This window comes from Papio anubis, chromosome 8 (assembly GCF_008728515.1).
Source record: "Papio anubis isolate 15944 chromosome 8, Panubis1.0, whole genome shotgun sequence".
Taxonomy (NCBI): Eukaryota; Metazoa; Chordata; class Mammalia; order Primates; family Cercopithecidae; genus Papio; species Papio anubis.
In genome coordinates this window covers 127,116,750-127,360,542 of record NC_044983.1, presented here as the reverse complement: position 1 = coordinate 127,360,542, position 243,793 = coordinate 127,116,750, and the positions used below count along the sequence as shown (strand labels likewise).

At 39.0% G+C, this 243,793-nt stretch overlaps 2 protein-coding genes and 2 long non-coding RNA genes across 14 annotated transcripts; 3 read left to right on the top strand and 1 right to left on the bottom strand.

The window, feature by feature from the left end:
• Positions 1-7,343: 7,343 nt before the first annotated feature.
• On the top strand, positions 7,344-33,535 carry OC90 (otoconin 90). Its single transcript, XM_031669317.1, has 13 exons — positions 7,344-7,407; positions 11,637-11,753; positions 13,092-13,148; positions 15,850-16,024; positions 16,391-16,503; positions 18,754-18,882; positions 19,046-19,087; positions 20,382-20,432; positions 23,007-23,060; positions 24,671-24,796; positions 25,784-25,955; positions 28,630-28,736; positions 32,556-33,535. The coding sequence occupies exons 1-13, from the start codon at positions 7,344-7,346 to the stop codon at positions 32,849-32,851; spliced, it is 1,503 nt and encodes a 500-aa protein (XP_031525177.1). The 3' UTR covers positions 32,852-33,535.
• Positions 33,536-43,666: 10,131 nt separating this feature from the next.
• Positions 43,667-145,248, bottom strand: EFR3A (EFR3 homolog A). 11 transcript variants are annotated; one of them, XR_002524022.2, is made up of 25 exons: positions 127,199-127,350; positions 112,708-112,784; positions 108,112-108,239; positions 106,347-106,497; positions 102,864-102,985; positions 98,996-99,145; positions 97,084-97,221; positions 93,338-93,416; positions 89,934-90,069; positions 87,741-87,908; positions 82,503-82,617; positions 81,533-81,584; positions 78,743-78,915; positions 78,344-78,419; positions 73,147-73,308; positions 72,368-72,499; positions 71,173-71,240; positions 69,759-69,886; positions 68,730-68,780; positions 61,047-61,138; positions 56,826-57,064; positions 56,022-56,070; positions 55,108-55,211; positions 54,536-54,585; positions 43,667-46,448 (listed from the first exon to the last, which is right to left on the bottom strand). XR_002524022.2 is itself a non-coding variant. In XM_021942628.2 (24 exons), exons 1-24 carry the CDS (start codon positions 145,028-145,030, stop codon positions 46,343-46,345), a joined length of 2,517 nt encoding a protein of 838 aa, XP_021798320.1. In that variant the 5' UTR covers positions 145,031-145,248; the 3' UTR covers positions 43,667-46,342. The 11 variants fall into 11 exon arrangements, 9 of the variants coding, with proteins under 9 accessions (XP_021798320.1, XP_021798321.1, XP_021798322.1 ...); XR_001905917.3 differs by lacking the exon at positions 68,730-68,780 and having other exon boundaries at positions 127,199-127,348; XM_021942628.2 differs by lacking the exons at positions 56,826-57,064; positions 127,199-127,350 and adding an exon at positions 145,021-145,248.
• LOC103887144 lies at positions 85,518-138,602 on the top strand. The gene is made up of 3 exons (XR_001905918.3): positions 85,518-85,657; positions 119,814-120,039; positions 138,483-138,602. It is a non-coding gene; the product is annotated as an uncharacterized LOC103887144 (long non-coding RNA).
• LOC116276414 lies at positions 144,631-202,518 on the top strand. The gene is made up of 2 exons (XR_004185942.1): positions 144,631-145,022; positions 202,283-202,518. It is a non-coding gene; the product is annotated as an uncharacterized LOC116276414 (long non-coding RNA).
• Positions 202,519-243,793: the final 41,275 nt, after the last annotated feature.

Sequence of the window (243,793 nt, the reverse complement as noted above, 5' to 3'; positions counted from 1 at the left end):
GGTCTCACCTGTAAAATAAGAGCTTGGACTAGAAGATCGCAGTGCCACTCCAAGTTCAGACATGCTGGCAACCTGTCACAGTGTGATGGTCACAGTAAAATGCCTGACATACTAAGTGGCAGAAAGTGACTACATTGTCCAAGTTCATGTTGGCCCCATTCACGTGGGTATCATTTCAATGAGGTCTCTGGGCTCCTCTGAAGTGCCTTCTGCTAACCACAGAGTTTCCAGGGCGTATCACTTTCCATTTGGAGACCTCTTTTGTCTCCCCCTTAATTTTCAGTCTTGTTTCATGGCCTGAGAAGGAATCATTCAGAACTGAATTTCCACCAAACAGAGAGAGAGACGGTCTAACCTTGAAAATTAACCGACTTTGGGAATTTGTGTGGCTAAAAAAGGCTCTAAGCAGAGCGTTGTACCAATAAGGCAGTAACCAGATTACTAGAGAATTCTTGACCTGAGTGAGACTCTCAAAGAACTTACCCTCTACCCTTTTCAAAAAAATTCATTCAACAAACATTTATTTTGCAGCCACCAGAGCTTGTGCTAGACCCTGGGATAGGTCCATAGAGTAGTGATTGTACAACTTACACTGTCTTCTCCTCTGGGACAGTTTCCCTAACACAAGCCTCGCTCACAGGCAGCGTGACCCGCCACAGCCCTGGGTACATATGCAGGACCACCAGAGTATGGGGCAGGCTTGGCCTCTGGGAGAACAAATTTTAGAAAGTGCTCCTTCCTTCGGGTTAATGCAACACTGCAGAGGACAAGCTTCAGAGTCAAGCACTGGCTTTTTCAGCATCTAGCTGACCCCCCGACCAAGCGCTTTTGTGCAGTGCACAACATGTACAACCCTATCCAGCAGCCCCGTGTGTGCCACCAGGGTGGTATGGATCAAGATGTGTTATCATTCACACGCTGTCCCAAAAACATGTTCTAAAAGCAGAATATGCACAAGTCAACCGACCGTATTTACATTATTTATGGAGTTATATTCTAAGGGGGCAAAAACTATTTTAAAATCCCTCTGGTCTTTTCCCTGCCCCCCCCCACCCCCCAATCACCACCTCACCCCCGTTAAATATATAATGGACTGGCTAGAGTCCGTTGAGGGCCTTTTGAAGTTAAATATTTGCTGATCTCAGCAGACGGCAGCTACAGTTGAAAAGCAGTAGGGTTGCTGGACTCTGCCCACTTCGCCCCGTTGTCCCCAAAGCATCCTCTGAGGCGTATCTATTCTCAGGACCGCAACAAAGTATTCAAAACTCTCAAAAGCCAAGGAAGGGAAGGAAGAGGGAGATGCTGCAGGAAAAGCTTTGTTTGCTAGCATGCAGCGCCACCATGTGGTTGTCGGATTTATTTATATGTCAAGTGATCATTGAAAGGTTCAAAGCGTATATGTCAAAGGTGTATTGGGAATACTGGAATATCATAATATATGGGCTGTTTAAAATTCAATTAACAAAAGTCAAACTACAGCACTTGTTACCTTGCCTCCCTTCCGCATTAGTCTATGAGCAACTCAGAGGTAAGGAGTGTGTTTTCCTCACTTTGCATTCCTGGATCTTCAATCCTTAGATGCCTGACACGAGGCAGGCCTCGAATAAATGACCATGGAATCAATCAGTAAGTACGGAAAACCACGGCTGTGTCTTCAGGGAGCTCATGGCTACATTTCCATTTTACAGATGGATAAACTGAGTCTCAAGGAGGGAACATAGTCTTCTTAGAGGCACACTGTCAGTTAGTGGTAAAACGGGAACCTGCAGCCTGTCAGGGCTTTCTCCTTTTACCACATGCTTTGTGGGACCAAGAAAGGACACGGGGGTCCTGTGGGTTCCTTCATGGGAATTCTGAAAATGCATCCATCCTATTCCACTGGCTTCTCTTCCAGGAGTCTGTCCCACTTGCTGCCTAAGCCCCATCCTTTGCTCTCGTGCTATGATTGCGTTTCTCCTCACGAGTGTGCTGATGATCCCCCGTGCCGGTGAGTAACGATATTTTACACCATAGTTCCAGCTTAGCATATAATTACTTGATATGAATACTGTCCCTTTAACATGCCCATCCCCACCATCTTTCCTACATATCTTTTAAATGTCCTTATTTTTCTATAAAATTGAGACAATTAAACATATTCCTTTCTGTCTTCTTGCTTTATTTCTTCCCTCTTTTATTAGTTTGCAACTATCTTGTGGTGACAAAAATGACAATTATATGCTCTACGATTATAAATGTTTACAAACATTTTTGGTACCTCCCAAGGGATTTTATTCTCAAATGTTAATACCTACCTTTCAAAAAGTTACAATCATAGAAAGCTTACGTGCAATCGTATCCACTTACGTATGAATTGAACATGCTCTACGTGCAGCCCCAATTTTTTCAGGGCTAAGTTTGTGACCACCACTGAGATAAGACTGCTTGCCCAACAAATTCGCCAACTCTGGGCCCAGACACTGTAGCAGGGAAGGTCTGTTGTGGAGGCTTCGGACTGAAAGATGTGAGAGTGGTGTCTGAATCTGGGTCTTCTGAGAAACAGAAGCCCAAACTAGATCAAGTGTGCAGATTTCAGTAGAGGAAACACCTGTGAGGAAAAACATGGAGTGGCAACCGTGAAAGGCAGAGACCTTCAGAAAGTTCTGCACGTGAAGGAGACGGGCAGAGGGGAGGTGAACGTGCCCTAGATGTGTACGCTGGCAAGGTCATCCAAGAGGAGCCGGAGGAGTCCCGTGTGTCCCAGGAGCCTTGCCCACTGTGGTATACCTACCTGCCCTGGGACATTGGCTGGTCGCAGGCATGAGGGGGACGAGGCCTCTCTATGAACCCTGCCTTGGACTTCCAAGCATAGCCGTAGGCCCTCGGTCAGTTATGCTTCCTGTAGTTGCAGCAAGGTCCCTTCTCATGGCTTCCCCAGTGGCAATCTGAGTCAGATACAAGACAATGCTTTGTGCGTGTTGACCATGGGGAGGGCCTCTGTGCATGGTGAGGTCTCTCCAGGGGTCTCTATCCTTGCAGCAGGACCGGGAGCAGCTTGCACGTTGGCTCCCTCAACACAGCCAGGGCAACAGCTGTGCTTCCTCTCCTCTCACTTGGAGTTGCCTTGTGACTTCCGAGGGCAGGCATCAGCCAGTGGGATGGTGGCCACATTTGCATTAGGAGAGGGAGATCCCTTGGCCTTCCCACCTAAGCACATGCTTCCTTTGTCTGGGAGTTCTGCACTGAAGCTCATGCTGCAGTCCCCACATCACACCACCATGTATTGGCTCCCACTTCCCTGTTGTCCTCTGCGTGTTTGTTTCCTTCCAGATCCTCCGAGAAGGGACCTGAGGAAAAAGGTGGGTTTTGTGCAATCCTGGTTGATCTTTTTGGTAGAATACATAATACCATGAAATCCCATTCTAAAGCACTAATAGACATTATCATTCCACTATCTAAAGATGTTATATTCTAAGTTTGCTTCAAGTTTGCGAGACTAAGATTCTCTGACTCTAGCAGGCCACCTCTCACTGGCCATTTGATGGTGTGGTTCAACTATTGCATGTTCAGTCCTTCATTAAACAGTTATCGATTGAACTTGTGGTTTCTGTTATATATGTGTAATGTAAGTATATACATATATCAATATATTACATACATCACAGTGCTTACCTTCAAGTCCCTAGTTTAGTGGGGAAACAGTTACATAAACAGATCATTGCAACATGAAGTGACAGGTGCAATGAGAAAAGGATGTCCGCAACATTATGCTAGCACAGGGGCAGAGTCCCAGACCCAGGCCAGGTCGAGGGTCAGGCAGGGCTCCTTGAACTTTGAATGGAACCATAAAATGTCAGTGAGAGTCAGTAATTCGAGAGGAACAGACAAGAGGAAGGCATCCCAGGCCCCAGGGTGCAGTACAAGCAAAGGCAGGATGGCAAGTAGTTTGCTGTCCAGAAAACCTAAGCTTTCCAGCATCTCTGGAGCATGAAGTTCAAGGTAGGAGATGATTCAGCAGAGGCAGCAGGGGCCAGATCAAGGAAGGCCATACGTACTGGGTGAGAAAAAGCTTTATAGCTTCATCCAGGAGTCTCGGTTTCATTGTCTATAAAATGGTAATGACAGAATGTGCCTCGCAGTACTGAGGAGAGGATCAGACAAGGTGATGCCTGCAAAACACAGTGTCCTGCTCCTGGAACAGGACAGATGCTCATCATCTTCTGCATGTATCAAACTTACCGAATCAGAATCAGTGTCGTTCTGGCGAGTTTTGTCCTTACATTGCCTCTGACCGTGCATCTCCCTAAACTGCACTGTTGGACTTTGTGAGTGAACTAATTTAGTCCTTGGGGATAAAGAGTTTCACATCCAGGGTGACTATTTTAATTGCTGACAATAACGTGTGGGCATCTATATCCTGAAAGTAAGTGTGAGTGTGGGGGAGAAAGCACACCTTATTAACACCTGTAGGTAATAAGATTACCTCCCACCCTCCCGAAGAGGAACTTAATTATCAGTTGCACAAAGGAATAAAGCGCAGTAATTGCCAAGGAGCAGGCAAGATTTTACTACTGCTGCTGAAGTGGGCCGCAGGTATTCTTAGCTGTTGGTTATTATGCTGATTAATTTCCAAGGCAATTATGCCCAGTGAAAAATGTGCCAGATCTATTACATGAACTTTGTGACAAGGGCTCAAAAGGAACTGAAGTCACGAGTCTCCCTCCCTGCCTGAAAGTTTGCATTTTACAGGCCACAGTCCCCTCAAAGCCTGTAGTTCTCAGGTGGGAGGGAATTCCCTGTTCATGGGAACCATTCCGAGAACCTGGCAAAGGGAATACATGGCTGGCACTGGAACCTGAGAAATGCGTGGTCAGCTCCCACCCCTGCCCCTAGATGGAGCACTGGCCCTCCCAAGCAACCTTACAAAGCACCTTCCTTTCACCTTCAAAGCAAAATCAGCCTGTTTTGTTTAGTCCACAAAATATTTTATTTTAAATTTGAGCCAAGAGTTTAAAATTGGAAGATTTTACCAAAATACTCAGATTTCAAAAAAAATTTTTTTTTTTTGAAAAATAAAAACGGTGAGACTCCTTTCTCAAGCCCCGGTGCTGAGTCACAACTGCCTGTCTTGCTGTAACTTGGGTCTGTCTGGTTCTCCACAGTCCCCACCATTCCCTATTGCTTCCCAGCATTGGACTGCTACTTGTTTACATTATCTGCCCATCCCTGCAAAGATTTGGATCTGCAGTCCTCGGTCTTAAGTTGGACCCCATTTCCCACGTTACCGCCAAGAGTCCACATGTTATTTCATGTCATCTCTCAGTAAGATTTCATGTAATCTCACAATGTCCTGTGATATAAACACACAAATAGTTATCCCCATTCTACAGATGAGAAGACTGGAGTCAGAGAGATATAGAACTTTGCTCCTGGTCACAAAACCAAGAAGTTACTGAGCTGGAATGTGGATTCGCATTTGTTGTGCTCCAAAGCCCATGCTTTTTCTTCTGTGCCATGATACACATTAATGCCAAAGCTTCACAAAAGGAAGGTCTCATTAGCCTAGGAATAATTGTAGAAGGTGTCCTTGAGCTTGGCTAAAGAGAAGGCAGGAATTGGATAGGAGTTAGATAGGTGAGTACATGGGGCTGGATCCCTCATGAATGGCTTAGCACCATCTCCATGGTAATGAGTGAGTTCTCACGGAGACCGGCTGTTTAAAAATGTGGGGAACTTCTTTCCTCTCTCTTGCTCCCTCTCTCACTATGTGACACACTGGCTTTTCTTTGCCTTCCACCATGACTGTAAGCTTCCTGAGGCCCTCACCATGAACAGATGCTGGCACTATGTTTTGTGTAGAGTCTGAGGAACCATGAGCCAAATAAACCTCTATTCACTATTTAAAAAAAAAAAAAAGGGAGAAGAGAGACAATAAAATTGGATGTAGGGACAAGTGTGAGGGCTGCAGGGAACAGCATAGCCAGAGGAGGGATAACAGTGCGAGCACTTGGCTGGGGGTCAGGAATCCCAGATAGCAGTTCCCAGCCTGCCTTCAAGTTCTATCCAACAGTTTTCTCATCTCTAGAGTGGAGGCTGAATAGGATCATCTTTAGATCTCTTTAAACCCTGTTGGTTTTCCCTTCTTCAATGTGAAAAACAAATGCAGACTGTTGAGATCGTCCATGAGCCTGGAATTATGCAGTTATATTATTAATATTATTATTATTATTTGAGACAGAGTTTCACTCTTGTTACCCAGGCTGGAGTGCAATGGCCTGATCTCAGCTCACAGCGACCTCCACCTCCCGGGCTCAAGAAATTCTCCTGCCTCAGCCTCCTGGGTAGCTGGGATTACAGTCATGTGCCACCAGGCCCAACTAATTTTGTACTTTTAGTAGAGATGGGGTTTTTCCATGTTGGTCAGGCTGGTCTTGAACTCCTGACCTCAGGTGATCTGCCTGCCTGGGCCTCCCAAAGTGCTGGGATTACAGGTGTGAGCACCGCGCCTGGCCTATGCAGTTATATTATATACATTGAGTCATTTTGTGTTTGAGAGCATCTTGCCAGGCAGATACAATTGTCTCATTTTACAGAGGATCAAAGTGAGGTTCAACGTGGAAAGACCATGTGCCCGAAGTCTCACAGCCCGCATGTAGGAAAGCGAAGCTTCTAACCTGGTCTCCTGATGTATTCAGTGTCTATTTCCATCCACTGCAGCCTCTCAGAATCCTTAAGCCAGAGGTGGCTTCAGTGAGTTTCGTGCACATCCCTGGGATCTTACTTAGAGGTAGGACATGTCCCATGTCCCAGGAAGAGGCTTATGTTACTGAGAACATGAGTGACAGATTCCAAAGTTACCCACCCCTAGTGAGCAAGTCTTCATGGATCATGGATCATTCTTATGACTCCGCCGTCACTGTGCCTACTGAGAACCTTCCACAGCTTCCCCCCGTGAGGTCTTCAAGGTCCACATCATTGACATCCTCCTCCCTTTGCAGCCTTCTTTCCTGCCAGCCTGCCTTACCCACAGCCAACTGCTTCCAGACCCTTCGGCTTTTGCTCCTGTTGACCCTTTACCTAGAAAGCCTCTGTAATGATCCAGTGAGGTAAGGCTTATTACTTCCATTCTGTCCAACAGAAAAATGAGGCTTTGAGAGTTAAGTGACTTATTAGGGTGACACAATGGTAGAGGTAAGGTTTTAAGTCAGGCCTGTTGGACGAAAAACCCTTATAATGCAGTCATATCTTACGTGAATTTGAATCATATAGAGGTGAGATGGTGCAATAGAAAACGCTAATGGCACATCAATTTATACAAATAGTTCAAAATAATGGATATTGGCACCCATCTTAGCAGTCCAAAGATGGCAGCTGAAGAAGTTATCATCTGTGATACGTTACAGCCATGTCACAGGGCCATGGCGACAGGTAATTGTTCATTAAATGGTTTGGCTTGAGCTCATGCTGAGAAATGCAACCTCAAACCAATAACTTGGGAATGGAAGTTGTGAAGAAGATTATACAGCTAAAAAATCTACGGAAAGGGCAGTCCATCCTCAGGTATGTCAGGCTATTAATTGAGAGCATTTTACAAAATACTATCAATGTTCTGAGAGAACAAAAAGCTGCTTTAAAGCAGGCACACTTTTACATCTTCAGAGAATGAAAGGGTGGGAGAACAGAAAAAAATGCTACTATCATGGCTATAAGATCAACACTCCTTCCTGCTCCCTAATATCCTTCTAAACAATCACCGTTATGCATTCATACATCCTGACCTGGAGCCCTTTACTCTGCACGTATCCACTGTGAAAACATAAAGGATGCAAGTTTTGAATTGCATGAGATCTTCAGGCACATAGCTGGTTGGACTGGGTCTTTTTCCAGGCTTGATCACTAGACTGGGCTGCTTCCCCAAGAGCCTTGATTACTCATTAAGAAGCTGGAGATCTTAGAGAATCACAGAAGGTTTGGAGCACTGGAGTGGTAGGAGACAAACTTAGGTCTGCAAGATTTGGTCACATTGACACAAAAAAGTGTTGCAAAGGTGGAGGGAAATGACATCAGAAGGCATGCTACAGGTGCTTAAAGGTTATGCCAGTTATTTGTTACTATTATCATTAACAACTTCTTACGTCCACTGTTCCCTTTCCCCTCTTCATTAACGCATGGGTTGCATTATTGGACATCACCTTCATCATCAACCTCATCATTTCACCATGGAATTATCTTGGGGGGCAAACTCATCATGGAATTATCTCTGGGGACACAGACACCTTTAGCAGGTTGAAGAGCAGCCTCCTAACCTACACACCCTGTGGGTGCCTTAGCCTCAGGCCCCCTGCAGGCAGGCCCTTTGGGGTGATGGGTCATGGGGAGTTGCAACTGCCCTCCTGTAGACTGTGCCTCAGCCCTGCCTTGTGATGAAGTTGGCCAAACAGTGATCCTTATTCACTTTCCTGCTGTGCTCTGTGGCTGCGGCAGGTGCCACCTCTCTAAACCTCCGATATTTTACCTGTAAAAGAGGGGGGAGTGGGGACAAAAGAGTCACCTTGACACTTTCCAGATCGAAGGATGAGGACCCTGGTCATTCTGTCCATTCCCTTGATGATACTTACTGATGCTGATAGAAGAACAGCTAAGGTGCAGAGTATGGCTAAGGGGGTAAGGGGTTTTGGGAGAAGCTGCATAGAGTCATTAGAGGACAAGGGTTTTTCAGTCAGGAAAGATGGGAAAGAGGCAAAAGCAAGGACTTAATGCTGTGAAAATGTGAGGCGTGTTTGGGGACCCACAGCGGGTTAGTGCAGCTGGGACCATGCCCGCCTTGGTCTCCATACTCCAACCATCGCGAATTGCTCTCAGTTCCTTCTGTGTGCCCTGGGTCCTGGGCCTTTACAATGGTTTTCCATTTATGAATAAAAGCTTGCTTTAAAAGAAAAATATATTTACCCTTTTTGAAGTGAGGTGGCTTATTTAAAACAATTTTTCCCACTGACATATTTGAAGGTTTTTCTTTTCAATTCTGTCAAATTTAGCTTAGTCTGTCCATGCTGTTATAACAAAATCCTACAGACTGGGTAATTTATAAAGAACAAAATTTTACTTCTAACAGTTTTGGAGGCAGGAAAGTCTCAGATCGAGGCACCAAATGATTCAGTGTCTGGTGAGGGCCTTCTCCTTTTATTCTCACATGGCAGAAGGGATGAGTGCTATGTCCTTACATGAAAGAAGTGCGGAAGGGCAAATGGACCTAGCTATTTTCCTCCAGTCTTTTTAGAAGGATGCTAATCTCATGTATGAACGCAAAGCACTCATGGCCTAATCACCTCTCAAAGGCCCCAATTTCTAACACCATCACCTTGAGGTTTAAGTACTAAGATATAAATTTTGGAGGAACACATACATTTGAACCATAGCAGGGTACATTGACGACAGTGAATAATGCATAGATGATCATTTCATAATTCTAATTTTTAAATGTTTACTGTTTCACAATTTTTATAACTTATTTTTGTTCATTCTAATCAGCACTTTACCATAGTTTCCCATTTACAAATAAAAGTTTCCTTTAAAAATAAAAATACTTACCTTTTTAAAAGCAACGTGGCTTTTTTGTTTTAAATCTCACACTGACAGATTTAAAATTGTCTCTTTTCAATTATGTCAAAATTAGCTTTATATATTTTGGATCATGTTATTATGCACATACAAACTTAGAGCCACTGGAACTCTCAGGTGAAACAAACTTTTTATAATTGGAAAGTAAATAAAATTACCCTCTAATAAAACAAAAAAAAAGTGAGTTGACTTAAAATGTTGCATTAAGAAATGCTATTATGTGCATACAAATTTAGAGTCACTGTAACTCCCAGATGAAATAAACCTTTTTATAATTGAAAAGTAAATCAAATTCTCCTTTAAAAAAAAGTGAGTTGACTTAAAAGTGTGCATTAAGAAATAATAGTAGAGGCAATATGCTAGTGACTGAAGTTTGAGGAACCTTGTGGGGATGGTATATTGGTAGTGCCAGTCCTGGTACTGGTAGCCAGGACAAGCACCCACTGTTGTTACTCCTCTCACCAGTGGTGGTTTTGTCTCCACTAGGAAGGACTTGGTGAGTCTCAGTGACTCTCTCAGTTATGTGTTGTGGAAACTCCAAAGGAATGAGTTTTATCAGAGGAAACTGTGTATGGAAGGATTTCCTACTGGTATCTGTGGCTAGAGGCCAGGGATCTTGCTAAATATACAGCATAGAACAATCTTGCTAAATATCAATGCACAGGACAATCCCTAGGAACAGAAAATTTCGCAACCCAAAATGTCAATAATGTGAAGCTGAGAAACTTGCTCTAAGCCAAGGAAGGCCAACTCAGACACCACCTGGGGGCATCTTCCTGAACAGATTTAATCTAACATGCTTCTGTGAAGGATGGCCCTTTGCAACTTTCAGATTGATAGGGCTTCCACACAGTGTCAGACGGACAGTGCTGACTCCATAACTCTCCACATGATGAAGAAAGACAAAACTCTTTTGGCCATTTCCAACTACTTACAAGCTTTATATTGCTGGGGAAAGAAAATACGAGCGGGAACAAGTCTATAAGTTCTCAGGGCTTTTAGGGAACAAATTTGTGTTCAACCTGGGATTCTAGCTCCCATATATTTGTCCCATTTGCCCAGGCTGCATCTTCACACCCCCAGCATGATGAAGTGCTGGCTGAAGGTGCTGGTTGTATTTGGGTACTGGTAGTACTAGGACAATATTGTTATTATAACGCTAAGCAACATTTCTCAAGGTGAGGTTTCAGGACAATCTACTTCAAAACTAGTTGGGGACTTGCTAAAATTGCTTCTTTCTGAGTCCCAGTCCAGAGTGGCTGAATCAAACTTGAGTGAGAGCATAGGAATCAGAATGTTTACGGAGTCTGCATCCCAGGTGATTCCGATGCTGATAGTCTGGGGAAAACCCTTATCCTCTATTATTAATAAACTCCTGGCCGGGCGCGGTGGCTCAAGCCTGTAATCCCAGCACTTTGGGAGGCCGAGGCGGGTGGATCACAAGGTCAGGAGATCGAGACTATCCTGGCTAACATGGTGAAACCCCGTCTCTACTAAAAATACAAAAAACTAGCCGGGCGCGGTAGCGGACGCCTGTAGTCCCAGCTACTTGGGAGGCTGAGGCGGGAGAATGGCGTGAACCCGGGGGGCGGAGCTTGCAGTGAGCCGAAGATTGCGCCACTGCACTCCAGCCTGGGAGACACAGTGAGACTCCGTCTCAAAAAAAAAAAAAAATAAAAATAAAAAATAAAAATAAACTCCTTGGAGGTTGGGGGTATTTTTCGTGTATTTACCTCTTTCCACCAGGGCTTTATGTCAAGAAAGTCCAAAACAAACCTGCAATCTAAATAAAACAGGATGTTTCATACACGAAGATGGCTTCAAGATAAGTCTCCAAACCTCTCCATCCCCAACCAGGATGCCACTGTTAAGGCTTGCCAATATAAGACACCAGGGCTACCCCAGCCATCTCCTTATTTCCTTCAGGAACTACGTTCTAATCTGGTGCATAGCAGGCTCTAGGAAATATGCGTGGAATTGAATTTATGTGAATTCCCACTGTTTTCCTGACTGTCACCTTCTGGCCTTAGTCCAGTAAGTGAATGGTATCAGTGTTTGTGCTTACCCTACTTTCTTTTCCTTATTTATAGGGGGCCATCCTCTGGACACCCCACACCTTCCACAGGAGCTGCCTCCAGGACTCCCAAACAATATCAGTAAGGATTCTTGGAACTTTTCTTAGGAGAGGGTATAAAGTTGTCTAGGATATTGGCAGAGAAAATGACCCCTTCTGAATACACCTTAGAGCTACTCACTGCTGTGGCATTTGTAAGTAAAGGGATTGAAGTGGGACTCAAAGCATCTCCCCAACAACCTCCCCTGGTGTCTGAACCCCCTTTGTCTCTCAGGTGAGACAAAGTCTAAACATTTCTGTCAAAGACAAAGGTCAGCTGTAAAGGGAAACCAGGAGAAGGCAGGAAATGGGCTGATGTGAGGGTTGTATATTAACGGTATCTTAACTGTATCTTAGCTTCGGATTGAGCTCTGAGCTTCCAAGAAGGCAAGACCAAGAGGGATAAATGATATATTGCTTGCTCTGGTTGTAAAAAAGGAGGATCCATATTTATTTCCCGGGGAAGTGAAAATTTTCTCAGCGATAGTTTATAAACACTTCTCAGGTGGGTCCCTGAAGGTGGGCATGGCTGAAGACCATAATGCATAGTGAATTCCTTGGTGATGTCAGCCCTGAATCAAGCGTTGATTTCCAACCTTTCAGAGCGGTGAGTTGGGTCAACCGAATTATTCATGCATGAGTCCATACATGCAAAGTAATCAGGCCCATTCAGATGCAAACGACAAGCGGCCTCTCTCCAAATGGCATAACTTCTAGAGGAAGTGCAGTGCCCACCAGGAGGCCTTCTTTAATTAGACATTAAGACTCACAGGCCACACTTTGCATTTAGAAGAATCAAAGCTAAGGAACACAGCATGCCCGCAGGCCACGGCAGCCACTCCTCTTGAGCAAGAGTAGCCTTCACAGCAATCTACACAGCAGTTATCTGGGTATCCCAGATAACAAACAGCTCAGGTGCAAGAGAATGGGACTTACATGGAGCAGCTGTATGACCAGCCCCAGCTTAGAAGCTTCATTCTCCATAGGAATCAGTATATCTAGTAATGACTTCATGGGTATAATTTCTAGGACACCCAGTAGGATGACCGTTTATAAGAGTCATCACACTGAATAAGACCCACTATGATGATTTCCTACCAGGTATTTATAGTTCACCCATAATTCCTGCCAGTCCAGATATACCTTACCACCCAGGGGTCATTTCTACCACTGTGCAATGCTGCCCAGTAATGGAATTCACATTTCATCTCTATCAGGTTTCCATGGTAACCTGTGTTAGTAGAAAGCTAGCTTAGCCCAAGGTCAAATTTGTCTTTAGAGAATGAAGAAAGGTTTCATGTACACTTTACCTAGAGGGTGGACAGGGAGGGGAAAAAACAGAAAAACCAAGACTCTCATTTGTTTTCTTTCTCACACTTAGATATCACATTCTTCAGTGGGATGTTTAAAAATGTGGAAAGTGTGACTGAAATTTTTGGTAAGTTAAGTCTAAAATTGCTTTTATCCACCAGAGGTCAGGGCATGTGTGGAAAATCTAAGGAAATTGCAAGGGCCTTGGTCTCAACCCTCGGAGCTCCCATGGCCTCCACAGCTACCACCCAACAAGGTGACCCAAGTTCTGACAAGAGTAGTGGTGTCTTTTATTGCAGGGTGAGCCACTGAGCTACCATGTGCCTTCCTATTCCTTACTTCATTACTCACAACTCTCCAGGAGGGGAATGGTATCCCCATTTTATAGAAAAGGAAACTCAACCTGAGGGAGTTGAGTGACTTGCCCAAGACCACCCAACTAGAAGGGAGGAGCTCTCCTTGGAGTCTAGAGCTTAGTCCTGTACATCAAAGTAGTTTTATTTTCCTTCCCTGACTAGTAAATATAAAGTTTAAGAATGTCAAAGTGTGTCAAGTATCCCATTTATCAACGGAAAATCTATTATGTGACTATCAGGACACTATGATGGTTCCTATCATCAATTATTAAAAGTACCCAAAAAATAAGACTATAATACAATTAACATGAACAAAGACACTCAGAATTACTTTGGGGTTGGGCCATGCTGGGCATAAGGCAGCGCTTAAACTGTGTGTATAACAAGTGCAGGTGCCTTGTAAGTTTCTGAATGAAAATGCATATTTACATAAATACACACATGCATAAAGCTTAGTGTTGCTTTTTCAATCAGCATAGATTCTGTCTTTATTTTTCTAATTAGGCCTTGTGGGTACAAAACATGGGAAAGGAAGTTTGAATGAGGTGGAACTGGTCCTCACAAACTACTCCTGATCCCCTTAGGCTCTGTCTTGTGACCCCCGTGCATGTTAAATCAGTAGTGAAGGGTAACCCATGCAGCCCTCAAGGATCCTCTAGTCAGAAAGGTAGAGAATAGGGAGGAGAATGCCAGCTTTAGAGTCAGAAAGAGTTGATATGGTTTTCTTGCCAATTTTGTTTGCTGTATACTTTAGGGCAAATCATTATCCCTGGTTGATGCCTTGGGCATGTCTTTGGCCTTCAGTTTGTGAAATGTAAAGCAAGTTTATTTATTATGAATTGGCAGTGACAGAAAACATCTGCCTTACAGGGTTAACAGGAGGCCTATGGGACAACAGACAAAGCAAATGCTTTCCAATGCATTACACACTCCGCCAGGCTGAACTATTGTGCTAGTGAAAGCACTTAGTGCAGCTTCTGACACCTAATGGGTGCTTAAAAGTTGTGAATGTCTGTACCACATTTCTTCCCATATTGGCTTATAGTTTTATAGTGTCATCACCGTATCATTTGAGATCCATTCCACAAACTAATAGTGACTCAAATAATAAAGACATGTGTGCAACATTTTCTTTATCCAATCCACTGTTGATGAGAACCTAGGTTGATTCCATGTCTTTGCTATTGTCAATGGTGCTGCAATGAACATACAGATGCATGTGTCTTTTTGACAGAATGAACTATTTTCCTTTGGGAATATACCCAGTAGCGGAATTCCTGGGTCAAATAGTAGTTCTATTTTAGGTTATTTGAGAAATCTCCAAATTGCTTTTCACAGTAGCTGAACTAGTTTGCATTCCCACCAGCCAGTGTATAAGCAATCCCTTTTCTTTGCAGCCTGGCCAACATCTGTTGTTTTCTGATTTTTTAATAATCACCATTTTGACTGGTGTGAGATGGTGTCTCATTGTAGTTTGGATTTGCATTTAGCATGGAGGGAGTTTGAGGCCATTATCCTAAGTGACTTAATATAAGAACAGAAATACAAATACCACATATTCTCACTTATAAATGGGAGCTAAGCATTAAACACACATGAACGTAAAGACGGGAACAATAGCCGCTGGGGACCACTAGTCAGGGAGGGAGGCGGTCATAGACTGAAAAATCCCCAGTTGGGTGCCATGCTACCTGGGTGAGGGAATTGTTGGGAACCTGAGCCTTGGTATCAATTTACCCATGTGGCAAACCTGCCTGTGTATCCTTTAATCTATAATAAAAGTTGATTTTTTTAAAAAAATAAATAACAACAAGAATAAAGACATTTCATTACCTCAAGTGGTGTGAAGTCACCAGGATGCATGCGGTAGCTCAACACCGGTATCAAAGACCCAGCAGGCTCCGTCTGTCTCGCTCCACTACTACCCTGAGCATATTGGCTTTTCAACTGTAGACTTGGCCCTCCTGATTGTAATGTGGTTGCTGCAGCTCCAGCTACCACATCCTCATCCACATTCAAGGTAGAAAAAAAGGTGTCGATCAAAGGGATCTTCCTACATGCCTTTATTCTTAGTTAGAAAAGAAATATTCCCCAGATGACACTTACAGACTTTCCCTTAAGGTTTTTTGGCCAAATCTGGGTCACATGCATAACCATAGACCAATCAGTTGGTGACATGGGATTACCATGACCAGCCGAGAATGATGATGAAATACCCTCAGGAACTTAGGGAGAAGGCTCACCTTCCTTAAGAACTTACTAGTTTTGTTAGTAAGGAAGAAGGGATAAAAGGCTGTGAGATAGAAAACCAGCAGGGATGATGGCTTAGTCTAAAACAGTCTTATTACATAGTAGGTGCTTACTAGGTTGATACGGCATCATCAGCCTGAGGTATAGGAAGTCCAGGGGTCAGGGACTCCCTCCTAGGTCTAGTTCCCAGTGCTCATCAGGCCCTGTCCCCCATCCCCACAGATTGCCTGGGCCCCCACTTCACCTGGCTGCAGGCTGTCTTCACCAATTTCCCCGTGCTGATCCAGTTCGTCAATGGTATGAAGTGTGTGGCTGGTCTCTGCCCCCGAGACTTTGAAGACTATGGCTGTGCCTGCAGGTTTGAGATGGAAGGGGTGCCTGTGGATGAATCTGACAGGTAAGTGAGTTTCACAGGTGAGCAAGACCAAAAGGTGAGCTCATGGGAGGTCTGGTTGATACCTTGGCAAGAGCACAAATACGGAAAAGCCCCTGGACTTGGGACTCAGGAAAGGGTTTAATTCCACTACCTACTAGTTGGGTGACACATCTTTACATGGCAATGTCATCTGTGATCAGCTCTCGCTCTAGAAAGTTATTAAGATCCTATGTTATGTCTGTTATACAAAACTTCATTTTAGTGCACTGAATATTCAAAACAAACCACTGCCAGGATCCATCCAGAGACACAGAGAGATCATGAGCTGCCTGCCCTCCCTCACTCTAACCCACACTCTCACCCTGCCTCTTCCCTGCCTTCCTGCAGCTGCTGCTTCCAACACCGCAGGTGCTATGAGGAGGCCGCTGAGATGGACTGTCTCCAAGACCCTGCCAAGCTAAGCACAGAGGTCGATTGTGTCGGCAAGAAGATCATATGTGGTAAGCATCTCCAGGTGTCCCGGGGCCTGGGCCCAGAAATGACAGTCCAGGGACCCCAAGCCTGGACCAGGCTGAGGGCATTGTGATCCTCCCACATCATCATCACCATTGGCAGCATCACTGGCAGCACTTAGAGCCCCACAAGGGCTGGATCACACGAGAGCTAGATCAGTGGCATCTGTATCTTTCATAGAGTAGATGCACAATAAATGTTTTTGAGTTGAAATATTAACTGATCAGCAAATTATTTGATGTATAATTTTATACTTCTACAACCCTGAGACCTTGGGAAGGGCAAATTGTTTGCTACTTACACATTGTGTAGCATTGCAGAATTATTTAACTCCTCTGACGCTCAAAAAGGGGAGGAGAAACCTACGTCAGAGATTACTTGTGAAAATCAAACTACACAATGCTTGTGAAATGGTTAGCACAGGGACTGGCATATGTTAAGAACTCAGAGACGGACGTGGAGGTGGAAGTAGTGATATGTGAATAAGGCTTGCGGTGGTGGTTACCAGTAAGAATCAGAAACACATAGGTTCAAATCTCAGCTCCCACCTTATTTACTGTGTGACTCCAGGAATTTTATTTCATGTCTCTAGGCAACCCTGGCAGAGGTAGAATATGCAAAGACACGGAGGGAAAACAGAACACAGCATGTAGGGGGTCCTGTATTAGAGCCATACTTTATGTGTGTTTATTATGTGCCGTAGGCTTATACACAGAAACTCTGATCTTCCTTACAACCCTATTTAGATACGGGCATTGTTTGCAGCTTAAATAGCTTGCCCAAAGCCACACAGCTGCAAAGAGGCAAAGTCAAGGTTTGAATCCCGATCTGACTAACACTCAAGTCTATATAACATGGACTGGCTGGAGTATGGAGCATCAAGGAGGAATTGAGGGGAGGAGGTGGGTATGAACCACCAGGTGGGAGGCACAGTGAACCCAGAAAACACGATTCATTCATCCACTCAACATATATGTATTGTGCACCTACACCAATGCAAGACAGTCTTCTGTGTTGGGGATAGCCTGACCTTCTGGAATGTCCTCACCATTGTCAGACACTGAAGCTATCCAAAACAAATTGTATAGTATGTTAGAGAGGGACAAGAGCTGTGGAGGAAAATGAATCAGGGGAAAGGCCTGTGGAGGGAAAGGGGGGGTTCTCTTTAAATGGGAAGGTCAAGAAAAGCCTCCCTGAGATGACGAGAGTAGAGGATGACCTAAAGAATGGGTGGGAAGGCATCCTTGCAGATATATGGGAGAGGAGCAAAGCAGACAGAGGAACAGCTCATGGACCAGCCCTGAGGCTTGAGATGCCTGGTGTGGTTGAGAAATAGGGGAGAAGTGAGACACAGATGGGTTGATGAGGAGGGAGTGGAAGAGGATGTAACCTGAGAAGGAATAGGGGCTGTGGGTGGGGGGAACAATCATGTGACATTTTCTAGGTGACAATGAGACTTGTAGGTTGAGGTGGGAAGACGCTGGAAGGTTCTGAACAGAATAAAGGCATGGTTAGACCTGAGTTTCTAAAGGATTTTTCTGACTCCTGGATGAGAGTAGATTGAGCAGCAGGGCAGAAACAGGGGGGTGTAGTTAGGACGCCACTACCATGACCAGGCACGAGGCAACAGGGCCTCTGCCCAGTGTGGTAGAGTGGAGGCGTGGAGATGTGGTCAGACTCCATGTTGAAAGTGGAGCCGGCCGGGCGCGGTGGCTCAAGCCTGTAATCCCAGCACTTTGGGAGGCCCAGACGGGTGGATCACGAGGTCAGGAGATCCAGACCATCAAACCCCGTCTCTACTAAAAAATACAAAAACAAAAACTAGCCAGGCGAGGTAGCCGGCGCCTGTAGTCCCAGCTACACGGGAGGCTGAGGCAGGAGAATGGCGTAAACCCGGGAGGCGGAGCTTGCAGTGAGCTGAGATCCGGCCACTGCACTCCCGCCTGGGCGACAGAGCCAGACTCCGTCTCAAAAAAAAACAAAAAAAAAGAAAGAAAGAAAGTGGAGCCAATGGAATTGCTTGCTGCCCTGGGTGCAAGTGTGAGAGAAGAGGAGTGGGTATGGGCCTGGTTTCGGTCTACACACCTAAAGAGATAGAGCTGACATGAATGAGATGGAGATTGCAAGGGGAGTGGGGTTTTGGCGGGGGAGATGGGGAACTCAGTCTTGGAGCTTGCATTACTTCTTGGGATTCCAGGTGAGATCTTTCCAACCAGCTGTGCTCTTGCTCTGTGCAGAGTCCAGGGACCACTGTGAGCACCTGCTGTGTACCTGTGATAAGGCTGCCATAGAGTGCTTGGCTCGGTCCAGCCTCAACTCTTCCCTGAACCTTCTGGACACCTCCTTCTGCCTGGCTCAGACTCCAGGTAGGAAGAACCTGGCTGCATCAGCCGTGGGGTTGAGGATGTGGACAGGAGCTGGTTTGGGACCAGTCATTGGTGCATGTCTCTAGGTGCCAAGTCCAGCATCTTCAAACCTTCTCTGAAACCCACTGCTCTCAACAGACTTTCCAATGTGTTTTCTTTTCAGAGACAACCATCAAGGAAGAGTTGACAACACTTCTGCCCAGAGGTAAGGCCTCCCAGGGTTGCTGGCTCTTGAACCACAAGGGCCCAGATGCTGACGGAAGCTGGTAGATACACCTCCTCCACCAGGCCTGCCTCACTGGAGCTGGAGTGACTGTGACACTGGAAGTGATCCTGTCTTCCCTGGCTAGGAGATGTGCTACTTCTGATATACCCAATTCAAATGCCCAACATCAAATGGCCCTAGTGCCAACTCAGCCCCATACTGTGTGAACAGGTGTGAATTTATTCCAGTGTGGATGTAGATCCCAAGTTCATTGTCTCCCCTTTCTCACTCTGTAGTCACAGCCCCGGTATGTAGTGTGACTGGGACAGGACATAGCGCTTAGGTGGAGTGAGGTCCCTCCTAGCTAAGGAAGCTCCTGGCTGCCACAGTTTCCCAGGAGCAGACCCACTACCTCCTCCTCTCCCTTCCTCCCCTTTCTCCACGCACTCTCCAGAACTTGCAGCAAAAGGGCCAGCCTGGGTCCAACAGAGGCTTTTGGAAGGGGAGGCTGCTTTTCACATGTTTCTTTTCAGAACAGGGTAGGTGCTTAGTAACTGTCCACTGAACTAAGCAAGTGATGATTCCTAATCTAAAATATGGATCTTGCCAAAAATGGGAGTCAGGTTTATGCCTGCCACTCCTTGTTCACCAGTTTCCATGATCTCTCAGTCCCAACACCTTTAGGCATCTGGCGATAAGAAGCCCAACAAGGTACACTTTGGCGGAGCATCCCTCCTCTCCTGGGGTCGGAGTCTCTCTCCCAGAACTAGTCATGCAGTGTTTGGTGTTTGTTAAAGAGAAAGCAGGTGTGTGTGTGCGTGCATGAGTGTGTGTGGATGTGTGCATGAGCATGTATGGGGTGTGCATGTGTATATGTGAGTGTGTGTGAGTGTGAGTGCATGTGTATGAGTGTGTGCATACGTACATGTCATATCTCGATGTATCTTCTGAGTCCAGCACTCTTTTTATCCTCAACACCTCTGCCTCCCTTTGGAACAGAGGTCTCCTGAAGCTGGGATATCTTTGAGGTTTTCAGTTCTTTTGTTGCCTTCAGCTGGGATCTGAACCTGAACCCAGCTGTGGCTGTGCTCCCTTCTGAGCTGGGTTCTTGCAGGGCACACCATGTTCTGGGAAAAGTAACAGGGGCAAGTGACTCCTAAGACAGGATGAACACCTCTTCTTAGCAACCCTTTTCTCAGCCCCTTTACTCCCTTGGGCCAGCAATCCCCAGCCTGTGCTAGGTTTTGACACTGTGTTGCATTAGTCACTGCTATTGGGAGCTCTCTCTTTCCAGTGGTTCCTGTGGAGCCCACAGACACCGGCCTGACAGCCCTTTCAGGAGAAGGTGAGACAAAAGGAACTGGTGTGACCCAAAGACACGCAGTGAGAGTGGGGAGGTGCTACACACTTTTAAACAACCAGATCTCACAAGAACTCACTGTCATGAGAACAGCATCAAAGGGATGGTGTTAAACTATTCATGAGAAATCCACCCCCGTGATCCAATCACCTCCCACCAGGCCCCACCTCCAACATTGGGGATTACATTTCAACATGAGATTTGGGTGGGGACACATATCCAAACTATCTCAGTTAATATTTTAGGCTTTGTGAGCCATAGGGTCTCTGTCACAGTTGCTCAGCTCTGCTACTGTAGCACAAAAGCAGGCACAGACAACCCCTAAATTAATGCAAGTGGCTGTGTTCCAATAAAACTTTATTTACAAACCAGACTGAGAGCTGGTCTATCATTCACTAATCCCTGAAAGGGGATGATTACACCTATCCTTTAGAGTGGCATAAGGATTAAGTGAGAGCGAGCATGGGGAGACTCTAGATCAGTATCTTCTCCCAGATGTGGCATAAAAAACAGCACACACTATCAAATCATAGGCTGGATACTGGACAGCTTGCTTAAAATACATAATCTCATTTAATGCTTACACATCCCTATGGAATGATAGCTCAACTTCCATTTTAAGGCAGGTGCTTGAGATTTAGAGATGAATTGTCTAAGACACAGAGCTGAGTGGCAAAGCTGTGATTAGAGACTTTTTCCTTCTAAACCCTCTCTTAAGCTGCCTTCCCACAAGGACCTGTTCCAAACCTCAGAGAAATAATGGCCCTTCACCCCTGAAGATAGCATTTGCCGGTCTTTGTGCCTAAACACAGGTCTGGCTCTGGTCTGTCCCCTTTCCTACCGAATTGAGACCTTGCTGAACACCATTGTGCAGCCATATGCCCTGATCAGATTACCCTAAGCCTCCTCGCTTCCATCCGTAGCCCCCAAATCTGTTTCCTCTCTTTGGCTTTGGTACCTAGCTGAACCGATCATTAAAGTTAGGTGATTTCTTTTCACAGTGGCTGCAGAGACTGAGGCAGACAGACTGACCACTCTCTCAAAGACAAGTAAGCACAGGGGAATTTGGAAAAGGACAGCCTGGAATCCAGTGGAGAAATATTTCAAATATCTAAATATCTGTGCTCAGTCCTGTGACGACTTCTCAATGGAACCTGAAAGAAATATTATTATACCCATTTTACAGAATACGTAGGAAACTGAGGCTCAGGAAGAATACACGTTGAGAGTCACTCAGCAAGTAACTTGCTGGGCTGTTCTCCAAGCCCAGACTTTAGGCTGTAAGACTGTTTCCTTTCCTTTATGCAATAGTGGCTCATAGAGAACACTGTCTTTCCTAAAAATATCTAGGCCAAAATTTCATCAGCAGAGTTAACCTAACTGTTGTGTAAAAAACCATGGATCCTTTATTAATAAGCACAAATAGCTGATAATTATTTACCAATTACTCAGAATGAATACGTAAGTAAATGAGTTCTTTGGTTAACGAGCAGTGACCTTGTTGAGGGTCTCTGATGTGCCAGCATATCATTCCCAAGCCCCTTACAAACATCCTGAGTTAGTCTTCCCTGGCCTATCCTCATTTTACAGACAAACAAGAAGCTCTGAGAAGTAGAGTCATTTGCCCAGGGTAGTTCAGCTTGGTAGTCCTTTCGTTCTGAGTCTATAGGTTTTGCTTTTGAATAGAACAATCTGTCCCAGTTTAGAATGGTACAGAATCTCCCTCTTTCATGGGGCAATTGTGTCTATATCAGTCAACTTCAAAGCCTGGTTTTCATAGAACACTAGCATAGCCTTGATCTTTGAACACATTAAACTTAAGGTAGTTTTTGTCTTTCCAAGAACTTTTTAGTCACCATCTCTAACATTTTTTTGTGTGACACAGCCAGAAATGAAATAGTCTGCCTAGTGGTTAAGCATACCAACTTCAACCAGGCTGCCTGGGTTTGTAGCCACCTCCGAGCTCTGTGATCTTGGAAAAGGAACCCAATTTTTCTGTGTGTCTCTTTTCTCATCTCTGAATGAGGGTGAGCATAGAACCAACTCAAGGGGTTGTAGTAAGTTACTACAAGAAGCCCTTGCTGCCATACCTAGCATGTAGTAGGAGCTTAATAACTCAAGTAACAATAGCAACAAATTCAGTTTACAGAGAAAATGAGGCTCAGTGCTTTTCCTGGAGTCACATAGCAAAGAACGTCAACCACGCAATTCTGCTGTCTCTGTACTACAATGCTCCTCTGTTCCAAAATGTACTTTTCAGTTTTTCTCCAAATTTTAAAGAAGCTGTCATTCCCAAAGTATTTGCACAAACTCACTTGCTTCCAGCCTGACAAGCTGCGCCTGCATTTGCCAGCAAGCCTGTGTCTGGGAGTTCCCTTTGGCTCAGCAGCAGCCCGGGTCGCACCAGCTCTCCTAGCAAATCTCATGGTGGGAGGTTGGCCAGGGGCAGAGTGAAGAGCACATGGCGGCCTGTGTGCAGTGGGTGGGAAGCGCCTCTGGAAACCCAGGTGGGACAGGCTGGGGTGGATATTCATGCCGTCTCTCTTCTTTGGGGAACAGAAGCAGGCCAAGATCAGGAAGGACTGGGAGCTGCTAGGGCTACGTCCCCTCCAGGTAAGCATCCAGGGCTCTGCCTGCCTATATTCATGCCACATTTATGTCCTTTGTCCTTGACACATTCATGACATCAACTGAGTTCCAAATGAGATGCACTGTGACCTTGTTGGCATGGGAGGTGACAGGGCAAGAATCAGAGGCATGTATTCCCCAAATGGGGCAGCTGGCCCAGGCAGGATGATTAACACCAAATGCCCTGATCTAAAGAGAGTGAGGGGATCTGAAATTAGATTAGCACCAATAATCCAGAAACTTCTTCCTCAGGAGGTGAGGGCTACTGGCTATTCAGACTCAGCACAGAGAAGACACTGGGCTCCGGCAGCTCGTTTGGCTTGTAGAACGTTCTAGCTGGAGAGTCTTAATCCTGGATTAGATGTATGGTTATTTTCTCATTCACTGAGCAGTTCTGATAGCTACTACTATTTCCTAATTGCTAGGCATTTAGTGACAAGGATTATTCAAACACCAAAAGAAGTATTATTAGTATAATTTTACGAATGGAGACATTAAGATTTAGAGAGGTGAAGTGATTTACCCAGGGTTGTACACCTAGTATGTAGCTAAGCTGAAACTCAAACTCAGATCTCTTTAACACTAACTCATGAACTCTTTCCACTGACTAGGTGAGTTTCCAACGTGGAGAACATGATAGAAAGAAACCAGATAACTTGCTTCTATTTGTGGGATTGCGGAACTGGGCAGGATGCTAAACCTAGGAGACTGAGGTTACAACAGGGCTTTAGTCTCACAGGAACTGGAGTTGAGTAGGAGGAAGCAGATGACCAGATGCATGAAGCAAACCAATATGGTGGATTTGGGGAAAGACTGCAATCCAGCGGGCACAAACATGCCAGACCTTACCCAGTACTCTGGAAACTGAACCTGGGTCAGCAGATTGGTGGGGCTGAGCCTGCTACTGTTCCCTTTCCCTGTACTGGGAAGGCTGGAGATTTGGTCTGTGGACGGGAGACTTTGCTGCCTCCAGCTAAGAGGGCAGGTGAGACTGACACATCAGAGCAAAGGGAGATCCAGAGAGAGTGCTAGGCAGGTGGTAAGAGATGTGTTGGTGAGGAAGGTAGGGCCAGGTCACAGGCAAGCCTTGCAGACCACAGGAAGGACCTTGCGCTAGAGTCTGCAAATGATGAGAAGCTGTTGCTGCACTTGAACAAGGAAATAAGGGCTTCTAGGAGTGGTTTTACTTGCCTACCTTGTTGTGTACCATGAGTTGCCTTAATTTCTCCACCAGTTTCTTTACCTCTTCACTTGCTGTGAGCGCCATACTGCCCCTTCACTGGGCAGGCATGTGATATTAAACGTGACATAAACACAAGCCTGGGAGCCTCCGCAGTCCTCCTCCCTGGGATGTCATCCAGGTGGTCTAGCACAGGCTCCCGACAGTGTTAAGGTTACTGTAGAAAATTTGGACATTCTCATGTAGAATTCATGGATCCCTAAGAATCTGCCTGGATATCTGCAAACCCGGTTTGAGGAACACTCTCCTAACACTATGCTGTTCTATCTGTTTGCATTTGGTTTTCATGTGTCCATCTGCAAATCTCTCCTTGAGCCACTTTTTAAATCCGAACCATGAAGTTTTTCATTTTCAGGATCTGCAGAGATAGTTGCAACAAGGGTTACAGCTAAAGTTGTAACCCTTGTCCCCACTGGCATTAAATCTCTGGGGCTGGCAGTGTCATCTGTTGAAAATGGCCCTGAGGAGACAACTGAAAAAGGTGAGCAGAAGCAGTGCCTGTCCTCTCCACTGCTGGGATCTTTTGGTTAGGCTATGAAGAATCACTGTAGGCCACCTTTTCACGCTGTGACCTTCTCATGGGGGTGTGACTAGGAGACATAACCCCCTTGACTGGATAAACACCTTGAGGTTCAGAGGAGATGTAAGCTACCTGTAGCCACTCAGTCACTGGGAAGCTGACCCTGGGGGAGGAGCCACAGTCTTCTGAGCCCCTGACCTCGAGCTGCCACCACTCTTACTGGCCCAGAGGGAAAGGGTTTCACATCGTCCACACCGTGCTTTATTGGAAAGAATTAAGCACTTGGGTTTTGATCATTTTCCTCCTTTGTCTCTCCTCCCTCTGATGCCTTGAAAAAGCCTCTGCACCTGCAAGGAGGCCACAGCCTGTTGGGCCCACAGAGGAGGGGCTTTGTTAGTATCTGAGTATGGTCTCCATGGTGTCCAATGCAGAGCTATGGAGAAAGCTGCATTTGAGATTCGTGGACAGAGGAGGAAGGATAGAAGGAGGAGAAATAGAGACAGAGAAAGAGAGAGGAATGGGGAGACGGAGAAGCAGAGGAGAGAAAGGCAAGCCCAACCAGGTGTGCTAACCTGATGCCACCAGAAAGCGTAAGAGTTCAGCTGGGATGCTCCCAGGATGCCAGGTCTACTCAGTAATAAGACGTGGCCCCAAAGAACATCTTGGGTCCTGAGAAGTCTCCATCCTTTAGGGGGATTTAATAAGGAGTCTCATAGAGCATTAGAAGCCTAGAGAGAAAAGACTTGGTCTCTGAAAGACAATGCATCCCAAGCAGGGGATGAGCCATAACAGCTTTCCCAGAAGAATGGCAAGCCAAGGAGTAGGGCATGGGGTTCCTTCACAAGAACCTAGAGTTGTCCACATACAAACCGGAAGCTCACATGGCCTTCCTCTTGTGACGGCTGCCCCGACAGTCTTTGCTCTCCGGACAATTCCTGTTCCTTTCAGGCTGTGACAGATTCACCTTCCTGCACCTGGGAAGTGGGGACAACATGCAAGTGATGCCACAGCTTGGAGAGATGCTCTTTTGTCTGACTTCCCGGTGCCCAGAGGAATTTGAGTCTTATGGCTGTTACTGTGGACAAGAAGGAAGAGGCGAGCCAAGGGATGACCTGGACAGGTATGGAGAGCCAGCAGTGACAGCTCTAGTGTAGTAGTGCTGATGCTGTCTGCACCAGGGAGCGGTGACAGCTCTCCTGGACACCAGGCTGCACCTGGGGCCTCACTAAAAGCTTGGTGCACACAGTAGCTCACTCAGGAGGCTCTTGAGCATTATAGGCCCATTTTCCTGGTGAGCAGCTGAGGCTCAGGGACTGACTTGTTTGAGGTCGCTCACCTTGGAAAAGGCAGAGCCAGAAAGATCCACATCTTTTGATCTGGGGGCCTAGAGCCCTTTCAGTACTTTGACAAATACTGCCCAGCTACCCCAAGAGGGCCAATCTACAAATCCCCTTCAAATGACCCCAAGTCTACCTATTTAGCAAAAACCAACATGTAGAATTAAGGTCTCCACTTGGTTTTTCCTGCAAAAGGCCACATTAAAATCAGCCTTTTAAGTATAACTTCTCTCAACACCTTTTAATTTTCACATCTACCACTTGAAAGAATTTTCATTGACCTCGTGCACTCATTAATGTATTCATTCATTTAAATGTGCATTCAAGCCATACCGCTTGAGCCTTTGCTCTGTGCCAGCCACTCTGCTAGGTGGCAGAGATACAACGATGATTCCGCTCTCACAAAACAAAATAAAACAAACTACTTTTGCCCAGTAGAAGCTTATTTGGTGAAAGAGATGGACAATTAAACAATAGTACTACCCAATATAATAAATACAGTAGGGTAAACAGAGGAAACCACGGAGGACTCAACCTGAGTTCGAGGAATTTTCTCAAAGTAGCGTTGATCAAGTTTAAAGATTGCACATGGGGATGGCCCCAGTCCACAGCCAATGGAGAGACCTGCATTCAAAAGACACATGTCCTCCTTGGGTGGTGTGGTTGCAAAGCAAAATCAGTAACTATCGATGAATTTTAGACACACAAAAAGACAAGGCTTGTCATAGCTAACACAAAGGACACAGTAATGGCAAGAATATGGAGCGTGTCCGCTGCAGGTTGGATGTGTGGGTGGCTGTATTTTTTACCCATTCATTTTCTTTCCCCTGCCTCTACCTCTCAGCTATCCTGGCTTCATTATCCTCCTCTGAGGTTTTCAGTGAAGGAAATCCAGGCTCTGCTGCACAGGCAACCTTCAAAACCTACCTCCCACCAGGGAACCCGAAAGAAGTTTTTACTCTAGCGGTTATGTCACACTGTGGAGTCACAAGCATGTTTACATTCTGAGGTTCAACCATATGCCCGCTGCTCTCTGTGACAGAGGGCAATTTAAATAGTGTCAACGTTTTTTAGTACATAGCCCTCAATGAGACGAGGCAACAGATAGAAACGTAGCCAGTAGCAGTCTCTGCATTCCGTTGAACCCCTTGGGAAAAAGTGGGGATGATTTTAAAGATGTTTCCTGATGAATGACCATATTTCACAAAAATATTAAATTTGATCAGTTGGGCAGGGAAGTTATGATATGGCTACTTCACATCTGTAGAAAGAAATTGAAAAACTCAAGGTCAACAGGAGAAAACCCTTGACTAAGGAAAAGTTAGTCAAACTAATATAATTTTTTAAAGAATGTATTTTCAAGACCACGTATACTGTACGTTATGGACAGTTTCAGTGATTTTATGAGTATTTTGATTTATATATGATTTCTGATTCACTCACTGACTTTAGAGTTTAACTATTATATCAAGTATCCACCCCCACCCATCCCTGCCAAATACACACACAAGATTGTGTGGCTCTTTTGTGCTAATAGCTGAAGGAGGCAGACGCTGACCTCCAGCCGGTGGTCTTGTGAGCATACGAGGGGGATTGTTCCTCTGATTGCTGGCAATGTGGAAAAGTTAATAAGCAGATAACTGGTTGAGAAGAGGTGCAATAAAAAAGCCACAAGAGTCTATGACTTATCCCTGCTGGAGCTGTGGCCTCCCAGACAGAGTGAGAGTTATTAAAAGAAACGGAAGAGTTGAAAAGGGAGTAATTGGGGAGCAACTGTATCTCCCTATTGGCTGAAGTCATCACAAGTTTCTTAAGGATATCCACCTGGCAAGGCAGGGACACTGGATATTGTGAGGCTGTATCAGCCAAGATGGGTGGATATAAAAAGCAAGACAGTGATTCCTTTTCATGTATTTACGAGGTCCTGATCTATGCTGGACACTTTACTAGATGCAGTTCTTTATTTATGCTCAGGATGGTTACTAGGTTCTTTTTTAAGGCTAGCGACAAATGACAGTGCCCTGTGGATGTGATTAACTCTTCCATGTCAAAGACTGGAGGGAGTAAGGTTACTGCTAGCCCATATGGTACCTTTGCATAAATTTAACCTTCCTTAAGACTCTATTTCCATCTGTTAGAAAATCGTTTAAATAAATATGTAAATAACCTATCTTTGCCATGAACAGTTACAATAAAAATCAAAAATAATGTTTTTTAATAATAAGATGCATACAGTATGATTGATGCTGCCTTAGATGTGGCCTTTGTGTAGTATATAACCCTAATAACCATACACGATGGCCCTTGGTGTATATATGAGTCAGCCCTGTGTGCACTGGAAAGGAGGCACTGGCTTCCCTCACTACTATAGGGCATGTGGGCGAAGCAGGCTGTGCTTGAGGGGGTTCCTAGGGAAGCTGGGAGTTCTGAGAAGTAAACGGTTTTCCTTGGTCTTAGGTGCTGCTTGTCCCATCACTGCTGCCTAGAGCAAGTGAGAAGGCTGGGCTGCCTGCTTGAGAGGCTTCCTCGGTCACCGGTGGTGTGTGTGGATCATACGCCCAAGTGTAAGTGCTGTTGGTTGCACAGTGAGTTATTATTTCATTCAGGTCAGCATCGTGACTGTAGGTCAGACTTGTGGATGCTTTCCCAAGCACTTCTTCATCTGTACTGTGACTTAATACTCTTCTCTTCTTCTCTTTTCTTTTTTTTTTTTTTTTGAGATGGAGCTTCACTCGGCCATCAGGCTGGAGTACAGTGGTACAATCTTGGCTCACTGTAACCTCTGGTTCCCTGATTCAAGCGATTCTCCTCCCTCAGCCTCCTGAGTAGCTGGAATTACAGGCACGTGCCACCATGCCCAGCTAATTTTTGTATTTTTAGTAGACACGGGGTTTCACTATGTTGGCCAGGATGGTCTCTGTCTCCTGACCTCGTGATCCGCCCGCCTTGGCCTCCCAAAATGCCATGATTACAGGTATGAGCCACCGCGCCTGGCCAATACTCTTCTTAATGTTGAGGCGTGTATTATCACACCTCTTTCACTGATGGGGAGATTCACTGTCAAGGGGGTGAGCTGCCTAAGTCACAGAGCCGGTGACGAGCAGACTGGGACTAACATAAAGAGCCCAAGCTTATTGATTCTCAGCTCCTGATGTGTGTTAACAGAATTAATCCTCAAAACAGTATCATGAGGAAGCACTATTATTCTTCCCATATAGCAGATAAGGCAACTGAGGCCCAAGATCACACAGATAGAAATAAGTGGGAGAATTGGGATTTGAATTGTAAAACCATATCACTTCAGAACTAAAGCTGATTCTTCACCATACTAGTGAGTTTCTAAGTATTTTTTCTTTTTCTAAGAAGCAGCATCCTTTTCCCAAGGGAGATCTGAGGAATACTATCTTAAAAAGGGGGACTGGCCCTGGCTGAAGAACGAGGCGTGCCTGCAGCTCCACTCCTCCCTATAGTGGAAGCCAGAGGCTCCTCTGTATCCCTTCAGGGCCTCAGGTGGGGAGCACTCTGAAAACTGCAATCTCCATGGGCAGGCCCCTGACAACGAATGGAGACTTGCTGTAGACTTGACTTTATCTGCATTCTCCAGCTCCATTTCCTCATTCATGTCAGTGGATGCATTTCCCTTACGCTTTGCAGTTTAAAAGGAAACACTTGCCCTAGAATTTCACAGGGGCCCTATAAGAGTTTGTTCTCATTTTCGTTTTCATCTGGGGAAGTCCCCTGGCTGGACCGTCCGTCCCTTCTTCTTCCTCTACACAACCTCAGCACAGTGCGTGGACTGCCATATTATCTTGCCTTGTACAGTCAGGTATGTCTGTCACATCCCAGGAGCTTTGTGTTTACATATCACTGTCTCATTCACTCATTCATTTGTTCATTCTATTATCCGCTTAACCAACAAACCTTCACCAGGAACCAGGCAACCAACGAACTTTCATGATCCTTGCCTCAAATTGCTCACAGCTTGGAGGGAAGAGATGTAGGGAAGCAACTATTCTAATCCCATGTAGTATATGTGCTAACAGGTAGCACAGGGACCCTGGGAATGAGGGTAAAGGCATTTGAGTCTACAGTATGGCAGTGAGAACAGGATAATTTGGGAAAATTCAGGAGAGGTGTGAGGTAAGATTTACTACATTCTCAGATGGCCATACTGGGCACGGATATTCCAAGCAAAGGGAAAAGGGGAAAATGGTGGTGTTTGGGGAATGCTGGGCAGCATAGGGACAACTGAGCTGTGATTCTGTATTACTAGAACAGAAAGTGGAAGTGGGAGGCCCGGTTGGAGAGACAGACAGGTGCCAGATCACGAGCCCAAGAAACCTATGTGCAAGATTGAAGCATTTCCATTTTTTCCTATAGGGGATGGGAGCCAGGGGAGGATTTAGAGCCCATGAGTTGTCACATGATGCAATCATGCCAGGAGGTCTCAGCTGCTGGGCTGAAGGCTTATTCTCCATTCCTCCATTATCACAGAATCCAGGAACACTGCATTTGGAGATTGAACTGATTCAGAGCTTCAGTAAACCAGTTCTGACTCTCTGTGAGATTTAAGCATAGCCTGCTGTACCAGGTGCCAGGTATTAGTTGGTGAGAAATGAGGGCATCTCAAATCCTGGCCTGTGCTGTCATAAGACAAACACAGGGAGGAAGGCAGAGTGGTTCTGGGGAACAGGAGCTCTGCATATCTCCACTGTGCTCTCACACTTGGTACATTTGCCTGCTCTTCTTGTCACTTCCTGCTGCTGAGATGCAACTGGCATGTCTGGGGCTGATGTGGAGACCAATTTAGGAGGCTTGGAAGGTCCGTGTGGTATGTGATAGGAAAAAATCTGGTTGATGAACATTTCAAAGTAGGATTAGACGCAAAAAAGAAAAATCCCTTAGCTTCATTGGAAGCCACAGATAACAAGGATAATATTTGTAGAAAGCTTATGTATGTCTAGCACCTTCAAAGATATTATTTCATTTGAGTCACACCACTCCCACTGCATGCAACTCATACATTGAAAAAAATAGGGTTGGTTTGCCAGATCTAGCAAATAAAAATACATGATGCCCAGTTAAATTTGAATTTCGGATAAGCAATGAACATTTTTTTTGTATAAGTATGTCCTAAATGTACATACATTCAAACATATTAACTTAAATTCAAATTTAACTGATCATCTGTATTTTATCTGGCAATATGAATGATGAATAGGGAAATTCTGGCCCAGAGAAGGAAGAAGTAACCATCAAATGTAACACATATTTCCTGAGCACTAACTTGGGAAATATTTGTCAAGGTTTGATGTAGGTGCTTGGACTCTCCTCTGTCAGCAAGGTTCTCTGTCCAGCATTGTTACCGGCAGCAAGTCCAGGCAGGCTCTGCAGTCCTTGATCCTTCTCTTCTTGGGAGAAAGAATTCAGCCAAGAGACAGAAGTACATCTAAGGCAGAAACAAGAGTTTACTGAAGCAAAGTAAAGTACACTTGGAAGGGGCCAAGCAGGCAACTCAAAAGATTTGAGTGTCCTGCCTGATAGTTGGCTCAGGGCTCTTATAGATTTGCTATTTCCTGTCTTTTTCCCTCATCCCTTCCTCTCGTCCCTCCCCCTGGGCAGGCTGTTGGCTAATCACTGCATGCACAATGACTTGCCAGTATCTAGGAAGGGCCACAGGCACCCTTTGCTGGCTGAAGTTATGTGCATACTCTCTTAGGGCAATTTCCCCTTACTGGTCTAGCACCCTCAGAAGAAGGCCACTGTGCATGTCTGGACATGTCCCCAGAAGAAGGTCGAACTCGCCATTTTCAGTTTTTATTGGGAAGTTGCCCACAAGCTCAAGATGTCTCCTTTTGTTAGGAAATTTTCTCCTCCCTGTTGTCAGCTGCCTTACCATTGCCTGACAGTCACCTGACAGTTGCCTGATCTTCTTTGGGGCCCTATCCTGCCCTGCTCATATCTACCTATCTACCTACTCTAACACCAGGGTAAAAAATGGAGACACAAACTGACAATGACTGTACAATGTGATTAACACATAACCTGCAGTGTTAGACAAAAACATGAAGTGGGATTCCATGGGAACCCGCAGGAAAGACACTTCCCTTAGCCTGGTGGCTCAGGGAGACTTTCTGGAGGAGGAGAAGCCAGCCTAGTCTTGACAGGCACCAGTTGAGAGCATTGAGAGCATTCCTGGCAGAGGGATCATTCCCAGCAGGAGGAGAAAGTTGGAAAACTGCCAGCCATATAAGGCGCACACCCTGAGGGCATGTGGAAGATGGGGAGGAACGAGAAGGGCTGAGGGGTGGCCAGGGCTGTGGGGGGCTCCCAGTACCATCCTCAGAGGTCTCACGTCTCCTACTCTGCTCTTTCCTTCTAAGGTGTGGGCCAAAGCCTGTGTGAGAAGTTGCTGTGTGCCTGTGACCAGATGGCAGCCGAGTGCATGGCCTCTGCCTCCTTTAACCAAAGCCTCAAGTCCCCAAGCAGACTCGGGTGCCCTGGGCAACCAGTGACCTGTCAAGACAGCCTGTACCATGTGCCTGCAGCCCCCACCCTGGACTCCAGCTCTGAGGAGGACAGCCAGGAGGACCCTCCCCAGGAGGACCTTGGCAGAGCCAAGAGGTTTCTGCAGAAGTCACTGGGTCCCTTGGGGACCAGGCCCCTCCATGGAAGATAGATGCTCAGAGAAAATGGTGAATACTCAGTAGCGCAGCTCCTGCTCCAACTTCAGCTCTTTAGCTCTCAGTCTCCTCTGTCCCTTGGAGCCTTCTTCCCTTCCTTTAACCTAGAGGCTGGGAGGGAACAGAGGCCGTGAGCTCTGCCCATGCACCATCAGCTGTGGTCATCTCACAAGCCAATGTGCATTTGGAGAAGGCAGACCACGGTACCTCCATACTCCTTTAGTGCACTATGGAAGCTCAATAAATACTCCAATCAACATGCTCTGATGGTTTTGCTTTTAAGACATGTTTAGATACTGTCTCATAAGTAGATTATAAAAGTGGAGATAGAGACAATGAAGGAAAAAATATCTCAACTCCCTAATCACAGAAAGCTACTTCTCCTTTTCTTAAAAAAACTACATATACATGAGCATATTGTATCAATCTTATGAGATTACCACCAATAACCCACCAATGCTGAGGACTGAGATGGCAACTTTTCTGGTGTGTGCCCTAAAAAAATACACTTGGCACCCTAAGAAGGTGGCCCTGTGTCACAGCCACCACCACGAGAAATTGCTGATCACCCTGTCCTGGGTCCTAGGCTTCTTTTTTCTTTTTTTTTGGGACAGTCTTGCTCTGTCGTCCAGGCTGAACTGCAGTGGCGTGATCTCAGCTCACTGCAAGCTCCACCTCCCGGGTTCATGCCATTCTCCTGCCTCAGCCTCCTGAGTAGCTGGGACTACAGGCGTCTGCCACCATGCCTGGCTAATTTTTTGTGTTTTTAGTAGAGACGGGGTTTCAATAGGGTTTATCTCAGTGGTTGGAAGTTCCACGGATGCAGGTGCCCACTCTGATACAGGCAGTTTAATATTATGGTGATTAAAAAAATACTTAAATGCCATTCATCCATCCATCCCATCCATCTATCCACTCACCCACCCAATAGTTATTGAGCTTTTATGGTGTACCTGGCAAAAGGCAATGTTCTACCAGAACTGCCCTTAATATTCTATGGGGACACAAACTCTTTGGTTCCTATCATATCTTTGGTTCTCAACCCCCATGCATCAGGTATCCTGTAGTGAGAGGATATTTCATTTTCTCCCTCTCCTCAGACAGGAAAGCAGAACTTCTAAAGAGCTCAGTGTTTGCTGACTTTCATGGCATGAAAATATCCCAAGGTTGGCAACACCTTAAGTAATCAAAAGGTCATGGTGCCAAACCAACAGTTGAAACCCTTCCCTACCTTCTAGGGAAACCATGTGATAATCATTTTTTTTTTTTTTTATGAATACAACACACTGGAATCTTTTCAACAACATGATCTTAACTAATAGCCTATGGTTGGGTTGTCCCAGAAGTAGACCCTCAGACAAGGACTTAAGGGCACGTAGTTTATTTGGAAACTGAAGAAAACACTGTGAGGAGAGTGAAGAAATAAGGAAAGAAAAGGCAGCCAATGAATGTGGTTTATCAAGCCAAATACCACTGTGGAGGCCTAGACCACTTCCCACTAGAAGTGCCATCCAAGACTTTGGGAGCAAGGGTAGGATGCACATTTCAAAGTCATCTCATCCAAGGGAAAAAAGTGGAATACACACACACATGCACAAACACACACACGCGCACACACACACAGAGAGAGAGAGAGAGAGAGAAAGAGAGAGACAGACAGACAAGCAGAGACAGTGAGAGAGAGGGATGGAGGGAGACAACCTTCCATCAGTCATTGCTCCTGAGGAGGGTGATATTTCCTTCTGGCCTGCTGCACAGCTGGGGACAAAATGGGCTCCGGTGGCCAGAGAAGTCTTTAGGCAAAGAAATGCAGATGTCAGCAGCTGACAATCAGCCAGCATGCACTAAAATGGCAAGGATGGAGGCATGCCCCCATGGCATTTGCTGCAAGTAAAAAATTGCTTGTTGGCTGGCTCCTTCTTCCCTCCCTTTAATCCAGGAGGAATTGACTAAAGGTCCACTCACCACGGCTGTCACTGTGTTAGGTCACCCACAGTATGATGACCATCTGCCTTCTCCACATCTTCACTAGAGGCAGCTGAATGTGACTGGAGGAAAAAAAACGAAACTGAGCTGACCCATTTCACTTCAAGTTTACAACCATGAAACCTCAAATGGATGCTCAGACTTTTCCTAATTCGTTGACTCTTCTGCTCTACAGGACAACTATTTGGTATCTTCTCTTCTGCCCTCAAATTCCCCTTGCCTCCCCCTCACTCTCAATTGAGGACTCAAGAACTTTGAAGAATTTGAAATTTTACCTTACTTACAACCTTACAAGGTTGTGTTTCATGGATGACCTGAGATGCTTGGGTCAGAGACAAAGGACTTTATTACTTACAGCAAAGACAGTAGCCTGAGTGCCAGCATTCATGTTGCTTTCCTGAAACCTGAAGCAGTGCAGAGAGGGCCAGGGGACACCTACACATGCAGTGGTTTTAATTACACAGGAGAATTCTGAATTTAGGGAACCTGGATGTTTTATAATGGGCTTTAAGACTGCCTGTCTTATATCCCAGAAGGAGACATTATCTTTAAAATACAGGAAAATAAGTATGTCTGCCTATGGAGTCAAAGGGAAACATTATCCCTGTCTTCCCAGTCTGTTTGCTATACTGCATCCTTGAAAAGTTAGTCCAGAATAAAGGTAGTTTATGTCTCAGCTCACAAGACATGCAGAAATGCAGGAGACACATGGAGAATTGTTTAGTACGATTCTCATCTAATACTCAGTACAGTATTAGATCTCATCTAATATTCATCTAATTAGATCTCATCTAATACTCTATTGAGATAATTGAAGCTTTCCAATGGGAATACTTTCATCTTCCTGCCATCGAAACTACAAAATTCCCCACATAGTCTTTCTCTTCCTTCTTGTTACAATGAAGTAAGTGTTCCTTGTCCTTATTGAAGGTCAAATTCTCCACCTATCATCTAGTACAATGCCCTCTTACCTTCTCTAGGGTTTGATTCCTGCAAATATCTCCTCTTTGTTCTATATCAATTTCTCTCCCTCTTCTGTATCACTCTAATCTGCGTTTAAACACAGCCTAAAGTCTCCCATCTATAAAAATCCCTCCCTTGACTCTACATTCTGCTCCAGATATCACTCCCCATTTATTTATTTGTTCTTATAAGACAGCTTCTCAAAAAATGGTTACATTCCCTGTCATCTTTTCAATCAGGCACATAACATCATTCAACAGAAGCTGTTCCAGTCAAAGTCACAGATGACCTCCATATTGCTGCTTGGACCACTGGACACCTTTTAATCTTCCAGTATAATTCCACACTGACCACTCCTTCTTTCTTCAACATTTTCCTCTTATCAGCAATGACTATACATTCTACTAGTTTTCATTCTACCTTTTTGGTTACTTTCCCTCAGTCTTCTTTGCTTATTCCTCCTTCTTTAGCAATGCTCTAAATGTTAGTGTACTTTAGTGCTCAGTCCTAGGCATTATAAAAGAAAAATTTTGCACTAGACACTTGTTAAAAATGGCAAGGCAGAATTTATTCAGTACTACCGCGGTAGAGGAGAGACCTCTGTGCAACTTGAGCTCAACTCTGCCAAAACAAAAGGTGAGAGGCCTTTTTCTCAGGTATACAATACAATATTGTAAATTGTTGTCCCCATTCTGTACATTAGATCTCTAGAACTTATGTTGCACAATTGAAACTTTATATCCTTTGACCAACATCACACCATTCTTTCCTCCCTTAAGTCCCTCTTCTCTGCTTCTACAGGTTTGAGAATTTTAGATTTTACATATAAGTGAGATTATGCAGAATTTTTCTGTGTCTGGCTTAATTTACTCAGCATAATGACTTCTAGCTCCATCCACACTGTCACAAATGGCAGGATTTTCTTTTTGTGGATGTAGCTGAATATTTCATTGTGCATATATACACCACATTTTCTTTAATCATTCATCTGTCAAAAAATATTTAGGTTGTTTCCATATGTTGACTATTGTGAATAATGCTGCAATGAATACAGGAGTGCAGATACCTCTTTGAAGCCTATTTTTAATGCTTTTGGATATCTATCTATCTATCTATCTATCTATCTATCTATCTATCTATCTATCATCTATCTTTCTATAGAGAGAGAGGAGTGGGATTGCTGGATCATATAGCAGTTCTATTTTTAATATTTTGAGGAATCCCTGTACTGTTTTCCATAATGGCTGTGCCAACTTAAATTCCCACCGAAAGTATAAAAGAATTCACTTTTTTACACATCATCACCAACACTTTTTTGTATATTTGATACTAACCACCATAACAGATTTGAGGTGATATTTCATTGTGGTTTTGATTTGCATTTCCCTGATGATTACAAATGTTGCACACTGTTTTATATGCTTTGTTAGCCATATGAATGTCTTCTTTTGAGAACTATTTAGGTCCTTAGCCCATTTTTAAACTAGATTATTTGTATTTTTGGTATTGAGTTATGTGAATTCCTTATATATTTTGGATACAAACCAAAATGCCTAAGAATGTATTTTTTCTCACATTTTGTAGGTTGTCTTTTTACTCTGTTGTTTACTTTGGTACGCAGAAGCTTTTTCATTTGACATAGTCCACTTGATTGTTTCTGCTTTTGCTGCCTTTGTTTTTTGGGTCATCTCCAAAAAAATTATTGCCAAAACCAATGTCAAGAAGGTTTTTCATGTTTTTTCTTCTAGGATAGTGTCAAGTTTTGTGTCTAAATCTTTAACTCATTTTGGGTTGATTTTTGTGTATGGTGTGAGATGTGGCTCTAATTTCTTTATTTTTTCAACGTGTATATCCAGTTTTCCAAACACCATTTGTTGAAGAGGCTGTCCTTTCCCCATTGCGTGTTCTTAGTACTCTTGTAAAAGATCAGCTAACCGTTAGTTTGTGCATTTATTTCTGGGCTTTCTATTCTGTCCCATTGGTTTGTGTCTGTTTTTATGCCAACACCATACTTGCTTATTATAGCTTTGTAATGTACTTTGTAACCAGGAAGTGTGATGCCTCCAACTTTGTTCTTCTCAGGATTGCTTTGGCTGTCCAGGATCTTTTGTGCTTCCGTATGAATTTTAGGATTGTTTTTTCTATTTCTGTAAAAAAAAAAAAATGCCATAAGGATTTGCATAGGGATTGCATTGAATCTGTAGATCACTTTGTGTATTATGGACATCTTAATAATATTAATTATTTCAATTCTTGAAGAATGTTTCTCCATTTATTTGATTCTTTTTTAGTTTCCTTCATCAGTGTCTCATAATTTTTATTAAATAGGTCTTTTACACCTCTGGTTAATTCCTAAGTATTTTATTTTCTGTTACAGATGTAAATCTGATTATTTTCTTAATTTCCCCTTAGCAGAGTTTGTTGGCTGCGGTGTGCTAAAGGAAACGTACTGAAGGATGTAAGGGGGACTGGTCTATGTGATTAGCCATCTGTGTTTGTTAATTGGTGGTTATCTGAAGGCAGAACAAATTTCTCATGTGTTAAGGACAGGAGGCAGTTTTGCAAATGAGAGCAAGGTGGGAGAGAGCTCTTTTGTAAACTGGAGCAATGTTGAGGGAGATAGCTCTGCTGTCTCAGTTCCTGAGGCTACCCACCCTCAGGAATTGGGACAGGAGAGCTATCTCCCTCAACATTGGCCTATCAAAGAGATGGTTCCTAGGTCTGTGAGGAGACATTTCTGAGTGGTAGAAGATTTAGATCTCAAAGGATCAGGGAAAATAATTCCATTTCACTGGAAGGAAGAGTAAATTATTTTGTCAGCATCGAACTTTCTCAGACAAGGACTTAAGTGGGGCTGAGGTCCTTATCCTAAGGGTGTGGCCTTGAGCTGTTAGGAGCTATACTGGTGTTTGCTCAAGACTCCTAGTGTGGGGAGTGGACAAAATTGTTTGTGGTGAGAGTGGAAGTTCTCAAAGGCCTAGTCTGAGGCCTACTTGAGAAGAGGGCTCAGAGGAGCCTGACTTGATCTCCTTGATCAAGGAGAGAGTCTTTGTCAGTATTCTCTTCTCTCTTCATGCAATCTACTGATGATTTCCATATTTATGGCTCAAATGCTGACCTTTTCCATGACTCCAAACTCGTATATTTGAATAGTCACTTGGATTTTTGCTTGATAGTCTTTAAGCATCTGAAGTTTAACTTCGCCAAAACAAACCCCTTGATTCCTAGCCTGATGCATCCTCTCCCACTATGAACTTGCTCTTGCCCCACTCTTCCTGCCTTAGTGAATGACACAGCCAATCATCAAACTTAATCTGTCCTAAAACCTCGGAAACTTTTCCTGTATCTTCCCAATTCAACCCATCAATACACTCTCCTGGCTCTACCTCCCTTGGTCTACATCTCACCAGCAACAACAAGCTGCTCAGGTACTGAGAATGAAGTAGGTCTAGATTCCTGAAAAGTCCTGCCAGGGAGAGCCGTATTTGGACTAGGAAGCCTTTATGGAGAGCTTTTTAAAGGGGTGTCTAGCAGTGTCTGTCAGGTACAGCTTAAACTGGTAGTTTGCTTTATATTTACAGTAGTCCCCCGCTTATCTGCAGTTTTGCTTTTTGTGGTTTTAGTTACCTGTGGACAATTCAGGTCTGAAAAGATTAAATGGAAAACTCTAGAAATAAACAATTCAGAGTTTTTAAGCTGTGTACTGTTCTAAGTAGTGTGATAAAATCTCTCACCACCCCAATTCATCCCACCTAGGATGTGAATCACCCCTTTGCCTAGCATATCTGTGCTGTAGACACTATATGCCCATTAGTCACTTAGAAACTATCTCAGTTATCAGATTGACTGTTGCAGTATTGCAGTGCTTGTGTTCAAGTCACCCTTATTTTATGTCTATAGAAGTATATTGTTATTAATTTTTCTATGGGCTTATTGCTGTTAGTCTCTTACTGTGCCTAATTTATAAATTAAACTTTATCATAGGTGTGTATGATAGGAAAAAACATAGTGGTATATAGAGTTTGGTAGTATCCACGGTCTCAGGCATCCACTGGGGATCTTGGAATATATCCCCTGCAGATAAGGGAATAAAGTACATTTGTTTTATGTTAATAGTTTATCAAGAATTTCACTCTGGTTGGCTGACTGGTAAAGGCAGGATTCAGGCATTCCAGATCCCTGGTAAAAATACCATCTTACAAAAAATTCTGGGTTTATGCTTAACAATCTGCAGGGTAGGTTTAGATTGTGAAGGGCCTTGAGTGTCTGGCTAAGAAGTGAGCATATTGGTTCTTTTAAAACACATCAAGTTCACTGCTTCTGCTTAACAATCTTTAATGGTTCTCCCTATAAATACTGTTAGGCAGAAGTAGTGAACTTATGTTTTAAGAGATGATTCTGACAGTGCTTAACTGAACTAGAATTGAAAAGTCCCCCCATGTCCCATTCTCCGCTGTGTGTCTTGGAGTAAGCACCAGCTTCTATCCTGTTTAGTTTCCTAAATCACTTTTCATTTCACGTCTTTTCCCTTGGGCCCATCTTGCTGGCTGCATAGCGGAGGGAGGGGACAGTCCCATTCTGCTCCAGAAGGCTAGAGTGAAGGCGTTAGATTTGATGACTCCTAAGCATTATTCCAGGTCTGACTCAGTGAAAACAGTCTTCATAGCACTACACTGTAGACTGAATTACAAAAAGCTGGACCTGAAAGGGAATTTAAAGGAGATACTTTCCCTGAGATTACAGGATTCTGATGGTAACTTCTCCCCCAACAGTATAAATCAATAATGGGTGGAGAAAAAGACTTTTTATCCCACTTTGAGTTTATATGGCTTCTAGGGCATTTTTAGATTTCAAATCCTAATAGTTTGAAAAAGGGAACGGGCAAACACATGAACAAGCAGCTCTTCTAACTTCTTGGTATCTTTCTCTTGGTCCCTTTCGCAGCCCCTCTTTCTAAAGCTATGTGTTCCCAGGTGTCTATGTGGGGCCAGCAGCTTTTCACAAGTCACAAACCCTCTCTTCCTTGGGACACGCTCATTCACTTTCAGTTTTAATTATTGTCAATGTGTTTTTGACTTCTGAATCACTACCAAATCTCTGAATTCCAGGCCTGAATATTCAACCTCATGCTAGTATATGTTACTTGGATGCTCCCCAGGCAACTTAAATTTAACACATCCAAAACAGGACTCATGTTAGAGTCACTTCCTCAGGAAGCAGAAAGGCTGGTGTTATAACGATGATGGAAGCCCTATAATGTTGGGCAAGGAAGTCTGGGTCCTATTGTGTATAGGAAAGTCTGAGAAGTATTTTAAGCAGTGCTTCCTACACTTCAGAAAGATGTATCTGGCAGCAAAATAAAAAATTGGAAAGAGTGCAGACTAGGGACAAGAAGCTACAACTAAAAAAGACAACTCCATAAAAAATAAAGATTCAGAATATATATTTCTCCAAAGAAGATATACAAATGGCCAAAGAGTACGTGGAAAGATGTTCAACATTATTAGTCCCTAGAGAAATGCAGTTGCCAGGGCCTGGTGGTGAAGGGGAATGAGTGACTGGTAAGGAGTATGCGGTTTCTTTTTGGGTGATTTAAGTGTTCTGGGATTAGATAGTGGTGATCAGTGCTTCACTTTGTGAATATATTAAAAGCCGCTGAACTGTACACTTTGAAATGTGAATTTTATGGTATGTGAATTATATCTTAGTAAAACGGTTTTTTTTTTCTTTTTAAAAGTAGACTACTATGGACTGAGTTGAATGCCCTGGATCCCTAATTTCAATTTCTTTATTCATTTAGATCACTTACAATTATATTTGAGATGATTACTTTTTATATTTTCTTGCTATATTAGGGCATGGAATGGTATTTCTAATTTTCAGATACACTAAAGTTGATGTCATAATGAGAAGTTTACTAGTTTAAAGTTAGTGGGTGAATGAATACTGTCAGCTTTAAGTCTGAATTTCAATGTACTCATCTGTAAAATGTAAGCTTTGAATGAACCTGACTCTAAGATTCTTTCAGCTGTTAAGTCTTTTAAATCAGGAATCGTACACGTGTACAGCTGTAACCTTTATGCAGGTGAAGTAGGATAAGAAAAGCAAAGGGTCAGCAAATAGAACAGTGCAAGAGGTATTATGGCCAAAACCAGTGAGCAAGATGGGGGACACATGAAATTATAAACCAAATGCTCCCAGATTTAGTCTTGTTCTTAAATACCAGATTAGATGGTGCTATCTTGGACATCTTTTGCTTGACTTCACATCCTCTAATCCTCACATATCCCTTCAGACCCTGCTGTGATAACAGTTTCCACACAGACTCTGACTGCCTCATAGAAGTGGAATGGCAATGCCTGCGTGCTTGCTGTACTGCTGTACTTCCTGCCTTTTGGCACAGGACTTCCCCGAGAAAGAGGTATGGGAAACCTGGGGTAACAGTTCAGCACTCAAGCACAAACAGTCCAAAAATGTGGGGGAGTTAATGACCACAGGGCCACCTTCAGCCATGAACAGAAGCCAAATAATAGATGCTTTCCCAATTCTTCATCCCCTGGGAAGTTTTGAGATTATTTTTATATTTTTATGAGACTCCTTAGAATGTCCAGTGGAATGGTTATGCAGGCACCTCAAGTGACAGGCAATCAAGAAATCCTCTTAACCGGCTTTTTCTGCTTCCATGTTAGATCAATTTCGAAAGTAATACCTGCACATACTCTTGTCTCAGGCTCTGCTTTAGAGAAACCTAGGCTAAGACAGTGCCTTCCTAAGAGTCTGCCTCTGATTCAACATACAGGTAAAAGGCTGAATACAGCAAAACTAAGAGGCAGAGTTTGATGTTCCACCTCGCCTCTGCTTAAAACTTCATTGAACTCTCAGATGAGAGAACAGGTAACAGGATCACAGCAAGAGTTGGAAGGAAAGTATATGGGATAGCACAGCAAACACCGTGCTCATTTTATACCCATGCAAACAGGTTCACAAACGTGGAATGGCTGGCCTAAGACTGCAGAGCTGAGGGCTGCCCAGTTGCTTATGTCCCAGTGTAGTGAACTTAAGGATGATTATTAATCACTTACTGAATGCTTATTCTGTGTCATGTAGGTGTGGCACAGGGAACCTCTTCTAAGTGGTTCACTTACTCCTCACCGCTAACCTTGGAGAGCAGAACTTACCATACTCATTTTACAGATGAGAACTTCATGGATCAAAGTTCAGTCATTGGCCTAAGGTCACTCAGCCAGGTAGTGGTGGTGCTGAATTTGTGAACAAGAGCCGGAGCTCCTCACCGCTATGCTACATTGCCTAACAAAGGAGGTTCAGGCTATGAAGCACATCTGTGTAAGTGGTAGAATAAGCTTTGTAAGTGGTAGAATAAGCAAACCGGGGGTTGGGAGAGATAGGGTACTGAGAGTGTGTGTGTGTGTGTATATATATATATCTCTTATTTTTTTTTTTAAGAGCTGCTTTGTGTAATTTATACGACAAAGAGGTAGGGTTGAAAAGACAATCATTAAGACTGACACAGAGATGGCAACTACATTTTCACAAGCACACACTGTGAACTTTACCTTACTATGTCTTGTCATGACTAGCAGTTATCATTCTGATATTCCAATGTACATGGGAATGAATCCACTTGGCAAATTGATTTCTACTAAAGCTCTTCATTTTTTGTTTTTGAGATGGGGTCATGCTTTGTCAACCAGACTGGAGTATAGTGGCATGATCCTAGCTCACTGCAGCCTTGAACTATTGGGCTCAAAAGAAGCTCTTCATTTTTAATTTAAGCAAATATTGAATAAATTTAATTAAATGTAACAATAGCTATTATAAAAAATGAACTTAAATACAAGTAATCTGATTTATGTTTTATTGCTTACATACGAATTGCACAGTGAATTTTTACATTTCAAAAACTAACTTTATTACATTTAATACAGATATAAGCATGAATAAGACAAATTAGTTCCATTTTCAGACAGGAAGAAAAACATTTTGGGTAGGGAGAAGTTAATTGCTGGTAAAGTGTAGTACTATTATTCTAAAAGATAATGAGTTCAGAAATATTAAGGAAGTATGTGGGTGTGTGCGCATAGGTATTCAGGTAAACTCCAATAACAATAAAACTCTGTAAGTGGTCACAGACAACACAAGTACAGGAGGAACATTTAAATGTTAACTGTTTAATGTCATGAAAGAAAGAGTGATATAAGCAACTCAATACAGCAAAAAGAGAATGATTAACAATTTATTGAGTTTTATATATCTACAAAAATATAGCAATACAGTGAACTTCACCAAATCCTAAATGTTCACTACCTGAACTGGCTACAACACCATGTGCACACCTCGTTCCTGCAGAATCTCCTGCAGATATGGGAGAGGCAGCCAGTGAACAGATCCATTTCTTGGGAATCCTTGTCAACAAGACCAGTTCAGAAATCCAGGATATAAAGAAGCCTACTGTAATTTAAAAACAGTAACAAAAACCCCGACAAAACCCAAATCAACAAAGACCAAGATAAAGGTGTGATAAACATTAATCGTAATGGTTTTCCTTTACATGCAATACATGCATTTTAAAATCACTAAGAAACATGAAATTTTGTAGAGCAAAGTTTGTGTTTCACAGAAGTGCAAATGAATATTTTACTTTTTATACTATTAAATTATATATATTTTTCCATACAAAAGCACACAGTGTTAATCTATAAAATGACATCCAAGTGGATGATGATTGTTTTTGCATGTCCCCCTGCTTAGATTTTTTTAAAATATATAGTCAAAAATTAACATCCTTCTTTAAAAATACAGAAGGAAAAAAGGGCAATAAAAAAAATACAACTTGGCTTTACTGACTGGTGTAGCATTTTACCTGATCAAGAGGCAAAGTTCCAGTGACAACTGCCACAGGGCCCTTCAGTCCTCCAGTGGTAACGACTCCACTGTCACTCTGAAACAAATCTTGTTGATCCACATTTAAGAAGCAGCCCAGGATCTTTCAGTGTCATTTCATACGTTTCAATGACTAGACTGGTTTTCAAGATGTTGCGCTTTTCTTTAAATATTCAGAAACTTTCAAGTATGCTTGTCCTATTATCATTTCCTTACTTTTTTCCATTTCTACTACAGGTGCCCAAATAGCCATAAACACAAACATCCCATTCTTCACTGCAATTTTTTAAACAAAAACAAAAGCCAAAAATTAAACTCTCTTCTAGGCTACAGTTTTTGATATGTATGCTGTTTTATGTAAAAAGAAATGGAATCTGAAAAGATAGAACTATAAACAGGTGACTTTATAAAAATGTCCTAAGAGAATTTTCTGAGTTACAAAGAAAGCTGTTCATTTTACCACGTGATAGAATTCACTAAGATGTAAGTACTGTTATGGGTCTGTCAGTGTATGTGTAGAGTGCACCTGTGATCTTGGTAGCTGAAATCAAAAGCAGCTTAAATTGACGAACTTTAGCACACTTGATTGTTAAAACACAGGCAGCTTTTCAAATATAATATAACTGATTCTAAACAGATGCGTACAAGTCACAGTTCAAATCTTGCAAATTAAAAGTCCATCTGGGGAATTTTTTGACTATGAGGATCTAAAACAATGCACAATATACAAATGTAAATAAATGTACTCTTAATGGAAATCAAAATGTACAGACTCTTCACAGGTGAACTAATAGCTGTTTTAAATGTCTTTTTTCTGCACTAAATATATATCTCATTTAACTAATGGAGCCACAGCAAAATACTACTATAATTTCAAAGCACAGCCTGTAAACTAATACATCTTATGATGTAAAAATATTGCACAGTTTGGTACTCCAAGAGTAAGCTCTACACTTGTCAAGCAGAATGGTCAAACTCTTGGCAGGAAACCCAGTATTACAAGAACCGGACAATTTAAAGTATGGCGTTTTTAGGGTCATTTTCGAGGAATGCTATTCAACAGATATCCTATTATTGTGAAGATGAGGAATGCCTATCACATATTATTACAGTAACTGAATAGCAGGGTGCCTATCCCAGCTTATCTAAAGCATGGTGACAAAAAGCCACTGAACAGTTTTACAGCCCCAGGACTAGGAATATATTTAAATGTATCTGCCTTTGCAGAAAACAATAACAAAAATTCTACATCTAAGCGGCCGTGTAGATGTTTAAGAGAGAAACAATTTATACAGTTTCAATCCTCTGAAGGCTTACTTTTGAAAAAACATTACATTTGTGAAAAGTTTAAAATATACTACTTAACAGTGGAATAAAGTGAAACCAAAACATGTTCAACTTAAAAGGCAACAGGAACCTCAAAGCAAATTAACATGGCATAAATCTATCTTTGAAAGTACTTGAAATTATATATAGCTCCAAAACTTCTAATATGGTATGCCAAGCATTTGGTTAAAGATATGTTCCATCATTATTTTCAAGAAGTATGTTAATACACATTAGGTAAACCCTGAAAGCTCAGCTTGGCTGTAATTTTTAGGCCTTACAAATCATATGCTGAGGTCTTCATGAGCCAATCAGTACACACAAAGATCTGGAAACTTCATCTCATAGACTGGGACAGATTGGTATTGGGCATGCCCAGAAGTAATGGTCAGTGTTCCTGATGGACTGGGAGGAGGACTGTAAAAGAACAAAAGAACATGGTCAGGAGGTGTACTCACAAGCTGTTCGTGTCACCGAGTATTCTGTCTACTATCTGCAAATATCAAAGTCAGACTCCTCAAATGCAGAGATCAATGACATTGTAGTTACTGGCCAACTACAAGGCTGCATGGGAAACAGACCACAGTAGTGTCAAACTGTTTTTAAGTCTAAAGCAGACATTTTCCTTGGAAAATATGTATATACAATTTTAAATGCGATTATACTCTACCCATTCTTGTAAGCTGCCTTGTTTCATTAGTAAAAAATCATTTCATGTATACAGATATTATGTTTTTGATGATAGCATGGTATTTCATTATACAGATATATCATACTTGATTTAATCCAGAGAACAAATGCAGGTTCATTTTCATTTTTTCATCATAATAATGTTAACAAGTCTGTTCTTACACATACATAATTTTATTCTGACTGATTGTCTCCTTGGTTTATAGTCTTATGAGCAGAATTTCTGCATCGAAGTGTATTCAAAATTTTGACTTTGGTACATACATATTGCCGGAATACCAGCAATTTACACTTTCAGCTTTTCAGTGTACCTTTTACACTGTTACAAATATTAGATATAGTCAGTCTTTTTAAAACAGCTTTGCCAATCTGAGAGGCAGGAGGTAATTCTTTCTTATTTTCATTTTTAATTTTTATGTTACTATTAATGGCAAGTATCTTTGTAGTATCCATTTTAGGTTTCTTTGAAAATGTAAACTGCCTCTAATCCTACTCAGATATTTTTCTCTTATCAATTTAGGAAACTAACCTTTTGTCATATGATACAAATGCTTTCCTCTAATTCATTATTTCTCAATTTTTTTTGTTGCCAAATGCTTGAAAACCTTACCAGAAAATCAATTATTTCCTTGTAATTTTTAGTTTTTGAGTTATGCTAAGAACAGCGTTCCCTCTATGTCAAGACTACAAGAAATACTGCTGTATTAATTCTACTGTTTTTATGTATTTTTCTAAACAATGAGTGAAGTTGTCTATTTTGGTAAAAGCAGTGAAGTGGAAATCTTCCCCCAACCCTGCCTCACTGGTCAGTAGTGTTTAGCAGTTGTCCAAACGAGATTAACTCAACAGTTGCTCTTTTCCTTGAAAATCTGAAATCTTATCTTTACCACAGATACCTTCTATACTTGAATTTTCCTCTCTTCCACTTACCCATTGCAGGTCCAATCTGATGTAAGTACCAAAGATCTGTCATATGTTTTTCTACCAAGCAAGGCAAATGCTCCCTTGTTTCTTTCTACAGCATTTTCCTGACTGCTCTTGCATGTGGATTATTTCACATTGCCCTTAGCATCATTTGTTCAAATACTTAAAAAAAATTATCTTACTAAAATGATAGCTCAATCTACAGAAAACTGATGTCTATATCAACTTCCTATTCAAGAATAAGATGTTTTCATTTGTACAAATATTCTTAAGCATATTTCAGAGATATATAGTTTCTTCATTTAAGTCTTATATAGTTCTTTGAATTTATTAGTTCATGGTTAAGAATGTTTTCATTTTAATAAATGCACAGATATTAATTTCATATAATTATTTTTAACTGTAAATTATCCTCAATTGTTAAGTTATTCAGTTGGTTTTCTTCTATTTTCCTGATATATCTATTTTTGGTAACTAATAATTTTGGAATTGCTCCAGATTTATAATACACTTAAATTTTTTATTAAGGGATAATTTTCACAGAGTGAAATACACTGATCTTAAGTGTACTGTTTGACAAAAATTGACAAATGTATACACTCATGTAAATCACACCCATGTAAATCATAGTCCAATAGAGATAATGAACACTTTCTTTTTTTTTGAGATGGAGTTTTACTCTTGCCACCCAGGCTGGATTGCAATGGTGTGATCTTGGCTCACTACAACCTCCTCCTCCCGGGTTCAAGAGATACTGAACACTTTCAATCACCCCGAAAATGTTTCACGTCCCTAACTAGTCAATTTCTCCCCACTCTGACATACCCATACACATACATCCTCATGCAACAACTATGTTCTGATCTCCATCACTGAAGATTAGTGGTGCTTGTTCTTAACCTTCATGTAAATGGTCTATACAGGCGCTATGAACAGTCCAACAAACTGTCTTTTTATGTCTGATTCCTGTTACTTAATATGTTTTTTGGATTTATCCCAAAAATTGTGTTCCTTTTTATTGCTGAATAGTATTTCATTATATTATCATCATTTGTCTGTTCTCGTGATAATGGACATTCGGCAACTATGAATAAAGCTGTCATAAACATTCACATGTCTTTTTGTGAATATACTCAGTTCTGTCATTTTAATGGGCACAAAATCGTATCTTGCTATTTAAATTTGCATTTCCTTGTTAACTAATGATTTTAAACACTTTTACACATGCTTATTGGCGATTCAAACATTCCTTTTGTAAAATGTCTACTGTCTTGGCCATTTTGAAAATTGTCTTTATTTTTCAGTTGTAGGGGTTCTTTATCAGATATCGGTACTGTGTATACTGTATTTTCTCAGTTTGTGGTCTGCCTTTTCATATTCTTACTGGAGTCTTTTAAGGGTAAGTTTTTAATTTACATGAAGACCAATTTACCAATTTTGTTTAGTACTCTGTGTGTCCTAAGAAATCTTTTTGCTCATTTTAAGACTGAAAGGACTCTTTCCTATGTTTTGTTTTAGAAGTTTTGGTGTTAGATTTTACATAGACATTGATTACCCAACTTAATAATTAATGTTTATGTTCAGTGGAAGGTAGGGATTGAGATTAGTATTTTTCTCTGAGGTTATCTAGTGGTTCCAGGACATTTGTTTAAAATATTTTCTTTTCCTCATTAAATTGTTTTGATTCCTTTATCAAAAATCACTTAAGTTTTTGATAGGACTCTCTATTCTGTTATCTTGATCTCTTTGTGTACTCTTGTATCAATAATGTCTTGACTTCTTTGGCTTTATAAATCAAGTATTGAAATTAGGCAACGTAAATTCTTCAACTTTATTTTTCCTTTTCAAAACAGTTAGCTACTCCAGGTCCTTTGTACTTTCATCTGAATCTTAAAATCAATTTACACGTTTTTACAAAAAAAAAAAAAGTCTGTTGGGGTTTTGATTGACATTTTATTGAAGCTACAGATCAACTTGAAAGAAACAGCATATAAACAATATTTAATCCTTCAGTCCATGAACATGGTATATCTCTCCTTCATTTAGGTATTCTTTAATTTCTCTCATTCATATTTTACATTCATAACAGAAATCTTACATACTGTTAAATTATGGCTAAATATTTTTTTAATGCTATGTTTAAAAATTTACTCTTGCAATTGTTTGTTGTTAACATATAGATATACAACTGAATTTTGAATACTGACCTTGAATACCTTGAATCCTGTGACCTTACTAAAATTCATTTAATTCATGTAATAACTCTAGTAGGTTTTTTTTTTTTTTGGTCTTGATTACTTAAGATTTTCCACATATACAACCATGTCATCTGTGAAAAGATAGTTTCATTTCTTCCTTTCTCATCTTTATATTTTTCATTTTTTTCACTTTACTTACCTAAGATTTCCAATACAATGTTGACATAGTGAGAGTAGACATCCTTGACCCAGTTTTAGGTGAAAGGCATCAGACTTTCATCATTATATATAACACCAGCAATAGATTTTTTGTAATTACTCTTTATCAGATTAAGTTCCCTTCTATTCCAAATTTTCTGATAATTTTTGTCTTAAATGAACATTGAGCTTTTTCAAATGCTTTTTTTTCTGCTACTGGTGTGATCATGCAACTTTACTCTCTTAATTAATGTGGTGAATTTTGCTGACTGATCAACTTTCTAATGTAAAACTGATCTTGCTTTCCTCATAGTAACCCCATTTATTTAGGCCATATCATCAGTTTTATACATTTGCTAACATTTTGATAAAGATTTCTATGACTATATTCAAGAGGGGTACTTGTCTATAATTTTTTTTTTAAAATTATTATACTTCATGTTCTAGGGTACATGTGCACAACGTGCAGGTTTGTTACATATGTATACATGTGCCATGTTGGTGTGCTGCACCCATTAACTCGTCATTTACATTAGGTATATCTCCTGATGCTATCCCTCCCCTCTCCCCCTTCCCCACAATAGGCCCCAGTGTGTGATGTTCCCCTTCCTGTGTCCAAGTGATCTCATTGTCCAATTCCCACCTATGAGTGAGAACATGCGGTGTTTGGTTTTCTGTTCTTGTGATAGTTTGCTGAGGATGATGGTTTCCTGCTGCATCCATGTCCCTACAAAGGACACGAACTCATCCTTTTTTATGGCTGCATAGTATTCCATGGTGTATATGTGCCACATTTTCTTAATCCAGTCTGTCACTGATGGACATTTGGGTTAATTCCAAGTCTTTGCTATTGTGAACAGTGCTGCAATAAACACACATGTGCATGTGTCTTTATAGCAGCATGATTTATAATCCTTTGGGTATATACTCAGTAATGGGATGGCTGCGTCAAATGGTATTTCTAGTTCTAGATCCTTGAGGAATCACCATACTGTTTTCCACAATGGTTGAACTAGTTTACAGTCCCACCAACAGTGTAAAAGTGTTCCTATTTCTCCACATCCTCTCCAGCACCTGTTGTTTCCTGACTTTTTAATGATTACCATTTTAACTTGTGTGAGATGGTATCTCATTGTGGTTTTTATCTTTGTCTCATTTTATGTTGAAGTTATGCTGGCCTCATGAGTTAGAAAATGTTTCTACCTCCTTTGTTTCCTGAATATATATGAAACTGGTATTATTTCTTACCTAAATGTATGATAAAAGTAAGCAGTGAAGTTAAATGCATTTTCTTGTAGGATGCTTTTAAATTTCAAATCTATTTCAACAGTTAGAGGGTTATTTGGATGTTTTACTACTTTTTGTGTCAATTTTAGTTAGTTTTGACTTTCAATGATTTTTGCCCATTTCATCTAAATTGTTGAATTTATTGTCATAAAATTGTTTTATCACATTCCTTTATTATAATTCTTTTTTATTTGTAATATTGATAATCTGTGTTTTCTCTCTTTTTCTTCCTTAACACTGACTAGAGGTTTACCAATTTTATCAACTGTTTCAAAGAACAAACTTTTACGTTTGTTAATATTTCTTGTTGTCTTATTGCCTATTTTCTGTTTCACTGACTTCTGATATACTTAGTTTAGCTTACATTGTTCTTCTTTCTCTAATGTCTTACCAAAAGTCATTCACTACTTTCAGATCTCTCTTCTTTGCAAGCAAAAGCATCTAAAGATATAAAATTGTTCCTGAGCAAGATTTTAGCTTCATCTTACAAAACTTTGATAGGTATTTTCAGTTTAAAATGTTTTCTAATTCCTCCTTTCATTTCTTCTTTAAGATATGGGTGTCTTTTAATTTCCAGACATTTGAAATTTTTCTAGATATGTGTTAATGAATTACATATTTTTTTTTGTGGCAAGAGAACATACTCAACATGATGTCTTAACATGTCAGTTTCCTGACATTTACTTACATTTGTTATAGTCCCACATTTTTCTATTTTGTGAATGTTGTATGTACACTTCAAAAGAAACTATATTCTGTATTTGCCTAGCATAGTGTTTTTTAAAGGCCACTTAAGTTGACTGAAATGGTTCAAATCTTATATCCTTTCTGCATTTTTGTCTTCTTGTTGGTTATGTTTTAGTACTCTTATAAGAGGAACATTAAAATTTGCAATTATAATGCAAAGAAACAGGAAAGTATCGTGAGAATAAGCAGTGTCACACACATTTCTTTCCAAACTATATGTATCTTGTCCTTTAAATTCTTTGACATGTGTGTGTGGGGTCTGGTGGGAGGTGTGGGTGTGTGGTGTTCTAAGGGCCTTTTCTACTAATTCTAATAACTGGGTTATCTGTGAGGCTGCTTATTCTCACTGTATTTTACAGCTTCTTTGCCTTTCTTGTTTTTTTTAACCATACTCAGGTATGGTTAAAATGTAAATGAAAGAACAGTGGGAGTGAAGTATAATATTGTGTGTTCTGTTTCTTTTATGGAGAATACAAACTCTTTCCACTGTCTGATGGTTAGGGTGAGGCAAATTAACCAGAGGAAATGTATCAGACAGGACCTGAAAACTCTGAAGACGCATTTCTATAAAGTCTGTTTAGTTTCTCCATAAAGCTGTTCCAGAGCTACTGCTTCCTAAATAGGTGACCCTGTATAAGTTACCTAACTTCCATGTATCTGTTTATAAACATGTAAAATGAGAATAATCACTATCTGTTTGTTAGGGTCTGTTGCAGATATTAAATAAAATAATACATTTAGCACAGTGCTTAGAACAACACAGGTGCTTAAAAATGTTAATTATTAGTAGTAACTTTTCAATGAATGTAAGTATTAGCAGTAGCTGTGGTACCAATGAAACAGAATTAGTTATAATACTCTAAAATATTAAATTCATATAATTATCTTAGTTTGACTACATGTAATATGGTGATCTCTAGCAACATGCCTTTTAAGAACATCAGTTATGGATTTGAATTTTGACTTTGTCACTCGCTAGCTGTATGACCTTCAGCAAGTTATTTTACTTTTCTCTAAGCCTTGGTGTCTTCACCTGAAAAATGAACAAAATAGTGTCTACCTACCTTTCAGGGCTATGGTGAGGATTAGCAGAAATAACAGATATAAACCATGTAGCATAAGATCAAGTACACAGCAGACATTTACTACTAAAAGTTTGAAATTTAGTCATCAAAGAAGTAAATGCCCATACCCAGCAATTTTAATTGAATCCTAAGTCTAGCACAATAGTCCCCGACCTTTTTGGCACCAGGGACCACTTTTGTGGAAGACAATTTCTCCACGGATGGGGACTGGGGGGATGATTTCAGGATGAAACTGTTCCACCTCAGATCATCAGGCATTAGATTCCCATAAGGAATCTAATGGGATCCCCTGCATGAGCAGTAGTTCACAATAGGGTTCCCACTCCTGTAAGAATCTAATGCCGCACTGATCTGACAGGAAGCGGAGCTCAGACAGTAATGTTCGCTTGCTCGCCGCTCACCTCCTGCTGTGGAGCTTGGTTCCTAACAGGCCATGGGCCAGTACAGGTCTCTGGACTAAGGGTTGGGGACCCCTTTTCTAGCACATGTTGAATATTTTATTGTAATTTTCTGTTCTTAAATTTTGTAAATGAGTGATTCTCAACTTAAAGAGTGTAGCAGGTATGGCAGGGAAATGTCTAGAGTAAGATATATAATGACAAAAATGTGCCTTGCTTATCAAAGCAGAAAAAAGGCTGAAATAAAAAAGCAAGTTGCCTAGAGCATTTACCTATCTAATATTAATATAATACAGGGTTGAAGCAAAACAGACTTACTTAATCAAGCTAAAAATATAAAAGATATGGCAGATACAGAAAAAATTTCCAGAAGCATAGACATATCTACTGGCCGCCTCTCACAAAAGCAGGTTTCCATACTGCCTCTCCTTCCTTCAGGTGCTACATTTCTTACTAATGTACAGACATAGGATAATCAAAGAGCACAATAATTCACAACAGAACTGAAATGAATATGATGTAAAAAAGCTAAAGGAAAGTTCAATAATTCAAACGAGCTATCTGCATAGGTAGACTTATTACCGCCCTGAAAAGAACCATGAGGCTGACATATTAAAATGCAGTTTCTGCAGGACAAAACGATTCAATATGAGCAATTTCCTAATTAAGCATAATATTAGAATATGGGTCTTTCAAATTACCCAGATGTCCTTATGAGATCATCAGGAAGGAATGAATAATCTAAAAAAGCAGCTAAAAAGCTAGAGGACAACTAGTCAAGAAAGGGTATCAGACTCTGCCTAAAAAACAGAATCACTATTAAGCAAAGGATCACCTATATGATCTTATGTTAATCCTAAATGCAAAGCATTACTTTAACATCATAACTTAAACATAATGAACCACAAATTCATAGGGGTCCGACAGTTTCTATTTGCATATGTGTGTTATTGCTACTGTGGTAACAAAACTCTTACCGTATGGTGAGTTCCAATATTTGAGCAAGTCTATCATGAAGCAAATTTGCCTGCAAAAAAGAAAAAAATGTTAAGAACGGATTATTTTCTAAGAATCTATATATAATAATAGCAATGTAATTTAAGAGACAAAGTGTAATTGTGACTATTAAGCTGATTAAGTACACAATGCTTTAACATTTTGGTTTGATCTGTTTTACCTATTAGAATTTAATGTAAGGGTTGTCTTTTTCTCCCTTTCCTAGTCTCGATGTTAAAAACAAATCAACAAACACATAAAACAAAATACCTGCAGCAAAATCATGAAAACCACTGAAAAAAACTATCAAAAGAATAACAATCACTAATATTTAATTTGGGAAACCAGTTCCACCATTTCCATCAGCTTACATCACACAAAGAAATTATTTAGGCCTCATAGATATGCCTTCAGAGTTTTCAGTCCTTATCAGATATATTTTCCTGTGTTCTATTGATCTGACTAAAGCTTGGAACTTATCAACCAATCACTAAGTAAGAGTTTCCACAAAACAACAGCCCACCCACAATCCCTTCACCATTTGTTCACTTACTTTGGATTCACACTGTGCTGCTATTTCTTCAAAAGGTGCTTTCTGAAATTTCTCTATCACAAGACGCCTCTTTTCCTTTTCCTGTTCTTCCATTCCACTGGTATCTATATAAATATTTATAAAGACTCATTAAAGGGAATACATAATTTCACAGAACCCAGTCAATGACCATTAAGAGCTAATGATACATCATCCAAAATTAAGGGCAATTTACAGGGCTACTTTTACAAGAAAAAAATAAAAAGGCCTAACATACATGAAATATCTTAAGGCTAGAAAACACATGCACAAAAACAAAACAAAACAAAACAAAACAACACAACTAAGGGTTAGTACTACACAGCACAAGATTCCCTTTCATAGAATGCCTTTTTCTCTCTTACCAAAAAACAGCAAGGGAATGGGAGCTTCCTACAAGTCCAACTACTTCACGGTCCTTCCCGAAGGATGATTCTTTTATATAACAATGTTCTTGCATATATGAGGTACTACATAAAATATTTGCTAAATTGAATCTTGGTACTGAGTGGAATAACTGAAATACGAACGGGGTCATTTGGAACCATGTTGTTATAGCCTTTTCCATTTATTTACCATAATTTGGGAAGGAATTTTCTTGGTCTTATGATGATGTATGGTCTGGCCAAAGTTTGTGGGAAAGTAAATTAATAAATGTCTTCTTTTATATCACTGCCATAATTGTGTCTACTTGTTCAGGAATATGACCCTGATGGGACAAGACAATTTTGAAGCCTAAAACATGTAGCTAAATAAATGATACATTTCTATAGAAGCCCCCAAGTGTTTTTGGTTTTGTTTTTGTAATGTCCCCTCTACTTATTCTGTCATTGAAAAAAGCAGCAGATAAAGATAAGTTAAATATCGGTAGTACTAACAAGTGCAAAATATCTCACCAATTGCTTTCTTCAATGCTTCAAAAGTGATTTCTTCAGTGTTACTAACCTAGAGAAAAGTGATTATAAGTGAAATCGAGAGTTAAAAAGGGTCAATATAAATAATACCTTTACCTAGTTACAAGTCATCTAAGAAGTTTTTCAGATTTGTTTTCTTCTTTGTGTTGGTCTGAGCTGTGATTATACTCTGCAGTACCAAATAATCTCCACTTTTTCACTAGTTCTAACAATGGCCTACTGCAGTGGTTCCCCAAAACAAGTCTATAGATTAGCATTAGACTGCAATAATTAACATACCCTAGGCAACAAAACCACCCTTGAATTACAGAACTCAGTCTCCACTTTGGTGATGCACAAGAAGATTTGAGTCTCACTGACTGAACACTGTGCTGTAAGTAAACGATGCTCTGAGACAAGTGAAGGCTGAGATTATATATAAATACATTTTTAGACATGTGATAAAAAACAACTAAGTACTCTACAGCCTCTATAATTTTGGTATCACACACAGTTTACAAATCAAAAGTGAAACTAAGATTTTAAACGATTGAAAAGTAAAAACCACTACTTCGGGAAGTATTTCTCTAAAGTCAATCACCAATTTATAATCTCTGAAACTATCCTTTTAACTTATGTCTTTCAAGTCTCTCTTGCTTTGAGATATGTAAAAAGGTATGAAAACAACTGCTTTAAAAAAAGGCAAAAATACATTTTATGGCATCAGCACATTTTTAGGAAAAATAATATATCTAGTTCCTATAGTATCTTTCAATAAAAATTAAGAAACGATACATGGGTACTTGCCTGGGAATCTGGTCATCCCTAATTTTAGCTCATGAGCTTCTTTTGCTAAGTCTAAGACAGCAAGACTAACGAAAGCAAAAGACTTCATTCTCTGCACCTTAGCTTCTCTGTAATACAAAGGCTTTAGCTGGAAATCAAGCAGCAAGAGTTCCACTCCCTCAGTTTTGCTACTGAGGGTTCATATTTCTAGTTGAAGTCAGATTAAACTTGGGAATCTTCAGTTGTTTTGTTCTAGATATCTGGAGCAGACATATAAGATTAGGCTCTGGCTGGTCAATTATTTGTACTTATAAGCATTCTAGTACTTCAGTGAAAAAAAGAAATTGCTTTTGTTCTTAGAACTGGCTAAGAGCTTCTGACTTTTGAGATACAACTCCAGTATAGGAAAAAGAACATGGGAGAAGTCAGAAGGCCAGCATTCTTGATATATATAATTTTTACTTATTACCTGTCAATCTCAGATAAGAGCTAAAATACCTTACCCTATTAACTCTTCTCTTTTTGTCCCTGTTTGCCTTAATTCAGATAATTATGATGCAGCTTCCTAGCATCAAGAGCCCCCAACTCACGCCATCAGTGTCCACCTTTTTTCTTTTTTTCTTTTTTTTTTTTTTTAACATCTCCTTTCTTTAATTCCCTTCAAGTCATTTGTTGCTCCTATTCATTCTACTTTAAAGTAGAGTATTCCTGCCCTCCTGTCCCTCTTTGTTACCTCCAGCCTGGCTACTCTAGATCCTCATTCCATCAACTGTGGACTATTACAAGGATCTCCTAACTGCCTCTACCTCCAGTCTCTTCTTTCTAATTTAGCCTTGTCACACTTGAGAGATTCTTTTTATGAAAACACATTTCTAATAATGACACTGACTAAATTTCGGTGTTTACCTACTTCCTATGAAGTTACATACAAAGCCCTCAGCCCGGTATACAACTTTCTATAATGTTCCTTCAGTCTTATCTCCCACTTGTCCCTTTCGTGAATCTTTTTTTTTTTTCTTTAAGACTAACTGCTTTATACTAGCATTTAATGATTCATGTTTTTATATACCATAGCTGGTAAATACAGGCTACATACTTTATTTGGTGATCTACCAAGCTACAATCTATTCCAACTCTAGAGGAAAAACTGGTTATGCTGGAGTTATAGAGAAGTGGTGCAAAGGCACCATCCTAAAGGAATTTCAACATTCCCTTTATAATCTAGGACTTTTGCTTTATCTATGATCTACAACACTAACCTAGACTATATAATGCCCTTGGGCCTACATAAAATCTACCATTCATCTTTTTCTAATTATAGTAGTTGTTATGTCACTTCCACAAATATCATAGTAATTTGATAGCATCTAGCACCACAGTGTGACTAACATTGACTAGATGTTAGCATACACACAGTATCTCCAGTTGTATTTGGGGAAAAAAGACAGGAGTACATGGATATAAAACAAAGATCTGTTATTTGTACCAGAATAAACAACAATCTTTTGCAGTCAACCAGTGACTTAATTTTGTACCAAAAAATTTAACATATACTCAAAATTTAATATATATAACATCCTACCCATGCCCTTAAATAATCAAGCACTTACTATAAGCTTTTAGAGAGAAGAGTAGTGTGATGATTTCAGGTTTTACTCATATCAATTATGCATATATAAGGAAGCAAAAAATCATGCCTATAGTGCTTTATTCTATTAGTCAAGCTGATAATTTTATCTCGGGAGACAGAGATGCCTCTGTTCTATTTTAGTCATATATCTTCTTGAATATGTTAATTTAAATTAGGTATCGTTATAAAAATGTGTGTATGCATATATATGTATATATATGCATATATATGCGTATATATACACATGTGTATATATGTGTATGCACATATGCATATATATATGCATGTATGCATATATATATATACAGATATATATATGCATTGGGAAGCATTCCTCTAAAGTCAATTACCAATTTATATTCTCTAAAAATAACTTTTACCTTGAGTCTCTCAAATCTCCCTCTTGCTTTGAGATATGTAAAAGGTATAAAATCAACTGCTTTATGATAAAAGTATCAGTAATACATTTTATGCCATGAGCACATTTTTAGAAGAAATAATAATATACATCTTTTTATCTATGGCAATTTTTAGAAAAAGTTCACCAAATGATTCTCAGTAGGCCAAGGTCGGAATTGCAAATGTCAGAACTGGCACATCTCAAGTGGACCAGGTATTTCAACAGACTAGAGTTTAGGGAAACAAAAGTTTGTGATGGTCTCCATCTAAACAACCTTCTGCCTCTCTCTCTTTTTTTAAATTGTAAGTTTAAAAAGCAAAAGCAAATACATCTGAGGATAAACTAGGATTATACATACAAACTATAAATAATTTTGATCAAATAAAAAAGTTATTTTTTATGAGCAATTTTCTTATCTGATTCATTGTAAGAAAATAGTTTGATATTTTGCTGCACCATTAACTGGTAAATATCTATTTGATGTGAATTTCTTCTGTCTGTTGTATGAAAGTAATTAATTAGTTTTAGCCTAGAAGATAGTATTATTCTGTCTTCTGGTATTTGAACAAACATCTCTAATATTCAAAAGCAGATTCCACAATGGTAAATGAGTCTGAAACTCAAATGTGCTCAAGTAAATGTGATACTAAACTGTACTTAACTTTTCAGATGCTTGGTGTGAGGCATATTTGACTTAGGACTTATAGTAAATGAAAAACAACAGGATCTTGTAAGAGTTAATAAAAATATTAACGGACTTTTAATGTAAGATTTGTGACAAGAATCTTTCCCCTACACTGGGTCTTTATGCAAATGTTTTTTCAGTTGATTTTATCAAAATAGACTGACTCTTTCCAACAGTTTCAAGTGTTCTCCATATATTTTTGAAAAAAATAAGAATAGTTAACAAAAGGAGAAAGGTGAAAATAGCAGTCAATAACATATAGTGTACTCTTAACAAAATTAAGTTTATAAACTAAGACTTTGGATGAACTTCTTCCCTAGAAAGGTAATAGTGGCAAATTCATAATCATTAAAAGGACAGAACTAGCAAGATACTGTTCTTACTAGTAAGGGGTGTATAAATTAAATAGCTCTGAAGAAAGAGGTGAATTTAGGCAAGGTGGTTATTAAGCCTTAAATTGGTAAGAAACTTTAGCTTTAAGGCGTCGAGTTTCAAAATGAACACTAAATGCTGCTTCAACTATTCTTGATGCCGTGCTGATAATTTCTTAATAAAACTGATAACTTCTATGTAATGGGGAGTTGAATGGCATAGAAAACATAAGTCAGTTGGCTGTACTCTGGCCACCAAAAAGGTTTAGTACCTGAAGACAAATAAATCAATAGGAATTGGAAGGGGGTAGGAGGGAGGCTTGAGAAAGCATAAATTCAGATAACTTCCTTTCCCTTTCCCTATAGGGATATTCTTTTAATTATGCATATTGTACCAATGAGAAATAAATACTTAAGAAGGCAGACAATGGATAAACCACAAGGTGGAGGTTGACTTGACATGCTGGCATTTTGGCATTTTTACTTGACTATGAAAAAATTCTCTGGTGGTTTGTGTCGAATAAGTCCTAGAGAATACTGGCTGCTTTTTCCCCTATAACTCAGGAGGGTACGCTCTTGTGCTCTTCTGAAACGGGAGGAGAGCATGAAATCTATGTTTTAAATAAGCCACAGTCCTTACAGAGTACATAGCTCACTAACGCAGCTTAAACTACATCCTTACTATCCAAAATAATTAAAACATTTTACCTTAGAGATGAACTTTTAAAACTTTTTAAAGGTAGTGAGCATTTGGCTTCACATGAGGATGTATAGTTATATTTATTTCTGTAATTTGCATTTCCTAAATTTTTAAAAATAAGTAGGATCTAGATAGCCCACTAATTTAATGACAGGCTTTGTATAAAGTTTCTTACAAAAAAAAAAATCTTTTACACCAAATTATAATGTGAAATCTGACAACATCGTAACATATAATGTTAGGTTTATATATCTTTACAGACAGCTGAAATGAGTTCAGTAAAATAAACTATAAATAAATTCAAAGCTAAATCAGATTAATTTCTACTAATAGTTTAGTTGATTTGAGGATAATTTAGAGTTGTATTTTCTCCTGTTTGAAAGTGTGGAAGGCAAAAAATTCTTTTAAATGATGTCTACCAAGACAGTACTCTACCATAAACTTTCAGTAACTTACCACATCATCAGAAGGAACATTGTTGGATAAAATATCCACCTGAATGGATACGGTGTCCACAATGCTTTTTCTTCTAGAAAGTCGATCTTCATCTGAAATAAAATTGTTTTCCTCCCATTATTTGTTAGAAATGTTATGTTGGTTTTCATTTATAAACTCTACTTATCTCAGATTTCAAAAACTGTCAAAAAATTAAGACAGTTTGTCTTTTTTGTTCCTTCTAAATACATAAAGCAGTGTGTTCTCGGACTTTTACATTTCGTGCAGCAGATTAAAAAGTAAAATTGATGGGGTGAACTGAAATAAGGTTATCAGATTTTTATTTTTCAAAAAGGGGCATTTAGGACAGCAACAACCACCACCACTACCGAATAGTTTAAGAAAGCAAGTCAGTGTAACAGCAAACAAAGGAAGTACATAATCTAAACTTAGTACATTTATCCTAACTCAAAACTGACAATATTAATATTGCCCTTATCTCTCTAATATTTTCACCAAACAGTGAAAGCTGTCAACTAACTCTGGTTCTAGGATGACAGTTTGGGAAGCAATGTTTAAAGGTGTTTACAGTGCATTACAATTTGTGGACTGAAAGCAATTGCTGTTTCAATTAGTATCTCCTCCAGCATTGTCCGTTCAGTCATCTCCATCAGCTGTTGTTATTTTGCTTTATAACTGATCACTTCTCCAGAAAGATGTTGCCTTTACCTCAGTGCTCTAGCTAATCTACTTTTCTGCCCCCAATTCATTTGTACAGTCTGAACAAATTGCTCTGATTTTTCACTACTGACTATGCCGAAGTCCTGTAATTATAATCCCAACCCCAACCACTCTTCTGACAGTGCTCTTAAATAAAATTCCACGGTCTCCCAAATCACTAAATTAAAAAGCTAGTCCTAGCCCATTTTCTGCTTAACCACTTTATGAACATTTGAATTTGTTGATCATAATGTCCTTACATACATTCTTTTCTACTTCTGTTTTTCTACTTTAGCATTCAATACTCATCAAATCTAGGAAATGATTAGAGACCCTGTTAGGTGTTACGGACAGTCTGCTGAATAGATATTACACACCCCGTGCAGCTTCCAGTTTAACAGGAAAAATATACAATAAAATCACACAAATGATTAAAGTATGATGGAGAGTACAGGATGCTAGGAAAATATCAAATAATCATGATTACAACCGAAAAAAGGAAGTCACTTTGTGTATTCCAATATATAGAATTAGAGAATTATTTAACCCTTGGAAAGCTGAGTGAGTAAAAGTTGGGCTAGCCATCGGATATTCTCAGTCTGCAGCATGGAGACGGTAATTCTCAAGAAGCTTCTGGAAGCTGCTAGTCCGATATCCACCCATTTGAATGCTACACTGTCTTTTAAAGATAACAGTTTCTCCTCTTCTACTTGCAGATTGTTCTGAGCGCTTTTCATTGTCAGTCTCTGATTCTGAAAAAACATAGTTCCCAATTTTTCCTTTACGACGCAGAAGAGAATTCAGGAAGGGTGACAAGGATGCCAAGTTGGCTACTGTTCTACTCCCAGTCCTAAAAGGAATGTACTCACCCAGGTCACATCCCAGGACCTCTAACTCTCTCAGAGAGTTCCCAGGTACTATTAGGGTTGCAGGTGGCACCCAGTAGGTGATCTATAAATACTTGTGTGACTGAGCAGGATTCTGGCGCCTCCTTTTCTGAGTTCAACATTTCCAATTTCTTATTAATCAATTCTATTTGACATGTTCTAAATCCAATTCCACATCTCTAAATAAACCATCTTTATCTCCACATTGTCCTATTTATTTTCAGGAGTGCCATCTTTCAAAATCTTCATCTTTTCTTACCTAAACTCTTAGGATAGCTTTCCAGTGGGTCTTCCTAGTATGTTTCTCCCTTCTGTACTACCAATAGAGTTGTTTCAAAAACAGATCATTTTCAGTCCTAATTAGAATTGTTAAACAAATGCAGCCCACTGCTTACTGCCGAGTTCCCAAGGTTTTCTACCTCACTGCACATATTAAATTATAATGCATGCATGGTACACAGAGATAAGTGGAAGGGCCTGCTCATATTGCAGGCTCAGACTGCCCCAGGCCCACTCCAGCTACCTGAAGAGCAAAGGAGAACAATACCCAGACACACCTATAAAGTTCCCCCAAAACAGTAGGGAAGTTCAGGTCTAGAATCAGCCTAACAGCACAGAGTTACTGTATCATCTGGCAACACTTCATTGTTCTTTTTCTTCCTGAGACAGTGTCTCTTCTCTGTCACCCTGGCTGGAGTACAGCGGTGTGATCAAAGCTCATTACAGCCTCAAACTCCTGGGCTCGGGTGATTCTCCCACTTTAGCCTCCCGAGTAGTCGGGACTACAGGCACGTGCCACCATGCCCGGTTAATTTTTTTAAACTTTTAAGTTCAGGGGTACATGCGCAGATTTGTTATACACATAAATTTGTGTCATGGGGGTTTGTTGTACAGATTATTTCATCACCCACATATTAAGTCTAGCATCCATTAGTTGTTTTCTGGAAGCTCTCCCTTCTCCCATCCTCCACCCTTCAACAGGTCCCAGTGTGTACTGTTCCCCTCTATGTGTCTGTGTGTTCTCATCATTTAGCTCCCACTTACAAGTGAGAACATGTGGTATTTAATTTTCTGTTCCTGTGTTGGTTTGCACACGTGTATGTTCATTGCAGCACTATTCACAACAGCAAAGACATGGAATCAACCGGCTAAATTTTTTGTTTTAACTTTTTGTAGAGACGGGGTATTTTTTTTTTTTCTCAAGCTGGTCTCGAACTCTTGGCTTCAAGCAATCCTCCTACCTTGGTCTCCCACAGTGCCAGGATTACAGGTGTGAGCCACTGTGCCCAGCCTATGCTCCATCTTTCTAATTCCATTCTGTATATACTGTGATTTTACTTTACTAAAGAAGCAAAGATTGACGAATTAAAAGCAATCAGCAAGAAACTGGTTTCTCTCTTACTGACTACTCCTCTACTTCCAGGTAGCCTTCCATGGTTGTAACTAATGCTGTTAGTCAATATTACAGTTTGCCCTTTCTGGGGATGTGACAGGATTGCAATTCCTGTCCTCTCTGTGGTTAGGAGGGGTTCTGTAATAAGTCCTGGCCAATACAGTATGAGTAACGTACCAGACAGTGGTAGCTCCATCAGCTTGAATTCCAGAATGTGGATGATGCATAGTTATGTACAGCAAGTCTGAGCAATAAATAAATCTTTACTGTTTCAAACCATTAAGAACTTGGGGTTGTTTGCTACTATAGCATAACCTAGCTAGGGTTTCTTAACCTTGACACTATGGACATTTTGGGCCAGATAACTCTTGTTGTGGGAAGCTATCCCTTGTATTATAAGATGTTCAGCAGCATCCCTAGCTTCTACGCACTAGATGCCAACAGGCCTATCCCATCTCTCTCTGTCCCAGTTGTGACAACTAAAAATTTCCCCAAGATTGCAAAATTCACCCTTAGCTGAGAACCAGTAACGCAGTGCATCCTAATGGCAGACTTTTCTACAATTTTACCTGTATGTCACCACCATGTTAACTAAGCTTCTTAAAACACTAACCACATAACTCCCCAAGCTATGCTCCCCAACTGCTTGTAATTAAAAGGACATCCAAGGCTCTCTCATCAGATCTTACCAACAGTAACTTCAGCCTTCCCTAATTAATCTAGTGTTCAACTCAAAGATGCCTGTTTTGTAACCTCTGTGCATGCTGTAGGATATCTGCTTTCTAGAAACATGTCGTTATCCTGTCTTTCTTTGCCATCCTCCTCACTATAGAGATTCTTATCTTTCAAGGCCTATTTGAACATCACATCGCTTCCTTAAGTGTTAAATATTACTCCAATTATTTCTACTTGTCCCTCTTTCTTCTGAGCTACAAAAACTTACTATCGGTTATTAATGAACTTCCCTTCCATCATCCTTCAGCCTTATACTACCGTCATGTACACTGATGTCTGACATATATATCCATGCATGAAATTCAGTGAGACTCTGGGTTTTGTATCTACCATACAAAAGTCACTCAGGTTCTACTGCATGAAGGCTGAAGGTACAGAATCAGTACATACTCAACTGCAACAAAACAGGACACATTGTTGTGCAAGAATTTTCAGGATGAGAATATTTTATATCCTGCATGTGGCTACTGCTGAGTTAACTTAGACCCTGTATTTTTTATTTTTCCTTCATAATGATATGCTTTGATATAAGTAACTGGACATAAACACATCAATGGAATTGCCCAAGGCAGTATGCAGTCATCCCTGCCGATCTGCTTATAGCATCCAGGCACACTAACTTTCAAGGTCTCTCCGGAAGTAAAAATAAGGACTTCTCTCAAAGGAGGCTATAAAAGAATTTCTGGGTTAATTTATGAAAGCTGAGGGGTTGCAGAAAGAGAGTCATGTTGAAGCCAATAATAAAAAAAGAAATGAGAAGTATGGGGGCCGGAAAGGGGTCCCTGAGCGGCAAAATCATTGAGAACACAAAGGAAATATAGTGTTGTCTCAAAGGTGATCAATAATCACCTTCCAGGAAAATCCAAAGAAAGGTCTTAATCAATTTTCTACTTCTCTGAAGCTTCAGCAATTTGTGCCAAGTTACCTTTCCCTTTTTGGAAGCTCCTCTACAGCTGCCTTCTCACTCCCCAACCTCCTAGCACCCACATTCTAACATTACCTTACTTTCCTTTCACATTCTTGAGACTTTCAGCTTTGGGGCTTTACGTTCCTTCCCAATACGGCCTCTCCTCAGGAAAAGAGAACTGTCTAAAGCCATTCCATCCTTTTTATCTCCATGCCTTCACTGTGAGAAGTCATCCTCCCTGAAGGCTTTAGCAAAATCCCCTATGTTGCTTTTTTCAAAATTTTCATTATAACCTCCTAACCCTCACACAAAACCCAGTCCTAACTCCTAACTGCCTCAAGCTACTTGCATGCTCCACTCTCAAAGATACTCAACAAGAGGATTATCTCCGAAACCAGCCACTTTTTCCTATTTATTTCTGTTAACAAAAACTCTATCCTTCTACCACCCCAGATTCAAAACTACTTATAGAGAGTTTCAGCTGAAATATGTACTTCTTTCCTTCTTCACTTGAGCCCAGCTGATATGGTTTGGCTGTGTCCCCACCCAAGTCTCAACTTGAATTGCATCTCAAGAATTCCCACCTGTTGTGGGAGGGACCCAGTGGGCGGTAACTGAATCACGAGGGTTGCTCTTTCCCACATTATTCTCGTGATAGTAAGTCTCACGAGATCTGATCGGTTTATCAGGGGTTTCTGCTTTTGCTTCTTCCTCATTCTCTCTTGCCACTGCCATGTAAGAAGTGTCTTTCACCCTCTGCTATGATTGTGAGACCTTCCCCAGCCATGTGGAACTGTAAGTCTAATTAAACCTCTTTCTTTTGTAAATTGCCCAGTCTCTGGTATGTCTCTATCAGCAGCGTGAAAACAGACTAATACACCAGCTTTATCTCTCATCCCTCCGAGAAAAACAAAACATACACAAAAAAACAAGCAAATGAAATGGTAAGTAAATCCTATGTGTCCCCTCGGTTTTACACCATCCACTCAAGCGCCCAAGCCAGAAACCTGGACAAAATCCCTGGCTTTCTCCTTGTGTCTCCATACCAATCAATATTCTCACTGATGCCTCTTTATTATGGGCCACTGTCATTTCTCCTAAGGATGACTAACATGCCATCAAAATAAATAGTCACCCCATCCCCAGTTTGCAAAATTATAACCAAAGTACTATTTCTAAAATGCAACTCTGATCATGTTATCCTCTGATTAAAATCACTCATGCTTTCCCACTGCCTTCAGAACAGAGTTTAAACTAGTTCAACTTGCTTTACCATTCCTACCTCCGCTCCCTGAAGTCTGTCGTCACTCTGTGTTAATTCACAGAACAAATCCTGTTCTTGCCTACCTCATTCCTTCACACATGTTGTTACTACCATATGAAGCACAGTTCACTTGCCTAACACCTGTTTCAAGCTCAGCTTAGAGGCTTTTTCCTCTGGAAGACATCCCTGGCCCGCCAAACCTGGATTAAATATTTTTACCTGCTATTGGAGGACCCAAAATGTCCCTAATCATAGCTGTATAGTCATATTACAATTGCCTGGTTATTTATCTTCTTAGAGAAAAATTATATAATGAAATTAACTTATTTCCTATGCACCTAGAATAATACCAATCATCTGCTGTGTTTTGTGGTTCAAGTAAACAATACATTTAAGAGAGACTGTGAGCTCTGTGAAAGTAGAGACCTACCTGTCTTGTTCATTCTGGCTTTTGCTTGCACAGCAGCTGGCACACTGGAGGTGCTCACTTAATATTTAAATAACTGTATGAGTTGACTGAAGCCACTGATACCTCTGAATGATTCAGATGGGGGACACTACTGTTTTCATAAAGCAGTACTTGGCACAGGCCTAAACATACACTATTCATTTGAATTCTAGGTTGATTAAAGTAAAATACAATAATCTGCTAACATTTATCAACCACATTATTAGGATGCCAGGCATCAATAGTTCAATAAACTTTAGGTAGATCATCATTCTTTCTCTAGATCCAGTTATCATTGTGTTTCAATCATTCATCTGCTTTTCCCACTAGATTGTATTCCTTGAGGATAAGAATTGCATCTTAACATCTTGCTACCCTATGAAAGTCATAACAGTGCCTGATATATATTAAATTGAAGGTACCCAGTAGAAGTTAGAGAAATAAATGATAAAAATCAATCTGGATCTTTCTGGATGCGTGAACAATACTTGAGCCCCTGAAAAATAGTGAAATCAAATAATTTATTAAGCAACTAACTGGAGAGGCTGGTAGTGGTGTCACCTAATCATTTAATTCAATTTTAGCCTCACTATCCTCATTTGTAAACAAAGATAATGCTACCTTCCTCACCAAACCATTATGAGAATTACATAAGAAAATGAATACAAAGCACTTATCACAGTGCCTAGCACACAGTGCATAATACATGGTAGCTACTATTGTGATGATGATGGGTATTGCATGATACACAACAAACTAAATATGTTCTGCCTTTTATTTTAATACATTGTTCTTAAATCCCTTCAAGTTTTTAAATGAATTATCTGATGGTTACATAGCAAAAGGTAATTTAATTACAGATTCAGTATCCCATAAAATATCACTGTTTATTCTGTTTCTGCATTAAGGTAGGATACTCACGCCACAGACAGGTTCTAAACTATCAGTCTTTACAAATCAGAAAAATCTAGGATTTCTATGCAGTTATACAATTAAGTAGACACTAAAACATTCAGAATTCTTTCAGTCATTGGCAGAGATGCATTATGAGAGAATACATCTTTTTTAGGGGTGGGAGGAATCAGGGAAGTGCAGACCATTTGTTAAAAATTTTAAAAGTACCAGAGCTTTCATTAAAAATTGTTAAGAGTTAAAGGAACAGGGTAAAGAGAAATAACAGGGGTAAAAATAAACTATGGCTATAAGGAAGATAAAGGAAAATAATAATTTAACTAATTACAGAAAATATGCAGGCCACTGGCCCCATTTTCTAAAAGGCACATTTTATTAAGCTATTTTCCTAGAGGACAGGTGAGGGAAAGGGCAGGCCAAACTGACAACTGGATTTACCTTTGTGCTTGTGCCTGGGTTTAAGAGGTTTTTTGCTTGAAGGAAAGAGAGCTAAATTCAAATTATAAGAGTTAAAATATTTTAAATTTTTTTAAAATCTTTTAAATTATAAAGCTCTAATAATGTTTTATTCTTAGCACTTTTATTTCCTCAAGGAGTTCCTGAGGAACACAATCTTTTATAGCATAAAATTAAAAAGAAAACGCAAAAGCACTCATTAACATCTCAGACTGTTACGAACAATTATTACTGTACTAAATGTATGTATTTTGGATCCATGTTGTTTAAAAAAAGCCATTTACAAAGACTGCGCTACTTGTAGTGACTAATCCAGAAATCTTTCTAAGTGAAATCAAATGGTTCTCTTGTAGAACAGAGGTATCCCCAAAGAAAGAACTAACTCACAAAATCTACTTATATAGTCACCAAATGAAAATGAAAGCATAAGACATAAATTCTTTGATTTTAATTTTTACAGTAAAGGTTGAATACAAGACACTATGCAATTTTACCTTCAAACAGAATTATTTCAGGCAATGGGAAGAATAGAAGGGACTATATAGGTCACAGAGAAAAAAAAATCCCTAACTCAAAAAGTTTGTAGTTTTATTTATATAACAACAGTCTGTACTCTTTCAAATAACAAAAGTTGTCTAATTCATTAACCTCAATAATCACTTATCATTAAACAATTTTCATCAATTTCCATAACTTAAATAGAATATCATTTAATGAGAAAAGATCTCACTTTAAAATATACTATTAAATAAAATATTAAGTATTGTAACAATAAATATTCAAGGACTTGATTTGCTCATGGTAAAATCATATCTATGTTGTTAGAGATTTGCTGAAGGTTTTCAATAGCAAAATTAGAAAACAGAAGTAAATACTCTTAAGCATTTGAAAATGGCTGGGCTATAGTAAGGACACACACCAGAATTAATTTTCATTGCTAACTGGGTAATGAAAAAATTACTATAACATAAGCAATCACCAGAGTGAGAGTTCTAATTATCCTCCTCTTACCTGTTACTTGCGGTACATACGGAACTGACAATCTCTCAACACTATATCCACTTCCACCTAGGGACTCTGCAATCTTGTTGGTCAGAAAGTACAAATCTTTCTCATGCTTCTCTAAAGATTTTGGAAGCCTGCCAAGTTCATCAAAGCAATAATCATTCAGTATTAAATTACTGAGCAAAAATTAGTTACTATGCAAAACATTCCAGAGCAAAAGCCTCAATATTCTAAATATAAACACAATGTAAACTGTAGTAACAGAAAAATCAGTATATTTTAGGCAATTAATTTGAGCTCTTTAAAAACACATAGTATGCGGTCCCATATATTAACCATTCTGCAGTGATTCTTCTCCCAGTAACATTCCAATAGTGAATTTAGCCTTATATTATTCTGTTGATCTTCACTTGTTAAGTAATAAAGAACACTAAATGTAGCTTTTATTGTCGTGTTAACAAAAAAGTGTACTGAGAGACAAAATAAAAATGCAGCCCACTGACTGTTAATGAAAACCGTATTAGCCAGCTAAGTGTTAGGAAGTACTTGCCCACCCACATAAGGTTTCACCTTCCTTTCAAACTGCTTGATATTATCTTACTGATGCTTTCAATATAAACTGTTTTTATAGCCCAAAAGTTCACACAAAAAATTATTCATATATATACTTTTCTTTAGAGAACAAGAAATAATGCAGGAAATAACACTGATTTTCCTTAATACATTCTTTCTTCTACAATATTTTGAGTATTGTTACCTATTACTGAACGTCTTCAACAGGATACCGTATTCTCTTAAAGGTTTGATCATTTACATATGAGAACATAAAATATGCTATATTTAAGAGAGACAGCCAACATTTTTTAAAAAGTGGGGTAGGTTTTTTTTTTTTTTTTTTGAGATGGAGTCTCCCTCTGTTGCCCAGGCTGGAGTGCAGTGGTGTGATCTTGGTTCACTGCAACCTCCGCCTCCTGGGATCAAATGATTCTCCAGCCCCAGCCTCCTGAGTAGCTGATACTACAGGCACATGACACCACGCCCAGCTAATTTTTGTATTTTTTAGTGGAGACAGGGTTTCACCATGTTGGCCAGGCTGGCCTAAAACTCCTGACCTCAGGTGATCCACCCACCTCGGCCTCCCAAAGTGCTGGGATTACAGGCGTGAGCCACTGCGCCCGGCCAAATCTTATTCTTAAAAAACTTTTTCAAGATTGACTCCATGTTGTGCATGAGTCAACATCCATAATGTGCAGGCCCTTTTATAACAAGGGAAATAATTAAATGAATTAAATGACAGACACAAAATGATGATTAGTATAAAGCACCAGGAATTACTATAACAATATTTACTCCTATATAATTATTACTGATTGGTTTATCAAGTCAGTACCCCATCCTGAAAATGTAAAGATTAACATACATGCACTTATCTCTGAAGATATGCTCTGGTAGAAAATAAGGGGCTTCCATAGTTCGAATTTCAATAACCTAAAAAATATTCAAAAACAGAACAAAAATAAAAAATCCCACCCCTCAGGACCTTGCTATAAAAATTTGGAAAACAGTTTAAAAACAAAACAACTTTAAACATTTATAAGAAATACCATCACTGTTTTTGAATTTAAGCTAAGTTTACAGCCCAAGTGTACAGTCTGTTTTGTTTTCACATTTATTATTTTTAAAATTTAACAGATAAAACTGTGACAATAAAATAATATATAAAGCAAAAAATGATGACACATTACATTTGATTAAGCCTAGTATGATAAAGCAAGAATATCTATTTTCTCAAATGCACTATTTTGTAAATCGCTTTACAAATCACCATCCTCCACCTGCCGCATTACCTTTTGCAGCCTGCGTACAAGGTCTCCAGGCACTTGTGTGGTCTAGCTCCTCCAATGAACTGTGAGCAAAGAGGTACTCTGCTTTTGTAATACTTAATTCTCTAGTGGTGGGCATCAATTATTCACTCAAATATCTGATTAATGAATGGATGAGTTTTGTTTCTTAGATTACATTAAAAGCCTACATTTTAGTAAGGACTAAACGATGTGCTTCCAATTTAAGAAAAATAAAGTTCTCTCTTACAGACGTCTTTAAAAATGGACTTTTTCTGCTAGGTAAGTTGGGGGCACTGTAATGTTTAATAAGTTATGCAAATAACGATGTAAGAGTTACTGCTAAAGAAAACTAAATATATTTGAAAGACATAGGACAATTCTCTGAGATGCACATTAATTATTCAACTTTTGAGATCTGCCTCAAGTAGTTTAGAATAAACAACAAAAGAGTGTAATTTAAGAAAATTTAGATACCAAGATTCATAAGGGTTCAAAGGAAAAAAGTCACAGAATAAATTACATAAGGTATTCTAGAAGAAAACCATGTATTGCATTCAACCACTACATTAAACTATTATAACAACATTCATCTAAGAAAATATAAAAACAGTAGTTACAGTTTTAGCTGTAGTTTCATTTTACTGGCTGTATATTTTTATAGAATTATCTTAATTTGATACATAATCACCAAAGTTAAAAATAATCATCATTGGAATAAAATTAGCAATTTTGTACAAAATTCAAGTTTAAGGATTTTCTAAATACATTTACCTTGCTAACATGCTGGCAAAATGCAGGGACAGCTATCATCTGACTTACAAAGTTGAGGTATGCTGCAACCAGTGCCATGATTCCACAACGATGGAACATTGGCAAATTATCCTCATTGATAATCGCACTGTCCTTTAATGAGAAACAAACACATCAGAGAGATCAAGTTCTTATGCTCCACCAGCATTTTCTCTGATTACACTGGAAAACTGCAGGTAGTTTGGAAAGCTAACAAAAATGCCACTTTATCAGAAGTTATTTTCTAAAACAATTCTGAGAGGAAAATAAATGTTCATTTACAAGAGAGTTAAATTTTTCAACTTAAACTCTCTTCCCTAGGAAAGCCTTTCCTGTTCACACACACACACACACACACACACACACACACGCGCGCGCGTGCACATATAGCCATTGCATACTGTCCTTCTATTACATAACACTTATGCAACTCTAATTAAACAACTGCATGTATGTCATTCTTATTTAATGACTATCCCCCCAGGGCAGGAAGTGTGGGTACAGGAGTACAGGGACTGTGTCTGTCTTCTTCATCACAGTATATCCCTATGGCCTTGAAGGATATTTAGCACACAAGTTGATGCTTATGCAACATATGTAAAAGGAATAAATGAAGAATGTGATCATAGTCTTGAGTATTTTAGATTTACAACTAGATAACTCCCTTTTAAAATTCATGTCCTTGGATAAAGGCAATACTTCAAAGATGGTGTCTGCTTTATAAAAAATGTATTCTGCAGTGAATGGTTATGAAAGCATACCTGTAAAGCAATGGCCAATCGAATGAGATCAATAACTACTTCTTCATTAGCCAGTTCAATAGTTATAAGAGCAAGAGAAGTATAAAGTAGTTCATAGTTTTTCTGAACGTTGTCTTCCTCTTTACAACCCAAATATATGTGCCGATATAGCTGTTGCCCATTCTGAGGATAAAAGACAGAGGAAAAACGTAATTTTGCTTAAAATGTAAAAAAGGCAGATTTCACATGCATACACTTTGACAGTGTAGCTATGTTATTATATAGCTTAACATGGAAATGAAATTTAAATTGATGATCAGATGGTCAAATTCCAATTATTAACATCAGTCAACATGCTAATATATAACTACAAGCTAATGTTAAAATTGAAGACAAACCTTAAATAAAAACAATCAGTAAAAAATAGTTCCTGTGCTAACGATGAAAATGTGTTTTAATAGTAATTTGAAAAAACAAAAGCAAATTATGGATTGACTTGAGAAAAAAAGTGAAATGGATGGCAGAATCCTGAGAGATACTTTGGCAATACAGCCTCAGCAATGATAAAGAAAATTGTGCTGAGAGGAAATGTACTCAGGCTCTCTTGACTGGAGAACAAGCCCTGTAGGTTAGCCGTACAGAGAAGAGCATCTGCAGGTTCTGTTACATTTTGGCATGGAGTCTCTGAAGGCAAGTCTATTAACAGGGAAGAGGTTACAGAAACTCCCCAGGTATTGCATAGAGGCTTCCCCTAAACTGGACTGATCTAAGTAAAGATCATTACAATAAAGATTTATTATTTATTAATATAATAAGAGATTATTAAAGCCTTTCCTTTCTAAAGCATTCCTGGATATAGGTGCAATGCCATTTCCAGTCACAGTGGCGACATTAACTCAATTAGCTCTCAACCCTAACTGTCCACTGGAATCACTGGATGACTGGAATGACCACCATGCTCTTGCCCTCCCCACTTCTCACTACTGTCCACCCTCCTTTAATATCATGTAACTGGTCAGTGGCACAGTATCAGTATTTTTCAAGTATAAAGCTACCCATGTGGTTATAATGTGCAGGCAGGGTTAAGAACACTCATTTTTTCCCATGTGGAGAGACTTCAGGCTTAATATTCCAAGCCTGTTTCTCAGAAGGTTCTTTGGATCATTTTAGGAAAAGAAACTGGGCAAGAGCAGCACAGACGCTTCTGAAGCCAGCCTGCCTGTAACAAGTATGCATTCTGCTCTGTTCTCTATTTAATATGCACTAAGGTCCCATCTCAGTAAGGTGGCCTGTAGTTCTCCAGCTGTGACAATGACTGACTGGTTAAGTCTGCATAAATCTGTGGTACAGTGTTAGCCTTTTTTGGCTACAGATATAAAGCTACCCTCCAGATTCCTTTATTTCTGAAGTTGTTATTTTGGTTTCCACCTTTCTGAATCCAGAGTTTGCCTCTCTCATTCTTTCTCTCTCTCAAACACATATGGTTTCTATACTTGGGTGGGGAAAAGAAAACTTTATGTATTGGGTCCTCTCAAAACCTAAGAATATTCTTGAATTCTATGGTTCTAAACATTACTAACAAATATTAAAGTGGTGCATACATATGTGAGAATTTAGACTTCAGGTTCCTTAAGTAATAAGTTTGTTTTTAAAAATTACCTACTACATACCATATTAGATGAAATAAAAAATTTGTAATATGTAATGTAAAAATACAAATAGGTATAATGACTTTACAAACTGGTATGGCATTATCCAGTGAATCTGAAAAATACATAACCTATTACTCAGCAATTCCTCTCCTACAGGCCTTGGAGAAATGGGAGTTATAATACACAGCATAACACATGTACGAGCATGTTCACAGGAGCACAGTTCATAACACTCACTAACTGGAAACAATTCAAATGTGTGCCAACAAAAGAAAACTTGTGGTATATTCATATCATGGAATACTATTAAAGCCACACACGGATGAATTTTACCAAAATAGAGCTGAATAAAAAAAACTAAACTTAAAAGAATACACAATGTATGGTTCCTTTCACCCAAATAACAAAAACTGGCAAAACTAAACAATATAGTTCAAGGATGTAATGTATATTAGGTTATCAAACTGTAAAAAAAACTCGAAGGAGTCAATTTCCATCAAAGTCAGAGCAATGATAGTGATTACTTGTAGGAGAGAGGATGGAGTTATGAAGAAGACAGAACATGTGGGATGCTTTTGTTTATACTGTTGTTCACCTTAAAACAATTAAAGTAATAATTTCCATATATTTTATATTTCATAATAAAAAGTACTCTTTTCTACATAATTCCTAGATTTGGTGAAACATTAACAAGAGCCCTTTCACATGGTGAGAAACTATATACTATATACTGAGTTGCAGACTCAGCGGTGGCCGCTGTTTTCTCTGGAAGAATACACTTCATTAGGAAATTACAGGTGAAGTGATACCTCCCAATGTATAAGGGATTCCAGCCCTGGAACCATTTTTCAAACAGACTCCGTATATAAGACGTCCCTAAAACATTCAGATGGAGTCGTTTTAGGCTGGGTAGTAATCTCAGACACAGTTGCCTGAACAAACAATGTTAACACAGAAAATATAGTGTCTATGCTAAACTAAGATTCTCTTAACTAAAGGCCAGTCCATTATCCTGTGGCTACAGAACCCTTTTTTTTTTCTTTAGTTCTTTGCAGAAACTTCTCTCAGTTGCTAGTTTTCATATGGAAATCAAACAACATTTTTACTGATAAAACAAATTGGAAGGTAAATGAAAAATGGTGTCAAATTATAAAAATAAAATTTTGACAAAGGAAAAAAAGTGTGAACGCATTGCTTCTAAAGAGAAAGACCCAAAAAGGAATGGTTTACATTAATGATAACAAACGCTTAGCAAGGAAAGTTATTCTGAATTATAAAACAGAGGAATAACTAATTCAGAGAACAGTTTAAAGATTCAAAATCTAACATGAATAACAGTCTAATCTTGCTGTTAAATTACAGCCTTCTAAATTGGTTGACTAGCAAAATAAACAGCAGAAGTATTATTTCTATAACTCATAGCGGATAAAATGAAATCCAGTCTCAATGTCCATGACTGTTTAATGTCATTGTATAAAGTCAATAACTCAAAAATCAGTTATCAATTGAGTTTTCAAAATTCATTATATCAGTAATGATTAAAAATTCCTCAGTATGGAATCAGCCTAAGTGTCCATCAACAGATGAATGGATAAAGAAAATGTAGTGTGTGTGTGTGTGTGTGTGTGTGTATATATATATATATATACACAAAATGAAATACTATTCAGCCTTACACTAGAAGAAAATTCTTTCATTTGTGACAATATGGATGAACCTGGAGGACGTTATGCTAAGTCAAACAAGTCAGTCCCAAGAAATACTGCATAATCTCACTTGTATGTGGAATCTAAAAAAGTTGAACCCACAGAAGTAGAGAATGGTGGTTAGCAAGAGCGGGGGCCTGAGAGCAAGGAGGAGGGTAATGGAGAGATTATTGATCAAAGGTTACAAGGTTTCAGACACATAGAAGGAGTTAAGTTTTGAGACCTATTGCACAGCAGGGTGACTATAGTCAATAACGGTGTATTGTATATTTGAAAATAACTAAGAGAGTAAATTTCAAATATGTCACCATAAAAAGATAGGTAAGCAAGAAAATGGATATGTTAATTAGCTGGATTTAAACTTTCCACATTGTATACATATAATCAAAACACCACATTGTATCCCATAAATGTATATTTATAATTTGTCAATAAAAAATATTTTAAAAATTTGAAGTTCCTCAGTTATGTAGAATAACTTCTTTCATTAGTTAGGTGATATAAAGAAATAAAAAATAAAAATCGAGAAGTATTAATGTATCTGTCCTACTTATTAACCAGTTTTTTGATATACAGTATAGCCTCACTTAAATTTTTTTTTTTTTTTTTTTTTTTTTGAGACAGAGTCTCGCTCTGTCACCCAGGCTGGAGTACAGTGGCGCAATCTCAGCTCACTGCAAGTTCCACCTCCAGGATTCACGCCATTCTCCTGCCTCAGCCTCCAGAGCAGCTGAGACTACAGGCGCCCGCCACCACGCCCGGCTAATTTTTTTTTTTTTGGTAGGCAGTTTCACTGTATTGTTAGCCAGGATGGTCCCAATCTCCCTGACCTTATAAGTCACTTACCTCGGCCTCCCAAAGTGCTGGGATTACAGGTGTGAGCCACCATGCCCGGCCAACCTCCTTAAGTATTTTATTCAGTGAATCACATTAATGTAGGAACGGTGATATTTTGTAAATTATTTTTTAAATGAAGTTTTCAAAAAGGAGTTAACTTGAAACACAGCAATCAATAGTATAGGTACAGATAGTATGAAAGATGGTGTCAGGGAGAAAGCATGGGCTAGTAAAGAGGCAAAAGAACATGGATTACAGGTCTCTGCACCTAGCTTCCTATGGGGCTGTCTCCTGTTCCTCGTACCTCTAAAAACAGGCTCCCTTAGCTGGCAATACTGTGTTCGTTATAAGGGCAGCTAGCAGTGTCATGGTTATCATATCTCTCAATGTTGACTAAGTGTCTGGCAAATATTAGTTGCCCAAGCTTTGGACGAATAATAACTGCAAAGAAAGTTTACTCAATATGCAAATAACCATAAATATCATAATTTTCTAAATTCAGCCATTTGCCAGTAGACCTACAGAATTTAAATTATCATCATGAAAATCCAGCAAAAACCACTATTAGGGGCAGAGATCCTGCCCAACTCATCTTTATATCCCAAATAGTGTAGAAAACAATGCCTAACAGACAATAAAAACTCACCACAGTTAATTTATTCGATGGTAACAGGTATTTTCAGAAACTTGAAACTGTCTACAAAAGAGCTGCTAAAAGAGGAATCAGTATCTATGTTTTTCAGTGGGAGAGGATTGCCAGGGCAAGAATTATAGGAAGACGTTTTACTCAGAGAAGAAATTAAGAACTACTACAGCAGCCCAACAATACAATGTTCAAATACAGGCTGGAGGAGACACCACCAGGAATGTTATACCTGAGGGAGGTTGAAGATGGCATCTTGAGGTCTTTCAATTTCAAAATTCTATGGCTTCATTTCAAGGTCACAGATCAATACAAAACCACCTAACAATTCAAATGGCTGTAATTTACACTACGCATTTTTTTTTTAGAAGATGTCTTACCTTTTTCATGAAACTTGTGTCTTGTCTACAAATTTTTTCTCTTTTTATCTTTAGGTCAGCTACATCCGGTATTATTCTAGAGACAATTAATATATCATTTTTAATGAATAGCACATTTATTTACAATATCACATTTTATATGGAAAATTGTATTTACACTTATGAGTTTGATAAGCCTGTATGTAATACTACTGAATTGCTTCTGAAGAGTACATACGTGCTCTCCAAAAAATTGCTATCTTAAAATATATTGATTATATTATCTCAATACCAATTAAATAAAATTCTGGATTAATAAAACCTGAACATGCTAGATTTTTAAAAATCACAATACTTAAATACACTAATTTAGCAATTTAAAAACATTATCATTTGATCCATTTCAAAATGGCATATTACCTGATCCCTCGAAGCTTTGCCCTATTGTCATGGCGATCCATGAGATTATGCATTACTTCCAAGACCAACTGTCTCAGTTCATAGTCTTCCATGAGAGATGGTGATAACAAAGGATCCAGGAAAGACCCTGGCAGTGCAGTAACAATCGTCTTTGCTTTATATCCAGAGGTCACCTGATTATCGGGAAGAAAACAAACAATTTTGTCACGAGTCCTTTTTTTTGTAAAATTCTCATATTGTTTTATAAGAACCATAAACTTAGGAAAGAAAATATGGACAGAAGCCTGCAGAGAAGACATAAAGGAAATGTGCAAAGTAATGAAGGATTCTGGCTGGGCGCGGTGGCTCACGCTTGTAATCCCAGCACTTTGGGAGGCCGAGGAGGGTGGATCACGAGATCAGGAGATCGAGACCATCCTGGCTAACACGGTGAAACTCTGTCTCTACTAAAAAATAAAAAAAAAAAGATTAGCCAGGCATGGTGGCGGGCGCCTGTAGTCCCAGCTACTTGGGAGGCTGAGGCAGGAGAACGGCGTGAACCCAGGAGGCGGAGCTTGCAGTGAGCCGAGATCGCGCCAATGTACTCCAGCCGGGGCGACAGAGTGAGACTCCGTCTCAAAAAAAAAAAAAAAAAACAAAAAAAAGTAATGTAGGATTTTGCTGAATTCACAAAAACATCATTCATAATGAGAATAAAGTTAATAACAGCATGCATTTACCATGTGTTAGGCATGATTCTAAGCACTGCATATGTATTAACTGTCCTCACCATATCCCTGTAAGGTAGACTCTAGCGAATCTCATTCATAAGGAGAAACTGAGGCCCAGAGAAGTTAAGGTTAGTACGAAAGAGATATAAGGAGCTTAGGTGACAAACAGTAAAAGTAAGACCTGCAAATTTTAAATTTAAGTTTGCAAATTATTCTCTCATTTTAAATTAGGCAGTTGGTTAATGGGAATACATTTTCATTTTGGGAAGTTGTACTTAGTTACTTGATTTTTTTTTTTTTTGAGACGGAGTCTCGCTCTGTCACCCAGGCTAGAGTGCAGTGGCGTGTGGTCTCTGCTCACTGCAAGCTCTGCCTTCCGGGTTCACGCCATTCTCCCGTCTCGGCCTCCCGAGTAGCTGGGACTACAGGCGCCTGCCACCACGCCAGGCTAATTTTTTTATTTTTAGTAGAGACGGGGTTTCACCGTGTTAGCCAGGATGGTCTCGATCTCCTGACCTTGTGATCCACCCGCCTCGGCCTCCCAAAGTGCTGGGATTACAGGCATGAGCCACTGTGCCCGGCTGCTATTAAACATTTTAAGCATACCACATAGATATTCATTCAGTCGACTATATGGTATAATCAGGATGGCAAGGCAAAATAATTTACTTAGCAAATTTGTCTAATATAAATAAAGGCTTAGGATCAAATTAAATTGCAGGTGGGAGATCTCAACATATTTACAGGATTATAAACATATATGGAATACTTAACATTTACATTTGGGCATTTATTATAGGATGGAGGTAGTTTTATAAGTCAGCTGGGAAACCGGTGGGACACCTGTCTACCCATCAGGGAAAATCATACCACATATAAACATAAACTTCAGATTAAAGTTCTAAATATAGAGAGCTAAAATTTTAAAACTGCTATAAGAAAATACAAACAAAAGCGTTTATATCATCAGAGGAGGAATGGAGTTCTTATATAAGATACAAGTGAAAAAGTACAAAACATATAGAACAAACTGATAAATCTGGCTATATTAGAATTCAAAACTTCTGTATGATAAGGGCCATAAACAGAATTAAAAAGAATTAAAAATAAAACCATACGAGGTATTTCTGCACTTAGGTATGAGACAGTCCGTTTAAAAAATGAGATCAGGTATAGTAAACATTTCTAGGATAAATCTAAAAGATACTGTTTTCGAAAGGATACATATGTGCTAGCAATGGTTGAATCAAATGTGAGTACAATTGCTAGAAAATAATCAGAGGACCTTTCATTCTGGGTATACTTTTCCTTTTCAGCTATTGATAGCCACTTCAAATTTTAAATGGCAAATATTCATTTTTTTTTTTTTTTTTTTTTGAGACGGAATCTCGCTCTGTCGCCCAAGCTGGAGTGCAGTGGCGCGATCCTGGCTCACTGAAAGCTCTGCCTCCTGGGTTCACGCCATTCTCCTGCCTCAGCCTCCCGAGTAGCTGGGACTACAGGCGCCCGCCACCGCGCCCGGCTCATTTTTTGTATTTTTAGTAGAGACGGGGTTTCACCGTGGTCTTGAACTCCTGACCTTGTGATCTGCCCGCCTCGGCCTCCCAAAGTGCTGGGATTACAGGCGTGAGCCACCGCGCCCGGCCGCAAATATTCATTTTAATGAATTATTTTCCCAATCAGAAGCAATTATTTGGTCAGTATGAGAAAGAATTAGCATAATATGTTGAAAGAACTTTGGATTTCAAATCTGAGTTCTGTTTTTCAGCCCAGCGACTTTGGTGGACCTCATCAACTCCTTCTACTCACAGTCTCTGAGCCCAGGTATCTCATCTATAAGACGGCAATAGTTTCTGTCCTCTGTATGTTTCATCATTATGAAGATCAAACACAGTGACAGAAGAAGTGAGAAATAAATATATTTTTTATAGGATAATCTTTAAAATGAAGAACATAATAAAATACTAACCATAAACAGTAACTTACTTAAGAAAAGAAAGGTTGTAACATGAAGCTATTCAATTAATGCTTACAGTAATTTAAGGTTAAGTGTGTCCTTTATTTATCTTAAATGCCTTACCATAAGCAAAGATCTCAGCAACATTATCTGAATCCTCCTGGTTCCTAAATCCCTAAAATATACAAAAAGCTGGAATTATTATACTAATTAGCATTTATATTACTTCATTTACTCTAATTACTGATTTTAAAATTCTATTCTTATTGGCTAAATAGATTTTATTTTTATAACAGTTTTAAGTCACGGCTCACTTTACATGCCAAAGTAAAATTCATGTGAATTAAAACTATTATCTTGAAAAATATCAAACTAAAAAATCTGTTATTGGCTCTCAAAACAGTCCTATGCATGTGATGATAAGAAAATTTAATCATATAAACAGACAACTAAACAACCCAAATTAAAAGACATTTTACATTGGAGAAAATAATTACTACAAACATAGCTGATGAGTATAATCTCTCTTTAACAAATATGAATAAACAGGTAAGAACAATTTTAAAAAATAACAAATTAATGGTCAAAGAAATGTAAGTCGAATAAGATACTATTACTTCCTTATTAAATTAAAAAAACAAAAACATTCACAAACAAAAACTTTAGCATGTTATAAAAACCAAATAAAATGTATAAAATAAGGGGGTCAGAGCACATAATCTTTAAAATCAGTTTCAGTTCTAAAATTCTAGGAATAAGCCACTATTTCTGATATACTGACATTAATTTTTAAAATTTATACAGGAAACTTGAAGCTTAACCCTGAATGTGTATGCACACACACACAATGTCCAGGCCAAACAATTTCTAAAGATGGAAAAATCTGAGAATTTATAAGCTGAAAATGATTCTAAAGGCCTAAAAATGTTAATTCAATTGCTTAGCAATCTACTGTCATACTACTACTAACTGTTTTCCATAGGAATTTTATTACTAATGATTTTTAAAAAAACAAAACTTAAACATTTTCTAGATTTCATTAGGATAAAACGTAATTCAAGATTAAGTTCAAATTTACAGTCTGAGAACATACCCTAGTTGACTGATATCCAAAGTATGGGTAGATGTTCCAAAAACAGGTACTTTCCCCATAATGAACATCATGATTTCTGACCTCTGATAATCTGGTAAGTTACTTCCAAAAAATCCTATGAAAGTATTAAGATAAATTTTAGAAATTGAAAAAGTCTACTTTTCCATATAATACAAAATTATTTTTAGCCAAAGTTTTCAACATGTGGTAAAATAATCACTGACAAGTCTGTATGCTACATGTAACATTAAAGAATATTACAATTTCATTTGCACAAAATCATTTAGTTAGGTACAATATAAACTGTGTATAATGGACTGATAGATAAAATGATAAATTTATCAAAGTCTTTTTTATATAATTATAACAGTGACAAACCAGCACTGACTTGAGTTGACTGGAGTTTTAGAAAAAGGAAAAATATTGCCCGGGTGTGATGGCTCACACTTGTAATCCCAATACTTTGGGAGGCTGAGGCGGGTGGATCACCTGAGGTCGAGAGTTCGAGACCAGCCTGACCAACATGGTGAAACCCCATCTCTACTAAAAACACAAAATTAGGCAGGCGTGGTGGCACATGCCTGTAATCCCAGCTATTCAGGAGGTTGAGGCAGGAGAATTGCTTGAAACTGGGATGTGGAGGTTGTGGTGAGCCAAGATCACACCACTGCACTCCAGCCTGGGCAACAAGAGCGAAACTCTGCCTCAAAAAAAAAAAAAAAAAAGAAAAGAAAAGGAAAAATATTTTGGTAGTATTTCTGATGAAACTCTAGTTCACACATGAAACTCTAGTTCACACACTGTGAGCCTAAATTTTTGTTCCAGTAATCAGGCCACACATTGGTAAAGAAGTCAATAATTAGTCACTACTCTGGTTTTCCAGGATTGCTCAAATATCTGAATGTCATTATAATAAGCCAAATTTATAGTTTACAAACCCTGTGAATTAATTCAACATACATAATTCAACTGATGTAAAAAATAAGTAAATAACTTACCTGTCATTTTTCTTATGCAGTCTAGTTTCTGAGAATATTTTAAATTTATCTGCTGTAGCTTTTGATACTTACTTCCTGGTCACAAAAGATTTATAACCTTTAATTATTTACTCACACTTTAAAAGTTTCTTATTTCTTTGAAAGACTGGAACAGACTATCAAATCATGGCTGTTATGTTCCTTTCTTAAAATTCAATGTCGTCATTACAGAAACTTTCTGCATTTTTAGTATTTTTTAAGAATAAGCTGACTTTTCAATATAACTGTTCAGCTTCTTTTACTGGAGTTAATGATCTGTTTATACAAATTCAGACTGTTCTATTCATCATTTTGATTGGACCTAGGGGTAAAAGTCATTTCCCACAACCACGTACATTAGCAGTCAAAAATCTCATAACCTTAACATGACTCCATCTCCTTAAAGTATATTACTGTAGTTAACACTTACAGAATACATATTTATGAAATAAGAAATTATTTTGTACTTGGATCCTCAAAATAACCTTATGAGTCTAGGTTCTCTTATTTGTCTCAGTTTCCTCTTGTGGAAATGAGGATTAGAGAAGTTAAGAACTCTTACCAAAAAATTACACAGCTAACATTAGGGCCTGAGATAAGGGTTATTTATTTCCAAAGCCTACGCTATTATTATTATTCTATAATTCTTCCATACAACTAGATACATTCCCAGTCTTGCAGAAAACTGGACACTGACCTTCTGTTTCAAACAAGTTAGTTATTACCACAAGGACGTGAAGTACCCTGCAGTTCTCTTTACCACAGCACCTAACTACAGTAAAAGTTTGGAGTTAACAAGCACTATCATACTTCCCTGTATTCAACAACATTTGTATCTCTGATTCAAGGTCATTCTTCATGCTTTTCAAATGTGTGGAATAGTATTCTCTAATTCAGTGGTTCCCAAGCTTTGCTGCACATTAGAATTACCTCGGGGAGCTTTTAACATGCTGATGCATAGGGGACATACCAAAATAATGAAGTCAGAATATCTGGGGGTTTCGGAAGTCCAAGCATCAGTGCTTTTCTAAGATCCTGAGGTAATTTCAATGTGCAACAAAGTTAAGAACCATTGTCCTAAGGAAAAACTCTTATTTTTGTCTCCCAAGCATACGGTCAACTGAGTCCACTATATCTGATGTTAATTAGACACAAGACTATTAAAGACCTAAAAATAGTAACAGTAGGAAAGAAATGCAACTAATGTATGCTTTAGAATTGCTTTATTTTTTTAACTTAAAATTGGGTAGGAGTCTTCAATATGACTAGCTCTAAGGACAGAGAGTCACCAAAAGCATCTCATTCTCTACACCTACTGTTTGTATTTGAACTACTGAACAGAAATGAGTCCAGAAGAAAAGAACAAAGCAGGTAGCTATGTTCTTCACTATTTTAAAAGAAAGAGGCGTTGGCCAACAGGCTGATAACTTGGAAGTGCAAAAGCTACAGCAGCCCTGTTCCATGGCCCACCGACAGGAATAACCACATGATCTGACAACTGCCAGAATACTGAGAAATTAAAAAGGAAACTATTAAGGAAACCAGATTTTTGTTAAAGTTTGATTTTAAAAGAGAAATCTTACTGTGCCACACTGCATTTCTTTCCTCTCTTTTTTAAATTCTTACATGTTATTCTAAATGTGTTGTATCACAGAAATATGGCTTGAGTCTTCTGTATATACGCTTTATAATAAAATACTTAAGAAACAATACATTAAATATTCTAGAGTGAAACAGTAACACTGAATTAATTAGAAGTCATTAAAGCATTTAAATCGATTCTGTGAAATCAAGATTAGCTGATTTAACATCCTCAAATATCACAAAAAATCTATAAATAATCCAAATAAATGTAAAAGTCACCACAGAACCGAGGTTTACTATACATTAATACTAATTGTTTTAAGCAATAACTAGAATGTCTATGCTTTATTATGACTCCATGGTAACGCTGGAGTTTATTACATTTTGTCTTTTCAGTCAGTCTCCAAATCTTAAGTGCCTACTCTGTGTTAGTGTGTTGAATGAGACACTCCTGGGTATTTTCCTTAATAAGCACAATTTCTAGACATGTGATGAGACGGCAACTAGATGAAATAGAGGTACCACTCCAAGCAGATCAACAAATGCCTCCACAAGGTGAGAGCCCCATGTATCATGAAGCCCTAGTACAAGAAATGGTGTACGCATATGTCCAATAAATAAATAGGTGGTGTCAATGGAGATGCACAATCCATGTATGCATATCCATAAAACTTTAAAAACAAGATGACCAAGAGAAAGTCTGTATTAAGTATCCCAAAGGATTATTATAAATAAGTAGCCCACAAGTGAAAAACTTACCCAGATAAAAGGCATAAGCCTAGTTTCAGAAGAAATTTATATACGACTCTACTATTAATTGAAACTATTATTAGGTTAGAAATTAGGTACTAAACCCCAGGAATACAATTGTGAAATTGTGAAATTATCATAGCAAGCAGGTGGTTATATTAAAATATGATCTGGCTATCCTGAAGAAAATACTGAAAGAAAAAGGTTAAAGTAGAAAAATAGCTTGCTTGCTTGAATTTGTATCAGTCAGATTATTTCATTTCCAGAAATGTGAATTCTCATGGCTGTTTTCTTAAGGAAGCTCTTCACTCTTTGTACTTTGACCATCGTCAGGACAAAAACAAAAAAGAAAATTTAAAAAAGAAAGAAAAGTATACGATATTAAAGTCCAAGATATTAGCATCCAGATATTAGTCTCTAATACTATTACCCACTAAAAGCAACCACAGCTCCTTTGGAGAAATGACTAATTCCAGGGCTGGGGCAGAAAGTATAGAATTCGTCTGGAACAGCTTACCCAAGTAAGGCAGTGCTTTAAAAAAAAAAAAAAAAAAAAAAAAAGGTTCAGGGGGGTTGGGGGATGTCTTGAAGGAGCTCCCATGAGCCAAATCCGGGACAATCTGAGCATCAAAATGATTAACTATAGTAATGAATTATAAACCATGAAAATACAAATCCATTGAGTTCATACCAATAAACAAATACATGCATTCTGACATACATAGAAAGGTAGAAAAGGGGGCTCCTGCTTACAATAGAACATTGAGAACATTGAGAGGCAACTGATAGTTTTGGAAGGAGCGCTAGAGTTTAAAAACCATCATTTTGCAGCCATCATGGTAAAGACTAATTCAGACAAGAATTATGAACGAATGCTAAATCTAACCTTAAGTCTGGATGAAAAGCAGAATATCCCCATGGTCTGAAAGTGCCTTTTCAGAGGTTGCTTATTATTTACAATGGAAAAAACCATACAGTGGAGGAATATAATAATGCCTTAAGTGATCAAAATTAATTTAACGAAAAAGGAGCAAGTTACAGTGTGTACCTCTGGATGTGCTAATCTGAGAAGAACATATAACGTATGTAGTATTCCAGTTAGGAATATTTAACTTGAATTTAATCACAAGGAAACACCATTACAAAACCAAATGAAGAACTTTCTATTTTTAAAAAAGTGGGAGGGGGACTTTACTCTTAAGAAATGTCCATGTCATAATGGAAATGTTCCTGACTAATGGACTTAAAGAAATATTACAACTAAATGCAATATATGATCCTAGACTGAATCTTGGACTTAAGGAAAAAAGTCAATATAGTACATTATTGGGTCAACTGATAAAACTGAAATAGGAAGGGTTGATTCAAGTACTGGATCAATGTTAAATTTAGTGATGTTGACAATTTAACTCTGGTTATATTAAAAAATACATTTAATTTTTGGAAAAATACATCAAAGTATGTAGTAGTAATAAGCCATGATGTATGCAACTTCCTATATCTCGTGCTTTAGAAAAAAATACGCATGTGTATGTGTGTATTCCCACATATACATACATACACAAAGAGACACACATAGGGAGAAAAAGAAACAGAGAGGGAGAGAGAGAAGGGAGGAAGAGATGCAGGCAAGACAGAGTAAAAGCAAATGAAGAAGTAAATGCCATAAAATGTTAACAGTAGATGAGTTCGTGTCCTGCAGATTTAATGGAACAACATAGTGTTCTTTGTTCCATTGTCATGCTTGCTTATTTTCGAAAATAAAGTTTTCAGAAGTTTAAGCTATCATTCATCTTTGACAAATGTACTATAATAGTCCAGGACTTTACGTGAGAGCTTTGTCTATCACTGTTTTATACGACAGTTTTGAAAAGTGAAATGTACTCACCTATTGTTTGGATGATAGCATTCTGCACAATCTTCTCATCATTGTCTTTGGAACTTGTGTTTAAGTTGACACTGCCTACAGATCCCCCCTGTAAATCATTTGCTTCGAATTCAACACTGAGACGCAGATGTTTCAAAAGGGTGTTGAAGACTTCCAGCACTGTTGGACCTATAAAGGATCACTTATGTGAGAAGATACATGTTTCTAGTATTGCATATTTGAAGTCAATTATCTTATTTCTTCACAGATTGTTTTTGTAATTTTCTAGTCAAAAATCCATAGTAATTTATTAACTATTTCATTTTCTTAAAAAAGAGTAAATGAGAAATAATTAAGAAAGCCCCCTCATTATACCAACAAACACTGGGCATTTATGAGCAACTCACTGTTTGAATCTCTGGTTCCACCCTTAAAAAACGTGTATGTGCATACAAGAATTACCAAAAACTTTCTACCTATTTAATCTTATCTGTTCACAATAATGTGTACTAGGAAAATATTTAACTTAACTGCTGGGTAAGAATCCACGAAATTATATAATATAGCTCACAGAAGCATCAAATATTTATTTTGTATCTTTTGAGACTGAGGAAGGGAGAATATGCCTCAATTATGAGACAGAAACTACCTAATTTATTAGATTCAGGTTAACTGCATTTGTTCTCTTGCTTTTTGTTCTATAAATTCTCTGCATGTGTTTCTATCACTGCTTCTGTCCACTTTATTTTAATGAGTGGGTTTCATTTCTGCCTTTTACTCTTGATTCAAGCTTCATCAGGACAGGTAGCCATGTTTAAATGCCTCTTCAAATGTATAGAGCCTAGCACACGGTACCTAACACACAGTAGACATTAATCAGTGTGATGATTCAATGTATCATCTATGTTTTATTTCATATTTCCAATTAAATAACTTTCCAATTAAATAACCTGTTTTCTCTCTCTAAGTTACAAGATAAAATAGAAAATTCATATCCAAGATGCCCACCTTTATTTGACAATAAAAGAACAAAAGAATACAGTTGGGCCTCCATATCTGCACTTCTGGATTCACAGATTCAACCAACTATGGGCTGAAAATATTCGGGGAAAAAAAAACCCACGATAAAAAAATAAATAAATAAAAAAGCAATACAGTGTAACAACTATTCACATAGCATTTACACTGCAGTAGGTATCGTAAGTAATCTAAAGATGATGTGAAGTATATGGGAGGGTGTGCATAGGTTATATGCAAACACTACACCATTTTATACACAGAACTTGAGTACCCGCAGAGTTAGGCATTCTCACGGGTCCTTAAACCAATCCCCTGCAGATACCGAGGGATGACTATATCATTACATAATATAGTTCCACTTTGTGTTTCAAGCAAAGAAACCATAACCAGATTCTCCTTCAAACTTCTGTATTTCTAATATGCACTATTCCATTTTTGTAGTTACATGTAGGTATAATATAAGAAGTTTTGAACTACCCCTACTTCTCATTAACCCATTATCAAATCCTATCAACCTGACATTGTTATTCCTGCTGCTTCCATGCAAGGGCAAGTTCTTTCCCTCATGGATACAATGACACTAACTCGTTATTTCTAATGTGCCCTACATTTTGCTGCCAGAAAAATTATCCTATAGCACATTTCTCATGAAGATTAAATCTTTAAGGACTATTAATCAGCTAAAGGAATATGTCCACAATTTGGCTACGACTTAATTTTAAAGTCACTTCTCTGATTTCTAAACTAATACCATACATTCTACCCAAAAAGGACCACATAAAATTTTGCTCATGCTAATCCATTTTCCCTCCCTTCTATAAACCCTGGTTTTTTTTGTGATATGTGATCAAAGCTTGCCACATATTACAGTATTAGGTGGAGCTGTCAAATCACAAGTACACTATCAGTTTCTTGTCTCTGCATTCTCCCAATGTTCAGTATATAGTGAATACTCAAAAACCTTGAGTATCCTTGAAGAAGGAAAGGGAGGAGGAATTGATGTGGAGGAAAATACTTAACTGTGCACTAAAGAAGCCTGAAAATAATTGCACAAACCCAAATTTCAAAAAGAAAAAATTATTGTACATCTAAAAACGTATAGAAATATTCTTAAAGAGTTCTTCATACACTGCTATAATTACTGAAAGAACACTTTGAACCAGATTAATGCACATTTTATTTACTGGCACTCACCTATGGAACCTTTAGCAGCAATGGCAACAGCCTCTAACAGAACCTGAATGATACCTGCCCGAACCCGAGGAGCATCTTTTTTACGAGCATCAAGGTGTCCTAGAATCTCCTGGATCACATGGTGAGAATACTGAGCCTGAAGGAGACAAAACAGTACAAAGATGTATAAACAAGTACATGTACCTTGGCAGAATTCCTAAGACTGAAAAAAACCACCTGACACATAAATGTCCAATTAGTGACTGGTGGTAATGTTATGAGACAATAAATAGCCACAATACAAAGCCATTCTTTTGAAGAATAAACACAGATGCTGGAAAATATTTATGACATTCTGGGTGGAAAAAAGCATACTGCACAAAACTATGTTTAATAAAATTCAATCTAGTTTTTAAAAAAAGTAAATTAGAATTATATATAAAAAGATTAACACTGGCAACCTCTGAGAAAGCGATTTATGAGAAATTTTTATTATCTTTATATTCTCTGTAATTTCACAAAGTACATTTATACACTTTTATGATTTGATAATAGTACAAAATTTTGTAAAAAACATAAATTATGACATTCACAGTATTTTTCCCATACCCAAACTAGATAAATACTATTTAACATGGACACCTAACAATCTAAACAGTCAAAACACTCACCTAATCAAGAGCTAGTGTCAAAATGAAAATATTATCGATGTGTACCTGACAAAATTTAAATCAAGGAGATATCAAAAGATGTACAATTAACAAAGGCAATTTTATGACATATAAATAAATCTGATCAACTGTAGTAAATGATGTTGGGGCCTAAAACAGAAAAAGGATAGCCAAAAAAATGTTTATTTTTAATTCCAGTGAAGAGATTTTTTTGTTTTTGAAGAGTAGCAAAGTTTTGTTTTTTTAAAACCTACACTTACACTCATGAGTAAGGATCAGTCTACTATCAAGCACAAGCTGTAAAAAGCGCCTGTGGCTCTCAATCGTCCTGTCTGTATTTGCCTTCAGAAAGGTCCCCCCACTCTGTTTTCAGGCTGGTTACTTTCTTTCCTTTGGAATGTGTGGTTTGATAAGAAGCAGAAGTGCCCTATGCATAATGGCTACTCTGCTCAAATGCAAAAAGTTTCCCTCCTTTTCTATCAAGTAACAGATTTCATCTCTAGGTATTTCTCAAATTTTTGTCATAATACACATCTACTTTTACTTTTAAAACCACCCAAGGTAAAAACTAAGTTTGTGTTTTCATCTTTACTTTTTTTCATTTAAAGCTATGTTAAAATAGATGAATGTTAGGCAGGAAGACACACACAAAACCTGAAACTGAACTTCTTGTCCAGGAAGCTGCATGCTTCTGATGTGTGAACCTTGTGCAGTTATTACTCTGCCTTTATAGGTAAGAGTAGCCATTTGATTTATTGTCCAAATGAGGACACTGCAGAGAGTGAAGGAGGTATTGTCAATAATTATAAAGTATGACTACACTAAGCAAACCAGGGCATGTGTTCATTCTACTTATAAAGAACAACTCAAGAACAATATCATGTATTAAACAAAAGAATATGGAGTGAAAGGAAGGAAAGTGCGAAGATGTTATACAGTATGTTGAAGTCACGTGTACTGAGGTTTCATTTATCTATGGTAAAATTTGCCCTTACACTGAAGTTTAAAGCAATGCTAACAGATGAATTGCTTTAAGACACAACGTAATACAGTGGTGGTTAAGTACACAAGCCCTGGAGTCAAACTTGCCCAAGTTCAAATTCTGACTCTATCATTTAATAGCTAAATAACTCTCAGATTAAGAGAGCATTATTTAATCTCCCTGTAACTCAGTTTCTCTCATTTATAATATTTAAACAATAACAATTATTCATAGGATTCTTGGGGCAGTTAAATAAGTTAATTTGTATAAAGCACCCAAATTGTGTCTACTGTATGACAAAATGCTTAATATGTATTAGTTATTATTACTACTTTTCAATTGGTGACTCCTGAGCTAATACATGACTATAACATTGAACATAACAACAATGACGACAAAACAGTATTTCATTCAGAAGTGACCAGAAGCAGGCACTCTTCTAAGTACTTTATATGTATTATATACGCAAACAGTTCTAGGAGGTAGATTCACCTCAATTACTCCATGCCCTTCACAGTATAAATAAGGCACGTTTTAGCAATTTGTCTAAGGTCATGCAGAAACTATTAAGAAAGAGCCTAAAAGTGAATTCTGTCTGATCTCAGAGTACAACTCTTAATCACATCTTGTTACCCTCAAGAAATAAATTTAGCATAAAAGATAGGCTTTCAGTAAAATATTTTCCCTTTACCACAAATGCCTTACTATATTTGAAACTATGTCTATGTAAACCCTTAAGGATATAAATCCTAGTCAAGACTAACTAGTTTGTTTTATGGAGAGAGGGTGAAATATTACCTAAGAGTGATATCTACACCAAGTTTATGGTAAATGGCAATTAAAACAATCAAAGCTATCCAAAGTTTTAATTGTACAATGGCAATAAACAGAAATTTCTATTCTAGTATATACTACCATTTCCAGAAATATTACACGTTTTCCCAAATTGCCAAACCCTGTCATAACACAATAGTAAAATACTAGACTATAGCTATCCCTTGATATACCTGGGGATAGGTTCCAGCCCCACCCCACACCAAAATCTGCACATACTCAAATCCTGCAGTTGGCCCTGTGAGGAAAAAAATCAGCTCTCATATACGTGGGGTTTTGAATCCAACAAATAATAGATTTTCGATCTGCATTTTGTTGGGAAAAAAAAATCTATACTGTAAGTGAACCTGCACAGTTGACACTCATGTCATTCAAGGGTCAGCTATATATAAGACTTTCTGATATCCAGATAAAGCAACAAGAAAGGAAAGTTCCTTAGTCTAAACTCCACAAGAGGGTAAGCATCTGGAAAGGTGAGTGCACACTGAGGCCAGCAGCAGTCCCAGGCACATCTACAGCTCTCCAGTGCCCAAAGCTACTCATTTAAATGGTTGTATACATAGGAGACTAGATACAAAGCTTAGGGGCCATCCAGGAAAGGTAGGCTATGAGATCAGATATCCCTGTGACAATTCAGAACCCCTAAAAGGCAGCACCCTCAATGAATCAGGGGATAGCAGGAGACTGTCAAGAAGCTTGTCTGTGTTGGCCTTGGCTCTGAGAGGAACCATGACAGAATGACTTAGTTATCCTTATTAGATCTATCTTTTCATCTTAGCAAATAAGAAAATAAGTAGCAAATGAAAATGTATGAGAAAAAAGAGCTAAATTAAGAGGAATGATTTATATCCTACAGCTTTGCACATCTGTTTGATAATGTGCTTATCTATACAGAACCAAAATTACTTATATATAGTAAATAGTTAATCAAACCTTACCTGAATGGAATACATTATAATTTTAAAGCAGTGAACTGCAAATTCATTGGGATCCCACAGTTTGTGATGATCTAAATGCCTGCAAATAACAAAAATTACTTTAAAATTCTCTATTTTATTATACTTTCTTCCTCTAGAAACCTCAACAATAGGAAAAGCTTAATAGTGAGAATACTACCGAAAAGAAAAGCAAGATTTCAATTTAATTCTTAATTAATGAACTTCATGAAATGTATGTTGCAATTAAAGCTATTTCTAAAGCAATGCTGTGGACCAGAAATAGTTTCATGAACATTTAATCAACAAATATTTATTGATTCACTGGTTTTTTTAATGTTGTGATTTATTAATTTACTTCTCTCAAAGGGTAATTTTAACTAACAAGTAAATCTGAATGAAAGAGGGTGAATGAAGGAAAAATATAAGGCTGGAAAACACCAGGGGAACAGCCTTAGATTATATTCACAGATTGCCAGATTTACTTCTCACCTACTATATCAAAATTAAATTTTAAAAATTGTCCCTCCGCATCAAAACCAGCTTTATTATAGCTATCATTTGTTGAAAATATACTTTATGCTAGGCATATATTATTAACCTTAATGGTTAATCTAGACCATGGGTTCAGGAATAAAATGACCAGAATTTGAATTCTGACTTCATTTTCTACCTATATGTCCTTGTCCATGAGTGAGTTACTTGACTTCTCTAAGGATCAGTTCTCTGACCTGGAAAATGGGGATAACAACAACATCCATTTCATAGGGTAAAAAGATTAAGTAAGATAAAGTATATGAGGTTAGCATAGTCACAGGGCGCGGCAGCACTTGATAAGTGGTAGCTTCTATTTTAATATATAAATAAACCACTTAATGCATGCATTCAAATCTTTTCAAAGGTGAAAAAATTGGAGCTCAGAGAGGTTGAATGAGTTTTTCAAGTTCATACAACTAATAAACAGCACATCCTGATATGACCTATATTAACATCTGTGCTGCTTCTTCTAACTTTCATTTCCTTGAAAGTAATAATTACTTTTTGGGTCATTAAAAATGGAAATGGCACAAAACAAAAGACATGAAATCCCTCTTGAATCATCATGGTTATTAAGGTCTACTATGTGTTATACTATGCTCTAGGCTCTAGACATTCGAAGAAGCATTTGAACATGGCTACCTGTTCTGAAGAAGCCTGAATGAAGAGTAGAAGGCAGAAATGAAACCCACTAATTAAAATAAAGTGGACAGAAGCAGTGATACAAACACATTCAGAAAATTTATAGAACAAAATGCAGAAAACAAATGCACAGTTAACCTGAATCTGATAAACTGGGTAGTTTCTGTCTTATAATTGAGTCAAATTCTTCCATCTTCACTCTCAGAAGATATAAAATAAATCTTTAACGCTAATATGACCTGTATTATCATGATTTTATGGACTCTTACCCAATAGTCAAGTTAAATATTGTCCAATACAATATTTATCTGCTAAGAGGCAGAAAAACAAACTTTATTTACCACTTCAAGCACGTTACCAATTACTTAGAATTCGCAAGTTTATTTGTCAAGAATTTTATTACAGTAACCTGCTAACATACTGGTCCTGGCTCAAATTTGTCCTATATAGCCGTATCTGATTAACTTTCTCAAAGGGACATTTCAGCCACTTTATACTTTGAGCTAAGGTCTCCACTGATTATCTATAAACTTAAATATAAAATTTTAAGATCTCTACAGTACAGCCTTAACATTTTCCCTCTTATGTCACTGTAAACCCCTAAACTACATCCAACACTCCAGCTAACATTATCAGTGTCTTGTACTTACTATTGATTAAAAATATGATATTCAAAATTTCTTTTAAATCCTTTATTTTCTTTACTCAAATAATAATTGAAATTAAAAATCTACTTCAATGTCAAACAAAAGCATTCTTTACAAATAAAATACAATTTCCAGAGCAGTTTTTGATAACTACCTTCATTTACATTAAAAGATACTGGCCCTGGCAGGGTGCTGTGGCTCATACCTGTAATCCCAGCACATGGGAGGCAAAGGCAGGCGGATCACCTGAGGTTGGGAGTTTGAGACCAGCCTCAACAACATGGTGAAACCCCATCTCTACTAAAAATACAAAATTAGCCAGGCATGCTGTTGGGCGCCTATAATCCCAGCTACTCGGGAGGCTGAGGCAGGAGAATCGCTGGAACCCAGGAGGCGGAGGTTGTGGTGAGCCGAGATCATGCCATTGCACTCCAGCCTGGGAAACAAGAGTGAACTCTGTCTCAAAAAAAAAAAAAAAAAAGACACTGGCCCTAAATTCTCAAATTAGACATGATTTATTTGTTTTGAACTACTAGAGCACTTTTTGTCCTTTCCTCATAATTCATATATTATTTTATAAATATTATACACGTCAATCACCCATCAAATTTGTTATTCATGCATATATTCCCAAAATATCTGGCACCTCACTTGCAGAGGGCATTTAATATTTAATTAACTAAATGGCTAATGTGTAATCACATGTTTACTTAAGATTAATTTAATCAACTAATACATGATCAGAAATTTTAAGTTCTATGTAGAAAAGAACATAACTCAGTTCATGTTATTCAACTCAAGTACAGCTTATTTGGTAAATTCTTTCTTCCAAGCTGGCTCTCTAGATTTTTAAGGTCTTATAGATTAGTTCTAAGAGTATTAAGATAAAAAAATGGAATTCTGATGTTAAGTCAGCATGTCTAGCTGGATATTAAAAAAATAAATTTGCCCTTGGTATATTTGGCATAATTCTGATTAATTTTTAGTAGCATTTCCATAAGTTTACAGAACATTTAAACAGTGGATCTCAATATTTTGGAGGTGGGAGGAAACATAGATCCCTTTGAAAATCTAATGATTCTCTAATTTTTAATATAATTTTATGATTTATAGATTCTTGTAACTAAGGTTCAACTGTGAACACTAGGCTACGAACATCCATCTGTCCTAAAGAACTCTGGATGTTACATTAGGAATACCGTATATATTCTATAAAGCCACTATTACAGTCAGAAGGAGAAAAGGACAAGGTGAATTTTAACAAAAGAAAGACTAGCAAAAACGTCTAGAAATTACATAGAATATTTTATAGTAGATCTATCATCTGGTGACTGAGTTAGAAACACAACGGCTTGACAAGGCTTGAGAGATCATGTCTATGTGGAGAAACTCAAAGCTCATTAACGTATTTTGCCGGGAGGAGAGCATGAAAGTACCAACGAGATATTTAATATTCTTGCTCTGATTAATCACTATGTAAAACATGAATTTACTCAGGGATGTGAATGTGATCTAAGGTAGCCCAGCCATGGCAAAAAGACAGCCAATAAATAGAAGCCAGTGACCAGGAAAAACTGACCATGAAAGTTAGTAGAAGAAGATACATCATACTTAGACACTGTTTGTTTAAATATTTCACTGCACATATGCATTTCAAGGTCTGTAAGTAGATACTCAAGTTAAACAATGCCCATGATATTAAACATATTATTACACTTCATACTTAAAGGGAAAAAGCTAATTAAGTAATTGAACCACTGTTCAAACATATCATGCATGACTCAGTCCTATACTACTTCTACAATGTTACACTGGTTCCATTAATAACTCACTCATGCAAGTAAAAAAGTAGTTGTCCTCTATAAATAAGTTAACACAGAATTAACACAGCAAAGTCACAAATAACCAGGAAAAACTACTTACGCAAAAACTGGTCTAACAGCATTATTCATATTCCCAAAAGTTGCTCGACCCAGCAGTTCTCTGAAACAGTTTTCAGCCAGCACAGCAGGATTCTCTTCTTTGTCAGTTGCAGAAGGAGAAGAAGGAGGGCCTATGCGACTAAAAAAAAAGGGAAATAAAGAAAAACACAAGAATTTTAACATTAGTTCTAATAAACAATACATTTTACTTTTTAGAAATGTTAAAATGGCATTTTCTTTTTATCCTCCAGCAAATATAAAGCTTAATTCTAATTTCATGAATTTAACACCACCAAAATGAATCATACACTCTTTCAAATTGAAGAAATAAACTTGGCTGTGCAAATTATTTCTAACAGAATGTCTCTTATACTCCGCAGCTTGCTATTCACTTTCATTCAACTTTTCTGTATTTATAGCAAAATCTTAGTAAGAACACAGGGCCCAGAGACCGTCTTTAGGTATCCTTCATTTAACTGTAAATGGGCAAATATAAAGTGAAAAACTATGACATAGCCTGTAAATAAAAAATAAAATTTAAAAGCTAATTAGAGTATCTGTATACGTAGCTGTCTTCAGCAGACAATATTCTATTCACATCCTGAAACATTATTTTAGGCTAATGAATTTATGAATAATAATTCTAAAAATGTATATGTGGCACTGGGATTATATCACGAAAAAACATAATTTCTTAAGAATTGACAACCAATGAGCTGTTTCTTGTATTTTACTTATGCTAATCCTGGACCTCAAGAGCCATAATTATGGAAAATGGGTTCCCAACTAGCTAGTGAACCTTTAAATAGTAAATATTTGAGATAAGGAAACTTTCACCTCAGCTACAGTGCCAAGAATAGGAAAATACAGATAGTACTAAAGTACATCAACTTTCACACTTTAGGAAAGGTTCCCAAAGCTGGAGACAGTCACATCTAAGGAATTAAGCATGAATCCTTTCTGTAATTACTGTAAATTAACATCAATGTTTAAGTGTTACCATACAGTTATCAACTACCTATCTTTTCTAGACTACTTTTATGTTGCTACTACACATATAATCACTAAAATCATAAATAAAATGTAAATTTAGAACTACAGATTGGATCACTTTTAAATTTGATTCAAATTTTTCTCCTCAAACTGCAAGAACCAGGAAAGTCAGGATAATAAGCCACTGGAGAATACTGCTTCTGAAATATTTATTAATATATTATTTATATTAAATGTTAAAAATATTATTTATAATATTTTACTATTCGTTTATTAACTCATTATCTCTGTGTATGGTAACAAAAATGTGGGGGATAAGCACGCTTCTAGTATTTGAAAAAGTGGAATAAAGTACAGAATTCTCACTGCAAGTGAATGTTGTAGAGGAAAAAGAAAAAAAGAGCATAAATCCCAAAACAATATTCAATTCCAAAATATCTTAGGACAAATCAAATATGAACAGTGTCTAACCATTTTGTTGAAAAAATAAAATACAGTGTAGGTAGCTATTATTATCATTATCATTATTATTTTCGTTAGTTCTAACTCCCTGTGCAAAAGTATGCTGGATCTTTTAGATTAACAAAAGTAAAGTTATAATTTCTGTTTCTCACATTTGTAACTTTAAGTAGTATTCATTAAAACGGCAATTTGAATATTCAATAACTAGTGGCAAATAAACTGTAAACTTATTCTAAAAGAAAGGCTTAAGTGTATGAGTAATATTCTGTAGTCTACTATAAGCCTAATGGGATCACCACAGACTAAAAATTTTTTCAGAAAGGTACATATTTTTAAACTCATTTAACTTTATGAGACTACTTTTTACACAGTACTAGAAAAAACATTCTTATCCTAGCAAACACACATACACATACATAAAAGTAACACAGTCTCAACACTAGTATCTTTTTAAATACCTGTCAACTTCTTCTATCTTTTGCATGTTAAACAGAAGGGATGGAACAATCTTATCCATATGCTGAGGTTCCCAAATGGTGGCCCGAAGTTCATCGTTAACTGTTTTGCGAACCACACCTTGAATACCTCTAATTCCAGCAATTCGTATCCTATTTAAAAAAAAAAAAAAAAGGAAGAAAATGAGCCATAAAAAAATTATTTGAATAAGTCTGTTTGCCTAAGAGAATGGATATCAAGTAAATACTGTTATCTTATCCATAAAATATCTTAAAATAACACACAAGTCTAAGAAAGTAAATCTCAAAAATTTAAGAGACACAGAGATATGCCCCAAAAAGGCTTACTTTAAATATCATGTTCTTAAAATCAGCATTTAAAAAGTTAAAAGGACTCTAAAATACAGAAATATCTATTTTTCTATTTAAAAAAATCAACAACATAGATTTTCTTAAAATGATAATGATACTCCATTTCTTACCTAGAAGTCTTAAGAGCTGAGTGAAAACAGGATTTCCCTGTTCTGCACACCCTTCATGCTTCTTCAGACTTCTCAATGTTCCTCCCTAACAGCCCTTCAACTCCCTTAGTCCACCTAGACAGAAGACTAAGCTGGTTCTTTTAAAAGGTATTACAAATAAGAACTATCGAAATGGAGCACAGATAACCTCAGCCATATATATACAAATGTGTCTATAAACACATATACATTATCATATAATAATCGGATGTGACTTAAAATGTATCAATATAGTAGTGAGAGAATGCTGCCTTATCCTCCCATCCCAGATCACATCACCAAACCTCCTCAAGCTCTTCCTTATACTTCTTCAAAAAAGCAAAAGAAAATAAAAATCTATAGGTTCAAGAATGAGAAGAAAAGTGACTTGTAAACAGTTTCTAAAAACTGCAACAGAACAAAGTCTCAAGCAGAGCTAACTTGGCGGCCCAATTAGTCTCAAAACATTTTCCTTCCGGTCAAATATGATGGCTATTTACTTCCTTTCTTTCTACTGTCTAAAATACTCACCAATTAGATGTTTATTCAGTTTACCTAGCATTGTCTTCCAAAAACAGTAAATAGGTTTAAAGAATAGAAGATATGGGGAGGGAGGTGACATTGCTTTACATCCCCATGGCAAAATAATGCAGGCATTCAAGAGTAGCAGATGGAGAATGGGAGGTGGCAGTAAAATGATACTGAACAGGTGAGAAAAATGAATTAGAAGACACAAAGGCAAATTTTGCCTATTTCAAAGCTGTGTCTATACATGCTACTTTTTAAAACATAAAGAAGATCTATGAGAGAGATTCTTGTGCAGCTATTACAGTGGGCAAGGCTAACACTGCTACAAAAGGTGCCTGCTTTACGTACCTGCTGCTACGCCTTGGGTGATGAGAAGGCCAAGCACAAGGTGGCATGGAGCACATGAACAAACAAGATGAAACTTGTATCATGCCTTGTGAGACAGCAGCCTAAATGGTGCAGCAGCAGATAGTGGTGCCCTTGTTCAAGGTTAAAGGGTGGTGTCGGTGGTAACTACCAATAGCTACTATAGCTACACAGCTTCATCCTATCCAGATCTAACATCTAGACTAATCAGCACATTCTAGCCATGATCCCCCAAAAGGAACTCTACAGTTTCCCCATCAGTAAAATAGAACAACTGTCACATCTACAGCATAGAAATGTTGAGTAATTTAAATGAGTTAATTCATGTAAAGTGGTTAAACAATAATTGGCACATAGTAAGCACTCAGTGTTAGCTGTTCCCGTTTGCTGCTAACCATGATGAGGATGATGACAATGATGGTGGTGGTGGTGGTAATTTCTACCACAGCTGAAGTTTCTTTAGAAAATCAGAGTTAGAGATTAAGATTGTGATGCTGCAAGTGGGAACCAGTTCTTCAAGGAAAATAAGAAAATCCTAATATTTACCAGCTCCATCTCCTACTGTCCATGTCCCCTGGAGTTCTACTTGATAAGAGCTTGGTAAAAAAAATAAAGGGACTAATGATTTATCTAAGTTAGAATTCAGAATATAAATATACTTAAAGAAAATCAAAAGGGCTTTTATTTAAGGTAAAGCAAAAATAAACTAAGTATTTTATATTAAATAGCATTTTAGTTTACTCATTTGTTTTACAGGAATTCAAATAAAATGTGGGTATTATGGAACTTCAAATATGATATAATATTGGAAAGACATAGAATTAGCAAAATGTACTGTAAGTCCTTTCATTGGTTTATAGAAAATTTCAAAGTTTTTCTTGGAAGCAGTAATGAAAAACAGGTAAAAATATATTCAAAAGACAAGATATTTCACTAGGGAATGATAAATATTTAGAAAAAACATACCACATTCCAGATATTTTCTATATTTTGAAAGAAAGCAAAAATGTTAAAATCTTGAAAAAATTGCCATTTTCTTTAGCTAATCTTTGTATCTTTTTGCTCCATTAAAAACTTATTATCAGCCTCTCAAGAGAGAGAACAGTCTCATAAACATTTAAAAAATATCCTTGAGAGAGAGAAAAAAGAATTTTCCTGGTGATGGAGACAAACAGAAAACTAATTCTTATAAGGTAATTGTAGTACTTTTCACCTCTGAGAAGGCTGTACACTTCGTAATAAAGGAATAATAGCAGGACTCTAAATGGCCTATACTCTACTGAGCAAAAATTATACCAGCAGCATCACAGACAAAAATAAATCTTATACCTGAAAATAACTATTTAATCACCTTTAAACTTTCTTTCTCCAATTAAAATAACATTTACACTTATTTTTGTTTCATGTAAACCAGCACTGTAGCTTGTATGCTTTAACTAAAAGCTAGTTATATTTCTGTACATTCCTTTATTTATTTTAAAATAAAAGTAAAAATTATAAAGCATTCTATATCTTGATTATCAACTGCCCACAGTAACTTTAAATCCTGGCAGATTTCTTGGTTTTTAGATGTAAGATAGTAATGCTCAAATTACTTTCTATGTTTCCCAAAGTCATTTTGACTTTAATTCTTAACTTTAAAGTTTCTCATTTCTGTATTTCTCATTCTATCCACCTACAGATTGAGTTTATAAAATATTTGACTCCAGATTTTTAGTAGGATACATCTAGAAGAAATGTTTAAAAATGTCCAAGATAGTTGTCATGACAACCTCAGATGGATAGTGATTCAGTAATATATATTCATTCCATTGATCTACTTATTCACTCAAAAAGTACTAACTGAGAGCCTACTATGTACCAGGCCCTATTCAAAGTACTGGCAATACTGCAGTCCTCAAACCAAAGTCCTCACCCTCCTGGAATTTATATTCCATAGAGGAGCAAGAAACAAAGAGATACATGATAAAAAGATAAAGATAACTAGGGATGGAATGAGAAGGGTGACATTAATAAAGGGTGGCTGGGGAGGGTTCTTGTGATAAGGTGTCATTTGAGCAGAAACCTGAACAAAGTGAGGTAACAAGCCATGTGGGCACTAGAGAATTGTTTTTTGCACCAAGACCAGTGTGTCCAAAGGGCCTGAGGAGAAGTGTGACTAAAGTGTTCAAGAAATGGCAAGGAGATCCACGTGGCAGGATTAGAGCGCAAGCAGGAAGAAATGATAGAAGGACAGGATCTGACAGAGTAAGCAGAGCATGAGGAGACATTCTAGGCAACAGTAAAGACTGCATTTTAGTGAGCTAGAAAGCCATTCTCATTTTGCTACTTCAGTCAGTAATTATAGCTTCTAACAGCAATGGAAAGCCATATTTGAGCCATATTCTTGTTTCCTCTGGTAATCATTATGTAACATATAAACACAATATTCATCTCTAAATTACTTACTATAGATCATAAAGTAAAATAATACATACTCTGTTCGTATTTCTGGATCACTATGACAGGAATGACACATGGCACTGAATCGAGACACAAAAAAGTCATAACGTCTGTGATAGGAAGGTGTGTCTTCTTCAATATTTGCAAATTTGACAAACTAAAAAACACAAATAATATAAACAATATATATTACCTTCTTAAAAGTGTGGACCAAATACATTTAATTTCATACACCGTCATATTAACAAGCAATATAAAAATAAGAAACAAACAAAATATCAAATATGACATTAATACAGAAGAAACTTTCTTTTCTTGAGATAGGGTCTTGCTCTGCTGCCCAGGCTGCAGTGCAGTGGTGAGCCTTGAATTCCTAGGCTCAAGTAATCCTCCCACCTCAGCCTCCCACGGCGTCAGGACTACAGGCATGCACCACCAAACCTGTCTAATTTTTTGATTTAATTTTATTTTTGTAACAATGGGGGTTTCGCTGTGTTGCCCAGGCTGCTCTTGAACTCCTGGCCTCAAATGATCCTCCTGCCTTGGCCTCTCAAAGCACCCAGATTAAAGGCATGAACCACTGCACCCAATCCAAAAGAAACTTTTTAATAATAAACTTTTAGAAAACAAGAGGAAGAAAAAAGAAGAAACATAATCTATGCTTTCCCTAAATCTTAATCCATAATAATGACAATGTATTTATCATTGCACAAAGAACACAAGCTTTGAAGTAAGAAAGGCCTAAGATTGAATCCCCCTATTATATACAGCATTACTTCACTGTGTCTTTGGACAAGTTATTTAGCTGTAATCCCTCATCTATAAAATGAAAATAGTATTTCTAAGTTTGAAGGGTTTTCGAGAATCATGACATAATTAATATATGTAAAATATCTAGCATATACTATATTATTTCTTTAAAAACATGAACCAATGTTGCATGGCATTAACATGTATTACCAATATTATTATTTATAACAAAAATTATATGTTATTTATTGATATTATTTAACATTTTTCTTTCTTGAATCAGTAGGTATACAGCTATACTATATTATGCTCCACACTTTTCTATATTTGAAACAGTTTACAATAAAAAAAGAGGTAAAAACAAAAAGTTTATCTAGCACAGTTTTTGAAACAAAGGAGAACCGAAATACATTGCATCTATTACTGTCATACTGAGTTGGCATTAGCATGAAGAGGAAAATGTCAACAAATTAAACTGTAGGAAGACCATTAATAAATTTTAAATTAGTACTGGTCGTGCTCGACAACATAAGGCACTCAGCACCACTAAGAAAATTAGACCACCAGTAAATACTAGGTAATTAATGTTGGTCAAGATAATATGGCATTTCATTTAATAAAATTCACTCAAATTAAGGTAAGTAACTGGGGAATTTGGTCTTTTGCCCAAACGACTCATTAAAACAATCTAATGGCACTGCTGGGTGAAAGTAAAGACATTTCTGGAAATGTATACTAAAATTCTCCCCCTAGCTAGTAAGCCACTTCCCCAAAACGTTCCTCACCTAATGTAAACAAAACAGGAGAAGCCTAAGTAGCCACCTTGCCTGAAACTAAGCTTGTCACATCATCTAAATGCATTTGGAAATACCCAATATATTCCTGCTGAAGTAAGTGAAAAAAATCATATTAAGAGTTTTGAATGAGGGCTCATTTAATGCTCTTGCTACCAGTAATAACTAACAGTGCTATGCACTCTTCCAAGAGCTTCATATATATCAACTCATGTCACATAACAATCCTGTGAGATTGGTATTCTCATTAGCCTCATTTCACAGATGAAAAACTGAGGTAAAGAGAGAATAACTTGCTCAAGGTATACAGTTAGAAAGCGGTACAGGCGTAGTTCAAACTGGGGTGGTCAGACTCTGGAATCCGTACTGTCAGCACCTCGTATACTTCCTCTTCCTGTCCTATACCAGAAAATAATTATCCATAAACAATAGCAGGTAATATATGATTCTGTTATTTTTTTTAATTAAAACTCTGAATGGAAACATACAGTATTCATGGAGGTTGAACGCCTTAAAGCTTCTCAGAGAAGAAGTTGGAACTGAAAGACTGAAGGTGATACAATGAAACTAAAGACAAGAGAATAAATATTACCACTGTATTTTCTTTTTAAAGTAGGTATGCTTTCCCCAAACTTATTTTAAGGGACAATGGTTCAAGATGGAAGAAAATGAATGTGGTGAGCAGAAATAGTTCAGAAGCAGTCTAAAAAAGAATAAACATACAAAACCTTAACTTCTATGGTAAATTTATTTTTAAGACCATTCAAAGACCATTCAAGACCATTCAAAGGAAAAGAATAGCCTTTTCAACGGATAGTAATGGCATAGTTAAATATCCACATGCAAACTGTGGATAAAGCTGAATGCTGAATTCATACCACATACAAAAGCTAACTCAAAATGGATTATTAAATACAAACCTAAACTGTAAAACTCTTTAGAAGAAACTATAGGAGTAAACCTTTGTGATTTTGGATTAGGCAACAGTTTCTTAGATATGAAACTGAAAGCATACCTGTCCACCACCCCCCCAACACACATACAACCCACGCACACCAACAACAAAAGGAAAAAAAAAAGCAATTGGACTTCATCAAAATCAAAACTTTAGTGACTCAAAGCATACCATGAAGAAAGTGAAAAGACAAAACCATAGAATTGGAGAAGATATCTGCAAATTATCTATCTGATAAATAACTCTTACCAAGAATATATAAAGAACTTTTACAACTCAACAATAAAAAGACGATTGAAAAAAGGAGGGAAAGGATTTGAATAGATATTTCTCCAAAGAAAATACACCCAAGAGTCAATGAGCACATGCAAAGTTTTACCATTAGTCATTAGGGAAATGAAAATCAAAACCACAATGAGATACCACTTCAGACCCTCTAGGATGGTTAAAATAAAAAAAGATAGACAATAACAAGTACTGATGAGGATGTGGAGAAACAACACTCACATGTTAGTGGTGGGAATGTAAAATAATGCAACCACTTTGGAAAACAGTTAAACACAGTTACTACATGACCCAGCAATTACACTACTAAGTATATATCCAAGAGAATGAAAAACACACATCCACACAAAAACCGGTACACAAATCTTCATAGCAGCATTATTCATACTAGCCATAAAAATGTAAACAACCTTAATTAATGAAAAGGCATGAAACTCAAAAGGAATGTAGGACACAAAGTTAGTGTTGCAATAAAAGACCAAGAGAAAATAAAAATGACAGGTATGCATTCATTTACAGGCAGATATTCTATTATGATTAGTTAATACCACAGATTTCACAAGAAACAGCAGAAAGAGTGAGAGGCAAAGTATTCTAATTATCTTAATTTGTGTTGACTGTTCAAATGCCCTATTCAGGGAATTCGTCTTTACCAGGTAAAGTCATTCTAAGAAGCAATTAATTCTAGATATGCTAATTAAGCATAAATTTAGCTACAAAATAGTTTTACTCACAGAATTCGTTCCAAGAACTTGAAGCTTTGGTTCCCCTGATTCCAGCAGCTTTGCCACCATATGAAGAAAGCTTTCTACAAATGGCTTAATGCTTTGAGAATGGCAAGCCATGAGAAGTTGGTCCAGTGCCTCCATAGCTATCAAAACATACCTACATGTAGGAGAAAAAGAACGTCAAAGCATTTCTACCTCTCTTAATTCTCCTAAGTGCTTTCCATTGGAAGAACTGAAATAATTCTATTGAAATACACTGAAGAAAGAAATGCAAATTTAGTAACTCCTAAGTAAAATCTTAATTCTCACACAGCACTAATATCTTGGTTATAAAATAATCCTTCTATCAAAGTATACAGAAAATATACACTGTATTCCTCCATTTTCTCCTTAATTATCTGAGCTTCTTTAACATTAACTTTGTGTATATTTTTCTTTGTAAATATGGACATTTTCTATTTTCCAGACTTTTAACCATATTTACTTGTATCTGACCCAAAATAATTATTACGGTAATGTGACAATTTCCAATATAATCTACTTATATCTCTAAATGTGAGTAGATAAAACACTATCAGCAACAGAACATTATTTTTAAAATCTCACAAATATTACTTTACAATTCATCAGATTTTACATCTTGTACTTAAAATTCAGACAGACACCAGAGGCTAGGAAGGGCATGTAAGTGGGGCTGGGGGGGCCGGGGTGTGGAGGGATGAAGAGAGTTTGATTAATGAATACAAACTTACAAAATCAGATAAAAGAAGTAGTTCTAATATTCGGTAGCACAGTAGGGTGACTAAAGTTAGCAACAATGTACTGTATATCTCAGAGTAGCTAGAAAAGGACTTGAAATGTTCCCAACACACAGAAATGATAAATTGAGGTGATGGATAGCCCAAATACCCTGACTTGATCTTTACACATTCTGTACATGTGACAAATACTCACATGTACTCCATAAATATGTAAAATATCACGTATCAATTTTTAAAGGGTAAATCTAAACAATAATTAAAATTCAGTCTTTAGACACTTTTCCTTCAACAATCAACCATAAAGCTATGTGTGCCATGACTTACTAAAATATCCTAAGTGGTAACAATGCAAAGGTACAGAAAGCTAATATATCACTTGGAGAACAGAATACTCCTGAAAACTTGGATCATAAAATGACAGAATGAGAAAGTATTTATAATCCAAATTGCAAAGTTATTCTTGTGCAAGCACAGAGACTATAGTAGGACGGTAGACTTCTATTTATCAGTAGGAGTGTAGCTAGCACAGTGCCAAATCAGCATGCTTGAATTTCCTGGGCCTTGATATCTAAGCCTAACACGGTTCTTTCTTATTACTCCTCTGAGAGGTAAAACTGAAGCTGTGTGGGAAAAAAAAATCATCTGGTTAACAGGATCTTTCTGTTTGTTTTCAATTTAGAGATTGATTTTAAAATTACAGTATTGCACTGATAGACTAAGTGAGTCAATTTCTACTATTTCCCATTAGAAAAGTCTCAAAAATCAATAGTCACAAGCTAAAGGTAACTCAGTAAATTAACATAGTCTACTCACAAAACCTGACCACCAGGAAAGTAATAAAAGCCACAGCATCTATCAGAGTATTATACATTTCTTTGTATAATACTACATGTTTTATCCTCTATATATTATCTTTGTTGCACTAAATGGCAAAATAATCTATAGAATGATTTAAAAGTCTAGAAAGAATTTTCCAAAGATACTATTTTAGCAGCCATTAGTTTCCTTACCCAGAACGATGTCTGACAACATCCCTGCTCAACCTTTCTGCCAGGTAAGAACCAATTCGATCCAGTTTCTCTGGAGCAGATACTGCATAAAATGTCAATTTCTCCATATCAGCTTTCACAAGGCCATCCTAAAAATAATAAGAATAACAAGATAGATTATATTTTCACGCTTATCATATTTTTAAGTGTTGCCTGCTTTACATTTTCCCTTTTTGGATTGGGGATTAAATGATATTTATGAATAACCCTTCTGTACATAACCTCCTTAGCGCTAATATTCACCATGAGGATACATAGAACTTTCAAAACATTTTTTAAAATGCCCCATTTACACAAAGCACAAACAGTAAATTAGACTCTTAACATCTTCCTTTATAGAGACATAGCTCAATTATCTGTAGTATATAGGGAATGGGATATAGATGTAAAAAGATTTCAAACAAAATTTGTTTCAGTTTAAAAATGTGAAATGTTTATTAAGCTTGTTTTACTCATTTACTTACATGATAGTCAACATATGGCTTTTGTAATGATTCAGAAGTCAGTGATATCATTATAAGTTTTTGTTGTAATTAATAAACGAGAAGGTATTCAGAGCTGTAGAATCTATACTTGTTCAACATATTTAAAAAGCAGCAACAGGTCCCTGATATGGGATTCTAAAATGGTCATTTGTCGCTGCCTTTTAAAAGATGATGTGCAACAGGTGCCTACATTCTCTCCAATTACCACATAAGTTTCTTGGCCATATATAACCCAAGTAAGTGTTGCTTAGGAATATTGGAATAGGTGAGAAGAGAAAAAGGGAAAACTATGTTAGAATCTACAACAAAAATCGTGTAGATGTGTGTTTTCACCTTCAACTGGTCCCTCAATGTTCTTTGGCTATTTTGCTGTTTTCCTAGTTGAGTCACCACCTCATATTCTGCACCTACTCCGTTTTCCTCAAACTTGCTACTTTGTGCCTCTCTCCTCTCTCAGATCGCAAATGAGCTCTTCTCTTTCTCGGAGAAGGTGGAAGCCATCAGATTAGTATTTACTGGCAAAACATCCCTGCTTTCTCAATGCCTGCTAGGCCAGTAGATCTTAACCAGGGGTAACTGAGCCCCTCCAGGGCAATGTCTAAAGGCATTATGGGTTGTCATAGATAGGTGAAGGTGGGTACTGGGATCTAGTAGGTAGAGGCCAGGGATGTTTCCAAATATCTCACAATGCACAAAATAGCCCCCAAAAGTAAGTAATTATCTAGACCAAAATGTCAACTGAAGCCTAAGTTGAGAAACCCTGCCCTAGGCAAAGTGAAGGAATCTAGTTTTCCTGTCTATGAGGAATTGGTTTGCCTCTGCTCTAGCTGTCTTCCACACACAGTTCCATGATCTGGCTCTATCAGTTAGCCTCTCTTATTCCTAGTTCTTCGACCTCTCCCTCTGTATCAGTTCCTCCACATCATCATTTAAATACAATTGTGTCTCTCCTATATTTTTAATCCCTTACTAATTTCATTGAGTGATAATCCATATATAAATAACTGCATTGACTTACAGTATATAATCGGAAATGTGACAGTTGTATATATCTGTGAAGACACTGCTAAAAATAAGATACGGGTTGGGGATACCTCATCTAAAATGCTTGGGATCAGAGGTGCTTTCAACTTTGGCTATTTTTTCAGATTTTGAAATATTTGCAGATACTTAACCACTTAGATAACCGTAATTCAAAAATTCAAAATCCAAAATGCTCCAGTGAGCATTTCCTTTGAGTATCATGTCAGTGCTCAAAAAGTTTTGGATTTCAGAGCATTTCAGATTTCAGATTTTTGGATTAGGGATGTTCAACATGTACAGAACATTTTCATCATTTACAAAAGATTCCCCATGTCCTCTGCAGGCCACTTCTCCCTCTTCAGGCAACCATTGCTCTGCTTTTTATCACTATGAATCAGCATGCATCGGACATAAATAGAATCACACAGTTTACAAATCATATCTTTTGTGCAAGATTTCTTTCACTCAACTCATCTCTTTGCCCAGGAACCCTTCTCCAGTTCACATGGATAATTCCTACTCATCCTTTAGGTCTTAGCTTCCTCCAAAAATGTGCTGCGCCCTCCCAACAACCCCCGCTTCAAGTTTGGGTGAGATGTTCCAACTATATGTTCTTTTAGCTCACAGTACTTATCTCCACTATTATATTTTATCAGATCATCTTTTCATTCATTAAACAAATGAATGCCAACAATGTGCCAGGCACTATGATAGACATTAGGAAAGCAACAGTGAGCAAAGAGCTGCATTAACTCATTTAGTCTTCATGAGAACATTATGAGACTGCTACTATTTATTACTTCCATTACATGATGAGAAATCAAGGGACTTGCCCAGGATCATCTGGCTACTAATTTTAAGAAATCGTTTATCTGTCCCCCTTACTAGATTTCTCTTTCAAGGCAGGGACTATGACATCTTTGCTTCTGCGTTTGGGTACCTACTGTCTGACCCATTATGGACATATCACAAGATGTTTGTTTTAATAAATTAAAAGTAAGAAATATGGCAAATTGAGTAATGTTTGCCATACGTATTCAAGGTTCATGCAGATCTTTTCCTTTTTAAAAATCTAACTTTAAAGACTGCTATTTAAATAAATCTTATACAAATCCTTGCCAAAAACAAGGATTCTTTCTCTAATTTACCTGTGGTCATTTCAATGATCAAGTGTACAAAGCTCCCTCACTGCCTACGAGTTAAAGTGACTAAAGAGAGGCCTTCCTTGTCATTCACAATCCTCTAAAATCTGGCCTCCACCTTACCTTCAGTAACCATATGTCCTAGGCTTCTCAGGAAAATAATTATTTGGATATTCAGCGTACTAACTGATAACATTTGAAATTTCAAATGAGAAATCATGGTCAACACGATTACCACCCTTACACTCTAAAATTAGGTTATATAAACCTTTGAGCCGGGCGCGGTGGCTCAAGTCTGTAATCCCAGCACTTTGGGAGGCTGAGACGGGCGGATCACAAGGTCAGGAGATCGAGACCATCCTGGCTAACACGGTGAAACCCCGTCTCTACTAAAAAATACAAAAAACTAGCCGGGCGAGGTGGCGTGCGCCTGTGGTCCCAGCTACTCCGGAGGCTGAGGCAGGAGAATGGCGTAAACCCGGGAGGCGGAGCTTGCAGTGAGCTGAGATCCGGCCACTGCACTCCAGCCTGGGCGACAGAGCCAGACTCAGTCTCAAAAAAAAAAAAAAATAAAAAAAAAATAAACCTTTGCTTGAAGTCTGATGGATAACTTGCTCTAGGCTTCAAATATATGTCTTGCTTTCCCATGTCTTTTCTCTTTCCCCTCACTTGCAATAAAGAGACGAATCTTGTCTACCTCTCCAGATGGTATACATCCTTCAAAGCTCAGTAAATCTCATTTCCTCTGTGAATGCTTCCTGGAGGTTCCCAACCCACAGTGATACCTCCTTGCTTTAGAGGCAAAAACTTTCTACCTGATTTACTCAGCATTTTACTGACAATTTATGCATTGTAATTTCATATTTAGTATGTTTCTGCTTTATGTCAGTTACGGCATGGAAAGGTCCTTAAAGGCAGGTACTGTATCTTAGGATTTTTAATATGTCACAAATTATCCAGGACATCTGGCAGCCAATAATATTTAATTGATTAACCTCCTCTACATAACTGAAGGTTTAAACAGATTTGGTTAAAAATAAGATACATCAACATTAAGTTAATGTTAAGATAACCAAAAGTTTTATACAGGTTGTTACATTTTAAAATAAAGCAAATTGTGGAAGTCAAAAGCCATGTAACTTTTTTTTTTGTTCATATTCATTTAACATGAGACTACAGAAGTCTTAGAAAGGTTGAGGCAATGAAACAAAATCACCCCAACCAGTTGCTTTGAAACCAGTAATCTTCACAAATAAAATAATTGTTATTAAAAAATTAAATAGTATTTAAGCAAAAAGAAAAACTCTGCCTGAAACCATCTTTCTTTACCTCTCAGTTTTCTTCTAAAAACTGTGAGGTCAATCCCTATTTATTCTTTGGATCTTAGCTTAGATTTTATCTCCTCCAGGCTTTCTTCTCAATCCAAATTGGGTATCACTCCTATCTACTCCAGTAGCAGCCCGTATTCATTAGTCTACTACAACATTTTTTCACAACAAATTGTAATTACCAATTTACTTATATATGTGCATAATGAGAGTAGAAAACCTTCTCTCTGTTCACAGTGGTATCATGAGCACTTAGTTTAATCTGGTACTGGTTCATAAATTAATGAACATAAATTAATGAGACAGTGTTACTTAAATTAGACACTACATAAACTATAAAAGAACATCAACTGTCCATTTTTCCAGATTTCTGCCTAATCCACTAAAAGGATCTGAAAAGTAGACAAGCAAGCATGAGTCATTTAAGAGTTAAAAAAAGGAAAAGTACAAAAAAAGTAGTACAAATGATGAGATGTAGGGGTAAAAGTAGAGAAATGAAATTAGGGAAACCTTAGGGAGGTCAGCAGGGGGCAGAATGGGTCAGCAAAGAGAAGGATCAGTAGATGTAGATCAAATTACTTTTGGATCTTCAGGGAATATGTTGTCCACCAGGCGTTTGTAGCGAGGACGCAAAGCGGAACAGCAACAGCATACTCCTGTATAAAAAAAAAAAAAAATCAAGATAGAGATTATTAATATTGTAAACTGACCTGGAAATTCAAGTTTCTGAATATTAACGGGCTATATAACATACAAAATTCAAACTGCCACAAATAAAGATATACAAATGTAATCAGGGATTAAGAAAAGAGTAAGTTAAATTTCTTATCCTTACTCCAAAGACACGCAGCTTCTAAGAATTTTTGTTTAACATGCATACACGTCCTGCCAAATTCATCTGACAAAGTGAAAACAATGTCCATGCCCCCTTTACCTCCTTTCTGATGTCATCTTCCCACAACTCCGTCATACTCCCACCCACCTGTCGCAATCCACTCTACGCCAGCCACAGTGGTCTCCCTGCTAATTCTACCTAGCTAGGCCCCCTCCTTTGGATCTTAGCTCTCACTGTTCCCTCTGCCTGAGGCATGCCCAAGTATCTACTAACAGCTGTAATAACTCTGTCACCTTCTTCAATTCTTCATCTAAGCCTCTCTGACCACCCTTACCCTGCTCTACCTTCTTTTTCCCATAGCACTTATCACCTAACACATTAAATAAACTTTCTATTGTGGTTACTGGCCCTCATCTGTGCACCCTCACCAGGACATAAACTCAGATGAAGGCAGAGATCATTGTTTTGCTGTTCACTGATGAATTCCAAACAACTGAAATAATCTAAAAATACTTCAGATCAACATTAATACTGACACTGAAATAAATTAAAACCAAATATGTATTAAGCACACAAGCACTGAGCCAGGTCCTGTATTGCAATGATGAAAGAAGCTTATAACCTGAAAAGAAGATTAAGTGAGTACTTAGTGAACACTAATGCAAAGCCAAATATAGTAAATTCAAATTGTTAGCATGGCAGAGACTGGCCATACGTCTAAAAAACAAGTCCTAATGCTTCAAGTTTTCTATCAGAATGGGAAATGTTGTTATTTTCAATAAGAAAGATTCTTAATAAGCTATTAAATTTCACATTTCTGATGTTATACACTCTACACTGCTTTTAGTTTAAAAAAGCTTGAAATATAAATGTAACCTTGGAATGCAAACAATGTCCAGTTCCCACTTTTGGGAAGCTTAGGTTTACCAGGAGAGACAGATAAGCAAATGGTGAAGTGTCCAGTGGACAGCCACGGGTTAAAGAACATGGGTTTGGAACAGATAGATCTGAAGCGAATCAGTCTCCCTCTGTCCAGCTGGGCTGGGTGGGTTGTCTTACTACACTCAAGTTTCCCCATCAGTAAAAACAGATGTAATAATGCCTTCTTCATAATAATGAGAATTAAATAAAATTGTATATAAAGCTCTTATTAAGCAAACACTCAATAAAATGGTAACTATTATTAGTAATGCAGTAAGAAGAGTATTATAATCAGGGTAAGCAGATGATGATCAAGGGCCCTTAAGATAGGATTCCCAATAGCATAAAAACCTTTGTTGTAAACCCATAATTTAAAAATCACAAATTTTACATACGGTTCACAACCGTAACTATATCAGTAGCAGAAGGGACAATTATCACTTTCTGAAGATGACATGTGCAGCACTGTACTAAGGATGTTACAACATTATTCACCCACTCCTTTAGCAACTCTCTGAGGGTCATGATCATCTCCATTGGATAAATGAGCAGACCAGCTTAGAGAGGCCAATTTTGTCCAGTAACACCCAGCTGGGGAGGATCTGAGGAACTGCAATTCCAACCCAGACCTGATGACTTCAAAAAGTAACTGCCACACTAAACTCAAGTACCAGCAAATTTCTAAATTATTTTAAATATTTTAGCTTTCTATAAATCATGACCAATGAAAATAATTGCAGAAATGTATGTGCCTAACAGATGAGGGATGCATTGTCACATAGGGAAATAAATGATCACCGTGAGTTTCTCGGGAAGTTCAACACAAAACAAAAACATCTTTTTGACCACTTACCAAAAATAAAAAACAACCCACTATAAAGAAGGCATATAGATTGAAATTTTTAATTTACAATTTCAGGTTTTTATAAAATTATATCAAAGACAATATAAGGTTTAAATAATTGGCAATAATAATAAGCACAAAAGAAATTACTATATAGACTTTTAAATAAATAAGAATACTCTACTTATAAATATCACAAGTAAAATAAAATCATTGGACCTACTCAAGTATAGAAATGTAGCTGACTCCCTTGTTGAGGTAAATTCATAAGGCTTTTCGAGTTCAGCTGCAGGTACCTGAACATAGTCCTTCATGTTGTATCAGACTACTTTCTGGTCGATCTTTCTGACTCTAGATCCTCTTACCTGCTGTTGAGGAAGTGCCTAGTTCACTTTACTTCTAATTAATTAGCAGAGGGCACAAAAGTACTGGAACTTATCTAACTTGTCACTGACATCAAATATAAAGCTATCAAGAACTTGATAATATCCATATCAAGTTCTGCTAGCAAAGCCAACTAGCTTAAATAAGATACTATTAAAGTACTTATATTGCTGGCTTCATAAAAGTAGGTTTTCCATACAGGTTAAATAAGAAAGCAAGCCTACATATACCCCCTTTCCTTAAGGCATTCTTTCAGTTCCTCCTCATCCTAGCTTCTGATCCCTTCCAACAAACTCACTTAGGTCCTAAAACTAATATATTTGTGACCTCATCCCAAATTCCTCTTTCCCAAAAGCAAAAAAAAGAGGGGGATAAGCATATCACAGAAAGTCTCCAACAACTGGCACGTCTAAGCAATATAAATTATTCCTTTAAATTTAATTCTATATTGCAGTTCTTTTCTCCAATTGTATGTCTAGTGCCTTTGCAGTATTTGTCATCTAGGAAATATTAAATAAATACTATTATCAGTAAAAATAAATTAATTCCAGCATATAAAGGAGAAAGTTATCCACTATTCTCCCCCTACAGCATGTAGCATTCAGAACTCTGATTATGATACATTAGAAAAATATGAAATAGGAAGGCTCAAGTGGGGTAACTTTGGGAAAATAGAATTCAGACACAGTGGATAAATTATAACCAAAAAGTGCCAGGCTGAATATTATAGTAGTGTACACATAGGCTCAGGAGTAATCTATTCAATACAGCTCTCTAAGCCTTAGTCAGTGAACAGGAAAATCCTACTACCTACTTCTCACAGTTAAGGGTATTAAATTAATAATACATAAAAAGTGCCTAGAGTGTAGAAGCCACCTAAACACACTTAATATGCTCTTTTTTTATGAGCAAATTTTACATACTCCTGAAGTAACATTTCTTTAAAGACATCTGTGATATTGTGAAATATATATTTAGTCTTCCCATTTCCTAACAAATAGCTTCTGATAGCCTTAGGTTCTCCAAAGTGCTAAGCGTCATTGTGCATACTAATGAGTTGACTGATGGCTGGGGGCTCAAGGATAGCTTCCGGTGTGGGTTAGTCACAGTAAAGAGCAAGGCATAACCAGAGGGTGGGGACTTTCAGCCATAACCCCTAACCTCTAAGGATGTGGGACGGGCTGACAGTTAAGTTGGTTATGGGTGGCCAATGATTTAAATCAATCACGCCTTTATAGTGAAGCCTCTATAAAAAACCCAAAAGGACTAGGTGTGGATGGGCTTCCAGGTGGCTGGACACATGGAAGTTCCTGGAGGGTGACTTACCTGGAGAGAATATATTTGGAAGCTCCTCACCCCTTCTCCGATACTTGGACCTTTGTATCTTTTCCATCTGGCTGTTCATCTGTCTCCTTCCTAATCCCCTTTATAATAAACTGGTAAATGTAAGTAAAGTATTTCCCTAAGTTCTGTGAGCCACTCTAGCAAATTAGCTGAGCCCAAGAAGGGAGTGTGGGAATCCTGATTCATGGCTGGCAGAAGCACAGGAAAAACAACCTGGGGCTTCCAATTGGCATCTTGAGAGAGAGAGAGAGACAGAGAGAGTGTGTGTGTGTGTGTGCTGGCAGGGAGGGGGGCAGGGGGGAGGCAGTCCTGTGAGACAGAGCCCTCAACCTGTGGGCTATGACACTACCTCCAGGTAAATACTGCTAAGAACTGAATTACATTAGAGGACACCCAGCTGGAGAACTGCTGGCTCGGTGCTTGGGGAAAATCTCCCACACATTTGATCACAGAAGTGTTCTGTGTTGTGACAGTATAGGAGAAGAAGCAAGCAGTTTGTTTTTTCTACTCGATACCCCAAGAAAATTCTTCTCCTTTGCTCCCCTAACATCATTCTCATATAGATTCAGCAATGCCTCTTAGTCCTTAAACAGCAGTGATGCCAATTGACCTCTAGAAGAGGAAACATCCTCCTCCTTCAATAATGAGGTATTACAGCTAATTTCCAATCCATCCTGCCTCAAAGAGGCATTCATAGAAGGACTTGAGCAGCTGCATAGAGAATCTCAAGGTGAAACTGATAGTGGGGATTAGGCAGGCAGGCACTCAAAGGTACTAGGAGAATTCTGAATACTGGGAACCAATATAGTAAGTGGTTGGTTGACCAGTGAGTACTTCTGGTTTGTGACAACATTTGCTTTCCTATGCAATTCTATAAATTTGGGGACTTGGAGCATTAAAAAAAAAAAAAAAAAAAAGACCCCTTTAAAAATAAGCAACTTCCACTTTCAAGGGACTATATTATTCAATGATAATTTAACTGGAAATACTGATGTCTCAACCACTAACTGCCACCATGCCACTGACTATACTTGGGATAAAGCTATCCTCCAAAACAAAAATGCTAAGTTAGTAACACTGTCACTGGAGATGAAGAATGCTTAGATTGTATTAATATTATGGAAACCGACTGTATGGCTTTGAATTAAGTGTGTTTCATAATCTATAAAAGCATACAATAATAGTATCTATACCTTCTATGTAGCAATTCCCTCATTTAATTCTAACATGTAACATAATAGAAATTCACTGACATATGTATGGCTCACTAGATTTCATACTTTTAAATGACAGTGCCTATGATTACAGGATTTTGGTCCTTTATGCCCTCACTATATATTTCTATCATAGCACCTGTAACAATCTACCGCTCTTATTTACATATATGTGTCTGTCTTCACCACCAGAATATGAATCCCTCAAATGCAAAGCCCATATATCTTACTCATTGTTATGCATGTCAGGCATAAAGCAGACATTTATAAAAATGCTTTTTCCTAAATAAATAAGGACAACAAAATATAAAGTGAGTTTAACATCTGCTCCTATATGCTATAAAAATCAATAAAGTACACTGCCCACCATAAAACACTAAGTGCCAAAATGATATGATTTTTTCTGACAAACAGATGACAATGTCAAAGGAATCACTTTGAACAATTCAGGTTTTATTTTTAGGTCTAGCAGAGGCCACCAGTAATCAAGGTGAAAAGAGACAGACTTTCTATTAGAAGATTTCTAAAATTAACCACTTCAAGAACTCTAGCTCTGTGGTGTCCAAAACCCTTTAAAAGAGTCTGCCTCACATATATTCCCCGCAAGGTTAAAATTAAAAGTCAAGTTACTCATTCAGTTGATGTGAGAACAAGACATTTACTTCACACAATCAAAAATATTTAGCAATATTACAGTTCCACTCACACATATCCTTTCCAGGTACCAAAACAATTTACATATAATATGTGTGTGTGTGTATATACACATATATGTCACACGCAGTAAAGCTAAATATGTATGTGTACTGCATATTATCTTACCGGAAAAAAATTAAATATTACTCAGCAGAGCTACCCAAAGACAAGAGCAATACACACACACACACACACACACACACGTATTATATATAATTCTGTATTTATACATATATACACACACACATATTATATATAAAGCCTGTAATATAGGTGTTATTTTAGCACACTATGCTACAAATGACAACTACAAGGACTTAAAAAGGTGACTACATACTTTAAAAGAAAAAGGTTTAAAACTTAAGTTTTGAAACAAAATTTGGACATTTTAGGACAAAGGCTCTCCCATGTCAAATAGACTGCACGGCCATAAGCACCACAGAGGTTCACAGGAGAGAAAACAACTTCTGGCTAAAGTGAAAAGAAGTTTTACCAAGGACATGGAACTTGAACTGGATACTGAGGACTCCCCTGAAGAACGAGTAAGACTGAACTAAAAGGAATAAACTAGAGACAGTGAAGGACAACTGTAATCAAATGGAACAACACAAGCAACACTAGGCAGGATGGCACATGGGAAAAACAAAGTGCATATTCCAGTATCCCAGAGCTTAGAAAGAAAAGTGGGAAAACATGAAAAGAGTTTGGTGACTAATTAGATATGGGGTCAAAAGAAAAGGAACAAAATAATCTTATCTTCAGAAAAGTGTTCCTTTTAAAAGGATTTTAATCCATTAGAGGAGTATTTTATTACACGATTCTTTCCACATATAATCGTAAACCTTCTCTCCTTTCATTCTCAATTTCACTACTTGATTTTAATTCCTAGGCACATAAACCTTATGGAAAAAGAGGACAACAAAGCAATAAATGGAATTAAAGCTCCAATTCTGTTTTAAAAGATGGTCTTCTCCTTACATTGCAATACTTTGCTCTATAATAGGCATAACACAGACAAAACTCTTGTACACTTCTCCAAACAATTCTGGGAAACTGTAGAAAAAAATAAAACAGCACCTTTTTTTCCTGAGGCAACTAACTGGTTTATACACTGTATCTGATTTTTTCCCACTATTACAATTTTTAAGGTAAAAAGTTTTAATTTTAGACATTATCCTACTTATTAGTAGTCAAGTTACAGACTTACATTTAGATTTAACTTTACTATATTTTATCATATTTATTGGAAAAAAATTAAATATTACTCAGCAGAGTTACGCAAAGACTAGAGCAATAAAATACAGAGTAATCCCGGCTTTTGGAAAATATTATTCTGAGAGATTTCATTGGAAAAGCTTCTAGAACCATCATTTGAAAAAAAAAAACAACACAAATATTAAAATCAGATAATATAATTCCCTTTTCATTTCATCTGATCCTGGCTTAGTTTGCAAAATAGGAAACAACCCAATGGATGAAAGAGAAACCAGAGCTGCAACCAGGAGAGAAAAGTACTCATACCTCTACCCCACCACTGTACAACACTGCATGGTTCATCCCTATTTTCAAGACCATATCCCTGGACCCTGCATGTCACAGACCATCTTCAATGTGCTCAGCTGGCAGAGTCTTGGCAAGGAGACTATACCGCCTCAGTGTCCCAATCTATAGAGGTAAGTAATCAGATGATGCAAAAATAAAAACTGAAACAGTATGTGATTCCCTTTTGTAATACATAAAAGATTAACTAATGTCTTCTACAATGTCAGTAGTACTCTCAGAATTAAAAACAGAACATTTTCATTGTTGTAATTTTTTTTTAAAAAGATGTAAGCAGTGACTTTCTTCTTTAATGCAAACCATGGTACTATTACATTGAAATTTACTTTGCATAATTAATATGTTTTTGAGGACGGTAGTAATTACGTAGCGGTCTAAGATAAACGTTAGGGATCATGATTAGGAGGGAGAAAAACAGAGGAAAGGCATAAGGCAAATCAGACTATCCACAATTTATAATAGAACTGAGAGTGAATTTACAATAGTACTAAGCACTAACATGTTCTAAGAGTCCTACTAAAATGCAGTCTAACAAAAGCACTTGTTGGCAAAAATAAAGTGTTTCCCTATATTTGTAGGGAAAACAGCTGGCAAAGTCATTATGGAGACAGTTTCCATTTCTAGAGTGCATTTCAACCAATCAATCAATATCTTTGGAGCTTTCTATAGGAAATTACTTCCATGTCTCAGAGAAAATCTTGGTAAATACACAAAGTAACAAAGCTAGCCATGTATAGTAGTATTTTACCTTAAAAACGGAGATCTGTGTTTCTGGTAACAGCTTCCTTTAATACTAAGAGCACAAAAGAAACTGAACTTACAGCTTCCCTTTTATTAGCCTATTTATAAGCTAAATATTTCCTGTAAAGGACTTTTAACAACCTGAACAAATATTCATGAAACACCAAGGAGCACTGTTAAATTGTCTTTTTGAAAACTGCCTTTGTTATATCAATGCTTGAACATAAGCTAATGACCCAGGAACTGTCACTCATTTCTAAACCACTTTAAAAGAACAAATTATTTTGAGACAACTAAAACTTTCTGTAATTCAAAAATACTATTAAGGTAAATTAAAAATTCCCCTCCCATCATGGCCCTCATGCACACTCATGTTCATTCGGCAGCCACTGCCCTAGAAAACCACTTCCCTTGTAAAACAATGTAGAGAATTTAGCATATGACTTTTTTTTCTTGTGTACCTCAGGTGTTTGGGAAACTGTCTTTATCTAAGTCATGCAATAGGTAAGTTATAATATAGACTGCACCTCATAATATCATCTTATATATTATAATAACTGAATCATAAACAGCACTATAAAGAATCAGGAGACCAAATGAGTGAGAAAAAAGACTTCACAGGAGATGCTGATGTGATAAAGACCTATCACTGGCAACAGGGAGCTGGTATTTGTGACTAAGACCACTAGAATTTCCCTATTATTTTCAAATGCTGCCACCAGACCTCATTGGGGAGTAGATTTTTTAAGTAATTTGTATAAATGAATACTTGGCAGACTCACATCAGAAATAAATCAGGACTAAATGGTCTTTAAAATCCTAAGCCAAGTATTTCAAGTTCAGTAAAGGAAAAGTGAAATTATCATGATCAAATTTTCCACGTTTTTCTAAAACATGAACAGACCTTTGAAATTTTCTCTTTTCTTGAGATTGTGCTAGTATGTTTCTCTGTATTTCACTCCATTGTGTTCTTAAAATTATCAGTCCTTGGGATTTATTTTACATGCAATGACTAGAGAACAGGTTACACCTTTGGATAAACTATTCTATTCACCTGTTCCTGTCTTCCCTCGAGAAGACTTCTGCTATAAGAGAGGAAAAGTGACTGATTTTACTCATGAGTCTGGAAAAAGGAACCTAGTAGGCTCTAAAACGTAAGCATCAAATCTATATCTGCACCATCTGCACAATATACAGATAAGATACATGGACTTTAAAGAATGCTCCAGTAATGAGGAAACATCAGAAAAAGAAATTAGGAACATTTTAAAATGCAAGTAAAAAGGAAAACATGATTTTATAATAAAGTTACCATGTACATCTTTCCCCTCTGTGAAAGAAAATTGCAACCTTGGAAATGTGAAGTCCTCTCTAATATATTAGACTAAAATATTAATCATTTTATAAGTTGCAATTAATTATAGTCAAAATGCTATAATAAAAAGTGAAAACACCATTTGACTCCCACACTTAAAATACATAGAAAGTTTAAACTGATTATCATAAAAACTAGCTGGACATGGTGGCACACACTCATAGGCTCAGTTACTCGGGAGGCTAAGGAAGGATGTACCTGAGCCCAGGGGATTGAGGATGCAGTGAGCTATGATCATGCCACTGCACTCCAACCTGAGCAACAGAGCAAGATCCTGTCTCAAAAAAAAACCCTCCAAAATTTTTTAAAAAAAATAACTTACAGGTGTGTTTCTTGAGCTATAAATAAATTTTGGCAGTCAGTAGACATATATCTTAAAATGTAATTTTTAGTATCTGGCACCACACATTTTGCATCACTGTGCCACAATAAAGCTTTGACTACACAAAATAATAAGATACAAATTTTTTTTTTTATTTCTTCAATTTCATCATTTTTGATGTGGTTCTTGTGTTTAAAATGTGCTACTTTTACACCCCCCCCAAAAAAATACTTCAGTCTGTTAATTTTAACTATATAGTACATCATAGACATTTACAAAGAAATTTGAAATCACAGATAATACAAACGGTTTTTTTAAAGTCACCATAATACATTCTGAAACTGTGACTAATATACTGCATTTCTTGATCAATGAATTAGCCTTTGAGACAGCAATTCACATTAATATTTGAAGTATATTGTTTATAATTTTTATAACATGAAGCTAATAATATACATTTTTTTCTAGTCTTACAACACAAGAAAGCTAATAATCAACTATAACCCTATAATAGATTTTAACTATTTTATTCATTGACTACTCTGGTTTTAGTCTTGACAGTGTGATTACTGACCTTGCTGCATTTATTTTAAAACTCAAAATATATATATATATATATATAAAATAAAATAAAATTAAAATTAAATAATCTAGCCACAATGAATACCAACATCAGCCTGGCATATTCATTACTGTATATACTACTGTTCTGTTTTAGGCCTTAGCAAAATTTGGGACGAGGATAATTATTTTAACAACTGTGAAGGAAAACACAGGATCAAGGACAAAGTACAGGAAGGCGATCTTTCTACTAAAACCCAATTTAAGGCAACTTTATCTAAAAGCACTCACTAGGCCGGGCGCGGTGGCTCAAGCCTGTAATCCCAGCACTTTGGGAGGCCGAGACGGGCGGATCACGAGGTCAGGAGATCGAGACCATCCTGGCTAGCACGGTGAAACCCCGTCTCTACTAAAAAATACAAAAAACTAGCCGGGCGAGGTGGCGGGCGCCTGTAGTCCCAGCTACTCGGGAGGCTGAGGCAGGAGAATGGCGTAAACCGGGGAGGCAGAGCTTGCAGTGAGCTGAGATCCGGCCACTGCACTCCCACCTGGGCGACAGAGCGAGACTCCATCTCAAAAAAAAAAAAAAGCACTCACTATACTTAATATAGCATAAAGACTTATCTTTTAAAAATTATAATCAGGTCTTCAGGGAGAGAAGACCTTATTAAAAAAAAATTACTTCCCTCTGCCACAGGAAACATATTACTTATTAAGAACTTCCTCATTCAGATTTTTGCAGAAGCCAATATATTTGTATCATTTTTATACTTCTGTGTTTTCATATTTAATGTCCTCAAATCAAATCAAGATATTTCTTCATAATAATTTTTATATAGTTCTCTGGATGCTCTTCATCACATATTATTGATTGGAAATGGAGCGCAATGCATTACCTGCCTGCAAGAGCTAAATTTACTGATAATTGAAGGACGCTTTGCCCCACTTCATAGATTCTGCAAAAATGAACTGCTGTTGAATTTGACTAACTGCACAGATTGTGGTGTATTTGAAGGCTACTAAGTACAATTTATAATGCATAACAAAAATCTTCATTATTTTAGTTACAAAATGCTTAGCACAGGACATATCACATAATAAATGTTAAAGTATCAGGTATTACTCAGATATTTAAAGGACATCATGTGAAAAAGGGACTAGTCTGTGATATCCTCAAAGGACAGAACCTGGATGTAAATATATTCCTGAGACTCAAACCAGAGGTCAGACTAAGGAATCTCTCTAAGGTTTATTCTCTCAAGCACATGACATTCCAACTCAAATGCAAACAAACATTAACTAATTTTTGTTGAAAGTAGTATATAAGGTACTGTGGAAGATAAAGAAAAAAACCGTAATGCAAAATATTATTTAACAAGAACGTACATGCTTGAAAGAGTAAAAGGATCTACCTATAAACTATATAAATAAGATATAAGACAAATGAGAAAAATCGAAGTCTAGAAAAGCTTCTTAGAGGATGTAAAAGATGAGCTCAGCCAAGCATGAACATGAAATGAGTAGAACAGATTATTTCTTAGAGACCAGAAGATGAAAAGACTTTTCTGAGTTGGACTGATTAGGACAAGTTTCTCCTTTCAAGAAACCTGAGCTTTGAGTTAGCCTTTGAAGAAAGGAAGAAAACGAACACAGGGAACAGGGTATTCTAGAAAGGCTGAGGGAAACAGGATGTTCTGCTGTAATAAAATGACTAGCCCAGCTGAACTGCAGATTTAGCTCTGGAGCCTAGAGAAGAAGAAACAGAAAGATAAATTAGCAGTAGCTGTACAAGCATATATGATAACATATACTTCTCTCTCCTCAAAACTTTAGACAACCTTGTACATACATGGATGTTAAGCTTGGACTTTGTAGGCACTGTAAACAACTCAAAATGTTAGAGTAGGGCAGTAGCATGATGAAAACACTGTAATTATGTGATTAGTCTTTTCACGTGTCAAAGGATAAAAAATTACTTTGTGAAAAAATTAAAGATAATTATATCAATAACTATGAAGAAAAATGCAGAGTCAAGGACAAAGTACAGTAAGGAGATCTTTCTATTAAAAATCTCTTTTAAGACAACTTTACCTAAAAGGATTTACTATACTTAATACAGCATAAAGAGTAAACTTTATAAAATATAACCAGCTTTTCAGATTTCTGTTGAAATTGCCTTCATCTGTTTAATTAGATATTTATTAATGTCATTTCTGAGTATATAAAAATACTGAAGGGGGTATGCAGAAATAATTCCTTTGGCATAAAATGCTAATAATCATACTTTGGTAATAAATGATCTCTACACTGGTCCTTAGTGTTCATGAGAAACAATCTAATAAGCATTCATTTTATGACCTAAGAAGTATCTGTACAGCAGGTCTTAGCAAGATACAGCAATTACATTAAGTCCCTGATACTTAGTTTAGCACAAGCTAAATGTCAAAAATGCCAATCACAGTGCTGTGGGTTTTTAAATTTTAATTGCTTAAAAAAAGAGGAAACTAAATCTACTAATGCCAATTTCAAATTGCTTCATTCATCTTCACTTAGTTCTGTTACCGCTTCTTTGTAAGCCAAAGGACACTGCTTCCTACTGAAAGCTGAAGAGAGAGATGTTTTGGCAAGAAGCAGTTCTTCTCAGTGCGCACTGGCAAATGAGGTTAAGCAGGAGATTGTGACTCAGCTAATGCTGGTTCCCAACTTTTCTCATTTTAATATTTTGATATGTTCCTTCCGAATTAACTTGCCATTCAGGTGACAAGAAAGCCTCCTGAAGTTCTTGGTAAATAAAACACTTTATACTAAAACGAGATGAATGTTTAAAGTTCAAACCTAGACTCAGAATAACAACGTTTTATTCTTCCTAAGAAGCATCTGAATGTGGCATTTCCAATTTGTCAAAAAAAAAAAAAAAAAAAGAAAAAGAAACAACCCTGACATTTTCCCAGATGCCTTTTAAAAGGCCATGAAGTTTATAGAGCAAAATGAACACATTAGAAAAAAATGAGAACAAAACATTTTATTATATGTCACACAAATATTGAGAATGGAAAAGGTAATTAATATCCACAATTAGACAATTTAAAAGATAGTTCCTTCAGTGCATACCCACGAAAACTCAAATCACTTATTTTAAAAAGCATACATGATCAATAGCCTATTTTCGCTTTATACACACACGCCAACATATTTTAAACAGTAAAGTCACGTAATACTTTGTCAAAATAACGATCTCCCCAATTTATTTATGTTTCATTGACAGGCCGGTCTTGGAGGTGAACCTATGCAAAATCTCTACCTTTTCAGCCTTACTTCCCAATAAAGCATAACATTTTTCACAGCAAAAGCTGTGAATACGCTTTCAAATCAAGTCTCAAACATTTTCATTCCAATGCATTTGCTCATATCATTCATTCTGTGGAGAATATTGTTGTCTCAACAGAAAGTGGTATTAGTAATAAGTATTCAGTAGTAAGTCAATATGCATTCCAATTACAAAAAAGTTCCTGGAGATAAAATCTGTTATAAGTCATAAAATAGGAAGTTCAATAATTTTAAATACAACTTATGATACTGAGTTGGTAAAGCAAACAAGAAACCAAAAACAACCTAAGAATTTCCAACAAACTGTTGGAACAGAAGGACAAAGAGTGAAAACATGAAGCATGATTATGTACCTGGAAAACCAAGGCAACAGGTTAACATACAGGAAAGTGGGAGAGTTCTCAGTTGTCACACTCAAGTACATTAATGTGTGGGAACAAGGCTGTCCATTTACTAGTCAGAACAACTGGAGAATTTAAGAGAGAAATTAAGAGTAAATGTGATTTTAAGAAGCAATGGACAAGTGTTGTGGGTTGAATTATGTTCCCCCAAAAATATGTTTAAGTCCTAACCCCAGTAAAGGCTGAATTTACCTTATTAAAAATGCTTGAGACAGGAAGTGTTTCAGAATTTTTATTTATTTTTTTATTTAAGGGTACTTGCAAAATACATACTAGTTGAGCAACCCTAATCAAAAAATCTGACATTCAAATTGCTCCAAAGTGCATTTCTTTTGAGAGCTCAAAAAGGAGCTGAAAAGTTTCAAATTTGGGGGCATTTTAGATTTTCAGGTTAGGAATATTCAACCTATACCTGCCATTGTGACTTTATTTGGATATGGGGTCTTTGCAGATATAATCAAGATGAGGTCATACTAGATTAGGGTAAGCCCTAAATCCAGTGACTGGTATCCTTATATAAGAAAAAGAAAGATATGGATACACACCAGAAGGCTGCATGAAGACAGCGGAAGAGATTGGAATTATTTTGCACAAGCCAATGAATTCCAAGGACTACAGTAAATAGCAGAAACTGGAAAAGGCAAAAAAGTACTCTTCCCCAGAGCCTTCAGGAGCGTGATCCTGCCCGAATCTTGATTTTGGATTTCTGGACTCCAGAACTGTGAGAGAAAAATATTCTGTTATCTTAAGCCACCCAGTTTGTGCTACCTTGTTATGGTAGCCCTAGAAAACTAATACACGTAAGATTTCACACAACATGTACACCAGTAAATTCTATATTTAGTATATATGTACCATTCCTGAAACCAGTTTAAATGCCAAAATGACTTTAAGTCAGCCTCCAGAGAATTCAACTCCTTCCTTGATACTTCAGTCACTCAAACTCAAACATTCCTCCCTCATCTCAATAGTAACATACAAAGTAACTAAGACAAGGAAATAAGGAATTTTTGTTCAATTATACCAATTTTTTTCAAGTGCTACATATACTTCACTTAAGTTTAGGTAAATGAATGTCTGGTCTCAGTAAAAGAAAAAAGATTATACCATTAATTTACATCAAAGTTTAATAAATAAGCACAATTTAAAAAATGAAAATGTTGGAAGTAAAAGTCTGTTTCATTTTCACGTCTGATATATATCTGTTATGGATTATATTGTGTCCCTTCAAAATTCATATGTGAAAGTCATAATTTCCAGTGCCTCAGAAAGTGACCATATCTAGAGGGGGGGGGGGGTCTTTATAGTAACAATCAAGTTAGGATAAGGCCATTGGGGTAGGTCCTAATCCAGTACGACAAGTATTCTTATAAAAAGGAGAAATTTAGAGACAGACACACCTAGAGTCAGAACTCCAGGTAGATGGCTATCTAAAAGTCAGGAAGATGCCTGGAACAGATCCTTCCTTCACAGCCCTCACAAAGAATCCACCCTGCCAACACCTTGATTTCAGAGGTCTACCCTCCAGAACAGTGAGACAATAAATATCTGTTGTATAAATCATCCAGTTAGTTGCACTTTGTTACAGCATTTCAGCAAACTTATACACCAAATTCTAATCCAAGTGTTTTTCAAAGGCACAAAATCTGGCTTCATGGATATTGTGCAAATACAGTGGGAAACCAGAAGACTTAACCAAATGGCAACAAGATCCAATCTACTCCAGGAATTCCCTGCTCCTATCTATCCCTCATCTACCAGTCTGATTCTTTCAAAATGTATTTAGCAAATATTTGAGCCTCCACTAAATTCTAGGTTTGGTCTTATTTAATCCTCAGAATGACCCTATGAGGTAGGTATTGATATTTAGACTTTACGAATAGAGAATCAGAAAGACAATAATATCCCCAAGACCATACAATGAGAAGCATGGAGCACAGACCTCTTTAAGGGCCTCTAAGCCTGTACTCTCAACACTTTATACACTATACTGCCTTTCTGAGAAAGTTCTTTTCAAAAAAAATCTGAACTGTCTACTTTGGAGACTAAAGCAACGTAGTCAAAACATTGTGCAGCTGCCAAAAAATTATACAATTACTGCCACTGCTCTCCAGAGGTACAAAACTTAAATCAGATGGTAGAGAATGAGGAAGTGACACCCTGCTTGAGAATCTGTCATATTACAAAACTTCCCACTTCTAGAAGTTATCTTCTTTTCCTATCATAGGTTACTCTGAGCTAAAAAATGTCCCTAAGAATACAAGAACATGTGAGAAAGAAAAAAGAAGCTTTTATGCCGTTAGAGGGTCCACATAAGAAGTTCCTGGTAAACTCCCCGCATACCAAGACCACAAGCAAGAGCTACAGGGAGGACTCTGCTGTCCTTGCTACAGGCACATCTTAGGAAAAAGGGGAGAGAACGTTTTTAGTTTACAAACTCAACAGCCAAATGGCCATGGCTGTTTAGGGTCTAGAATGTCTTAAAGCTTTTCCACCCACAGTGCACTGTGCACTGAAGTTTCAGCTTACAATAACAAAGCACTCCGGTACAAGTATCACAAAACTGACAAGGAAAATAATGGAAATATTTTTACATAACCTTTTACAAAATTCTAGCAGTAAATCCATCCCCAAGCAAAATCCAGTTTTAAAGCTAAGGCCAATTTTTATTTTGTAAAACTACGGTGAGAATCCCCTGTTGTACTGTAACTTCAGCATGCAGAAAAGTCCATTTACACTTTCCCGCACAGATTAAAATGCTTCTCACTACAGTAATCTGATACTGGAAGCTTTCAGGTTTTTAAACTTAAATATCATATATATATAAAATCCAGAAATAAATGTATCTTCCTTACAATTAAAAGGTTAAAAAGAACGGGGATTTCAGAGACTTTCGTTTTCACAAGTCTCCTAATACTTAGAAAAGTGTGAGTCCTAATGAACCAAAATCTAGGGAGAAGAAAAGGTGGAGCATCTGAAAATTCACATTTGTTAAAAGTAACTGTCCAGGTGATTTCCCAGGGATTTTGTTTAACGTAAAAATCAAGTATCTCCATATCCTTAAAACAGGTAATTTTTTTTTTTTTTTTTTTTGAGATGGAGTCTTGCTCTGTTGCCCAGGCTGGAGGGCGATCTCCGCTCACTGCAAGCTCTGCCTCCCGGGCTCAGGCCATTCTCCTGCCTCAGCCTCCCAAGTAGCTGGGACTATAGGCATCTGCCACCACGCCCAGCTAATTTTTTGTATTTTTAGTAGAGACGGGGTTTCACTGTTTAGCCAGGATGGTCTCTATTTCCTGACCTCATGATCTGCCTGCCTTGACCTCCCAAAGTGCTGGGATTACAGGCGTGAGCCACCGCGCCCAGCTAAACAGGTAAATTTTATGATATGCAAATTATATATCAATAAAGCTTTTTTAAAAAATCATTCATTTCCTTCTGTATACTTGCAGTGACCTTAATATGCATTAGTAATACTAAGGTCACAGTTTAAAATTCTACTAGCCTGTTGTCCAAAATGAAAAGCTGAATATGGAGGGAAAAAAAGATAGATTTGGGGCTCTCCGCAGATTTTTAGCTAAGCTTTTAGAAAAAAGAATCACTGACAAAGGACAGCTTAAACAAAGTAAGACACCACTGTTTAGAAAAACCCCTAAATCAAAAAATATTAGTTTGCTACCATTATGAGCATAAAGAATCTATCACAGGCCATGACTAGGATCTTTCTTAGCTAACCAAGTTGGTTTGAGTTACTTCTATTAAAAGTCCTCTAAATAATTCACAAATAGGATATGAGTTATCTCAGGCAAAATTTAAAACAGCTTTAAAACCCTAACTACATAAATTTTTTTAAAAAAATTATTTCCTCATTAGTCACAGAGCAACAAAAGTGTTAAATCTGTAGGAGTGTTTGTAACTTCCAAAATTATTTTTAGAGGAAATACATTTAATATACCAACAGCATTGATTCTTCTTATAGATTCCATAACACCCACAGCATCTATGCCATATGTTAGAGATTTTCATTTGAACTGAGATGATTACATTTTCTGATTAAACAGTAACTGAAAAGATAAGTAGCAGTCTAATTACATATCTAAATAAAATATATATTTTAAGTGATTTCTCTATCCAACATTTGAAGATAGCAACACATAACACAGGATTTGCTGAGCAGGACTAGTTAAGTAAAATATTCAATTAAAAAATTATTCTACTAATGTAAACATTCAAAGTTCCATGCCTGATATATTCTCTCCAATCTTCCAACTAAAACCAAGAAACCCCAAACATTTTATACTCACTCTATACATTAAATTACAACAACACAAAGTCAAAAGCCTAAGACTTCTTTAAATTTTTAACCTATTCTTTTTTTTTTTTTTTGAGACAGAGTCTCACTCTGTCACCCAGGCTGTAGTGCAGTGGTGTGATTTCGGCTCACTGCAACCTCCACCTTCTGGGTTCATGTAATTCTCCTGCTTCAGCCTCCTGAGTAGCTGGAATTACAGGCACACGCCACCACACCCAGTTAATTTTTGCATTTTTAGTAGAGACCGGGTTTCACCATGTTGGTCAGGCTTGTCTCAACTTCTTGACCTTGTGATCTGCCCACCTTTGCCTTCCAAAGTGCTGGGATTACAGAAGTGAGCCACTGCACCAGGCTCCTATTCTTTTAATTTATTACAAACACACAGTGTGGTCACAACACAAACAAGGTATTTTTATGTTAATCACATGCCTCTAAGAAGAAAATCAAATCTTTTCTAATCAATATTCTTAAATGGCTCATAAATCAAAACCTGATGCTACCCTAAGAATTCAATGTATTATCAACTGACAAAATTACCTCAAGTTCAAACATAAGGGTTACTACTACTGATGCATTGGAAAAAAAAAACCAAACCAACCAGTTTTTCTGTTGCATTATACACAAAGAATCTGGAAATCTGTATATATTTGTAGAATTCATTTTATTACTGAAACTATAAAAATAAACTTAATTTACTCTTACAAATTAAAAGAATCAATAGAAAATTACCTCTATGCAAATACTTAAAAGTGTTTAGCAGGGTTGAATTACTGTGCAATTTTAGATGAAAAAATTAAGAATGGTTGAAACAACTGCCAATTTTGGCAAAAGCAAAGCATCCAAACCACACTATTATATTCAATCCTCTCTAATCTTCTCTGAACCACTGTACAAAATACTTTTAAAATTGTTCATCCCTTAATCAGCAGGTTGCTGTACTCTATCAGGACAGGCTGAACAATATTTCTATATTGCTGAAAAAAGAGAATAGAGCCTGTTTACTGTGTCAGACCAAGTAGATACCCAGAAATCAATGGATGGGGAGGAAAGGAGAACAGTATTCGCTGTATAAGGGGAAAGAAATCTTACTGAAAACTCCAAGAGCTGAGTGATACTCTCAGGTGACAGCTCAAGTCTCTAATGTCCCTCAGTTCCTTGTGTGAATAAAGCAGTTTCCCAGCAACTCTGCGTAAGCATTACATCTGCTACCTGCAAATCATTCAGTTGTTTCACAAATATACATTATTATGATTCTCAAGATGGCAAGGGGTTGATAAATTACTAACAGTTTAGTTCTATATTATTTATTTTAGCTTACATATGTGGAGCCACCCTAATTTCTACTTGCAAACTGCACAATTTACAGTTTACATCCTCTCACCCAATTATAATTTGACAATCACCTCCCCCAGCTAGGAAGCTGTGAAAAGATAGTTAAGGCCAGACGTATAGGACAGAACTGCCATGGATGAGACACAACAATTGTTCTTAAGTCCTAAAGCTTAAAAAAGATTGTTTCATAAATTACCTTTATTGTCATCGTAGCAGATCAAACTGTAAGAGACTGTCCAGTGTTTCTGTTTCTTGCTACACTGGAATATTCAAATGCTACTAAAAATAAGTGTGAGTCACTTGAGTCTTGCATAACTCTCATCCTGCAAACATTTGTTGCAATGGTATTTGTTTAAAAAATGACCCACCTGCTCCCTCTTCGGTTCCTGTGCCTCACTCCATCTTGAAATAAGCATGCTCCTTAAGAGTTTGCCCTCAGCTTCTTTGGCCTCTATACAACCTATCCTTTTGTAATTTTATGCACTATCATTCCTACAAACATAACCTGAATGTCTTTAAGGCACTATACTCATCATATCCTAAAATGGACTCATCTTCCATCTCAATTTCCCCAAACTGCTCCGCCTCCAAAAAGTCCCTGTAGCAAACCAGAACCATTCACCCATATGATAAAGCCAGAAACCTGAGTAAATCCTTACTCCCCTTTCTCCCTCAATCCTTTGATCCAAATAATCCTATCAACTGTATTTCCTCAAAAGTGTAAACATTTGTTCACTGCAGTCCTTCCTACAACCACCATCCAAGTCCAAACCCCACCAATTAGACTACTGTATTTTAATAACCTCTAACTGCTCTCCCTCCAGCCTCACTTACATGTTTATATAGCAACCTGTGTTTCTTTTTTTAGTAACATCTATTACATTTCTTTGATTCACTCTATAAACATACATTGAATGTGTGCCATGGTCCAGACACTATACCAAAACTACAAACACAGCAGTAAAGGAAAGAAACCACAGGCCCTCTAAAGCTCTCTGTCTCATCAGTGTAACTACATGCTGCGCACCTTTCTTCCCCATCAGACCAAGCTCCATGAGGGCAGGGATGACGTCCTTGTTGGTGTCCATATGTCCTGTATGAGGATACCACTGTATCCTCAGTGTCCAGCATAATAAATGACACACAGTATTCAATAAACATGTGAATAAAAGACAAAATTACCACGCGCATGTGTGCACACATACACAGCCTTAAATTCTTCACCTTCCCTAGCACTACTGTCTCATTACACTGCTTAACGGTTATTTCCACCTGCATAACTGATCTCAAACATTTTCCCCAAACCAGCATTTCTCCTTTGACCACTGTATCTGTAGCATACTTTAAGGTACTCGGGTTTAGAAAGCTGTTCTCCACTCATCTTCCCCTTGCTCTCTTCTTCCAATCAGAGGTGCAGTCTCTCCCCTGGGCCCCCAATGGCACCATTCTAATCGTGCTTCCCATTCTCTGTGTTACAGCAATTTATACCCTTCTATAAATAAGGTAAACTTGTTGAAGCTAGGGACGGCTTCATTCACTTCTATATTCTCCAGCCAGCATTGCCTTACAAGTGTAGGCCCAAAAATATTTGCTAAGAGAAATCCAATAGGAAAACAAGAAAAACTGAAAGAACATTTGTGAATCTAGGAACATATTGACAGTACCTATGACTGAAATGGCTGCAAGAAGAGACTATAAAATCTCCAATCTTGGAGAGCATGAGAGCAAAACAGGTGAGGCACTATCAGCTAAATAGCTTTTATTTTTGCCTCTAGGTTCCCGAGCTACTGATTATAAAACAGCTTAAATTCTTGTCAGAGGGCATATTCTAATGTCTAATACTATAAACCTCAAACTTTTTAAAAGTAGCCAACATTATTTCCCTACTGAAACCAAATGCAGAATGTCACAATAAAAGAGATAAAAATAAAGCTGCTTAACTATTCACAACAGCAAAGACATGGAATCAACCTAAATACCTATCAATGACAGACTGGGTAAAGAAAATATGGTGTATATATACCATGGAATACTATGCAGCCACAATAAAGAAGATCATATCTTTTGTGGAAGCAGATGGAGCTGGAGGCTATTATCATTAGCAAACTAACACAGGAACAGAAAACCAAACACCACGTTCTTATTTATAAGTGGGAGCCAAATGATGACAACTCATGGACACAAAGAAGGGAACAATGGACACTGGGGCCTACTTGAGGGTGGCGAGTGGGAAAAGGGAGAGGAGCAGAAAAAATAACTACTGGGTGCTAGGCTTAGTACCTGGGTGCAATAATATTACCACAATATAATAATATTACAACAATCCCCTGTGACATGAGTTTACCTATTAACTAACCTGTAAATGTGCCCATGAACCTAAAATAAAAGTTAAAAAAAAAAAAAATAGAGCTGCTCCAGCTGACGCCGGTCAGATAGAGAGGGCCACCTGCACAGTCTTGTCGGGATCCTTCCCATACAACAGCCCTTATTATGATTTGTGGAAGAAATCTTGGAAATCTGGCTCTAAAGGCAGTTCAAGTTTCCCTTGGGCCACCCTCACTGACTGTATGCATCAATGTGGGTCAAGAGCAACATGGAATCCTCAGGAACCAACAATGAGGATGCTGTGCCAGGGGAAGGAGCTTCTATATAGGTATTAGAGATAGAACTGTCCTGAGGCAGATACCCCCATTATTGGAAGACCAAACAAAGAAGCAAGATGGAACTAAGGGAAAAGGGGTCATGACAAGTCACTTAAGTCTGCTTCCAATTTGAGTTGTGAAATGAAAAGTAATCGGACCTCTGAAATCCACATACTCCAGCCCAGCTAAGAAAACAGGAGAAGCCATAGGGACTTAGAGCCAGAATCTTAGGTGTTATATACATTTGCCCAGAGTGTCCTCCCCGCTATAGATGCCCTTCCAGAGCCAGCTGCAGCAGATGGTGGGATGATAATGCAAGAACTGATAACCTGCTGATTCCAACAACATGTTCATAAAGCATTTCCACCTCTAAAGCATAGTTACGCAAATTCTATTGTATCTAAATATCCGTAGGAGATATAATCTTCTCCATTTAGTGGGTTAAAAAGCTAATAAAATTATTTTTAATTAAGTTAATAAAACAATCTAAGTCAGATGTCATAAATGGGCCATTCCTTTAGCCTGGCACAGTACCTTCTGCAAAGTTTACGAGATTCCAGGAATTGACAATGCCAATCTTGGACACCTTACATTTCACTCGGCTCATCAGGAGTGAAATTCATTTAAAGTTAACTGTAACCACAGCAAGGGAACTTGGTAGTTAATTGCCAAGACAGCTGTTCAAAAACACCAATTAAATAGCGGGGATGTGAAGAGCACTTAGCATTATCCAGAAAACTACTGCAGCAGAAAGACCCTGGAGTTCAGGTAATAACAGTAAAAAGGTACAGGAATAACTCACCAACTAAGAATAAAAACAAAAGTAGCATTTAGGAGGACAGAATTCCTCTTAAAGACCACAAAGCAACAGCTTAATGCCTAATTTAAGAATACAGAAAACTCTTGATTCAGAAGTAAAATTAAAAAAAAAAACAAAAACAAAAACCTGACTAGTGTTTCCTTCCTCCATAAAAATTAGAATCACACTATCTAATAACACCTAAAGTCAAAGAGCAAGAAATACATATGCAAAAGGGAGAAGACGATACTCTACATGGAAAGAAGAAAAATACTAGTTCCTGTTTGCTTTAGAATATACTTGAGAGCTGCCTCATTTCAAGAGCTGAATAAACCTGGCAAATACACATGATGAGAGAATTTTGACAAGTCTGACATATTAATGATAGGAGGAATTGCCAACATTCATTTCGTGATCATACTCCCCTAGAACTGTATTCAATTCAACTCTACAACACAAGATCATTAAAAAAAAAACAGAAAAAAATAAAACCAAGTCGCCCCTACAAACTGAACCTCTACATCATGACTCATCTCAACCTTTCAGGTTTTCATGATTTAAACCACCACTTAAGAAGGCAGAAATTATTTCCTCTTCCTTTAAAAAAAAAAAAAATACAAGTGATAAGAAAAAAGCCCCATTCCTATTCCTGAACAATATAATCCACCAGTGACTGCTCAAAGTCGTTCACAGATTTTTACATGACAGCAATCAGGCAGCTAATGCACTGTTTTCCTAACCCACTATGGTCAAAACTACTAGACCGGTAACTCAAAGTTCTTTTCTACAGGCTAAAGAAAAACCAGTTCAATGCAGCATTTTAACATGTCATTTCAAGGTTTTGGAAAAAAACTATAAAAAGTTTTATAAAATGTTGAATTATAAAAATGTTGAAAAAATTAGTTAAGCTGTAAAAACATCTTAAGAATCTTCTTCTCTGCTTGTAGAATGCTAACTGTAGAAGGAAAACACAAATTATAGGAAGAAAAAGGATAGATCCCCTAAGTGAAATTATTGTGTCAATGGTTTAAGAATTATTTGAGTATTTGATAATATATTGCTATATTGCTTTCCAAAAATGCTGTACCAATTTAAACTTCTGCCTTTTCTACTGTACTTCACTGCCTCTGCATGTTATTGTTTTTTGGTAATCTAAGAGACCAAAAATACATTCTAACCACTTCGTAGTATTCGTAGTATTTTGCTTTCAGATTTGTACAAATGCTGTAAATAATAACTTTTTTCCTATTTGATATTAATTTTGAATCCTTCTTCATACTGTCAGCCATGGTTTCTATCATGCTTATCTCCCACCCCTTCCATGTGCCATTCTGGTTATAGGAAGCACGTAGCTGTGAGCACACCCACCCAGGATTCAGATGAGCTGGGTGCTAGTACCACACTATTACCTAGCTGAATGACACAGTTAACCTATTGCTGGGCCTCAGAAAACATACTCCAAACTGAAGGCCTCAAAACCAAGTTTTTCTCTGATCTTCTCCTGCCTTCCTGTCTCTCAGTCCCATTTTCTCCCAAGGCTAGCTACAGAAACCAGAATCACTCTTTCCCAAAGTGGGTTACAAAAACCAGAATCCTTTTTCCCCAAACCCAGTCATAAAACTGAAAAATATTACTATAACTTTCCCTTGGTCTTTCTGTGTAAAAACTGATCATAAAGAAATTACCTGACCTATCTTGTTTGACTGTGGGTCACAAGACCCCAAGCCAGACAGGGTCCTGCTCCATACTCAGAAGAAAGGAATGCATGCTCAGAGAATGCAAGAAAAATCTAGATGGGCCTTGCTGAGTTTCCCCACTCAGTCTGTTAACATTAGATCATACGTATTTTGGCCAATATGTCCATACTTTGTTGAACCTAAGCATAAAAATGGGCATTTTCCCCTGTATCTTTGGGTCTTCACTCTGAAGGCTCCCGTGCATACATACATTACATAAATTTGTATGCCTTTTCTCCAATTAATCTGCCTTCTGTCAGTTGATTTTTCAGTGAACCTTCAGAGGGCAAAAGGGAACTTTTCCCTTGGCCTCAAAATTACTTTGGTTTCACTTTCCCCTTAATGATTGGATAAAACGGCCTTTTAAGTTCAAATTCTATTCAATTTCATTTTTCCGTCTCTTAAAGTTCCTTCTCTGGTGATCCTGCAATTCTTAAACTAACTCTCTTCATAGATATCAATTTTAGAAAAGCCTTACTGAATATCCATCTATATATTATATAATACTTTAAAGATTTCAGTAGGCTAACAGAGAAGGTAAGAAAAAACAAGATAATGTTAAAAGGTTAGGGGGAAAACAGACAAAAAAGTAGAAAAAAGACATACTTATATTGGCATCATATATTTGGCAAATGCTATTCTTCCACAATCTCAGTTAGGGTCCTTTTCTCAGAGAACTGCCACTGTGGTGATTCACTTCATTTTTCCATCTTAGTATGCCTTTGAATTTCTTCAAATTATATGCAAAACTTTGGGCAAGAATCTGCATTTTTCTGGGGAAGAATAATCATGGCTTTCATCAGATTCTCAAAAGGGTTCATTTAGCAAAAAAACTGAAGACTCCTTAACCTAGACAAACGACTCATGTCCTATCTTCCGGTCCACTCTTTCTTCTCGGAAGCAGTTGGGGGCCATATTGGGGTTTTCTGTGCCCTCCTCTTTATTTCTAAGACTGTCTGGGACTCCTTTCCTTCAATGGTACCAATAAAAACCTCTCTACTCTCACTATAGGATGAAGATTCATTCACTGCAATCCATCCCACCACAACAGACACACTGCAAATGATAACTGGATCATTCCACACCAGAGTTGAGCCACGTAATGAGTAAAATGTGGTTTCATCCTAAAAATCAGTATCTTATTTGACCCATGAAAAAAGGGCCTCTGCCCTGCAAAACACAGAGGACTGTCTCTCCTTTTACAGGGGTGTGTGGGGGTGGGACAGTGCATGCGGTAGTGATAACTGAAAATCACTGCCCTAGAAAACCAGAGAATGTCTGGGCGCGGTGGCTCACGCCTGTAATCCCAGCACTTCGGGAGGCTGAGGCGTGCAGACTGCCTGAGCTCAGGAGTTCAAGACCATGCTGGGCAACATGGCGAAACCCCATCTCTACTCAAATACAAAACAATTAGCCAGGCGTGGTGGCACACACCTGTAGTCCCAGCTATTCAGGAGGCTGAGGCAGGAGAATAGCTTGAGCCCAGAAGGCGGAGGTTGCAGTGAGCCGAGATCGCACCACTGCACTCCAGCTTGGTCTAGAGTGAGACTCCATCTCAAAACACCAGAGAAAGATGGCTGCAGCTGTTTTTGCTTCAAGTTTCCCATTCCATGACACCTAAAGTTGGAGTCTAAGCAGACTGAGTTCCCCAGAAAGCTGGGCTTCCTTCCATCTTCCATCTGTCCAGCTACTCAGCTAGTATAGTTCTGGGAGGTGCTTAGAACTACCTAACTAGAAATCCTGAGATGGAAAACTACAGTACCAAAGGAGGGAACCTGCTCACCCTGGCTTCCTGAAGGAAACTGACAGTCAATCCCAGGTCAAGGTCCGGCAAGACTCTGCTGTACCCCAACAGACTGCTACTGACTGGATCAAGCCTACAAGCTGCTTGGACCTCTGCACTGAGAAGGCAATGTCTGTGGAGCAGTCTGGGGACCCTGCATGGGAAAGCAGGTCAGGCTGTGGGCATAGTATGGTCTGTAACATTTAAATATTTAAACTAGTGGTTCTCAACCAGGAACAATTTTGTCCCCCAGAGGACATTTGGCAATGTCTAGAGACACTGTTGGTTGTCACAAGCTTGGGGCAGGAAGGTTACTCCTGGCTTCCAGTTGGTAGAGGCCAAGGATGCTGTTAAATGTCCTACAGTGCATAGGACAGCCCCTGAAACCCCTAAACCTGTCCCAGACATCAATAGTGTAAAGACTGAAAACCCCTGATTTAAACTATGATTTGCAGACCTCCATTTGTATTCTTGTCGCAGACCTCAAATATGGTACAGACAGGCCTGCAAAGAACACAATCACAAACTATATATATATATTTTTTCCTTTTTAGAGACAGGTCTTACTCTGTTGCCCAGGCTGGAGTACAGTGGTGAGATCATAGCTCATTGCAGCCTCAGCCTCCTCGGCTCAAACAATCCTCCTGCCTCAGCCTCCAAGTAGCTAGGACTACAGGTATGTAACACCATACCTGACTAACTTTTCATTTTTCTGTAGAGGCAGGGTCTATGTTGCCCAGGTTGGTCTAGAACTCTTGGCCAAAAGCAATCCTCTTTTCTTGGCCTCCCAAAGCACTGGGGTCACAGGCGTGAGCCACTGCGCCTCGCCAAATTATAAAACTTTTATAACACTATCTTTATGGGAAAAAAAAAAAAAAGTTCCAGTTATGGTATCCAGAGAATAACTTATCTGACTCCAGTTACAATTCAATCCATTCTACACATAGGCCAGAAGGGTGTGGGGGAGCAAGGCGGATGAAGAGAGGTTGGTTAATAGGTAAATCATACAGTTAGATGGAGTAAGTTCTAACGTCTGATAACAGAGGAGGATGACTATAGTTAACAACAATGTACTGTATATTTCAAAGTAGCTAGAAGAGAGGACTTGAAATGTTCCCAACACACAGAAACGATAAACACTCAAAGTGATGGATACCCTAAATACCCTGACCTGATTATTACACACTGTATGAATATAACAAAATATCACATGTACCCTACCCCATAAATGTGAAAATATTATGTATCAATTTAAAAATTTTTTAAAGATTCAATTATTAATTTATTCAACATTTACCAAGCACCTATTATATAACCAGGCACAGTGTTAAGCAAAAGTAACAGTGTTAAACTGATGGGATCCCATTCAACTCCTGCCTGGCTCAGAGCACTACAGTATGAAAAAAGAGCTGGGACTTAGAGGTCAGACCCATCTAGTTGCAATCCCAGCTCTACCACTTACTGTCATTAGGAATGTTACTTACCTTTTCTGAACTTCAATCTCTCTATCTTCTAAAACAGGTCAAATAGGGCCTCCCTCAAAGTGCAAGAGTTAAATAAGATAAATCAGGTAAAGCACAAAGCATACTGCCTACCATACAATCAGTATTCAATAATTACTTCCTATTACTAATAGCAAACTGTAAGTCTTCATAAAGCAATCAAGAAGTTGGAAACTGCTACTAAGCCTATAAAAAGCCACTATAACTGCGATTGTGAGAGCACAGAAACCCCTCAAATGGCCAGGAGCGGTGGCTCACGCCTGTAATCCCAGCACTTTGGGAGGCCAAGGCAGGGAGATCACGAGGTCAGGAGATTGAGACCATCCTGGCTAACATGGTGAAACCCCATCTCTACTAAAAACACAAAAAATTAGCCAGGCGTGGTGGCACATGCCTGTAGTCCCAGCTACTTGGGAGGCTGAGGCAGGAGAATGGCTTGAACCCGGGATTTGGAGGTTGCAGTGAGCAGAGATCGTGTCACTGTACTCCAGCCTGGGCGACAGAGCAAGACTCCGTCTTAAAAAAACCAAAAACCTCAAATTCTGGCTTTCTCTTTCTCCAGCATTATCTCCTACTACCTATATAATCTTTAATGCAGCTCCATGTCCCCATGAGTGGGGACAGACTGAAAGATGAGATCTGGGCAGCAAACAGGGCAGTGGCAAGCCAAAGGTCACTGCAAAAAAGAAAATTCATCAGCTACAGCTCTGGCAGGACACACAGGTGGTGGACAGAAGAAGGGAGGAAGGAAGGAGATGGGAGGGGAAGGGAGAAGGAAGCAAGGGGACGATGAGGAAAGGGGGGAAGAGGGGAAAAAAAGGAGAGAAAGAATGAGAATATGAATGAACACAAAAGGCTAATAATCCAGTAATATGAAAGCGTAGGCCAAGTTTGCATGTAATGTGTCTCTAAAAGGAAAACACTTCAGTCAGCACTTTTACAATTCATTCTGCATTTCTTTCATAAAAATGAATTTAAAAATAAGTTAAATATCATCAGCGTCATCAAAAGAAAAACAAATATGGAGTAACCATATTATTACTATAGCCTGAGAAATTTGCCTAGACATCAACGTCAGTACCTAAACAAGAAAAGAAAGCATTCAACACACATAATCACTCAAAGTATAGTTTAACAGCAAACAACATTTGAGAGTTTTGGTTTTCCCTAGAAAATATAGAATAAATTCTCATATAATATAAAAGAGCACATTTTACTGGACCTGTTTTGAAGCAAGTTATCTGTGAACTCAGGAGCTACTTTCACATAAGGAGTTTACTAAAAGTTTAAGTTTGTGTCTATGTAAACAAGAATCTACTTAGCATACCAGTGGGATCCACAGCTTTTCCCAAGATTTCTGTCACAGGATGGAAGCAAAGGCATTCTTGTAAGTTCACGGAATGATTTAAATTTTGACCAAGCTTACATTTGTCTTAATGTAACGCAAGGGGAAAAAAAGGCTAAACTATCATCAATTTAGTGCTAGAGAAAAATTAATGTTACTATGCTCGCTGTGGTTACTGATTATAGGGTCCAGTTCTGTGTTCAAGTCATGGTTTTACTCCATGGAAACTCACAGAAGGCTCAGCTTACCGATACACAAAATAAAATGATTAAGAAGCTTTAACAGTCCTTCCAACTCACATTCCGATTCAGAGTTTGAAAATCTTTAAAAGAGAATGCTTCTTAATGGTCCTTTGAATGGAGAATGAAATAAAGGCCTCTAGAAAAATGACGTGTCAAATTATAGGTTTACAGGTTTGAAATAGCATTCAGTGACATAGTCTTGAAATCTGTGCCTAAGGATTGTTTCAGACTACAGGCTTGTAACACGACCACAAAATTGTTTCTGAGTCCTGGCAGTTTCCTGTCAGGCATCCTTCCAGGTGGTTGCTTTCTCAGAGAGTCTATGGATCTCCAAAATAATTCCAGTGAAGTGGCTGTTAATATTCATGAGATATATCATTGCTTAGCCAGTGGGGTTACTGCATGCTCCACTGGATTCCAGTTATTAACAACAGTTTCGACGAGTACCAATATTCCAAATAAGCAACAAAATAGCTAAAGTAGAATAATTCTATGACTTACAGCAAGGGTTGCTCTCAGAATTGGAGAGTCTGAGAGACCACAGTGACCACCTCCAACCCTTTGATTTTAATTAAAACTCTTATGGATTAACTGGCCTGGGCTTATCACTGAGCCTCTCAACCATTTAACATTAAAACAACCAATCAAACAAAAACACTTAGCTTATCTGAGCATAGTTTTCCTCCTAAGAGCTGTGAACTTCCTTCTAAATTCCCTCAGAGAATAACAACTGTGCCATCTCTGTGTTGGATATATATTCTACAGACAGAATTTCAAAGAGATATTATTGTCCACTGCACTATCCCAGCAATTCTGGCAGCTGTGACAGCCAAAGAAGAGAAAAGGCAAATATGAACACTATGCACCTCACACGGGTACCCCCAGTCAATCAATCCACAGCACACTTCTATTCAGTCATAAAAAATGTACCATGACAAATATTAACAATGACAGATAAAGCAAACATTAAACTTGTCTTCCAGTCAGGGTGTGAAATCTGCATTTTTAACTATGCAAACTCCACCATGGCCCATCCTAAAATCATTTTGCAGAGTAAACTAAACATTTCAAAAGAAACAAGTTTACTATATCCACTCTATGAAGCTAGATAACCCTAGAACATAACTAAAAATTTTATTTCACAGGATAATTTTGGCATGTTACCAATAAATTCTACTCGAAGCCTCAACTTTCAATAGGTGCTTACCTCCTCCCCTTTGGTTTCTCAGAAAATAAAAGATTAGCATAGCGCTAGTCTCAAATATTCACTGAATGACGTGAACATGAATTTAGAAGTAATAAACCGGCAATAACAATGAAGATGATTGTAAATGATATTCTTCCAGCCAAAAGGAATAAAACAAATATAAACTGGACATATTTACTGGATACGAAGTCCAAGAACGTGAGTTAAGGACACACAGTGGTGTGTCAAGAAAACAAAATCCACAGTACCCACGTATGTATGAGGAGTTAAAAGTAATCTCTGCATTAGGACTAAAGATCTGCCACAGGAAAATCTTTAAATCTCAAGAAAATATTTAAATATCTTTGGTATCAATTTAAATTTAACATCCTTAAATATCAAGAAAACATCAATCTTTCTAATATCAAGAAATAACTCATCTTTTCCCACCGCTAGACGAAAAGGGCATTTGAGACTGACCTGGAAATTCAGTGTCCCATATGGCTACAAAAATAAGGACAACTAGAAGTAGTTATGAATTCTAGGAAATATATTCACAAGTGTGTAAAGATTCTATGGTATTGAACACTTAGTCAAGAGTCCTACTTGAATTCTCAAATCAATGACCAAGTTGCTTCCTCTCTACCCAAGATCAGGAGCTTCCCTAGTTTGCACATGTCCATATTGACCAGTGGATATAAAGTCACACTGCGATTATCTGGGTCATTTAAAAATAGGTCATTAGTAGTATGGTAGTATCGCGTCTGTCTAAAAATCCTCCAAGACCGAGTGACTTTTAAACTTTGGGGTGCTTTGGTAACCCCAGGGACGCTTATTAGATGTGCAGACTCCGGGGCCCAAACTCCAGACTCTAATTCCATGGGACTAGGGAGGGGCTCGAAACCAGTATTTTTAATCATCTGCCCGGGTGAACCCGAAGTGTGGTCCAAAAAGCCACACTCGAGGCGCCTCTGCCTAACAAGCTCCACAGAGGGCGCCGACTTCAGCCGCCCCGGCCGCGATACGGACGCCGTTAGGCTGTCGGGGGTCTGTCTGGGGGCCGCGGGAAGGGGCTCGGGGCCGGCGCGTCCGCTAGCGACGTCCGGCCCCTGAAGTGAGAAGGGACTGACAACGGCACCGCAGTTATTTTCAGTATTTCCATAAAGTCCCACGAAGCCGTGTGGCCGTGGGAAAAGGGCTTTAACTTTGAAATCCCACGGGTCTAGGTTACCACCAGCTCTGCCGTCTCCTAACAGCGCGTCCCAGCAGTTGCCTTAACGTTTGGGCCTCAGTTTCCCGATCCGTGCAACGGGCTCACGCCATCCCCGGAAGGCTGAGCGGAAACGAAACTAACTCCGCCGCTCGCAGGCACTTCCTGGCTCTCCTCAGCGCGGCCCAGCCTCCCCAGCCGCCCCGGGAGGACGACCCAGCCGAAGCGCGTCGCGCAGGCGGCCGCCTCCTAACGCCCCCGGCCCTCGGCCGGCCACTCACGGGTAGGCATGGCGACCTCGACCGCGCTCGCCGCGGCACCGAGGCTCAGCGTGGTCGCGCAGGGAGCGCCGACGGCACCATAACGGCCGTTGCACGGCCGCGGAGGCCGAGACGAGGCGAAGGGCGAAGGGCGGAGGGAGCGGACGCGGACCCCGCGGTCACGCAACCGAGCGGGCGACAGCTACCGCCGCCAGCCCGGTCCCCGCCGGGCGACGCGACGGACGACCCACGCCCGTTACGTCAGCGCGCCGCTGCCGTCCCGGCTCCGCCCCCGCGGACGGCCGGGCTCGGCCCAGGATCCCTTGTCTAGCGGGTGTACTGAGTGACTGGGGACAGCCACGTAGAACAACTTCGGGTGCTTTCTGTTGCCAAAGCCTGGTGACCTGAGTTGCATTCGTTTTCCTTGATCTCTATTTGGAGTACATCACTTTACGTTTGTGAGGATGATGGCTTTGAGCGCACGGAGTATCTGTGGGCTTTTTCTTTTGCAGTCGGTTTAACTTGCAATGCGTTTTGCATACTCTGAAAGCATGGTTTATTTGAGATGCACTAAGGTCATTTGGGGTGATGGCTGCTCATTTTTTGAGAAGACAGAAAATGTAATTTCCTTTTGCTCTTGTGACTTTCAGAGCGACCTTACGCCTCAGGAGTTAGTCTCCTCTGGAGAGGGCAGGTACTGTGCACTTGGCTGAGCTACTCTTCTTGACTCTGGGTGTCATTAATAATTGAGATATCTAATAGTCACCAAGTTGAGCAGACACCGGGAGCCAGAGAGCTGAGCAACGCACGTACACTATGCTAGGCGCCGTGGGCTGAGGACAGCCCATATGGAGATATAAAAGTCAACCGCAGAGTTAACACTGCCTTCCTCAAAGTGGGTCAAAGTGGTCCAGGATCGTTTTGTGCTTGGATCCCCTGGGGACCTGTTGTAAAGCAGATTCCTAGGTGCTGAACCAAACCTACGAACACATATACAGATGATTTAAATACAATTTTAATTTTGAGAAATTTTGTCCTAAAAAGTAGCGCTAACATTCAGATTAAGAAATGATATTGTGCAGTACTGGGAGGAGAAGATGAAGAAGATGAAGATCAGAGCCAGGAAGCGCTGAGGAGAAATTAGTCTTGGCTTGAGGTGGACTTGAAAGAAAGCAGAATTTGAATTAGCAAAGCCTAAGGGAGACCTGAAAGAGGCTGGAGAGAGGGCGGAGGGTAATTTAGAGTGAGTCACAGCAGCTGGGGAGAGGAGAGTGCGTACTGTACCTATAAAAGAGACTGTCCAGCGGGGCACGTTGGCTCACGCCTGTAATCCTAACACTTTGGGAGACCGAGGCCGGCGGTAGGCGGATCACCTGGGGTCGGGAGTTCGAGATCAGCCTGGCCAACATGGCGAAACCCTGTCTCTACTAAAATTACAAAAATTAGCCGGGCGTGGTGGCGCATGCCTGCATTCTCACTCAGCTACTTGGGAGGCTGAGGCAGGAGAATCGCTTGAGCCCGGGAGACAGAGGTTGCAGTGAGCCGAGATCGGGCCTCTGCACTCCAGCCTGGGCAACAGAATATGACTCCTCTCAAAAATAAATAAATAAATAAATAAATAAATAAATAAATAAATAAATAGACTGTCCCTTGCTAACAGTAAAGACCAAACTACCAAGTGCTTGGCCAGCACTTATTCATGTTTCAATGCCCTGTTGCATATTTTATCATCTATAAAATCTTTCCTGCTCCTAGTTTTCTCCCTAAGACTTTGGCATTATCTTGATTCCTCTCTGCTACAGCACTTTTCCCACTGCATCCTAAATAAACTGTCATGAGTGCTTGTGTTTTACCACGGGCCTATATGCTTTTCAGAAAATGGGAAAAGCCATATTCTGTTCATATTTATGTATCCTTGGCTGGCACACAGTCGGGGGCCAGAGTATATTAATTCAAAAACTATAAATAAAGGATTTGATTAAAGAGTGTGAAAACAAAAACAGGTAAATAAAACTAGTTAATAATCAACTTTACATTCAACCTTGGAATTTGTCTTTTAAGAAACTGTTCTGTGATTTTTACGAAAAGCATAACAGTAGCATTAAATGATCAGAAACAGGGCCTTGCAGGGGGAATGGTGTGTGGTAGAGAAACTGTGGAGGTAGGCAGTCAAATCAGAAGGCCTCAATACAGGAGAGAGTGTTAGGTATTTAGTCTTGGTGGTGGCTCTTGAAAAAGAAAGAACTGAATCTTACTGTAGGAAAAGAATCCCTGGGATTTGTTGGCTGCTGACTTGGGAGTAATAGAGAGGCATCTGTTAGTTATGTAACTCCAAGGTTGGAACAAGGAAAGTGGTGGTGCTGGAGAGCAGTAGACGAGTCAGGAAGAAATGCTGTTTTAGGGAAGGGGTGTTAAGAAAGGATGTGAGTTTCTCCTTGACATATTGAGCTTGACGTGACATCAGAGGGAGACATTCGAGTGAATGAATCTGAAGGCAGCTGGGAAAGCCAGGATGAAGGTGGGCTGAGGGATCTGAGGGTGGGAGGTTTGGAAATCTTTGGTCCTGGGACAGGAACTGAAGCTGGGTGTCAAAGAGAGCCCTTTTAGGGAGAATGTGGAGCCAGTGAAGGCACAGAGAGAGACGAGATCTACAGGGCACAGTGCCCCAGGAGCCAAGGAAGACACAACTCCAAAAAGCAGACATCTCTGCTTACATTACCTAGAAAAAGATGCAGATCCCAAAGGCCCCGAAATTGTCCTGCACATACTGTTTTTGGGTTTTTTTTTTTTTTTTCCTGTTTTTAATCCTCTTGGTCTTTTGGTTTTGTATTGTTGCCAGAAATAAAAATCAGCAGCCAAAGATTCTGAGGAAGGACAGCTGAATGTCAGGAATAATAGTGTCATAATGTTTTGATTATATATACAGTACCTACGTGGTTTTTTTTTTTCCTAGTTTGTGCACGTTGGTAGCAATGTTACCATACCCTTTCCCTAACCTATTCTCTGGATCAGAGTTCTGCCGGTGTATCCCCCGCAGCCAGCCCCCGCTTCTTTTTTGATTTGGGTTTTTTTTTTTTTTTTTTTTGAGACAGAGTCTCACTCTGTCGGCCAGGCTGGAGTGCAGTGGTGCGATCTCCGCCTCCTGGGTTCAAATAATTCTCCCACCTCAGCCTCCCAAGTAACTGGAACTATAGGTGCATGCAACCACGCCTGGCTAATTTTTGTATTTTTAGTAGAGATGAGTTTTGCCATGTTGGCCAGGCTGGTCTCAAACTCCTGGCCTCAAGTGATCTGCCTGCCTTGCCCTCTCAAACGGCTGGGATGACAGGTGTGAGCCACCACGCCTGGCCCTCCACCCCCTACTTCTGAGAGCAGTGAGTCTGCCATCATCTTTGATACTTGGTCTTAGCCCCTCTTGGGGCACCTTCTTCTGTCCCCTTTTGCAAACACCCTTCCCGTGTCTATCCCCTATGTGTCAGTGCTCCTCTCTTGGAGCCCAGTCTGGGCTGGCAGGAACTAGGATTTAGCCATCTCCCTTGGTGCCCACACTGCCCAGCTCTTGTCCTGGACTTGTGTGTGGTAGACATGGAGATGAGCCACCCTTTAAGAGAAGATGCACTGCCTTGGTATTTGAGCCACTTTAGTGTTTGAGCTCGGTATTTGAGGTGATATTTTTGTCAGGGTGCAGGGCAGGCAGAGTGCCCTTTCTAACATGCAAACCTAATGATACCTCTGATATGGTTGGATATTTGTTCCCTCCAAATCTCATATTGAAATTTGATCCCCCAAATTGGAGGTGGGGCCTAGGTGGAAGGTGTTTCAGTGATGGGGGTGGATCCCTCATGAACAATTTGGTACCTTCCTTAAAGTAATGAATAAGTTATCTGTCGGTTCCTGCAATATCTGATTGCTAAAAATTGTCTGGCACCTCCTTTCCCTCTCTCATGCCATGGGATACCTGCCTCCCCCTTCCACCATGAGTAGAAACTCCCTGAAACCCTCACCAGAAGCAGACACTGGCACCATGCTTCTTATACAGTCTGCAGAACTGTGGGCCAAATAAAGCTCTTTTCTTTATAAATTACCCAGCCTCAGGTATTCCTTTGTAGGAATGGAAATGGACTATGACCTCTCACCTGCTAACACTTGTCTATGGCTCAGTAGAGTGTTCAATCTACAATTCAAACCCCTTAGCTTAGCATAGGAAGCCTTTCAAGGCCTGACATTGAGAGCTCTTCAGTTCCCCCACATCACAAGTTACACTCATTAGTGCACAATTCTCAGAAACCACTCTGCTGTAGCACTCTTCCATTCTTTTGTCCATGTTCTTTGCCCTGCTGGAGTGGGCTTTTCTCTCCCCTGCTCTAGCTAACTTCCAAAGTCCTTGTGAGTGTGTAGTGTACTTAAGTATGCCCTATGACCTGGAGATCATCCTCCTGGGAGTATATCCTGGAAAATTTCTCACCAGGGTCCACAAGGAACATGGGTAAAAGGTTCATTGAAGTGTCATTCATGCTAATGGGGAGTTGGAGGCCACCTAGGCGTTTGTCACTTGCAGAACATGGTGGATTCATACGTATTGTGGATGCACATCAGCAACATGGCTTGATCTTAAAAATGCAGAATTGGCCAGTCTCAGTGGCTCACGCCTGTAATCCCAGCACTTTGGGAAGCCAAGGTGGGTGGATCACTTGAGCTCAAGAGTTCGAAACCAGCCTGGTCAACATTGTGAAACCCCGTCTCTACTAAAATTACAAAAAATAGCTGGGAATGGTGGTGGGCGCCTGTCATCCCAGCTACTTGGGAGGCTGAGGCAGGAGAATCACTTGAACCCAGGAGGCAGAAGTTGCAGCAAGCCAAGACTACACCACTGCACTCCAGCCTGGGCAACAAGAGCGAAACTCCATCTCAAAAAAAAAAAAAAAAAAAAGGCAGAATTAAGAGGCATCAATATTTATAGCACGGTACTATTTGTGTCAATTTTTTAAAAAGCATGCACATAGAAAACATGGATCTTAACAATGCTATATAAGGAGGTGAAGGGAAAGGGAGTGAGAATAGGGAAATAAAATTAACAAAAAAAGGGCTTTGAACAGAAAGATGACAATGTACAATGAAAAAGGAGTGTGATTGTTGTAGTCTTTGCAACTGATTTTTTTAAAAAAGGAATAAATTATTTTCAAATATCACTAAGTACAAAAAAACCTTCCAAGACCTCTAAGTTGGCTTTGAGGTGCTTCCTTCAAGATCCAGAGCTAATTTGCATACCTCCATCTTGTCTCCAAAGGGCCCTAGTGCTTCTTATGATACATAGCAGGTAGTGGGGACTCCCAGTAACTGGGGTGGATCCTAAGGAGGGCTGCCGAGGCCTGCATGTGCAGGTGGGATAAAGAACCAAGGTAATGTGGGCGTTAACTTGTCCTTATTTATACCTACAGGCTGGTCAGGACTGGAACATTTGTTACCTCATGACCTATATATTAATCATTACTAATAGTACCTGTTTATTTTGTTTAAACTCTTCAAAAGCCAATGTTGCGTTCAAATCAAGAAAGACATTCACTAGCACTTAAATAGGAGAGTCCTTTCTTTTTTTATGTTTTCTGGCACATTTTCAGAATACATGCCATTAAAAATAGAAGTTCTTTGTCCCTTCTTTTATTCCTTCTCAGAAAATGAGAGGTCAAAATAATATTAGAAATGTCATTGTTTACATCCTATTAGAGCATTAGTTTTTAGCTCAAATTGTCCAAAATAGCTCTGTTTCCAGTTTAGTGTAGTATTTGTTCCAATTTCTAAATCCTGCACTGAGATAATTCACTTTTAATTAGCATGCATTTTCGTGCTTCAAAGGTAATTGCCAGCAAATTTACAGTTTGTAGGAAATAACTAATAAGGCTATACATTCACTCCTCCTAAAAGCTTATTCCAAAAAAGTCATAATGATGCAATTTGATGCTCTCATTGCTTAGTTTTTTTCTCACAGTATATATCAATAATATGCCCTTTTCGTTTCATTTCATTCCATTTCATTTTGCCATTGATTAATCGTAACTTAAGGCTTTCCAGTTGTTATGAGGCATAAAAAACACCCTTTAGACATAGAAAACCTGAGTTTGAATTCTGCTTTCCCCCCAAAGGAATTGGAAACACTTATGAAAACATATGAAAAAGATGAGTCTTGCTAAAGTAAATTAAGATGCAGACCAGGTCTAAAGAACCCCTGAGCAGATAAAACCAATTAGGTCTCGTAAGTGAACTAAGCCTTGCTTGATTTGCAAACATAAGTAAAACTTAACTTGAGCTATTTCTTGTAAATGCTGAAATTCAAGTAAAACAGAACTTAAGCTCAACCAATCAGAAGTTACCAACAAATTTATGTAACTAGGGACTTTCTAACAGAATAAACCAAGTACGGAGACTATATAATTAAAATAAATCAAATATTTTATTTGCTTTACTTCTATGTCCATCCTATAGAAACCTTCCCCTGGTATTCCCTCAGAAGTGGTTCCGGAGCTGTCCTATTCATGCATCGCTATTTGTGCATATAAACTCTTTAAAATTTTATTATGCCTCAGTTAACCTTTTTTTTTTTTTTTTTTTTTTAATAGACGGAGTTTTGTTCTTGTTGCCCAGGCTGGAGTGCAATGGCATGATCTTGGCTCATTGCAACCTCCGTCTCCCAGGTTCAGGCAATGATCCTGCCTCAGTCTCCCAATTAACTGGGATTACAGGCATGTGCCACCGTGCCCAGCTAATTTTGTATTTTTAGTAGAGACGGGGGTTTCATCATGTTGGTCAGGCTGGTTTCGAACTCCTGACCTCAGGTGATCCACCCGCCTTGACCTCCCAAAGTACTAGGATTACAGGCATGAGCCACCACGCCCAGCCAGCTTACTTTTTAACAGCCTCTAATCCAGAAGGTCATTACCCAGCCATTTCGGTGCCAACTAGGACACTGTGCAAGGCAGACACTCCTGATCATGCCATGAGCCAAATGTCTCAGTCATCTCTGCTTTATAAAGAGAATTGCAAATGGGTGGAGCAAAATCTTGAGATAATCAGGTTAAGAGTTCTTGATTAAATCAGACAAAACAGCTGGAAACCCTTCCTTAGAAACACTATCATTTTAAACAGTTAGAGGAAAGCCTTAGCTCTCATTGTTATTTACGAAAATGTTAGCTAGCTTTAGCATTTAACACAGAGTGTAGGGGAGCTGCTAAAAGGAGAGAAAAAAATCTTCTAAATATGGACTCGTTCTAGGCAGTGAGATTTTTTACATGACTTTTATGACAATTGGAATCAAATCTTATTTATTGCTGTATCTCCTGTACATGAAATATTTTATTTAATAAATATTTGAGGAAGAGTGGGAATTTGAGGAAGAGAGGGAGGGAGGAAGGGGAAAAACATAAAGGGTATCAAGACAAGCAGTACAGAGAGGTCAACTGAAGTGTTGAAAGGAGATCTTTGTGGTAGATTAGAAAAATGGCTTTAATGTGTTGACCTCTGGCTATATCTACACTCTTGCAGTTGATTTGGGGATACCTCCCTTGAAGGGATAATTTTTTCCTCATCCCTGAGTCTGCATTGTCCTTGTAACTTGCTTTGACAAAGAGACAGTGACAAACATGATGTGAGCAGAGACTTCAAAAGGGTGAAAAAGCCTGATCTTTCTATTCGAAGGCAGAGGCCCCAATCCTACTGACCATCCCAGATGAGGCCACCATATATCAGCCAGCCCCTACTGGTCACCCAGCTCAACAAGGATTCAAAAGTCAGCCTAGCCAAAAGCCGGATAAGCACCAGCCAGCTGAGACCAGCCCAAATGGTCAACACACAGGAGCATGAGCTGAAGAAATAGCTGTTACTTTAAGCCACTAAGTTTTGGAGTGGTTAGTTATGTATCCCCTAATCACTATTACTAGTTTTCACTATAACTATCGCTAATAATCATTAGCATATAAAAGTAATCGTGGGTGGTGTAATTTATCAAGCTGTTAGTATGTGCCACGTATCATGCTAAGTACCTTCATTTTCTGACATAATCCTCACAAAACTGAATGGATAAGCTTCAGTATACCCGTTGTTTTAATATGAGGAAACTGAAGCATGGAGAGATTAGTTTCCCCAAAGTCACACAAGTCAGTCGTGACCCAGGAATTTGAACTCAGGCCTGTCTGCCCCCCACCCACCCCCCGGCAAACCCAAGATCTTCACCACAGACAGTATGCAAAGTCATCTGAAGAGCAAATTAGAAGGCCCAGTAGGAGATGCATACTTACGATGGTTGGATTTAGAGGCAATTGTTGTCTTTTTTTCCAATCTGTTTTGCAGAAAGAATGTCAAACCCTCCAGAGGAAGAATCATGCTTTCCATCTGTTTCTAATTCCTTAAAAAATGCCAGTAGGTTTTGTATTGAGTCTCCTTTTAAAGGCTTGAAGCTGAATTACAATCACCATGTAATCGTTTGTTTTTCTCTCATTTGGGAAAAAGATAGAAATTAGAAATTGTGACTGTTGACTATTGGTTTCAGACTATAACTGTTGTTTCAAGCAAGTTCTAATTGTATCAACCTTCATCTTTCTCAGGAAATAAACTTCAAAATATTGCAATACTTGTACATTCAATACTTGTGCATTCCTATGAGAAATCTTTGTCCATACATTGTTCCATCTTGGTCTTTAATGTAGCTAGTAAATGATAAGTGGGAGGATGAGAGTTATTAAATTTGCCTCAAATAAGGTAATAGAGTTATGATTAGCTTTATCACTACTAATTATATTTACCTTGAATCTTGAACTGGCAGGGGTAGTTGGGGGATGGGGGTAGGAAGTAGTTAGAAGTAAAGCCAGAACACTTTATACCTTTAAAACAGAAACCCAGTTCAACCAAATCCTATTTATACCTAATGAAATAAGGGAGAGAGGTGGTAGACCTGCTTGGAAATATGAAATATGAAAAAATACATCTCACAAGCAGATTGCTGACACTAGTGTGGAATTCTGGTTGTTGTATCATATTGTTTCTATTAGAGAATCAGGGGCATTGTTATGTTATAGACCACTTTCAGTGGTCTATAAGTCTCTTTGTGTCCTAGATTTTCAACAAAGTATTTGTTTTAAAAGAGCAAGAATTAGGCCTAACACAGCAAAATAAATTCCCAATGTTTTTGACAAGTGCATGACTCGAACTGCCTTGCTAGATCCAGAAACATGCACTGAGGTAACAGGGAAGTGATGGAATCATCCGAGAGCCAGTATCCTACTGTGGAGATGTCTGATGTGAGCACAAGAGATGCTCAGAGCTCAAAGAGTTAAGTTGTAAAATTGAAACACTAGATTTGCCCAATTCTAAAATGTATTTTTTTTCTCATTTAAATGTTTCTGGAATAAGAATACACCTGACATTTGATGTCAGCTGAAACTTGCCAGCTATGGAGGGAAAGGTATAAATTTCTGTGCCCTAGCACTGTAGCTGTCTCTGTCTGACTCAACCATGCCTAGATCCAGGCAATTGTCCCAACAGTTATTTTCGCTAGTGTCGTCACACGTGATTGAATTTTAATGTAAATTTGAATTCAATCAAATCTAATTGTTCCTTAAATTGGTTCAAAAATACCACACTATAATGCAGCATTTAAACAAAAAGTTATTGTGTGTGCAGGCAATGAGCCTAAAGTCAGTAAAAAATGACTTTCCCTAAATCACAGATCTGTTTAGATTACAGGTAATAGAGCATAATAATAGATAATTTTCAAAGCTAGGAGAGATGGTGTGACTGAATCATGGAGCAAGCAACCATTCATCACCCAGAGTTCTATGGCTAAATACTTCCAACTGATATTGAGAGGCCAGATGTGGTGACTCATGCCTGTAATTCCTCCACTTTGGGAAGCCGAGACAGGCAGATCACTTGAGGTCCAGGAGTTCCAGAACAGCCTAGCCAATATGGCGAAACCCCGTCTCTAATAATAATATAAAAATTAGCCGGGCTTGGTGGTGTGTGCTTCACACTACCTACTCAGGAGGCTGAGTTCCAGCTACTCAGGAGGCTGAGGCATGAGAATCGCTTGAACCTGGGAGGCGGAGGTTTCAAAAAGGGGAGACCACCCAACAACAAACAAAGAAAAAAAAGAGAGAAACAAAAAAAAAAAAAAAAAAAAAAAAAAAAAAAAAAAAAAAAAAAAAGAGAGAAAAAAAATATTACTGGTAACCACAGAGTGAGCTTTTTTAACGGAGTAACTCACAATAAATAAATGAAACAGAAACAAGATAGGAAGGAAAGAAGGCTATAGAAATAGAAGTTTAGCAGCAAAGTGGAAAGGAATCTAATTTCCCAACAAAGGGGTTAGTTGACTCAAGGAAACCCTATGAGCTCATAATATATGGCCAGTGGAATTTCCCACTTTGCTCTCAAACTTAGTTTTGAACTAATTGTCCAAAACCACAGTGAAGTTTGTACACTTTTAAATGGCACCACTACAGGCAAGCTTGGTAGGATGCAGAAGTCTGAACATAAGGGATCATTACACAACTCAAATAAACAAGCACAGCATGAAGAATGAGCTGTGGGGAGAGAGCAGAGAGAAAAATGTCATTGATTTCTGTTGATATCACTGTTCTCCCACCATAGAGGTAAAATAATACAATTTTACATAACTAAGCAGGTGACAGAGCTTAGATATTTAATAAGTCAGTTCTAAAATCGTCTAATTTAATTGCAAATCTTTTAAGGGTAATTTTTCTCCATGGTCATTTATTCCAATATTCAATAAAATTGTTCTTAATATAGTCTGACCTGCTTTACTTGTTTTATAACAGTGCTAACAAGAAAATAAAGCATATCTTCTAAATCATATTAAGACATATTATGTTAACAAATTTAGTATAATCTCACATAGACCAACTACAGTTTCCAATTGCTGTTATAATGATGCAGGCTAGTGAAAGCAGTTTTTGATAGCATTAACTAAAACTCTTTGCAGGTTTCAGTGATTCCAGCTGGAGAGCAAAGTCCAATCTGTCTAATGGAAATGATGTTTTAAGAAGACATGCATGCCAATTATACAGAAACTGCAAAATGCAGAAAAGTATTCTTAAAAATACTAGTTATGTCTAATTCACCTCTTCCCTAGTCACGAATAACATTTTGCCTCTTTCCTTCTGATCTAAATACTCTTGCTTTAATGCCGAGAGAAAGTAATGTCATGAACTTCAAGGAACTGTAAAGGTGGAAAAAACAACAGAATTAATATCAAATGTATTTTCATAATTGTTCTATTAATATCTCCGTCTCTAGCCTATAAGTTCCATGTAGGCAGCAACCACATCTTCGTTTGTTCACTATCGTAACTGTGGCATCTGATAGTCCCTAGTGCCTGGCACATGATAAAAGTTCAATTAATCTTCATTAAATACATGATATGTATTAGTCAGAGTTCTAAATTTCAATCGATAGAAAGCAAGTCTGACTGATTCAAGCAAAAAAGGAATTCAGGACATGATAACTGGGTAACTCTTGGAGTAGTCAGGAAAGCCTGAGACTTCAGCTCAGTGACTATAGACAAGTTACATGAGACTGAGCTGTGAAGCATCACCAGGCTGCTGCTTATGGATACACGGTTGTCACTAGCACTGTTCACTGACACTGGACATTGCTCCTAGAGCCTCTGGCTACTCAGGGTGCCTGCTGCTACTGCTGCTGCCTCCCACCGCAAGCAGAAATTCAGAGAGGCCCTGCCCTTTTTTCTTTCACACCACTAACTTCTAATTCAAAGTTTGGTGTGGTTAAACCTGGTAGGTAATGTTGAGGTCAAGTACCTAGCTGTAAGAATGGTGGGAAAGCACACAGATGGTATATTAAGATTCTAACAGGAGAGGGGGTCTGCCTTACCAGGGCAGATTTTCTATACAAAGGAGGCTTTACATGCTGGACAGCAGAAAATTATGACAAATGCACACCCATTTGACTGCTCAACATACCACATCCAGTTTGTTTTCTCTACATTTTCACTGTCAACAAGAGAAAACAACAAAATAAACCAGTCAACAAACATATCACCTAATATAATGCAAACATGCCTCATAAACTTGACAATATTCTCATCTCCTCCCATGCAAAAGCCAACACAATGCCATTTAAGTTGCTGAATTCAACTTCAAGTCTAGGGTGTCTGAAGGTTCTTTATTTTTATTCCAGTCCAGTCACAATCCCATCTCAATATTCTGCCTTCCATGGAGGTAAATGCTGAAGTTAACTATCACTCATCCACCTTATAAAACTAGCAGGACAGAGAATAAAGAAGAAAATTAGTCAATATATTTCTGTACATGCAAGAAAACGAGCAAAAAGTGTCAGTAGATGCTGAGAACTATTTACTGTAACTCTTTATAACGTTGTGCTTGGTGTTTATGCATTTATGACTTCTCTGCTACACATTTCCTATTGCCTTTGATCGCCCATTTCCCATTGTGGGGTAATTAGTGCCGCCTAGCTTAGCTTGACAGAATTAATCACCCTAACCAACACCTTAACTCTCATTTCCCCTTGCTCCTCCAGTGAAGGAACCTGCATAGGGAGGTGGCAGCTCAGCTTCCCATAAAATAGTGTTATGTGTCCTAGGGGGAACATTCTTCCCTTGGACACTAAATTTCCTAAACCATTGATGTCCAGAGTTGTGGTAAGGGAATGCAATGTACTCTGACTGTAGAAGAAACAGCTGATATATTACTATCTGGCTCATAGTCATATACTACATTTTATATGCATAACTGCAACTCAGTCTTTTAAGGTAGTCCAAGAAGGTCAGGAGAGCTCAGGAAATAGGGTATATGACAAGATTAGTGAATCCCATGGACTTAAATGTCTCTGGTTTTTTCATGTAAAATACGATTCTTGTTCAGAAGCAATGTGGAGTGTAATGGTTTGATGATGAGTAGGCGTTTGGAAATTCTTTGGACCTGCTGGCAGAACATTTCTGGGCAGAGAAGACTTTTGTTTCAGATTCTGGAGTGGGGAGGGCCATCTTGCTCCAGGGAAGGAAGGAAAAGCAAATTTTTGGCATTTCAGATTCCAGAGTGGAAGGTGGCTGCTTCTTCATCTGTGGAGAGCTTAAATGTTGGATGGGTAAAGACCACAGATTGTCCTCTTCAGAATGAAGAGTCTAATCACTCCAAGCAGAAATAAGGTTAGAATTGAAAGGTAATATCCAGAAACCTCATGATCTCTCCCTCGCCCCCTGCAACTCTGCCCCGAGTTCTCTGCCCTAAGAAGGTGTGTGGACCATTTAACAGGGCTGCATACAGGGCAAGGAGTAGTCGTAGCCATTTTAGCGAATAATCTACCACGCAGCCTTGCCCTCCTAGACACAGTGAGGGCTGGGAACCTGCAGGGTTTTTTGTTTTTTTTTTTTTTAATTTTCCTGAGGTAAGTTCCTTTATGTGACAGAGACAAAACAAAACATATGCTTTCTGTAGGCAAATTAGCCCATAGCAGAAAAGGGGAGACAAAGGGGCTGGGCTGTGAATTTGCAAGTCTTCCTTCACCCAAATGCAATCTTCCCTGAAAGAGTTAAGTGAAAGTTGGGAGACCCCAGGTGTGTTACTGTGATGGTGCTCCTTCCACCTGGAGGGAAACAACACATAAAGAGCAGAAATGTTCCCGTTTTTAACAATAACAGTAAGCACCACCACCCCCTTTGTTTTCTTTTGAATTAATAGGCTAAAACTATCCAGAGGATGATGTGTCATTTGTCCTACGGCTTTGTCCAGCCAAATCCTTCCACACTTGAAAATGTGATTTGAGTCCCCTTCAGCAAGAGTTAATTTATTCTTCCTCCATCAGGCAAAGAGAACAGCAAGAGAAAGCGTAAAACCTCTCAGAGATCATGAGGGAAATGCATTAGTATTGCTAAAATGAAGAGGGAGAAGGCAAGAGAAAGAGTAGTCAATTCAAAAGCCTGCAGGGTGTCCACGCATGATGGCTCACACCTATAATCCCAGCACTTTGGGAGGTCAAGATGAGCAGATCACTTGAGGCCAGGAGTTTGAAACCAGCCTGGCAACATGGTGAAACCCTCTCTCTACTAAAGATACAAAAATTAATTGTGCGTGGTGATGCACACCTGTAATCCCAGCTACTTGGGAGGCTGAGGCAGGAGAATCACTTAAACTTGGGAGGCAGTTGCAGTGAGCTGAGATCGCACCAGCGTACTCCGGCATGGGCAACAGTGACAGCCTGTCTCAAAGCAAACACACAAACAAACACACACACACACACACACACACACACAAACAAAAAGCCTGCAGGGCCAGAGAGAAATAAGAGCCCATGGCAAACTGAAGGTCCAAAACTGTGCCCAGAAGGTCAGCCGTTACTCATTTGTAGCCGACTGTTATGCGAAGACTGTGAGAGCATTTGCTGGATTTTCCCATTTTCCATGATAAGCTGGAAATACAAATTTCTTGTGAAATTTCTCAATTTTTAAACATTATCACCTCATTTCCTTTTGAGTCACTGATTGCACACGTCAGTGCATGTCAGTTAAAACTCCCAACAGACCACCAGGTCAAGCTCCTTGCTGGACTATGGGAAATCGTTAAGCACTTTGACTTACAATATTCAGTGTTAATTTGTCCGAGGAATAGGTCTGCGACACCTTGGACAAGTACCTGACTTATTTCTCCCACAGTGAAATGTGGTTAGGGGCCCCTTCTCCAAGCTATTACAGGTATGAAGTACTGTGGAACAGTTCCTGCACCGAGTGGGCTGTAGTCATCTCGTGAAGTGGCTGGCTGGGATTTACTGTGCCCACAGCAGAGGTTGCTGCTGTCATTGGCAGTCCTTGTAGCTCCCTATGTGGCTTCACAGAATCACCCTCATCAGCCACCCTTATTCCTGTGGGGAATAGGTCACAGAAGCTACAGAAGTCAGATCAGATTCCACGCTTGCTGTATCAGCTTTCTCCAGAGAACAGAACCAACAGTACTCATTCATTCATTCATTCATTCACTCATAATAACTGGCTCACGCGTGGCTGAGAAGCTCCACAATCTGCAAAGAGTCAGCAAGCTAGAGACCCAGGAGAATCGATGATGTGCAAGGGCAGGAGAAGACCAATATCCCAGCTCAAGCAGTCAGACAGGACATGTTCTTTCTTACTCAGCCTTTTTGCTCTATTCAGGTCTTCAGTCGATTGGTGAGGCCCACACACACTGGGAAGGGCAATCTGCTTTACTTCTCTACCAATTCAAATGTGAATCTCATCCAAAAACATCTTCACAGGCATACTCAGAATAGTCTTTGCCCAGATGTCTGGGCACCTATGACCCAGTCAAGTTGACACATAAAATTAACCATCACACTCAATTTACCAGGGTGTATCAGAGACCCATATGATAGGAAGCTAACACGGGGTCCTGGGATGCTAGAAATCTAATTATTAAACTATGTCAAATGACTGCTCCCAACACATGGCTGTTCCTGGACCCATTTCCAGACAGGAAATGTCCTGCAAGGGGGTCTGTCAAGGTATCACTATCTAATTCTTAGCGCTCAGTATTCCTCCTTCCTATATGTTGCCAGCTGGGGAGATGTGGATATTTACCCGATATCTTTGGGAAATGTGAGAATTGGTTATTTTCCACCTTTTTGCTTCTCTTTCCCTTTCTACTCTAAGATGTGTGCTCACGTTTATGACTATGCAACTAGTTCAACATGAAGTGTTCAACAAATGTTGGCTGTTACTAGGACTTAGTCATGATTTTTATTTATTTATTTATTTATTTGAGATGGAGTTTAATTCTTGTCGCTGAGGCTGGAGTGCAATGGTGTGATCTCGGCTCACTGCAACCTCCGCCTCCTGGGTTCAAGCAATTCTCCCACCTCAACCGCCCAAGTAGCTGGGATTACAGGTGTGTGCCACCATGCCCAGCTAATTTTTGTATTTTTACTACAGATGCGGTTTCACCATGTTGGCCAGGCTGGTCTCAAACTCCAGACCTCAAGTGATTCACCCACCTCGGCCTCCCAAAGTGCTGGGATTACAGGAGTGAGCCACCAGGTGCCCAGCTGGACTTATTCATTATAGTATTATATATATAATTATACTATTCTAACATGATGTTTGCACCTGACTGTAAGATCCTCTGGGCAGGGCTGGTGTCGTGCCTCATGCTTCTGTGAATTTTCTGCTCCTTGGTCTCAGCCTGATCAAGAATAGAAGTTCAAAAAGTATTGTTGGAGAGATGGGTGGTTTTCTAGTTAAATAGAGTAGTCAGGCTTCTCTCAGGGAAGGTGACATTTAAGCTGAGAACCAAATGAAGTGAAGACTGAATTCAGTGGCGATTTGGGGCAAGAGTGTTGGATACACAGGGAAACATAAGTTCGAAGTCTCTGTAGTGGGAACTTGCTTGTGTGTTTGAGTAGCAGCCAAGGCCCAGGGCGATCAGAGAAGACAGGGTAAAGTAGAAAGTGGGAGGTAGAACTGAGACATTGGCAGGGGCAGTGTTTGGAGACCTGCTATTCTGCTGGCTCTGGTTGTAAGGCCTTCTCCCCATATTAATGATATTAAAATGAGAAAACTCCTCAATAATAAAGGAAGTAATAATTTAGAATGGAGCAACCGTAGTCTAACAACTTCTACCTTGGAAGAAAGGCAGGCAGGACTTTGGGATAGATGTTGGCAGTGGACAAAGGATAAATCCATGAGGGGAGAGACTTAGGGTGTAGATAAAAGGGATTATTCTGAGCCTAAGAAAGCTAGAAGTTCTTGGGTATGGTACCCCTCTAGCACCAGCCTCCTGGTGTAATTATCAACGTGAATAGAGTGAAATTCAGGATCCATGGCTTTTGGGAAAGATTTTGGTAAGCAGCTGTTACGGGCTGAATTGCGTTCTCACAAAATTCACGTGTTAAAGCTCTAACCCTCAGTACCTCAAAATGCAACTGTATTTGGGGAAGGGAAGAAGTCATTAAATTAAAATGAGGTCATTGGGGTGGCCCTAATCCAATAGGACTGGTGTTCTTACCAAAAGAGGATGTTATGACACAGGGATATGCAGAGGGAGGACGATGTGAAGACACAATAAGAAGGTGGTGGTCTTTTAGCCCAGGAGAGAGGTCAAAAAATACACCAACCCTGTTGACACCCTGATCTTGGACTTCTGGCCTCCAGAACTGTGAGATGATATATGTTTGTTAAGTCATCCTATCTATGGTACTTTGTTATGGCAGCCCTTGCAAACAAATACACCAGGAATTGTGGCAGTATAGTGTCCTTAAGGCATTTTCTGCCCTTTCTTGATTGTGTTGGGGTCATTTTAACAAAGGGGTTAGAATTAGTAGAAGGGGAGACTTTACAGTGGCCCATCAGCTGAAGTGGTCTTGTGCTCGGTCCTTGATTCCTGGTTTCCAGTTTTCATTCATATTAGAAATGGCACCCTGGCATTGTTTTCTTCAGAAAGTTCATAAATCTAAATCTCCTGCCTTGGTGGCCTGATGCTGTCCCATTCCCATAATGTCGTTTGCAGGGCTATGATGTGCTAGATACTAGGTAAGTAATCTCGTTAAATCCCCACAATAGTCTTATAATAGAGGCATCTAATTTATTAACTCCCATTTTATATGTCAAAAAACTGAGGCTTAGAAATGTTAGGTAACCTGCACCAGGCCCTTTAGCTATTAAATATGGACTTGGGATTTGAACTCAGGTCTGTCTGACTGTAGTGTTAGACCTCTGAATTACTGTTTTGGTATGAATTCACACTTGACTCATGCTAGAGTTAACTGTGCCACATTTGCATTGGTGACTGGGGCCAGTTCTTTTTTTGTTCTAGTTGGTTTCCCTATCTTATGCCTGGACACGCAATGCTGCGTGGATACTCCAGAATTATCAGATGGGGCGGCTTAGAGTCCTGAATGCTCTCCAAGGCTGTCTGCATTTGTTCAGGAACAGAAACACCTTCAGCTGTTTCTTAAAGATCTTTGTAGTTCAAATCAATCAGGCATCTTTAAAATTTTACTAAACACCTACTATGGGTGTCATAGAGTAAATATTTCTGCCCTCTTTTCCCAAATGTATTTGTTGAAACCCTAACCCCCAAGGTTATGGTATTGGGAAGTGAGACTTTTGGTAGTGATTAGGTCATAAAGGAGCATCCAGGAACAGAGTTTGTGTCCTTGTAAAGGAGACCCCAGAGAGATTCCTCATCCCTTCTGCCAGGCGAAGACACAGTGGGAAGAGGACCATCCATGAACCAAGAAGTGGGCCCTCACCAGAGTTTGAATAGTCCAGTATCTTGATCCTGGATCTCCCAGCATACAGAACTGTGAGACAGAAATTTTGGTTGTTTACGAGCCACCTAATTTGTGGTATTTTGTGAGGCAGCCCAGATGTACTAAGGCAATAGACTAGTCATAGTTGAACCAAGTGGAATGAATACGGCAGCGGTGAGCACAGGGGCTCCTGGACACAGTGGAGTGAGACTTCCCCCTCAACTCTGGCTTGTGAAGCGGGCCTGCCTGTCAGGAAGAGAGTTCTGGAGAAGTTTTAAAAGGTACAAAGTAGTTGTCCAGTGACAGCTATGGAAAAGACATTCCAGATAGAGAGGAGCATGTGGGAGGAAGCTGAGCTGGGCCAGAGCTCATGGAACAGGTGAGAGAATGGCAAAGATGAGGCTGCCGGCCGGGCCTTGCTCAGTCCATGGCATATTGTGCAGGTTGTCCCAGGAGCCTGGATTTTACTCTGAAAACCATGAGGAGCCAAGAAAGCATTTTTACCAGTGAGGCAGCCATGTTCAGATGTGCATTTGGGAAGTGTGGCCGATGGGAGACCGGTCAGAAGGCAGTTGGGGGAAATGTGGTGTCATGATCAGGGCTTCAGGGAACAAAGGGGGAATGGAGGCAGAGGGGATGGAGAAGATTGGTTGGAGGGAGAGGCTTCTGGGGGACATGGACTTGCCCGGCTGATGGACCAGGCGTGGAAAGGGTGTATGTGGTGGATGGTGGGCCCCATTCACTGGGGTGAGGACAGAGGTTGGAAGATGATAAAGGCAGAGGGTGGAATTGCCTGTTTCTCCCTGAATGGACCATCATGCCGTGAGGCACATGTGTCTGGAGCTGAAGGAAAGATTTCTGAAGCTGCAGGAGGCTGAGAACATGCAGTAGGTAATAGGAGGAAAGAGGAAAATGTGGGCGGCTTTGAAGGACGCTGACATTTGAAAGGCAGGCAGTGATTCTAAACAAATCGTTCATAACCCTGCATGCGTGTTGAACTCACCTGGATTGCCTTTCATTTTCGGAAAGTGGGGGTAGCTTTTAAATCATACCATGGTCCAATATTTGAATTCGATTGCTCTGGTCTGAGGATTGAGTATTTGCATTTTAAAAAGCTCCCCAGGAAAACCTAAAGCACAGCCTGTATAATAAATATAGTATGAATTATATTTTATTTTGGGGCAAGTCTACTTACATTATTGAGCATAAATCTGACTCTCTGCCTTATAATAATGAGATGTAATCGTGTATTCCCATAACAATCGCACATCTCTCAGAATGACAATGTTCACTTCTTTGTTTCCTCTGCTATACTGTCAACTTTCCAGGTCTGTAGGAGCTGGACAAATGCTTGCTGAACAAATGGATGAAGAAATGAATGTTCCTATTATCCATGTTCTGGGGAACAGGCGACCATTTAGGAAAGGAGGGCTCTAGAGGAACCTGGAGTACTCTGTTTCTTCTCCCTCCTAAATGAAAATAACAGATTTACAATATGGGACTCTGTCCTGTGGCAGGCACTGGTCAAAACACTACACAGGTTGCTGTATTGGTTCTTCACAACACCCATATGAGATAGCAGGAACTGTTATTCCCATTTGACAGATGCACATCTGAGACTTAAAATGGTTAAGTAATTTCCAAGGTATCCTAGTCCTAGTGAGTGCCAAGTGGAAACGTTTTTGGAAAACCCACACCTTCCCCTTCCCCCAAAACATTACTTAAATGCTCTGCTCCAGGACAGCCACCTATACTTCTACTGTCCCAGTATTATAATACATGGTATAGCAGTAACCTTTCAAATTACCTGTCTCCTCTGCTGTACTCTCACTTCCATGAAGGCGGGGACCATGTTTGTATCCCCACTGCTTCATAGCACACTGGGCACAAAGTAAGCATTACATTTGTAATTGCTAAATGAACAAAGTCTGTTCCCTTAACCATAAGGCATTTCAAGTCTCATGATCTCTGTGTTTTATATGCTCCAGGCATGATATCTAGTTTCCTGCAGACATTCTCATTTGGCTTTATGAAAAAGTCCTTCATCCTTCTGGTTATCTTCCTTTTCCTTCTTTTCCTTTCCCTTTTCTGTCTTCTCCTTATCCTTCTTCTGTACCTTTTTTTCCCTCCTTTCTCTCCTCCCCTTTTCCTCCCTCTCTTGTAGTACTACACTTTGCAGTGTCCCCCTTAAAGCATAGTGCCCAACTTCCATTCCAAGATGGCCAAATAGGAACGGCTCCGGTCTGTAGCTCCCAGCGTGATTGATACAGAAGATGGGTGATTTCTGTATTTCCAACTGAGGTACCTGGTTCATCTCATTGGGACTGGTTGGACAGTGGGTGCAGCCCACGGAGGGCAAGCCGAAACAGGTTGGGGTGTTTCCTCACCCTGGAAGTGCATGGGGTTGGGGGATTTCCCTTTCCTAGCCAAGGGAAGGCATGACAGACTGTACCTGGAAAATTGGGACACTCCCACCCAAATCCTGTGCCTTTCGAATGGTCTTAGCAAACGGCACACCAGAAGATTACATCCCGCGCCTGGCTTGGCAGGTCCCACGCCCACAGAGCCTTGCTCACTGCTAGCTCAGCAGTCTGAGATCGAAATGCGAGGCAGCAGCCTGGCTGGGGGAGGGCTGTCTGCCATTGATGAAGCTTAAGTAGGTAAACAAAGTGGCCAGGGAAGCTCGAACTGGGCGGAGCCCACCACAGCTCAGCAAGGCCTGTTGCCTCTGTGCATTCCACCTATGGGGGCAGGACATAGCTGAACAAAAGGCAGCAGAAACTTCTGCAGACTTAATCTTCCCTGTCTGACAGCTCTGAAGAGAGCAGTGGTTTTCCCCCTTCTACAGAGAAGACCTTAAATTACCTGATGGAGTTGAAAACCATGGTGCACAAGCTTCAATAGCCAATTCGATCAAGTGGAAGAAAGGGTATCTGTGATTGAAGATCGAATTAATGAAATGAAGCAAGAAGAGAAGTTTAGAGAAAAAAGAGTAAAAAGAAATGAACAAAGCCTGCAAGAAACATGGGACTATGTGAAAAGACCAAATCTACATTTGATTGGTGTACCTGAAAGTGATGAGGAGAATGGAACCAAGTTAGAAAATGCTCTTCAGGATATTATCCAGGAGAACTTCCCCAACCCAGTAAGGCAGGCCAACATTCAAATTCAGGAAATACAGAGAACACCACAAAGATACTCCTCGAGAAGAGCAACTCTAAGACACATAATTTTTAGATTCACCAAGGTTGAAGTGAAGAAAAAAATGTTAAGAGCAGCCAGAGACAAAGGTCACGTTACCCACAAAGGGAAGCCCATCAGACTAACAGTGGATCTCTCGGCAGAAACTCTAAAAGTCAGAAAGAGAGTGGGGGCCAATATTCAACATTCTTAAAGAAAAGAATTTTCAACCCAGAGTTTCATATCTAGCCAAACTGAGCTTCATAAGTGAAGGAGAAATAAAATCCTTTACAGACAAGCAAATGCTGAGAGATTTTGTCACCACCAGGCCCGCCCTACAAGAGCTCCTGAAGGAAGCACTAAACATGGAGAGGAACAACCAGTACCAGCCACTGCAAAAACATGCCAAATTATAAAGACTATTGATGCTAAGAACAAAACTGCATCAACTAATGGGCAAAATAACCAGCTAACATCATAATGACAGGATTAATCTCACACATAACAATATTAACCTTAAATGTAAAGGGGCTAAATGCCCCAATTAAAAGACACAGACTGGCAAATTGGATAAAGAGTCAAGACCCATCAGTGTGCTGTATTCAGGAGACCCATCTCACATGCAGAGACACACATAGGCTCAAAATAAAGGGACTGCGGAAGATCTACCAAACAAATGGAAAGCAAAAAAAAAAAAAAAAGGCAGGGGTTGCAATCCTGATCTCTGATAAAACATACTTTAAACCAACAAAGATCAAAACAGACAAGGCCATTGCATAATGGTAAAGGGATCAATTCAACAAGAGGAGCTAACTATGCTAAATATATGTACACCCAATACAGGAGCACCCAGATTCATAAAGCAAGTCCTTAGAGACCTAAAAAGAGACTTAGACTCCCACACAATATTAATGGGAGACTTTAACACCCCACTGTCAGTATTAGACAGATCAATGAGACAGAAGGTTAACAAGAATATCCAGGACTTGAACTCAGCCCTGCACCAAGCAGACCTAATAGACGTCAACAGAACTCTCCACCCTGAATCAACAGAATATGCAGTCTTCTCAGCACCACATTGCACTTATTCCAAAATCGACCACATAGTTGGAAGTAAAGCACTCCTCAGCAAATGTAAAAGAATAGAAATCACAACAAACTGTCTCTCAGACCACAGTGCAATCAAATTAGAACTCAGGATTAAGAAACTTACTCAAAACCGCACAACTACATGGAAACTGAACAACCTGCTCCTGAATGACTACTGGGTAAATAACGAAATGAAGGCAGAAATAAAGATGTTCTTTGAAACCAATGAGAACAAAGACACAATGTACCAGAATCTCTGGGACACATTTAAAACAGTGCATAGAGGGAAATTTATAGCATTAAATGCCCACAAGAGAAAGCAGGAAAGATCTAAAATTGACACCTTAACATCACAATGAAAAGAACTAGAGAAGCAAGAGCTAACAGATTCGAAAGGTACTAGAAAGCAAGATATAACTAAGATCAAAGCAGAACTGAGTGAGAAAAAAACTCTTCAAAAAATCAGTGAATTCAGGAGCTGGTTTTTGGAAAAGATCAACACAATTGATAGACTGCTAGTAAGACTAATAAAGAAGAAAAGAGAGAAGAATCAAATAGATGCAATAAAAAATGATAAAGGGAATATCACCACCGACCCCACAGAAATACAAACTACCATCAGAGAATACTATAAACACCTCTACACAAATAAACTAGAAAATCTAGAAGAAATGGATAAATTCCTGGACACATGCACCCTCCCAAGACTAAACCAAGAAGAAATTGAATCTCCAAATAGACCAATAACAGGCTCTGAAATTGAGGCAGTAATTAATAGCTCACCAACCAAAAGAAGTCTAGGACCAGATGGATTCACAGCCGAGTTCTACCAGAGGTATGAAGAGGAGTTGGTACCATTCCTTCTGAAATTATTCCAGTCAATAGAACAAGAGGGAATCCTCCCTAACTCATTTTATGAGGACAGCATCATCCTGATACCAAAGCCTGGCAGAGACACAACAAAAAAAGAGAATTTTAGTCCCTAATGAGCATCGATGTGAATATCCCCAAGAAAATACTGGCAAACCAAGTCCAGCAGCACACCAAAAAGCTTATCCACCACAATCAAGTTGGCTTCATTCCCAGAATGCAAGGCTGGTTCAACATATGCAAATCAATAAATGTAATCCATCACAGAACTGTTGACAAAAACCACATAATTATCTCAATAGATGCAGAAAAGGCCTTCAACAAAATTCAACAGCCCTTCATGCTAAAAACTCTCAATAAAGTAGGTATTGATGGAGCATATCTCAAAATAATAAGAGCTACTTATGACAAACCCACAGCCAATATCATACTGGATGGGTAAAAACTGGAAGCATTCCCTTTGAAAACTGGCACAAGACAGGGTTGCCCTCTTTCACCACTCCTATTCAACATAGTGTTGGAAGTTCTGGCCAGGGCAATCAGGCAGGAGAAAGAAATAAAGTGTATTCAATTAGGAAAAGAGGAAGTCAAATTGTCGCTGTTTGCTGATGACATGATTGCATATTTAGAAAACCCCATTGTCTCAGCCCAAAATCTTCTTAAGCTGATAAGCAACTTCAGCAAAGTCTCAGGACACCAAATCAACGTGCAAAAATCACAAGCATTCCTATACACCAATAACAGACAAACAGAGAGCCAAATGATGAGTGAACTCCCATTCACAATGGCTTCAAATAGAATAAAATACCTAGGAATCCAACTTATGAGGGATGTGAAGGACCTCTTCAAGGAGAACTACAAACCACTGCTCAATGAAATAAAAGAGGACAAAAACAAATGGAAGAACATTCCATGCTCATGGATAGGAAGAATCAATATCATGAAAATGGCCATACTGCCTAAGGTGATGTATAGATTCAATGCCATCCCCATGAAGCTACCAATGACTTTCTTCACAGAATTGGAAAAAAACTACTTTAAAGTTAATGTGGAACAAAAAAAGAGCCTGCATTGCCAAGTAAATCCTAAGTAAAAAGAACAAAGCTGGAGGCATCATGCTACCTGACCTCAAACTATACTATGAGGCTACAGTAATCAAAACAGCATGGTACTGATACCAAAACAGAGATATAGACCGATGGAATGAACAGAGGCCTCAGAAATAACACCATACATCTACAACCATCTTATCTTTGACAAACCTGACGAAAACAAGAAATGGGGAAAGGATTCCCTGTTTAATAAATGGTGCTGGGAAAACTAGCTAGTCATATGTAGAAAGCTGAAACTGGATTCCTTCCTTACACCTTACACAAAAGTTAATTCAAGATGTATTAAAGGCTTAAATGTAAGACCTAAAACCATAAAAACCCTAGAAGAAAACCTAGGCAATACCATTCAGGACATAAGCATGGGCAAGGACTTCATGACTTAAACACCAAAAGCAATGGCAACAGAAGCCAAAATTGACAAATGGGATCTCATTAAACTAAAGAGCTTCTGCACAGCAAAAGAAACTATCATCAGAGTGAGCAGGCAACCTACAGAATGGGAGAAAATTTTTGCAATCTACTTATCTGACAAAGGGCTAATATCCAGTATCTACAAAGAATGTAAACAAATTTACAAGAAAAAAACAACCCCATCAAAAAGTGGGCAAAGGATATGAACAGACACTTTTCAAAAGAAGACATTTATGCAGCCAACAGGCACATGAAAAAATGCTCATCATCACTGGTCATCAGAGAAATGCCAATCAAAACAACAATGAGATACCATCTCACACCAGTTAGAATGGCAATCATTAAAAAGTCAGGAAACAACAGATGCTGGAGAGGATGTGGAGAAATAGGAACACTTTTACACTGTTGGTGTGAGTGTAAACTAGTTTAACCACTGTGGAAGACAGTGTGGTGATTCCTCAAGGATCTAGAACTAGAAATACCATTTGACCCAGCGATCCCATTACTGGGGATATACCCAAAGGATTATAAATCATGGTGCTATGAAAACACATGCACACATATGTTTATTGTGGCACTATTCACAATAGCAAAGACTTGGAACCAACCCAAATGTCCATCAATGATAGACTGGATTAAGCAAATGTGGCACATATACACCATGGAATACTATGCAGCCATAAAAAAGGATGAGTTCATGTCCTTTGCAGGGACATGGATGAAGCTGGAAACCATCATTCTCAGCAAACTATCACAAGGACAGAAAATCAAACACTGCATGTTCTCACTCATAGGTGGGAATTGAACAATAAGAACACTTGGTCACAGGGTGGGGAACGTCTCACACCGGGGCCCATCATGGGGTGAGGGGCAGGGGGAGGGATAGCATTGGGAGAAATACCTAATGTAAATGACGGGTTGATGGATGCAGCGGGCCAGCATGGCACATGTATACTTATATAAGGAGCCTGCAGGTTGTGCACATGTACCCTGGAACTTAAAGTATAATTTAAAAAAAAAAAAAAAAAGCACAGTGCCCAAAACAGAATGCATTGCTCCCGTTTGTTACCCTGGACATGGCAATACTTAAAGGCAACATTGATTCAATACTTTAAAAGGAGCCAGACACAATGCTGGGGCTATTACCTACTTGCTTATCATTTTTAGGCTTTCTGCCAGCTCTGGGAGATACATGCTAACGTTTTGTCTTGTTTCAGATAAGGTTGCTGAGACTGTGAATGAATTCTACCTGACGTCACTTGTTCACCTTTCTTTTCTAAATTGCTCGAGTACTTTTTACTCCCTGTCGTGAGGTCATTTTCTGAGGCTCCATGGATAACAGAAATAAGTCAGAGATTTCAGCAAGCCAGGCACGAGGTAGTTGCGTGGAATAGACTTTGCAGTCTGGTTTTCATTCAGTACATCTCCTTTACAACAATCTTTTCTCTGTAAATGACTGGTCTGCTGATTCCTGTCATGTGCAGCTTTTAAAAAATTGTCTTGAGGAAGGATGGGAAATCGATGCTTCGAGCCCATGCTTCCAGAGCATCTCAGTTGAGGACTAATCACATTAGGAAAGATCCAGATCCGTAAAGGAAAGCAGCTTTAAGTTTCCAAAGTTCAATTTAAATCTCAACTAAAAGGCATCTGCCAATCCTGAAAACAGCATGAAGACTATGTCTGAATTGCTTTCATCTTCAAACCTTCGGAGTCAGTAATCTGTCAGGGGAATGGGAAAGTCAAATGGCAGGAGACAGTATGCATCTGCAGAAACATCATCCAATAATTGTTACATGCACAAGCGGGCGCTCCAGAGAAAGGGAACAATGAATCCCTCCAGAGAGGATTTATTTATTTATTTATTTATTTTTGCGCCTAATCATTTCGTTTCAGTCTTTACAGTGTTCGGTGGATGCTTATGAAAAAGGTCCCTGTGGTGAACAAATAGGGAGCTTTTAATTATACCATTAAAATGGAAGAAAGGTGGGCACACAAGCCCAAAATCGTGTCACCTGAAATGATCACAAGTGTGAAATGCCCAGTGAACCAAGGGTAGAGCTTGAAAATGGTTTTGAAAATGCCTTCGCACTTTCTAAACATAATTTCCTCTGTATTGGCTTTCAACTGTAGGAAAATTATTTGCAGAGTGTGTAAACAAACAGAAGCAAATGCTTTGTAGAGACAGTTATTAGATTAAAATATTCCATTCGACTGACAAGCATTGCATCCAACTTGTGGTTTTTATTTGTTTAAATCCCAATCTGTCCAAAAAGAGATTTAAGCAAAAAAAAAAAAAAAAAAAAAAAAAAAAAAATTATTAGCAACTACTCTGTCAAGAAAATAACACCAGTTTCAATGGGGGAATTCAGAGGTGGAAAGCACTCTCATTTCTCAGGACTCTTCACCAAGGAGAGGCAAGGTTATATGTATCAGCCAGAGTTCTTAATTACAAGAACAAGTCATTTGTTTGGTTATCTCTTGCTGTGTAATAAATGACCTCATAACATAGTGACCTAAAACCATAATTGGTTGTTATCTTTCATGGTTCTATGATTGAATGGGTTCAGCTGGGCATTTCTGGCTTGCAGGGTCTCACATAGCTGTGGTCAGATGTGGGCTGGGGCTGCAGTCATCTGAGGGCTCACCAGGCTGGGTGTCAGGACTGCTCACTCCATGGCTGACGGTTGATGCTGGCTGTCATCTGGGACCTCCACTGGGGCTGACACAGGGCATCTACTGTTGGGGAAACATAATTTAAAACAAACCTATTTTCTCAACCCAGAAAATCTGTCCACAAAGGTAGTAGATAAATAAAAGTTTTATTATTGAATAAACATTAAACCAGAATACGATGTACATCACAGACAATCCACTAAGACATTGCAAAGAGTGAAAAAAAATCACACTTTTATATAGCAAGCAAATATCACCCATTGCATACTTGTTTTCAAGATAAACAATAACTAGCCATCAAGTAAGACAACTTGACAGTACCATATGTCATATTTAGTTCATCCTGACTTTACCTGGTAATTGGGCGACCATTTGTGGTAGCTAACTTCTTATATCTCTGTAATAGGAGGTGTTTTGCAACTTGGATCAAGATACCCACCAAAGTTAGATTACTATTCTCTCACAGAAATTGGGAGGTAAGGGTGCTGTCTCCCTTGATGTTCCATTTCAAATAGATGGCTCCCAGTCCCTAGAGAAAGGCATTACTGTATCATACTGCTGAGAAAAGGCCTACCTAGTCTTTAAAACGATTTATCTAGAAGAAAGGACTTCTCCCCCCAAAGAAGGAGAAAATATTTAAAATGACAGGTTTTTCCAAAGTAAGTGCTATGAAAAGAAGGGGAAGGAAATTTATTCCTTATTTTCCATCGGGAGAATCAAGCCTCTTACTTTTAATTTGCATTTATCCTGACACTATACATAGTTTCTCTGTGTGGCTTGTTTCTCTTTTTCATTAGTTTTATTTTATTTTAATTGACAAATAATAATTCTATGTATTTATAGAGTACAATGTGATGTTTTGATACATGTATCTATTGTGGAATGATTACATCAAGTAAATTAGCATACCCATCATCTCAAATATTTATCATTTCTTTGTGGTGAGAACATTTAAATCCTCTCTTTTAGCTATTTTGAATTATACAATACATTATTACTATGGTCACCATGCTGTGTAGTAAAACACTAGAATTTATTCCTCCTTTTGATCTGAAACTTTGTACTAGTTGAGTAACTTCTCCCTTCTCCCTGTTCACCTCACTTTCCCAGCTTTTGATATCAAAAAGAGGAAAGATAAGTGTTGGTGAGGATGTAGAGAAAAGGAAATCCTTGTACGATGCTGATGATATTATAAATTAGAACAGCCATTTTGGAAAACAGCATGTAGCTTCCTCAAAAAACTAAAACTAGAATTACCACGTGATCCAGCAATCTCATTTCTGGGTCTCTACCCAAAGGGATTGAAATGCATGTGTTGAAAATAGTTTTGCATCCATGTTCATTGCAGCATTATTCACAGTAGTCAAGATATGGAAACAACATAAGTGTTCATCAATGGATGAGTGAAATTTAAAATATAATATATACGCACAATAGAATACTATTCAGCCTTTAAAACAGGGAATTATGTCCTTTTTGACAACATAGATGAACCTAGAGGACATTACACTAGTGAAATAGGCCAGGCACAGAGAGACAAATATCCTTTCTGATCACACTTACATATGGAATCTAAAAAATTCCAACTCCTAGCTGGAGGGAGTAGAATGGTGGCTTGAGTTTCTGACAGTATGGCAGCTGGGTTCCAAATGAGAACTTCCCAAGAGCCGTCATTTCAAGGAGCACAGGCGGAAGTTCAAGAATTCCTATGACTCAGTTGTGAAAGTCATAGCGTCACTGCACTACATTCAGCTGTGTGTGTCACAGGGCCAACGCAGATTCAAGAGGAGGGTTCAGCACAAGTTTGTGGATACTGAGAGGTAAGGCTCACAGGGGGGCCATCTTTGGGGATCAGTTATTATACCCTTCTAGTAAGCTTGAGCAGAAAAGAAATGTATTACAGTAACAAGTAACTTAGGGACTCTAAGGAAATCAAAAGAATCAGGTTTGAAAGCTTCATTTTTAAAAATTGTTCCCTAAACCACAATGCAAGGCTGATACAGTAGACCTCACTGATATCATGCCCGGACACCTATACAGGATGCTAACCTCTATGCACTTGAACCTCTGCTACTTCACTCCCAAACCTCTGGGGAAAGGAATTCTATGTCCTGGTGGCCGCCTCCCCTTGTTCACTTTTGAATAGACATCTTGAACCAGTGCGTCCATTGGTAGAACCTATTGGTGGACTCACATAGCCAAGTATTCACTAAGAATAGTTTGTGAAAATGAGATTCTGCTTTGTTTCTTGGGCTGATGGTGTTTACATAAGGTGTTTGCCCAGTTACCCAAGTCAGATTCTTGGGAATCTTCAATCTCTATCTTCTATCCCCACATCCAGTCTTATGATCAAATCGTATCAATTCTATTGAAAATAAAAGCTTCGATGTAGTCATAAAAATAAAACATAAAATTGAGTAAATAAAATAAAATAAGTCTCTGGAAATCATCCAGAGATGATGCTTCTTGCTCATCTCAACTTCAAAAATCTTTATGCCTACATAGATGAAATGAAACTACTAAGACAGTAGAATTTGATTTTAAATTTTTTTTCATAATTTGCTAATTTGTTTTATCATTTCAACAACTAAAAGTTGAAAACAGCTATTTGTCTTCTTGTGGGTCTATTTCATTTATTGGACTTCAGAAAACCCTTCTTTGCTTCAACCCCATTGGTTGAAAAAAGGATGTAAATCACATGTCCTCGGAAATTCTTTCCCACTGTATCAATGAGAGGATTTATTTTTTTTTTAATATCAAAGAAGATGGGAAAAAAATGTCTGCATTCCTATAGACTGGAGTGATCATGAGCTCTTGCACACAGCTTTAGTGTGTTGGCCAAGCACCTAATCCCTTTTCACAGAGATTGAAATTGCATGCCCTTCCACTCCACCATCTGAGACCAGGCCTTTCTTGTGCCTTGCAGTAAATCAGTATTGTTGGAATTTCTGATTATCATAACCTCCCAAAATAGAAGCTCATTATTCTCTTCCCATTCGAGGCTTAACAAAATTGGGTCTAATTAAAACCTTACAGGACTCTTCCTATTAGGGATTTTTCTTATATAAGTAGATTTTAGCTGCTCTTGTCACACAAAAAGAACTATGTGAGATGATAGATATGTTAATCGGCTTCATTATTGTCATCATTTTGCTATCTTTGTGTATCACATAACACCATTTTGGAAACCTCAAATATATACAGTAAAATTTAAAACAAATTTAAAACAAATCCTTATAAAAAAGTAAATTTAAAACAAATCCTTATAAGAAATAAAGGAAGGCTTTAGCAATTTTTATTTGTTCTTGCTTGTTACTGTTTTTCCTTTTTCAATTTTTAGTACATATTAGAGCTTTTTTTTTTGTATTCTTCAAAATATTTTATAAGATCTGGTTAGACTATTAAAAAGATTTTGAAAATCTTTTACTGCCCTAGTGCACTGCAAAAAGGTAGACAACAAAATGTCTTTCAATGATTCGCTGAAAGTCATTGAACTCAATGGGAGCATCTTTGTAGAGTACAAAGGCCTAAGGGCATCCTTGTCATCAATATGTTCTCACCTGTTTGGGGAAAAATAAGAAAGAAAACAACAGTAAGGGTATAACTCCATAGCATTTTTACTCTTAAGAATACCTCAAAGGATACTCTTGAAGATGCCTTTCCAAGCCATGTACAAATACATTTTTAGGCTGTCTATATATTTGTAGATCTCATTATAATATTATTACAGTATAAACAACACAAATGAAATTTCACCATGGTTTAACAATAAAAACCTTCAAGAATTTAGTAAAAAGAATAAAGAGGATCTGCTGAGTATATAGTTGGGATTTCAGAGATGGTTTTAAAAATGTTTCTTTCTGTTCCCCTAAGGAAGACTGGGTAGTAGGGGTAAAGTTGGTGGGAAGAAGGTGTACACATCATCCAGAAGTGGTATCAGTTGCTTATGGTACAAGTTAGGGTTTTAAATATTCATAATAGTTGAGTAATTTTCCAGAAAATATTTTCAGGATTTTAGTATATCACATAATGTAACCAAGTAATCAAGTAATTTTTCAGAAAAGCGTATTGCTGGGGATTCGTGTATGGTTACCTCTAGTTCAGGCTGGTGAATTCTTTTCAGGAAAATGTATTTTACATTTTCTCTTTGACAAACATGTATTCAACACCAATTATAGCTTGGTGCAAAAGCAATTGAGGTTTTCACCATTAAAAGTAAACTTTAATTAACCAACCTCATATGTTCTAGACACTGATCTAGGCACTGGAGACGCAGGAGTGAAGAAAAACAGACATGGTCTTTCCCCTCAAGGAGCTCATAGTTTAGGAGAGAAAGATAATAAATACTTAAATAAGTGAATAAGGTAATTTCAAATACTAAGTGACATAGTAAAAAAAAAAATCACATGGTGTACTCATCTGTAAATGGGTGTTTCACTACCTTCTTAAATGAGGTAATATATATGAAACATTGAGACATAGTATATGAATAATTACACACAGTAAATGTGCCATCAATGCACACACACACATACTTCGTAATAATCAAATTACCTTAGCATGAGGCTGAAGCAAAAAGTGGACGAAGTATAACATTTGTGCAATTCATTTTTTCTGACAAAATACAAATACTCTAATTTGTTAAGAATCTGCTACAAAAGGATAAATGGAAGCATCAGACATGGCCATTGATCCCCTGCATGAGAATGCTGTCTTCATTACATTCTTCACTCATGAGGGGACTGCAAAAAGTTAGACAACAACATGTCTTTCAATGATTCACTAAAAGTCTTTGAACTCAATGGGAGCATCTTTGTAGAGAACAAAGGCCTAAGGGCATCTTTGTCATCACTATGCTCTCACCTGTGTGTTTAGCCCCTTGACCATGGGCCCAAGAAATTCACTGTTACTCTTGTCTGTCGCCATCTGAGGAAGACAGGGATCTTTTATTGCACATTTAATACTAAGTGCCAAGCACTGCGCTAGGCGTTTTGTGCATGCTTTTAGTTAATCCTAGCAAGAATCTCCTGAGGTTGGAATATTAACCTTCTTTTACAGATGAGAACCTGGGGCCTCAGGAGAGGGAGGAAAATTGCTTCAGGCCACTCAAATAGTGCACGCTGGGTCTGGGGCTGGCGCCCAGATATGTCTAATTGCAAAGCCAATTGCTTTATGAGGGTCAATGGTATAGCACTGCCAAAAAGAACATCTGGAGCAAGAGTACCGGGCTCTGGCAAGATGCATGAATGCCCTACAAATGGAATAGATATTTATTTATCATCTTGTTGATTTAAGCTTTTTAAACCTGGCATACGGTTATCAATAGGGCTAGTAGCATTTTGAAAGGTACAATAGGCACTAGAATGATCCCAGTCCCTCCAACCTTTGGAAAATATGTTCCATTAGGGTGGTTGTAAGGCAGTCATAGTGGAAAGAAGATTGGTCTTGAAGCCTGATGACTATGGATTTGCATTCTAGTTTACTGTTTCTTGCTGAGTGACATTTTCACACTCTTAATTTGAGGTTCAGTTTGCTTTTCTGTAAATGGAATTTTGAATGCCTGCCTCCAGAAATGGCTATGAAAATGAACAATATTGTCTATAAATCACCAATTTCTTCATTTTCTGTATATCTATTCAGAGCGCAGTATATGCCAGACATTTTTCAAGGGTCTGGGATACAACAATGGAAACAAATTTCTGTCCTCAGGGAGCCAATGTTCTAGGGGGAAGACAGATAATAAATGCATGAATGAAATGCATACTGAGTTAGGTGGTGGGGAGTGCTATGGAGAAGAAGTAAGAAAGGGACAAGGTCCTAAGGTCAGGGGTGGTTTCAATTTTAATTTGAAGGATGAGAGAAAGCCTCATAAGAAGGAGACATTTAAGCAAAGCCTTGGAACTGAGAGTGTGAGCCAAGTGAATATCTGTGGGAAAATTCCAGAGCAGAGGAAATTGCAATAGAAAACCCTCAAGGCAGAGTGTCCATGTATACTCTGGAGTGGCACAGAGGCTGGGTAGCTGGAGAAGAGTGAGCAAAGGGAGGAGTTGGAAGAGATGCAGTTAGAGGGTGACCAACGGCCATGAAGCACAAGGCCTGGTAGGCCATTGTGATAACAGGTTGATTATGAATGAGATTGGAGGCTAGTGTAGACATTAGGGTGGAAGAGTGATGCAATCTGATCTGTTTTATCATAGTATCAGCCATCTAGCAGGTGCTTGATGAATGGTCACTGTTTTATATTAAGCTCTTTTAAAAAAGGTATTGCTTGTATTCAGTCAACCAGGTATTTTGAATCAGAGCCAAATGCTCATGACTGGAGAAGGGGTTAGCTGTAGGGAGAATCTGGAGGTCAAAGTAGAGTTCACACATAAGGCAGAATGCAAAGGCAGGAATCAGAGTTAACAGAGGTGAAAGCCCTAGCATGGTGTCAGTCAATTCAGGTTGCTATAACAAAGTACCATAGACAGGGTGCCTATAAACAACAGGAATTTATTTCAAACACTTCTGGAGGCTAGACATCCATGATGAGGGTGCCAGCATTGTTGGGTTCTCTGAGGTCCATCTTCCAGGTTGCAGACTACTGACTTTTTGTGGTATCCTCATACGGTGTAAAGAGAACAAAAGAGCTCTCTAGGGTCCCTTTAATACCATTCATGAGGACTCCACTCTCGTGACCTAATTTACCTCCAAAAGAGGTCTCCTCCTAATACCGTCGCACTGGGGGGTAGGATTTCAACATATGAATTTTAGAGGTACACAACCATCCAGATCATTGCATATGGTCCCAGTTATGAGGGCTGTGGACTTGGAGGGAGGCAGGTGGTGAGCCACGAGGGCAGGAAAACCTGGGGAGAGACCATTATTGAGAATGCGGTGAGGGCTGTGCCACATTTCCTCTGCTCTGCCTCCCAATCTTCCTTCCTAGTTAAAAACAATTGCTATGTACATTTCTTGTAGAAAATTTGGAAAAAGCATAAGGCATATGGGAAAGCTAGTCTATTTCTTTCCTCCTTGAACGTAGGTATATTGTTTAATAGAATGTTACCCCCATTTCTGTTTTGCAATTTTAACCTTTTAAAAACTTAAACAAAAAGTAATGAATACATGCTCATATAAAAATATAGATAAGCAAAAAGAAAAATTAAATTATCTATTAGTCTACTGCCCCAAAGTAACCATTGTTAAAATTTATGTACATTCTTCCAGAATTTTCTTTATGTATGTGTGCACATGCGTATACTGACATTTTTCTCAGAGAGAATACGTTTTCTCTATTCATACTTTTTAAAAATCTCATGTACTGTGAACAGCTTTCTATGATAATAAAATACTTGGATGTCATAATTTATATTCATGGAGATAGAATTATGGGTCAAAAGTAGTCACATTTTTATTTGCTTATTAATTGCCAAATTGCCTTTCAGGAAGCTTGTAGTAATTTATACTTTGATCAACTGTGTATGACAATCCAGTTTCCCTACATACTTACCAACACTGTATTTTTTTACTTTGCTTTTTGGTTGTCCAAAACATATTTAGTTATGGTTTTGATTTGCATTTATTGATTACTTTTAAAGATGAACATTAGTTTTTTTCATCTGTTTACAGGGCACTGGCATAACCTGTGTGTATTCTTTACTTATAATCTCTTTTTGAAGAGATTGTCTTTTTCCCACAGATTTGTAAAAATGACCCATTTCTTAGATTCGTGATATTTCTAGCATGTTTGAGTCTTGAGCGTGTGCCTAAGCCAGAGGAAGAGGTGAAACCAGAGGCTCTGGAAAATAGAACAGCATGGTAGGGCACACACAAGCTGATGATAGGCTGGTGTGTAGCATGAAACGGTGTGCACTCAGCAACCACAGAGCTGCTTCCTAAACGGTGTGGATCTGGAGGCCACCCTGTGTGCAAGTCCACTGCTTTCTTCACAGCATTTCTCTGGATCTGGTCTCTCTAATCTATTTTGTCTTTGCCCTGCTGAAGATAGATCACCTTAAGCAAAATGAAGAAGATAGGGTTCATCTCTACCAAAAGTGAGAATAAAAAATTAGCCGGGTGTGGTGGCACGGGCCTGTAGTCTCAGCTACTCTGGAGGTTGAGGTGGGAAGATCATTTGAGCCCAGGAGTTTGAGGTTATACTGAGCTATAATCATGCCACTGTACTTTGTCTTGAGTGATAGAACAAAAGCCTGTCTCTAAAATAATAATAATAATAAGGTACAGAGAAAACTATGGCTAAAAGGACAAACTTGAAGTTTTTAATCTGATTTATCTTGGGTGTGAGGAAAGAGACGGTGGGACAGGTCCAGAGAAAAATAAACTAAAAAGAAAATAGCACGTAAAGAAAAACCCCCAAACAAAAGAAAAAGCTCACAAATCCCACAAAACCCCAAATACCTTCAAAACCTCAGCATGCATATGATTCTATTTGTGTAAAATTATATTTATGTACATGCATTATAAAATTAGAAAACAGATATAATTAGATTGGTTTAAATTGGTTTTTAGCAATTTCCATGCTTTTTTGACAACAGAAAATTGCTTAATAATGAGTATAGTGTGACTCTATTTTGACAAAAACAAGCATAGAACTCTAATTATGTGTAGCTATATTGTAGGTATGGGGAAAAGCAAGGAGGAAGGGGTAGAAAAATACAGATCTGCTTAGTTTTCTAGGGCTGCCATTACAAAGTACCGTGGACTGGGTGGCTTAACACCTGAAATTTATTTCTCATAATTCTGGAGGCTAGAAGTCCCAGATCAGGGTGCTGGCATGCTCAAGTTCTTGGTGGGGCTCCACTTCCTGGTTTGCAGACAGCTGTCTTCAGGATGCATACTCACATGGTGGAGAGAGAGAACTCTGGGCTATTATCCCATATGAAGGGCCCTAATCCCATCATGAGGGCCCTACCTTCATGACCTCAACTAAACCTAATTATCTCCCAAAGGCCCACCTCCAAATACCACAATATCAGAGATTAGGTTTCAACATATGCATTTTGGGGGATGAAAACCTTCAGTCTATAACAGTGGTTTAAACAACGGAAGTTTATTTTCTTATAGGTTTGGAGGTTCTAGCCTCCAAATCTAATCCTAGTTCAATCCTAGTGTTGGCAGGGTTGGTTTTTTCTCAGACCTCTCTCCTTGATTTGTAATGATCATCTTCTCCCTGTGTCTTCACGTGGTCCTTCCTCTGTGTTTGTGCCCTAATCTCTTCTTGCAAGGATACCAGTCACATGGGATTAAAGACTACCCCTACTGAACTTATTTTAACCTAATTGCCTCTTTAAAGTCCCTACCTCCAAATACGATCATATCCTAAGGGATAAGGGGTTAGCACTTCAACATATGAATTTTTGTTATGCGGTCGGGGGAATGAAATTCAGCCAGTAACAACATCCATTCGTTAATATGAAATATTTCAGAGGGTGGGAAGGGAAGCCATATGGAAAAAAGGTTGGTTTTTGTCTTATAAGCATTTTTATTGTCTGTCATGTTTCAACAAACATGTATGCTTTTACAACTTGAAAATTCTAAAATGAATTTAATCCATAAAGGTAGTTGATTGCCTCATCAGATGAAAATGTCAGTGACATGGTTTGGTTCTGTGTCCCCACCCAAATTTCATCTGCAATTGTAATCCCCATGTGTCAAGGGAGAGACCTGGTGGCAGGTAATTGGATCATCAGGGCAGATTTCCCCCTTGCTGTTCTCATCACAGTGAGTGAGTTCTCATGAGATCTGATGCTTTAAAAGTGATTGGCAGTTCCCTGCTTGCCCTTTTTCTCTCCTGCTGCCTTGTGAAGAAGGTACTTGCTTCTCCTTTGCCTTCTGCAATGATGGTAAGTTTCCAGAGGCCTCCCAGCCATGTGGAACTGTGAGTCAATTAAATTTCCTTTCTTTATAAATTACCCAGACTCAGGTAGTATCTTTATAACAGTATGAAAATGGAGTAATAGTCAGACATTGTGCTTCCACGGTTCATGATTTTCATCAGGGCAGGTCTCTGGACTCTGTCATTCTCTATATGTTGGTTTGACCTCCACATGTCACCTTATACTGTTAACCCTTTAATTTATGGTAACAATATTAGCTGCAACATTTGTAGAACACACAGTTGTCCACAGCAAGAGAGAAGTCTTTTCTTTCACCTTCCATGGAAAACAGACACTTCCTTTCCTTAAACTCCAACAAATGTCTCCTTCTGTCTTCCTGGTTTAACTGAGTCACAGGCTTTTCTGAAAACCAGTGTCAGTGTCCAAAGGGTCACATGCTGATTGCTTATGTCAGCCAAGGCCAGCCCCCCAGAGCTGAAGGTCAGGTCACTCATGTCCAGACTCTTGCTGAAAATGGAAGAAGGGTAATTCTTGAAACGTAAATCCGGATCCTGTGTCAGGGGTTGGAGGGAGATGATTTGGAAGCAACCAACCGAAGCCCACAACTCACCAGGCCCCCTGAAGTGATTTCTAATTTTAGCTCCCATGTGAATCTTCAGGTCCAGCAGCACCTTCAGCGCAGGCTCCATCTGTTTCTCACCTTTGAGTTCATTGAATTCATACTTAACAAAAATCTCCCACTAGAATGTAGATTCCAGGAGGGCACAAATTTCCCCAGTAGCTGGAATAGTGATTGGCATTTAATACATGTTTGTGGAATAGATGAATACACATTTACTGAGTATCCACTATATATTAGACTATTCTAAACACTGAAGATACAGTGATAAAAGCGTGAAGTTCCTGTTCTGGTTTGCATTCCAGTGAAAAGGCTGGACTATGAACAAATCAATATATATTAGGCTAGACATATGTACTAGGAAGAAAATAAAGTATGGATAGGCATAGGGTGTGATGGGGAGAGAGCAGCATGCTATTTTAGATAAGGTGGTCAGAGAAGGGATCAATGATATGGAGATACTTTTGCAGAGACCTAAGGGAAGAAACAAAGCAAGCCCTAAGGATACATGGGAATGTAACTACAGACACAGCAAGTTTAGGGGCTGTCTTCCCATTGTATCAGTTAGCATTCAGCTTGAAAATCTCTAAGAAACATGCACTAAAGCTGTTTTAAAACCTTAAGCCACAAGAGAAGAATGTCATAAAAGGATGCAGGAGTATTTCCCTGAATTCAGTGATGGGCATGTGTAGGGTTGGAAAGAGATCAAGACCAGGAGCTAGAAAGGCACTAGGGACCCACTCCATTCATTAATTAGTTAGGTAACCAATTAAAATATCTTTCCTATATTCTAATGAGAGTGGGGGTCACAATAGGGTCTAAGAGAGACAATAAGTAAAATAAATAATGAAAATATACAGTATGTTGGATAATGATAAATTCTATGGAGAAGGATACAGCAGGAATGGGGTAAGAAATGTTGTAGAGTGTTTTACTTTTTAATTGGGTCATCAAGAAAGACCTCACTAAAAAGTTGACATTTGAGCGCATCCTAAAGGAGGCAGTGAGTTATGTGGCTCTCTGGAAGGAGAGATTCCAGGCCAAGGGAACAGCAAGTGCAAAGGTCCAGAGGCAGCCAGTCCAAGTTCGAACAAAAGTCCTAGGGCAGCAAGTCCAAGTCTGAGCAAAGGTCCTGGGGCAGCAAGTCCAAGTCCAAACAAATGCAAGGAGGCCAGAGAGATGGGAGCCAAGGGCAAGACAAGGAAGATGAGTTAACAGGGGGTTAGATCAGGGAAATAATGATGATCATGAGGGGGAGCATATTGGTTTTTGTGAGCTAATGTAAGTGCTTTGGCTTCTACTCTGAGATCAAAAGCCAACAGATGAGGAGAGAAGTGAGTGGCCTGATCTGACTAAAGTGGGAACTAAATCACCCTGACCGCTATGTGTACTTATAAAACCGACTGAGAGGGTGAAGGGCAGAAGCCAGGGACTTCTATTAGATTGCCCTTACATAATCCAGGAGAGAGATGCTGGTGGTGAAGGGTGGTAAAAAGTAGGTAAACTATATTTTTCTCCTGATCTGCATGTCGATTGCACATAGCTCCTTACGTTTCATGTCACTTTCTTCCCACTGAGAGACTGCCTTATCTCAGTTGTAAATTTACCAGCTCCAGTTGGGTAAGAGTGCCCATTCAGCCATAAGCAGGGCTTGGGGAGATGTCATGTAAGCAATGCAACTGGAGAGCCATCCCATCAGTGAAGTAGGCAGCTCTTGGGTGACCAAGATTTGGTTGACACCCTGGTCTATATCTTCTAAGCCCCACAACCTGAGCAATCCTTTTCTTTCCTCTTTTTGCCTTTATCTGGCTAGTGTTTTAAAGATTCAACATGGACTCCTCTGGCTCGATTCTAGACTTTCATAGGTGCGTCTTCCCCTTAGTATCCTTACGACCCTCTTTATAACTTGGTCACATACTTAATCACTCTGTATTTTAATCGTCTATTTTGAAATTAGCTCTTTGAAGGTAAAAATTGTGCCCTCTTTAGCACTACAATAGCATCAGGACCTTGCAATGCTAGGCCTATAGTAGGCATTCAATTATTATTTTCATATTGAATTACATCTAATTTTCACATAGTCACAAGTTTATTCCTCTGCTCTGATGTCTCTTCCTGCCCTTCTAAATGGAAGAAAAAATGCCTGTTAGGTTGAGTGTGTCACTTTCACTTCTGTTGCTTTGTGCAACGCTGATTTTCATTTTATTGTGATTGCCAAATGCAAGGTAAAAGAGCATCAGTTTTGTAAGAGTCCTAAAAGAAAGATCTTTCCTGCATAGGAAAGGATTTGATCCAGAACGTTAGGTGGTGCTGTAAGCAAAGCATCAGGATGCACAGAAGCGTTTGCTTCCACTTAACTGTGTGTGGGGAATGAAGCCTTTTCATTTTTATAATAGATATCTATTTCCTCTCACCTGAAGTGTTGCTGTGATTGTTGATTGGGACTTGGAGGAATCTGTAAATTTCAGTGTTAGGGCTGAGAAATATTTAAACATGTGTTGCTCACTAGCCAGGAAAACATAGGCATTTCTGGGAATTGATATTTTCAGAATAGAATGAGCTTAATCTTCTCCAGGGACAAAGCCTTCTGAATTCATTAGAAGCTGAAAAGGAGCAGATCACCCTCATAAAGTTACAAGAATAACCTTTCTTGCCGTCTTTAACAAATACCTCCCTGACCTGCAATTTTCAGCCACAGCTTATGAGCCTTCAGGGAAAGAGCCTCAGCTCTGCAGAAAAGGGTGTTCGGGAACAGGGAGTTTGCTCCATTTTCAGTCTTTCTCTATGTTGATAACTTGCACATTCTTTGGGACATCTGGGTGATCTGTCTGTGATAGCCATCGCCCACTGACCTCTTGGAATGAGTCACTTGATCTGGCTGGCTGGAGGGCTAGACTGCCTCAGTCCTTTCTGCTCTATATACATCTGTCAAAAAACTTAGTCCTGGGGGTTTGAACTATTCCCCCAATTAAAGAGGATAAGAATTCTTCAGTCAAGAAAGCGGAAGTGGTAGTTCTTTGGGGTCTAGCTCCGAAGTTACTTTTCCAGTGAAACCTTTCCTGAAGTCTTTTCTTTAACGGTAAAGGTATTGTGTTAGGCTCTTTCAAATGCATTAAGTTATATAATCCTTCTTGCAGTGTGGTGTGGTCATTATCACCATCCCCATTTTCACAGAGGAAACCGAGATTCAGAGAGATTTAAGGTAGCTTTTCTTAAGACCTGCGGTGAGGAAATGATAGCTGGGATTAGGACCCCAGTGGTCCAGCATTTCAGTCTTCCTCTTGTACACGGAATATTAGTTGCACCCTTCTCTGTTCCCACAGATGGGACATTCACTTCTATTGTAGGTTTATGGCATAGCCTCCCCCTGTGCTGCCTTTGCTTTGGCATAATCAGTTGAGTGCGTACCTTCTGTTTGTCCTTGCCCCATCAACTGGCAGCCCTCTACGAAGCAGACGTCTTTGAGACCAGCTCTCTGTGTTGATTGCCTTCTCTTGCAGTTTCAGCAGGGCTGTATCCTCATGCATAATTGGGACCTCCCAACAACCTCTTTTTTTTTTTTCTTTCCTAATTTATCCTCCCTCTCTCAAAGCATGAAATGAGTGACAGCAACATTTGTACTTGGCAATGAATCAACTGGCTGTACTTTAGCTCAAAGCATGTTTTAACAGAAAGAAATTCTAAAATTCTTTCAGTCATGAAAAACATTACATGTGGACAGGAGCAATCTTCAGAACACTGGGTGGCACTGTTCCTCTTCAGCTATGACATCAATGACCATGTATCCGGCCCCTCTTACTCAGCACTGTCCTGAGATCCACCTCCAACATCGCATCTAGTTTGTTCACTTTCCAAGTGTAAGCATATCTGCTGGGACAAAGGTGACTCACTGATAAATGGGCATCTCCTCCTTGCCTCGATGCAATGAACGATGTTGGTATGGCCCTTTCCAGGGGGATCTGATGTCTGTGGAACTGTCAGTTGCCCTCAGCATATAACCTCCTTGCTCTAAAAATACCTGCTAACTCCATGCTGATAATTTCCTGATTTTGTGGAAGTCAGGGCACATTTATCATTGTTTCCTTCTTATTGCCTTTTCTATTTTCCTTTATTCTTGCAAAGTTTCTTATTTTTGTCAGAATCCTTACAATGCCCCTGGTTTATTTCCAGTTTTTACCTCTAGCCCTTGTTAGTTTTCCAGGCGGGGTCTCTACTCAATCAGTCTTTAAACTCTGTTCTTCTCTATAGCACATTATTGGACCTCAGTGATCAATTGCAGTAAATATATGTATAAAGTGTGGAGGAAATGAATCTAGAAGAGTGGATGCCAGATGCTATCTGGAGAAATGGGCAAATCTTTCATAGGGATGATGGTGTGGAACTGATCCTTGAGACATGGGTAGAGTGGATTCTTCCTTCTGTGACTTCCTTCTAAAATCCTTGTTGTGCCTTTTTACAGATGAGAATACCGAGACCCATTTGGGTTTAACACCTCACTTAAGGTTGTGAAGTTAAGAAGTAACAAAACTTTTACTGATTATAATTTTAGTGAGTTCTTTCCAATATTCACTCACTCATCATTTATTCATTCATCAAATATTTGTTGAGAACCTACTATGTGCTGCTACTACTATGTACTAGATATGTAACAGTGAACAAAAACCTAAGTCTTAGGGGGTTTGCATTTTGTGTCATGAGGAGGAGGGGACAGACAGGAAACAACAGCAGCACAAATACTTAGTATGTCAGGGGGTGGTAATATCACACGATGTGTGTGCATGTGTGTGCTTGCACTATTTGGGTAGGTGTCAAGGAGGTTCGGGTAGAAAGACAAACGTGCACCAATAATTATAATATTAAAAGGTTTCTCATTATCATGATTCCTTTTGTTGAATTGTTTTTCCCTCTTTCCTATCTCTTCCCTTCCAGTGAATTAGAGGAACAGGTGCAATTGCTGAGCTGCAGATGGGCATTTTTTTTTTCCTGGCCATATGCTGGGAAGTAGAAGTGAAAGAGTGACCAGCGCAGCCCTGCAGTAGTTAGGGAACTGTTTAACCTAAAGTGCTCTTAGAGAAGAACCTGAAAATCATTTATTAAAAGGAGTTTCCCTGAAGTGAGCTCACTTACATTCCTTTCCCCACCTTTTACTTCAGAATGAAGCAGAAAAAAATTCTTAGAATTAAAGTCTTTGTCAGTGGGTTATCATAAAGATTTCAGTGTGCCTTGCCAAGAACATTCCGTCATAAAGGACCACATTAGACAATGAGGAAAGTGCAGGCAAAGGTCATTGCTGGTGAAGGAAACAAATTTGTGGGGGAAAAAAGGCAGTTACAAGAGAAAAGGCTACAGGCATCATAGTGGTGAGGTTGGGGTGGTAACACTGGGAAGGGCTATGTGATATTCTAAGGCAATGAGGAGTCATTGGTTATTTTTACTTTGACTGGTGACCTGTTTTATAGATGGATAATACAGGAGCTTTTCTGGAGAGTAGGATGGAGGAGGAGAAGAAGGAAGGAAAAAGGAAGGAATAGATGGAGCAGTGGAGGCACATTTAAAAGACTGTTGAGAAGGGGGGCTAACGAAGTTTGATCGCTGATGAGGTGAATAGCTAGAATTTATGGAGGAATTACTGTGTCCCAGACACCTCTTAAAGTGCTTTCCTCATGTTAGTTTATCTAATCCTTGGAATATCCCGTAAGTTAGCACTTTTATCATCTCCACTTACAGATGTGAAAGCAGAATATTGGAGAAGTTACGCAAATTTCCCAAGAATTCACAGCTAGAAAGTGGAGTTGTTGTGAATCAAAACCAGAAAGCTAGGTCCAAAGTCACTCATTTAATTTCTTCTAATCTCCCGGCTTCCAGTATTAGATGTGGGGCTGAAGGAAAGAGAAGAGTTGGGAAAAAACATCCAGATTTCAAGTTGAAAACACAAGGTCAGCTGATAGACACAATTCTAGGATATTGATGCCTACAGTTGACATCTTACATTTTAGATCCTAGTTGGTAATTAGCAGGGAAATTAACATGCAAAGGTCCTCTACTTCCCCCCTGAGACTCAGGTTTAAGTCGTCTGGTGTAAGTTATCTCAAGCCTCCATCTGACAGTCTGTGGTCAGTTGTTTGCTTTCCCTAAATTTTCTGGAGACCTTTTGCTCAGCCGCTTCTGCCTCTGAGTTTTTGTTCCTGCCGGATGCTTGGTCTCTAAATCAGAGTTTCACTTTCTGTGTTTGCCCTTTACTGTCTGCCCTATGCTGGTCTAGAGTTCCACAAACATATAACTTAGTCTTGCAAGTCATATGTGTGACTTGGAGGATGGAGATTATTCCAGTTATTATCACCGCATTTAAAAACTCAACATGCAAATTAGTGATATAAAAAGACAATCACTTTATTAAGTGCACTTTTTTTGTTTGTTTGTTTTTTGGTCAAGAATTCAAACAGTGCACTGTGGCCGTGGCAGCTCTGCTCCTAGCTATCTGGGGCCTCCACAGGGGATGACTCAGTCAGCAGAAGGTTGAATCATCTGAATGAGTCTCCACTCACATGTGTGACTCAGAGGCTTGTGCCCAGCTTGGACTGCCAACTGGACACCTACCCATGGGCTCTCACGGTGACTTGTTCTTCTCACAGAAGAGAGTGGTGCCTGGATTCCAAGAGCCAGTCTCTCCCAAGCAAGCATTCGGGATGACCAGTGAGAAGCTGCACGATGCTTTTTTTTGGTGAGACAGAGTTTTGCTCTTGTTGCCTGGATTCGAGTGCAATGGCATAACCTTGGCTTGCTGCAACCTCTGCCTCCTGAGTTCAAGTGATTTTCCAACCTCAGCCTCCCAAGTAGCTGGGATTACAGGCATGCACCACTGTGCCTGGCTGATATTTTGTATTTAGTAGAGACGGGGTTTCACCATGTTGGCCAGGCTGTTCTCGAACTCCTAACCACAGGTGGTCCACCCACCTCGGCCTCCCAAAGTGCTGGATTACAGATGTGAGCCACCGCGCCCGGCCACTGAATGATCTGTTTTCACTCAGCCTCAAAAGTCTCCCAGCCTCACTCCTGCTATTTGTATTGATGGGGAGTATTTATTCAAGGAGAGGGAACGTAGACTCCCACCTCTCAATAACAGAAGTGTTAAATAATTGATGGATGTTTTTAAAAACACCACCAGAGAAAGAACTACAGTGTAGTGAAGCAAACCAAACCACATTTTATTTTACATACCTTTATTTTTAAAAGTCCTTTGGCTTCCCTACTCGCAGGCATTTCTCACTTGACACTTTTCTTCAGAGGCTTCTGCCTCACTGCTGTTCTCATTACACATAAATTCCTATCTATCTTTCATTCATGCCCCTGTGAGTTCATTCTTGCATTCAACAATACAATGCATGAACAAATCTTGCATTCGACAAATGTTTGTTAAGTACCAAATATATGCTACACACAGTTTTGAGTTCCTAGGATACATCAGTGAACAAAACATACCAAACGTATTATTTTGTTTTGGAGCTTATGTTCCAGTGAGAGGGAAATTAAATAATAAGCACAATAAGTACATTTTACAAAGTATAAGGTGATAGTGCTACATAAAAGTAAGGAAATGTAGAGCATGGCGAGAGAATGGAAAATGTGAGGGACTCGGATGTCATTTTAAACAGTGGCCAGAGTAGGCCTCATTAAGAAGGTGGCATTGCAGTGAGGTAGATATCATCTCACACCAGTCAGAATGGCTATTATTAAAAAGTTAAAAAACCACAGAGTCTGGTGAGACTGTGGAGAAATGGGAACGTTAATAGACTGTTGGTGAGAATGTAATTTAGTTCAGCCACTATTGAAAGCAGTTTGGAGATTTCTCAAAGAACGTAAAAATGGAGCTACCATGCTAGGAAACTAGATTATTATACTAAGAAGACACATCACTTGTATGTTCATTACCACACTCTTCACAATAGCAGACATAGACTCAACCTAGTGCCTATCAGTGGTAGATAGTATTTAAAAAATGTGGTAAATATATACCATGGAATGCTACACAGCCCTAAAAAGAATGAAACCACAGCCTTTGCAGCAACATGGATGCAGATGGAGGCCATAATCCTAAGAAAACTAACATAATAGGAAACCAAATACTCTATGCTCTCACTTTTAAATGGGAGCTAAACATTGAGCACACATGGACATAAACATGGGAATAATGGACACTGTGGACTACTAAAGAGGGTGGGCTTGAAAAGCTATCTATTGGGTATTGTACTCTTTACCTGGGTACAATTTACTCATGTAACTAACCAGCACAGGTACCCGCTGTATCTAAGATAAAAGTTGAAATTTAAAAAAAGAAAGTGGCATTGCAGCGAAGACATCCAGGAAATGAGAATCTGAGCCACACACTTGTCTGGAGGCGAATAATCCAGATAGAGGGAACAGCTGGTACAAAGGCCAAGGTGAGAGTAGGTCTGGCATATTTAAAGAGGGGCAAAAAGGCTGTGGGGACTGGAATATAAAGAATAAAAATGAGAGTAAATAGGAAACAAGATCAATGATAGAGGCCCAGATCATGTATGACCTGTAGAATGCTATAGTAAAGAATACTAGGAGTTCTAAAATTGGGATCTGGAAGATATTTTTAAGCATAGGAAAGATACAATCTGAAATATGACTTAATATTTTTTACAAAATCCCTCTGTTTCCCATGTTGAGAACAGACTCTAGGGCATCAAGTGTAGAAGAAGGAGATGAGTTAGGAGATGTATTAGTCCATTATCATGCTGCTTATAAAGAAATACCTGAGATTGGATAATTTACTATGAAAAGAGGTTTATTCAGGAAGCATAATGCTGGCATCTGCTTGGCTTCTGGAGAGGCCTCAGAATGCACTTATAATCATGGTGGAAGGCAAAGCCGGGGCAGACGTGTCTTACATAGGAAGAGCAGAAGCAAGAGAGAGAGGGTGGAGGAGCTACACACCTTTAAACAACCAGATCTTGGGAGAACTCACTGACAATTGTGACGACAGTACTAAGGGTAGGATGGTGCTAAGCTATTCATGAAAAATCCTCCCCCATGATCCAATCACCCCCCACCAGGCCCCATCTCCAATATTAGAATTTATAGTTCAAGGTGAAATTTGGGTGGGGACACATATCCAAACCATTTCAGGAGGCTATTACAACAATCTAGATATGTGAAGATGGTGGCACAGATCAGGATGGTAGCAGTGAAGTTGGTAAGAAGTGATAAGATATTAGATATACTCTGAAGGCAGAGTTAATATAATTTACTGACATTGGATGTCATATGAGAGCAAAAGAAAGGTGTCATGAACAACCTCAATGTTATTGGTCTGATAAACTGGAATAATGGAGTTGCCATTGGTTGAGATAAAAGGGGCTACATGTGGGAGCAAACTTTTTCCTTTTTTTAAATTATACTTTAGTTTTGGGATACATGTGCAGAACGTGCAGGTTTGTTACATAGGTATACATGTGCCATGGTGGTTTGCTGCACCCATCAACCCATCATCTACATCTGATATTTCTCCTAATGCTATGCCTCCCCTAGCCCCTGAATCCCTGACAGGCGCTAGTGTGTGATGTTCCCCTTCCTGTGTCCATGTGTTCTCATTGTTCAACTCCCACTTATGTGTGAGAATATGTGGTGTTTGGTTTTCTGTTCCTGTGTTAGTTTACTGAGAATGATGGTTTCAAGCTTCATCCATGTCCCTGCAAAGGACATGAACTCATCCTTTTTTATGGCTGCATAGTATTCCATGGTGTATATGTGCCACATTTTCTTTATCCAGTCTATCACTGATGGTCATTTGGGTTGTTTCCAAGTCTTTGCTATTGTTAATAGTGCTGCAATAGACATACATGTGCATATGTTTTTACAGTAGAATGATTTATAATCCTTTGGGTATATACCCACTAATGGCATTGCTGGGTCAAATGGTATTTCTGGTTCTAGATCCTTGAGAAATCACCATACTGTTTTCCACAATGGTTGAACTAATTTACACTCTGTGGGAGCAAACTTTTTAGGGAGAGTGGGAAAGATTAGGAATTGAGTTTCAGACGTGTATTTGATAAATGTATTAGACAAGTCACTGCAAATTTTAAGTTGAATATGTAAGTCTAGTGTTTAGAAGAGAAGTCTAGGCTGGGTAGATGAACTTGTGAGTTATCGGGAAACAGCTGGCATCAAAAGTCACGAGTTAGAATGAGATCACCATAGGAAGGTGTCTATATAGAGGAGAGAAGGATATCAAACTCCAAGCACAAGGACACTCCAGTAAGAAGAAATTGGGAGTGACAAGCAAAGAAGACTGTAAAGAAGTTGTTCATCAGCACAGAGTGTGATATCCTGAAAGCCAAATGAAGAAAGAAGCAAGCATCAAGGTCAAGAAGAAAGAAGTAAACCAACTGTGTTAAAAGTTGGTTCAGGCCTGGCGCGGTGGCTCATGCCTGTAATCCCAGTACTTTGGGAGGCTGAGATGGGTGGATCACCTGAGGTCAGGAGTTCGAGAGAAACCTGACCAACATGGCAAAACCCTGTCTCTACTAAAAATGCAAAAATTAACTCGGCGTGGTGGTGTGTGCCTGCAGTCCCAGCTACTCGGGAGGCTGAGGTAGGAGAATTACTTGAACTCGCAAGGCAGAGGTTGCAGTGAGCCGAGATTGTGCCACTGCACTCTAGCCTGGGTAACAGAGGGAGACTCCATCACCAAAAAAAAAAAAAAAAAAAAGAAAGGAAAAAAAAAAGTTGATTCATTTAGCTAATGAGTCAAGTAAGAAGAGGACTGAGGACTGAGCCATTACATTTAATAATGTGGGTGTCTCTGTGTAAACTTGAGAACAACACCTCTAACGGGGAGTAAGTGTGAAAACTTGATGGGAGTGGATTAAAGAGACTGTAAGGAAAGAAAATGGAGGCAGCAAGTATATAAAACTTTTAAAAAAGAGAGTTTCTACAAAAGAAAACAAGCAAATAAAGCACTAGCCATTAGGGGATATAGGGTCTAGGTTTATTTACTCTTTTTTAAGTAAATACAAATAAAAAATATATTAACATGTATGTATGCTGATAGGAGTGGTCTAGGACAGAGGGAGAAACCGTAGGAGACAGAAGGGAATTGTTGCAACAATGTTGTTGAATAGGTACCAGAGATGGGATCTAGAACATAGGAAGAATTGGCGTTAGGATTGTGGAAAGTCCATCTGTGGGCACAAATAAGAAGAAAGTGCAGATAGGTCAGAGGGAGTGGTGATTCTCATCTGACTATTTCCATTTTCTCAACATAGAAAGCAAAGTTATTCATTGAAAATAAATTTAGGAAAGGCAACATTGAAGATCTTATGAGAGAGGAGATATTTTGCAATAGAGATTTAGGAACATGGAAGAGTGAATAGACTAGGGAAGTGTAAGATAATTGCTGAGCTGTGTTAAGGGCCCTCTTGAGTCCCCAGTCATAGATTTAAATTGATATTAGTCAGCAGTGGTTGGGTGTTTATATCTAGACATGCTGCTCAATGCCATTCATGGGTGGGTAGAGAGTTGATTTGAACTAAGTTGTGGATTATCTAGTGAGTAATATGAAGTAAAGGAGTGGCAATGGAATCAAGGACATCAAGGGTCTATACAAATTGACCATGACATTTAAGCTGGTTTAGGAAGGAGAGAAAGCATCATGGGGGCAGGTTAATGGAAGGATCCATGAAGTGGAGATTTTTGGAGATAGGTTACTAAGAGAGTGAGTGGAGATTAGAAGATGGTAGTCAGAGAGTTGAAGGCATGAAATGACTAGAGTTGCCATTACTGGTAATGATGAGATCTAGGATAAGCTCATGGGATTGAGTAACTGAGGTAGCATGAGGAACAAGATCATTGGAAGAGAGATTTTCCAAGGAACTGAGAGGCCAATGTGTTGGAAGGATCATCTAGATGGTACACCAGAAGTATCAAGAGTTAAGTTCCTTACCCTGTAGCCATATCTCTTACAATTATTTATCTTACAATAAATGTGCTAGATATAATCTTATTATGTTATTTGTCTACGTATTTAGGTACTTGAGGCATGTTTGTTGAGTTGACAGAAATGCACTGTGGTTGGTTTTATTAGCCCCTGCCTTTTCCAGCCCTGAACATGTGTAATCATGGATACTCTCCACCATAGGGTCCATTTTGCTTGGAGCCAATTCCTCACCCATCCTCCTCTCTGGGTTCTAACCAATAAAGAGAAAATACGAGGAGCCAAACAATAATCTCACCATTAACCTTAATTATATAGCTGATAACTCTCTAATAAAGGGTTAGATATTATGGCTAGAAGCTGAGATTAAAGTGAAGTTCTCCTAATATCTCCTTTCCTCCAAATTGAGAAATTAAGATCTGCTTCTGGATTGCATCTGCCCCATTATTTATTCAGGTATATGGAAAGTTGTTAATTTTGTCTCACAACCCATTTTTAGGCAGAGCAAAGAACAAAGAGGGTAAAAGAAAAAGTTGGAAAATAGGTAGCTATGGTCTTAAACATATCTTACTCTTTCTAATCTCACAGTCTCTTATGGGGCATAGTAAAAGATAAAGAGAGACCAGATTAGATGTTTTCTCTCCAACATTTCTGTAGCTGAGATGAAAGTGAAAGTCTCCTTGTCCATAGTCTGAGGCCGGAAAGTGGGCTTAGAGGTATTTAATGTCCTCTTGTCTAAGGATGGAAGATATTGAAAACATACTTTCTATTTTCACATGGGATATGGATTGGTCTTGATGACATACTTGGTGGCTATCCCATTTACCATGCATGCCCACAGTATTATTACAGCACTCCCCAAGCCACCACAAACACATTGGTGGTTTATGTAGTCAAATAATCTAGTCAGAATTTCTAGTTAGTTATGTGGTTAGATTCTAGTCAGAATTTTAAGCTTCTCGTTTAGACACCTTCAGTCAGAGTGAGAAGTCAGAGCTTCTTTTTAATAAACCTATGACCTCAAGAGTAATCAAAAGGCAGTGGTTAAAGTTGTTGACCTAGACAGATGGCAGCATGAGGCTTATTCCCAGAATTTCAGAGGTGAAGGAAGGTCAGACTTATTCTAGATTGCATTTGTAGGGAGGAGCTTTCTGGACATTAAGCCATAGCGCCTTAGGGATTTGGTGTGGGGTTGAAGTCTTCGATGAAGAATCACAATCTCCTTCCAAAAGGCAAGTAGTGAGGAAGATAAGATGGGCAAATTCTAGAGAATAGAGCTATACTTTCCCAATTAACTCAAGAACCAGGAAGCTCAACTTGTTATTCTCTCATCACCTTCCCCGTGGTAGAAATAGCTCTTAAATAACACAAAAATTTCAGTGGGAGAGTCCAGTGATACAAGTAGTAGAAACAAGAGAAACAGCTCTTGATACTTGAAGTAATAAAGAAGCCACCATGTGTTATCATAGTACATGGTTATCTTTACAACAAAAAATGAATTTACAAATCTATTCTCAAGTAATAGAAATTATCTATTGAGAGAGTATTCAGTATGACATATGCAGACAGGTTTGTAAGAGTTTTGCAAAAAGGACCCTCAAACCAGGGTATTTTGGTGATTTTTTTTTTTAAGAATTTCAAACCCTGATGACTGTGGCATCAACAAACCTCATCAATAGAATATCAATAAAAGGAAACCATGTAGTCTGAAAGGATCAAAAAGACAAATTTTTGATAAACTTGTGATAGTTTTCAATTTCCTCTGGGCTAATAAAAATGACAGGACACTGTTTTTGTTGTTGTTGTTGTTGTTTTACATAACAGCTTTATTGAGATATAATTCACATGCCATATAATTCCCCCATTTAAGGTATATAATTAAATAGTTTTTGGTCTAGTCACACAGTTATGCAACTGCCACCATCAATTTTAGAACATTTTTATCATTTCTAAAAGAAATCTTGTACCTATTAACAGTCACTCCCCATTTCCTCCAAGCCCTAGAAAACAACGGACCCTACTTTGTGTCTCTATAGATTTGCTTATTCTTGGCATTCTTATCAATGTAATCATACAGTATATGGGCCTTTGTGATTGTCTTCTTTCACTTTGCATAATGTTTTCAAGATTCATTCATACTGTAGCATGTCTTGGTACTTTATTCCATTTTGTGGTACAATAATTTTACATTGCATAGGTATACCACATTTTGTGTCATTATTCATCAGTTGATGGACATTTGAATTATTCCCACTTATTACCTATTATGAGTAAAGCTGCTATAACCATTCATATGCATGTTTTTGTGTGGGCATATATTTTCATTTCTCTTGGGTAAGAGTGGAATCGCTGGGCCGTATGGTAGTTAACACTATGTTTAACCTTTTGAAGAACCGCCAGACTGTTTTCCAATGTGGCTGCATGATTTTACATTTCCACAAGCAGTATATAAGGGTTCTAATCTCTCCACATCCTTTTCAACATTTTTTTATTATTTGTCTTTTTTATCCTAGCCATCCTAGTGGATATGAAGTGATATTGTAGTTTTGATTTGAGTTTTTCTGATGGCAAATAATGCTGACCATCTTTTCATGTCTTTATTGGCCATTTGTATATCTTTTTGGAGAAGGTCTGTTCAGATACTTTTCCATTTATTTTGTTCCTTTTTTTCGTTTTTCAATATTTAATTAGGTTATTTGTCTTTTAATTATTGAGTTGTAAGAGCACTTTATATATTCTGGATACAAGTCCTTTCACCAGATATATGATTTGCAAATAATTTCTCCAACTCTGTGAGTTGTGTTTTCACTTTCTTGATGATGTCCTTTGAAGAATAAAAGATTTTACTTTTGACGAAATCCAATGTATCTATTTTTTCTTTTGTTGCTTGCTCACTTAGTGTCATATTTAAGAAACCACTGCCAAATCTCAGGTTATAAAGACTTACCTTTTATTTTCTCCAAAGAGTTTTATAGTTTTAGCTCTTACATTTAGGTCTTTGTTCACTGAGTTAATTTTTGTATATGGTATAAGGTAGGGGTTCAACTTAATTCTTTTGAATGTGATGTTCAGTTGTTCCAGCACCATTTGTTAAAAAGACTATTCCTTCTTCCACTGAATTGTCATCTTCACATCCTTGTCAAAAATCAATTGACTATAAATGTGAGGGTTTCTTCCTGTGCTCTCAATCGAATTCTATTAATGTATATGTTTATCCTTCCCATAATGTGTTGATTACTGTAACTTTTTAATATGTTTTGAAATTGGGAAATGTGAGTCCTCCAACTTTTTTTTTTTTAAATTGTTTTACTATTCTGAGTTCCTTGAATTTTCATATGTGAAATAACATTTTGCTTTTTATTTATCTTGTGACAATTCATTTTTACCTGGTTGGCAAGGAGTGAAGATGAAGAATAGATCTTGGTACTAAATTTAACTCATGTTTTGGAAAGGGAGGTGAAGGCAAGGTTACACAACAAAACAATAATTAATTTATAAAGTCTATGAGTCTTAACTTTGAAAGTATAATATGAGCAGACAAGTACAAAGGTACAAAAGAGCTTATATGGTTGGGTCTGTGAGGTGAGCATTTATAGATGACTGAATGAGGGTGGTAAAGTAAGATGATAAATTTGATAGTGCTAAAAGATCCCCTAAGTTCAACATATCTTTCCTGATGGTCTCTACCTTAGTATTGAGTATGCTTGAACTGAAAACTCACTTTTTGTGTGTTAGGTATCACATACAAACAGCCCCCATTAAAATGCACATTACTAGCTAGATGAAATGAGTAAGGAGGAGGACATTATTTGAGAGGACATTGAGATGACCATGAAGTCAACACAGCAGATGGATCATCAGGGTGGATGTGAATTGGCTGACACTACTGACGGAGACAGGGTGGTAAACAACATGAATCATGGAGGATGGTTGATGATAGTGATGGGGATACAGATGTTATGGTATAAGGTTATAAGAAGATAGTGTGAGCCTCTAATTGAAAGGTATGTAGTGATGACTGCAAAATAGGAGCTTTGTATCTAAAACAGACTAGCCCACATTAATCCGTCTTTAAAAGAAAGATCTGAAAATACCTCTGGGAATACAGAGTACTATAGTGTCCTAGAAGTTTGGACAGTAGGAAGAGATTCAAAGGTCTAGTCCAACATTTTCTTACAGTTCTTCTCATTTCTCTTGACTTAGATGAGGAGAATAAAGCCAAGGCTCTCATTGAAGTATTCATTTGCTAATTAGGAATGAGGCTTCTATCCTTCTTATTGGGTTTTATCCTCATCAGTTTCTTCTTAATTTTCTCCAACTCATTTTAATGGTCTATCTGATATGCCTCTGTATTAGTGACACAGTTTTGCCCCTAAAGCCTGTGTTTTGTAATGCATATATTGCCCTCAAACTTTTACAGAATTGCTCATTTCCACTTAAAGGTGGACCTCCTGAAGTTGCTCTTAGTCTCCCTCTTCAAATAAATTCACCTCAAATGAATTTAACTTGAAGATGTCATTTGTATACTAGAAGCAGAACTATTGCTTGTTGTTGTTGTTGTTGTTGTTGTTGTTGTTGTGAGACAGGATCTCACTCCCTCGCCCAGGCTGGAGTACAGTGGCATGATCAAGGTTCACTGCAGCCTCAACCACCTGCACTCAAATGATCCTCCCACCTCAGCCTCCTGGCCAGCTGGGAGTACAGGTGCACACCACTATGCCCAGCTAGTTTTTTTTTTTTTGTATTTTTTGTTGAAATGGGATTTTGCCATGTGCCCAGCCTGGTCTCAAACTCCTGAGCTCAAGAGATGTGCCCACCTCAGCCCTCTAAAGTGCTGGATTGCAGGTGTGATCCAGTGCACCTGGCCTTGGGTTTGGAGATTAAAAATAAAAACTGAATTGCTGAGATCTAATATGATTTTGAGGAATCTGCTTGTTTTTCCCTCTTATTTATTATTCCACTGGAATTCAATACAAATACCATAGTTTCAATTTACTTACTAAATTTGCTTTGTACTACTAAGGTAATTGAAAGGTTCTGAGATTATTATCAGGTTATGGTAATACCTAGGTTTGGTTGCTTATGTGTCATACCAACACATTCCATGCTTTACAAACTTATCTTCTCCATTAGCCATGCTAATCTGCATTTAGCCAAAAGTGAGATGGACAGTTCTTCTATTCCACTAATATTTTTAAGTGTTACTGTTATCCGCTCAGTACTAAGTTTTGTCCAACTTGCCTCTCCTCAGAAGATCACAGTCTAATATGGAATAGAATATGATACAATATCTGCCATTTTGTGTCTGCCCCTCATACCTTTTGAAAATCACCCCTTTGCCAGCCTATGTGATTCTGCTGGGGCTGTCAATTTGGGATCCCCAACTCCACTGCTGCTGGAGTGGATGACTAAGCTGTGTAATCAAATGTTCACATTCCCCTGGGACACAGTGACTCACTCAGGAAAACCAATTAAAGTTATTATGGGGAAACCAAAAGAAACACTGATTGAGTATGTTTCTCTCCTTCTGAAATTAGTAGCCAGAAGACCATGTAAGCTTAGCCTTGATGGGCTTTCTCTTGATCAGAAATAGTCTCCAAAGCTCTTAAAGAAAACGTAATTAGAGATGGAGAGCGAGAAAAGGAGAGAGGAAAAGAAGGAAAAAAGTAAGGAGGTAGGGAGAGAAAGAGAGAGACCATATAATTTCAGCACCCAAATTTAGTTTTGTTTGAAGCCTAGTCTCACAGACGTTTCATTTTGAGAGCTAATACATTCAGTTTATCCTTAAGCTAACTTATACCTATCCCAGAGTCCTGACTTTATAATAAATCATTCCAGTTTAAGGGGATAAAACTGTCATGGAGAAATGCACCCAGAGCAGGGGAGAGAAAGCCACTTCTGCATGGACAAGATCAAGTGATAATAACAGATGCAAAGTTTTATTACAAAATGATTATGTGCATATTACCTCATTTCATACCTATACCAACGCTATAAGAAGGTGACTTTCATTACCCTCATTATGAAAATACTGATGATTGCAATTACCCAAAGGGTGAAAGGAGGAGGGTAGAAAGTGAAGGAAGTTTGGAAACCCAAATATCTCACACGAAATGATAACCACTGTAAAATGTATTTTAATACCATTCCTAAACCAGCATTATAAAGGTGTTTCTTGAAATGTAATGCCTTTTCACAAGCTATTCTATTGCTTTATATTCCTCTATAACATCTAAATCTTGATAAAAAGATGTTTTGTGATATTTTGAGAGGCCTTTAGAAAAAGCAGCCCCACAAATACAGCTAGGCACTGAAATGATACACATAAAAAATGTAGGATTAGCTCAAAAGTCTGTGGAGCTTTGCAAGAATCTGATGTAATGAGCCAAAATGACCTTCCTCATTTTCTATCATTTTTCCCAAGAAGCTAACGTTTTAGATCTATGTGTAAATGTTACATGGGCTGTGTTATTAGATAGATATTTGCTCCTGGAAGATAAAAAGGTACATTTTATCCTCTCAAATTTAATTTGATTCTATTGCAACCATGGCCAATGAGAAATGGTCTTAGGAGACAGCGTTGCCAAGTGTTCTTATGAATGTGACATCTTGTTATATGGAAAAAATTGCTAACGGCCTTAAAACTATAGACTCAGAGGGAAAATGTTAAGGTTAGTTCTCAGACTACAGTATTCATTAATGAAACTCACAGACTCTTCTTGCTTAGAAAGCTGCATACTTCATTCTCTGATTCTCTCTAATAGCTTACAAGGCCTCATTTAAATGTTTAGCTCTGTCTTGCACATATATATCCAGACACAGAGGCACAAAATGTAGTCATCTGCCATTCTCAGTGCCTAGGATGGTGTGTTCAGCCTGACTTTATTACAAGGAAATGGCTTAATGTTCAATACAAAGATATAATGGTGGGGTAACCCCATGTTTTTTCTATGATTCTTTGCACCAGTGATCAATACTACAAAAGGCAGTGGTCAATTCTAGTTTTTCCTTGCTCCTAAATATGTCTGAGACAGTGCCATGTATTTACACTAAATGGTTTCCTTTTTTTTTTTTGAGGGCACATGGGAAGACCATGTTTCCAAATTTCTCTTACAATTAGATTTATGATATGTGACTGAGTTCTAAATACGAGAATGTGTGCAAAAGTGATAATGCCATTCCTAACCAAATACCTTCCTTTCCCTGGAACACTCCATGCTTTCTCTGGCTCTTTCATGGAACTTTAAAGGCCAGCTGTTGAAGATAGTTGTGCCACAAGATGGATGAATCCTGGATACATGAATGACTGTGTGGAATAGAGCCAGCTGTCTACTGTATTGGATTCTGAGGTGAGCGAGCAAAAGTGATTATTATACTAGCCCACTGAATTGTTTATTTCTTAGCTTTTCTCTCTTACAAATGTTTTACTAATAATAATGGATACTTGGGATTGTTAAGTTTTTTTTTTTTTTTTCAAAACCCATAGAGAAGATGCAAATCCTCATGGTTTGGAATGAGGAATAAGCTAAATATAAAGACGTGGTCATAAGCCTTAGCAGCCACAAATAGATGCAATCCCCTACTGCTACCCTTCTTTAATACTTCACCTTATGATCCCATGATCTCCAATTACTTGGAGTTCTCCCAAGAACACCAGGGCTTGGTGTGCCTCAGATCTGCAGGCCTCAGAATCTTGGCTCATGATGCTTTCTTGCCCTCATCGTTCTCTGTCCTGACCTATCTGATAAGGTCTGTTTGTCCTTCAGCACTTCACTAGGGCATGCCCTCCTTCAGGAAGTTTTCTTTGATCCCTGAACTAACAAAAGTTCCTCCCCTCTGTGCTCCCATCTATATTTAACCCTATTATGAAATTCATCAATCTACATGGTAAATACTTGTTCGTGTCTTTCCAATAGGCTAGAAAACCCTAGAGTCTAGAAATTTCTGCTTCATTTATTGTTATATTGCATGGACTGGCAAATATCTGGCATACTGGAATTGGTCAATAACTTTTTATGAAATTTAATTGAGCTGACTAGGTAACAGAAGTCCCCAAAACAGAAAAATGTTAAATGTCACCTATAATCTATGGACAGGGTAACACATAGCATGGGAGAATAGGAAGACACAACATAGAGCTGTAGCTACTAGTTTTCTTTTTTTTTTTTTTTTTTTTTTTTTTTTTTGAGACGGAGTCTCGCTCTGTCGCCCACTAGTTTTCTATTATTTAATGTGAAGAGAGTCTTAGCTTGACCCTAAGTTATAGTCACATTATGATGCAAATATATGGGAGTATGTCTAAAGGCCACTTGCACATACCCACTGGTGCTCTGTTGTCATGATGGACTATGATTCTCTTGAGGAAGGCATCATTCGGAGAAGACAGTTTGGACAGAGAAAAAAATAGTTTGTACAGGAGTTTGGGGTCATTCTGGAAAAGCACCTAGTGTCTGCCACTCAGTTTGTTTATGGCTTAATTATCACACTCTTGTCTGATCACAGAGAAAGAGTACTGAGCATCAAATCTGAAGGAGCTATTTAAGCAAAAGCACCATAAGATGCTAAGTCCCTACGGCAGTGCTGTTTTTTGGCTGCTGTGGCAGAAAGTGGCACAGAGGGATCGGGAGCGAGGTGAGCTAGCCTGTATCTCACATGAAGATGTGGTAGCAGATGTCACTTTTTGGTGGGTGTTAACAGTGCCTCAGGGACATAGGCAGCTTCATGATGCTTTCGTGGCTGGCAACAACAGGGCACATCAAAGCAGAGGGGTGGGAGAGGAGGAACATGGTGGGTCTCAGATGGCAGCCAAGAGAATTTGTATGCAAACATCTGTGACATTTTCAGTGACCCCCAGGGATACTGTGTGGGGAAGAATTTGCATCAGATGGGAATCATAGGAATGTGTAAGGAAGAAGCAGAAATAGACTATTTTATTAGTGTTAAGAAAATCCTATTTTTAACCACTATGCTGATTTGTCCTCAGGGAATCTTGGTTACATTTTAAGTAAGTGGAATGTGTTTTAATTGGCAAAGTTGAATTTACCCAAGGTCAAATAGGGACATGACAACCACTAGCAATGATTGTAAATGATTCATGAAGCTTGGGAGAGGTGATCAAAGTCTATGAAAGGAGCAATTTGAAGTCCATTCTCATGAAAGCATAGACATGATAGTGCGTTGTGATATGGATCCATCAGTGTGTCATACTGTGAAACAAACAAACAAACTGAATATCTCACCAGAAATCAATTCCTAAGCAGTCGTAAGAGCACAGGGTTTTGGGTGAAAAATAGCAGGGCTTTGTGGAGAATCAATAACATCAAACTGGCCTGTTTTCCTTCTGTGACAGAGTGATAGACAAATTGAAACACATTATATTTTGACTTTGCTAAGGCTTTTGATTTTTCTCAATGAGAATTTTTCAACATGGAGGGTAATTCAACAGATATTTTTGGAATGCCAAGGGCATATGCTACGTAACAGGTATACTGTGATTATCATTCTCTTTCTGTGAGAGATAGGGAATCTTTTGAGAGCAGAAAGAAATGTGGGCTGGTAAGTACAAATTAGGGCTAACAGCCTTTAACCTAATTGGGTGCAAAGTACTAAAAGTAGCACAAACCTAGAGCCTCTAGAACTTCCTGGGGTGGTCTGGGAAACCTCTGTTAAATAAGGAAAACTTGAGTAATAGCTAGGAATCTGGGCAGAGAGCAAGAAATAAGGTCTTGGGAGTTAGGATAAAAGCATTTATCTCTAGTACCTAGCACACTCACAAAAATATGCAAGAGCTGCCACAAACTCCCAGAAGTGCATTGTCTTTCTCCTCTAGGACCTAAAAAGTAGATCTTTGTATCTAGAAACATGGACATAGCTCTGAATTCAAAAAATTAAGGTGGGAATAGTAGTAGAAGATAAAACAAAGAAACACACACACACGAAGATACAGTCCTAGACCTGTTTGATCATTTGATTGCCATTATAATCTTATGAGTCCACAATAAATCAATCAACTCTACAGATGGTAGCTGCCAATACAAATCTTTCTCTGCTCTCTGATTGACTATCCCTTCCTTGCTTGCTAGCAAAGGAAAGAAAATGATATGACATGTTTCAGCTGATCAAGGAATAACTGGCAAGGGGTCACTTGGTATGACAGCCATCCAGGTTTCAGAAATGACACAAAAGATTTGGATGAAGCCACTGACTGGAGACAATGGTTTCAGGAGACACAAATGCATATATTATCTGCATTTCCCTGACCTCTGCATTTTCTTTCATGCTGCACTTTGGGGAATAAATGGTGGGAATAAATATTGACTCCTGGGTCATGACAACTGGGTACATACCTTTGCTACATGTTTAATATTTTTATTGTAACAATAACTAGTTACAACAAAAAAGTATACATTGTCTTTAGTTTAAGTAGTAGGTTATTGGGGTTCTTTTGTTTCTTGATTCACCCATAAAGGGAGAAGTAAATCCACATATTCTAAAAGGGAAAATATAGGTTAAAACAAAGATTTGGACCTAATTCCTTAGCAGGACTATCCTGGATGAATTCAACATCATATGCTAAAGGATCAGGGAATGCAAGATAATTGGAGAATTTGCAGTGAACTTGCAGTGAATGCAATACAGTTGCACCGTCAAATACTTTTGTATTGCTAGAAACAGTGTATGGAAGATATTGCAGAAGTGAGGGGCTAGAAAAGTGGAAAACAACCAGATTATTCAGGGTCTTTTCAAATTCTTCACCTCTATCAAAACTCGTACTATTTTCCATCACATTTTTCTCATTTATTGATTCAATAATCTACATTTTCTTTCTCAAACCTCTCTGTTGATACAAAACATACATGTAGAAAACTGCAAAACTCAGTAAGTTTTCACAGGTTGAATAGATTTATGTAAACAGCATCTAGATGAAGAAACAGAACATGATTGGTACCCCAAAACTCCATATAGCACCTTCCTTATTCCCCCCAAAGATAAGTACCATCCAGGCTTCTAACAACATAGGTTGATTTTACCCATTCATAAACTTTATACAAAAGTGTACAGTATTTTTTTCTTTTGTGACTGATTTCTTTTGCTCAACTTTACGTTTGTGAGATTTATCCATATTGTTGCATGCATTTATAGTTAACCTATTGTCACTGAATGTATAAGATTCCATTATGTAAATATACTGCATTTTATTTATCTCTTCAACTAGACATAGATATTTGATTCATGTTTAGTTTTTGGCTATTGTAAGTAGTACTGACAGAGCATTTTTTTTTTTTTTTTGCTGCATATATGTAAGCATTTCTGTTGCATATACACCTAGAAATGGAATTACTTTGTTATTGGATACATGTATATTTAATGTCAATAGATTCTGCTAAACTGTTTTCCAAAATAGGTGTGTACTTTACAGCTCCAAGAGCAGTGTATGAGAGAAATCATTCTTTAGTTAATTTATTGCACATTTGTTGTGCATACTCTGTGTGTGATGGTACTCTGGGAACTGTGGGAGAAAAAAATGAATAAAGTGTCTCCCCTCAAAAAGCCTTCAGTTTAGTCAGAGGCACAGACATACAAGCAGTTAATGACCAGGACTGGGGAGAGATCTAAGAGCTCTAAAACCAGATATGATGTGGGGAGAGTAAGGTGAAGATTACTAATGAGACCCTGCAGCGACAATGAAAATAGTAGCTAACTTTCAAAAATTGCTTTGCTGTTTACACAGCACTTTTCTTTTCTTCTTTTTTGGGGGAAGGGTTTTTAATACGTTCTTTTGAATTAACACAAATTTTAATTAAAAATATTTGAAATGAATAGACATTTAAACAAAGCTAAAGGGAGATCCATATTCCATACCATACATTCCAAGTGAATCAGGTGTCTGAATGTACAAAATGAGTCCATTTTAGTACTAAAAGAAATCATGGGTTAATTTATTTGAAACCTGAGAGTAGAGAAACCTCCTATCTAGGACTCAATATCCTGATGCAACAAAGTTAAAAAGCTTTCACATGGAGCACTTTTCATAGGTGTTGTTTTATTTAGTATTTACCACTTTCAACATAGACACCCCCCATTCATTTTAAATGAAGGAACTGCTTCAGAGAGAGATCAGTGGCTTTCCGTGGCTGAGCTGAATCTATATTAGCAGTAAAATCCACCCAAGACCATTCTTAGCCTCTTGCCCTATATTTTATTGTCTCAAGAAAGCAAATTTTGAGAATAATGTGGAAGTATAATTAGGCAGTCATATTAACACTCAGTGAAAGGAGTATAAATGATGGAATCAGAAAAGGCTCTATTTCACATGAAAGTTTTGTGATCACTTAGCTTTCTAATTTTTCAGAGGCTCTTTTATTTAATTCATAAGAAGAAACAATAACAATGGCTACTTCACAGAATAATTGTGAAGGAAAAATGAGCTAATATTTGATAAAGCATGTAGTCTATTGACTAATAGCAATTGGCTTCTCAAGCTAAAATTAGAGAAGCTGATCAAAGATAGAGTAGATGATGGGAAAGAATCTGAGTGTCTTTGTGGATTGGGAGCTAAATATATGTTAGCCCTGAATGCATTATTTTTTGACTTTATAATTCTGGCCTTGTTAAAAAAAAAAGAACATCTATATAAGGACCCTTGGATAAATTCCCCTTCATATTTATCCCTCAAGGCTACAGTAACCAAAACAGCATGGTACTGGTACAAAAACAGACATATAGACCAATGGAACAGGTTAGAGAACCCAGAAACAAATCCACACAACTATAACCATCTGTTTTTTGACAGTTGACAATAACAAGCAATGGGAAAGACTCCCTCTTCAATAAATGGTGCTGGGATAGCTGGCTAGCCATATACAGGAGATTGAAACTGGACACTTTCCTTTTACCGTACACAAAAATCCACTCAACATGGACTAAAAACTTAAATTTAAAACCTAAAACTATGAAAACCCTAGATGAAAACCTAGGAAATACCATTCTGAACATAGGCCTTGGCAAAGATTTCATGACAAAGACTCCAAAAACAATTGCAACAAAAATGAAAATAGACAAGTGAGACCTAATTAAACTACAGAGCTTTGTTACAGTAAAACGAACTATCAATGGAGTAAACAGACAACCTACAGAATGGGAGAAAATATTTGCAAACTGTGCATCCAACGAAAGTCTATAAGGAGCTTAAACAAATTTACAAGCAAAAAATAAACAACTCCAGTAAAAACAGGCAAAAGACATGAACAGATACTTTTCAAAAGAAGACATACACATGGCCAACAATCATATGAAAACATGCTCGACACCACTAATCATTAGAGAAATGCAAATCAAAACCACAGTGAAATACCCTTTCACAGCAGTTAGAATGGCTACTATGAAAAAAGTCAAAAAATAACAGATGTTGGTGAGGTTGCAGAGAAAAGGGAAATCTTATACACCACTGATGGGAGTTGCTAGTTTGGCCACTATGGAAAGCAGTTTGGAGATTTCTCAGAGAACTTAAAGCAGAACTATCATTCAACCCAGCAATCCCATTACTTGGTATATACCCATAGGAATAGAAATTGTTCTGCTGTGAAGACACATGTACACGTTATGTTCATCACAGTATTTTTCACAATTGCAAAGACTTAGATGCCCATCAACCTAGATGCCCATGGAATCAACTTAGATGCCCATCAACAGTGGACTGGATAAAGAAAATGTGGCACATATATACCATGGAATACTATGTAGCCATAAATAGGAAGAAAAGTCATGTCCTTTGCAACAACATGGATGCAGCTGACAGTCATTATCACAAGTGGATTAAAGCAGGAACAGAAACATGTTCTCAATTATAAGTAGGAGCTACACACTGAGTACATGAGGACACAAAGAGGGAAAAAATAGACATCGGAGTTTCCTTGAGGGTGGAGGTTGGGAGGAGGGTGAGGAGCAGAAACCTACCTATCAGGTACAGTGCTAATTACCTAGGGGATGAAATGATTTTTACAACAAACCCCAGAGATGTGCAACCTACCTACATAATAAACCTGCACATGTACCTCCTGAACCTAAACTAAAAGTTGGAAGGAAAAGAATAACAAAAAGAAACAGACTATTGATGTTGCCACAGTGTTTAGGCTCCATGGTCCTTTCAACAGATCTGACATCTCTTGAGAGTAATTAGAGTGAGTCAAGTATCATAGGATGCTGGGTGGACTGGCATCCAAGACCCAAATCTGAGAACAACCACCCAAAAATAAGTAAATAAATAAATAAAAGAGCAGCACTAAGGAGCCAACAGAAATTGGGTCCAGATATCCCTCTCAGGCTTATTAAGAAGTAGCTTAGGTGGATCTGCCATGCTAGTCATTGTCCTTGCAACCCCGTCATCTTCCATCTCTATAAATAAAGATGGTTACAAGAGGAAGGAGTCTTTGGGATCTTTAGGAGGAGCGTATTGAACGTGAAACAAGTATTGCCTCCATGCCAACAGAGGAGAAGGGATTAGAATGCTTACACTCTACTACCTTGTTCCAATCTAAGGGTTATGGAACTCCAGAGAATCATTATTGAAGCAAAGGCAGTGGCAAGAGAGGAAGAGTGTGCCCTAATTGGATGTCTGCTTAGGCACTGGACCTGTGGATCTGACACAAACAGACCCAGGCAGGTGGAAAGAGAGCAGGAAAGAACTGCCAAGCAGAGGGTTGGTGGTGCAGCAGCCTCATCCTTCCATTGTTTAGCCAACAAAGATGTGTGAGTTTTTGTCACATCATAATTGGGCTGGAGCTGCCCCATCTCAGGCTTGAGCAGTCAGGCAAGAGGACACGTGCAGCAAGAGGCTTAGAGATGCTCCACTGGTGGTGACAGCAGTGAATGGGGGAAGAAGCAGCAATGAGAGAAAAAGAAAGCCCTTTCATGTCTATGCCCAAGTAGGGGCAGTCCAATACACCAATTACATGGGGATTACAATGAAGGCTTTGGAAGGAGTCAGGGATTTCCAAAATGTATACGGTACTTGACAGTTGATGACGTACTTTCAACAATAGCAGTAACTCATTCATTAGACATGTACCCACCAAACTGGGTAAATTAGCTCTGATTCCCACAACAGCCCTTTATGATATTTCGCTCATTCACTTTCTAGATGAGGAAACTGATCCGAGAGGTATTAAGAGACTTACAATATCACAAAGCCAATAAAAGGGAAAAGCTAGGATTTAAATCTTGGTCAAGCCTGTCTGACTTTAAGTCCCGTGTTCTTTTTTTTGTAATCCTCTCATCAATCATGTGGAGTAGGCAGGATTTTATCTTCATGTTAGGGGTGAAGAAATGGAGGCTAATAAAACCGTAAGTGATGGGAACAACAAGGATCAAGGCCTGAGAACCTACTAGGCTGAGGTCCCAGAATGCCTGCTCTTTTCTGACTGCCCAAGTTATGCGAAGAACAAGTTTATTCTTTTCAATTAATATCGAACTGGGTGCTAAATAAATGCTCAGTGAATATTGACTCAGTGACTCACTGACTGGCTGCATTATCAAGGGAGAACGAAAATTCTTTTATTTTCTGGAGGCTCATAGAAAATAACAGATACGGATTTTTCTGGTTTAGTGTTTGAGCTAGGAGATGACAGTGATCTCTATCGTCCCTTCTCCAACCCCCAGACTTGATGATTCAGAGCCATTTCAGGGAAATATGATCCCACTTTAGCCAATTTCTTTAATTAACAATTCCGCAAGCCTTCTGTGTTACTTCTTCCTCCAAACTATGGTTCTATACTGGGAAACTTCAGATCATACAATTCTTCCGGAAACATTATTGATTTTTTTAATTGAATCTTTACAGGATTTTTTTGTTCACACACATAAAAACAAGCAACGGAGTGCAATTTGTCTTCTGTTTTTAATCTTCACTAAGCATTGAAAAGGAAAGAAAAATATTTTATGAAAGTAATAAGCTTTTCTGAGGCTCTTGCTAAGGGATTTATTTTTCTAACATTCCAGGGAAAAAGCCTAGTTCCCCCTAATAGAACTGTCCATTTGACTGCTCATTCCAAAGCCAGACCTTTATTGTACCTTCTTGGAGAACTTCAGAGACCTGTGTGATATTACTCTCTGCACCTCCTGTCTGCTAGAAGACCCTTATTCCCCAGGCAAAGAGGCAGCAGACATTTCTTACTGCCTAATTTTTAGACTTCACACTGATAGAAACCATAGACTGGTGCTTTGACACAGAGTAACTGTGTCCATTCATGGGACCGTGAGACAAATGCTCCCTGCCAAATCCCAAGTGCCAGACTCAGAGGCAAGAAGCATTGAAACACCCTTTGGAGCTTTAATGAGGAGCTGACAAGGTCTATTTTTCTAAATCTGGTACAAGACTTTATCTGCTAACCTGTTTTCTGCCAGATCTGTATTAGTTTCTTGTGACTGCCATAACAAATTATCATCTGGGTGGCTTAAAACAACAGAAATTTGTTCTCTCATGGTTCCGGAGGCTAGAACTTGAAAATCAAGGTGTCAGCAAGCCATCCTCCCTCTGATGGCTCTAGGAGAGAATCCTCTGTTGGCTTTTAGTGGCTCCAGGAGTTCCTTGGCTTGAGATATAATTTGAATCTGTGTCCCTGATAAATCTCATATTGAGTTGCAGTCCCCATTGTTGAAGGTGAGGACTGGTGGGAGGTGTTTGGGTCATGAGGGTGGACCCCTCATGGCTTGGTGCTGTTGGTGAGTTCTCACGAGATCTGTTTTAAATTGTGGCACCTCCTCACCACACCTTTTGCTCCTTTTCCTGCCATGTGAGATGCCTATTCCCCTTTTGCCTTCCACCACGAGTGAAAGCTCCCTAAGACCTCACCAGAAACTGAGCAGATACTGGCGCCATGCTTTCTGGACAGTCAGCAGAATTGTAAGCCAATTAAACCTGGCTTAAGCTAACCAGTCTTTTAAGCTAACCAGTCTCAGGTATTTCTTTCTTTTTTTTAGAAGTAGAACAAAGCTTTATGATGGAAATCTCTCATGAACACAGAGGTGTATATATGTTAGATAAGTAGATAAGGTTGGTACAAAAATTGTGATTTTTGTCATTACTTTCTTTTTTATGTTGCTATTCATGGATCTGCTTTATAGGCAGATTCTTTTTTTTTATCATTATTATTATACTTTAAGTTCTAGGGTACATGTGCACAATGTGCAGGTTTGTTACATATGTATACATGTGCCATGTTGGTGTGCTGCACCCATTAACTCGTCATTTACATTAGGTATATCTCCCAATGCTATCCCTCCCCTCTACTCCCTCCCCACAATAGGACCCAGTGTATGATGTTCCCCTTCCTGTGTCCAAGTGATCTCACTGTTCAATTCCCACCTATGAGTGAGAACATGCGGTATTTGGTTTTCTGTTCTTGTGATAGTTTGCTGACAATGATGGTTTCCAGCTGCATCCATGTCCCTACAAAGGACACGAGCTCATCCTTTTTTATCCCTGCATAGTATTCCACGGTGTATATGTGCCACATTTTCTTAATCCAGTCTGTCACTGATGGACATTTGGGTTGATTCCAAGTCTTTGCTATTGTGAATAGTGCCGCAATAAACATACATGTGCATGTGTCTTTATAGCAGCATGATTTATAATCCTTAGGGTATGTACCCAGTAATGGGATGGCGGGGTCAAATGGTATTTCTAGTTCTAGATCCTTGAGGAATCGCCACACTGTTTTCCACAATGGTTGAACTAGTTTACAGTCCCACCAACAGTGTAAAAGTGTTCCTATTTCTCCACATCCTCTCCAACACCTGTTGTTTCCTGACTTTTTAATGATTGCCATTCTAACTGGTGTGAGATGGTATCTCATTGTGGTTTTGATTTGCATTTCTCTGATGGCTAGTGATGATGAGCATTTTTTCATGTGTCTGTTGGCTGTATGAATGTCTTCTTTTGAGAAGTGTCTGTTCATATCCTTTGCCTACTTTTTGATGGGGTTGTTTTTTCTTGTAAATTTGATTGAGTTCTTTGTAGGTTCTGGATATTAGCCCTTTGTCAGATGAGTAGATTGTAAAAATTTTCTCCCATTCTGCCTTACTAGGTTGGGGAAGTTCTCCTGGATGATATCTGCAGAGTGTTTTCCAACTTGGTTCCATTTTCCCTGTCACTTTCAGGCACTCCAATCAGATGTAGATTTGGTCTTTTCACATGATCCCATATTTTTTGGAGACTTTGTTCATTTCTTTTTACTCTTTTTTCTCTACACTTCTCTTCTCGCTTCATTTCATTCATTTGATCTTCAATCGCTGATACTCTTTCTTCCAGTTGATTGAGTTGGTTACTGAAGCTTGTGCATTTGTCACGTAGTTCTCGTGTTACGGTTTTCATCTCTATCAGCTCTTTTAAGGACTTCTCTACATTGATTATTCTAGTTAGCCATTTGTCAAATCTTTTTTCAAGATTTGTAATTTCTTTGCACTGGTTACATAGTTCCTCCTTTAGCTCTGAGAAGTTTGATCGACTGAAGCCTTCTTCTCTCAACTCGTCAAAGTCATTCTCCGTCCAACTTTGTTCCATTGCTGGCGATGAGCTGCGTTCCTTTGGAGGGGGAGATGCACCCTGATTTTTTGAACTTCCAGCTTTTCTGCCTTGCTTTTCCCCCATCTTTGTGGTTTTATCTGCCTTTGGTCTTTCATGATGGTGACGTACTGATGGGGTTTTGGTGTGGGTGTCCTTTCTGTTTGTTAGTTTTCCTTCTAACAGTCAGGACCCTCAGCTGCAGGTCTGTTGGAGTATGCTTGAGGTCCACTCCAGACCCTGTTTGCCTGGGTATCAGCAGCAGAGGCTGCAGAAGATAGAATATTGCTGAACAGCGAGTGTTGCTGTCTGATTCTCACTCTGGAAGCTTCGTCTCAGGGGTGTACCTCACCATGTGAGATGTGAGGTGTCAGTATGCACCTAGTGGGGGATGTCTCCCAGTTAGGCTACTCAGGGATCAGGGAGCCACTTAAGCAGGCTGTCTGTCCGTTCTCAGATCTCAACCTCCGTGCTGGGAGATCCAGAGCTCTCTTCAAAGCTGTCAGACAGGGGCATTTACCTCTGTGGAGGTTTCTACTGCTTTCTGTTTAGCTATGCCCTGTCCCCAGAGAAGGAGTCTACAGAGGCAGGCCAGCCTCCTTGATCTGTGGTGGGCTTCACCCAATTCGAGCTTCCCGGTGGGGGGGTTTGTTTACCTATTTAAGCCTCAGCAATGGCGGGCGCCCCTCCCCCAGCCTCGCTGCTGCCTTGCAGTTAGATCTCAGACTGCTGTGCTAGCAATGAGGGAGGCTCTGTGGGCGTGGGACCCTCTGGGCCAGGTGTGGGATATAATCTCCAGGTGTGCCCTTTGCTAAGACCATTGGTAAAGCTCAGTATTAGGGTGGGAGTTACCAGATTTTCCAGGTGTTGTGTGTCTCAATTTCCTTTGGCTAGGAAAAGGAATTCCCTTCCCCCCTGCGCTTCCCAGGTGAGGCAATACCTCGCCCTGCTTCAGCTCTGGCTGGTTGGGCTGCACCCGTGGACCAGCACCGACTGTCTGACACGACGCACCCCAGTGAGATGAACCCGGTACCTCAGTTGAAAATGCAGAAATCACCCGTCTTCTGTGTCGCTCAAGCTGGGAGCTGGAGGCTGGAGCTGTTCCTATTCGGTCATCTTGGGCATGCCCCCTCAGGTATTTCTTTACAGCAATGCAGGAACGGCCTGACAGGGCTTGTGACAGCATAATTGTGATTTCTGCTTCTGTCTTTACGTGGCCTTCTCCTCTGTGTCTTCTCCTCTTTTAGCTGTTATAAGGATGCATATCTTGGTGGATTTAGGGACCACCCAGATAAACCAGGATAATCTCATTTCAAGATGCTTAATTACATTTCAAAGGTTCTTTTTCTAAATAAGGTCACACTCCCAGGTTATGCCAAGTGTAAGTTTATTCTTTTCAATTAATATCGAACTGAGTGCTAAATAAATGCTCAATGAATATTGACTCAATGACTCGCTGATTCCACTGTCAAGGGAGAACAAAAATTATTCTATTTTCTGGAGGTTTATGGAGCATGGACATTTATTTTTGGGGGCAACCCTTAAACCCACTACATACTCTTTGATCAGAAAAAAAGGCAAATATGATAAGGTGCAGGTTGTATACATGTATTCAAGAAATACATTGAGAATGGTGCACTGGCCAGGGAAGAAACTTTAATTGTTCTCAGGAAGCCATCTGTTATCTGGATCTGCGTCTGCTGGTGGAAGTGACCCACTCTTTAGAGATCAAGCCTCAGGTCAGGAAAACCTTGATCCAATAAAAACCACTTCAGGTGGTTTTTCTTTTTCTCTCTCTTCAGTGATTTGACGTTACTGTGTTTCCTAGGTGAGCCCTGAGGTTGATTAGAGTGGATTGTATGTACGAAGTTTTCATATCAGGGCAACATAAGAAAGGGCTTATTAGGACTATAAAAATAGTTTAATTAAAAATCCAAATAAATTAATTGTGTTAAAATTATACTTTAAACACACATGTACCTTTGTATTCTTCTTGGCATGTAGATGTTCACCAGCTGTCAACCTGATTAGGATCTGCCTCAGCTCTGGAGCCAACTCTACATTCTTCTCAGGCAGCTCCAGCCAATAATCTAGCAAAGCAGGGGTACTAGGGCCTCCTAGAATGGAAAATCTTTGCTCTGAAATGTCTTTTTGAGTTGGCTGAAATTTTATCAGATCTACATCATGAATCTTATATTTTTCCTGCCCAATTCTGTCTTCTCCACCCCTTTACTCTTTTATGAATATTACCATCAGAAAACTTCTTGTACTCCTAACTCTGTCTCATCCTTGCTTCTTGGAGGGTCAAACTGACACGTTCTTAAATTAGAAACTCAATTTTAATCATTTTAACTGTTGGGTTTGTGGCCATGGGCCTATACACATTTATTGGCTCATAAAATAATACTCGTTAGATAAAGTGTATATGATATTTTAACACTGCTTAAAATAGACCGTGTTTATACACCTATAATGGTGTTAAAATGTTGTTAAACTATATTGCTAAAGAAATGTGTGAAAGATTATTTCACCAAGAGTAAGACAAATTGTATGAAGCATATTCATGAAAGTTAAATTAGAGAGAGTTAATGGAACAATATTTGGGAATAGAATTCAGAAGAAAAAAAATTAAAGGATGACTAATGAAAGTTATACAACCCTAAGTATTTGGCAAGATTACGTCAAAGAGGAACCAAAGTGAAGAAATGTATAATTCCACATTCTAATCCTCACTCAGTGAACCAGACTTTAACAGAGCTCCTGCGAGGCCCCACGAGAAGAGGGTGGTTTACAAGGATTGAGGAATCTTCTGAGACATGTGATTATTTGCCACAGCCCCTGGGAAGCTTGCGTTGGACAACCACATACTCAGAGCAAAAGTTTGCAAAGTGAGCCTTTTCTTCTAGCACTAGAAGGTGTGTGTCAGCTGGATACTACAGGGGTGGCCCGAGGCAAGAAGTCATGAAGAACTAAGTTTATAACAATGAAGAAGTGTTTCAATTTAGCAGCATGTCACTACTTTGACTTAGCTCTTTGGCTTACAGCATATCCAGGTAATGGTGCTATTAATCAGGTTGTTTCAGGTATGGATAGCACCCTGACCAGACTAGCATTATTTGTCTGAGAGAAATAAAAAATTATAGGAATGCTTATAGCCTTCATCCCTCTCTCTCTTCCTCCCTTTCTCCCCTTCAGTCTTTAATCCTTTTGGGCTGCTATAACAAAATGCCACAAAGTAGGTGCCTTATAGACAACAGAAATTTATTTGTCACAGTTCTGAAGACCGGAAGTCCAAGATCAAGAGATTGGCAAGTTTGAAGTCTGGTGAGGGCCTGCTTCCTGGTAGATGGCACCTTCTTGCTGTGGCCTCACAGAGTGGAAGAGGCAAGGCAGCTCTCTGAGGTCTCTTTTTTCTTTTTCTTGTTTTTTTTTTTTTTTTTTTTTTACTTATAATTATTTATTGGGAATCCAAGAAAATCAACTGAAACAGCATAAAACTAAGGTATAAATATAAAAAATGAATAAAACTGAACACATTTATATCAATAACATGCTAACAAATAGCCAAAAATAGCTAGAAAATAAAAAGATTCTATTCTTTTTTTGTTATTATACTTTAAGTCCGGGATACATGTGCAGAATGTGCAGGTTTGTTACACAGGTATCCATGTGCCATGGTGGTTTGCTGCACCTATCAACCCGTCTCATCTACATTAGGTATTTCTCCTAATGTTATCCCTCCCCTAGCCCCCTACCCCTTGACAGGCCCTAGTGTGTGATGTTCCTCTCCCTGTGTCCATGTGTTCTCATAGTTCAACTCCCACTTATGAGTGATAACATGAGGTGTTTGGTTTTCTGTTCCTGTGTTAGTTTACTGAGAATGATGGTTTTCAGCTTCATCCATGTCCCTGCAAAGGACGTGAACTCATCCTTTTCTTGGGTGTATAGTATTCCATGGTGTATATGTGCCCCATTTTCTTTATCCAGTCTATCATTGATGAGCATTTGGGTTGGTTCCAAGTTTCTGCTATTGTGAATAGTGCTGCAACAAGCATATGTGTGCAGGTCTCTTTACAGTAGAATGATTTGTAATCCTTTGGGTATATACCCAGTAATGGGATGGCTGGGTCAAATGGTATTTCTGGTTCTAGATCCTTGAGGAAAGGCCACACTATCTTCCACAATGGTTGAACTAATTTACACTCCCACCAACAGTGTAAAATCATTCCTATTTCTCCACATCCACTCCAGCATCTGTTGTTTCCTGACTTTTTAATGATCGCTATTCTAACTGGCTTGAGATGTTATCTCATTGTGGTTTTGATATGCATTTTTCTAATGACCAGTGATGATGAGCTTTTTTTCATGTTTGTTGGCCGCATAAATGTCTTCTTTTGAGAAGTGTCTGTTCATATCCTTTGCCCACTTTTTGATGGATTTGTTTTTTTCTTGTAAATTTGTTTAAGTTCCTGTAGATTCTGGCTATTGCCCTTTGTCATATGGGTAGATTGCAAAATTTTTCTCCCATTCTGTAGGTTGCCTGTTCAGTCTGATGATAGTTTCTTTTGCTGTGCAGAAGCTCTTTAGTTTAATTAGATCCCATTTGTCAATTTTGGCTTTTGTTGCCATTGCTTTTGGTGTTTTAGTCATGAAGTCTTTGCCCATGACTATGTCCTGAATGGTATTACCTAGGTTTTCTTCTTGGGTTTTTATGGTTTTAGGCCTTATGTTTAAGTCTTTAATCCATCTTGAGTTAATTTTTGTATGAGGTGTAAGGAAGGGGTCCAGTTTCAGTTTTCTGCATATGGCTAGGCAGTTTTCCCAACCTCATTTATTAAATAGGGAATACTTTCCCCATTCCTTGTTTCTGTCAGGTCTGACAAACACCTTTGTAACCTTGAGAGTATATCATTTGAGTATGAAAAACCAAAACTGTTCATCTCTTCCTCCTCCCTCTTGTTCCCCTCTCTCTTTTTTCACCCTTTACTTCACCTTCTTCCCCCCCATTCTATCACTCATTCTCTCTCATCATTCTACCCTAGACTCCCTCCCTCGTCTCTCTTCCTATTTCTCTCCCACCTTCTTCTGAATTAGTTACCCTTTTCTCAAAATGCTCCTGAGCTCCTGACCCTGTGGAAAACCCTCAGAGTGCTTTCTTGGATGAATTTGACACCCTCTCTAGCTAGGGCTTGTGTCTCTGCTGGGTCCCTGCCCCATCACCCAACACCTGGCCCAGCCCGGCCTGTGCTTGTCATGTTTTTACAACCTGGTGGTTTTTCATTTTAAATTTAGGGTTGACTTTTCTCACATGTGAAGTCTAAAATCTGCAGGGTGTTAATTTTAGACCTATTCTTTTAGGAGAAGGCAAAAGCCCTGCTCTCTTTGGGCAGATTTTACGAATTCTCAGGAGTATTCAGAACACAAAGCACTAAAAGGTAATTCCACCCTTGAGTGATTTAATAGTTTCTTGGCTCAGCAGGTACATTGTTTTGGTAAATTAGGAAGAAAAACTTTCTTTTTTCTGATAACAAAAGTAATAGTTCTTTCTTGAGGGAAAAAAAAGGAAATTTTAAAAAGCACAATGAAGAAAGTGAAAAAATATATATATTGTCACCTTCTGGAAATAACCAGACTTAGCTTATTGGTTCCTATTCCTCTAGTCTTTTTTATGTATATGTAAGCACATATTCCTTTTTAGCAAAATTGAAGACATGGTATATATATAGTTATTTATTACTATTTTGCATTAATAGTTTATGTCTTTTCTCTAATGTAAGCTTTAATTTTTATGTAATATGTAGGTATATGGATATACTATTATAATTGGAATAAAATTCCGTAGATATTTTAAATGGCTCAGAAACATTATTTTTGTAGCATGGCAAACATTAGTTGCGTTCTAAAAATATTTTATACTAACTCCCAATGACCATGTGACAAAGATGATACTTATAAATAAGTTCAAAAAATTCAATTTTTTTCCCTCCCTTTTGGGCCTATGGAATACTATGCTTCCTAGTTCCCCTTGAAGTTAGGTGAAGACATGGAACAGCTTCTGGCCAGAAGCGTGAGTGGAAATGAAGTGTGTCTCTTCTGACTGGGTAGGAAAAATTACCTTTAAGCATTTCCAGTTTTTCTTTTGTTCCATGTAGATTATAGAGGTCTTGGTTGAGATAATGACATCACAAAATGAAGCAGCCTTGATTTCTGAGTCACAGCATGAGTGAGAAATAAATGAGTTAACACCTGAAGTTTTTGAACTTTGCATTTCTCAGCATAGGGCTAGCCTATCCTGTGGACTCTTACAGACCACCTATGGCAGTGTCTAACATGGGTTAGAGCATTTCTTCGTGGATGTTTTCAGGATATAGCAATTAGTAAATTATAATTTAGCTCTTATTGATTGGGATTTTATTTTCAGGTAGAGTCCCAGACCCTAAAGGAACACAAAATTGAGAGGGACACAGTCCTAATCCCCAAAGCAGTCAAGCAAGAATGGCATTGGTTATCAAAATTAAAACAATGGAAATGCTTTCGTGAGGGTGTACAACTTGCTAGTGGACCACAGAGAACAGGTTAACACTGGGGAAGGATCTTGAGGACTTCCAACCTTGACTAGAAAATGACTGTGTCGACATGGTGGAAGACAATCTTTCCAGGCACAAGGAACAGCATGCACAGAGTCACAGAGATGTGAAATGGCATGGTATGTTTGGAAAACCAAGATATTCATGTGGCAGGGAAATGGAGGAAAATAAAACTGTATTGTTTTGAATAAGAGGAAGCTCGATACCTTTCAAGGTTAATTATCTCATTGTTAAATATCTCTAAGAAGGAGAAGTCTTTTTTTTATGCAAAATGAAAATGTTTCATCTTGAAACTTTTTACTACTTGGCCCTCATTTTTCTCTCTGGATGTGCTAAGACGAAAATTAATCCCTTTTTTTGTCATACCCTTTCAAATATTTAAGACACTTTTTATGTCCACTTGAATTTTGTGGGGTTTTTTTTTTTTTTTGAGTTTTAGTTCTGATCTTCTAAAGGTGGTATGCAAAATCTTGCACGAAACATGGTGTATAGTGATTAGTCGAGGTATGTCTGATGAGTGAATGCACAGATCAATTCAGAGGCCATCACACTGGTTTCTACTCAGTACAAAAATATGAAGGACAATAATTTATTATAGTTATTAGTTAGCATTTATTGAAAACCTTACTTTTTGCCAGGTAATTTATCAACTTCTTTACATGCATATCAGCTTTCTTAATCACAACTCTACAAGATAGGTATCATTATTGTTCCTATTTCAGAGATAAACACTATGAGGTTTACAGAGGTGAAGTACCTTTCTCAGTTATACGGCTCATAAGTGTTAGAGTCAGAATTAACTCATGTCTGTTGAACTTCAGAGCCTGAACTTCCTTATTTTCAAATTGTCTTATGATGTCATTGAACTCTTCTGCCCACACTGGAAAGGGGGCATTTTCTTTCATTTTACCCTTGAGTGTCACGAGTGTCAGAGCAGCTAGAATACCGCTTACTCAGTTCAGAGCTAGGATTTGTCTGATTTTGGAATCTGTGACTGCTCTATCCTTCCAAGCTCTTCTGAGGAGAGAGAATGATTTAGATAGGAATTCAGTCAGGATTTTCTTATAGAGAGATGAACTCCAATTCAATGTCTGCCTTACTAACTTCCCTTTCCTTTTATCATTTCACTCAGATCAATCTCAGTGAACAGGCGAAGGAAAACACAGAAGAAGCATAGCTGCTTAATGCCATTTTAAGTGGTTTACAAATATCTGTTGTGATGTGTCAATTGGGGATCACCTTTGCCTACTGCCTTGGGATTTGCTTTCTTTTATGTAGCTTTCATCTGGCTGGGGAACAAGGGGGTTCTCCCTGATGTTGGATGAGATTAGGCATAGCAGAAATCACCCTGATTTATTAAGTGGGAGACTTAACATCTATTCCCTAAATGATCACTCTCTGGCCTTGTGGCAAGTCACCAGCCGTCTTGAGGCTTTGGTTTCCTTATCTGAAATGTAGTCATGAGAAACTAGGTCTCGGGGCTATGTAATTGTGCTTACTGACAATGTATTGCCTGCTTTACAATGCATTGCTTATGACAGACACACACTCTGCTAAACTCTTTTTATTTAAATCCTCATGACAACCTGATGAAATGGTTATTATTATTTATAAAACTCAATTTTATAGATTAAGAATTAGAGGATCAGAGGAGTTAAATAATCACCCCAAGACATATAGTTATCTGAATGGAATTCGCCCACTCCAACATTGTCATGATTGAGTTGTGGGATTTAGGGTTGAAACCACTGAGGTCAGAATCTGACCTCCACACACAGTCAAGTACTATAACCTCTCTAAGCCTCAGCTGTCTCACCCAGAAAATGTTGACAATAAAAGTGCCTACCTCATACGATTATTACTGTTATTTTTTGGCAGCTTAGACACTAAACTAGATAGAATGTTCTTTCAGAGCCAGGAGTAAATATCATCATAGGCCGTTTAAAAAGTGTCACAGATAAATTATCACTTAGTAAAAGAATTACATTTTCTTTTTTTAGCTTTTATTTTAAGTTCAGGGGTACATGTGCAGGTTTGTTACATAGGTAAACTTGTGTCATGGGGGTTTGTTGTACAGATTATTTCATCACCAGGTATTAAGCCCAGTACCCATTAGTTATTTTTCCTGATCCTCTCCCTCCTCCCACCCTCTGCCCTCTGAAAGGCCCCAGTGTGTGTTGTTCCCCTCTATGTGTCCATGTATTCTCATCAATTAGCTCCCACTTATAAGTGAGAACATGTGGTATTTGATTTTCTGTTCCTGTGTTAGTTGCTAAGGGTAATCGACTCCAGCTCCATCCATGTCCCTGTAAAGGACATGATCTCATTCTTTTTTATTGCTGCATAGCATTCCATGGTGTGTATGTACCACATTTTCTTTATGCAATTCATAGGGTTATTTTTACAATTAAAGGAGAATATATGCATACAATTCTTAAGCATAGTACTTGGCACATACTAACTAATAAAAAGCATTAATTGATAGAGTTAAAGGGTTCAAGAGCGGTGGTTAAGTGGTCACTCTTTTTGGGAGGTGATGAATCTGATAAGAGATGTCCAGAGGAAAACAGAAATCTGAAAACCAATCTTACATAAACTTCTGAGGCCTTATGGATTCAGACATGTGTGGGCATCCAAGGGTTAATAAAGCCAAGGTTAATATTTCCTGTGAAGGACAGACTCTCCCAGATGGGAGATTTTAAAATTGATGGTTCTTTAAATGTTTCTTTTTCTTCCTTTAAGGCAATGGCTTAAAACAAAAACAAAAACATAACAGAAAACAAAAAACCTTCTGCAATAACAACCTCTTCCATCAGCTAACAAACTAACAACACTTATTTTATCCCTTGGGGACCTGCAGTCTCCTTTGCTGCCTGGGGCTCAGTGGAATTCTCCAGTTATTGTGTGCTTACATGTTCAGCAGCCATTCTTGCATTTTCTGCCTCAGCTCCTTCAGCGTAATTATCTCTGTGTTATTTCTACCCCATCAAAATGCATACAACTTGTCAGTGTTAAGCAAGCAGGGCTGTGCTTTGCTGCCAGGGTTTGCTGCACAGATTTCTTACCCTAGTTTGTGGAAAAACTGAGAGTTACATGAAATTTTATGTATACATGCAAACCTACTTTTGGGGGGTAAGAGGGAGGGTGAGAGGGAAATCCCCGTCATCCCTATACCAAGGATAGAGGTGAGATGCAGCAAGACTCTGCAATAATAATAATAATGGCTGAATGAATTAATTTAGTACAATAGGCAAAAGGAAATGCCCGCGATTATTCTTTGATGACCTACGTATTCAGTCACTATATATTGAGCACCTATTACATGTCATTGCTATGCCATACATGGGAGGTTTAACCTTGAACACTGTATATAGGGTCACAGATGATATGAAGTTTATAATCTAATGTATATAACAATTCAATACTATGAAGTCGATAGACTCAGTCTCCTTAGCAAAGTGTAAGGCAAAAGCAAAACCCCGTCATGATGGTGACTACTTTTATTCATCCACTTGTTCATTTATTCAATCACAAACATTTATTGACAATACTTTGTGTTCTGTTTGGAACCATACTAGCAATAGGGGTTACTGAGTCTAATGCAGTGTTTCTCTACCTTAACACTATTGACTTTAGGCTGGATAACTCTTTGTGAGGAGCTAGTCTGTGAATTGGAGGGTGTTTAGCAGCATCCCTCGTCTCTACCTACTGGGTGCTAGAAGCAGCACCTAGTTGTGTCAACCAAAAATATCTTTGACATCACTGAATGTCTCCTGGAGGTCAAAATTGCCCCCAGTTGAGGATCACAGTTCTAATGTACAAAACATTGCTTCTGACATCAACATTAAATAGAAGTCAGTAAAACTGATAACCACAACAATTAAAATGGATGAAACACCTCCTTTTGGTCAGGTTTTTGCCAGGTACACAATTTTATTCAATGCTTACAACAACTGTATGCTATAAGAGTAAATATTTATTTATGGATCTCTAAAGGTTTATAATGGGTAAGTCTATTTATAATTATTTCCATATGTGTTAATTATAACCTTCTAAAAGCAAGAATCAATATTTAAAATGTTTAAAGGGGAATGATGGCACCTACATTTTAAGAGATAGCACAAGCTAAAATTAAAAGCCTATTTTTAAAGAAGTATTAGATTATTTTATACAGTAGAAATGATAAAGCAAAAAACTCATATGATAATACATGGCTAAAGTTTTTCCTTTTTTGTGCTTTAGTTTATATTGGCTACATTTTTCACTGTACGCATTATGTGTTTCTTTTTAATAGTTTTTTTCTGAACACACATGTTATTTGTGTTAACATTTTTATTGAATAACACTTACATTGTGGCTTTCTTATCACTAATAGAATAAACATAACAAGATTTTGGGATGATATTAATTACTTGAGAACAGTAATTAATACTTGAGTTTCAGAGTACAAAGGCACCTTAGTAGGTATCAAATCCAAACCACCCAGTTTATGGATGAAAAATACAAAGCTAAGATTGGGGAACTGAATTGCTCTAGGTTAGAGGGTTTGCAAACTATGGCCTATGAGCCAAATTTGGCTTGTCACTTGTTTTTGCAAATAAAGTTGTATTGGAATACAACAAAGCTCATTTGTTTACGTATTATCCATGGCTGCTTTCAAAGTACAACAGAGTAGATTAGTTGCAACAGAAACTATATGTCCTTTAAAGCCTAAAATATTCACTATCTGTCCCTTTACAGAAAATGTTTGTTAGGTCATATCAAAAACTAGGGCTTGAGGAGGACTTTGAGTTGATGTGTCTCTTACTGGACAGCAGCATGGTGGAGCGGAAAATCCCTGGGCTCTAGAATCAGACAAGGTTTTGAACCTTGTCTTTGTCATCCACAAGCTGTGTGGCCTTGAACATGATCCCTTTGAGTCTCATTTCCTATTGAGTAAAATTGGGATGAACACAGTCTGCAGTTTTGTTATGTGGTTTATAAAAATTTGATAATGTCTCTGATGTGTACTCAAAATAGATTATATTAAAATACAGTGCCCTTTCAACGGAATAACTGTGGCTTTTACTCATTTACTCAATAAATATTTAGCAAAAGACCATTGAAGGAACCTTAATAGGGACTGAGGGTACGAGAAAAGTAATGACAGACGTGGCCTCTAAATTTCATTTCAGCCAAGTAGAGAGTAGGTATGAGAGGGATCTAACCCAGACCTTACTCAGACATGGTTTACTGAAGGAGAGGACATTTAATTCAAGACCTTAAGCAAGCACAGGGATTAACAAGTAGAAGAGGATGAAAGTCAGGTTAGGAATGTTTCAGGCAAAGGAAAGAACAAGAGTAAAAGTTCTAAGATCAGTAAGTCATTGTACACTGAAAGAACTAAAAAAAAAAAAGGTCAGTAAAGTTTGAGTGGGAGTTCAATGTTGGGAGAAAGTGGAGAGAGATATGGCTGGGAAGGTGAACATGATACAGATTCTAAAAGGCCAATGGAGCAGCTAGTGTTAGCTGCTTACCCAACAGTCACAACCCCCTTTCTCAAGAACAGAATCATGATTTTGTACACCTGGCAAAATGCCCTCCTTAGGGAAAGCAGCAGATATATCAGTGATTGGTCTGAGGTGAGCTAGTGATTGGGATCTGGCCAATAGAAGAATTTTGAGGTCTTTAAGAAAAAAGTTTTCCAATCCAAAAATAGGAGATTCAGGTACAGTGGCTCATGACTGTAATCCCAGCACTTTGGGAGGCCGAGGCAGGCGGATCACCTAAGGTCAGGAGTTCAAGACTAGCCTTGCCAACATGGTGAAACCCCATCTCTACAAAAATTAGCCCCCCGATGGAAGGTGCCTATAATCCCAGCTACTCGGGGGATTGAGGAGGGTGAATCGCTTGAACCCGGGAGGCAGAGGTTGCAGTGAGCCGAGATCGCACCACTGCACTCCAGCCTGGGCAATAGAGCGAGACTCTGTCTCAAAAACAAAAAAAAACAAAAACAAAACCAAAACCCAACAACAGCAACCAAAAATAAAAATAGGAGAAAGCCCTTTTCCTCCCTTGTCTCTCTGCTTTGGCTGCAGTCAAGTGAGACTGTGATGCCTGGAGCTGTTGCAGCCTTTTGCCCTCATAATGAAGTGAACAGGCTGAAGATGGAGGGAAGAAATGCATACAGATAGAATTCCAGGGATGATTTGTTGAATTCCATGTTGTCATTCCAGGACTAACTCTGCTGTACACACCAGTGAACTTCCTGTTACAGAAAGTAGGGCAAGATCAAAAAGGGCTCAAGTGCCAGGGTCAAGTAACATCCAAGAGGAAAAGCAAATGTAACAAAAGCTTTAGTCTCTAATATCGTCTCTCCTGCCCATGACAGAGTACCAAATGGATTAGAAGATTAAATGGACTAGATGATGATTAGTGGATTAACTGCAAATAACTGAGCTCCAAGTGACCCTTTGTGAGAAATAGCTAGCCTTCAGTGGAGGCCTTAATTTCCTCATCTGTAAAACAGAGGTGATAACAGAACCATCTAAAGGGCTTGCTGTAAGGATGGAATAGTATATAGATTTGGAGCACCAGCACGGAGCCTAGTACCTAGTAAGTGTTCACAATGGTAGGTGAAGATTCTTCTTCTTCTTTCATCATTTTCTGTAAACTCACGTGTCTTGAATGATTTTGACATTCTTAAAGAGTACCCCATGCTGGCATGAATCAGAAATTGCATGGACATTGCATAGAGGATTGAATGAGATATTCTTCAAAGCAGCTTTTTTTTTTTCAACCAAACCACATGTGGTGATTATTAGCATGTTGAGAAATTAACTTACTGTCAAGTAGTAAAGAAGAGAATGGGTCAGAATAGGCAATATTGGACTGCATCCCATGTGGTAAAGATAAAAATTGTTTTATGAAAATTTTTTGTTATATGTATTTATACATATGTGTGTTAGCTTGTAATTGTAAAATGTATTTCTGATTTGTTTTGACAAAAATTTGTTTTGACAAAGAATGCTCTAAGGTTTCTTACACCTCCAGCTTCTGTGGTTGTGCTCAGATCGTGCAGCTCATTTCAGCATTCATGTTGCATAACACTGCTACCTGCTGACTCACGGTCAGCAGGCAGTGGCCTGGTTGACTGGGGTTCTCACCACTGCTCTGTGTTTTCTTTAGCAGCCCTGTTTCATTATTATAGAGAACTAAGGAAGGTGAGTATCTTCCATAAAGGGAACTCATTACCCATTAAATTAAAATGGAAACTAAACTGGTATCTTGAGAGGTCTCAGGTGGGCTTTTCAGCCCAGTCCACAGGACAGTGGAATCATAGCCTAGAAGGTAAATGGCCCACATCCTACGAGCAGAGTTACTTTGTAGGTTTTGCAGTTGTGGGATGCATTTCTCCACAGGCATAATGAGCCCCTCTCATTTCCTCTTTTAATTGCAGCCTGTACTATTGACATTGGGGACTGTGAACTGGGAATTTGGGCAGCAGATTTTTAGTGGAAAAAAAACCCCAACTTTTATTTGACCTTTTCTTTTTTTTGGTCACTTAAGAAGAAAAAGAAAACTGAGAAAAATATGTAAAATGCATATATATATATATAGATACATGGAGATATTTATGTAGCACCTGCTCTATTTTCAACACCGTCCCATTGCCTACAATAGATGATTGCCTAAGTGCTATAAGTGGTGCTGCGGAGGAAGACAGGATTAGAATCAGACACTTTGTTTTAGAGTTCCTACTCTGTTCACTGCTTGTGTGAACTTGGACAAATCACTGACTTATTCTGAGGTTTGGTTAGTAACAAAAGCTGCATTTTAGGGATTACCTGCCACTGTCAGGCGTGTTACAGATGACAATTCTAAACCTGAAACCAACCGTGAGAGGTAGTTGAATATGTTAAGTGACAGTTTAGGGCTATGTGGCTAGTCAGAACTGGAATCTAGAGTTGAATGTAAACCTCCTTTGTTCTAACGCCCACAGTTTTTCCATTACATTTCTCTGTTTACTTTAAAATGGAGATTAAGATAAAAGTGGGTGCCAACTCCCGAGGTTGTCTTAAGGTTAAAACTAGCTAAAGTAAATGTAAAATTTTGATCACTGTTAGTTACTGTGATTATGGCCATTATTATTTTTAGGAGCATGAATAAACCTATATATGCTTATTTTTACAGCAACTCTTATTACACGCATACTTTTATTAATGTTTATTTATGTGCTGTTTCCTACCCTAGACTGTGAGAGTCTTGAGAGAAGGGATCCTGGCTTACTTGATTGTGTATTGTTAGTAACTTACACAATGTTTGGCATATGGTTAAGTGCTCAATATTTGGTCTACTGCAATGAAAATATGTATAATTTCCACTCTTCAGAACACTTCTATATTTAGAGCCATATCTGTGTTTTCAGAATTCCTCTTTCAAGTTGCAAAAAGTTAAAAAGGGGTTGGGAAAATAAGTATCAACATATTGATAGAGACTATAGATAAATTATCTTTTTTCTTTTTCTTAGATTTTCTAATTTTGTTTCATAATTATCTTTTAAAATATTTTCTAATTTTCCTTAATATACTTATTTTATGTAATTAATATTTTTGGTTGTTTTAAAACAAATTCACTAGAAGGAGTAACATATTGATCCACTGAAAATGAGACACATTAAAACCATTATTTTATCAGATAAGTAACAATAAAACCATTATTTTATCAGACATTTGAAATGGATAGAATAGAAGGCTTGCAACTTGTGTCTGGGTTGGGATAAGGGAGGGAAATTTCCTAGACTGCCAGGCTTCGGTATAAATCACAGAATTTCATTTGTAGGGGGTAGTTGAAATTAACTCATGACACTACCTCAAGATATTCTTTTCACAGTCTCTGATAGATAGCTGTATATCTTCTAAGTTAGTATTCCCAGGGATAAAAATACCAGCTACCATGCAGAAAATCTTATTTCATTGTGAGTAAGGAAAGATTGTGACAATGCTCCGCAGGTAGAGTTAAACATCGCCTCTCTGAAGTCTAACTATTGGCCCCACTTAGGCCCTTGAGTGGCAAAAAATATACAGAATATTATTTCCACTTCCCTGGGCCTTAGCTACACCCCACTGAAAACACCCTGTCTCTTAACCATTCCAGATGTGCTGGCTCGTAGCCCTCTCACCATTTTGGTTGCTGATTTCCACACAGAGACTTTATGGGAATGATGAAAGGATAGGCTTTGGAGGCACACAGATCCAAGTTCTAACATGTACTGTGTTCCCTATGGGCTGTGTTAAAGCAATAGTAAAAAGTACAATAATAATAAAAGATAAAGATGATGGTAATGACAACAGCTGACACTTTTGGGTGCTTCCTATGAACTAGTTACTGATCAATGGGCTTAAAAATATGTTATTTTTAATTGACAAATAATAATTGAGGTAGCCATACTCCCATGTACACTGTAGCATTATTCACATAGGCAAGATAGGGAAGCAACGTAAGTGTCCATCAAGCGATCAACTGATAAAGAAAATGTGATATAAAAACACAATGAAACACTATACAGCCTTCAAAAAGAAGGAAATCTTATGACTTGTGACAACATGGGTGAACCTAGAGGACATTATGCTAAGTGAAATAAGCAATGGGCTTTAAATGCAAAATCTTGTTTAATTCTCAAACTGAAAATGTGGGGATGGCAGTAGTAACCCATATGAAGTTGGGATGTGGTTTAAGTAATATAATGTGTATGAAGTGTTTAGAATATGAGTACTAGAATATAATGAGCATTTCATAAATATATAATAATAACAGTAATAACAACTTCATAAATATATAATAGTAACAATAATAATAACCATGGCACCCACAACAGGCCATTATACCCTAAATGGGGTCACTTCTGCAGAGTACAGGGGTTGGCAGCTCTCCTATCTGTACAGCATAGTAGTATTCACTGGTGGGAATGGGAATGGAAAATCATTGACAGTAAGTGGGACAGAGGGGAAATAAAAGGGCAGAGTTATGATTCTAGATCAAGTTGATCTGTATAGCCATTTTGTTTGGAGCCAAGGATCTGAAATGGAATATTTCGATTAGTGACTACATTTTAAATTATTTTTTTTTCAGGATCATATTCTGGGTGATGGTGTATGTGTAGGAGGGTCTTCAAAATGTCTTCTGGTAGTATAATTAAGGGATTAAGAGCATAAACTGTGGAATACTATACAGCCACAAAAAGAATAAAATCATTTTGTAACATCATGGATGGAACTGGAGGCCATTATCCCAAGTGAAATAACTCAGAAACAGAAAATCAAATGCCACATGTTCCCACTTAGAAGTGAGAGGTGAACAATGGGTACACATGGGTCTACAGAGGGAAATAGTAGACACTGGGAACTCCAAAAGGGGGAAGGTTGGGAAAAAAGAATATACAGAATATTATTGCTGTACATTATAATATTTTCGTATACTGTAATATTATTATTTCTGTATACTGAGCTTGGGTACAATGTTCACTATTCAGATGACGGGTACCGTAGAAGACCAAACCTCACCATTATGCAAAACAGCCATATAGCAAACATGCACAAGGAACTCATAAATCTTGTAAACAGTGAAAAGGAGTATAAGCTCTAGAGTCAAATTACCTCTGTTCAAAACCTGCCTCCAGAGGGTACCACCAGTTCGTCCATCTGGCCAGCTTTCTTAACCTCTCTGTGCCTTAGTTTCCTTATCTATAAAATGGTGATAATAATCCTATGGGCCTTACTCAGTTATTTTGGAGCTTTAATGAGTATTAATAGGTATACAAATTCCAGAACACAGCATGAAAAATGTTGGCTATTTTTACTTTCCTGTGCAATAAGGAAGATACAAGATCAGAATTATTCTTCCTTCCTGGACCAGCTAGCTCTTTGAAGGAAGCCTCAGCATAACACACACACACACACACACACACACACACACACAGAGACACACACACACACACAGAGACACACACACACACACCCTCCAGTCTCTAAGCTCTAGAACAGAGACTTCCTTTGAAGGTGTCATGTCCAAGCTATCCCTGGCCTTGCTGCACTGCAGGACCATTCATTATGAAATCACCTCTCACTGCAGGAAATCAGAATGCGGCAATATTGAAATGCCTGTGTGAGAAAGAACATAAAGTGGAGGTGCGAGGCAGAGCCCTAGTGAAAATCCACAGGCTGGTACAGAAGCAGAATGCAGCCCTTTCGTCTATCTTATTAAGAAATGTTTCACAGACAGCCTGGATGAGATTAGTGGAAATGTTAATTTATCTTCTAACGCTATAGTCTGATTCTCTGTGTGTGTGAAAGATACATTTTGCTTAAATCTATTTTTGAATAAATCCTCACAATATTGTTCACGGTAATTGATGGTGGAGGTATAGGACATTTCTCAGTAATACACAAACAAAGTCAAACTCAAATCATGTAAATTGCTTCATTCGTAGGGATAAAACTAAATTGCTTGGCAAGGCAGGGAGTCAGAGAAAACAGAAAAGATCCAGAGGGAGCAGTGGAGGAATGATGACTGCGTTTTTCTTATTATTTCTGTATCTGTCAAAATGGAATGTGCCCCCTCCTATTTTATATTCTTAACTCTATATACAAGGCAATCAATGGTGTTATAAATAAGTCTGTTTTTGTTATGGGTATGAGACTGCTCAGGAAATGGAATAGAAAATTACTTTCTAGTCTGGCCTCAAAATCAATTTTTTCCAAATTATTTTTCTTACAACACTTCTATTTGTCTCTTGGAATTTTTTTTTTCATTTGCCATCACCCCTCCCTCTGTTAAGGTGCTCCGCCTTGTCCTTTTGTACTTGTAATCTGTATTATAAAATCAAGCCTATAATTATGCATTGTTATTTTTCTCATCTAGACTGTAAGATTCTGGAAGGCAGGTCCATTTCTTACACTTCTCTCTGCCCTGTGGAATGTAGTACAGTGTCAGCAACCTGACAGTCATGTAGGAAAATAAGGATCTCACATTTTGCAAAATGCCATCACGCAGCAACGCAGCAACGCTGCACTGAGGGCCTATTATGTGTCTGACAGTGAGCTAAGTGCTTCCTGTCATTCATTCTTCACCCATAGTGATTGCCCCAGTTGTCATGCTGGGAGGTTCCTTTTACTCTCCTCATCCCAACCCAAATATCCTTGAGCCAAAGCTGACCCGTTTAGGGAAAGAGAGTGCCTTAATCCATTTGGAATGCTATAGACTGGGTGGCTTACAAACAACAGAGATTTGCTCCTCACAGTCTTGAAGCCTGGAAGTCCAAGATCAAGGTGCAAGCAGATTTGGTTTATCTGGTGAGGGCCTGATTCCTGGTTTATAGACAACTGTCTTTTTTCTGTGTCTTCACATGGTAGAAGGAGCAAAGGCGCTCTCTGGGACCTCTTTTATCAGGGCACTAATGCTGTTGATGAGGACTCTACCCTCATGACCCAGTCACCTCCCAAAGGCTCCATGTCCAAATGCCATTACACTGGGGATTCGACTTCAGCAGATGAATTTGGGGTGGGGACATAAACATTCAGTCTATTGCATATAGTAATCAAAGCAGAGCCAGTCAGATGCTTGATGCTTCCTTGTAGAAATGTGAAACTGGAGTGGAACGAACACATATAAGTAGGTGTGGAAATAAAGGAAATAATTAAATAAATACATTAATTAATTTTTAGAAAAGGAGAAAAAGAAAAATATATATTAATGAAAAACAAGCATGTCACGCAAACATTGCAGTTTATGAGCAACAGCAGCAGAATAGCATTTAGTCTTCCAATTGCACAAAGCTTGTAACTTTCAGGACTAAATCTGAGGGAGCTGAAGTCAGCACAGATGCCTGGACATGGAAGCAGGGAAGGAGGGCCAGGGCAGCAGCAGAAATGAATGGGAACATGGAACTAACTGTGCCATGCTCCTACTGGCTAAGTAGATAGGTTGATCAAGCCATGAGGGCAGACCAGCAGCCAGTTGATACCACACTCACATGGCATTGACGCCTGTAAGTTATTTGCAATTTATTGAGCATATTCAGTATGTTCAGGCTTACGGTTACAACTCTCCCGATAAGCAATTAGTTTATAGTGGTTTCTTTATGCGACCATGAGCTTAAAGAACTCCTTCGGTGTCAACTGATGCTGAGGTCAATTCCATACAGCATGATATCAGGGGACCCTGTTCAGATATCTCATGATGAACCAGAACTCAAAATGAGTGGTAGAAAGGAATGAACATATGTTGAGTGTTTACTCCATACCATCTCATTTATTTGTTAAGAGTATAGCAAGGTATTACTGTTCTCATTTCCACACAGAAGACTTAAGACTTACAAAGATGAGTTCACTTGCCCAAATCATAAAGTTCATTAGCAGTGGTTCCAGGACGTCAACAGAATAATATCTAACTTCACAACTCACGCCCTTCAACTAAACCTCACAGGAGATCTACCAGTGCCCACCTTGTACAACTTATATTCTCAGAATATTTGTTCACCAGTATTAGGATTTCTTCATTAATTTCAGTGCACCCTGGACTATAGCTATGGGGAATTTTTACATATTTCTATGAGTCAGTGCTTCTCAAACACAGCTCCCTCACTCCTGCAGTGACAGCTGTGGCTTTGTTTAGGTAATAAGCCTGGTCACCATTTCCTCATCACTTATTTCTCTCCACTCATTTAAATCTTCAAAACTCAATCATTCTCTCATCTGCTTTCCTTACTACTGCCCCACGACCTCAAGCCTTCCCGCATCCTTTACACCAGTTGGCAGTCCCAAGCATATATTTTTGCAACTAATTATGTCCTGCTTCAAAATATCCCCTAATTATTTACACTTGTAAGTTTCATCTGTTCAACTACATACATATGGATTCCCTGATATCCTTGTTGATTGCTCTTTAACAAATCCTAAGATAGCCTGGGATGTGGTTAAGAACATCATCTTTCTCTACCCTGCTTCTGCTTCTCTTCTCTGTCTCAGTGAGTGGCACTCCCAAACTCTGGTTGCCAAAGTAACAGTCAGAAGTCACCCTGGAGCACTCCTGTTTCCACATGGGCCCACATTTAATCAGTTGCCAAGCCCCATCCGTCCTACCATCCTAGTACCTTTTATCCTTACTGCTGTTACTTAGATTTAGGTTCCCATCATCGGTCACTGGACTGATGCAACAGCCTTCTAACTGGTTTTCCTGTGCTAGCTTGCTCTCTCCAATGTGTGGTTCATACTGCAGACAAACTGATATGTTTTATTTTTATAAAATGAAGATTTGATAATGCCTCTCCATCATTGGCTCCCATTGCCTTGGGATCACTGTCCTTAGAAGATCATTATCTTAAAGGATTTTCAGTGATGAAGATCATGAAGACCAGAAGGCAAGAGGCAGGAAACTTGCTGCCCGGGCTCCTAGGTCAAATGAGAATAAGCTAAGACCTGCAGGTAACTGATTTTCAACGCAGCTAGCACGTAGGAAGACATCAGATACTGAAGGCAGAAGTTGCTTTCAGATGCAGTGGATACATTTGGTAGGAGCTTCTGGGGTCCTCCCCTGGGGAAGAGAATGCAAGAGAAAAAGCATAAGAAGACAAGGGTCTCCCTCAGACACCCTCACCTGGGCTGGCTTCATACTTTGCACTTGCTGTCCTTTCTGCCTTGGATTCCTTTTCCTCAACTAATTGCAGTATTGCATTCTCATTTCCTTATGAGAGACTATTTCTGACCATCTTATGTGACATCACCAACCTCTCCAAAATGAAATTCCCCATGCCTTTTGCCCTGCTTTGCTTTCTTGCCCTACATTTATTCACCGTTTGTCATTCCATATATTTACTTGTCATGTCCCTTATTCTAGAATGGTTTGGAAGCTCCTACTCTGTGCTTTCAAATTTATCCTGTATTGTAAATGCTTGTTAATTTTCTGTCCCTCCCCATCACTCTAGACTGTGAGTTCTTAAAAGAGGAACTTTACTTCTATGAAGGATATAGTTCACTGCTATACTTGGGAGTAGCTGTCATTACAATTGGCCCTAAAACAACACAGGAGTTAGGAGTGCTGACACTCCCCGCAGTTGAAAATTTGTGTATAACTTTTGACTGTCTCCAAACTTTACTACTACTAGCGTACTGTTGACTGGAAGCCTCACCACTAACATAAAGTTGATTAACACACATTTTGTATGTTAATATGTATCGTATACTGCATTCTTACAATAGAGTAAGCCGAGATCATGCCATTGCAATCCAGCCTGGGTGACAGAGGTAGACTCTGCCTCAAACAACAAAACAAAACAAAAGACATTGAGCACTGTCTTAACAGCAATGGGAAGCCAGTGAGAGCTTCAGAGATGAGTAGGCTGCCAACAGGAAAAGACAGGGGAAAACAGTGGGGGAGTGAGGCAGTGCATTCCTGGGAGAACAGCCCAGGAATCGCCTCAAGGCCAGAGAGTGTTGGTGGATTACCATGACTGTGGGTTAGTAAACAAACATGAAACTGGACCCCTAGCTCAGGCACGCCATTGGGTATGGCTTCTGTCCTTTCCCTAGCCCTCTCCTTGCATGCATTGATCTGAAAAGTGGGATTCTGCTGAGATAACCAAATTTATGCAACAGTTGTCAGCTTCACTTATGTTTTAGGGATAGAGAAGTGGGAGTGAGAGAGGGAAACAGCAGGGTATTCCCAAGGTGATGTTTTGTGTGGCACCTTCCCATCCACAACTAACTCCACCCCTACTCTTCAGTCTGTTGTTCCTTCTGCTGCCCCACTGATAAAGACAGGTAAGTCAGGCCAGTTTGATGAAGGAGGCAAGGCTGGTTTAGAAATGACCCTTTGAGGAGCTGGGAAATGCCTTTGCTGTGCAGTAGGTGGCGCTCTTGCTTCTGTCTCAGAACTTTCTGAGGTTGACAAACCCTTTGACAAATTTGTTTCTTCTCTGCTCTGGGGACTCCAGTCTCAGAGATGATGAATCGTAACCTGTGCAGGGAGGAAGAAGGGGAAAGATGACTAACAGGTGTTGAGATGCTTGTTTGTACCAGGCATGTGCAAGGCACATCGGTATACAAAATCTTCTTCAGTCCACACAACTCTGCAGTCCCCCTCCACCTCTAACCCTGCCCCTCTCCCTCCCTCTTTTCCTAGTCCCTCCTCCTGCCATCTTGATTTTCCTCATTACCATTGAAACCATCATCGACTGAGGACTTACTATGCGCCTGGCACCAGCCCGAGCCCTCTCATACACGATTTCATTTCATCTTTCCACCAAGCTTCTTTGTTGGATTCTATCGTTGTCCTCCTTTTGCAAATGAGGAAATTGAGCCTTGGAGGGATAATGCAATTTTTCAAGAGTAATAAATGGTAGAGTAAAAACTTGATACTAGTTCAGTCTTCCTCAACCATAAAGTACTGCACTTTTTCTGTTACATTGTGTTGTTTGATTTTTAAGGTTCATAGTTACAAATATAATCCCTCCTCCTCCATATTCAGCTAAGAACTGCTGACCTTTTTTCCACACCACAGTCTGAGCACTGAGACACAGGATGTCAAAATGACCCCTCCCTACAGCATCACGAGTGTTCACATCTGGATTCTTGAGACTGAGGAGATGGTGCCTCCGCTTTTACCCCTGCTTCCCCTGCTCCACTAATTCCCAGTATTAGTGTGCACATCTATGTCTTTTGGTAGCTTGTATGCTCATCTGTTATCCATTTATTCATTCAGCCCTTCATTCGTTAATCACATCAGCTAACATTTAATGAACATATGCTATGTGCCAAGCACTGTTCTAGAGAGGCAGAGTTTAATAAAATAGAATCCCTGATCTCAAGGAGCTCACAGTCCAGTGGAACAGACAGACCATTCAATCTGCCACTTATCACAATGTGATATGGCCCTTGGCCAGGTGTAGTGACTCACACCTGTAATCCCAGCACTTTGGGAAGCTGAGGTGGGTGGATTGCTTGAGCCCAGGAGTCTGAGACTAGCCTGGGCAACATGGCAAAATACCATCTCTGCAAAAAATACAAAAATTAGCTGGGGATGGTGGCATGCTCTTATAGTTTCAGCTACTTGGGAGGCTGAGGTGGGAGGATCGCTTGAGCCCAGGAGGTTAAGGCTACAGTGAATCCTGATTGCACCACTGCACTCCAGCCTGGGGGACAACAGGTGACACCCTGTCTCAAAAACAAAAAGCAAAGAACACAGTACATAATACTAAGTATATGTACAATTACAGTACATAGTACTAAGTACTTGTACAATAAAAGTACATGTACTAAGCGGTACAATGAAACTACATTAAATGATTGAGTGAATAAACCCAGCCTGGGAGTCAGGTAAAGCTTTCTGGAGGAAAATAAGCCACATCTGAGAGCAGAGAAGGAAGGGAGGAGAATTAGCCAGGGTGGGAAAGGGGTGGGACTAAGCGTGCATTTCCCCTATGGGTGCAGCAGTAGCAGGTGCCTGAAAGTTGCCCAGGTTCTGGAACAGGTGCCTCGCTGATAGTGCTGTGTAGAGTGGGTGATCAGTGAAACCCAGGGATTCTGTAGGGATTCTATTTAGGCCTCTGTTGCACAACTATGGGGAATGGTTCCACTGTTTCCTTTACGCACATCTCATTCACAAGAGTGTTGCTTCTCTTTGAGTCCGAATATCTCTGTCTGCCCTTTTTGATGTTGCCTGTCATTTGGTACCACCCCATCTATCCCTTCCTTTCTTGGATCTTTCCCAGCCCACACCCTTTGTTCCTACATAGTACAGATCTTCTCTGCTTTCTGCGTACACTTCACTCTCCATGGCTTTCCTTTTGCAGTTATCTCCACGTAGAACATCCTTTCTCTATTCTGCATAGCAAAGTCCTTTCAGTCCTGCAAATGCCACTGCCTCCAGGAAGTGATAACCTCTGCCCCAAATTGTCTCTACCTTCTTTAAATCCTTGTACTGATTTTATAGTCATGACCAGACAGCTTATCAGTTTACCATGAATCTCATTCCATCTCTTTAATTCACTTGGAACAGTCACTGCATCTTATAGAAGTGAAGGCACATCCCCAGGGTCACACAGTGAATTAGGACCAGAGATGAACTTAGAATCCAGAATCTCCACTGGCCCCAGCTTTCAGCAATTTTCTGTTGCCTCCAGATATTGGTAATTACCCTTGTCACAGCCCACTCAACTTTCTCCTCACCGAATTTTGCCATCTCCCGTCTCCTTCTCACCCTTTTCCAAATCTGCACCTCTTCTCAGCTGCTTCTGGGAACACTGGAGTTTCTACCTCATGGAGAAACAAACAGCTCAGATGCATCTGCCCTGAGTCATGTCTCTGAGTTTCGAAGTCTCCTCTGCATGTATACTGGAATGTGTGCCTCCAGGTGCCATTCACTTTGCCAGGGTGTTTTGGGGATGTAGCTAATGTTCAAACACCAAGCAGCATAGACACACACATGCGCGTGCACACACGCACTCTAGTAACTGAAAACGCTTCACCACCCTTTTATCCTTTTTGGCGTTTTTAGCTACCTGTATTGAGAGTGAATTGAAGACTAAATCACCAGATCTAAATCTATTTGGTGCAAATAGAATTTTCCTTAGGAATAGTTAGAACAGTTGATGGCCTGTGTGGGCTAAGTGAGGATGGACATGGGATTTAGGGTCAGGCAGACCTGGCACCTGTGAAGTCTATAAGTCCTTCCCTAGGCAGGTCATTAAATTTTGTAACTTTAGTTTCCTCACTTGTAGATTGGAGCCAGAAAAGGACAACTCCATCTCAAGAGGTTTTGCGATTGGGCTCCCTGACCCGCTTTCTCCCACCCTTGATACATACTTCAAATGAGCAGAGCGGTCATTTATTTTACTCCTTCTCCACCGTTTAATGGCTTCTTATTGACCTTAAGATACAGTCTAAACCTCCTATATCATGCACGTGACATACAGCCTCATTCATTTTGTAGGCATTGATTAAGTACTCTTGCCGGGATTGTGTTAAGTAATGGAAAGACTACAAGAAAGGACTACAATCCCTTTTCTAGAGACTCACTCTTTCTGCCCCTTCCCTACAATACTGCCATGCTGAATTGCTGAGGATCTCAGAACTCGCGATTATGTTCCAACTCCTGTATCTTTGAAGATGCTCTTCCCCCTGCTTGATTTTTTTTTTCCCAGTTGTCTCCCTGGAAGACTGTACTTAATTTTCCCATCCCTACTCAGGTGGCATGTTTTCTATGAAGCCCACCCTGAATACTCCACGCAGAGTCACCCTTCTCTTTCCTCCGTCCCACCTCCATACACCCACTTACTGTTGTCCCAGCTCTCTCCCTACTACTAGCATTTATTTGCATACATTGTCTACCTCCAGAGAATAGGGACTACAATCTATTCAATCACTCAGCTCTCCTCCTTATCATCAGCCACTGAGTGCTTACCACAGACAAAATATCAGGTCAAGTTTGTGTATCTTATCTCATCTAATCATCACAGCAATTATATAACTTTCATTAGTGTATTCATTTTACTGACGTAGAAACTGAGGCTGAGAGCAATTAAAGACCTCGTTCAAGGTTACCTGGTAAGTGTCAGAGCCAAGATTTGAACCCATGCCATCTGGCTCCTGAGTCAGTGCCCTCACCGTCCTGCATACTCTCCATTGTAATGGCTAATAGGCTTATGCTGAGTGACTGGATTGAGCATTACAAAAATTGTTCCATCATATTATAGTTGTGCATGCGTATCATCTACTCAGTGCTTTTTAAACTGCTTGTAGTGAAAGACTTGGGTGTTGTTAAGCTTCTATCTTTTGTGGACAAATACTTTTGTACAATACAATGAAAACTGAATTCCTAGAAAACCAGTCATGCACTCAGATATTGTGACTCTATTGAATTGCTTTTAATGTTTCTAAATTATTTACTCTCAGTTTCTGTCCTTAACGCGTTGTGGACCATCTTTGTACAGCATTGCTCTGCCAGCTTGGAACAGACATGGGTTGAAGCTGGATTGCAGAATGGATCTGGATTATTTGACTGAGGGTTTTTAATGAAGAAGAATGGAAAGCTGCAAACCTTATGAATTTTTACCCGCGGGTAGATCCCTGCTTGGGTTTCTGTGTGAAGGGAAGCATTTTATCCGCCAGCAGGTGGTTCGGTACACAGGACTGAAGCAGGGAGCGTGGGGTGAGATGGGGCGGGGGATTGGGGAGCTAGGCAAAATTTGCATCCTTGATGCCATTTGAAGATGTCTTCCTGCAGTTGGGGAGGAAAATTAGGCCAGGACTTAAAACAGTTCAAACTGCTATTTAAAAAGAATATATTGCTCTTTCATGCTCAAATTGGCTTTTGGAAAGAAATGATGAACTGTTTGACTTATTCACCAAGGCAGTGGTATTTTTGACAAGTTCTCCACTAGAATACTGTATTCTGAAAAATCTTATTTTGAGATTTTTTGTGGTTGCACTTTAACATACGGGCCATTTTCTGATGACAAATAGCAGGAACTTATGAAGAAGCAGGGTTAGGGAAATACACTGGATGTGAAAACATAAATAGCATCAGACATTGTCCTTGAAAGGGTCCGTAGATGTGTAGATCAAGGTTCTCGTTTTAAAGTGAGGAAACTGAGCTCCTGGGAGGTTTAGTGTCTAGACCATGGTCACGCACCAATAATAAATGGGCCAGGATAAAAATCCTGCTGCTTGGCCATATCAGCCAAACATTTGCTGAATATTAGAGCCCCTCCAGAAAGCTCCAAGGGTGAGAATGGAGAAGAAAAAGCTTTCAGGTCTGTGAATGTTGCTGAGCTGGTCAAGCATCCATCCACTGGTGTTCTCTGATGTTCAACACAATTTGCTTTTACATTCTTCATAAAATTTCCCAAGGAACTATGAGATGATGCCCCATGATGGCTTCCTCCCAGCCCTAAGTTGTTAGTCAATTCCCATATGCATGGAGTCTCAATTATGGCCCAAATAAGTAATGTTTCTGACTTAAGTGCATAATTGAGTGCTTTTGAGGACAAGTAGAAGCTGTTGTAATTATTCACATAGAGTTTAATAAACTGTATACTATTAGAACAGCTCTTTTTCATATATTTTCTTGGTCAGTTATATTTAAAAAAATGAGTATAATCATATAGGCATAAGCAAAATATTTTGATTTTAAAAAAGAGTTATCTTATTTGCAAGATTGGAAACCACATGGGTAGGAGATGATGTGTTGAAAACTGCTGTGAACTTAGGAAAACACAAGTGCGAAATTGTTTGTAATGCCCAGGATGAGTTAGAAGCACATTGTAGTAGAGAGAGAAAGGGAGTATAGGCTTCTGGGCGCTACTTTAGTTGAGTTTAAGCATAATGGTAAAAAGCACTGGTTTTGAGGTCAGGCACTCTTGGGTTTAGATTTCTCCGTTCCCACTTACTATCTGTGTGCTCTTAAGCAAATTACATAATTTTCTTAGTATGTTGTCTCATTTGTAATATAGGGCTTCTCATACCTATTTCATAGCATTCTTGTGAGGATTAATTAAAATAATGGTCTAGTACAATGCTGCATCATAGTAAGCATTTGATAAATGGTGACTGTCACTCCACTACCACCACCACTTCTACCACCATCATTGCTGCTACTACTGCCACAGTCACCATCTTTATTACAATCAGTGCCACCATCACCATCATAACTACCACCACTACTACAATAACCACCATCATCGTCATTATCAGCATCACCACCTTATCTTGCTAATTTACCTGAGGGTGATCTCAGCTTTGCTTTACAATCTCACTTGTCACTTCCTATCTGTTACCACCATGTCATTTATGACTGGCAGGGGCTGTTGAGGGTATGTTGGCCCTAAAGTCACTTTTTGTTCCTTCCTTCCTTGTGCTGTTTGGCTGTCTCAGTGCCAGCATCCATCCCCTTCTGCCTCTGTCTTTCCACCATGAGGCTTGTGGCTGCGCACCATCTGCTATCTTAGGTTGTTTGAGTTCTTGAGCCACGCCCAACAGGGGGAGAAGGTATATCAGCTGCTTCTGTCCAACTATCTGTTGAAATAAGTCTTTCTGCTATTGAACACAGTACACCTATGGAAAGACTGAACTTTGGGATGCAGCCTTCCCTGCCTTTGGCATATGGTACCATCTACAAGCCCTGGTATCTGCCTCTCTCTCCAAGCCTGGCAATCCAGTTTCTGGCTCAAACTGGATACCTTCTGGAAACTGATGTCCTGCACAGCCAGTCCCCTATTCCAGAGGTCTAGACCCTTCTTTTCATGACATAAGTTACCACCTAGAAACCTAAGTAAATGTACAAAATAACCCCAAATTATGATGCCAGTGCAGTGTGTTGGTCAGGACTCTTTTTGTCATATGTGGTAAAAACTGCGTTCAGATCCAGTTAAAGAAAATAAATTATACTATAAGCTCACACAACTGAAGGAAGTCTGGGGGTTACCGGCTTTGAGGTTGGCTGCATCTAGGTGTTCATACTTTCATCACTGGAAAATCTCTCCATCTCCTGGCTAATTCTCTTCTGTGGTGCCTTCTCTGTGAGTCCTAATGGTGGCCCCTGCTCTATCAGTCTTATTCCCTGTCTTCTCAGCAGCTCCAGATGAGACAGAAAGATTTCCCAATCATTCCCACACATGTTTCGCGATTGACATCCATCGTGCTGATGTGAATTGCATGTCTATCCTTGAATCAGTCGCTGTGACCAAGGAGATGGAGCACAGGACGATGGAGCAGGCCTGTGGGATATGATTATCTCTGGAGTCAGAGGCAGAGGTCAGCCCCAGGCAAATCACAGGACCAGAGATGAGGAGATGGAATCCCCCGTAGGAAAATTAGGGTTTATATAAGAAAAGGAAATTCTGCATCTGAGGTTACTAAAAGAATATCTATGTATTGCATGACCTGCTTCTGACTGGTCCCTCGTACCTAAATTTAACCCTAAACTTACCCCACTGGAAAACAGTGAAAGGAATACGGTTTTGTAGTTAGCAAATCTGTTTGAATCTTTGCTTTCCCAGTTCCTGGCTGAGTGATCTTGGGTAAGTTGCTTAACATCCATGATCCTTAAACTTCTCTTCTTAAAACGGGAATGATAATGCTTTTTTCCCAGCATTTGTTTTGAGGTTTAAATTGTACCATCTATGGGTCCTAGCACATAGTAGGTATTCAGTTCATGTTAGTTCTCTCTTCCTTTCTGACCCATACTTGAACTTGTTGCACCATGTGTGTACTTGGGCTACCCCAGAGAAACTATTTTCATCAATTTTGCCCATGCTTTCTCTTTGTTATCACATTAGTGGTATCAGAAGATCCATCCATGCATTCATCTATTATAACAAATAATAATTATAAAAAGGGCAATAATTCTGCCCTTTCTTCTGCCTGGCCTATCTCTTCCCCAGCCTTTTGATTCTTTAATATAGGAAAAGCTGCTGATTTGATTAGGTAGGTTAGGGTTCTTCATGACACTGATGGTCTATAGGTCTACTGGGCTGAGTCACTCTTTGGAACAGCCTCTCAGCTCCACTCCTTGCCTCAGTTGCAGGCTTAGCCAAGTCCCCTTATGGTTCCATTCATCTCACTGGTAGCTGTGTGGGTAGTGG

What these genes read in the sequence shown, in the direction of transcription:
- OC90 (XM_031669317.1), top strand. Translation starts at nt 7,344, where the DNA reads ATGGCAGCTGAAGAAGTTATCATCTGTGATACGTTACAGCCATGTCAC. An exon ending in GACAGCCCTTTCAGGAGAAG is followed by an intron (nt 20,433 to 23,006) that starts GTGAGACAAAAG and finishes TTTGGGGAACAG; the next exon opens with AAGCAGGCCAAGATCAGGAA. An exon ending in TGAGGAGACAACTGAAAAAG is followed by an intron (nt 24,797 to 25,783) that starts GTGAGCAGAAGC and finishes TGTTCCTTTCAG; the next exon opens with GCTGTGACAGATTCACCTTC.
- EFR3A (XM_021942627.2), bottom strand. An exon ending in AAGATAGAAGAAGTTGACAG is followed by an intron (nt 97,222 to 98,995) that starts GTATTTAAAAAG and finishes CTTTTTTTTTAG; the next exon opens with TCGCATAGGCCCTCCTTCTT. An exon ending in GATTGGCCATTGCTTTACAG is followed by an intron (nt 72,500 to 73,146) that starts GTATGCTTTCAT and finishes TTCTCATTAAAG; the next exon opens with GACAGTGCGATTATCAATGA.